Raw genomic sequence first — 288,358 nt, 5'->3', positions numbered from 1 at the left:
TCTATGAGATATTTGACCAATAATCTGCAAAACTGTCAAGGTCATCTAAAACAAGAAACTTAAAACTAAGAGGAGCCTAAGAAGACATGACTATTAAATTTAATGTGGTATCTTGGATAGGATCCTAGAACAGAAAAAGGAAATTAGGACACAGTTAAGAAAGAGAAAAGACAAATCACAAACTGGAAGAAAGTATTTGCAAAACACATCTCTGATAAAGGATTTGCATCTAAAATGTACGGATAATTTGTAAAACTCAATAATAAAAACAACAAAGCAACTGAACTTGAAAACTGGGTATGGGGTACATTAAAAGTATGCTATCTTTGCAGCAATTCTATAAATCTAAAGCTGTCCAAAAATAAAAGTATATTTTTTTTAAAAAATGCTTAATAGTGTCATATCTACTTAAAAACAATCCAAATATAAGATTTTATCTCATCTTAGAATAGACAAGTTGGAAAAAAGCACTAAAGTTCATTTATGATGCATTACTCCCGAAGAATAAGTGATATACTCTTGCTTGTTTTATTTTTCCCCAAAACCAAGGTGTGTGTGTATTCAGGGGTGGGGAGGGAGCAATAGAAGAGATGATCATACAAAACATTTCTTACATTTTTGATGTCATGTTCCATTTTTTAAATTTCTAAAGTAGGGTTGCAGTCTATGATTGATGGGAAATTTTAATATGATAGATTTTTGTTTAGTTTGCTTTGGCTTCTTTCTATAAAGCTATTAATAAACCATGTCTGCATCTTACAATTTATGGTATTTTATAATTGAAGAAAGACAGTATATGAACTGCATACAAGTGTAGAGAATAATAATGTCCTTCCCAAAAGAATCTTTCAGTTCCTGTTTCAGTTCATATGACAAGCTAACTCTTCCCCGAGGAGGAAGTTTCATTTGTTTATTTTTGTATTCACAATTGTACTTTGTGAGTACATAGGTCAGGCTTGACTGAACACAGTTTTCCTCTGTACCTTTAAATACCATTTTACATACATATGCCCAAGGCCTTCTGTCATCAGCTAAGTTAAAAATTACCTTAAGTTGGGGGTAGCTCAGTGCTGTACACTTTTTTGTTTTATATCAAGCTTCCAGAGAATCGAGTATGATATTTGGGTAATACCAATACTGAAACCTGTCCCAAACCTCAGCACAAGTGCAAAATAGGTGAAATCTAAAAATATAAATTTTCTCTGAACATGCTTTAAATATTTCAACCTCTAGACAAATACAGTTTCATGTCTCCAACACAAGATAACTCTCCAGGACACTCTCTTCCACCTCTGCTTTTCTAAAAACTACTTTCCTTTTAAGGTTCAATTTGTCCCCTCATCCGTGAAGTCTTTTTAAGAAATTCCAACCCTCTGATTGTCTCTACCTCTGCATATCTTTAGGATTTCTCACCCAGGACAAATGACATTGCCTTATATGGTTATTTGCCTTTTCCTATATAGGGCCTGGTTTTTATGAGTGTTGTAATCCAGTTTACACCTAGCTACCATGTGCCTTCCCACACATTAGGGGCTCAATATATAGCTGCTGATATATATAGCTCAATACATTATATAGCTGCTGATAAGGCCAAAAAGTCAAGAAGTGACCAACCACTCTGCCTCTGAATAGAACTGATCCTGAATGAAATGATGGAAGGGGATAATTCTTCACAGATTCTCTGACCCATGACTCACTCCAAAATGTGATTATTATATAATTCTCATACTTTGCAGTTACCAAAGACAAAGCTGAGCATTTGTAGGTACATGCATATTAGGAAGGCTTTTGGCAGTGCTATTACCAGCCTGGTTTGTGCAGTATTATGAATTAAGCAGTTCTGCCAAGGCAGATCTAATATTCTTTTCTGCACAATGAAGTAAATCTTCAATTTCTACATTCACTTTCTTGTTCATCCCTTTCTCTCCCTGAAATTTGTTTTGCAAGAGCATTTTAATGCATTTATCTCTTTCCCTCAGCTTGTGAAATTACTCATCCAAAAATGCATAATTGAGAGGTGTCGAATTACACCCATGGGATTAGAGGCTTTATGAATCACTCTAACATGAGAAAAAAATGTTTGTATGAGAAGCCCTATATTTATATGAAAAAGGTACAAAGACTTTTTAATAACCCTGCCTCTCAGTTTGGGCAGGGCTCCAAGGGATAATTTCTATACATGCAGGCTGCAAATCACATATCATTGGCAGCATTTGAATGTGAAAATGCCCACATGCAGGCAGGTGCTTTTTAACTGGGAATTTACAGAGAACATTTTCATTGGTTTCTCCTCCTCAGAAACCTAAGACTTTGACACATCGAAAGAGAATGTCTAAACCTCAGACTAGCACATGGCAGACCTTTAAAATTGGAATTAGAATTTCCCAAAGCATAGGGACACATGTGGTGTGGAAAAGAGATAATTATCTTTGAAGAAAAACTACTAGGAGTAGCTGCCTGGTAGATATAAAATGCTCTGCACAGCTTTGAGACCACACAACTCTTCAAAATGTGGGTGGTTAGCTACATTCTACTTGAAATCAGGGGTTTTGTTTTATTAACAAGAAGTTCTAGAGTTCTTGATTCACCACAGTCAAGACGTCATGTGTGTGTGTGCTTGTGTGTGTGTGTGTATGGTCTTTATAATTTATATTTATTAAAATTAGTTTGAAACTATCAAGAAAATATTTGGAGAATACTAGTGGCTCCTTGTTACAGCAGGAATCATGGGAACTTCACTAAATGTAATTTTTAGTCTACTAGGTCCCTTTTAAATGAAATGGCTGATATCGGCAATAGTGTCTGGCCTAGGAAAAGTATGGTTTGTGATTAGAAACCCTAACACTTCTAGTTCTCTAAAAGGTCCTCCTTGTTGGTCCCCCATTTCTCTCCATGTTCCTTCTGAAGTTTTCTAACACATTTCAGAACTGCTTTAATGAAAATATCTGAAGCTCATTCACATAAATGGAAATGAATTATTGATGTAACATAAAGTATCTGAGCAGTAATGGGAACTCGAATCCCACCTAATCCAGCTCCTTTATAATTCTATAGAAATGAAACATTGACCAAAGTTGAGTATACAACTACATTATTGAAAAGCTAAGCTCAGGAAAAATATGTCCATTCCTTCTCATCACTGCCTTTTAAGTCTATTTTTTCAAATATTTCTTCCCTGATCTGGGATGAAATCTTAGGCTGAAAGTATTCCTCTCCTAATTACTGTCATATATTAATGAATAGTGTAAATGAATAGTATAATTTTTCAGGCATTAAAAAACTTAATATATGTATTAGTCAATTCGTGCTATTATTAATATAATAAAATATCATGAATTTGGTGACATGAAAACAGAAATTTATTTCTCACAATTCTGGAGGCTGGGAAGTCAGGATGCTGGCCAATTAGGTTCTTGGTTAGGGATCTCTTCCTGGCTTGGAGATGGTCCCGTTTTTGATGTATCCTCATATGGCAAGAAAGGAAGGAAGGAAAAAAAGGAAGGAAGGAAGGAAGGAAGGAAGGAAGGAAGGAAGGAAGGAAGGAAGGAAGGAAGGAAGGAAGGAAGGAAGGAAAGAAGAAAGGAAGGAAAGAAAGAAAAAAAGAAAGAAAGGGAGAGAGATTGCTCTCTTACTTGTTTGATAAAGTCACCAATCCTATTGGATTAGGCCCCACTCTACTGACTTCATTTAACTTTAATTAACATCTAAAGGCCTTATCCTTATATACAATCACATTGGCGGGTAGTGCTTCAACATATGAATTTTAGGGGAACACAATTCACTCCCCAGCAATGTCAAAGCTTCACTCTCTTCTCCAATTCATAGCTATAGGTTTGAGAAAGGATCACGTTTGTTCAGGTTTATTAGCTTTTGAACTCCTCCCCTATTCGCAAAGCTGCTTCTTTCTTCTGTGGTGTGGAGGAAGGGTGGAGAAAGAAAGAAAGGTAAATGGTATTATGTAGTTGTCTCTTAGCTGTCCCTTACATGAGCAGATCTTAAAAAGTTAGTAATTTTCAGGGTGTCTTTGTGGGTTCTTCAAAGATACGTGCCTTTTTCAGAGATTCTGCTGGACTCCATGCTGGATGATGTCTTCTCTCGTTGACTGTGTATGACCATTTCCTCAGTCCTTGCTTCCAGGTCCTTGCTTCCCACAGAGACACCTCCTTTTGTGTCCCCTTGCCCCTTTTGTGACCTTATTCAGGCTCCCTTTCCAGAAAACTCAAATTCAGCTTCCTCCTGTGGGGTTATGGAATTGTCTACCTTAGCCTGTGAGGAAGAAATAATCATCCAAGCTAACATTTACTCTGTGCCAAACTAGTTCCAAGCACTTATTTCAACTCATCTCATTCTTACAACACTCCCACAGAAAAATAGTTACAGCTATGAACATTCAGTTACTAAATATTGAAGGTGAGGTTCGAACTCAAGCAGTAGAGCTTCAAGAAGCTATATGCTTAACCACTATACCAAACAACCACTGGTATTTCTTTCCCTCTAAGTCTGTCTCCTCACTCTGTCATGAGAGGTAGCTCCCATTGCAGTTACTTTTCCAGGCATAAGTCAGGAAACCCACCCCAAGGAGCACATGACAGGCTCTGCAAGAATTTCATGGAAGTCTGCCTCCCTGGGTTTGTGTGGAAAGTAGCACCTGCTCTCCGCCATGAAAGAAGGGGAATAACCAGGATTCTGATGTAGCTGAAGAAATCCTCATTGATGAACTCTTAAAGAGTCCACATGGTTTTGTTGGGCTAAAGAACCAATTCTGTGACCCCCTCAATAGTAAATCCTACTCAGATGGCCTAGAACCTCCCATTAGAAAATAGGGGTACTTGGTATCTGGTAATTTTAGCTTTGAGGCCTCAACTGAAATATCTCTTTTTAGCATTCTATTTAGTGAATTTCTCAGTATCACATGAGTAGCTAGTTGCTAAGCGAGAAAGAAAGTCATCACCTGGCTAGAAACAAATTAAGTTAATAAATTTCCAGAAAAGCTTGCATTTCTCAGGGATCAAAGCTAAAGGTAAAATGGCAATGTTATATGGGTATGTTTCTGTGGGGAATGTGTGTGTATCCATTCTCCCTTCTGATGACAGCAACCTGATTTTTTTCTAAAGGACTACTCTGCCCATACATTGGACTATGTGATTGAGGCAAGGTTTACCAGTTCCCATAGTTCCAGGTATGGGTATATATGAACTCAGTCCAACCAATCATCAAACTTCATGTCTCTGGCTAAGGGATGTACAAGTGACACAGTTTAGTACAGTGAAAGCTTCCTTAGACTTATTTGGGAACTTTTGGAAAACAGGTGTTTTACTTCTTCTAGGCTTGCTGAACTGATTGAATTTTACTGGTAGTCAATTTCGCTACCCGTGGAGATGAGCTATATAATTATGAAGCTAAACACAGGAAGACTGTTCAAAAAGAGAGGAAAAATCATAATGGCATAATCAGAAACCCTGGATCCAGTCATATCTGAAGACAAAAACATGAAATGTTTGATTATATTGAATTAATAAATTCATTTATCAACTTGCAACTAAAAGATTATAATTGAATATTGTTTTCAACTTAATTAATGAGCGATAAAGAGTTTTCACAGGAGCTCTCATTGAGTGTTTAGTGATCTTCCTGAAATTATGCTTCATAGGCAGCTGATTGCCCTGTACCTACGCCCCAGACACTGTCCACCCACTCTCTACATCTCTTTGGTAATTGTACTTGTGCAGAACCATTGGCTTCCATCTTCAAGCACCTGAGACTCAGCTTGAAGACTTCCTGACAATGAAAACTTTTCTGTTCATTTGCTATAGGTCAGGATTTCTGCGCAGTTTCTGCCTCCTGGGAGCAGCCCTCAACTAATGACTGTAAGAAGTTGGTAGATAAAAAAACTATCCTCACCACCTTGAGATGACACAGCCTACCAAAAGTCCCAAACAACATTGAGCCATTATATCCACAGAGGTAGCCTGCTCAATAATAAACCCTTAATTGACTTCCTTCTCTATCCTAGCTCCCTTTCCATATCCCTGTTAGCTTCTTGAGATCACCTTCCAAATAAACTATTTGCACTCAGGGACTGCTTTTAGGAAAAACCAATCTAAGGCACTTTGCACTGGTTATATGTCCTCCAACACACTTATATGGTGCAATGCAGACTATTCACACTATCACTGTACATAGACAGACATCACTACCCCTGGGCTTTAAAAACCACCTCAGGTACCACTTTATCCTTGATCTATCTTACTGAGGCAGGTGAAGGGCAGATAGGACTTCTTTAGTTGTAACCTTCTTCAATTTTGAGGCTCTCAACCATTCAAAACATAGGAGGACCTTGTCCTAAGACAATACTTTGTCCCATCTCCCACACTCATGGTAACCTAGGCAGAGACACAAAGACAGAAGCATGAGAAGGATAACTCTGCTAGAGAAATGAATCAAAGTTACCTTGGATCTCTGAATATCAGAGGCTCTTTTCCGCTTATCTAAAGGAAGAGAAATGGGACAAGAATAGATTTTCCATAAAATTTTCGTGCATTCTGGGAAAATTGTGAAAGTAAAACAATTACTCCAGGACAGCTGGTGTAAACTGGGACTGTCACATACAACCTGGAGCATATAATTATCCTAGGTAAGAGTCAAGATAAAAAACAAACAGACCTCTCCTTAAGTGCAAAGGTTTTAGAACTTTTCCCAAATACCTCTGACAAGCAGAACTTTAATGCTTTCAAAGTGGCCTGCCCTGCCTTGCCAGATCTTATATTCTAAAATTACCTTTCCAGTTGCCAAAATATTTCCCATACTACCATTTTCTATTTCCTCAAACAAAATTTATCTTTCCTAGGAATGTAACCACTTTATCTGCTCTCCATGAATATTTTCACTTTAAAAGATAATGTTTGTTCAATTATGGAATGTATTTTTTAAGAGAAATAGGGGTAGTGTGGCAAGGAAAATTTTTTAAATGATATGAAACAGACATTTGGGAACAGGATCACTTTCATGTATTCTGCTATAAGAAAAATTGAACTTATAGCACTAGGTTTCAGGTAGAAAGATTTTCAGTGAAGTCTCAGAATAACTCCCCACCCCATGTGGACTTTTTATTTTGTGCCCAGCTATACGAAAGTCACCCCCTGGTATTTCACAAGGAGAAGGCCCAGCCCTGGGTCCTTGCCTCCAAGATTGAAAGGGCAGAGTCTATCTACATAGACAGTTTATGTGCTGGGTTCGTGTTCCCAACCCTCCCCAAACACTACCTATGCTCTAATATGGTTAGGTTTCAGACCCATAGAGGACCTTTCTTTTTTCTTTGATCAGGGTGCCACCTCCTAAGCATTTTTAATAAATAATGCAGTAATTTTACCTCTGCACTTATCATATTTCTATAATCTCTTCCAGTTGTTGCTATTTTTTTCTGTTTTGTGGAGCCAAGAAAACAAAAGCACCCTATCTCTATGCCTTTAAGCATTAAGTTTTCAAAAAAAAGACAATTAACTTTGACTTTTAGTCTACACAATTTCTCAAGCAATGTTTTTGAAAATATCCAATGTGTTCTTTTGCATCTCTGGGGAAAAAAAAACAACCACAACAACAACTTTGCCCTGAGTCTGTAACATATGTCTGGAGGGGAAACTATAGATTCATAGCAGAAGAAATTCAGAGAGCAAAAACAAGCTAATTGCTTCAGTTAGGAATTGAGTGTGGCTGCTGGTAACAGAGAACTGACCCCAATGACCTAAATTTGGGGGTTTGATTCTTTCATTAAAGGAAATCCAGAAGAGCACCCTCCAGGATAGGTATGATGGCTCCGTGAAGTCATCAAGAGCCCAGGCTCCCAAATTTTTTCCCCACCATCTTTAATGTATGGCTTAAGTTTTTAAGGTCAAAAGTTTTTAAGTTTTTAAGGTAAAAACCCAAAAGTTTTTAAGGTTCATGGAAGAAGTAAAATGTGGGACCCTATTTGGGTTTGGGTTCTTCTGATAAGCAGAGTGTGATACGATAAGTGAATATCAATCTCTCTTTTTTCAATTAATTAATTAGTTAATTAATTTTTAAAATTAGTTTCAGGTGTACAAAACAATGTACTAGTTAGACATCTATCGTTTATACAATCTCTCTTAAATCTTTGTCCAATATGGCTGTTTACTGAACAATCACTTTAGCTAACGTTCAGTCTTCTCTTGGGGAAAAAAATGCTCAGTTTCTTCTACAGTTGATTTCTTCCTCTTCTTCTCTTGCTAAGGAGATATGGAATCTCTGAAGGAATAAGTATGTAGCTTGTGTAACTTGGTAACTTTGGTGGGCAAGTGAAATCCCCTGGTTTCACAGTGGGCCTTTGCTGACATCAACAGTTCTCCCACAACCAGACCCTGCTGTCCTGCTAACTAGATGTCTTGCTGGCTCCCAGGGCCAAAGCTTGGAGTTGTTGGACTCATGGTTTATTTTTTTTTGGTTACAGTGAAGCATGCTATACTCTGCCATCTTGATTCAGTTTCTTCTCCGCGGTTACTGGGTATAGACCAATGCACCATTTCCCCATCCTAAATATAGCCTCCTACTTGGCATCCACCAATTAATTACCTGTGCTCTTGACTCAATGTTCACACCACATGGGAAATGAAAGAGGCGCTTTAGTGATCTTAGAAATTCTATGTGTCTGCCCAGGCCACTCTGCCCTCTTAAATGAACCAGGCTGACCCATGGTAGTGTGGGATATCCTCCACAGCAATCTCCTCCTGAAGAACCAAGAAGGGAAGCAGCTCAAGAATCTACTGTCCTTGGTATTACCATCATTTATCAAACGTATTGCTTCTCTCTGGGTCCAAGCTGGAAGAGGGTAATCTGGATGTAGCATCTGACCTCTCAGAAACATTAATGTATTTTCCACTTTTGCTTTTCTAAATACGTGAACTCATAAGCTTGGCAGTAATAGACCTAAAGTATCCATCTGCTGAAGGAAGATTAGAATTTATTATGAAAGGAAACCATTTATTATAGTGAGAATGAAAAAAGGAAGGAGACATTCTGCTTCTGATATGGAAATAGGATAATGCAGTAAGAAAAATGCCTTGTAAGCCAGGACATTGTCTTGAAAAATGTTCTTCTAAACCTTTGAAATCTGTTTTCCTTACTCTTTCGCATTTCAATAACCAAACCTAAAGGCTCAACATCAAAGTTTTCACCAAGTATAGAAAAAATAACCCTGTCTCCATTAAGGTTTTGGAGGAGGTCAGAGTCATAAAAGGGTGGGACAGAGGGGAAAGCTCCCAGAGATGGCAGGCAGTAGGGTAAGTGGAAAGATAACAGAAGAGAGAGGGGTATTGATTGACTAGAGAGCAACATGATATCAGATGTGTTTCCAAGCCCTGAGCCTTGATCATCAATACAATCCGGGATGTTGTCACATGGAGGCAGGCTCTAGCTATAGCTGTCTTTGTCACCTTTGTTTTCTGTATGGCATATAAAGGACATGGACATGGTTGAGAATCTGGTATGGAGTTTGGCAGATGGGACGGCTTTGGCAGGGACAGACAGGTGACTTTATAAAAAGAGCTACAGAATAGACCACCAGATGGAGCCCAAGGGAGCATCACAACCTGACATCAGAAGGATCTATTGTACGTACCTTCAGAGCCAGAAGTGGGCCCAGGCAATCCATTCCTTTATCCCATCCGCTAGACACTTACCAAGCTGTCAGGAAGACCAGAGTGTGCACCACCTCACCTCAGCCACAAATGGGTACAGAATGCTAAGTGAATAGGCTGCAGCCAGGTAGAAAGATGGCATTGCCCAGGATACTGAGGGCGAGGGGCTGGGGCAGTAAAAAAGCTGTGCCCAAGGATAGCAGTGCCTCCCTGTCTCACCCCTCACCCAGATACTTAGTCATCACTTAGCAAGAAAAGCAAAAGAGAAGATGTGACTCAAACCTTTTTCCAGAGAAATTAAGTATTAATTGCCTGAAGGAATTAGTAAGTTATCTAATTGTGTTAAGTTTTAAATTGAATTGGATAGTAGTTTATTTTTCCAATCCCTGATGGATGGGGTGGCGGGGATCTTTGCCCATCTGAATTACAGTAAGAAATTAAGTTTTTGACTCCCCTTATACTAGGTTTCTTTCGCATATGTTAGACTGAAAATCCCATTCAATCACTTGCACCTTCATTTCAACATTCTGGAAAAAGAAATAAAACAAGATATATTTTACAATAAACCTACTTTGGGCTGATTTTTCAGAATACCAAATCTGCCTCCAAATCCTCCTTAGCTGTATTAAGGAGTTGAACCAAACTGAGGGAATCTTTAAAGCTATACTCAAACATTCAGTCTGAGGACCACCAAGCCAAATCCTTCTCGCTTCTTTTTGTCCTACGGCCTCCTCTTCTCTTCCGCTATTTATATCACCTAAGTAATGGGCTGTATATAAGGCACATACAGCACAACCCAATCTCTGTGTTAGAGGGGAAAAAAGAGAGAGCCTCAGCTACGTCTCACTATATCCTCTGTATTCCTCCTATCTAACACTCAATCTATTTTGGCCTACAAGTCTTTAAAAGGGAGTGAGGACATTATCCTACACAGTAGATAGTAGTGTTTCCCAATTCCTTCCTCCTCCTTCCACTTTTTCTTGGAGACATAACCAAGGGCCCTCCCTGAAGATTGCGCTTGTTAGATCAGTGTGGCAACCTTCTCCTCTGCTCACTCCCTAAGAATATTTGCAGGAAAATTGTATAAAAGTTGAGTTCTGCATATGATTTTACTTCAGTCGTGACAGACTTTCCATGAAGTGAACTTTTTCTCCCATTTTTTTTCATGCTTTTTCAACTGGGATATGAGTTTTCACACATGTGAGAGCAGGCCAGCAAGTGTGAGAAATCACCAACTAACATTTTCCCAAAGAATCCATTATACTTAAGGACTTGAATAAAAATCATTATTAAATTCACATGAATTTATGCTGAAGCAGGACTTCAAAGTAATTTCATATTTGAAGCAGGCAACTTCAAGCCATCGTCCCAGACCATCCCACCACACTCTCCCCTACCCCACTGCCCTCCATTCCTCAGAGACACATGCTGTCTCCATTCACTGCCAAACTGCCTCATTTCATAGGGATGAGAAGCTGTGGATTTCTTTGAATAGGCACAAACTCAAGAGTGATCATAATTGACAGTGGAGTTGCTCTAGGACAACTTTCCACTATTATAGTCCATTAGTGAAGTAAATTAGAATTGGGGGCAGTATAAGATTGTAGTATACATTCAAGACAACCTGACATGCAGGTTCATAATACAAATTCTCAGAAGCAATCAGAGTTCTTGAATAATCACATATAAATTATCCGTCCTTAATGAGCTAAGCAGTACCAATCAGAACTCGAAAGAAGTAAGGATAGGAAATTGAATTCGCATAAATTGTTTTTATTTGGGCCTGATTGTGTGTGTGTGTGTGTGTGTGTGTGTGTGCGTGCATGCACGCATGTGTGTCCATTTTCTACTCCAGACTGACGTTTGTTCTGCAAGCTACCAGCTTGGTTAAAAGCCTTTGCAAACATGAGTGCAGTTCCAGTCATAACATTTAGACCTTCATTTCAATCCCATAGTAGTTAGCTTAAGTAATGTCTAAATATTTCTTTAAGCCACGATATCCTATTTTCAGCAACAAACTCTAAATCGTAATATACTGTATCTGCTTCTTTCTAACTTGGAGTAAGACCCTGTGAGGGATGGTTGTGAGCTTCTCTGAAATTTGTCAACTGCCCCAAGGTATAAAGCAGACTAGTAAACGGAAATACGTTTCAATCCCTGCACTGATAAAATAATTCAGGAAAAGGCTATCTGTATGCTCTGTATATGATCTGATTCTGTCTTGCATTTGCTTCACATTAAGCAGAAGCACCTCTGTGACTATTAGAAGGTCAAAAGCTGTCTTTGAAATAACACTGGTGTGCAATTAAGGAGAAGTTTTTTTCAGTTATCAACATACAATAACTGAATTGGCCATAGGTAAGAAAGTATATAAATTCCAAAGGCATTCAAAACATCTGGCTTTGGATGCTTCTGCTTTTCCATAATTGATGTGTTAGCTGTTCATGGGTGAAAGTACATACAGCACATTTTGGTGACATCTGTTTCAAGTTAGGGTTAATTGATTTCCATTTGTGTGTGTGTGTTTCTCTTTCTCTTCCCTCTGCCCCCACCCCTGAATGTATTAGAAGATACAGATAAGGGGAAAAAATGCATTTGCAGACAAGACTGTATTTCAATGCATGCATTAAGAGAGAAATATATTAATACAGTTAATATGAAACTTTCTGGAATCTTTTACTCCATCATGACTCAATTGTGACAAATGTCCCTAAAATCATAACTAAAACTCATGGAGTAATTAGTACATCCTACCCACTGTTTAAGTAATTTACATTTATTTTTATTAATTACAACAGTACCAACCCTGTAGGGTCAGCCTTTTTATTGAAACTATTTCCCAGTGTAAGTGGAACTTGTTCAAGGATTCTCACCCACGTGGTTTGATACCAAAGCCTACATTGTATAATCGCACTAATGAATGATACAAGACCATCGTGACCAAGTCGTCTTGTGACATTGATGGTGCTGTGTGCAGAGCCTTACACAAGGTACTTTCAGAATTACAGAAAACGTGCAAAACTGGCCGCTTCCCCGTCCAAAGGCCATCTCACATTTCACAAATGATAGGGACTGAATTTTTATTTCGGTAGTCTATGTGACTTTTTACAAGTCTCTAAATCACTCTGAATCTGGGTTTCTTAAGGTAAATTGGTTATACTTGGCTACCATATCCAATAGGATTGTTATGAAAGTCCAGGCCATTAATCTGTACTGAAATGGTTTACATATTCTAAAGAATAATTTTCCAAAGTGTTAAATCAAAAATTTACTTCCCAGAAATGGTAACAGATGTTCTGAGTAGAAAGAATTCCCGGGCAAATTAGTTTGGGAAACTCTGCATACTACTGTAAATATCCCTCGTGTAGAGGATATGTGTTGTCTTATTAAGAATCTCTGGCATCCTTTTCTGGTAATGGATTCCATGCTGCTGGGGCATTGCTCCCACCTCCCACTCCTCGTGCAGCCGGTGGAATTGCTACTTACCCAGGAAGGACAGCAGGGCATACAACCTTCTGCTCTGGAACATTTTAGTCACTGCGAGAATTGTGGCATAGCAAGGTCTAAGGGTGTGAGCCCAGGCCTGCTGGTGGCTGTGACCAGCCTCATGGTAGAATCAACCTGCAGTAGAGACAACTCCCTCTATCTCCCTTTTAAGCTGTTTGATTTGGAGTTCCAATTAATATACTCTTCACAGAGATTCACTGTGAGAAATACTAGACAATATTAGCAGATTTCAATGAAGCATGATTTGAAAAATCATATGATGTGGATTTTTCTATTTTTATTAATTTAAGCCATATAACAGAGGAGCCACAAAAATGTCACTTACATACCAGTAAACTGTATTAGGTTGGTGCGAAAGTAATTGTGGTTTAAAAGGTTAAAAATAATTGCAAAATAGGCGAACTACTACTGGGCTAGAATTACTTGTTATGATATTAAAGAGAGAAATTAAGCATTAGTAAAGAAATTGACAAAGTACTTTATAATAATCTTTTTAATTTTGATATTCTGAGGATTTATTTTCCTCAAATGCTCTATCCGGTAGTTCTTTTGTGGACTCGCAGGGCAATATTCTCAGCAGACTATTGATATGTGACTACTAGCAGCATTTTCTGTATATGCAGAGCCTAAGAAAATGTTCGGGGTTGTATAAAGTCGCAGAAAACCCTACATTTTATGGTTTAATTTTTCAGCCATCACTCCATAATGATTTTATTGTTTCAATATGGTAATGGATCAAAACATTTTAAATTCACTTTATAATAATCTATTTGGCAAAAACAAAGCAAGGGGAGTTTTCAAAGTGTAAATGATGTTCTAGAAGTGAGAAGACCACAGCAGCTTAACCCGTTGACTACATAATTTTAAACACTAAAATATTTTCAAAAAAAACTGGACATTTAGAATTTGGGTTTCAGCCTAAGGCTAACTTGGTCTTCATTTCATATTCTATGTATCATGTTACAGAGCTTAATTGGCTGAATCTGCACATTCATTAAAAAGTACTGAGTTAAATGTCATATTCTGGTATGAACACATAGCCCCACTCTCGGTAGAAGCCAAGAATCTCCAAAAACAATTATGGGTCTGTAAGCATGCTTCCATAAAGTAACAGAGGCTGCTACTTAAAGTGGCTTAAAACATAAGATGATTTATTAACTCACAAAAGATTTTATCATTGACCCAGGATCTGTCCATCTTTTCTTTCTAATTCTTCAGCTGTGCCCTCAGGCTTATCTCTTCCACCTAATTGTCTGCAGCAGCTCCAAATATTGCCTCCTCTCCCCCCAAAGAGACTACAAAAGGCCGTATCTTTTTCTTGTGTCTCTTATGAATAGTAGTAACAATTTTCCCAGAGGCTTCCCAGCAGGCCTTTCCTTAGCTAGAATTGCATCATGTGACCATTTCCGTTTCTATTACTGGAACGATAAATGGTTGTCTTAAACTAATCAAGATTTCTCCTCCTATGGTAGAGAGAATGGTCTCCCAACATTTCAACAAAATCATGTTTCTGTGTGTGCATGAGAGAAGGAGGGGTGGAGAATAGCAATGTTTACAAGTCCCTCGAAAACAAAATACTGTGGCACAGGACCACAATTACAAAAAGAAAAGAACTATTAAAAATAAGAAAATGTAAGTTTAAAATAATGTGGGGAAAATGAAAGTAGAAATTACTTGTAAATTGTCAATAAGTAATGTTGCATTTTATGCTGTTGTCAGAAATTATGTTGAGAAAAAAACTGATGTGACTAAAAGTAAAAAGGAAAAACTTGTTTGAAAAAAATACCCTTCCACAGCTAAGTTGGAGGTAGGGGGGAAGCTATAAAAATGATCACAATTGTGTTAATGTTCTTATATTTTGCCCTATGAAATGGGTCTCCAATTGTCGTCTAGACGATATACTTACTTAGATTCACAGATTAAAGTTTTCTACTATAGTTAATTTAACCATAAGTAGATCATATATCTATATGTATTAATGTATGTTTATATACATAGTACTTTTTCAAGAACTGACATTGGTTCTGTAGAAGGAGAAAAGCAGAGCCCAATCTAGATTGATCTGGTTTATAAAAAACATTCTTTGCACGATGTCTTTTATACACACCTGTGAAATATTTATCTCTCAGTAAATGAATGTGTTGGCACTCGGCCCCACGGAATTGAATAAATTTGAAATGTAAATGTAGAAATGAATCCTATCTAATCCCTTTCATCAAATCAGATGTTTTTATCATCTGACAAGGAAATATTTGATAGGGGCTCTACTTGTGCCTCCCCACCCCTCTACAAGCCTACATTTCAGGAGCAGAAGTTAAAAAAAAAAACAAAAAACATGAGTGCCTCCTTTCAGGTGTCAGAGAGTAAGCGAGGCGCTTCAGAGAGCAGCTCACCCCACGGGTGAGGATGTGGTTCCCTGAGAGGAGAGGCATCAAAGCAGGCCCTGTGCTCTTTGCTCTCTTCTGAAACTCTGCCTTCCTCTGCCACTTGAACTAGATGGTCTTGCTTCCAGAAAAGAAAACGCTCTGGTTTCCAGCGCGCTCTCTACCATCACACATAGGCACAGTCTCCTATGTCCTTCCAACTTCTGGGCCTGGTATAAATATCATATTGGTTCAGACGATCTTTCATAGGCTTGATAGTTAAGTGTCAAGGCTAAGAGGATACAAATAATTGTGGTATAATTTTTAAAAAGAATGATTTACGCATTCTTTCTTATTCATTTAATTAGCATTTATTATCTGCCAGGAACTGTGAATAAAGATGTCAAGAATATCCCCTATACTTCAAAGAATGGTCCCTGCACTCATGGAGCTTGCAGGTAAAGAGGAAGGGATAAAATGGTAAAAATGAATTAGTGCAGAAAGATTAAGAAGTGCCGTAAAAGATGGCCAGTGTATAACTAGGCTACCAAGGAAGAATTCTCCCTGAAGCTTTCAGAAAAAAACAGTTGAGAGATGCTATTTGTTTCATAAATAATATAGGTTCACTATGTTCCACCATTACAAAATGAATGCTGTCTCTTAGAAAATGGATTCCTCCATATCTAAGTCATCACCACATGGACGTCAGACTGGATTTACTCAGTCCTGCTTGGTTGTAAAGGTTTAAATTTCACATTCACTCGGAACAATATTTTTAGTTGCTAATTTTACAATTTGTCCTAGCACCTCTCAAAGATGATAAAGTACAGCAGTCGTTATTAATGAAGAGGTTTTTTGTCATTATTTGTTTAACAAAGGGAGAGAACCTAAGCCCCAACTCAGTACATGCTTGAGACTGCCCACTGGAGTCCTTAAAAGGCTTACATGAAATAAACTTGGAATTTGTACAGTGTCAACAGGCAATGAGTTGAAAGCTATGTTGTTTAAGTCCTATTTACTCTGCAGGCATCTTTTTTGACTCACTGCTACAAATAACTGTAAAAATTCCTCTTGAGCTAAGCTAGTTTACGTTGTCAAGTGCACGAAGGAGGCCATAATCCATGGATCATTGACTAGATAGATAGTGAGAGATCAACCTGTCATATCGAAGCTCAGTAATAGAGTGTTGATTATAGTTTGGTGAACTGGTGAACAATTCAACATCCTTCTGAATTCTCAAAGAGGCATCTCAACTGGAAACAGCAACTCAGTCAATAACTCAATATTTATCCCAGACCCTCACAAATACCTCTCAGCACTATCCTTGTCTAGACTAAGAACTAAACTAGCTCTTTCAGGCCCTCAAAGTCACAAGGCTTCAACTCTAGAAGGTCCAGTTTCATTTGCTTTCAGCACACATACATTGTGGTTAATCCTTTCCAACTGAAGGTTGTTGCTGCTTCTGCTTTTTCTGCAAACTTCTGTAGACTCATCAGCATGGGCCTGAATGACATGTATTTCTCCACATTGGTGTCTCTCATTCATACTCCTGATATGCATCAGGAGGCAAAGATTTCACAAAATGCAAAGTGATGAATGGCCAAGTAAACTCCACCTGGGACTTTGATTACCCATCTCCTAGTATTGGAGATGTAGATTCAAAACAGGATGATATTGAAAGAGCATGCTTTAATTGAGAGAGTTTAGGAATATCTAAATAAGTCACAGTGGTGAAGTCAATATGGAGTTCAATTTACTTCTTAAAAATAGTACACTGGAGGACTAAGATTTCTCCTAAAGGAGAACTTCGCCCATTTCTTAGCCACCCATCACATACAAGCATGATCAAAATATATGGTGAATGTTTAAATTTAAAAAAAAATTATTACAATAAAAGACACAGTGCTATTAATCCCCCTCAAAGTACTCCCCCTTGCTTCAAACACACTTATTCCCTCATTCTTGCCACTTTCTGAAGCAGTTCTGGAAGTCCTCTTTCGTGAGTGTCTTTAGTTGTGCTGTCATGGCTGCCTCAATGACCTGAATCATTTTGACTTTGGGGAAGATCCAGAAGTCACACGGTGACAAGTCTGGTGAATAAGGTGGATGAGGACACACCATAATGTTTTCATTTAACAGAAATTGCTCTACCAGAATTAATGTGTGACATGGAGCCTTTCCATTGTGATCACAAAATACGCTAACTGCTGTTGCCGAGAGCCATCCAACGAAAAGGCCCGGATCTTCAATACAGGAAGCTGCACATCAAACCTTAGTAACAGTGTGGAACAAGTTTCAACTTGTTCAGTGCAGTCAGTCAGCTGTGAGCTACAGTTGAAAGGTGTGTTTTAAAGTGTGCCATAAGTCATCCTCCATCATGAAAATGCTGCGTGTCACACATTGTTTCTAGTGTATGGCAATTTCTGTCAAATAAAAACATTACAGTGTGTCCTCGTCCACCTTATTCAACAGGTCCGACACTGGGCGACTTCTGGCTCTTCCCCAAAGTCAAAATGATTCAGGACATGGAGGCAGCTACAACAGCACAACTAAAGACATTCATGAAAGAGGACTTGCAGAACTGCTTCAGAAAGTGGCAAGAACAATGGGATAAGTGTGTTCAAAGTGAGGGGCAGTATTTTGAGAGGGATTAATGGCAATGTGTCTTTTACTGTAATACTTTTTTTTTTTTTAATTTAAACATTCACCGTATTGTTAGATCATACCTTGTAACTGAGAAGCATACAGTGTTCCTGGAATGAAGTCAACCCTAGAAGAGTACAGTAGAGCCTGCAAAATTATTCCAATGAAATCCATTTAACCCTTCATTCAGAAAGTTTGTACTTGTTCAAGATTGGCTACATAATTTGGGGGGTTCAGTAAAAAATGAAAATGTGAGGCCTTTTGTTCAAAAAGTTTTAAGAAATTGAAGATGGTGACAGCATTAAAGTAAGAATGAGCCCTTCTGTGCAGTTGCACAAGTCCCATGCTTAAGAGGCCAACTGCGTATTCACTACCTAACAGGCATTGTGCTAAGTAATACAGAGGACAAAAATATGAATAAAAATAAATTCTTGCCTTCAAGGAACTCACAGTATAGTAGGAGAGCTAAGGCATGTCCAAAATCCCTAAGTCAAGGATGGCTAATTACATAAAAATATTCAATTCTCGGGTAAGAAGAAGGAATGGGGGAGCACATCTGCTTTGCTGCCAGGGGAACGTTTTCTATCTAGCTGCAATTTCCTTTCTCACATTATACAATGGACACACTTGTCTTTTTCAGAAAGTTCTTCAGTGCATATGAAATGCTGTTCCTTCTGACTGAACTGATTTCACCTAATCTTTGCTTGGCTAATTCTGCTCAGACTTTAGATCTCATAGTATTAAACTGAAAGACCCCAAATTTAAATTAGGTCTCTCTGTTTTTCTCTCATCTTTCTCTGAATCTTTTTTTCTAAGTGGTTATCATAATTTTTTAGTTTCATATTTAATTCAATGATTTTGTTTTTAATTTACTGTAAACTGTGTAAGTGCAGGGACCATTTATCAGTTGTTCACTGGCATCTCCCCACTTCCTAGATTGGGGCCAAGGAAGCCGTGACATTTAATAGGTTTTTGTTAAGTAAATACATAATGAATATAAATCCTGATGGAGGTGGATGTAGGAATAAGAAGCTGAGAGAGAGAAAATGTAAATAATTTCTAACAAACCTACAAGTTATAATTGGAAAATAGTAAAGAAGTAAAAGCCCACTTTGGCTGGAGAGTAGGTTTGATTTATGGTAGGAAATAGAAAGAATTAAAGTGCTTGAGGAAATGGATGGGGTCATACTGTGGAAATGCTTGAGACCCTAGAAAAAAATAGAGTGGTATTTTAAACAAAAGTACTTCGAAGCATATTATGGACTTATGGGAGTGGGTTTTTTGGAAGAGGTGATTGTCTCAAGAGCAGATTTAAAGAAAGTTAAAGCATGAATTTGAATGAAGGAAGAGAATTTGGAGAGGATATATGGAAACAAACATGAAGGCAAGAAAAACACTTGACATTTTGTTAATAGAGTGATTGAATTTTGTTACCTAACTTGTCAATTTTGAGAAACACTTTTTAAAACAACCATTCTCCTTGTTTCTAATCCCTTGTTGAATTAGTAGAGAAACTATTAACTCCTCCAGTACATTTGCTTAGAATAGGGAACTTAATTTGAGAAACATGTTTAAGTTCAGTCTGCACTAACCACATACGAAGTTTCATTTTCAATCATTTTAACTTACAGAACTGCAAAGAAAGACTGAATCTTCAATATTATTGCTTTTTTTAAAAGAGATTTTTAAATGGATAGTGAAAAAATTACTGTGCACTAGAATTCATATTACTCAGAAGCATCTGAAATTTTCTGAAATGGAAATATTTATGTAGAAAACAAATCCTGCCCCCTCCCCGAAAAAAAAAAATTCAGGACCTAGTAAAAATTTACAAAAAATAAAATGTATCCATCCTTGGAAAAGACTTTTATATAAATTAGATGTATGACACAGAAACCAAATGTACTACTTGTAAAATACACAAAAAAAATGTTGTGTATCTAGTCAGCATTTATCAAACATTTTTATTAAAGTGCTTTCAAGTGTTGACGTAAGGCAAAAGTGCAATCACTATCTCTACTAAAAGGAAACAAAATACTAGATTAATGTAGAAGGGAAATTAAATGTCTGCACTCTCCACGACAGGCTGGTCATTTCACATCTTGACATATTGCTGCTGAACAAGGCATGTTAAGTTGGGTGATAGTAAAAAAGATTGTTGAAATTTAACGATTACAACACATGCTTTAAAACTCAAGCTTTCTATTACTGGGTGTATGACTCAGATGTCATCCTAATAGGGTTATTTTTTTTGTTGCTATTCAGTGTTTAAACTCCTACTAGTTAATCTATGAAGATGAATCATAGCCTGCTTCAGATCCTTTGTCCGTTTTGAGACTTTCCTTCAAGCTACCCGAATTATTAATCAAGCAAACGTATGTTACTAATTATTCACTCATGATTTCAACATGCATTGTCTAAAATTTGCCAAGAACTGTGACAAGTGCTGATGGTAAGAAGAATAATAAGATAATATACCCCCAAAATAATTTTCAGGGTGCTATCTTCTACTTTGATAACTATTGAACATATGTACAGAATAATCTTGAACATATGTAAAGTAATAGTGATACAAAAATATTTTGTTTCTCGCACTAAGCAACTCATAGTTTGTATTCCTGAGGTTTGAATAAAGCAAAATATGTACCACAGATAACGTAAACAATATTCCTAGATAACTTTTCATAGCTCTGGAGGGAAAAGATTGGCTTTGTTGGAAGCTAGTGAGGAGAAAGATGAAGAATAAAATTTTCTAGCTCTGTCATAGCAATTACATCGCATTCACTTTTTTGCATTTAATTTTTGTTATTTATATCAGAAAACATTTTCAAAATGTTTCTAAATTCTTCCTCATTTTCTGATAAATGCACTGAGGCATAGAAGGTTTACCATCTGTTTGACCTTAGAAGAAATATTCATGGCTAGCTAAAGGAGAAAATCCTTCAAAAAGGATATCATTGTGTGGGATGAGCAAGCACTCACAAATGTTAGCTTGCAACAGTATCAGTGGTGGCCTCATCAAGCTGCAGACAGGTAAGACGATTTAGTTTCCGACTGCCTAGTCCACACTTTGACTACAGTTTTCCACATCTGAAGAAGCAGATAGGATTTTTTGAGTAGTGATGTTAATAGCTTCTCTGACCTGGAAAAAAATCTGTGGAAGAGAAACAAAACCAAGTAGAACAAAGCAACATCTATAAGTATAAATATAAACGAAACAGCTCTCTTTTCGTTTTCTATTGGTTTACGAGCATATTCAAATGTATTTCATGTTGTCAGGTCGCATTAGAAGTTGAAGAAGCTCAGCCTCACTTTGTGTTTATATTGATGTGATAAATAGGGAGAGGAGACAAAACTGCTTTGTAAACCAAAAAGTTTGCCAATATCAAATATGCCGGTATGATACAGGCCTAGCCCTCTATGGTCTTAAGCATTTATGTGCTGCTTAAATTTGCTGTGACTTTAAGGACTTGGTTTTGGGGGTTTTCTGTTTGTTTGTTTGTTTGTTTCGGTTAGGTTTTTGCTTCTGTGTTTGTTTTGCTTTTGTTTTTTAATCTACAAAGTGAGTCATAGCTTCCTACCAAAGAGATTAATTTGTCAATGTTTAAAAAGAATACTAAAGTTAAGCACTGGGCAGAAAGTCTTAAGGGTGTGGTAAACAGAGAATGGATTAAGGGGAAAGTCATAAAGGCGGAAAGACATGCTTTGCATGTCATTTTGTAAGATTATTGCCAGCCCTCCCTGTGCAGGCTACCCTGAGACTTTATAAGGTTACTGCAAATGCCCTGAAGAAAGCAATGATGTCAAACACACAGGAAACAAGAGCTGAATCTATGGGGGGCTCGAGGGTTGGATTATTGTCAAGAAAGCTGAGTGCTGGCAATGATTCAGCTATAACTATCTACAAAACAGATTCTCAAAATGTAGCAAGTATTCCTGGATGATACATGAAAACATAGATTGCTGGGCCCCACCTGCAGGGTTTCTGATTCAGTAGGTCTGAGGCGAGGCCCACGAAATTCTATTAAGTCTTCAAGTGATGCCAGTGTTTCTGATGAGACCTCTGAAAGGGATTTGAATGAAATCAGGGACCATGGAAAGAAAATGAATGTGAGAAGCTGGTAGAGCTTGCAGTATAGAGAAATATGCCCTGCCTGAAGCATTCTGTTTGGAAAGAAAATAATAGCAAATAACAACAAATTTAGTTCTAGCTATATTAAAGGATGAGCCTGATCCATCCTGTTAGCTTCTTGAACTCAAAGATCTTTTAGGGTCCTTCTATATACTACATATTGAGAGTCTAAATACTTCAAGTACAAAATTGATTATGACTTTATTAAATTTGGTCTCTGTATTTTGCTAGTGAAAAACTGAAGTTCATAAAGAAAAATAGAACATGATAATGGGAAGACCACAGTAAAACTTCTCAAGCAGCTGGACTTTTTAAAAATAATCACACGCACTTAGGAATCTAGGGGTAGTCTGCACACTGCTAATGGAAGCTCAGGAGCAACTAATAAAAGTCCTGAGTAGCGTGTTGTAATATGTATCCAAGACTTGGGACACAAGGAAACAGGAACCAACATTTGTTGGGTGTCTTTTGTGTGCTATAACCTCTTTTAGGTATCCTTAGAATGTTTTCCTCATTTATCCTTGCAACCATTCTATAAGATGATATTAAAACATTTTACATATGAGGAATCTGACACTCAGAAAGATTAGGAAACTTGCCCGTTGTTACATATTTAGTAAGTGTGGGATCTGGGAACTAAGATCTGTCTACTTTGATGACCATTTTGTTTTTTAAAGTATTACTGGCTTTTCCCTCAGCTGGAAAATTAACATGGAGAGGTCTCTGTCTATATCACAGCCCTCCCTTGTTCTGTTTCCTATTTGAAGATAAAATTACCAAATTCCCCTTTTTCTTACAGTCAAATGCTACGGCCACTACCATCCTAGAAGACAGACTACGTGTTTAGTCATTTCATCAAAATGCCTTAAGGAAAATGGGGTAAAATGAAAAGAGCAGAAGTTTTGGGGGCCACCTCTCCTAGACCTACGTCCTACTTTCATTACTTGCTGTCATTCTGCGTTTCTGGGTAACACACCAGGGCGAGGTAAATCCCATCGAATTTATGGGAGAATAATCAGACCAGTGTGACAACACTGAGAATTACGTGTCTGAAGCATAATTTCTGCCATATTGCAAATGTTACAGAAGTATTTTCTTCTACTTTTCTCCGAGTAATATGATAAGCCCAAACCTTCAGAAAATGTTTTTACTACTTGTTCACAACTCTCATTTGCTTTTCTCAGCAGTCCCTTATCTTAAGTCTTTTACTTTTGTTTCCTGTTCCACTGGTCTTTTCCGCTTTGCAGAAAACTTCTAATCTTTTACCAAGTGAAAAACGTCTTTTGTCTCATTACCTCCTTAGAAAACATATACTAGCCAAGATCCTAAAATTCTCTGGAGAAAAGATTCTGTATGAATGAAAGTTTAAGCGTCTGAATTTGCACATGCATAATTATATTCCATAATTTAGTTTCGTATGTACATATTTCTTTGAAATTAGTTTTCATGTTTTCTGATTATAAAAATGTATACACTAATTGCAAAAAAAAATACTAAAAACATCGCCATTTACTTTAAAAAGAAAAAGTCCTCCAAAATCCTTCAACCGAGGGGGAAAAACCTACACTGTTAATATTCTCAAATATTTTCTTACAGGTTTGCAGTGGCTGTGTGTGTGTGTGTGTGTGTGTGTGTGTGTGTGTGTGTTTGTGTGTGTGTGTGTGTTATAATTGCATTCTTACAGCTAATTTCACTTGAAATTATGTCATCTTCTTTTCACCTTGTCATTATAAGATGATTTAATAACATAGTTTTTAATGGTTGCATAATGTTCCAGTTATCTTTGCCCTTTTTGTTTGTTTATAATCCCCCTAAAAAAGGAGCCAGAATGTGAATATCTATTTAAATTACCATTGCTTGAAAAATAGGACTAATGAGAAAAGATATAGTAGAATGCATGTTCAATCTCATAATTCTTCACTTAATAATGTGGAAGAAGCGTAGAGTGTACAGCTGTGGATATGGCAACAAAAGAATTAATGAAAATATCAAAGATTCAGTATCAATCACTCAGTGACTCAGGAATGGTTTTATAAGTTCATGTTACATATTGTTATTATGAAAATGTTCACTGACATACCATTTCTGTTATTGTTTGGAAGGCAATCATTTTTTATAAATATCTGTTGAGATAACTGGAAATAAAAGTAACTTTTGAATCTTTATACTTCTATGATATAAAAAGTATTTTTCAAGAAGGGAGATACAGGTTCCTAACCTCATACAAAACACGTATGGTACATGGATAGGTGCTTATATACTCCCTGAAAGTAGAAACTTTCATAATTTAGATTGTAATTATTTTATTGTTTCACATTCAGAATGCTCTAGCTATGCTTCATTCACCTACTATATGAATCCAGGCAATTTTTTCATTCCGTGACTCAGTTTTCTGACCTGCAAAATGAAGGGAGTTGAACTAGATGATTTCTTAGGCCCACAACTGCCCTAAAATCATGAATTTATGTGTTCTAAAAGGTTAATTAATACAGTGTCTGAAATCAAAGCTTAATAAAATCATATCAGGTGCCTCGTTTGGAGAATGGAAAAGAATATGCTTAAAAATTTTGTTAGGCTTTTTTCAGATGAACTGTTGAATATCAGTTATATTAAAAGTTTAGAAATTTAAGAATTACATAACGTATCATGTTTAACTACAGACACTGATTACATAGAACTATATTGTGGGTATTTCCATAATTCGTTATAATAATTATTAAATATTTATTCAATTTTAACAAAAAAGTCTATAAAGAGTATAATTCCACTGGACATGGACAAAAGAAGTCTAATTAATCAGCTCCAATCTAGTACATAGCCATAAAAACACATGTAGGCACCAAACATACATTTAAAAAATGAAACTGCTTAGTTTTTTAAAAAAAATTCCTATTATCAGACTACTATTAGATTTTATTTTTTAATAATTTTTTACTTTCCAATTACAGTTGACATATAGTATTATATTAGTTTCAGGTGTACAACATAGTGATTAGCCTTTTATATAACTTGCAAAATGATCACCACAATAAATCTAGTTATCATTTGACATCATATACAGTTATTTCAATATTCTTGACTATATTCTTTATGCTATACTTTACATCCCCATGACTATTTTGTAACTACCAATTTGTACTTCTTAAAGCCTTTCCCTTTTTCATCCATGCCCCCACCCCACTCCCATCTGGCAACCATCACAATATTCTCTGCAGCTGTGAGTTTGTCTCTGCTTTGTTTGTTCATTTATTTTGTTCTTTAGATTCCACATATAAGTGAAATCATATGGCATTTGTCTTTCTCTGTCTGAGTTACTCCACTCCACACAATGTCCTCCATGTTGTTGCAGATGGCAGCGTTTCGTTCCTTTTTATGGCTGAGTAATATTCCATTGTATATATGTACCTCCTTTTCTTATCCATTCATCCATTGATGGATACCAAGGCTGTCTCCATATCTTGGCTATTGTAAAAAAGTTGCACTGAGCATATGGATGCATACGTCCCCTCAAAGCAATGTTTTGGGTTTCTTCAGATAAATACCCAAAAGTGGGATTACTGGGTCCTTATTTGTCTCTTGTTATAGCCTTTGTTTTAAAGTCTATTTTGTCTGGTATAAGTATTGCGACCCCAGCTTTCTTTTCTTGTTTCCATTTTCATGAAATATTTTTTTAATCCCTTTACTTTCAGTCTGCCTTTTGATCTGAAGTGAGTCTCTTGTAGTTAGCATATGTAAGGGTCCTGTTTTCTTATCCACTCAGTCACTGTAGGTCTTTTTATTGCAGCATTTAATCCATTTACATTTAAAGTAATTGTGGATAGATATGTTGTTATTACCATTTTATTATTCCTATTTTTTATCTTTTTCTTCTTGTTCTTCTTGTTCTTCTTCTTCTCCTTCTCCTTCTCCTTCTCCTTCTTCTTCTTGCAGTCCCAATGTATCTTGTAATACTGGTTTGGAGGTGATAACTTCTTTAGCTTTTTCTTGTCTGGGAAGCTCTTTATCTGTCCTTCAATTCTAAATGACAGCTTTGCTGGGTAGAGTAATCCTGGCTACAGGTCCTACTTTTCATCACTTTGAATATTTCTTGCTAATTCCTTCTGGCCTGCAAAATTTCTGATGAGAAATCATCTGACAGTCTTATGTGAGCTCCCTTGTAGATAACTAACTGCTTTCCTCTGGCTGCTTTTAAAATTCTCTCTTTGTCTTTAAACTTTGGCATTTTAATTATGATGAGTCTTGATGTGGGCTTCAAGGAGTCTTCACTTTAGCAGAGCTCTGATCCTGTTCAGTCTGCCTTTTGGTTGTGTCATTCATGGAGGTGGTTGGGTCGTGCTCTGGTGTGGTCTGAAGCAGTCCACCAGGTATGTTGGTTGTGGGGACTCTTGGGAGGGATTCTGTTGCAGGCCAGGGTCAGCCACTCCCTGCGCCCTGCCTGAAGCCACTTACTGTGAGCTACAAAGTAATCTGTAGATAGTTACAATTGTGCTGGGCTTGAAGGTGCCTGGGAGAGGCCAAGCTGTGAACCAAGGCTGGCTGCCACTAGTGCTGGTCTTGGGGCTGCTTAGCAAGTGGTACAGGACACACTGAGTTCAGGTGCTGATTATTTGGGGTTTGTGAACCTTTCAGAGATTTTAGAAAAATCAACAGCCTGAGCTAAGACAGTCTGTTTGTATGGAAGAGCCACTGGAAGAGGCTTGGGTTGGGTGAACCACACGTTGGATTGGGTGAGGTCTCAGGGAGTCACCAGGGCAGGTGAACAGTGTTAGCTGGGTTAATGAGTAACGGCTTCTTCCAGTACTTCTGTCTGGGAGAAAGCTGACCCTCTAGCTCTCACCCTGAAATCAGCCAATTCAGTCCTCCCTGTATGTCCCTGGTGCCTTTCTAGCTGCTGGAGTTTAGAGAGATTGAATCTGTCAGCCAGGACATCCAGGTGTGGGCCCTGGGACTCCAGCCACTGTATGTCTCATTCAGCCACAATCTCCACTGGTTTTCACAGCAAGAAGTTGTGGGGACTTCCCTTCCTGGCACTGGAATCATGGGCTAGGGAGTTTGGTGTGTCTGGGACCCCTCATTCCTCTGGGAGTTCCTCCCCTGGGATAGCCGAGCAATAACTCCTGATTTGTAACTGCCACAGGTGGGTGTGGGACAAGCCCATTCCACTTTTCTGCCCCTTTTACCAGTCTCGAGATGGTTTCTTCTGTACGTCCTTAGTTATAGGACTTCTGTTCAGCTGGACTTCAGGCAATTCTCAATGATGGTTATTCTGTAGTATAGTTGTGATTCTGATGTGATTGTGAGAGGAGCCTACGTGGTTTACCTATTTCACCATCTTGACTGGAAGCCCCAGAGTTCTACTAATTTTTATAAGGCAGCATTTCAGTAAAGGACAATGAATGAAAATATTCCTTTATTTCATAAGGTAATGGGTTACATAGGAAAAGATGCATTATCCTGAATTTCAATAGTTTACAATATTTGATCCTATAGAATTTTTTGTTGTTGTTAGCTCAATAAATACATGCCATTAAAAGTTGTTTTTGAGTACATAAGGAGTTACAATTTTATCAAATGAAGGCAAATTGTAATATACATTGTTAGCAGTGCCTTTTTGGCCTCTTTTTCACTCTTTTACCTAAATTAATTTTCACCTTCTTTAGTTATATCTAAACAACGCCAATATGTTTGGTCAAAACATAGAAGAAAGATATTTAGAGCTTTTGTTGGAATCCTGTAGATGAATACTTTTTTTATTCCTTACATTTGTCACATGTACATAGATGGGAGCCTGGAGGTGTGGTTAGAGCAGTGATAGAGATTACTAGAGAATCCCTTCAAACATGATCATGACTAGCATGGCTTACACTCTTCACTCCTGTTTTAAAGATTACTCAGACATTTTCACAAACTGTATAGAGACACGTTTGAGGTACAGCATGCTTCTTTATTTTGCTGATAGAGTCTCTGGCATTAGCTAAACAGTCTTCTTGGGACCGTCACCATTTTTAATGGCAAGCTACCATGTCCTCTAATAGCAACCTTCCCTTCACATTTGTTTCTAAGCAGTTTCCTTATTTTCATGTTAGTGTTTACTTCTTTCTTCATGAAACTCTAAAATGCCTTGCACTTTGGCAAAGTGGACAAATTTCCTTTTTTGGCTTCTAAATTATTTAAAATCAACAAAAAATATTGATTGCTTGGACTTTAATTTTCCTATCAATCGATATTCCTGATCTCCTTTTCATAGGAACTAATGTTTCTAAAGGTATAGACAGGCCACGATTTCAGTAATAAAAATAAATAAGAAATCATGGTCATTTACTATTTTCAACTACCAAAATTTGTAGAAAAGAATCAAAATGTGCATATATCCAATCTGCAAAATAGCTGTAGTTAAAATATAACCTGTTTAACATTAACTTAATGTTAGCAACCTCACAAGTGCCTTCTCTACAAGCCAGGGCCTTGCAGAAAACCATAAAAGGGAAGGAATATAATTTTGTTTGCTGGCACTCACTGAAAAGCTAAAATAGAATAGTAACAGAAATCATATTTGCCAGCCCTAACCGAAGGAGTGGTGAAACGTCATCTCAGAAGATTGTAAGTTATTGTAAAAATGCAGTTACTGTTATTAACTATGTTTCACAGGAGTTGAAACTTTTGTTTAGCTGAAAATTATTTAGAGCAGCACATAGCAATTAAATAGCACACAAGGATCTAAATATGTTTTTCAAAATATATTTCATATGGTGATATGGAACATTTTAAAATTCATCATTAAGTTGAAAAATGATAATCTATTTTTTTACTCCCTGATGAGCATTAGGACTTTTGCAATGGTAGTTTTCAAGTATGGTGATATAGTTTTCAAGTAATATCTTTGAAAAATCTCATTTCTTTTTCCAGTGGATGGGCTCGAAGGACAATGAACAATGTGTTGTTTATTTCATAAATTCTGAATTTTTTTAAAGCAAGTTTTGGTGTGTGAAAGTTGGCTAAAACACACTTATAGTAAGAAACACCTTGGTCCTTACAGTGAGTTATTGCTCTTTTTAAAAGTGGTTCTTTGGCAGTGGCTTGAGTAATGTAACCCTTTCAAGTAGGTGCGTGTATACAGATTGAACATATTTCGCAAAAGTCATACGCTTTGAATTACAGATACGTATATGGAAGTGTGAGGCACATAGGGCATGTTTGAATAACATGTCACTTTGCCAGAACTCTAAAAAAAATTAATTCCAGCTACGGGGTCTTTTTGCTGATGCTGTAATAATGCACACTTCACTTCACCTTAAAAAATGTCTCCCTATATTGACTACTGAGTTATGTCATAACATTTTTGTGGTTTTTCATGTGTAAGTGCACAAGCTTTATGGAATTATTTTTTCATTCATTTTGTAATTACAATTTTTCAATCTATGTAATATTTGAGGGAACACAATAGGAATATCAATCAATTTATATCGCAGTGGGGATTTTTTAATGAAAAAAAAACCTAAACTTTTCTGACCATTTTTTTTCTGAAATGGCTTTCTTATACTGTCTAATAAACAAATTTATCTTAAAGTCTAAATTCAAATATAAAACCCCTTGCCAAGATATGCATTTAGTATTTTTTTTTCCTTTCAGAGAACTTTTTTGCCCGGAAGAACAATTTCTGTTGTTGTGGCTCTAAGTCCCAAAACAGTTTTCAAGTGGAAAAAGTATTTTTTAAGAAACCTAAATACTCATTTTCAGTCTTAACTGTATTTACCAATGCCTCTCCTCTTTCCTTTCACTTAACTTCACACACAGTTCAACAAGCCTGCCAGTCAACTAACCCATTTCCTCCTTATATCAAGTGCTTTGCAGCTGCTTTCCGGGTTGTCCATGCCCAAGGAGATGCAAATGTAATGCAAATGAGTCCCTGGGATGCATGTTAATAAAAGGTATACAATTCAGTGCTCTGTGTTTCCCCAAAAGTAAGACCTAACTGGAAAATAAACCCAACATGATTTTTCAGGATGACATCCCCTGAACATAAGCCCTGATGCATCTTCTTGAGCAAAAATTAATATAAGACCCAGCCTTAATTTCCGGGAAACATGGTATGAACCAGTTGGCTTCTTTGTCTACCAATACTGAGCTTTTACATGTTTGCAGAATTGGTTTAGGCAATGAATGAATTCACATAAAGCTCTATGCTCTGTAGGGAAATAGAGCTGCTGTAAATCCAAAACCAGCAAAAGATGGCTCTTCTGAATCTGGAAGAGAAAATCTTGATCCTGCCTCCTTCCTTATTTCAGTGGTTTGGCTCACCAAAGGCAAACACCCGTAAACAATTTAGGGAAGTCGGTTCTTCTATCGGTTTGGGGACTTCTCTAGACTTCCCTTTTGTATGCAGTCCAGCTCTAAGCTTTGATGTTTTCTGGGTGTCTTCAAACAACTGAAAAGGCTAACCCTCTGCTTTCAGTTCTGTATTAGCTTCTTGTCACACTAGGAATTCTCTTTCCATCTTAGTTGCCCATGATTTTTGTCTTTTCCTTTCCTTGGCTTTCCACTGGTGATATTCCTTAACAGAATTTACTGCTGTAAATTTCTACACTGAAGACCATTTCCTGTGTACATCCCTCCTCCCTGTGCACTGTGTCTATCAATGCGTCTGATGCCCACTATTCTTAAAAAGGTGAGGGAATAAGATATAAGTAGAAATTGAGTGGGTCTTTTAAATCTTAAACAAGAAAATTATTGATGTTGTATCCAGCTGGCATGAATCAATGCACTCAAATATTCAAAACATTGCATATTCTTTTGCAATCATAATTTTGACAGGGACCCTGTCTCATTAGGATGATAGGAAATGGAACCCCAGGCATCCTCAGTACTCCCTACCTCCCCACCCTTCACCACACCTTAGCTCCAGAGTTATATTAGGGACAGAAATCAAATGAGATGCAAGGGCAGTTAACAGGTAATACCTTTTCAAGAATGTGTTCCTTCCCTACGTAGGACCATCTGATTGTTGAACATGCACTGACAGATCTTCTGTGTTTTTGATAAGAGCCACAAGTCTTAATTTTTATGTGAATTCTCCCAAGTTGTAGATGTTTATTTAAATGATGCAGTTTAAATAATATACAGCAATGAGCCAGTTCAGCCCAATGGCCAGCATTTTTCAACTTCTGTCTTGGACTTAATTCCGTAAGAGCACTTGTGATCACATGCTTCCACTTTCTGCCCTGCCTGAAGGCAAGGGGTCAGCCTGGCTGCCTATTTCTTAATATTTCATGACCAAGGGGTTCAGTGGAAATGTTTTCTTGTATAGCCTCTGATCTATCATTTGGTGATTATAACTTACTACACAATACTTTGTGCTTCCGGATTTTTCGGGTACTAAACCATATGCACAACAAGAACAAATCATTTATATCAACTAGTAGGCTTGCATGAGTTCTTATTTTTAAAAAGTATAAATGAAACAAAGTAAAACTACACTTTATAATGATGACATTAGTTTTATTATCAAAGTTATAAAAATGGAGCACTGCCCCAAAGCTATTTCTAAATGATTCCAGTGGTTCAGCAGTTAGTCACAAATTTCAGTGGCTTCTAGGTCAGATTGATCTATACCACGTACCAACATTTTGAAGGCACTAACTCAGTGGTTTTTATGGGGTAGTAGGGATCCTATTTCCTCTGAGGTGGTACCAGAGATGAATGAGTTCTCTGTTTATCCAGATGACTTGGAGTAAAGAGTTAACGTATCCAGTGTGTTCAGGGACAAAATTACCAAATTAAAGTTGAGACCCGGGATTCAGGAGAGGGAGATGCTGACAGAGTTCACATATACAGCTAAGAAAGACATATTTTAGTGTTAACAGGGAATTATTTTGTTAGGTGCTGTCGACTGGCAAAAATAGCTTTCCAGAAAAATCCACCAAAAGAATGGTTTATTCAGGAAAAGAAAAAAAAAAAAAAACGAGGTCACCCCAGGAGTGTGCGAATGCACACTTCTGACTGGCACTCCAACCAACCAACCACATGAAGAAGAAACACCCAAATCCAAAATGGCTATTCTATTTATTAGTATCCCAGCCCCTGCAGTTACCACAAAGTTTAACAGGAAGTCAGGACTGCAGAATTAACAAGGGGCCCAGCTCCACCCGTAGTCCTCCCAGCTCTAGGGTTAATTATCTTAAGATGCCAGTTCACTTTTATCAGTGCAAATATAAAATAAGACAACAAAATGCCGTATGGTGCCTCTAAGACAGTAGGTGCTCAACAAATGTTTACTAATAGGAAAGAAAAGCCTTCTCATATCAGGTGGAACTGGAGAACATGTTTGGCATGCTGGTTTATTCCTTGTAGAGATGCTATAACTCCAACACTGTGGGGAATGTGTTAGCAAAAGGAGAGACTCTAGAGGCTGAGACACCAATGCATGATGTGTGTCAAAAGTCCTGGCAAGAGCACATAGGTGAAGTTGGAATCTGAATCTGGAGGATGGGAGGCATGGAAAACCAAGTTGCAAGAGATGATGGAGAGTGCAATGGACAGGATTTGGTACCAAAGATATCAACAGTGATTTGGGAAGGGCAAACTAGACATAGCTGTCCAAATGTTAAAGACTGAATGGTTATGGGCATGAAGTTACCCTTCAACAAAACTTTGGTAAATGAAGAGCTAGTTTCAGGAGATCTATACTCTGCTTTATTTTGGACAAATCCCATTATGAAGCTCTACATCTTAATAGTCTCCATTGGCTCCCTAGTACCAATGGGACAGGTTTTAACCTCTTCTACTTGGTCTAAAAAGTCCTTTGACAAATCACCTCAAACTACCTCCGTAGTCCCCTTATAGCACCCTAAATGTTTGATATTCTACATCTACTCAAACACCCTATTTTTTTTTTCTATTTCCCAAACATGCTGGGCAAGTGCCCCAGGCATGTTGACTCTGTCTGCCATGCACACCTTCCTCTTCTCTACCTAGCAGGCAAGCCCTAGTATCTAAGATGACACATTGGTGAAGGTGGCCCCAGCTCTTCCTGTCTCTGCTGGAATAACTCTCATTCATAACTTCATGGGCTTCTTAAGGAGCATGTAATAGTTATCTTTGTATTGTGTGTGCTGTATATCGTAGCAGTTTAAATGTTTGTTAATAAGATGATTTAAATATTCGAGAAGGAGTGGTCTATGGGGTTAGATTTAAAGTTAAGAGTAGTTTAGGGAAAGACACTGGATATGGGGATTTGTGTGGTTATCTGGGAGAAAACTGTTCCAGTGGACCAGTGAGGGGAAGTCTGGACTCTGAATTGCTGAAAAGAGAGAATGCCAGGGAAGGAAGATGGAGCAGAAAGATCAGACGACCTTTTAAAGAAGTCTTGTTATAAAGTAAAAGAGAAAGAGGAGGGCTTTTTAAGTTGAAAGCAATAATAAGAAAAGCCTTTTTAGTTTGGTGACAATTTGGGCCTTCTTTTAGGAAGGAAAAAAGAGGGATTAACTGAAAAAAAAAGTGAGGGGGGAAATTAAAGGAACTGGAAGACACTGGGTTCCTGAGATGGGAAGAAATGGGCTCAAAAACTAGGTAGTAAGATTTAGAAGGAAAAATAGAGAGAGCTCTTTCCTTTTAAAAGAAGAGAAGGAAAGGAAAGGGTAATTTGGATGAGACCATTTAATATAATAGGAGAGAAGTAGAGAATTCATATTAGATGGCCTAAATTTTCTCAATGAAAGGAATGTAGAAGTCACACGCTGAAAGTTAAACAGTCAGTAGTAAGTTTCAGGTAGATCACAAGCAATAGTGAAGTCAATAAGAAATAGGACAGTATTACTGAGCAACACTGAAAACCCAGCTGAGCTCAGAGAGCATACATCAATAGTCCCTGCAATACACACCACTATGTGACATCCTTGAGCAATGTGTAGCCATTGAATAGGAGGAAATAGACTGTGTCCAGGATTGGAGACTAACGTGAAGGTGCTAGTGAAAGGAAAGTTTAAGTGGTTGACCATGGGATTTTTAACTGGGTAATGAGGCCAACGGGGCAGTGGGGTTTCTCATACCTGAGGATAGTACAAAGGGGTTAGAAATCAAGAGTCATGACAGGGACAAAGCAACAGATTCCATAGGAGTCTGGGAGCTCATGATGTAAGGAGGACATTGTGAGCTGGGAGGCCGGTTTCAGAATTTGATATCTTGAAGGACCAGTTCTGGGTAATGACCAGGGTGTCCCAGCTAGAGGTGACCCATTGGGCTGAAAGGGTTGGAAGGATGCCATGAGAAGAGATAACGTTCAATCCAGGTGTTGAAGTTGTAGAGCTGAGTCTCCTGGAGGTCAGTAAAAGGAAGCCGTAAGGAAAGCAGTAGTGACATAAGGGTTTCAGAGGACAAGGGTTTCTTGAAGATCTATGGTTGTGGAACCACAGAGCCTAAATGAGAGGGGGCAGCAAGAATGACACCTTGCCCCGGTTCTGCTTTGGGGGAGCAGGACAAGTAGAAATGTCCTTTTGAGAAGGCAGAAGGGAAGTGGTATAGTAAAGGGAGACCAGGAAACGAAATAAAAAAGAAGCCGTGTCCTAGGCAAAGTTTATGTATGTGAATGAATTTGTTCACAATTGACAGATGTTAAATATGCACTAAGGTAAATATAACTAACACACACACACACACACACACACACACACAATTCCATTAAGAGTTACCAGTTTTAAGTCACAAAATGTTTAGCAAAAACAGGATTATAGCTAAATGTACTGCTGCTATTCGTGGAATACTTGAAAATAAGCTCACATCTCCACGTGTCCTATAGCCACAGGCCCTAGCTTAGAATTAATTTGATTATTGATTTATGCTTTATTTTAGATAATAATTTCTGGATGTTTAAAATTTCCTAAATTTTGTCCAACATAAAGTATAAAATTTTGACAGATAATTCATAGTGGTTCCCTAATTTAGTAGTTTACTAAATTTTACTTGCTTATAAAATATATACAAGCTACTATGCTGTGGACTGAAAATGCTGAGAAGGGTCTTGAGGGAATATTTCCTCTTTTAGGAATGCTGAGGTTTCAAACTATTTTTAATTCAGTGTAAATATGCAAATAATATTTGAATATAATCAGAAAATTGGATAGTATTAAAAATAGATTATTTTGAACTTTATCCTTATTTAATAGATCATGTAAATGCTTCAAACATAAAAAAAATTAAAGATTATAGCAGTATAATATTAAAATATAGTAAACTAGGTTGTTTTTGAATTCTCACACATGAAAGTCTTGAATTCAAAGAATTGAATCTTTGAACACTCCATGAATTTGTGTGTCATCTTTGTGGAGGAGCCATACTAATCTTCTCTGTATTCCAATTTTTTTTAGTGTATGTGCGGCCGAAGTGAGCACCAAAGAACTGCATCTTGAATGTAAGTATTTATGCTCTGAGAAGATTTGGAAAATGTAGGTTTGTGTTATCATATTTGTAATTATTACTGTTCTATAAACTAAATAAATATTCAGAAATTACATTCTTCGGGTAGAAAATAGAGCAAATCTCCAATGTCTCATGTGAAACTTCTAAAACTTTTGTGGTTTTCATATTATCTGAAGATTTAATATATTTTCAGTTTCCAGGATAGTGTAAGTTAAAAAACAAAGCCATTGAACCATCAAAGGAAAACAGTTTTAAAATGTAGTCCTTTATTGTGGTGAATATGGAAAGCAATCTTTTCTTATCATATAATTGTAAAAGCAGGAAACTGTTTCATGATTAAACAGTGACCAAACAGCTCATTTACCCTTTTCTGCCTTTTGGGAAAGTCAAAGGTATATGGTTGCCAATCACAAAGAGCCAAAAACAAAAAAAGTCACAGGACCAGTGGTGAAGAAGTGTGAACACTGTTAAGGAAGCTGTTTTCCTGATTATGCTGGTCGCTGGCTTCCTTAACTGGGTCACTATAAATTAAATCCACCATTAATACAAATTCTGTTGCATAAAGCAATATTTCTGCATATATTTAGAAAATTGCTACACTAGAATGCTAGTTTTTCATTTTCAATGATGATTTTAGCACCAAAGCTCCAGATATTCATTATTAAATGGACATAATGAGTCTATTCGTCTCGGTTTGTATGTGCCTAAAACACTCTCAGTTTTAGCTCTCGCCTCTGCTTCCCCCATCCAGGCCCTTTGATGAGAACTTGAGGTAATGTACAGAATTGTTGTCATTTAATAAGATGTCTCTTTTTTTAAGCTGATAATGTAATTCAGGGAAAATGAAAACTTTCTACCATTTTTACTAGTTGAGTGGCCTTGCACAAGCGGCTAAACCGCTCTTAAAAAAAAAAAAAGATTGGGATTGTTATTGCAAGCATTAAATGAGAACATGTTTGCACAGTAGATACCCAACAAATATTAGATTCTAATTAACTAATTGACTCTTTGGCCAAAAGGAAATAAAGGCCACAAAAGTGCAGGGACTGGGAAAGGGAATTGAAGGGCAGACGAAAAATAAGAAAAAGGCATGTTGGTGCTTGTCTCTGCCTTTTGCTCAGAGAGTTAAATAGGCTCTTCCCGGAATATTTAAAATATGTATTTGTTAATTTAGCAAGTGCTAAGTTTATATTAATTTAATAAAATCCTACTTCAATGGGATAATTTGGAAAGCCCTCTGGATGCATTATAAAAGATTTGAGTCTTATGTTCAATTGTCCTTCGAAATCTTTAAAATATAGTAACTTCCCTTGTCAAAAATCACACCTAATGCTGTATTTTTGCATAAAGTAATCATCTTATTCTGACAACAGAGAGGTGGGAAACGTGGTGGGGCTTGGGGTACAATAAACATGATTGAAGAAATGCCTTTATATTTCTATGTTTCCCGAAAGATTTCTCAAGGTGAACTATGAATGAGAACCATTTTTCCCCCATAGCAATGAGCTGGGTTTTGAGAGAACAGGAAGGAATCAGATTGACCAGGAAAATGAGCCCTATATTTCTGATGCCCTGGAAGGAAGGAAAGGAGGAAAGGAAGGAAGGAAGGAGGGAGGGAGGAAAGAGACAGGTTATATCTCCTTTGTCAGGAGTTTCAGCTATAATTCCTGCCCACTGTTCCTCTTTCTCTCTTTCTTCTTTCTTCTTTCTTTCTTTCTTCTTTCTTTCTTTCTTTCTTTCTTTCTTCCTTCTTTCTTTCTTTCTTTCTTTCTTTCTTTCTTTCTTTCCTTCCTTCCTTCCTTCCTTCCTTCCTTCCTTCCTTCCTTTCTTTTCCTTTATTTAAAGTTTATTGGGTGACAATTGTTAGTAAAGTTACATAGGTTTCAAGTATACATTCTGTAATGCATCATTTATATGTCACATTGTGTGTTCACCACCCAGAGTCAGTTCTCCTTCCATCACCATATATTTGATTCCCCTTACCCTCATCTCCCACCCCCCACCTCCCTTACCCTCTGGTAACCACTAAACTATTGTCTGTGTCTATGAGTTTTTGTTTCTTCATTTGTTTGTCTTGTTCTTTTGTTGTTTTCAGTTTTATGTCCCACATATCAGTGAAATCATATGGTTCTCGACTTTTTCTGTCTGACTTATTTCACTCAGCATAATAACCTCAAGATCCATCCATGTTGTCGCATAACTACCTGTTTCTTGTCCTCCAGCTTAGTTCTCTGGCTGACCTGACTCTTTATTGCTAGATGCATCTTGGTTCTCACTATATCTCCAGCTTTAAAGTTGACTAAATCCTGCCCTATTCTATTCTTTTTTCCCCCGAAGATATTACGTGCTCACTTCCAGCCAATGACTGTCTTGTGCCCAAGGTCATCCACTATCTTTTCAAGCTTCCCCGGGTCAACTCTGTCTGGAGAATCTATGCACAAAGTATCCCACGTATTCCTTTGTCATTACCGTGCAACCCTTTATTCTTTCCACAAAACTGGATACTCAAGAGTGTATCTTTAGGAAAGATTGTTGATGGCTATGGAAAGTTCAGAGAGATATATCCCTCTACCTCAAGGCAGGAGTTAATTTAAATAATCTCACACCGACTACCTCTCTTTCCCTTTCGAGCTTTCTCCCCACCCTACACTCCTAAAAAAATAATGTCTAAAAGTGATTTGTGATTCAGCTCTTGCAGTAAGGTGGGCGCTTGTCACAAGATAGAGTGTTTAATCAGTTAAGTCTTTGTGCAAAAAAACCTTGGGGTGAGGAGATGCTTACACTGACAAACAGGTTAAGGTAAAGTTCTTCCCAGGATCTGTCAGGAGGAGGCATATTACAGTGGAGGTTGCTAACGAAGGCAGTTAATTTGTTCCTGCTCTTCTCTTGTCCTTTCACATCTCAGAAAGGTTCAGAGAAAAAAAGTCACACAGGTTTCACTGTAATTCATTCCAGAGACTCTCCTACCTCGTGGCTAGGAAGCATGGTTCTTTCAAACTTTCACATCTCCTTTCTTCCTGTAGCCATTTAGGCCCACTTACCTTCTTGCTGAAATCATGGCAGCTGTTCAGTCTCCCAGAGTTCCTGCCGAATAGTCACTTACAGTGTGGGATGTGCTCATGGTGTCCAGCTAACATCACACCGTCCCTCCTGCCTGCCTTCATTAGGCGCAGTCTCAAAATGGTCATCATTGTCCAGTTTGCAAGGTCTTCATCGTCATCATCTGGTCTGTACCCTGGTCTGTATCAACGAAGGCTTTAGCCAGCATATATTAATGCAAGCTTTCAAAAAAGATATGTATATGTTTCTCATATAATTAGAAATCTGGTGATAGTTGCATCAACTCAAAAATGTTAGGACTTAGATCTCTTTGATCCTCTTGACATTTGTGATCACAGGCTATGTGATCACAAGCTATGTGCTTTAGCTTCATTCATCAGGACCAAATTCCAGGCAAGACATAAAAGGACAAGGAAAAGGCTAGGAGACCACATCTCAGCGGAATCAGCTCATGTCTTTAAAGAGCTTTCCCAAAACTGCACCCAATAACCTCTACATAGATTTCACTGGCCAAAAATAACTCTTGGGAAAACCAGAAAGTTTAATGTTTTAGGTAGGCTCATTGGCCTGCATACAAAAATTTATGCTTTGTTGGGGAGGGAAACAGCAGAATGGGTATTAGGTAAGCCATAAGCAGCATATACTTACACAGCCTTTTCTGCTCTAGTGGATCCTAGATCCTTATTCATAACAGAAAGAGAATAGGATTTTGGGTTAAGAACACTGAATGTTATGGTAAATTAATTTTGTCAACTTGGCTAGGCTACCAATACCCAGAGATGTGCTCAAACACCATCTGGATGTCATTGTGAAGGTACTTTTGAGATGTAATTGACATTTAAATCAGTAGTACCCTTTGCGTAAAGCAGATTACTCTCCATAATGTGGGTAGGTCTCAACCAATCAGTTGAAGGCCTTAATAGAAAAGGACTGATGTCCCTCAAGGAAGAGGGGATTCTGCCTCCAGGCTGCCTTTAGACTTCAGCCACAAAGTCAGTCCTACCCTAGTTCTCTAACCTACCACCCTGCCTTGCAGATTTCAGACTCACCAGTCCCTCCAATCGTGTGAGTCAATTCCTTTTAGTAAATTGTTCTCTCTCCGTATATATACACACACATCCTATTGATTTTGTTTCTCTGGAGAGCCCTTACTAATCTACTGGATTTGAGTTTGGGGTCTCAGGCTCACTCGTTGGGTGACTCTGGATCAGGTACCTGCAACTCAGGATTAGTTGGAATTAATCAGGAATGTTAAGACTGTGCTCTGAAGACCTTGTATATATGTGTTTATGATGGATGTGGATTGATGGGGAGGAATCTTGGGCCTTCTCATTTCCGTACTCTTGTTTTAACTTCAACTTCATTTCTATTTAGATTTTTAAATTGAGCTTCCCCATTAAATTCCACTTGAAGAAGTATATCTACTTATTAAAATAACACATGAAGTGATATTTAAGTTCACTCAGTTCTAACAAATAAGTGTCGTAATTAAATGTCAGCTCAGGGATCTCCAACTGGTGGGACTAGTTGAGACTGTGGCTAAGAACTCATCCCGAAAGTAGATGAGTTCCCCAAAAATATCCAGTGACCCAAATGTCAAGGTTCTAAAAGGAGTTGCTAACCTAAGTTAGATTAGTGTAAACACACAGGGTGTTCAGTCTAATGGATAGAGAACAGCAGTAAGAGTTTCCAGACTGTGTGATACTTGAAGTCAGGTGGGTTATGGCGTCGTGGGTTAAAGCCATTGTTTATTTTGGTCTGAGGTTGCACAAGGAATTCTCTACCTCTCCACCTGAGGTGGGAATGATGCTCCTGACATACTGATCAAATTGTTTCAGAAACAGAGGGGTTTAATCTTGTCATGCAAGTCTCTTTTATCACGCAAGTCGGGCTAAGGCAGTAAGGTCTGACACTAGACCGCATAACCTTCTCGTTGTCAGAAACCCTTTGCCTATAGGAGATACTCAATAAAAATATGACCAATAAATCCTCTGTACCACTGTAGCTCCAAATATGATCCCAAAGTTCAGCGCAGAACTGAATGTAAAAATGTCATCTCCATGTTGTTAAGGAGATATTCTCATTAAAGTTTAGAAGATTATCACCCACCCACCCATCCCCACCCCCAAGGAAATCCTTGTTTTTCCAGTTGTAAGAACTTTTCTGCAGAACGATTTTAACAGGAAAATTGGTATATGGTGTTTTAGACCATCTTATCATGCTACATGAAAAGATTTCTACAAGGGGAAAAAAAAGCCATTTTCATCATAATATGGTGAAATGTAATACAAGTAGAGTTTATTATTGGAACTGACTCTGTTACCCGTGTTTCCCCGAAAATAAGACCTACTGGACAATCAACTCTAATGCATCTTTTGGAGCAAAAATTAATATATATTATATTATATTATATTACATTACATTATGTTATAGACCTGGTCTTATATAGTAAAATTTTACTTATATAGTAAAATAAGATGGGGTCTTATATTAATTTTTGCTCCAAAAGTCGCATTAGAGCTGATGGTACGGCTAGGTCTTATTTATGGGAAAACACAGTATTGATCTAAACTAATTCTCTGTGAAATTTGACCAGTCTGTTTTGTGCATTTCATTCAACTTATTCTATAATAACTTTAGAAGAGGTGGTTTTGGCCAAAAGCGTTTTAGATATAGCTTAAAATTAATAATTTAAAATCTGCAGCAGGACAAATGATTAAGAGTTCTTTTTTTCTCTGTTTTGTTTGTAACATCTAGTTTCAAGTCCTGAGTCTGAATATTTACTAGCTGTGTGATCTTGGGCAAAATGCTTAACCTCTGTAAGTCTCAATTCCCTCACTTGTTAAGTAAGAGTAATAATAATAGTGTTTATTTCCTGATAAGTACTAATTTTGAACATTATATGAGGAAGTTCATACTAAAGTCTGACATTCAGTTCACAAACTCATCCTAGAAAAAGTGCTACATACCTCATTGCTGAAAATCACTATGGTCACCTTCGAAGTACTCCCCTTGGGAAGCTATGTACTGATGCCAGCACCTAATCCACCCTTCAAAGTAATTTTGGAACTCTCTTTCTGGAATGGCCATCAGAGCTGTCGTCGTATTACCCTTGATGTCCTGAATGTCATCAAAATGTCTTTCTTTCAATATTTCCTTTATCTTCGGGTAAAGAAAGAAGTCATTGGGGGTCAGATCTGGTGAATAGTTAGGGTGTTCCAATACAGTGATTTATTTGCTGGCTAAAAACTCCCTCACAGACAGTGCTGTGTGAGCTGGTGCATTGTTGTGATGCAAGATCCATGAATTGTTAGCGAAAAGTTCAGGTTATCTAATGTTTTCACGCAGCCTTTTCAGCACTTCCAAATAGTAAACTTGGTTAACTGTTTGTCCAGTTGGTAGAAATTCATGATGAATAATCCCTTTGATATCAAAAAAGGTTAGCAACATTGTTGCAACAAGTTCGCGAACTTAATTGTCAGACCTTGTATAAAATACTTAGCTAAGTACCTGGCATATAATGAAACTTTGATGTGTTAGTTATAATTTTTCCATTTTGAAAGAAAATGATGGCTACATTTAATAGATATAAATCACCTTTAGTTTCTAAATAGAAGTGAAATCTTATTAGTGGGTAGGATTACAATGCTCTTTTTACAAGATTTCTTATTTGTACATTAAAAACATAATCTTGATAGAATCATGGTCTAAAATGGCTCTGCTCATTCTTATTTTGGAAAAATACTTTCATGAAATGAAAAGTCATACTTCAGATCAATAAATACAGAAGCAGAGAGGAGATGAGGTCAGGAAGATCAGTATGAAGGATGAGGAGTGGGGAGGAAGGGACGGGTGGGGGAAAGAGAGAGGTAAGGAGGTAGAAATGAAGGAGGGGAGGGAGAGCGAGAGGGAGAGGAAAAAGGAAAGAGAAAGGGAAGAGGAAATTTTGTGAACAGTTTAGGACTACTGGTTTCTGGGTTATTGGAACTGAACCCTCAGCACTGGGTCTGGTTAACAATTGTACCTCTGCTCCCCTCTCCCCAGGGGCCACCTCCTCTAGGCAATACTGTTATTCAGGCTCTTTTCTCCTGGTGGTACCCTCAGGGTTGTCTCAAGGTGATATACATGTGACCTACTTTCAAAATACCTGGAGGGTAATAAATTGCAGCTATTGTTATTTTGCTACTTATATTTAGGAATCAATCCCTGTAGGATCACAATTAAGGAAGAAATGGGAGGAGTGAAAGTTATGGAAGATATTAAGCTTACTTGAGACACACCCACCAAAGTGAAAATTGAGCTCAATGGCCTAAGGATAAGTTTTGAATTGCTAAGTACTGTGCAATGGCAACTAGTTTTGCACAGTAAGTACTGAGGCAACTAGTTTTCAACCAGAGTCAAAGGGCTTAAATCTAGGACTGAAATGAGAAAGACTGCCAACCTGGCAGAGTAGGGAAAAACAAGCCTGACCAAAGGTACTTGGTTTTATTAGTAAAGACGCAGTAGGTCTCTCAAGGAGAGTCACATTGCTGGCGTTCATCCAAGCCATGAGGCAAGCTGGGGCACAAGCTGGAAATACGAACCTTTCACGTACTTCAAGAGCAGCTTGATCAATACCTCAAATCCATTGTGCTGTGATAGGAGCTCCATTTCTGTCTGGTTATTTAGCTTTAATCACTACTCAGCAACACCGGAGTTGCTCACAGATCTATATTTAACATTTGCTGTGTATTTTTTCTCATTCTTATTCCACTATCAGAAACAGTACAAGTTGTAAGTTCCACTCTGTAACTAAGGCTGTAACATTTCTGTTATTCAGTTTTTGCCTTTTGTTTTCACTTTTTCTGGTGTAAGGTCTTCATCTCAGCCAGGAAGAGTGAAATGCTTAGTAATTGAGGAAGGCGGTTTCCAGTCTAAAATCAGTGTTTTTTTTCTTGGGAAATCCGAAAGCAAGAATGTTTATAATGGACATGAAAATTCTCAAACATTAAAAGCTTCTTGCGTGAAGAATTCATACCTGTGCCATTGTTATTGTTATTTTCCTTATTTCCACTCTGAGTGATAATATGATGCCCCGGAAAGAACTTTAACTCTTGGACCACATAGACCAGGTTTGAATCCTGACTCTCCCACTTACTCTACCTATAAACTTGAGCAAATGACCTCACCTCTTAGAATATTAATTTTCTCTTCTATAAAAGGGAGATGTTGAAACTAATAAAACAAAAAAAAAGTAAGATGCTACCCATTCTGGAGAACTATTAGAATGAGATGAGAAAATATATGGAAAGATCTAGCACATGATAAGCAGTCAATAAATTATTGTTGTTTTTGTTATTCTAGTTATCACTAATCAGATTTTCCCACATTGTCAAATCACTCTAAAACATTAGCGATTGTGCATATGCCTTATGAAATTATCATAATTTACATACTTTACTAATTTGTGAACACTTGTCATTGGACAAAGCTCTTGAAAAGATAGTACTTTTAAAGCATAGATTTTATAAAATTCATGGGATGGTGATGGTGGTGGTGGTGGTTATTCTAACTCGCAGGAACCTTGGTACTGAATCCTTTCTTTAAAAATGTGGTCATTTAATAAATGCAAAGTAAGACAATTCCTACCTTCAAGAAAAATAAACCTAGTGTACGATATGGACAAAACACAGGGAAGAAAAATCCAATGGGTGCTATAAACATGATACAAAGTAGAGAGAAATTTGGGTAGATGGATCAGAAAGATTTTGATGGACCTGGAAAGATTTAACAAGAGACATGGGAGACGGGATGAAGAGGAGGGAATTTCCGGTAGAGGAACCAGCATTACAGTAGACACAGAAACCTGTGGCATGTTTGGTGATAAAACTTTAGACATGTTGTAGAGCAACTTCCCCAAACTCGTTTAGTAGATCGAAATTTTTTCTAAATAAAATTTTATGTGGAACCTTAGTATGTAAACTATTTCAAAATAACAATTATTCTATAAGTTCAATTTTAGCCTAGTTACTCCTGTCACTGCAGGGTAATAGGCAATAGTTGCAGTCTTGGCATTCATTGCACTTGGACTAAAATTTCATGGGATTCCTGAAGCCCCTCTTTGGATCATTAATGTTCCAGAGAACTCATTTGAAAAACCACTGGGATACAAGAATTTGAAGTACAGCCTAACAGGTTTGTCTTCACTCAATTAAAAAGGGGAGCCTTGTAGGTTTCTTAGTATGGGGATGATATAGAATAGCATTGCTAAAGGGAGATTAATCTTATAAACTGGAAGATATAAAGGTTAGGGACAAGGAAATCTTTTAATTAGCAGGCTGTTGAAATAGTGCAAAAGGGGCTGAACAAAGGTTCAAAATCAGGATAGAGTGGAATGAGTTTTCATTAACATCCTAGTTTAGTTGGAGCTCTATTTTCCGGTAAGAGAACCCTGTTTTAATTTCACAGTCTTAGTGGTACTATTGCTATTATGACTTCTACATTATAGGCACACATACATTTTGTTGGTTTTTAAATTTCACTTCTTTGCAAATTAACTGTTACATAAGAAATGGAATCTTTTGTAATTATTTCAGAAGGTAGACTTTTAGAATTGTGTTTGATTGGAAATATTTATCTGAAGATTTCCTTTATCTTTTTTTTTTAGGGTTTTAGTTCTTTAACTCTTGGTCCATAAAAACTCTTAGATCTCTCTTTCCAGCACAAGAGAAATTAGATGTAAATCACATGTCACTCTTTAAATAATCACTTAGTTTAAATGAGTCCAGAGCATTCTACTTCTATGTTTTGTTACATGAACTTAACAAAAGACAGGATTTTAATTTTCCTTAATATCTTCCCTAAAGAGTAGGCTTTTTATCTGACATACGAGCTTATAATAGCTTGGTTGCAAGTTTTACAAATCAGAAGCAAATATTTTGAAGACCTACATACTTGTGTCTAAAGGTTTTTTAATAACATCTCATTTATCAATCACCACCGATAAAAGTAATAATTCATAGAAGTGAAAATTCCAAATAGTGAAAATGTATCACTTTAGATGCCTCTTTTTCCATTTTGATGACTTTGAAGGAAGTCTTAAAATGCATTCTGTCACCTTGCTATTGGAACAACAGTATCATCAACAAAACCTTCTTTGTACTGTTTTTCAAAATTCAGATTCCTTCCTGGCTGTTAACTGGCCACTACTATTTTCAAAGTGCCTGGTTTCTTCTGATTTCTCACTTGGTACCACAAGTCAGTCTTAAAGGAATATCAAAGCAAACAAACAAACAAAAGTTATTACAGTTGCATATAAAGTAAAAAGCAAATGATGATCTCATTTTGTGATAGCCATGTAACAATCAGAAGTATTTTATTGGTATCCTCATAACAAAAGGGTAAGGTTATTGAACAATGATTACTGATTAAGTGGAATGTTACTGTCATTTTCTGGGACAGTCATAACTTGAATACTTAAATTTGATTCTAGGTGATTTATGTTAAAAGGTATAATAGGAAGGACATAGGGAAACTATTCCAACACATTAAATAAATTAACCATGGTTCTGAGAGGCATAGCTGCACAGAAAGACATCCGCTCAGTGCTGGCAGTTTTACTAGCAATTACAGGGAAGGTCTATTTTTCTGAGCAGCTACCTCTGTGCTCCCATTGCACCCTACGCTGCCCTATATTGTGGCTCACGTCATGTTTCATTTTTGTAAAATTTTTGTTTAAAATCTTTCTGCCCCTCTAACCTAAAATAAATAAATAAATAAATAAATAAATAAATAAATAAATAAATAAATAGAATAGAATAGAATAGAATAGAATAGAATAGAATAGAATAGAATTTAAAAATCCTAGAGGGAAGAAGATGACTGTTTTATAACACAAATTGGTAACCAATATACACTTATTTTCTGGTTGTCATTGAAAAGCGTAATTAAGGTCAGTATAAAACCAGACAGATGCCAGAAATTGAGACAAAGAGGAATTATCATTCTTTCTGATTCCAGTCCTTGAAGGAATCTGCTAGATTAAAAAAAATAATAATAACAAAGAAAGCAGCTTCTGTCAAGCCCTACATGTTATCTCTATTGTAACTTTCCAATCTACTTTTCCAGCACTTCCGGATAATGATTTAATGACTCTCTGCTGTAGGCAAGCCAGTTCTTGGTGGTCATTACATGGTGGAAATTCTCTTCTAGACTTTCTTTGAAGTCTTCCGGAGTCAGTACTATCCCACTTATTCTCAAGTACTTTAAGCAGAGAGAAAAGGGCACTGAATATAGTCATCATTTTTATTTTGAAGCCAAAGGTTTATAAACCTTAAAAGTGACCAAGTGACAGCGGGTAATCCCAACAGTAACTCCCTCTTATCATTCCCAAGGTGTGCTTCCTACAGAGGGAGGCTTTGTCTATACATCCTTTATTGTCCTGATGAGTTACTTTCAGGCCCATTTTAAGGGCGGAAAATCAATCGAAGTTCACACAGGTTAAGTGATATGCCCAAGGGCACAAAGAGAAAGTTATAGTTCCAGGATCAAAGCCAGGTATATTTTATCCCATACTGCTACAGAAAGCATCCTCATATTTCCTGGTCTCACCTTTAGTTGCAAGGAAGTCTCCATTTTCAGAAGCAACCTGGCATTTTCATGAAAGCTCCCCTTGACAAACTCTGTCCTCCCTAGTTTCAAAAGCCCTTTTCCTTCCAGGTTCTGTAAGCTTAGGAGGATAAACCTGTTAGGTTACAAATCGCTGCATATAGGAAAAAAGATTGATACACTGTAGCCAGGAATTTGCATTTTAGTAACAAACTTTGGGGGGAAAAATTTTCAAAAACATGCTGGGATTTCAGGAACTGTGACCAGATCCATGGAAGATATTTTAGGGCAAGAATGTTTACTAGAGATCCATCAAAGGCAGAAAGCTTTTTCCTGAAGTTTGTATGATCCAATCTTTTCTCGTCACAGAACGACAATTTATAGCCAATATTAATGGTAGTAGAAGAGTTGTTTTATTTGGCAGGGTACAAGGGTATGGATGGAAATGGTTGATGTCTTGTGATTAACATGCAGATTGAACAGGAAGGATGAACCATTAGAAGTATAAGGCAGACAGGAAGATATGACTATTGAAAGAAATGTCAGTAGGCAACAAATGCACTAGATTTTCTTTTCAGAGTAACAATTTCCCTACCATGACAAGAGACAGAAGGAAAGTAAGATTTCATGCCTATAGACGACAAGTAATTTCCTTCAATTTACAGTATTTCTCTAGTGCAGTGCTATCCAATATAATTTCTGTAACGATGGAAATTTTTTATATCTCAGCTATCAAATAGAGTACTCACTAGTCATATGTGGCTATTGAGCACTTAAAATGTACCTAACCATTCTGCAGAACTGATGTAAAAAAAAAAATTTTGTTTTAAATTTAAATAGCATCTTGTGGCCAGTGGCTACCATATTGAACAGTGCAAGAGGCAAAATAGATGTTGAAACCATTTCTCCACCTTTATTCCAGTCAAATTAGATGAGTTTTTGTTACATTTTTATCTTGTCTAAATGTCATGAAAGACTTGAGGTTATATTGCTGGTGATATAACTTAGCTTTTACCAGTGAGAAATCTACAGCAAGTAAGACAGATCAGATTTCCAAGCATAGATACATAATTTAAGCTATCACAAACAGTGTTATTAAAATAAAAATAATTCCACAAATACACAATAATAATGTCTGTCTACAGACAGAGCATGAAAGTCATTTACATAAAATAGCACAGAATATTAATGAGTTAAAGTAAAAACTATTTAAGGTGATGGTTCCCTTTGTGCCATGGAAGAATGGGCTGTCTAAAAACAAAAAAATCAGCTAGTGACACAAACCTCCTTTCTTGGTGGTTGTACATTGAGAAGAAAAGAGGAACCAGCAAAAAGAAAGGTGAAGATATAATGCAGGCTTTGCTAACTCAAGTGTCTACAAGTCCTGAGCAAATAGTGTAAAATCATGTTCAGTGTGAAGCAGAGAGCACTGCCTACCTCCCCCTCCCCCACCACCCTCACCACCAAGGGCATTTTACTGCTGGGATATTCTGTGTGTGGGGTGGGGGAGGAAGACTGCCCAGCCAATGTATCCCCACCACTGCCACCACTCCCCCAACCCACCTGAGGCTGCCACCTACCCTCCTTCAAGCAAGTTTGAACACCACTGCGCTAAATGATTTCTAAGGTTCCCTTCAGTTCTTGCATCTTTTATTTCTAGGATTATCAGTCTAATATATTTGGTGAGGAAAAACGTGAGTCTTGTTTTAATCAAAATACTGTATCTTGGAGTTGTTATTTACTACATAAATACTACAAGTATTTATGGGGTGGGGATTTGAAGTTTATTATATGCAAAATTTTTTCCTATGCATAGTACTATTCACTGCTTATTTGCACACCAACTCAGTGCTTCTAAATTAGGGAGCTGCCATGAGTATAACCTAAACAGCGGTACGTGTGCTTATATATTTTGCGTAATACCACCATATATCCACTCACCACCAACAAGAAACATAACAGGTGCTCAGTGAATGTTTAATAAATAAATGGGGCAGAAATACCTATAAATAAATATAATCAAGCTGTTGCACAGGAGGAATAATTATCTGTTTCCGTGCTAAAAAACTTCTAAATCTTTTGCTGTGACAATGTCTAACATCGAAACACTCATTTCATTTTGTGATTTTTCATATAGTTTGTGGTTCCTTAGTCAATGGCTTGATGGCCTCTTTTACAATAAGTTACCTGGGTTCCTATTTGAATGCTTTAAAATAAAAGTAAAAAAAAAAAGTGATATCTTTAAAGTTTAAAACTTAAAAATCTTCATGAACAAGGAAAACATATTCAGTAATTTAAAGAAATGTCTTTTTAGTGGTCCACAATTAACAAATATCACCAGGGATTTTTTTGGTGTGTATGAGGGAGTGGTAGGGAGTAGACATCTTTTTAAAAATAAGTATTCCTGATGAAACATACTATTCATAATTAGTCTAATGCCGTAGAATGACTGAGTTTATTGGATGCTTTTTTCTAAAAGGAGAGAGAAATGGACAAAATGGATTATTTTATAAATGTAAATTCATGGAAGAAACTGAAAATAAATTGCAAGTGGGGTGGGAGTTAGGGAGAAGCCACTGACAATTTTCTCAACTTCTAATTTTCCCAGGGCTCATGCCGCTTGTATGCCAAGAAGAAATCGGGATAAAAAAGAAATCAGAGATGTGTGAATAATAAAATGCGACAAACGAGGGCCAGATTCTGTATGTTTCTCATATAATCTTAACAAACACATTACCATTAGTGTTTATGAAAATACATCCAGAAGAGTGAGTGGTTGATTTACTTCTAAACTCCAGGTGATTTCTGCTGATGGTTGTGTGTTACCTTAAATACAAGTACATTTGGTCATGGATGTTTCATTTTAATACAGTGACAAGAATTCTGAGGCAGTGGAGAAGGGCATAGGAATTTAGATAAAGAGTCCAAAAAAGTAAGTGATAAGTAAACAACTCTCATTTCGTTCATTCTTAAATAGAATCTTTTAAAAGTTTTGAAACCTAGACCTTGAAAATATGATTTTCTCCATTTGTGAAATTAGTTGACATTTTATAACCATTTGAAAAATAATAGAGCTGACACAGATCTTAGATATAATTAGTCCCTACGTTTCATAAGTGGAAGAACTAAGCCTCCATGATTTGAAGTTGACATGGCTCTTTCCACTCCATCTGACTCCTCAGCCACAATTAATACTCCAGTGGGTCTCATCAGAGTCTGAAATGAAACGACTCAATATACTCATGTGGATGAAACCAGATACTGGACACCTGGGAGCATGTGAATTCCTGAGCTCTTTTCCTTCACATCACATGATCTTTCCATGTTCCTATATGGAAGTATTTTCTCTTCTAAATGCACTGTCAGTTCCCAGCTGTCTGTCTCCTTAGAAAATATGCCTTACCCCCTACCAAGAAGTAAAAATCTCATCTCCTGCCAAGTTTGAACCAGATGAAAATACTATATAAAAATAGCAGAAATTTTATGTGTGTATATATATATATATATACATATATGTGTGTGTGTGTGTGTGTGTATCAGTAGTTTACATTCTAAAATGAGTATTTAAAACTTTTTCTGTATTTCTCTCTCTTTTTTTTAAATCAAGTTACACAAAATAATTTAGGTAAAGTAGTTTTCCATAACTAGTTCAAATGTATGGTTAATTTTAATTATCTCAAAATGATATTTTATCAAAGATGTGTTGATCCACATAAAACTTGTAGAACATGAGTCATTTCAAACAGTATTTTACTTATCCAATTAAAATGTTTTGAGGGCCAACTATGTAGAAACAGTCAACTTCCTCTTTTTCTTTGAATACACCTGGTTCCTGGGGTGCTGCTGCTAAGTCCTGCTGAGTCCATGGATAGGGAGCTGCTAGTCTTTCCTGGTGATGTTGTTGGGCCTTGTGGGTCTCTCTCGCTGCCATAAGCTCCTCTTCCCCATTCCTCGTTGCAGTGACCCTCTAATTCTCTGCCACCTCCACATTCTTCCCTAGCCTATCTGTTCACTGTGACAGTGTATTCCTACCTCAGCTTTTCCTGATGTCCTCCTGGCCAGTATCCAATCACCCCAAAGAGAATGAAAGAACCTGGGTATTCATGCCTGACACTTGTCACTGAGGGAAGCTTGTCAACTGCACTCAAGGTGTTTCTGCTCAGCTGCACCACAGTTCCACAAAATGCCAGCACCTAAGTAAACCAAGATATCCTTTGGGTGGCCTGTAGCCTCTCTGAAAAGCTCTGGGGGATTACGCCACAGGCCCTTATTCCGTGAGATCTTTCCAACTATGCATACATTTTAGGGGCCCAGCAAAAGTCTGGACTCTTAGGTTCTCCTCTTCATTTCTCTCTCTGACTCTTTTATGTCTCCTCGAAGGTCTGTTAGTTGTCCTTCCAGTTGGGTGGAATTTCATATCCTCCCTTTCTTTTTTTGCAACATCATTCCATATCCTCAATAAAGAAGAGATAAAGGGAGAGAAAGTGGAGAATAGAATTTAACAAGATAGCTAAGTGAGAAGCCCTGAATACGAATGTCATTCCAAAAAAAAAAACAACAACAACAACAACATAGCATTATTCTCCATATTCAAGAAAGCCTTTACTGACAAGGTAGCTAAAATTACAGTAAGTGACAAAGAATCCATAGCTCCCCTCCATCTCATTCTTTGTCCTCATCCACCCACCTCCATATATCTTCGATAAATATCTTTGGCTATGTATACTGTATAGATTTTTTCTCAACTGTAGGTTAAGTATCCTCAATCTTGTTCATTTTTAATGTGAGACTAAAAAAATATTTCAATAATTAAAGTCAAGTTTAAGAATTTACACCTGATTTAAAAAGGTAATTATGTGAGGTGATAATGTGTTCACTTGGCTTATTGTGGTAGTCACTTTGCACTATATATATGTATCAAATCATCACACTGTACACCTTAAACTTACAAAATGTTATGTGTCAATTATATCTCAACAAAGCTGGAGAAAAAGAATTTATATCCACTTCTGTGAATTCTGAGAGTGGCCAATGGAATGCTTCAGTATCTGGGGCTTATCTCAGTCATAACTTTAACTCCATCTCCTTCTCTATCTCTGTAATCCTCTCCATTCTCAAAACAACAATTTTCAGCAATATATTTATATTATGTGCTGGGCTAGTTTTTTCTGCGTTTATTTTGATTAGGGATTGTGAGCTTCAAGGATCTGAAGTTTACAGAATTCAACTAATGTGGGAACTTCGCTCGTTATTTCTGTCCCCTGCTTTCCCTGCTTTCATTCGGGGTCTCTAACTGCCTCTAAACAAGACTCTTCAGTGTTGTCCCTCATATCACTGAAATTTTGTTTATGTTTTTCTACTTTTTTTTTCTTATTTCATTTCAGAACGCTTATTTTGCTATGTCTTTACATCTACTGGCATTTTTTTCTGAAATGAATAGTATGTTGTTAATTTTATCCAGCAAATTCGTCATTTCAGGTATTTAAATTTTCACTTCTAGAAGTTCCATTTGTTTCTCTTCTATATCCTCTATTTGTGTCCTCGTTATGTTCATGTTTTCCTTTATATCCTTGAGGATATGAACCATACTTACAATACATATTCTGAAGTCCTTGTCACTAATTTTATCATCTCTTTCATTTCTGGGGTTGTTTTTCTGGATTATGGGTCAAACTCTTATCCTTCTTTATATTTCTAGTAATTTTTTCTCAGGTGCCAAACATCATGAATTTTAGGTTGTTGAGCACTAGATTTGGTTGTATTCCTTTAAAGACTGTTAGACTTGATCCACATTTTAGAACTTTGATCTTTTGAGGCTACTTTTTAAGTCATTTTAGGGAAAGTCTAGAATAAAACTTACTCTGGGTTACTGGAGGTCCTCATTTAGACTCTTCTGAATGTTTTATGTATTCAACAAGGCTTCTCTACTCTAGCTGATGGAAATTCAAATAACTCCCAACTGTGTGTGAGTTTTGGGAATTGTTCATCTTACAGCTGCAACATAATTTTTCTTTCCTTGGAATATGTTCCTTGTCTGGATTCACAGGCTTCACATTCCTCATGTGTATTTGCTATTCAGCCAACGAATAGGGATCCCCAGTCAGATTGTTGTAGCCTTTTCTCTATACAGTTTCCTAATCTAAGATACTTTGTCCTGTAAATTCTAACTGCTACTGCCTTCTCATATTGGTATATCTATCTCCCCAACTCAATGAGATCACTAGGCTTGTTTTGGTTTCCCCATTCCTGTACTGCAGTCCAGAAATTACCTCTAAGCAAGAAGCTCTATTCATTCATTTGTTTCCTGGGGGACCATTAATAGCACTGGTTATGGTCCAGTTCTGAAAATAGATGTTTTCTATATTTTGCCCAATTTTCTAGTTGTTTATGGATGAAAGTTAATTCTAGACTCCTTTATTCCCTCATGGTTAAAAGCAGAAATATCCTGCTTTTCAAGCCTCACTTGCTTTTATACTTGTGATTTTACTTTAATTTCTTTTAACGCATAAGATCCTCTCTCACCACTGTGTTTATTACATATGTATAAAATAAAGCATTTCTGAATGATTTTTTTCTCTTCAGTTGTTGCTTTTCTCTCTTCTCAAGAGATTCTAAAATATTTTTTGATATAGATTTTTGCCTGGGGATATGAAACCACTTTTGGCACAAGAGGCATTTGTGCTCTAGTTGGAGAATCAGGTGGAAATAGATGGGAAGGCAGAACTGGATTCTGTTCACTCTGAGTTCTGGCCACCAGTGCTGGTACTTGATGTTGCAGGCTGCCACAAGAGTAAATTTTTAACATCAGTGAAAATACAAGAATGACATTATCTAGATTTTTATTATAATTAATTAATTATAAGATAACTGAAAGAGTAAATTTTCCCTTGGTGGTTGAATTTTGTTTCCTGTTCTAGATGTATATGCATCTTTAGGTTCTCAGTGAAACTTAAGGTGATGTGACAGAAAGTTTTTGTATGAAAAATTGTTGAAATCTAGTTTTAAATGTAACTATGAAGTCAGGCAATTATTATTCATTAAAAACCAGGAAGAGGAAGTAGGTACAGATCTAGTTAGGCAGAAGTTATCATATTTTTTTACCCTAGAAGATGAGAAATACAGAATTATTGTCAAAATTTATCTTAATATAATCATCATAAAGCATTAATAAGCATATAACTTAATAACTTAGTTTCGTTGAATTAGAAAGTTTACAGGTTTATGGGCTGCAAATGTTGCAAAAATTATATTCGTACTTTTATATTGTTATTCATCTCTCTATAATACAATTCAATTGGGAAAAATATGAGTTTTAGGTACAGAATTAAGATATGCTATGGGCTTTAGACAGAGAAGAATATTCAAATAGTTTTTGGTATTGACATAAACCTTTATAATGTTGTATAGTTTAAATCCTGCAAATACATTGAATTACATTTTTTAACAAATGCTCATCTATACATAAAAGTTATCCTAAGAAAAATTACTTTTAGATAAACAGCAAAGACCTTTTTTTTAAACATATGTCAGAGTACATTAACACTGTTATATTTTAAACTTCAAACATTCAGTAGCACAAACAGTGATAAGTTTGCCTTAGATAATTTGGAAAGTTGCCTGGAAAGAGTCAGGGTGTGCAAATTATTTTATCCAACACGAGATCTGTGAGTTGGAAAGCTAGAAAGCCTGAGCACATAGGTACCACCACATTCCCGCTCCCTTAGAATAAGTCATAGGAGTTCCTTGTAATAATATTCATTTCAAAAGTAACTATTGTAATGGATGGTAGTTCATTAATTCAGTCACATTTCTGGTCTTTTGTAGTACAGTTCAAGATTTTATTGTTTTCTTGACCAAGCTAAAATAAAACAGATGCAAGTAAATCAGACAAAGATGTGAATTTGGCCTACGAGTAGACAGAGGGTAGAATTAATGTTTCTTTCTTGTTTAGTTAAGCGATGTTTAACATATTCTGTTATGGTGAACAAGGAGTAATGTGTTAGTAGTAAAAACTGTTTAGTTTTGCCAATTCTGAAATTTGTAATAAGTTAAACATTAGGAAAAACTAAGAGATAAAGAAGCAGAAACACGATATCGAAATGTGGGAAATCTAAACAATAGGAAGACCTACTGGTCTCAACTTAAAGTGCTACCGCTCATATTAATTTTTAAAAGAATGATTTATTATGTGGGAGCCTTATTTCTCAGCCTGGAGCACTGACTAAGCTACCAGGATACTTTGCTCATTGAATCACTCTTTCAAATATCTATTGAATTTGTGTGTGGTGTAAATATATACATAATTATAAATAATGTGCTGAGTGATGTGGGGAACGCAAATTACATTTGATCAAAATGCAGCCCTCTTTAATATTCACGGGATGTGAGAGAAAGACATTTTCAGTATATGACAAAGCAAAACTTATTTTTAACTCTCAAAGACTTACATTTGTATCTTACAAGAAAAAAAAGAATAATTTTTAAATGTACCATTATGACCAACATTTACATAATTGAGACATCCATAAATTCGGGTGTTTTCAAGGAAAACAAAACACAGTTTTACTTACACAAAGACAAAACAACATTCATGCTTCAGTCCGTGAACTGTGATGTTCTTGCTTGGCAAGAAAATCCAAATATAGTATGAAGTATGCTGGAAAGATGCTCTTAGTTATCAAGAATCTGTAAGAATTTAAATGGAAAGCAAGTACCATTTTTATCCTAAAAATGGTCTTTCTCTGTTTTTTAAATACATTTTGTCAAATCTTTCAATACTGATAATCTATCCAAACTTTACCAGGATATAGCATATACTATTATATCAATATTGCTTATAGTTTTAACTAGACATTACTTTCTATGGAATAAATTAGAATATTAAAAAATCTGATCTATAATTTTCTCGTTTTTTTTCCTTTCAACACAATTTTAAGTAGAAAATTATAGTTTGGATGCATGATAATTTTTAATAAAGTACTCCAATATAAATTAACCAATAAGGGGAAAGACAGGATCTCAAAAATCATTCATATAAATTGATTAATATTTACAATATAGGCAGGGAATCATTTAAGAAATATTTCTTTATCTGTTCAAAGTTTTCTTTCTAACTGAAGGAAAAAGTTCTTTCTTGTCTTATCTTTCCAAATAATATTTTATGTCACCATGAAGAAAGAATATGATTCATCAACATTAAGTAAGTTTTATTCAGGCTCTTTGTGTAACATTTTTTGGAATTTTCAATTAAAACAGCTAAAATTCTTGCAATTAGAGGATACTTTAAATATTTGTATCCTTCAATCTTGTTAACTATAGTAAACGTAAATTTACAAAGTATAAATTTTGAGGGGGGATGGAAAAGATACACCTTTATTTTCAAGTAACACTAAATGGAATCTAACAATTTTTTTTTCAATTATTAGCACAAGCCACATGTCATGGTGGAATTAGCAATACTGTGACTTAGCCACTAATCTATTTCTTTTTTTTATTGAGGGGGTGTGGTTAATTTAATTTATTGGGGTGACAATGGTTAGTAAAATTATATAGGTTTCAAGTGTACAATTCTGTAATACATCATCTATGTATCACATTGTGTGCTCACCACCCAGAGTCAGTTCTTCCATCACCATGTATTTGACCTCCTTTACCCTCTTCTATCATCTTCCCTGCACCCTTACACTCTGGTAACCACTAAACTTGTCTGTGTCTATGAGTTTTTGTTTCTTTATTTGTTTGTCTTGTTCCTTTGTTGCTTTCAGTTTTATATCCCACATATGAGTTAAGTCATATGGTTCTTTACTTTTTCTGTCTGAATTATTTTGCTTAGCATAATATAATTTTTAATTAATGGCCACCAAATGAGAAGTGTTAATTTTTCCAATTTACTATATGCTAAAGAACCCAGGAATTTAGTCTGTTGAATTGAAGATTAAAATTGTTTCCTTAAGAACTAATAGTAGACAATAACCTGTATATTACTTGAATAATATATATGTACAAGTTTTCTATAGCTTTTGAAAATTGTCCACAATATTTGACAGGGAGTCACTGATGAATATTTAAAAATATTCTATGGATATCAAATAAATATATATCTTTATATATATATATATATATATATATATATATATATATATATATATATATATATCAACCATGTAACTATTATTCTCAAGTGGAAATAAATGGGCTTTCTATTATATCTAAAATTTTGAAAAAAATCAAAGTTTTTTGGTGTAATTCCATCAACAACCCCAAAAGGAAAACTAATTACATGCAAAGCAGTAGACTACATGTTATTTGCAATTAAAAAAAAAAATTAACTGCTCATGTCATCAGCATGACATGTCTTATCCTTCTAATCTGTTTTATTAAATGCTTGAATAATTCGGCTCTTGCCTTGTCCTCTGTTCCAGTTTACATATAATCAAAGAACAGTCAAAAATTTAGATAATTTATTCTAAACCTCTTCATTCTACAGATGCAGAAACTAAAGTCAAGAAAGATTGTGTCCATCGGTAGATGACTGGATTAAGAAACTGTGGTACATTTATACAATGAAGTATTACGCAGCCATAAAGAAGAAAGAAATCTTACCATTTGCAACAACATGGATGGACCTAGAGAACATTATGTTAAGCGAAATAAGTCAGACAGAGAAAGATAAGTACCATATGATCTCACTTATTTGCGGATTCTAAAGAAAAGAATAAGTGAATGAACTAATCAGAAACAGTTTTGGAGACAAAGAGGAAAAACTGAGGGTTGCTAGATGGGCGGGAGGGGTGGGGGGTGGGGGGAGGGTGAGGGGATTGGAGGGCAGTTGGTGACCACAGGATGGCCACGGGTTCGAAAATTAATCTGGGGAACGTAATTTGGTGGTTACCAGAGGGTAAGGGGGTTGGGGGGTGGGGGATGAGGGTGAGGGGGATCAAATGTATGGTGATGGAAGGGGAGCTGACTCTGGGTGGTGAACACACAGTGTGATTTATGGATGATGTGATACAGAATTGGACACCTGAAATCTATGTAATTTTACTAACAATTGTCACCCCAATAAATTAAAAAAAAAAAGAAAGATTGTGTCATTTTTTTGCTTTATATTTGAAAGTTTAAATCTATAGAAAAGTTGAAAAGCATAGTACAAAAACCACCTATGAGGTCTGACAATTAAGTTCGCGAACTTGTTGCAATGATGTTGCTAATCTTTTAGATATCAGAGGGATTATTCATTATGAATTTGTACCAACTGGAAAAGCAGTTAACCAAGTTTACTATTTGGAAGTGCTGAAAAGGCTGTGTGAAAATGTTAGCTGACCTGAACTTTTTGCCAATAATTCATGGCTCTTGCATCATGAAAATGTACCAGCTTGTATGGCACTGTCTATGAGGGAGTTGTTAGCCAGTAAACAAATAACTATATTGGAACACCCTCCCTACTCACCTGATCTGGCCCCCAATGACTTTCTTTTCCTGAAGATAAAAGAAATATTGAAAGGGAGACATTTTGATGGCATTCAGGACATCAAGGGTAATATGATGACAGCTCTGGTGGCCATTCCAGAAAAAGAGTTCCAAACTTGCTTTGAAGGGTGGACTAGGCGCTGGTGACGGTACATAGGTTCCCAAGGGGAATACTTCGAAGGTGACCATAATTAATAGTACTTTTTCTAGGATGAGTTTGCGAACTCGTCAGACCTCGTATATAATCACCAATTGTTAACATTTGACAAATGTGTTTATTCTCTCTTCACACACACAGACATATATGTGTGTGTGTGTGTGTATACACACGTATGTATTCTATATATATATATATATATATATATATATATATATATGTTGGACATCATGATACTTCATCTCTAACTATTAAGAACACATCTCATGATTTGAACATTTGCCTCCAAAAGCACAATACGGTTAATAACCTCTGGATTATGTACAGTAACTCACTTATAGCATCTAATGTAGCATCTATATTCAAATTTTTGTCTCCAACAGGCCTTTTATAACTTTTTTTTCTTCAAACCTGTATCCAATCAAAGTTCATTTATTGTATTTGGTTAAGTCTCATTGGAGTCTTTTAATCTAAAATAATCCTTATGCTTTTTATTTTTTGTTTTTAATGACATTGAATTGTATCAGAGTCCAGGTCAGTTGTCTAGTAAAACTCCCCACGTTTTAGATTTGGGTAATTATTTTTAATGATCAGATTCAACTTAAATATTTTGGGCAAAAGTATTTACTAAGTTTGTCTCTTGTACCCTTGCCTAAAGTTCACATTACATGGGGAATTGCATAATGATGATTTGCTAATTCCATCATTCCCTCTATATTTATTGCTAATATTCTTCTGAATGAAAGACGATTCCTTTTTTTCAAACCTCCTATTTCCTTACCCTTTCTAACCATTGTAAGGGATCACTTGATCACAAATGTCCCTTTGACCAGAGATCTCAGTCTCACACATATTCCTCACCTTCAGCGTGGCACATGCTCTAGTCCTCTTCCATGCACAAACACCTACCATCTGGGCCATCCCAGATATGCCTTGGATCCACTCATTCCGAGTTTCCTTCATGGCTCTAAAGTACTGAAGAATGACTGGATAAGGGATCCCAAAGAAAGGAAGGATGCAGGCTATGAGTTTACACTCAACAAAATTATAGTTCAAGGACACCAAAGTTTGGGTCTCAGGATTAAGGCTGAGGGATATGTTTGTTTAAATTTTTAGTGGATATTTCCAAACAAAATAGAAGCAGAAAGAATGGTAAAATAAGCACCTAGCTATCCATCATTGCATTTCAACGACTCTTAATATCTTGCCAATTTTGTTGCATCTATTCCTCACTCTATTTTTTTGTTCAGTTATTTCAATTATTTGTTCGATTATGTCATTTCATCCTGATGTATGTCAACATGTATCATCACTATCTGATAGGGTTTGTGGTAGACAGAATTCTAAGATGGCCCTCCTAGATTCTTGGACCCTGATGTCTGCACATCTTCTCTCAGTTATTTAATAAAACACTAACCTAGGCCCTGCTCTGAAAGTTTTTGTGAAAGTAATTAAGATCCTAAATAGTTGACCTTGAAATGGGAACATTTTTCTGGGTGGGCCTGGCCTAATCAGATGAGCCCTTTAAATCTAGGTCTAGAGGTTGGAATCAGAGGAGGTCAGAGATTCGCCACATGAAAGGGATTTGACGCTCAAGATATTCTCCATTACTAGCTTAAAAATAATGTGGGGCAGGTGACAAAGAATATGGTCTCTAAGAGCAGAGAGCTGCCCTGGTCAACAGCAAGTAAGAAAATGAGGACCTGAGTCCTCTAACACAGGAAACTAGACTCTGTCCACAACCTGTATGAGCTTGGACCCTTGGCCTCAAATGAGAATAGCAACACTGAATGTTACCTGGATTTCAGCTGTTTGAGACCCTGATCAGTGCATGATTCCTGATCCATAGAAACTGTGAGATAATAAATTTTATTGTTTTAAGCTGCTAAATTTGTGGTAACTCATTAGTCAGGCATAGAAATTAATCTTTTTTTTCCTAAATATAACCACTATACTATTATCACATGTAGCAATCACTGCTTACTATGTATGATGTATGAGGGATCGTAAAGCAACTGGTTTCTGGGCTACCATATTATGTGTTAAGTAGACTTTTATGAACCAATCAGGAACGTTAACAACAAAGTATAACATTATAACTATGGGTGAGCAAATTCAAACAACTAAGATATAAATAAATGTTTGGATCACATCCCAATAAAACTTGGAGTCTGTCCATATTTCTGAGATTGACCAGTTGAAGAGTTGTAATCAAATGACTGTGGAGACCAAATTACTTAGAGCATGTTAAATCATATCAAATCAGTTAACCTCCCCTCTGTGATGAGTCTCTGCAATTTTAAGTAATTCCGATGAGTCATTTTTCTAAGAGTTTTTTGAGTGTGTGTCATTTCCATTACATGTGAGTTATATCTCACTAAAGTGCTTTTCCCTTTCTTGTCTTTTTCATAATTTCCAAACACTTTACTCAACCACTCCTTATACTTCAAGGTTTGGTTTTTAAATGAGCTACATAAAGAAGAAAATACCTAACAAATATACCCAGACATTAATACTTTTTTTCAGTCTGATACTAGGTACACAGGTATTCATATTTTCTGAACTTAAAACTGTTATTTAGAATTTTGTTTCCAAATTAAAAAGAAATTGGTCACTTTCTAAATACCACTTCTGCTGCTTCTGACATAAATTGCTTTGTGAATTTTGATCTCTCAATCATCCTCAGTACAATACTCACTGGATAGTTCTTTTTGTTTTTGACTATATATCTCCATAAAACCTTCATTTACCCAACTGACTTCTTTAAATATGATTTCAGACAATTAAGCTCGCGAACTCATCCTAGACAAAGTGCTACATACCTCATTGCTGAATATCACTATGGTCACCTTCGAAGTACTCCCCTTGGGAACCTATGTACCATCACCAGTGCCTAGTCCACCCTTCAAAACAATTTTGGAACTCTTTCTGGAATGGCCATCAGAGCTGTTGTTATATTATCCTCGATGTCCTGAATGTCATCAAAATGTCTCCCTTTCAATATTTCTTTTATCTTCAGGTAAAGAAAGAAGTCACTGGGGCCAGATCAGGTGAGTAGGTTGGATGTTCCAATAGAGTTGTTTGTTTATTGGCTAAAAACTTCCTCACAGACAGTGCTGTGTGAGCTGGTGCATTGTCGTGATGTAAGAGCCATGAATTGTTGGTGAAAAGTTCAGGTCGTCTAACTTTTTCATGCAGTCTTTCCAGAACTTCCAAACAGTAAATTTGATTAACTGTTTGTCCAGTTGGTAAAAATGAATAATAAATAATCTCTTTGATATCAAAAAAGATTAGCAACATCATTGCAACAAGTTCGTGAACTTAATTGTCAGACCTCGTATTATAGCTCCTTCTTTAAAAACCTCCTCCAGATCTTGCCTTGTCTCTTATTAGAGGTCTTCCCAGGTTTTGTGGAAAGATATTATTGATACATCTTAATCACCTTTAACATAAGAATCACTGATACTTAATTCCTGAAGTCACATAATTACGTTATCAGGCATGCTGATTCCTAAGCCTGTCTCTGGCAAGTTGAGGCTTATCTTGCTTTGTGGCAAATAGTCCATGCATGTTTGTTGACAACAACAGAAGCTATAGCATTTGAAATTGCTTTGAATGTAGAGCAATCAACATAGTCACACAAGTTTGGTTTGTTTTAAAAGATTTCAAGCAGTGGTTCTAAATGTGCGGGACATATATTTTACAAAAGATCTGTAAATCATACATCTGCAGGTATTTCGTAGCCTTGATATATATGTTCTGTAAGGATGTATGCTACTATTGTTCAAGTGTATGTAGGTAATGTTGTGAATAAGAATTATTAAATTAATAGTAGCTTTGTCATTCTCTGTTTTCCCAATCTGTGAATAAAAAAATAGAAAAACAGTTGTATAGGATTCTGCTATATATGAATATGAATCTGGAAGGATGTATATAAAAATTCAATAGTAATAATCCTCAGCTGATTGAAACAAAGAGTAATCTTTATTGTCTTCCTTATACTTTTATGATGAAGGCATATTGCTTTTATAACTCCCATATAACAAGAAATATTTATATGCAGACTGTGTATACACACACACACACACACACACATATATATATTTACATATATATATTTTTTTCTTTTTTCAGAAAGCAAAAGTGCATCATGTCCTGACACTCAGAAAATCTTCAGACCAGTGATTTAGTTGAGAACACAGAATCCCAGTGTGTGCCAAGGATTTGAGCTTTGATAGTTTTGTGAATATTTAGGCACTTGAACATGTTCAAATGAAACATAAGTGACTTCATTTGAAACCTTCTAAAAGCTGTAACTGCTGGTAATTGGCTTTTGGAAAGAACAGAATGCATTAAGACTCATGTAAATGTTATAACAAAATAGCACATTGTAAAGCTTTTCAATATGACCATCAAGAGCTCAGTCTGTAGTAGCCAAATGATATTCATACTTCCCATCAATTGTCAGAACTGGTCTTCAAAAGTCAAAAATAGTTAACTGTTGACAAAGACATCTGCTTCCAAAAAGCAGACATTAAATCCCCCTTAAGAAATACCAGTTCTTTTTTTGATGTTTACACTCCCATAAATTGAACCCCAGCTTTCTCAAATATTTTTCTCATCATTGCTCCAAACAAACAAAAAGCAAATAAATGAAACCAATGTATCATTTTATGAGCGCCTCCCACATTACACAACACTTTTTTTCTCTGGAAATCTCATTATAAATTCAGTCACAGCTCTCTCATAGGGGCTGTGATCTGCTGTGGCCATCACCAATGGTCATTGCATTGCCTGCTATAGGTTTAGCAGTTTTCCTTTGGGGACTTTTTTCCTGATCTGTCCCCCATTTTGAAACAGGTTCTTCTGTTATAGTAGTTGTGTGCTGTTAAAGGAGAACATATCCTTTCTTTGTTTCACCATAGAAATAACAAATATAGCCCTCTCCTAGTTGGCAGAAGCAAAGTGTTTCATTAACCATCAAACATGTCTCTGCTCAGAAATTTGAAATATTCTTACAGAAAAAGGGTGTTACTTACAAAAAAAATTTTCTGTCAATATAATTCATTTGCTAGGACTTGAAGATTCTTAGAATTTATATACTCATTTGATTAAATTGTAATGAATGGGGGGAATCCAAGATTACAGAGTAGATCAATGCTATGCTTGCTTCCTTCTATGACTAAATTGAAATTACAACTAAATTATAGAACAATCAACCTGGAGAACCATCTAAAGTCCAGCTAAACATAAGTCCTGTAACTAAGCATATAAAGAAGAAGCCACATTGAGACTGGTAGGAGAAGCAGAGACGCGGAATGGTAGTGGAACTTGTGGTAGTTGAAAACTGGAAGGGATATCTTGTATGTGGAGGTCCTCCCCTGGAGGATAAAGGGACCCTAGCCCCACACCAGCTCTCCAGCCTGGAGTACCAGTACCAGGAAGACGAGCCCTCAGAATATCTGGTTGTAAAAAATGATGGGGATTCCAATGGTCTGGGGGAGAGCAAGGCTGTGGGAAACCTAGACATCTTCTAAAAGGGCCATGCCCAGATTCACTCATTCACAGGCACTCACCCTGGGCTTTGGTGGAGGAACAGTGACTCAGGACATGTCAGAGACTCAGCTGGGTGGCATCAGAGTGAGAAATGGAAGGACAGACATCGTTTTCCCTCTGTAGAATCTTCCTCCTGTGTGGCCAGGAAGTGGGCTCCACCTTTCCTGTGTAGTCCTCCCACACACAGCCAAATCTAATTCTGCATTGGCCTGGTGAACTCCGCTCACTCCACTGTGGTGACTCCCTGGGACCCTGCCACACCTAAGTTGTGAAATGCCAGAGACACTTTCTAGACCAGCAGCCAGTCCCACCCATGTTTCACTCTTTCCTGGACAACTCTCAGGGGTCTGTGGGCCCCAAGTGGGCGGCAGCTGACCTTGGTATTCTTTGAGACTTGTGCTGAGTAGCTCCAGGCTCAGCACTGGCACCAAACCAAAATCTAAATTAATCTGGTAAATAGCACTTGTCCCACCTTGGTGATTTCCTGAGGCCCTGCCTCACCCAATTTGAATACCTTATGGGGCTCTATCAGCAGCTGAGCCTTATGGGAACTGGCAGGTGGCAACAGGACTCTGGGTGCCGTAGGCTTTTTGTGGGCCTACTGTAAGCCCAGTACTTGTGGCAGCCAAGCTCTGTTTGCAGCGTAGACTCTCCCACATGCTTCCACTTTGAGTACAGGCAGTGAACAACCACGGATTGCTTGGTAGCTCATACCAGGTAGTCAAAGGCTTGTCACAGGTAGTGGCTGACTTGAGCCTGCACCAGAGCCCCTGCCAAGAGGCCCGAAAACCAACATACCTAGAGGTCAGCTTCAGACCACAGCAGAGCACCACACAATTAACCCCACAAGTGACATACCCAGAGGGTGGTCTCAGCAGTCACCACAGTCCACTGGGGTGAATCCTGCTCTGTGTGTTAAGCCCCCAGCACAGCAGCCCAAAAGCTTCAACGTGTCAAAACCCTACAGCCAGTCATCCTGAGGGTTGATCCCATCCACTGACATTCCAGCAGCAATCAATGCTCAACTATAAGAGGAGGGCACATACAGCCCACATAAGGGACAGTCCTGGAGCATCCAGCACAGGTGACCAGGGAGATTGTGCCATGGGACTCCACAGGCACCTACTACATAAAGCCACCTGGCCAAGACCAGGCAACAAAGGAGATCTACCTAATATAAAGAAACAAGCACAGAGAGGCAGGCAAAATGAGGAAACAAAGAAATATGTCCCAAATGAAAGAAAAGGAGGACACTCAAGAAAAAAACTGAATGAAATGGAGGCAAGCAACCTACCAGATACAGAGTTCAAAACACTGGTTATAAGGATGCTCAAGGAACTTAGTGAGAACTTCAATAAAGAGATCACAAGCATAAAAAAGAACTAGTCAGAAGTGAAGAATACAGTAACTGAATTGAAGAATGCACTAGGAGGAATCATTAGCAGACTAGATGAAGCAGAGGATTGAATCTGCAATTTGGAAGACAAGGTGCAGGAAACACCCAATCAGAACAGGAGGGAAAAAAGGACAGTTTAAGGATCCTCTGGAAAACATCAAGCATAACAACATTTGCAACATAGGGATACCGGAAGTAGAAGAAATAAAGCAAGAGATGGCGAACCTCTTTGAAGAAATAATGACTGGAAACTTTGCTAATCTGGCAAAGGAAATAGACATACAAGTCCAGGATGAGCAGAGAGTTCCAGACAAGATGAACTCAAAGAGGTCCACACCAAGACACATTATATTTAAAATGGCAAAGATTAAAGGCAAAGAGAGATTTCTAAAAGCAGTAAGAGAAAGGCAACTAATAACTTACAGGGGAGCTCCCATAAGATTAATGGGAACTTTGCAGGCCACAAGGGATTGGCACAAAATATTTAATGTGGTGAAAAGCAAGGACCTACAATTGAGACTATTCTACACAGCAAGTGTATCATTTAAAATCAAAAGACAGATAAAGAGCTTCCCAGATAAGAAAAAGCTAAAGGAGTTCATCACCACCAAACTAGTATTACAAGAAATGTTTAAAGGGACTTCTTTAATAAGAAAAAAGGGGAAGGAATGTAAAGATGAATAATAAAATGGCAATAACTATGTATCTATCAATAATCACATTAAATTTAAATAGATAAAATGCTCCAATCAAAAGACTTAGAGTAGTTGAATGGATAAGAAAACAAGACCCATACATTTGCTATCCATTAGAGACCCATTTCAAATTGAAAGACACATACAGACTAAAAGTAAAGGATTGAAAAAGGTATTTTATGTGGATAGAAAAAAATAAATCCTGGTGTAGAAATATTTATATCAGACAAATAAGAGTTCTAAAAAAAAAATGTTGTAATAAGAGACAAAAAAAGGCATTTTATAATAACAAATGGATCAATCACATAAGCAGATATAACTTGTGAGCATCTACACACCCAACAGAGGAACACCTAAATATATAAAGCAAATATTGACCAGCATAATTAAAGGAAGAGATCTAAAGAAATGCAGTCATAATAGGGGACTTTAACACCTCATTGACACCAATGGACAGATCTTCCAGACAGAAAATCAACAAGGAAATAGCAGCCTAAATGACACAGTAGACCAGATCTATCTAATTGATATTTGTATAGCATTTCACCCTGAAGCAGCAGAATATGCATTCTTTTCAAGTGCACATGGAACAGTTTCCAAGATAGTCCACATGTCAGGCCACAAAAAAGTTGTCAAATTTATGAAGATTGAAATCATATCAGTTGTGTTATGAAACTAGAAATAAATTACAAGAACACAACTGAAAAACACACAAAAACAAGAAGACTAAATGACATGCTACTAAATAATGAATGGGTCAACAATAAGATCAAAGAAGAAATCAAAAGATAACTTGAGACAAATGAAAATGAAAGCACAATAAGTCAAAATATATGTGACACAGTAAAAGCAGTCCTAATAGAGAAATTCATAGCAATGCGGGACTACATCAAGACACGAGAAAAATCTCAACTAAATAATCTAACCTTACACTTGAAGAAACTAGAAAAAGAACAGCAAACAAAGCCCAAAGTGAGTAGAAGAAAGGAAATAATAAAGATCAGAGCCAAAATAAATGAAATAGAGTCAAAAATAAAAAACAATACAATATAATAGATCAATGAAACCAAGTGCTGGTTCTTTGAAAAGATAAACAAAACTGATAACACTTTAGGAGAGGACCCAAATAAATAAAATTGGAAATGAAAGAGACATGACAACTGACACCACAGAAATACAGAGTATTATAAGAAATATTATGAATGGTTATATGCCAACAAATTGAACAATCTGGAAGAAATCAATAAATTTCTAGAAACATACAATCTTCCAAGATTGAGTCAAAAAGAAACAAAATATGAACTAACTAATTATTACTAATGAAATTGAATCTGTAATAAAAAATTTTAAAAAACTCCCAGCAAACAAAAGTCTAGACCAATAGCTTCACAGGTGAGTTTTACCAAACATTTAAAAAAGAATTAACACCTATTCTTCTCAAACTATTCCAAAGAATTCAAAAGGAGGGAAAGCTCTCAATCTCATTTTACAAGATCACCATTACCCTAACTCCAAAACCAGACATATATGACAAAAAGAAACAGTAAATTAAATAATTAATTAATTAATTAAAAAAAAACAGAAATTTATAGGCCAATATCCCTGATGAACTTAGATGCAAAAGTCCTCAATAAAATATTAGCAAATCGAATTCAGCAATATATGAAGAAGGTCATACCCCACAATCAAGTGGGATTCATTCCTGGTGTTCAAGGTTGGTTTAATATCTTCAAATCAATTAATTGTGATACAGCACATAAACAAAATAAAAGATAAAAATCTTTTAGATGCAGAAAAAGCATTTGACAAAATCCAGCATCCATTTATGATAAAAACTCTCAGCAAAGTGGGAATAGAGGAAATATAATTCAATGTAATAAAGGCCATGTATAACAGCTAACATCATACTCAACAGGGAAAAAGCGAAAAGTGTTCACCTTAAGATCTGGAATAAAACAAGGATGCCCCCTTTCATCACTTTTATTCAACATAGTATTGGAAGTCCTAGTCACAGCAATCAGAGAAGAAAAAGAAATAAAAGTCATCCAAATTGGAAAGGAAGAAGTAAAACTGTCATTGTTTGCAGATTATAGACATCATACTTCCAGATTGTTCATTATAGACATCATACTATATATAGAGAACCCTAAAGATTCCATCAAAAACTGATGGATTAGAATAGATAAATTAATTCAGTAAAGTAGCAGGTTGCAAAATTAATATTCAGAAATTGGTTGCATTTTTATACACCAATAATGAACTGTCAGTGAGAAATTAAAAAAAAAAAAACAATCCCATTTACAATTGCATCAAAATAAAATAAAATACAATAAAATACCTTGAGATAAAGTAACCAAGAGGTAAAAGACCTGTATTTATACGACACTGAAGAAAGAAACTGAAGAAGATACAAATAAATGGAAGCATATAACATGCTCATGGATATTGGAAAGATTAACATTGTTAAAATGTCCATACTACCCAAAGCAATCCCTACCAAAACACCAATGGCATTTTTCATAGAACTAGAACAAATAATCTCAAAATTTATATGGAACCACAAAAGACCCAAATAACCACAGCAATCTTGAGAAAGAAGAACAAAATTGGAGGTAACATGCTACCTGATATCTAACTATACTACAAGCCTATAGTAATCAAAACAGGATGGTACTGGCATAAAAACAGACCCATAGGTCAAAGGAGCAGAATAGAGAGGCCAGAGATAAACCCATACCTACATGGTCATTTAATTTATGACGAAGGAGGCAAGAATATACAGTGGGGTAAAGACAGTCTATTCAATAAATGGTGTTGGGAAAACTGGACCATCATCTTACACCATATACAAGGAGAAACTCAAAATGGATTGAAGACTTAAATTTAAGACTTGGAACCATAAAACTCCTAGAAGAAAACATAGGTAGTAAGCTCTCTGACATTGCTCTTACTAATATTTTTTCTGATCTATCTCCTCGGGCAAGGGAAACAAAAGAAAAACAAAGGGACTACATCAAACTAAAAAGTTTTACACAGCAAAGGAAACCACTGAGAAAACAAAATAAGACAACTTACTGAATAGAAGGTATTCACCAATGAATACATCTGATAAGGAGTTAATATCCAAAATTTATTTAAAAAACTCTTACAACTCAACACCAAAAAACAAGTAATCCAATTTAAAAATGGGCAAACGTCCTATAAAAATGAATAGACATTTCTACAAAGAGGACATACAGATGGCCAATAGAAATATAAAAAATGATTAACATCACTAAGCATTAGAGAAATGCTGAAAAAGACAAATACCATATGATCTCACTTATAGGTGGAATCTAAAGAACATAATAAACAAACAAAACAAACACAGAGTCATAGATGCAGAGAAAAAACTGATCGTTGCCAGAGGAGTAGGGGGTTGGGGAGCTGGCTGAAGAAGGGTGAAGAGGTGAAGAAATACAAACTGATAGTTACAAAGTAGTCATGGAATGTAAAGTACTGCATAGAGAATATAGTGAATAACGTTGCAATTACTACATATAATGCCAGGTGGGTACTAGAAAAACTGGTGGGAATCACTGAATAAATTATATAATGTCTAACCACTATGCTGTTCACCTGAAACTACTATAAAATAATATTGAATGTCACCTGTAACTGCAAAAAAAATAATTTTTAAAAATTATAATGAATGTTTATGAAAAGTATTATATCTTTAAATTATTTTATATTTATGAAAAAATGGAATGAAAAAAGAATATTGATTAGAAAAATTTAATCAATAAGTTATTCAAATACATTAAATCGATTAAAAATTGAAAACTGTTTTTAAAATGTTCTGTTTTTTTTTATATTAGTTGTCCATGAAAAATTTGAAAGAATTATTTTTAGTTTATAATTCACTGGTTCCATTAAATGAATACAGTTTTTTTTGAAAACCTACTATGGGCAAGAAACTGGGATGGGACAAGAACAAAGTAAAGCATATTTCCCCACCTTTGGAGCTGACAGCATACTGTATATTTTCTTGACTCTAAGAGTCTTGTTGTTTCCCTATAGTTAATGCATACATTAGGGGGAAAAAAAGTTTTAAATCATTTCTGCATCTAACATTTGATTCCATCATTCCATTGCACTTGATAGTCTAGAAGCAGGAATAAGATTTTGGCACACTAATTAATGCCATAGAAATGTTCCACATCTCATTAGTGACAAAAGAATTTATAGACAAAAAGTCAGCAAAATATTTGTAAATTATCTTACAACAAACAAATTATAATAAGAAAAAAAGAATGCACAGACAAGGTCTTAAGAGAATCCTGCTCAACAGCAGATTATTTTTTGGACTGCCTTATTCTAAATGGGTAAGTGTTTCTGCCCCCAGAGACTCTGGCATGTGTCTTTATGACTCCATGCAAGAGGATTACAGAGAAAGGCATCATTAATTTTACTGGGAAATAAGGAAAGCTTTAAGGATGCTGTAGCTGCCAGATTATTTTTGTTGAGGCATTGTTTCGCTTGTATCATTTCCCTGCTCAAAAATATTAAGTAGCTTCTGATTCTAAGGCCTTAATATTTGACAACACTCTGCTTCAACTGGATTTCTGTTGACTCTCCCTAGACTCTCAGGTCTAGTCTAGGGTTGTGTTGTCTAATGCTATTAAGCACTTGCAATGTGGCTAGTGTGACGGAGGATTCAATTTTTAATTGTATTTAACATTAGTTAATTTAGGTTTAAATTTAAAAAAGAAACAGGATGCAATTTTCTATGTTGATTATACATTGAAATGGCAATATTTCTATACATCAAGTTAAATAAAATACTTTATTAAAATTTATTTCACCTGCTTCTCTTTAATATTCTATTAGCAATTTTTCAGTGATATATGTGGCTTGTATTTTATTTCTTTTGGAGAGTGCTGGTGTAGGGATAATGAAAGAGCTTGCTTTTCTGGGTCGCATGCTTACACCAACATTAGAGTATGAGGAAAATCAATACTGTTTACCTGATATGAGCTGATAGCAAGGATGGGCCTGGCCTGTTCCTCAAAGAAAAATTATGAAACTTGGTACCAGAAGAAGGAGAATCAATAATGGGTAAGAAAAAGCACTGATACCCAACAGACCTGGTTGCCCATACTAAATGCTTTTTTTTTTTTTTTTGGCTTCTTTCGTGGTCATATTTCAAGACACCATTCCTCACTATCCTCTCCTCTCTGGCTTCATCTGTCCTACACCACCCCTTTCACAACCCTCCCAGCGCATGCCTCCCAAACAGCATACCACATGCAGCTCCACGAATTGATGTCCTTTCTCTGACATTCATGCCTGTTTCAATCCCCCCTCCTTCTAAATAACCATGAAGTCCTACTCATCCTTCAAGTCTCAGTTCAATTATCTCTCCCTCTGAGCTGTGATTCTTGATTCTCCCAGCCTAGGACACCTATAACTTTCCACTTTGTGTTTCCTCTTTAACTGTACACCTTATCGTATGTCACTTTCAAAGTAACATGCATAATTTGATTGCATAACAGGACTAACGTGGATGTTGAGAGTAAGGTCTGCCTGAGATGGTGCTTTTAAAGGGTCCATTTCAGGTAATTTTAATGAAGGATTATTGAGAAGTGTTGAAAAGACTAGGAGTCAATCAGTTATGGTAAAGAATCCAAAGGTTGACAATGACAGAGAGCTGTTACCACCTCTAGGCCTGAAAAGCAAGGAGGAACCATGTTACTGGCACATGGTCAGAGCTATAGCTGAGGAAAAGGAGCAGCCAGAGAAGAGGTGGCTGTTAGGACAGGAATGCAGCCACTTCCCACACCCTGCCCTGAGAGGATGAAGGGATAGACAAATACTCTACTTCTCTCTTCTCTGTCTCATGTTGATGCACCCATTGGCTGATGTAAACTAGAGGAGGGGAGTGTGTAGAGACCAGCTTCTGGGCAACAGAGGAGAGCAGGGAGGGGTGAGACAAACAGAGAATATTCCTCCCTGTTCCGGGAAAAACTCTTTACGTATAGCAGATAATAAATATTGAATGGATGGATGAGTGAGTGACTCTCTCTGAATCTCTGTATTCCTGATTTTTTAAATTCATTTTTCTTAACAAACACAATGAATATAATATAAACATAGAATTAGATGTGATTTAATTTACAAACCTTTCATAATATTTTCCAATAAATAAATAAATTCACAAATTAGGAGAAAGTTTTGTCTGATTTTGTGTCCTGAAGTTAGATTTAGAAATTACCATCGTACTTAACTTAGAAATTAGCGTCGTACTTATCAGGAAACTTATTCTGCTTGGCTTTTTACCTATAATATACAATTAATCCTCAAAGAACCCCTGTGAAGTTAGCATTTTCATTCCCTTTTACACATGAGGAACTGAGGGTCAAAGGTATCTGAAAATGATCAGACGATGCTTTCCCCTTCAATTCTCCAACTGCACAAATACAAAACAAAAAAAAATGATATGAGTGCTTAATATTAAAGCCAATTCTTTAATAAGTTGAAAAATAAAATCAATGAACAAGGAATATGTCTCTCACCACTGAACTATGCAGATAGTAATTGAAATATTGCTACTACAGTAGTTTTAAAGTAGTTATGAAATGTGTCTTGGGAACAAATGATGTCTTGGGAAAAAATATGAATACTTGTTTTATTTTAATTGAAATCTGTTTTCAGGGTCATATGCACAGATGCTTTCTTACTTTTAAGAGACAAGTGCATAATAGCAAAAAAAATGAAGGAAATAGACTAAGAATCATGATATATATGGATGAAAATAATGAAAAATATGGAAGCTGTGTAATATTTTTTCAAACTAATGATTCTTTAAAATTCTTTGGAAGGATATTTTGAAATTTCTAAATGCAAGATACAACAATTAGTTTGTTACTGCTTTTCTTTATCAAAACACACTTTCACAAGAAAATAGTGTCCAATTTTTATTCAAAAGAAGATATTTTCTTATATCAGAAAATTACTCTTATTTTAATGCAAAATATCATGTAATATTAATGCATATTATAAGCTCCTAATACATGTTTCAATACACATTGCGAGTATTGCTTGGCATATAGGAAGAGCTAAAATTTTATTGGCTAACAGCTAATGCTTGTAATAACCCAGTTTATTCTTAATGTTAGTGGTAACCCAGTAGCAATAAACACCACTAAAGTCTAAATTGTGGTCTCAAAAAGCTCTGTCCCACTGACAGGAATCCAGGGCCTTTACAGAAATGGCTAGATTTAGGTCTTGGACAGAAAATACACAAAATGAGCATGAGCCATCTTGTTGTTCCAAAAAGCAAAGACATTATCAAAGAATTTGAGGATTATATAAAGAAGTGAGAGTAGACAGTGACGGGAACAAGTAAGAAAAAGAATAGATGCCAAAAGATCTGATTGCCCACACCGAAAGTATCTTTTTGTATCTTCAGGGGTCATATTTCAAGACATTATTTCTTACTTGTCCTTTACCATCTTCTGATGTCTCCTCACTGAAGCACCTGTTATGTTCCTTCACCACCCCTTTCCTTTAAACAAGAGGAATGATTACAATACATTGAAACAGAAAGCAAATTTAACCCTACAAATAAATAAGAAGTTGACAATTATCCAATAAACACATGTCTGGAATAAATGAACACACAATTTAAAAACAAGTCATTTAAAGTGGGATATAAACATTAAAATATGTTCAATATCCATAGTAATTAAGGAAATACAAATTTAAAAAGTACTAAGACACCATTTTCTTGCCCATCAGATTGGCAAATCTTTAAAAGTTTGATTATATCAAATACTGGCAATGGAGCATTAAAACAGGAAATGTTGGAAGTTCAAACTGTTGAAGGTTTTTTAGATTAGCAATTAGGCAGTAAAAATTAACATTTTAAAAGTATATACCATCTTGCTCAACAATTCTACTTTCCTGTATTTTCCTTAAAGAAATACTTGCACATAACTTTTAAGGAGGCATTTATAATGAAGTGGACTGGCTACACTGTTTATAAGTGTGAAGATGAAGTAGAACAAATTTCATCAATGGGAGATTTAGATATATATGAATCAGCTCAAAAGAATAACTTGGGGGTATCTTCAAGCAATATTGTTAAGTTTTTAAAAAATCACAGTGAAAAACACAGTGTGACGTTATGTACATTTAAAAACCCACAAAATTATTTAATTTCATATGTGTCATATGTGTATATAGGAAATAGGTCTGCAAAGGTACATAAACTGATAGCATTGCTTACTTCTGGGGAGGAGAATCATATTAGAAGGAAATAGAATAAACTTTAGCTTTATCTGCATTTTTACACTATAAATACAATAGAGTACTTTAGTATCCTTTATTTTACATTTTTTGAATGTTAAGAAAATAATCTTCCAATAACCCCTACGATAGTCGTTTAAGGCCCCATTTCATACATCAGGAAACAGGGCTCAGAAATAAAGACTGACCTCTCCAAGGCTAAATAATCATAGAGGTGAAAATTTATTCAGGATGATTTTAGGACCTCTACACAGACTCGTTTTCTCTAGGTCACATATAAAAATGATCTTGTATTTTGCACCGGTCAAAACTTCTCTAAGGCGCTATCTGGGTTGAAGACAGAGATTTGGGAATAAAAAGTATTTGCCAATAGAAATCATGGAAGTATATTGAGGAGACTGCGGTTAAGAAGAGGAGCTGGCCCAGAACAGAATCCTGAGCAGTGGTCATCTTGAATGAGTGAACACAGTTGAGGAACCTGATAAGAAAGTTAAAGAAGAAATTTCTACATAATCAAGAGCGGATGAAATGAAGAACTCAAGCACAGAAAGTGCTTCCAGAGGAAGGAAGTGGTCAACAGTGGCTTATCCTGCAAACAGTCCAAGTAAGAGGGCTTGGAAGTTTCATTTGGATTTGGTAACAGGGTCACTTGGTGACTTTGGCAAGAGAATCTTGGTGAATAGGACAGGCAGAAACCAGAATGCTGAGGGATGAAGCATGAAGGGGGCAGGAGGATTTAGCAGTATGGCGGGTCCAAAATATTTAAACATAGAATTACCATATGACCTAGCAATTTCCCTTCTGGGTATATATCCAAAAGAACTGAAAGTACACACTTGAAAAGATATTTATACACTCATGTTCTTAACAGCTTTATCCCCATAGCCAAAAGATGGAAGCAGCCCAAGTGTCCATTGAAGGATGACTGGATAAATAAGACATGGTACTTACATATAATGGAAAATTATTCATCCTTAAAAAGGAAGAAAATTCTTGCACATGCTACAATCTGGATGAACCTAACTGAAATAAGCCAGCCACAAAAGGACAAATATTTTATGATTTCACTTACATGAGGTACCTAGAGTACTCAAATTCATAGAGACAGAAAATAGAATGGTAGTTGTCAGGAATAGAGAGAATGGGAAGGAGAAATGGGGAGTTATTGTTTAATAGGTACAGAGCTTCAGTTTGGAAGGATGAAAAATAGCTGGAGATAGATGATGGTGATTGTTGTACAACAATGTGTATATACTTAATACCTCTAAACTATACACTTAAAAATGGTAGGAAAAATGGTCAGTTTTGTTTTACATATATTCTAATATGTGCGTGCATGCACATACACACACGCACACGCACACACACACACACACACAGAGCTATGAGGACTTGAAGGAAATCAATGTTGGCAACTTTCTCAAAAAGTAAAGTAATAGTGCAGGTCAGTCAGGGAACATTTTTTTAAGATGGAGGAACCTTGCGCATATTCACCAGCCTGGAAGGTATCATTTAGAGAAACAGAGATTTACATCCACCATCCAAGTATCAGCCACAAACATTGAGGTAGCATATTAAAATCTTAGGTACTGAACACTGTGCACCCAAAAGTGAGTCTGGGTCTTCTGGGGGACGCAGATGTGCCTAGAGTTTTATAATACATACAATAATATTAAAATTTCTCAAAATACATAAAATCTAATCATTAATTTTTTCTTCAAGGATTTTTCTACAAGTATCTCCTAAGAAATTCAAAGCAAATTTTATACTGATGACGTGCTGGTGAGTTTTTTGTTTGTTGGGAGTTTTTGTTTGTTTTTATTTTCATTGTGTGTGAGGGGCAGCTTTCTTAGTATTACTTGTTCATTTATTTTTACTTCCTGCAAATTCATACAAAGTATGAGTTTAGGTGAAATGGAAAAACGTTTCTATTTTTAATCATCCCTAATTACATTTTATTGCCCCTCTGAAAATGGGGTTAAGTAAAAAGCAGAGAGTGATACCCTGAGAGCATGAGTTTCTGAAGTCCAGAAGGTGGTTCTTGCAATGTGTGGAGGTTTGCATAATCATTAAGTTATTCTTGTAATCCACCTCCTTCCTCTTCCCCAATGAGCAAGGGAGAGTGGGAGGGCCTGCCACATACAAATTGCAGCTAACCATTTGCTTCTATTATGCAGTAACCAGGGAGAAATATACTTCTTTTTATTTGAGGTTGGCAATAGTATTGCTTTGATTGACTGTTTTTATGTCCTAGGTCGATCATTGTCCCTACTATCCCATAAATATTTTCATTTAATGCTCCAATCTATTAGAAACTTAGCCAGTTAAAAGTTGAGCATTGCAGGATCTGCACCTGTTTTTCATTCTTGTAGCTGAAGTTAACAGAGACCATAGCACATGGATAAGCAACAGTTTCAGTTTTGCAATGCTTTATCTATATGTAACAGGCAATTATATTCATGAGAAAGGAAGTTTAAGAATTGTAGGTAAAAAAAACCGCTACTCAGATTCCAGGAAAATACCCCTTTACTGAAGCAATGTTTTTTTTTTCTTTTTACAAGATGTCTGTAGTCAGATTAACATTTAGGTCATACTCCAAAAACTTTAATTAGTTAGCCTTATAAAGCAAGCTTATTCCTCGTGTATCAGCTTGACAGTTTTCTTCTGAATAGAACAGTATTTTCTGTTTTTCTATGATAACCGTTCAGCCACACAGATGTTTCCTTATGTAAATGAGCATTACTTAATCAACTATAGATTTCGATAACTTTTCTAAAATTTTCTTGTACATATGTAAATATGTGTATACAATAGTTACTTATGCCTACACATACATTTTATAACCTGTTACCATGATTCCAAGTGTAAGTTTTGTGAATAATTTTCCCTTTGCCTAACATTTATAAAGCATAATGACTCTGGTGTTTCACAACTTCCTCTTTTGGTAGACTATACTTTTGCAGAGAAAAAAAAAATGTGACAAGAGAGCTGAGTAGAGAACAGAGCTCTCTGAGGTGCTGGAAGCTTCACTCAACTATTTAAGCAGCTTAACAAGCAACTCTAAATAAGACAGAGGTAAGAAGAGTTACTTGCTATTTTCATTTTATTATTTGGATTACTATTTATAGAACAACAATTTAAATGCTGTTTGGATTACAAAATAGATTAGATCCATCTGATACCCGGCTCAAGTAAATAGTTAATATTTTAAGTGAAAAAGTCAGAAAATTTACAAAGTTTCAACTTTACACACAACCTTTTCAAAACCTGGAGATTTTTAAAGTTCTTATTGATATCAAATTATTTTAACTGCAAAGTAAAACATTCTCTTTGTTTCATAATTTTGCACATGATTTAATGCTGAAAGAACTTTTGGATTAATAATAAACTTTGAGAACATTTTTCTTCCCCTAGCTCAAGTTAATTCCTAACATTTGTAAATTCTCCTACATATACCATTTTGTTAATTTTGCATATTATTAGTAGGACGTTATCGAGGAAAAAGACTTTCTTACATTTGTTTTTATGCACCATGAATATATATTATTTAAAATGTGACATTTCGGTTTTATTTTTCATGTCATTACATTATGATATTTAAGTACAATAGAAAAAGCAATTTGTAATATAATATGGTTTTAAAATCTAAATAAGTAAACCTAATTTTAGAAATTTGGGGGTTTTTTTAATAAGATTAATTTACAATTATAATGCTTAAAAATGGAGCAAGAACTAAAACAAAGTAAGACCATTTGGATTCATAATTGGAGATCCAATTAAGCAGAAACTGATCTTATTAATGAAACACTAAAATAATCTAGATCCGGCAGAATTTTTTTCCTTGATTGTGCCAATCTAGAGAAATGCTTACACATATTAACTATTTAATACAATTGTATTCACTATATAGCAATTTTAAATCTTCCTTTTAACAACAATTCATTTCCTTATTCTTTGGTATAAACATATACAGTGTTCATACATCTGTAAAAAGAAAAATGCAGTAAGCGAACTATGCTGTTGATGTATGGAATTTTGCATAGTTTGCCGCTAGCAACTTGTTTTAAGAAGTGACTTACATCACACATTTGCTGTGTGAGATTTGGTAAGGTAAATATCCCAATTAATATATTTGAATGCTTACTTAATCTGCTTTGTTTTTGTTAATTAAAATAATCTCATGGTTTCCAAAAAAGAAAGTTTGCATTGTTCTATCAAATGATGGATTTAATTTTTATTACTTTTGGTAAACAGTGCTATCATACTGGTTCTATTACATTAGCTGGAAAATTGTTTTTTTAAAAAACTATTTTAATGCAAGGTGCTATAACAAGAGATTATAGGAAATGGAAAAGCAGATTGTTGGTGTTATAAATTCAGGAAATGAACGGTTGGCTCAAGTTTGACATTGTTAACTAGATCAACATTTTCAAGTTGATAGTTGTAAAAACCCATTAAAATTGTGCACCCTCATCTTTATATATCGCACACTACACACCACTACTTCCGTCAGAACTTGATTATGTTATTTACAATGACGTTTTTTTAATGCCTTCTCTTAAAAAAAAATAGATGGCTGTAATTTTAAATGTTCAGAATTTTAAGTATGAGGTATTTTGATGTCATGAACTAGTAAGCGCTGTGGGTGTGTTATAAGTAGTGTGGTGTTACACTGAATAACTGATAACAACCAAGCAAAAACAAAGCCCAAGGAAATTACAGTCTCAATTGATCACCAGCGTAATTCAGAGCAGCAAATACAGGCCAGAGCAGTAGAGAAAATGCCATCTTACTGGCAAGACAGATCTGTTGGTGTTGTTATTGTTGTTGAGAATTACAAAAGTTTCTGAAGATATAGCCTAGTTCTAGATTATGGAAAATAAGTTTAGAATTTGTTCTGTCTTTGAGAAAATTGCATTTACAGAAAAAAAAAAAAAAAAAAAAACCACATAGTGCCGATTTGGATGCGTTTCTATGAGACATACAGATTGTTGAAGGTAACACCCTTGTCATTATTAGAACAGCAGGACGCATTGCATATGCTTTTTATTGCACATATTGTCGTAAGAAAAAGCCTTTAGAGCCTGTCCCCAAATCCAAATTTTTTAAGTGAAAATTAGATATAATGTTGTAAATTATTTATTGCTGGAAAACAAAAATTTTGACTTCTGCCCTATAGACATATATTTTACTGAGTTTCATTAAGATCACATTCCTTAACGAGACATGTTTGGCTGTGACACGTGGGTGACTTTGCTGGGAATCTGCCAAACTATTGCTATCCAGGACTGATACATCTAAGCTCACAGTGTAGTGATGTCTCCCTCCATTACAGTACAAACTGCCCAAAGCTGCTCATCTGTTAAAGAGAACCACCTACTTATAGAGAAGGCTCTCCTCTATTCCATCCCAGCAAACATACTATCTTTCAAATAATAGTTTTACTTTGAAACAATGTTGCTAATTGTTTTTGACTTAAATGATTGGGCTTCCAAAAGAACTTTTGAAACATTTGTTGGTTTGTTTGGTTGGTTTTCTCTTCTTTTGGCCATATTCTTATTTACAAAAATAAAGACAAGAAAGTTTGTTGCCTGAAAGAAACACTATGGTTTGGGTACAGACTAAGAGGGATGGAATTCAGAAACCAAAATCCTCCAAATCTAGATAATAGAGATCTTTTTGCCTTTTAAAAGTAAATTTGTGGCCACCTACATTCATTGAGCTATTTTTTTAATAGGTGTGACTTCCAAATAAGTGTCACATATAGTATACTCATTTTTATTATATTAATAAAAATATGAGTTAAATAAATGGGAAAATTGTTTTCACAAAAGTATGCACTGTGGCAATACATGTGCTCTGTAAGATAAAATATGTATTTCATTTCCATATAACAAATAATTTCTGCCAATATAAAGGATAAATACAAGTACTTTACTTTTTGCGTATTTCCAATTAAAAGATACATTAAATGCAGTCTAATGTCTACATCTGTGCTTAGAATATAAAAGCACTGTTTTGTTAAATCTTAAAGATGTAAATTATTTGTTGTTTGAGCATTATTATTATATTTTTTATTATTTTACATGAACTAAAACCAGGCACTTAGAATTGATGTTTTCTAAATTCTTTCCAGCTTTATTTTTTCATCATTCTATGCATGTGTAGGAAATAGGTTTTAAAAATTCAGTACTATTAAGGAAAATACTACATTTATATTTTTAAATCCAAATTTAAAGTAAAATGGCATTAAAGCCATTCATTAATATTGGAACCACGGGGAAGTAGATCAGAAATTAAGTTAGCCTGCTGGCATTGCTCCATGAACTAGTATAAAATGTCACACCTAATTATTATTCTACTTTATAGATATTTCATCATTAACTTTTAGTTTTTTATATATGTACTTGTTATCGTATTCTCAAAGTTCTTATTTGGCAACAATAGAAATATGATCTTGAAAATTATCACCAGTTTATTCTCATTCTGAAAAAAAAAATTAGTAGAATTTTTCTTTAAGTGTACCTTAGTTCAATTTATTTTAATTTTCATAAGAAATTTAACCTGATACTTTTATTATTTTTCTGTGTTAGTGAACAGATCTGAATTAGAGAGGAGGCAAAAAAAATTCTTCATGCAGTTAGGCTGTTTTCTGAGTAAAATTAAGTCATATATCTGATGGCAGTGGAGTTTTTTAAGTGCTCACTAGAAGCACTTGTTATACTTCATTTTCTTTTTAATTCTTTTTTTACTTAGAAATAATTTCAAGCTGAAAAAGCTTGTAAGATAAAAACAGTATAATGAATTCCCATATACCCTTACCAAGATTTCCCTAACCTTAATTTTTCTAATTCTTTCTTTACCTATATTTTTCTATCTCCATAATTGTTTTTCTGAACCGTTTGAGGGTAAGTTATAAACAAAATGGCCCTTTACTTTAGTGTGTTATTACTAAAAATAGAGAAACTCTCTTACATAGTGGTTACAGACCATTACCTACTTCATAAATTTCCATGTGTATGATACTTTTATCTAATATTTGTCCATGTTCTAATTTTGCTATTCATCTAACAATACCCTTGATAATATTTTCTCCTCCAGAAAGGGATCTGGTCTAGATTCAAGTATCACGTTAAGTTGCAATGTCTCTTTAGACTCCCTTAATCTGGACCATCTCCACCTAATTTCTTTGTCTTTTATGAAACTGAAGATTTTAAAGAGTACAGTCTATTCAGCAACTCCTTTTTTTGTTCTTTTTAACAGAACGTTCCTCATTTTGTACTTGTCTGACATTTCCTTGTGATTACGTTGTGGTTATGCATTTTCTGCCAGAATACTGCTAGGTGATGTTGTTTCCTCTCCTGCTATGATGTCTAGAGCTACACGATGCTCATCTGTCCCACACTGGTGATGCTCATTTTGATTGTCTAGTCAAGGTGTTGCCTGATTTCTTCTTTTTATAGTAATGGTGCCACACAAGACATTTTCCTTAGGGTTCAGTTTTAATTGATGTTCTCATCTAATGTAATCTTCTCTATAATGGCTACAAAATGATGATCTTCTAACTCCAGCATTCCTGCTCATTTGCATTCCACTATAAGCAAAAGAACTCACTGCTCTCCCATCTTTTTAATTATTAATGTATGTATCTATCTGTTACTGGTAACTCATGAATTTCTGTCTTTTCAGTGGTTTATAATTTATTACTGCCTTAATTATTTTACTGTTCAAAGTGCCCTTTCGTTTGGCTTGTCTGTCATTGTGGCCTACCCCCATCACAATAGCGAGCATTTTGTTACCTTCTGGCATAAAAAGATGTTCTAGGCTGATGTGGTACCCTACCCTGTTCCACCCCCAGCATCATTCATTTCTTGTTTTTTTAAGTCGGGAATGATGTTAGGGGCTAAGATCTGGGTGTCAGCTATACTCACCGCCCCCGGAGCATTTTTGCTTCTTGAGGTTTTTTGTTTTGTTTTAAGTTAAATGTGCATATATCATCACCTGTGCAGAAAAAAAATAATTAAGGGAAGGAAAGATATAACCATGAATTTCTGTACTCCATAAGCACTGGAAAAAAATTCTCACTTTTTTATATAAGTGAGTCTAGAATGTTCCTGCTCCCAGCACTCACCCACATTCTACTCCAGTACTCATAATTCTGAATGCATGTAAATCTTTGTGGTAGCAAGAGAAAGTGGGTTTATGTCAAAAGATTCATTTTCAATTTCCATTCTGTCACTTATGGACTGTGGATCTTGGGTAATTTACTTCTCTTTTTTCTCCAGATATCTAGTCTCATAATTTTAAATTTTAAAAAAAATCCATACCTCTTTCACTTTCTGCCAACTTCTGGACTCATACCTCAGAGGGATTAGTAAACATCTTCACTCAGATATTAATAGACAGGTCAAAGTCAACACGTCCACAATAAAACTCCTCATTGCCTGCCCTTCTCTGCTCCATCTCTACTGGTTTTTGTTCAATCTTTGGCACCATCTTATACCCAGTTATCTAGGTCAAAAGTATCATTGACTTCGTTCTTCTCTCACTACATCCTACCTATCAGTATGTTTGTCAACATATTTTTTCAAAATATATTGCAAGACTGACCAGGATCCCCCTTCTGCCATCTTGGGCACTGTGTGAGACACTGTCACCTCTGTTCTAGACCTCTCGGGTCTGCTTGTAGCCTTCTCAGAATTTTATCTTTTTCTACTCTTGCATCCCTGCCAGCATGACCTTTTAAAATGCAAATCAAACCATGTAATTCCCTTCTCAACATTTTTCAGGGGCTTCCTCTTTTAATTGGGATAAGATCCAAATTCCTCATTATAGCTCACATAGCTTGGCCTCCGCCTACGTCCCCTTCTCATCTCCTTTCTCTCCTCCCTTCATTCAGTGTGCTGTGGCTCCACTCCTCCTTTTGCTCCTAGGGTATCCTAACCTCATTCCTGACTCAGGGAGTTTGCATACGCTCTTCCCTCTCCCTTCCTGACGTGCTCATCCCACACATATTACTGTGACACAATCCTTCTTTGTTCAGATCTCTGCTGAAATGTTCCTCTGAAGGGGTGTCTTCCATGACCAGCCACATATTTTATTTCAGTGTCCCTCACCCAGTCACTCTCTATCCTTTTACCCCGTTTTAATTTTCTTACACCACTGAAGACTACACAACATTTTCATCTTTATTTCTTTATGCAATTATTTATTGCCTGTTTCTCTCACTAGAATGTAAGTTCCATGAGAGCAAGCATTTGGTCTGTTTAGTTCATGCTATATCCTCAGTATCTAGAACAATGCGTGGAACGTAGTAGATCCTAAAATAAATGATGATTAAGGAAAAGGCCTCAACATTTCTGAGCCTCATGTACACTCCAATAGGCATAATAATAAAAAAAATAACAGATATCTCCCAAGTTTGTCTGCAGGAGGCCATGGTTATGGCAGTACAATGAACTACTAGGTTGGTGCAAAAGTAGTTGCGGTTTTTGCAATTTTTTTTTTTTAACCTTTTAAACAGCAATTATTTTTGCACCAACCTTTTATTGCATGCACTTGTCAGTTGGGGATTCTTCTGGTAACACTGAGTGAAAGGAACTGAAACAAAAAAATGGTCCCTGAAGACAACAAATAGACCAAGAAGTTCTCTATTTTTCTGTGTTGGCTCTTTTGTACTGAGGTAAAAAGAGAGGAGTTCACAGTGGCTGTCGCTCATGTCTTAGAATCCTGAGGGGCGATCGCTCTGCACTGCTGCTCCACTGCTTTTGCACCGGTTCTGCCCCTGCCTTCATCACCCGGAAAACATGTGCCCACCCTTCGTTGCCAGTTAGGGTCCATTGCTTTTCTCAATCCAGATGGAAGAGCAATCTCCTTTCAGAATCCTTTCCTGATTCACCATCTATCTGCCTGTGCTAGCCTCATGACTATGCATATAGTTCACATATTGGTTTGCAATTATTTACTGATTCTATTTTTGGTCTTGAAGTGGATTATAAAGCTACTCTACGGAAACTGTTTCTTTTGTGCCAATATATCAAGTTTAAGGTTATAAATATATGACTTGGTTCTTAAGGTCATTGGGCCCTAAATAATAAAGATGATCATGATGATGATAATAGAGACCATGTTAATAATAGATTTACTATCACATTTCTTATTATCAGTGTTTAGTGCCATTACATTTCATGTTTTTAAATTAAAGTTTATTGGGGTGACAATTGTTAGTAAAATTACATAGGTTTCAGGTGTATAATTATGTAATACATCATCTATATATCATATTGTGTGTTCACCATTCAGAGTCAGTTCTCCTTCCATCACCATATATTTGGCATTTCATTTTTTAGAACCGTGTTTCTCCGAAAATAAGACCTAGCTGGACAATAAGCTCTAATGCATCTTTTGGAGCAAAACTTAATATAAGACCCAGTATTATTTTACTATCATGTAAGACTGGGTCTTGTATAATATAATATAATATAATATAATATAATATAATATAATACCAAGTCTTATATTAATTTTTGCTCTAAAAGACGCGTTAGAGCTGATTTTCTGTCTATGTCTTATTTTCGGGGAAACACGGTACTAGCTTTTAGTACCATTTTTAAATATTGTATGTCAAGTGTTTCACATGCTTAACTAATTTAATGTCTGCACCAACCCTGCGAAATAAGTACTATTACTCCTATTTTACAGATTTAAGAAGGAAAAAAAGAGGTTCAGAGAGAGAAGGAGAGCTTGATGATGGTCGCAAAACTGATCCTGGTGTGCCCTTCTCTAAGCTGGGTCTTTATCACGTTTCTATACTGTCTCTACTGCTTATTTATTGGGAAGCAAGGAGGCAAAGCTATGGTTTAGATCCAGTTAAGACTCTTGATTACATCGGGCAGCCCCTGCCTTAGAAATCTTATACTCTAGGTGGGAAAATAGTAAAAGAAGTGAATTTTCAGCCACAACATAAAAAAAATAAGATGTCACCTGAAACATCAAAACAATTGAAGGTTATACTTGCAGGTGCAGCAATGGTACAAGGCTCCCTGTGAGATGCAGCTTTAAAGTTGAACTATCAACTTTTTCACTGTGTGGAAAAGAGTTGGGATAATACATTTTCAGAAAAATTTCAAAGAACTTAAAACACATTTTAATATTACATGACTTTAATATTGAGATTTTTTCTTTTTTTTCTATTCTATGGTCCTACCATAGGAGGTATTTGGTGACTCTCACTTTGTGGTTCTTCTCAGGAAGTAGGTGGTTGTGAGAGGAGAGGATTTGAATTCTTGTGAGAAGCGTCTGTTTTCATTTTGAAGTGCGTTTGTTCATTATTTATATATCAGGCCTCATGTTTGTATATATCAAGCCTTATGGGTTGAGCACTGAGCTAGATGCTGAGAAAACAGTGATGGACAAGGGCAAGTTTCTGCCCTCGAGGACTTGAACTTCAGTGTAGTGGGGAGAGAGAATGAGTAAACCAGTAAACAAGTAAATTTTTAAAAAGGAAATTTCAGATGATGATAGCATCATGAAGAAAATTCAGCAAAGTTAAAGGATGGAGAGACAAATGAGGGAAGGTATGGAGGGGTACAGATGACTTATGTGCTATTTAAGTGATGCATTTTATCCTATCATGTAAACACGAGTATGTGGGCATGATGACTCACCATATCGTCAGATAATAATCTGATAATTAAAGTGTGAGATGGTGTGTGGGTTCCAAGTGCATGTGCGTGAGAGAATAAATGCATAAACATCTCAAATGTATGAATATTAAAGAACACTCCTGAAACATGAAGCCACTCCCTGACCTGCTGCTTACCCTGGGTGGGCAGATTAACCAAATAGAATACCTGTTGAAAGTATGCAGGTAGCAGGCTTTCTGCCATAATAGTACCGTTTGTTGACAGAACTGGATTCAGGAGGGGAGCATAGAAAGAGCAGATGGCCTTGGGACTTGACTCTATGTAGTTAAATTGGGGCTGATGACCGCCCGCCCTCCAGAATTGAATGCTGAGGATGCTTCTCCAGAGCCAGCTGGCCTCTCCTCCTGCCTTATTTGGCTTTGTTCCTCTGGTTTGTGACCCTCTGGTTGGAAAAGAATTTCTTTCAAAAGTGTAAATGTTCCTCTTTCTGTGGGTGATGTCACCATTCCTGTGGCCCAAGCATTTGTTACTAAATAGTACTTAGCAACACATAATCATTCTCTTCTCTCTGAAGAGTTCTGAGCATATTTGTTCTGATGAAGTTGAGAGATACATTTTTCAGCGAGGTAAAAGTAAAAGCTATAAAAAAGGAAGCTATGCCTGGAAGAATCTCTTGACTTGTGTTACTTCAAAGAAGCAAATAGGCAACAGTTCTGACTAGGTTCTTGTTTGTGATTTTTTGTTTGTTTTTTTGTTTTTTCTTTAATGCACATATGGCTCCAAAGGAAGAGGTTCCCATGCAACCGTATACCATATACTCTTCTTTAAAGTGGTAGATGTCTTTGGCTTGGCTTGGCTTGGCTTGGCTTGGCCTTCTTATGTGTTTCCTTGTCAAGTGGGTGAGGAAAGTTGGACAAACGAAAGCAGTGCACTGGCCAATTAAGAGAGATATTTCTAGAGTGCCTGTTTATCATTCTAGGGCACATTGTGGGTTCCCTTTTAATGACATCCTACCTGTCTATTCAAACAACTGTAAGAGGATCAGCTTCTTGTCTTGTAAAGAACAGCTGTAAATTTCTTAAGTAGCTGTAATTTAATTTTAATCCTCATATTTTGAAAACCCCAGAAGTTTAACATGAGTTTATTTTTTAAATATTCTAGATTGTTAAATTCCCAATTACTGTTTTAAAGAATAAAACTAGCTATCATTTCTCAAAGGCCTGACCTATGTTAAGTTCATTTCCAGGATGTCACTCATTATCGCAGTTTTATGAGGTAGACATTTTAAGTTCACAGGAAACGGAGACTTGGAGAGATTGTCCAGAATCTGGTGCCTAATAACAGACTCCAAAGACTGTCTTCCTCTCACAGGAGCCAAGGCCCTGGGCAAAACAGGAGCCTTTGAAATAGGGGTACCCTTGTTTTGTAACCTGACTCATCAACAGTGTGGTGCCTACACAGGCCATTGTACCAAGTTGGTGGGGGGAGGTGGCTATGCCCTTCTGCCAAGAGCAGCCAACAGCATAGGCGGAAGGGCAAGTTTGCAGCAGCCATGAGTCTCACCAACGAAGACTGCCCATGTGTCATATTTAGCATGTGTATACTCGTACTAATACACATGTCCATAACTCCAAAGTAGACAGTGTTTTCCCTTTAGTCATCTGGTAATTTAATCATACATCAAATAGATTTACTACAGTTGGCTTCTCCTTTCATTATGGTAAGGAAAATATCCAAAGTTGTGCCCAGTATCATCCATGTGTTCCCTTTTCCTAACAATTAATGTGGCTGCCTTGTATAAATTGGGTATTTCGTGTCTTTTCCATAAATTCAGATCTAATGTAACAAGATTAACACCTCTCAGGGCCCATGTAGAGTTCTCAGTATTTAGGAACCCTGACAAATTATTTACAGCTTCTTCCAAGAAAGTCCTACCAGGGCTGTGTAAGAATAAACAGACCTCCATGTCTTCACAAGGTGGAAAAACTATTCTGGCTAAGTCTGTAATTTAGACTATCTTAAGAGAGGAATGACTTCATGAAAAGAGAGGCCCAAAGTGACCAGCCTCTTTTATGCAGTTAGCTTTTTCTTGACTTAATTGTGGAGACTAAATGACAGGTAGCAAAGTGCATTTGCAGAAACGTGGGTGTCTCGAAGCTGTAGAAGGAAATTACAATGTGCATGGGAGTGAGTGTGTGGGCAGGAGTTAGAGACTACCGCTCCATTGCTACCATAACCTGGAGCAATCAGGCATAAACTTCTTTACAATGGCACCTGAACACAATTAATAAACTCCTATGAAAGGCACTCGATACATTATTTAACATAAGCACGTACTACCTTTAATATCCAGGAACAGAAAAACTAATGATTTTACATCCAGGAACAAAAAAATTTAAAACAGAGCCTTTAACTTTGACAAAACAAAACATAATGCAATTGGATTTTTATATGTTAATTCAAAAGCTGACATGCTATATTCTCTGAAAGTATGAAAAGCTGGCTTTGTCTGTTGCTGTCATAGCCTTAAAAGATTAAACTCAGGAAATGAACAAAAGAAAACACCAACCAAAAAAAAAAACACAAACCAACAACAAAAACAAAAAACACAAAAACCAGCAAGGGCCATGTAGGAGTAATGATCAGTCACAGACTTCTTCAAGCCTTGTCCTCAAAGGCTGTGTGGTGGATATCCTGCATCTTAACAGAAATTATGTCACTATTTCACACCAGCAGTGATAGAATTCTGTCTTACAAATGAAGAGATGAGGCAGTGTAAACGTGTGGTGTTAAGTACTGTGATGACTTTCACAGACTGTAATTCTGGATATTTCAAGTCAATGAGAAAAAGAGATCATAATAATAATGGTGATTGTCAGTCCTTTGAGTTTAGATTCACCTGTTGACACTCTCATTCTTCTCTTTTGCTACATTTTGCACATATATATGATTTAATTGATTATAATTAATTACTGTTTCTTATCTATTGTCCTTGCTGGATTCTATGCTTCAGGAGGCTTGAAGTCTAGTTTTGTTCACCCTATAGCCTCAGATTCTAGGAAAAGCCGGAATTATGCCAGGTGCTTGGTGAAATGGATAGGAAAGTTGACTTAGCAAAAAGACTTAGTGAAAATGCAATCATTACTGGTGATCTAAGACCGGAAAAGTTTGAAAAGGGAAAAGAATGTTCAACATTGTCTAAAAATATATTGATTACTGAGAAAGCCTAGTGGGGATCAGGTCCTGTCAGCAGTTACTTATTGCTATGGCAGAAGAACGGGCATTCAGATCCATCCAGGTGTGGCTAGGAAGGTCACTTGGATTGATGGCATATTAAGAAAGACCACAAATGAACGCGTCTAACATTATCTGCAAATGAAATATAAATGAGAAATGCTCTATTAATTTATTTGTATTGATAATTTAACTATATTAATTTGTTGAAGGAATTTATAAAGTATATTAAAATTTGCAAAAATTTTTATCTCCAAAGAGTCATATATGATATATATATGTGTATACACACACACACACACACATATATATGTATGTATATATATTCTACAACATACATATATTCTGTAGTCTGACATGAATAAATCCGAAAAAAAGTAGCCCAGGACCCTCTCGACTCTCAGGGGCCGTGATATCATTCTCAAGGGGTGCTCTTGATCACAATTTCTTTGAAAGAGAGAAAAGTAAAGAATTTTAAGCAAAAAGCAACCTAAACCTTATAGAGTACATAGGATTATTCTCTGTGTGGGTTTAAGATTATCCTCTGTTTGTCTAGTTTGTTGTTAAGCCCCTGGGCCACTGATGATTACCTGGTAAAAAGTGAAACATATTTTGGTTGCCTAAGAAGCACCATGTCCAACCAGATGCATGACAAAGGTATACCACCATCTTAGCTCCCCAAACCTAACTCTATGTGAGACAGTTTGCTGCAGAGTACACTGTTTCTATTGAGCCAAATAAACTTTATTTGCCAAAGAGAAGATGGAGCAGATCAATGGATTGCCATTCACTCTGGGTAATTTCGTTTCCTAAACTGTAGTTCAGTGGTAGGAAATCTTGGCTGCACATTGAAATCATCTGATGGATACACACACACACACACACACACACACACACACACACACACGGTGCCAAAAAATGTATACACATTTTAAGAAAGGAAAAAACTGTACTAAAATTGTAATACTGAATATATATTGATAACAAAAGATGATTACATGTCATGTTTGACTTCTGCAATTACAAGAGGTGCTCAAAGTGGTTACCAGTAGTGTAATTTTAATACAGTTTTTTCCTTTCTAAAAATGTGTATACATTTTTTGGCACCCTGTGTATGTGTGTGTGATTATATATATATGAATATATACACGTATATATATTCATATATATATACTCATATATACATGTATATATATCAGAATTTCTGGGAGTGAGATATATACATATATATACACACGTATATATATGTGTGTGTGTGTGTGTGTGTATACGTGTATATATATATATACATACATATATACAAATCAGAATCACTCCCAGAAATTCTGATTTGATTGATACAAATGCAGCCAAAATGAAGATCTCCTGTCCCAGTTTCACTCTCCTCATTTCTAGGATGGGCGCATAAATACCAACTCATAGACCTCTTATGAGGTTTCAAAGAGATAAGATGTGTAGAGTCCCTAACATTTCTGAACTCACCCGTGTCCCTTCTTACTTTCTTTCAGGAGAGGGAACAGAAAGGGAAGGAAGTGGAAGGGGCAGATCTGGGAAGGTGAGGAGGAAGGCTCCTTCCACAGAGCCCTCCACGGTGTGCCAATTAGTGATTCATTGGTTTAACAAGCTATCGTTTGTCAAAGCAAACACTTTTGAAGGATTAAGCCTCATTCCCGCCTTAGTGTGAATGACTTTAATCAGATAATCTCCTATCACCTCGTTGAGGATTTGTTATTGAAGGTCTGGGGAAGCCAGGAGAAAGTTGCAAGGCCAGCCTGGGAGTCACTGAGGGCAGGGTCAGGAAGCCTGCCCTCTGGGAGCCCCCTAGGGTCTGGGAACTGGACTTGACACTTAGGAGGCTAATGGCAGCATGAAAACGAAGAAAAACAAACTTTCTCCTCAGGTTGTTAGGGCAACAATTTGTTTAAAGTGTTTGTATGATTTAAGTTGCTTGTCGGTCTAAGGGCCCTTCATTACTTTTCTGTGTCTTTCTGCCACGAAGCACTTGATATGTGCCAGGTAGTTGGACTGTTTGCCAGCTGCTTGGGGATCGGTGAGGAGCAAGACCTGGCCCAGCCCTATGCCCCATCTGCTTGGCACCTGTGAGCACTCGGAGTTAGTTGAATTTAATTGAATTGTTTCATTTGCTACACTCTTTTCCAAATGTGTGGGGTTTCTTCCCTCCACGTCTTTCCGCATCAACCAGACTAGACTGTGAGCACCTGGAAGAGTAATATCTGTATCCCCAGTGCCAAACACAACTCTTGGCATCTAGTCAATGCTCAATAAATATTTGTTAAATGAACCAAGGAGCGATAGCCAGATACTGATGCCTGTGCAGAAATATTTAGAATTAATTTCTGACTGTACTGTTCAGTTGCTCCTCTGTGAGCGGGCAAAGAGGGGAAAAAGAGAAAAAGGTGTGTCTGTGAAGCTCCCACCATTTATTAACGTGACACAAGTTGTTCTTATTCAAAATTCCCTTTAGGACGTCTCTTGAGACATGGTCTGAAGGTAGTTTTGGGAAACAGAGAGGTAAGAAAGCATATGAAGAGCCAACAAAAGATTCAGAGAAAGAGAGAGACCCCAGACAATGGAATGAAAAGAGACAGCGATGTGGAATATCGCAGAAGCCAAAAAAAAGGACTTCAGAAATGACATGAGTAGGTAGACATAGTAGGCACGTAGGCAGGAAAATTAACCTTGCTATGGGTATTTGCAAAAAATTGTTTACATGTAGGAATAAATAAGGCAATGCCCATATTTTTCAGTTGCTTTTATTCTACATGGAATAGAGTTAATATGGAGAAATGTTTGGATTATTGTACGTAAAATAGTTACAGAGTCACATTTATACTTCAAGACCTATAGATACTATTTTTAAAAGATTACAAGGAGATTCTGGGCTAAGACACAACACACAATTTTATGAGATGGTAGGAAGTGTTTCACAATATTACATGTAATTATATATTATAAGCATGCACAGGTAATATGTCTCCTTTGACCGTCTGGTTACCTGTTTCATACTTATTTTCATAACTGTTTTATTTATTAAAATACCCTTATTGTATATTTCTTTTCCTTAATGACAGTCCATATTAAAAGGCATGTCCCAAGTGGAGTGTTTAGAAATATATTACACATTAGACACATTAATTCAGGATCTGGGATTGTCGGCTGTGACACACTGCACTATGGGGCAAGAGGCTTGACCCCTTATTAACTGTGAGATTTTGGTTAAGGGTCAATTTTCCAGTCTCCATTACCTCATGTGATAAGTGAAGATTAGATTATAATGAATGACATGAGGGATATCATTTGATTTATAAAGTTATATTATGGGAGTAAATAGGAAACAATTACAGAACACAAAATTGCATGTATAGTATAATACCAACTATATGACAAATATGTTGAGAAATGCCTGGAAGGAAATAAACTGTAATATTACCAGTAACTATCTCTGGGAATTGGAATCACTGCTGATTTTTATAACTGTATTCTATCTATCTTTAGTAATTTTGAATTTTCTACACTGTATTGCCTTTCAGGAAAAAGAAAATTTCACACATATATGCTACACATTTCATGTCATTCGAGGCATGGAGGTAATCATGTTTCGAACTCTTTTCAGCTTTCAGATGTCAGATTCTGATGTTCACTGTATCTCATGGCTAAGGGTCTCCAACCAAATCGCTTTCTTCTGCCAGCCCTTCAGCCATTTTCTACCTCTTGCCCTCTGACCAGGGTCCACGCTTTTGGGGCAGTTCCTGTAACTGGTTCTGTGATTAGACCATTAGCCTCCACACAGCAGTGATCTAGATATATCTGTAATATAACTAAAGTACACAAGAGTAATCTAGTTATATCTGTGAAAAGCAAATGTGGATCCTGTGCCATACCCCTCTCCACCCCCACCTCTAATACAACCAAACACTTCAATGGTCTACACGGACCAACAGTATCATGATTGTAGCTTTACATTTTGAATGTGATTGATTTGATTAAGATTCTTTTTTTTTTTTTTTGGTCACTTGAATGTAAGGTCCTTGAAGTTAGGTATCCTGTTAGTTTTTGATCCCCATTGGAGTTCCAGCTCCAGCTTGAGCTCAGGATTCAAGGCTCTAGACCTGCAGTCCCCATGCTTTGAATGAATGGTCCTTCCCCACCCAGGTAGTCCTCACGTCCTTGAAGGCTGTCCCCATCTCTGACTACCTCAATTCTTAACCATCCTGTTTAACCACAGCCTCCCCTCCTCGTGCCCCATCCTGCTTTCTTTTACTTCATAGCACTTATCTCCATGTGAAATTGCCTCCTCTGTTTATCTTTATCTTTATATTTATTCTTTATGTGTTTAGTGTCTGTCTCCTGCTAGCAGACTGTAAACTCTTTGAGAGAAATGACTAGGTTGTGTTCATTTTCTGTAACCACAGTACCTGAGACAGGTCTTATCATAGTGGATGCTCAACAAACATTTGTGAAATGAGTAGAGGCATTGTGTGAACAGTATTTTCTGTAAGGAAAGAAGGTAGACAGGACGGAAAAATGGAAAGCATAAAATAAGAAAAAAAAAGGAAAGATGGAAGAAATAGTGGAAGAAACAACTATATTAGAAATCTAACGTGGCTCTTTTTCACATTAAACGTGGGGAACCATCATGCCTATATTAGAGTTTTTCTTGCCCCAGTATCTTTAAGAAAAATAATGAAAATAAATGGCTTGAGAGAGTCAGAAGACATTAATGCCAGTCCTGCTCTGTCACGGTGCCAATTTACTTTCACAGTGAATGTCCTCTGATCTAACAAGGGAATAGGGTTAGATGATCTCTAATGTTCCATTCCATATTAAAATTCTGTGGTTCTAAACTTTTAATTCTGAAATGTATTTGCTTTCTATTTCTATATTGTCAGATACCAGAATAATTATATTGAAGATTTAGATTCAACTTTTAGGTAAAATAACTTAATTGACAAATATATAATCAAATTAATATGTTAACTCAGTTTTAATTTTTATAAGCATTTTAAGACAAATACATTGATTTTTATACATTTTCACATTTATGTGATTTATACATTAAGTGGCATATATATGTGTATATGTGTGTGTATGTGTGTGTGTGTGTGTTGTTACATAATATATACATATATGCTCCTTGACTTATGATAAACCCATTGTTAAGTTGAAAATATATTAAGATGAAAATGTATTTAATACACCTAACCTACCAAGCATTATAGCTTAGCCTAGCCCACCTTAAACATGCTCAGAATGCTTACATTAGCCTACAGGTGGGCAAAACCATCTCACTGCAGCTGTCCAGCTTCACAAGAGACTATTGTACTGCACATCACTAGACTGGGAAAAGATCCAAATTCAAAACTCAAAGTATGGTTTCTTCTGAATATGTATCGCTTTTCTACCATGGTAAAGTCGAAAAATCCGAAGTCAAACCTCATAATTCAGGGACTGTCCATACTACAATTACACACAATATATAATAGGATATATACCTTATATACTTAAATACTGGGTATAATTTTAAAAACTTACTTTGGTATGTGAAATACATAAAGGTCCTTGAAGGCAAACTAAATTCGTGTAATTCTATCAAGTATATTTATTCAGATACCTGAACAAGTTTGAATCCAGGCTAAGAAGAGTGCCCCCTCTCCTGCTGTGAAATTTAATGGAGATACATTTATTACATTTACTTACAAGAGTATGTTTCTAGCATTGCCTTCCAGCAGCTTCTTATCTTAACTATCTGTATTGAAACATGGACTAGAAAGCAAGGGCCCTGAATTTGGGTCTCAGTTTTGACACTCTCTTGTAATGGATTCTTTTTATCCTGGTATAATAAAAACAGCATTCTTAGGTCAGTGATTCGAGAATATTTCATATTGCGATTTTTGAAAAAACATACTTTCTCGGGATATTTTCATTTAGATGATTTTTTTTTGGCCGGAAATGATAGATTATATTTATGAGAGCTTATTGAGCTATAAATGTGGCATGTAGGACAAGAAAGATACTCACAATTCACACCCATACTCACATACTTACACAGGTGCCTTAATGACTCCCATTTGAGTGAAGAAGATAAACACTACCATCTCCTTTATCTGTATTGTTGGTAAACTAGGTAGTTGATATTATCTCTAAAAACCATATTCCTTAACTGTATTTCTACTGAGATTAATTGGTATAATTAAGGCTTGAATGGTCTAAAATATTTCAGGAACCCACAGTGAACATTCTTTCCTTTATCTGAAAATGTAGTTTTATTTCATCTGAAATTGTTTTCTATAATTTTCCTCTCTACCCACAAAAGACCTTCTTTTATACTTATGGAGATACTCACTCATGAACCTGTAGACTATAACTACACTTCATAGAAGTGAAAGAAACCATAATTCTCTCCTGGCACTGAGAGAATATCAATGGGTATCCTGAAGGCGGAACTATTTACTTTTTATTACTATAATGATTTTTAAATAATTTCCATAATTTGAAATGTGGTTAGAATGCCACTGGTATTTGAAAGCTGGCAGCATGACTTAATATTTTTTAACATAGGATCTCATGCTTGCTACAGTGCTTCAAAATTTGAAATGTCACTATTGATGCTATAATATTATAAATGCTAATAAAGCTAAATCAGTGGCAATGAAGTTTTATATCATTATTCTAACTCATTTTTGAGTCCCAGGTTTACATACGTTTATATAAGTTTTTTATATAAGTTTTCTTAGCCACCCCTATTTCCTTTATCTAACGTAAAATAACATTTTCCCCCCTCTTCTTTGTTATTTACTGGGATGTTTATTCTAGTGTTTCTAACATTCAAGGGTCTTTTTTGTATTTCTTTGTAGTCTGTTCAGTGGAGCAGAAAATTTGTCTCAGTTTCAATTTCTCTTTTGTTCTCAGAGCATCCCTCCTCTTCCAGTGCTGAAATGGAAAAATAATTTCCCCTCTTGCACCATACACAGGTTCAAAGTCCTGTGGGGTTTTTTTTACCGCGTTGCTCCAAATAGCAAATTTTCTACCCCACAAGAAACAAAACAAAACAAAACACCAAAGCTCTTACTTGGAAGTCTACAAGGGTCTGAAAATAATTGAAATAATTTCCTGCAACTGGGATTAGCCCTTAGCAGTTAGTTCATTGGACATTCTGAGGAGAGCCACATGGAAACCAGCTAGTGCACCAACCTGCTACCAGATGCAGAAGTCAGGGGTTGTCATGGAGAATGGGAGGCAAACTGAAGAAATTAAAAGGCAAGTAGCAAACAATTCAGTAGGCTAAACCAGGGATTTGGGAGTCTCCCAAGGCTCCTCCCTTCCTCATTCCCTGCATGAGTCACTTTTCCAGTTTGTCCACACCCATTCACCCTTCTTCCATCAGGGCCACCCCACATTCCCATTCACCCTCAAACTGCTCCCAAAGGATCTTTCTGAAGTACAAAAATACAAGTCCAACCAAACTCCACAAATCCCCTTGCTGTGTACACTCTTCTAGTTCATCCCAGTTTTCAGAGTAAGGTTAACACAGACCTACTTTTAGCTCATTTCCTGTCACTCCCCTGCTCTTATCCTCCCCTCACTTCTAACAGACAGACTGGCAGGTCTGTTGTATTTGCCATGCTCTTTTCTCCACTTGACCTAGACATAACTCCCTTTTCCTTTTGCTAATTTCTACACACCTTTCAAGGTATCGTGTTTCCCCAAAAATAAGACCGGGTCTTATATTAATTTTTGCTCCAAAAGACGCATTAGGGCTTCTTTTCAGGGGATGTCTTTTTTCATGCACAACAATCTACATGTATTCAAATACAGTCATGTCATCTTCTTCTGGAACATCGTCATAACGTACTAAATGCGTCTGTCTGGCTGACGATCTTAATTGGGGCTTATTTTCGGGGTAAGTCTTATTTTGGGGGAAACACGGTACCAGTTAAAATAACTCCTCCTGACTCTCCTCAGGGCCCCCTTTGGGCTTGCCTTCACCATTTTAGCATTTACCCCTCAGGGAGAATTATTTGGTTTGTCTCTTCCCTAGCAGAGGTGTTGTCCTTGAGGGTAGGGACTCTGTCTTGTTCATTCTTGCATCTCTGGCATGGCAGGCGCTTCATGTAGTTGCTGAAATGGATGCTGAATTAGGAGGATGGCCTCTCAGCTATCAATTGGCAGATAGCGAATGTCCACCCTGTTCTCTGAGAAAGTGTCAGTGTCTTTTTAATTTGCTTCAATTGTGTGTTCACTTGGATAATTTTTAATGATCAACACCGAGAGGTGGCACCATTTAATTAATTAATTAACTAGTTCTGGAAGGGAGCAGTACGCAATATTAACTCAGTGTCTTATGGATCTAGACAAAGGTCAAGAACTCAAGTTTGTTATTAATGCCTCTGGAAGTATTTCTGTACGTTAGCATATTTCCTGATGTTTTTCCTTCTCCTTCTTAAGCTGGACCCACTCTCTTTAATGCAAGATAAAGTTGTAGGAAGAACATCAACATCAAACCATATCTAGCACCTTGTCCCAAATTGTGTCCAAATACGGAAATGTTTTTTTAACTAGAGTCATTGAACACATTATCCGAAAGTCCTTAAATCCAAAGGAAATTCTGCCCCCACCAATCTACAAAACTGTATCATATCACGTTAGTCCAGGATTCTTTCCATTCACAGTGAAGCCAAGTTACATCTTATAACACCCAGTGAATTACGATTTGGGGCTGTGGTTTCTTTTGCTCCAACAATAATATGACTTGTTTGCCTTGGAATATTCCAGTATTTCAGAGAATTTTTTTTTAAAGGGGGGGGCGGCTCGGCTTCTCTAAATCATCCAATGCACAGTTGGAAAGAAAGGGGATTTTACATTTCAAATATTATTTATAAACTAGATGGGAAGTTGGTATGTGAGTGTTTGTGCTTGTGTGACAGTTTTACTAAGGAATTCCAAAACTGCCAACACCCTTGTGACTTGAGAAAGCTACACACTGGCGGCGGTCTTGCAGACGTTTTTCCCGCCTGTGAGGCATCCAGGTTCAAACACTGGGGTGCATTTTTTTAAGGCGGCAGCCCCATCAGCGCCTACATTTGGACCCCGATCCAGTCTCACCTTCAGTCTAACCTTGCGGGCCTCCTTACAAAGCCCCATCCACCGGCCTCTTTAGGAAACGGCCGCGTTTGTCTGTCCAGCTACTGGGAAGGAGCAGAAAGTAGCAGGAGTGCGTGCGCCCCGTTTGCACCAAGGCTCGGAGGTTCTAAGGGGGAACGTGTAAGATGGAAGATACCACCGGTTGGCTGCGGGGATGCACCGCGCCAGCGCCCGCTCGGCTTTCCTTTGGCTGTCCTCGCCGCCCCGCGAGTGGCCACGACCACCCCTTGCGGACTTAGCGTGGCCGAGGGGCGACCGGGTGGCCAGGGGCAGGGCGCGCGGGCGCGCGGGCGGGCGGCGGGAAGCCGAGGCGCGTTCTCTCGCCGCCGCGTGCGTTCCGGAGCTCGCCGAGTCCGCCCCGGGCTTCCTGGTGGGGCTGGGCTGGCGGGGGAGGGGCCGCGCAGCAGCAGCGGAAACCAGACCTCGGCGATAAGAGGCTGCACAGCGACATGCAACAGTCTTTTCACTGCAGCTGAATGAGTTGTGGCGCTCACAATGCTCCCGTGACTGGGAACTGACAAGTTCAATTTTACATCGCGGGCCTCTCGGAATCAGGACTCCCACAATGCCTTGGGCACTCGGTCGGCAGTCGGGCTGCCTGTGAAAAAAAAATGTGAGAGGTAAGTTTCCATTTTCACAGTTTCCCTGCGCGGCTCTCCCGCTCGGCATTGTCTGGACGCTTTCGGGGCTGTAGATGGCTGAAGGAGGAAGTGAGAGGAGGCTCCGGCCGGCTGCGGCTCGCGGCGGCGAGGGGCTGGCTCACCGCGGTGGCCGGTTTCCTATCACACGCGTCTCGGGCTAGAGGGAAGGCGGGAGGTTGCAGCTGCAGCCCAGCTCCAGCCGCCCTTCCCTGGGCTCTGCGGACACTGTCACAGCCCAGCCAGCTTCCAACTTGCCACCTAGAAAAAAAGAAAGGAAGGAAAAGGAAAGAAAGGAAAGAAAGAGAAAGAAAGAAAAGGTGGTGGTGGGGGGGAATAAACAGGTGCGTGGAAGTGTACTTACAACTTAATGACCTTTGTCGGGGGCAGTTGCGAGCTCATCAGTTGCGAGCCACGGTTTCTCCCAAAGAGATCCCGCATCCCTGTCTCCGGGGCTGCCATCCAGCCCGGTTTTCAACTGGGCCAAATATGTGCACGCAAAGGTTAATTCTCTGCCTGCTACCCATAAATTACGCATGACATGTTTAGCTGGGCTTCCTTATATGGAGAGTGCTGTCTTTCAGTCCAGTTTGCCTTTTGCCAAGTTTACAGGGCGGAAGACGCCCTGCATGAGAGGGCTCCCTTTTTTTTTCCATCGTTTTGTAGTGCGTCATTCAAAAACTAAGAAAAGTAAGTATAGACGCTCTCTGGGTGGAGCCGCAGTTGGTTGATTGAATTGCTTTCATGAAAGGTTGAAAAGAATGAAAAATAGTTAGTACTTGGGTTCTGGTTTTTAGACAAAAGCAGGACAAATATGTAGCGCTCCCCCCCCCTTTTTTTTTAAACGGAGCCGGAATCTGTTATTGGTAGTAATGTGTCATGTGAGAATACTTTGATTCCAGAGCCTGTAACACGAGCAGGTATATGGTGGAGCTTATGCTTGCCCCTTTGCACAGCACTTTACAACTACAGAGGTGTTGCTAGAAGAGTGATTGTGTCCTTAAGTCTCTCCCGGGCCGGGAGAGTATGCGGCTGCGGGATTCTGTCCTGTATATCTGTGCAGTGTGTTTCCCTAGGATTAAGGTTGAATAAGGAGCTGCCCAAAGGTTCTTGCCACTGTCTTTACTGTGTGTGCCCACCAGCTCAGGCACAAGTGATAGCAAACGGAAGGTAAACTTGGCCGTACTCTGAGGAATTTCTTAAATTAATACACCCAGAGAGAAGTCATAATGCCTTTGGATTTGCAGGCCCTCTGCAACGTGCTTTGAAATACTACACCAGTGGACACGGTGTTCCTCCTTCCTGGGTTTGAACACAGCGTCTGTTTATGCACAGGGTATTTAGCGCATAACTATTCTATAGCACCATAAGTGATCCATCCACTCCATGTTATCTCTGTGTAGGTTCCGGAGAGTGTTGGTGTGTCTCCTTGTCTTGCTGTTGAGATAAAATATTATCCTGAGACAAGTTAAAATGAAAGTTGAAAGAGTGTAAAATTGATCTTAAGAATATTTAGTTGAAAACTTAGAATGTCTTAGCTGGAGAGGTATCGCCAGAGACACTGAGTACATTTATTTTGTAGCCTGAGAAAGCACATTGTAGCTTTGCTTTCTTAAAGTTGGTGACAAATACAGCTCAAAACTGTTTTTAGGAATCCTACAGTGTTCTGATTTTCATTTGTGTTGTGTATTTGCATGGGGTTGACATTATTTTGGATTATTGTGTTGTTAGACCTTGTCACAAAATGTAGACACAGTGTTTAGTTTTATTTGTTAAATGGTGGGGGTGTCCTCAGTGAGGGCTACAAAAGTTGCCTTTTGTGTTCTAGGGAACAGGTTGGGTCAGCAGCAGAAAACCTGTTCATCCATCTCTCTATAATTACAGTGTCACTTAAGACATAATAATCAGGTCTTATTATTAGTAAGAGACTCAGAAAACCTCACATGTGCCTTAGTTTAATTTTTTTTCTCATGTAACGAAGAACAAGTTTGTGTGCAGATACACCTCAAGTGTGATACTTTGTGCAGCCAAGCCAACAGAATCCAAAATGTTTTATGGTTTAAGATATTATTGCCTGTGTTTACATTTCCATATTTGAGGCAAACTTAGTTTCCAAGTTGAATTCATTAAATTTTGATTCCAGCATTCTCTTTCTTCCTCTGGGCATAGAATTCCGATGAAATGAAACACTGGATTCTGTTCCAGAACAAGAACAGAATATCCCAAGGTTTCTCCTGGGAGTAGGGGGGCAAAGAGTAAAATTGTATTTCTCATTGAGGAAGGCTGTGTTACTTTATTATATAAAATTTCTTACCTTCATTTGTAAGCAAAAAATTGCCCTTGCATTTATCATTGTCACCATACATTAGGCCTGTATTAGATATATCTATTTATGGAAACATAGGGAATAGCTTTTCTGCACCTTCTGGCTTTCTGCTTGGTTATGAAAGATGCGCAGATTAGAGAACATCTCAGGTCTTGCTTGGAAGAAGCTGAAAAGAATAGGTGATTTGGGTTTCTTATACTCTAAGAAAAAGCTTTTAGGGTGGGCAGTGGACATGCGGGCCAGGGCAGTGGAGGAAGGAAGTGAATTACATACATTTTAAATGTTTGACTCAATATAAAATCCTAACAGCAATATGATCATAGAGGATGTTACACAGGAAGATTTTAAAGTGTGTAGCCTGTTAGGCCAAAAAGCTCCATATTTTTGGAAATCTAGAATGTGCTGTCCAGTACAGTAGCCACTACCAGCCGCATGTGGCTACAGACTGGATTTTGAAAACTTTGTATGAAGGAAAGAGTGTAAAAATCCAATTAATTTTTTTTTAATGTTGATTGTAAATATGTAGGAATGATAATATTTTGGATATATTTGTTTCATTAGAATATATTATTAGATTAATTTTACTTTTTTTTTTTACTGTTTTAATGTGGCTCTTGGAAAACTTAAAATAACAAACGTGGCTTACATTTCTATTGGAAAGTGGTCTAGAATAAAGCTGCAAAGCAGTATTATTCTGGGAGAAAGCCTAAAGAGTTTGCTAGTCAAAACGCAGTTAAAACGAACTTTTATTTTTACAAGCTAACGAAGTTTATCATACATCATTCTTACCCATTGTAATCAAAATTTGAGAAGACACACCACCTAACATCTATTTTTATTTCCTCAAAACTACTATTTAGTTTAGAGATTTAATGGTGAGGTAGTAATAGCACAGAAAAGGCTTATAATTAGGGGATGAGTCTTAACACCTCTCCGAGGCCAGAATAGAGTATGATTGCTACTTAGGAACATTTTAGAGACACTATAGTTATCATTGTCCCAAAGTTACCAAACATAAACGAGTCACTAAAATTTATTTTAGAATAGAGCTCTCGGTAAATAGCAATTATCTTCAAATGCTTAATATTTATTTTTCTTTGCTATGACTTTCCTTCCTTATAAAATAAAAACACCAAATAACTCCAGAAAAACTCCTGACCAAATGTTAATCAAAGATTAATGGATTCACAACGATGGAAGATTTTCATCTGTAGGGAATAGGGCATTGTTTTGAATGTTAGGAAAGGTAAAAATACATTTCTGCGGTAATGTTATAGGCACTGAAGAATTCCTGTACATGGAGACGTTGTCTTTATAATTTGAACACATTCTTGAAAAAGCATCTGACTGGTAAACAAAGCACAATGGCATAGGTCCTGGAAACATTCCTTTTAGATATTTTCATAACTGAAGTACATTTTGCCATGCGCAGTGAGTGTTAAGCTGAAAAAATGCAGTTCTTTTCTATCTGTATAAAGTATGCTTACTTTTATTGCCTCGAAGGATGCCAAAAATATAAGACGGGATATAGTGGGTTCTTTTTTTGAGGGGGTGGGTTGCAGATTTTATAGAGAACCTCAAAAGGGTTTTGCAGCTTGGTGTCACCTTGACTCTGTCTCCCACTATATGAGGCATAACTGCCATAAGTGTCAATACATGTTTGGAGTGTGAGGAAACCATGATCCCCATTAACGTTGTGTATTGTTTCTGATGAGTCATGGAGCGTATTCAGTAATGATTGGAGAATTATTGATTGCAAAGATGAGGATTCCAGAAGAGCTGTTGACATGTGACAATGTATGTCTCTCAATGTATATTTTGTATGTTTAGAATTGAGGTGGGGAAGTTGCTTTTATGCAGTATTTTTCCTATTATAAAAAAATATACATTGCTGTAAGCATTACAGCTATATCCTTGAAAAAACATTTAGCAAATGCATATTATTAGTTTTTTAATAATTCTGAAAGTACATCTCTTTCAGATAATTATTTATGTTTTCTCCAGAGGCATCTTAACACATGTACCTATGATGGCCATAAAAAGGAAGAATCTTTGAATGATTTTTGTTACAACAGTTTTAGGCATTATGAATTGGGTACTTTTCCCACTGTTTTTGAGATTTAAGTTTTTGTGATTATCCTTTGTTAAAATAGTTCAGAATTACACTGATCTCAAGATGAAATGTAGCTATGCTGGGATAGAGTGGAGAATTGCTCTTCCACTGAGATCAAATATTTTAAAAAGGTGAAGATGTTTTTGAAATAAGTATTATGCTTCAAGTAGTGTATAAGCTCCAAAAGAAAAGCCATCGTCTTTTTTGACATTGTTTTAAGAAATTTGGAGATGTATCATTTACATACCCAAAAAGGTTAATAATAGTTGGTAATACTCATGGGCGTTCCTTATATACCCATGAAGTGTGGACACAAGTTTTATGTGAGTGTGTATATGGAGATATAAGTTTTCCCAAGATAATGCCAATGTATTCAAATCATCTGGATGTTAAATGATATCATGTTATTAAAAAGAATTGTGGTAAATACTGTATAATCCAAAGGCTGATGTCCATACAGATATCAACTCTATTTAAATTCAGAAAATGAAGATATTTCTTCCTCCAAAGAATTTAAAAAAAATATGTGTATTTGTCACTGGATTTGACACATATTGTTTGTTTTTCTGTCTGATCTGATTATAAGAAAAACCTTACCTTTACAATGACGTTTCAGCACTCCATGTGGTTAGATAGCTCTTATCCTAGTAGAAAGATAGTCTAGGGTGGAGTGGTGGTAGTCAACTTAGGTGACAGATAGAAAGAATAGGAGGGCATGAGGCTTGCTGGGGCGGGCAGAGCGGGGAAAGTTGGTGGGAAAAGCTCGTATTCTCCAACCAAAGACTTCCTCATTGACATTTCTGTTTGCTAATTTTTAGTTTCAGAAAGGCAAGGTATGAAAAGATACATCAGTTCCTCTAAACACTACAAGTATCTGCATTTGTTTTGCAAGTCCAGCCTTTGTTGCAGTGCCCGTAGAACAAAAATAGACCACACGGGGGATAATATGTTTTGAAAAGTAGAGCACTTTATAAATGTAAGAGGTGGTATCAATCTTATTATTGTTATTTTAAAATTGTGGTGTGTGTATATATTTATTGCATTTTGTCTATAACTTGAACGGAGTAATAGACTTTGGTGGGGGTAGGGCATAGATGACTTCGTGATGTATAGATTTTATTTTGCTAGGCCAGATCTGATTACATATGTGGCCTGAAAAAAACATTTACTCTTTCTGTTCCTTAATTTCTACATCTGTGAAATTATAAACATATAAATAAGAATTAATAATAGAAGTTGCCACTTGCCATATATATATATATTTACAAAATATCTCATTTAATCGTTTTTTTTACAGCTGGAAAATAGGCCTTATGACCTTTATCTTAAAGATCAAGTAGCAGGACTAGAAAACACTTGTGGTCCTTTGTAGAGCTAGGATGCTTGTTTTTTTCTTTATTCCATGTTTTTAACCATGTTTTGGCCTTGTATCCAATGATATATAAAGCATAGCAATGAGGATAATAGCTATAACAATGATTACTAACATTTTGAACTACTTTCTATGTGCCAGAGGAAGGTTTATGAATTCATGCATTCCTTGGAACAACCCTATGAGATGGGTACTGTTAATGTCTCGCTCTCACAGATGGGGAAACTGAGACACAGGCAAGTTACTGCCCAAGGTTACTTAACTGGAAACAACACAACACAGCGTTGAACCAAGGTTGTCCAGTTTTAGAATCCAGGATTGTATGTAAAAGAATAAAAACAGATTAAAAAAACCACTTGTATTGGGTGCTGATAGGAGATTTAGACCATAAACATCTTGAATACTCTAGTCACGTTTTTTTACAGCATTTGAGGAGACTAGAAGAATGGGTAGAAGATAGAGAAGAAGGGCATGGGGGTGGGGCCGGCAGTTAATAGTGTAGGAAGAAAGGAGGAACCAGGTGGGAAAGGGGATTGGTGCTCCTTTCAGGAGGTCACTGAGGAGGAGGTAGTAAGTTTGATACCCAGTAGGGAACATCAGAAGACAGTTTGTTAGGCAAGTAACCTTATAGGAGCTGTGTTCTAATGACATTTTATACAGGAAGAATAGAGTGCATGTAAGATGAAGTAGAGGTTGTAGACCAGAGATGAGGGACTATGGGTAAGGGTAATGATGAGAACGAAAAAGAGGACGGAGGTGTATGCTCAGAGAAAGGGACAGGCTTAGGGGCCACAGCGTGTAGCAACTGATTAGATGTAGACATTAAAGGGCATGGGAGGTATTAAAAATCATTTTCTAAAATGCAGTAAGAATTGTTTCCTTATTTAAAACTTTACGGTTATTCTTGTTCATCATACTGCTACTTGTGAGCTCTTTTCCTATAAAGAACTGTGTTTAAAAATATCACGAAGAGAAAAACACATAAAAGTATGTTGTATCACGGACTATAACTTGATTAATTGGAAGGTACATGTTAAATTCTTGGAACATTTCATTTGTGTGTCAGGCTCTTTTAAAGCACAGGATCTGGGGAGCTATAGAAATCGCCAAATTCTTTATCCCAGATAGGTAAGTCTAAAGTAAGCATAATTCCATCCTGAGGGGTATGTTATTTGCTAGGGAATGTCTCATTGTTGGCTAAGCCGTTCTGGGCTCGTATTAAAGTTCATGCACAACAGCAGTGTAAGCTATCCTCAGTGATAAACCAGGTGGCAGATGGGTACATGATAAAACTAGTTTGCAATGTGCTCAATGTGGCTGGCATTTATACTTCTCAGACCTTGCTATTTTAGGGAAGGTATCAGTATAACTTTGATATTCTTTTTCCAGGAGGTAAAAATCCTTAATAATCAGATACTATTATAAACAGAATGATTTACATATGGGAAGAAAGAAGCTGTTACACTGCGTTGCCAGTTGCCTGGCGTTGTGAAAATAGTCCTATTTCAAACAGAATAGAAAGCTTTATAGGAGTACTCATAGTTCTTACATGCTTTTTACAAGTAATTGGCTTAACACAGTTTAAGCAGAAAATATCAGAGCAATGATAGAATATGCATAGAGAAATTCCCATGAAATCAGGACAGTTTTCAAGCATAAGATTCTATTTATAAATATTTACTACTTACTGATTATTTAAGTGGCCTACAGTCACAAAAAATAGTTTAAAAATTGCACTGCTTATGTGTCGTTAAATATAGTATGTTTACATAGAGCCAGAGAAAATAATGTTAACAGTGCTTTATTTCACCTTTTGTTTATCTGCCTGTTAGTGTTAAGTGAAAGCCACACTTACTTTCCGTGTTTCCCCGAAAATAAGACCTAGCCGGACAATCAGCTCTAATGGGTCTTTTGGAGCAAAAAGCAATATAAGACCCGGTCTTATTTTACCATAAGACCGGGTCTTATATATGATGTAAAGACGCAAAAGACGCATTAGAGCTGATTGTCCGGCTAGGTCTTATTTTCGGGGAAACATGGTAGTACAAGACTTTTTCTATTATCAGACTTCTTTCCGCCTTATTAGGGTTTTACCTTGTACTATAAAGACATGGTAAAGATCTGTGTTGTTACATTGTTAAGATAATACTTAGAAATGTTCATTTTTAAGTAACTAAGATTAAGTAGTATTAAAATTAGAAATTCTTCTTTGGCCTCTATGCTCAAATTTTTAACTAGACAGATTTACTTCAAATTGTTTTGAGCCATTCGAATTTTCTTGCTCGAAAATATCAATGAAAGCTGCATTGTCAATTTAGTGGCATTCAGAGGAGACAATTGGTATTAAATAGCCTATCCAGAAGACTTTGAGAGATTTGATGGGCATAGCAAAAGTGAACAGCAGAGAGTACAAGCAAATCCAGGTGTAGAGTCTCTCTGTGAGGTATTGTATGACCTTTCCAAAAAATATCTTGAAATCTCCAGAACAATAATTGAGACTATTGAAAATATATATAGAAATAGAATTCTGTGTAATGCTTTCGGGGGGACCACGTTGTCTGAAAATTGCATGTGGGAAATGACTTTCTCAGAGAAATACAGTTTTGAGGGTTGGATTTTAAAAGTAAATCTGGTTTGGGGAACAAAACAGGAAGACATGGTGTTTGTTCCTCCATAATGAATTATAAAGTTTCCTAAGTGCTGAGAGGTCTTTTCACTTACAAAGCTATTTCACTATGTTAACAATAGGTGATATAGGAAAATCACTTCATCCTTTGTGTTCTGCTAAATAATCGATTAATAAACATATTTGGAGTACCTGTTAGAGTTAAGGGATTGTAGGTCAGCAGAGGGAGGAGCCAAAGGAGAATTACATTGTTTATTTTCTTCTTTGACGTGTAATTAGTATGTGGTTGGGGAGAAAGACATGAAAAGGTAACAGACGAAGTAAGTATTGGAGCTATATCATGGAGTACTGAAAGCGGAAATTCAAAGAAGGAAGGAAATTTAAAGAAGGAAGTCCTTGTGGACCTAAATGGTCAGGGCATGCTGTGTGGAGGAGGCACATGTGACATAAGCCTGAAGATTATGGAGACTCTTCAGAATATGGAGGGCAATAGTATGAACAGTTGGAGGTAATGAGGCCAGCTACCATACTTATTGGAGCACCTTTTCTTCCTGAGACATTGTTGGCTTACATACTTCTCTGAAAACCAATTTCGCAATGGTGCTAAACAATTAGGGAGCAGGCCTATGTGGCAGGAACTACTGTCCTCCTGTGAGAGATGAGGAAACTGAGACTCAGAGAAGTTAACCTATTCGCCTAAATTCACGCAGCTGCTGAGCAGCCAAACTGAATTGAAGCCAGGTTGTGTCTCACTTCAAAACCAGCATTCTCTGTTTCGCCTTTATGATTCTGCTAGGAATGAATGTGGTATCGTTAGCATGTAGCAGTTTTAAAACTTCACCCATACAACAATGGACATAAATCAAGTAGGTATAAATTTAATAGGGTGGCAAAAAGAAATTTGTTGTCTTGCTTTGACATTGGATTACAAATGGCATATATAGTTTGACAAATGCTTATGTTCATTGTTTCTTAGATTTGTAAAAAAACAAAACAACACACACTAGACCTCTGTCTTCAGCAGATATGGGAAGGACTTGCAGTAGTGTAACATTGTATCTGGCCTTTTGGGATCCTTTTCAGAGAAAGCCTTTCAAAGTTTCAGAAGATAATGTACTTTCACACCAATAATGTAATGCCATAAAATTTTCACCAAGAAAGGATAGTGGTAACTCCAGAGCTCATTCTCAATTCATTTGTCATCCTCATGTGGTTATTTTGTGCTTTCATTTGCATCCTTTTCTCATACGCATCTGTGCTCTCTGCCACTATGCGGCATAGCTTATGACTTAAAAAGATAATCTATTATTTGAAGACTTGTTTTGTTGGGGACATGTCACTTTGCTAAAAAGTTCCTCTCTTAATAGAGTTATTTAGCACACAAACCAAATAGAATGATGTATTGTTTAGAGAAAGAAAATGGAAAAATCTTATGCCATTACCTTTGGCCTCAAAAGAAAGCACTCTTATTTATCAAACATTTATTGAGTGCATTTGTCCATGTGCCACCTATCATGCTGTGCTTCAGAGGATAAAGAGGTGAGGAAGATATGCCCTGTGCTCAAAGTAGTTTCCAGTGTAGTGATAGAAATATTCACAAGTAATGTATGGGCAAAACAAAGTGGGCACAGAGGAGCCGAGAATAGGCTCCTTGTGGGCAGAGTGTGGAATTTTCCTAAAACCATCCAGTACACACATTAACTCTTTACATACTTTGTATGTTGGAGAAAAGACAAATCCACTCATAATTTATTAAAAGTATCTGATTCAGTTTTTAAGACACTTATTATTCTATTCAAGTATTTGATAAATAAGCATGACCCAAACATAATGTCATCCTAGACTAGACCGAAGAGATTAATTTATTTCTGATGTTGGTGCTTTGGAGAAAGGTGGGGACATACAATCCATCGGAAGCTGCTTCGTGTTAACTCCCTGATTAGGAGACAGGGACACTCAGTACTGACAGTCACGTTTCAGAGCCTGCAACTTTTATGCTAACAGAAAAGTTCTTAAGAGAGAGGTGAGCTGTATTTAACTTTAATGACAAAAGGCTTTAGATATGCACACGATGCTCTTTTTTTGTCCAGCTTCTGTTTGTGTGCAGGAAATAAAGCTGTATTTTGTAGGCTAGCTTCCAAACTTTCAAATGGTGAAACTGCAACTGTGCGTGTTCTGAGACCCCATTCAGCTGGGAAGTGTTTGTTCCTTGTTTCCAGGATTTAATCTGCATTCTAGGTTAGAAAATTCAGAATTTTTCTTTTATTGCTTGCCATTATTTAATTTTACTCATAAACATTTATTTAAAGCCCACTGCATAAAAAAGCTTCACGATAATATTTTAACTGAAATTTTCAAGAGAAATTAAGCTTATAGTTCTGCTTTTCTGAAGTTTATCGCCTAAAGAAAAAGGTCCATTCATAGTGAAATAATGAAAACAAAACAGGAACCACAAAAGACCAGACCATTAGCAATCATAATACTTACAAAAATAGCTACCTCGTGGGAACTTATTCTTTTATATATGTGACTGTATAGTTCTTACATAGCGCTGCTATCCCTCTATCTAGTTCACAGGTAAGAAAATGGAGGCTTGGCAAGGTTAAGGTCAAGTAATTTGTTCAAGGTTCACATAGCAAGGTACTGTGAGTGCTGAGATTTCAACTCAGCAGTTTTGCTGCTTGCCTGTTTGTTTCCATCAGTGTGGTATGAATTAAGTGCACAAATATGCATAGTAATATAGATTTGAGACCTAATCCAGGTTAGTTCTGAAAGACTTAATGAAGGAGGTAAGATGTGAAAGACAGGTTTTGAAGCATTGTGGTCACAAAATAGCAGAGAGGATGGAGCAAGCTTTGAAGTTCCACTGGCTTGGAAAGGAGGTCCATATCAAATGGCCTACTCTGCCTCTGTGGTTTGCACAGTATTAGTTCTACTCACACCTAATACCCTCTGCCCCAGCACTCGCCGAGATCAGCAAAATCTACTTTTAGACTCAAAATCATTACCACCTGTGAAGTTTCTGATGTCACTTGTGAATGACATAGCACTCTGCCAATTGCTCAATTGGATGGCTTGAAGTTGCACATTTTAAGAACTATCTTGAGCTCCAAAAGAGTGTTGCAAATGCTCTTATAATTTACTCAGCTACATTATTGAAGGCATTAGGGTAATTCAATTCGTTTCGCTCATCAAAAATTAGAAATCTTTTGCTAACATCAAAATAATCAAACATGTCATTGAGAACTGACATTCCCTTGGAGATTTCTGATTGCTTTTGCTCACTTTTCCCTGAAAACCTAGCAGAAAAATTAGAGCATGTCCGTGTGTGTCATGTGTGCATATATGTGCCTTATATCCATGTATACATGTATATTCCATAAAGGATTATGAAATAGTGCATAAATTACAGCTAAAAATGGAGCAGAATAAATGTATGAAAAAGCTATGGGGTACATTCACCAACTAATATGAGTTCGTAAATTTGCTTTGAAGTAAAATCTCATTTTGTGGTTCTCTGAACTGATTTCAAGTAGCACTTGTGAAAATATAGTATGCTATAGACCTAAGTGAAAACAAAAGATAGTCTGATATACGTGTGTAAATTTAAATATATTATTACTCTCTAATAGTCATTAAGGCTTGAGATTAAACAGTTGATAGATACTATTATTAAGAGTTTTAATCTGTATATTAATGAGATGATTTTCATTGCTCTTTTATTTCACTGTTACTAAACTTTAACCTGTTCACACAGCGACAGTTTTTTTATGGTTAATGACTTGACTTGAATGGGTTTAAAAAACATTTTCCCTTCATGTACCATGCATTCTAGGGGATATTTTTTAAAGAGAAATATTCCATGCTAACGTACTAATTTTTTGGCAAGAAAATTAAGCAACTATATTTCAGTTCAATAGTTCTATGATAAATGAAGTATAATTAAACATGCAGATTCTGCAACATTTGCTTAAATATTAATTTGGGTTCTTTTATATTCTAGGCACTGCGCTTTGAATACATAATAGTTAGCATAAACAGATGCAGTTATAAAAGTGCAATTATAAAACTTTGACATCTCTCAAATTTCAAATTGGCCATTGCAGAAATAATGCCATATTATTATTATAGTTCTTATTGCCACAAAATTTAAATAATCTTCTCAGTAATTAAAAAAACATTGTTTATAGATGTAGTAAACGTTTATTTCCATGCCTCTATCAATGTTAGGCTGACTGTGTATAAGTGAAGTATTTTCATGTAAAGAAAAGTGCCATTGCTTAGAATTACTGCTTTATCATTAAGCAAGAGAAGTAGTATCACAAAGTAATGCAGAAAGAGAAAACTCAATTTTGAGTGGCAGCACAATATTGTGAGTTTAAAAGGTCAGGCTAGCACAGGAAGCTCCAGTATTGCCGCTCAGTATCATGCAGAAAGCTGTGACAGCCAGGGCTGATACAGCTGAAAATATCTGCAGCCTTGGAAGCCTTGTAAGTTTCAGAAGGTCATTCTGGTATTATAGTGCAAGCACTGATTCACAGGGAAGGTCAAACTGGACAGCCCCGCAAGAAGATAGGTTGCTGAGCCCAACAGTTGTCGATTTTAGAGCAATTGTCAACTGCAGTCACTGGGTGTCCTAATTCGACGTGGCCATCTTTCATGGAAATAGTGACAAAGGAATGAGCTTTACTTGATGGGTGAATCCTAACTACTTTTCTCTTCTGAAACTTTTAAGTGTTGCATCTACAACCTTACCTGGTACCAGGACAAACGTTGCTGTAATTTTATTTGTGTATGATGGATATGCTACATCACAAAAGGATATGGATTAACTTACAACAGTAAAGTGCACATAAAATAGGACTGTAAAGAAGAGACATAACAAATCAATTAGAAGGAAAAGAGATGAAACAAGTACTTGAAATGAAATTGAGCACTAAATTTCTCTCAGCTTTCTTGAAACTTAAACAAAAGCATTAGGAAGTATAAGAATCCCACATTTATTTAATAAGATCTCTTCATATCACATATATACACTATTATTCTTATCCCTTAGGGTAGTTAAATATTCTGACTCTGCCTTTGGGTGAAATCTTGGAAGGGATGAATTCCAATTAATTAAGTGAAGGTAAAATTTTTACTGAATTGGTTCCAGCTCCAAATTCCAGTTTTATCTCCTGCCATCCGCATTGCACATGGGGTCTCCGTACAGACCAGTTCCCCAATGTTCACATTCTGTGCTTTCCCTTATCCCTGCCTTTGCTCTCTCTGTTCCTATAGCCTGGGTTGCCATTCCCGTTTGTCTGTAACCAAATGAAACTCATCGTTCCAGGCCTATCTTACATGTCTTTTCCATCATGAAGCCACCCCCTACCTCTCTCTCCTTTAACTCACCAAGCTTTATTGTTATCTTTGCTGTGTATGTCTCTCTCTCTCTTTTTTTTTTTTTTTTTAAGATTTTATTGGGGAAGGGAAACAGGACTTTATTGGAGAACAGTGTGTACTTCCAGGACTTTTTTCCAAGTCAAGTTGTTGTCCTTTCAGTCTTAGTTGTGGAGGGTGCAGCTCAGCTCCAGGTCCCATTGCTAGTTGCAGGGGGCACAGCCCACCATCCCTTGTGGGAGTCGAGGAATTGAACTGGCAGCCTTGTGGTTGAGAGCCCACTGGCCCATGTGGGAATCGAACCAGCAGCTTTGGGAGTTAGGAGCATGGAGCTCTAACTCCCTGAGCCACCGGGGCCGGCCCCTGTCTCTCTTTTTTAAGTACAGTTATTCATGTGTTAGTTTTACATTCCTGAAGAAGCAGTAAATTCTTCAAAGCTGGATACATTTTTGTCTCCTGTGTCTAGGCTACATATAGAAGGTCATCAGTAAACTTAATATAATCAATAAATACATATTACTTTTAATGAATATGTTTATCCACAAGGTTATTGTCTGTGTTGCATGTATTTGGATTTATTTAAAGAAAACATTTAGTTTTCTAGGACAGGAGGAAAGAAAGAGAACTAAAAACAAAAAAGAAAAACAAGGAGCACTCAATTAGAGGAGTAACGCCTGCAATATTTTTCACAGGAAATATTTTGGGGCAGTGGAACTGGGATTGTATTTCTTTTTTTTATTGTTTTGGCTTTGGGCTTTCATATTAGAAAGCAAATTAATATTTACCATTTCTCTGTGTCATAAAGTAACTGATATAACAGAGAACAGGTTTGATACAAGTAAAAGAAAGATACCATTTATGTCATTTCTAAACCTCAGTGCTTTCTCCCGCGTATACTTTTCTATGGTTTTAACAGTTGTCAAACAGTCTGATTCTGCATGGCTTAGAAGTGTTTCAAACAGTTATTCCATCTCCTTCACTGCTTTTCAAACACTGTTTTAGAGGCTGATATAGGTCAACCTTACTATATGCATACTCGCTTAACATATATTCAGTTTTATACTTTTAGAGCACCACTCCATTTTACTTGTGTGGAAGGTTTCTGCTGATACAATTTATGGTCCTCTAATGAAAGCTCTGAAGAAAATATAGCCTCTTCTTGTTCAGAAGGCAGACAAATAAAAATAAAGTCATGCTCAAAGACCTCTTCCTCAACAATTGCCTTTCAATCAGCGACTGGGTATGCAGAACCCTGTAATGTATTAATTACTAGATTAAGACTGATTAACAGTCTTAACTAAGAAGAAACTGATAGACGTAGTGTATAATTTTCACGTCTCTAAGTGCACATTATTGGTGTCCCATGAATGTGTAAGGACAACAGCCTCCATCTCTCAGCTCTCTAAAGGGGCTATCTTATCTCCTTCAGAATCGATATGCAAGGCTTTTTCCCTGACGTACATCTCAGAGCAAGCCACAAGGGATGCAGTTGTGGCTGCTTTCTCATATCCCAGTCCACCCCAATCTCTTTCTGGTTTTTGGCTTCCATTATATTTATAGTCATTGTCATTTTCACAAAGATTGGTATTAACCTGCCGGCATGTGTTGTGAATGAAATTTTAAATTTGTATCAAAAGACCTGATATTGGGTCCTGATTCTTCCATTTAATTAGCTTAGGGGACTTGGGTGAGTCAGTCAGTTAACCATGCAAGCCTGAATTTATTTGTTCACAAATGGACAAGAGAAGATAACCATTTCTTAGACTTGTGAGGAACAAATGGCAAAATTCAGTTGACACAAGTTGTATACCACTATATATAACATTACTTGCTACAGTTGAACAATAATAGAATATATGAGTTCTGTGGGAAAAGTAAAATTTTCTACTTCTCTCCTCCTGTAGAAACTTTTTGTTAAAGAACCAGATGAACACCTTGCAGATTTTATATGTAAATCAAAAGGAAATGTAGCATAAGCCAACTTCTGAAAAGTTAATCTCTTCAAGGGTTATTACTTAATGAAGGAGCATATTTTGTAGTTTTATCTAAAATAAAGTGGTTCTTATTATAAGAAGATTAAAGCATTATTTAAGTCTCCCCTCCCCATAAGTTTAACACAAAGGTTTTATTTGAATTTAAATAAAGAGCTAGGGTTTAGTTATATATGAAGAACATGATTTGACTAATTCCTATGTAAAAGTTTTTCCTTATTCTTTTGATACACATATGCACACGTAGGTAGCTACACATCTATACATACTTAATCCTTACTTCACATTATATCTGTACTATTGACAATTGATTTTATCATATTGTAATTATTGTATAGGTGCTTAGTGTTTTTTCATGGTTTTGCGAAATAATTTTACTATTACACATTCTGATAAATAAGAAACAAATTTCTAATTATAAATAAGAAATACCACTGTCTCTAAAGTGTTTATATTATGTGTGTATTTATGTATAATAGTGCATTTCATATGATAGTAATGTATAGAAAGTTTTAAGATTGCTGCATATTTGCTCTTTAAATTTATCCAATGTATTCCTTCAGATATACTGGGGGGGACTTTTTTTATTTTATACAAACTAAGTAGATTTTGCATGCTAACTTGGAATGAATTGTTGAGCAGCATTAAACCATAAATGGTTTGATAGTATAAATAGTATATGTTGAGTAGTATCTTAGAGTGATGTGGAAGGGCATGCATGGTGCCTGATTTTAAATAATTTTAAAAATGAATATAACAGAACTTTGCATAACACTTTGCAGGTATGTCCCTTTTCTAACGTAGTTGATAAGAGTAGAATCAAAAAGCTTTCACCAGATCTCAAACAAGCCATCTTTTCAGGACAAATATTCTGATTTTTTAGGAAATTATTGGGTAGAAATGCGATAAATTATCACTTGTGGGAGTAATATTTTAGCTTTAGCTGGTTATGATTGCCAAAATTTAATGGGATTAAGAGTAACCAGGGGAGTTTGGTTAAAATATAGATTCCTGGTCTTTATCCTCAGCAGGTCTAGTGTAGGTCCCAGGAATACATATTTTTAACAGTCGACCCCCCCGTGACGAATTCAGATGATCTAAGATTCTTTCTTGGGCATTAATACCCCAGAACATGAAGTGGTGCTGTTAATAAACTTGATAGCTATTTGAGTTTATTAGCCAGCTACCAATGCATTGTGATTTACCATGGAAAGCTGGTCATTGCATTTTAAGTGCATGTGATGCTGATAGAAACACATAGAATTTTAATCACTGTTTCATTAGAATGGTATAGTGGGCTCTTCAGATTTCCTCACGTATTATAGCTTTTCTAGCATGCACAGAACATTATGGGCAATTAAAATAATTAGGAAAGGGGTGTTCCTTTTCTATTTAGCAAAGGAGCTAAACCTCAAGCTGTCATATTACCATGTTTCCCCGACAATAAGACCTAGCTGAACAATCAGCTCTAATGCATCTTTTGGAGCAAAAATTAATATAAGACCGGTTATTATATTATATTATTATATTGTATTGTATTATACCCGGTCTTATATTATAGTAAAGTAAGACCGGGTCTTATGTCAATTTTTGCTCCAAAAGACGCATTAGAACCGATTGTCCGGCTAGGTCTTATTTTTGGGGAAACAGGGTAGTTTGTTCATAGTGTATTCAGTACTTTACTCTTTTGGAAAGTACAAAATCCTAAGAATAAAATCTTTGCTCTCATCTCCTCAGAAGTGTGATTTTATTTATACTCTGACAGCATGGTAAAATCACATTGACACAAAGATAATAATAGAAGCATTGGAAATGCCCACATTTTGCCAACCACCCATCTTGTCTTTAGAAAATCTGGTTTCAGGTACTTCGTTATTCTATGAACTGTTCTAATAACTGAGAAAGTCTGAGGAGGACAAAGTGAGGGAGAATGCATTATTTTGTAACAGGACATATGTGCATCGGCAAAATCCCACAAGAATATATACCTACTGTGGTTATTTTAATTGAAGTACATGCCACCTCAGGAGAATACTTCATTCCAGAATCAAAAATGACGGCAAGAGGGGAAATTACCACAAGGGAAAATGTGTTTGGGCCTACATGAGTTCACCAGAGTTCTGATGTGCCTTAGCTAGTTTGATAACGCCTTGCATTATTTATAGCAGTTGTCAGAAACCATTTCCTTTAGTCAGTTAGTGTATAAGAAAAAAAAAAAAGAGGGGGAGCAGGATATTTGCTGACATTCTTCAAACTAAGGTGTAAAAAAAGCATTCCCTTAATCATATGACATTGTGCTGTCAGAGATTTTCCAAATAACGTTTTGTTTTTATTAATAAGAAAAGAATAGTAATCTCTATATTGTTTGTTTTGATAGTCTGTCAACTCAAACGTTCAAATTGTCAGCCCCTGTTCTTTGGCAAATAATTACAAAATATAAGTATTGTAATTGTCTTAACAATGAAATGATTTATTTTGAAATACCAGGAGTTGGAAAACTGATTTTCCAAATGTTACCATTGATTAGCTGCCATGTAAGGGCCAACAGTTGAAAATATTTTGCAAATTACAATGACAAGAATTTAGTTCTATTTGTAGGAAAAAAAGACATATATCTTTTGCCCATTTCCACAATAGAAATTTACAATCTGGATTTAGGGATGGTATCTTTTTAAGTTCGAGCATAGATTTAACAAATACAGAAAAGCATGTTATTCATTGTTTGTAGAGGTACATATTGGTAAACATTATCTGGGAAGAAGTTTTTTGTTCAAGTTCAAAGTTAATATATACATAGGCTGTACGGTCTCTAGTATTTGTATTATTAAAACCACTCAAATGTAAGCATAGTTTGGTACATACAATTACAGCATTGTTTAAAGTAATGATGAAAACTTGGTATTAACTCACCTGACCACTAGTAAAGAAATAGATATATAGTGAAGTAATACATAGTTAAGAAGTATTTATGTTGTCTATTTCTATTGACAAAGAAAAGTCATTAACATATACTGTAGAAAGCAAGTCTCAGAACAATATGTTCAGTAGGTTTTCATCATTGCTATAAAAGTGATAAACTGTATGTGTATGTGTATACGAAGAAATAAAGGACTAGATACATCATACTTATGATAGTCGTTACCCTTGGGATGAAAGGGGTCTGATTTGGCAGTGGAGGGAGGGGAAATTCAGTTGGACTCTTAATAAAATCCTTCTGTATGGTTTAAATTTATTACAGTGAAAACACATTCATTTAGCAATGTCTAAAACCAAAAAAAGGGGGGAGGGGAAGTAAGGAATGGAGAAAGGAAGAAAAGAAGGAATAAAGAAAAAGATGTTATTCATGTACACGATTCATATAAATTACTTGCTAGAGATTTCTGTTCATCATTTGAACTTACGTTTTACTGTTTTTTCCATTATTATTTAGTAGTATGTATCTCTGTATAGGTAATAGCCTTACAATTTATATCCATACTCCTCAATACATAAAAAAAAGCAGAACCGTAGTTAAGAGTGTATATTGTTAATTCTTTGACTTTGAAATAATTCAGATTATTGTGGTCACTGGTAATGTGAAAGTCTAGACATGAAGGAAGAAAAAAGGCTCAAATTTTAAGTAAACTATATTTGGTTCAAATTTTTAGTTTGCTCTTGAGCCTTTACAGTTCTAATGTGAAATCCTTTATTTTCATTCTCTAATCACAACAAATGATAGGTTTTTATTTGACTTTATTTCATATTTTCTGAATGTGAGCCTCACGAGGACATGGTATTTACAAGCATGTTTGCAAACGTTCCTGCAAATGAATGACTTAGATTCCAGCTCTGCATTATTGTTTGATGCGTATGTAATGTTTCAGTTCTTAAGTCTGTTATTTAAGGAAATAGGGTTGTAACACAAAGTGTGGTAAACAATTTATGTATATATATAAATTTAGTTATCATGGAAACAAATGACCTTTTTATCCTGTTAATCTTATGTTTTCAGACTTGTAGAATCTCTCAATGTGTTTTTCTTTTTTAAAAGTTAAGTCTTATCTAAAATATTGAGGTAGGCACAAACAAAATATGCCTCCTTGTAACTACCCTTTTAAAGAACTGTGGAACTTTTGAAATTTCATGCTCTTGCAAACTACAGTCTGAAGTTCTGGGTTATTATATAGCAGTTGCAGTAATATTGGTATAATTTGTTGTTTTTCAACATCTCAGACCTAGTTAAGAGTGTGAGTTATATATATGGAAACTTCCCCAAAGTATTTTTTAAGATAGTACATTGAAGTAAAAGTAAGAGTTGTCAATGCATTTCTTTGTTTATAACATATCTTCTCCTTTGAACTGGGGAAAAACAATTGGGTCTTCACACACTATTGGTCAGGGATAACATAAGTCTTATTTATATATGAGCATATGTGAATTTGTGGCTTTTTTTTTTTTAAAAGCTCAAGTTAAACTGAGATTCTGGTATTTTATTGTTATTAAGAATTGATTCAGTTGACGTTGGTATATTATTAAGAGTATGTTTGAGATTATTTGTATTTTTCAGATCAAATATATGCATCAGTAGAAATATCCACAGGATTATAAATTGTGTAACACCTTTGTGGCTTGGGTAGTTGTAAACTTTGCAGTAAGACCTACATTTGTGAAACTATAGGGACTTTTACTGATTAAATGGAAAGGAGGACATGTTTATGTATGGTGTTGTACCGTGGGAAATCCACAAACTCATTTAATTAGGATGCATTCAAGTAATACCTTACTATATCATAACTGGTTTTATTCATTGTTTTCTGAAGAATAATTATTTTAGGTCTCTTCATAAACCTAGATTTTACATACTTTCCTCATAATGATTAATAATTAAGCACCATACTTGGGAAATCTTTATTAGAAATAAGCCAGTAAAATTTCCTAGGTTAAGGTTACTATGTGAGGTTTTAAATCAGACATCTGGAAATTCAGGATTTATCTATTAAGATCAAGGTTTTGTGCTCAGATATAGTTGAGGGCTATTGCCACATTAAAATTTTAGAAATTCTGGAAAGTGTGGCAACTAGGATTGTCTGGTTCTAATAAAGATATGCTGTATACATAGACCAGATTTTAAAAATTTCTTCACATGTTGATTTATAATTAGTTCAATTATTTGAGCATGCTCAAATGGAAAACAGGCATAGATCAATTATGGAGAAGATCGTAATGGCCACTGGTTGTGAGAATGATTTCTGCCATGGAAGGAAAGTTGGGACAGTGGGGCAGAGAGGTGTACATGCAGCAGATTTCACTGATGGATAGGGATCTGTGGGAATATTTCCTTAGTTCTCTCATGAATCAGCTTCACACTTGTTTTTCAGTTGTGTAGTAATGTCATTAGGGAAGCATAGATGAATTTACCACCATTTTTCAACCAGTGAAGGTCATATTTTAAAATGTATTTAGGCAGTGGTACCACCAATCTCACTGAGAAACTAGGTGATATTGTTCAGAAGATATAAAGGTTGAAAATTAAAACTGAGATTTTGGCCCTTAGTTACTATGTGAAATAAAATATAACTCCTTCAAGTAAACTTTAGAATCAGAATCCATAGTTGTGGCACTGCATTGGGAATAGCAGTATCACAGTGTATTGCATTCCATTGTTCACAGTTTTGTCATGCTAATTTCAAATTGGTAAATTCCATTGGGTCAATGTATTGATCTTCCTGAAAATCGCCAAGATGGTAAGATTTGGTGTTTCTACTATATAGCTCTTGAGCACGTACCAGCATTATTAATTTGGTTGTATTCTGTATTTGGATTTCCTATTTATTATTTTGAAATATTAAATGATATGGACAGAGCAGAAATGACTCCCTAAGGAAATCAATGTAACTTCTTACGTAATAAATAATTATAACATGAAATAGGATTAGTTTTCTCTAAAAATAAAATGATAAAATAGCATCCGTAGTGTTGTTTCATTATACTTTCTTGTAGAAGAGGGAAATGATAAAAGGCTGCCTGTTTGAATAGCCTCACAAAACCCGCAAATTTTCCCTTTAGCCAGAATTGAAGACTGATTCTGTCAAAAACTCCCAAATAATTATTTAAATGTTTTAAATTTGCAAAGTCACATGTAACTGTTTCCAATTATTCTGTGGATAAAAAAAATATATATCTTCCATCAACTTCACAATTAAGGAGGTACATAAATATGGTCCCATATTAACTTCATTACTTCCTGTTCTCTTTCCAATGAGTGGGGTTTGATGCTGGTTTCATTCAGTTATAGAAGTGACATCACCAGTGTATTAAACTGTGTGTCGATAGCCCAGACCTTGTAACTTACAGAAGATACTTAGAAACTAGTATTCAGATATACCGGTACTAAGAAAAAATTCAGCTATGCCACTAATATTTATTCTTGGCTTACTCTGGACCAGGCACTGTTTTGATGCTGGCTATTTCATGGAGAACTAGCCTGAGAACTGCCTGCTGTCATGGAGCTTACGTTTTTATGATAAAGGTAGAGATGATAATCAGAGCGTGAGATAGGTACATGACATTACACCGAACACTAACAAGTGCTATGAAGTAAAATAAAGCCGGGGAGGGGGTCTGACAAGTCTGGGCTACTATTGAGAGGAACAGACGGTTGGATACTTTTTTAAAAATTAAATTTATTGGGATGACATTGGTTAATAACATGTAAATTTCAGGTGTACAATTCTATAATACATCATCTGTATATTGCGTTGTGTGTTCACTACCCAAAGTCTACTCTCCTTCCGTCACCATATATTCGACCCCCCTTGCCTTCTTCTTCCATCCCCCATCCCCCTTCTCCTCTGGTAACCACTATATTGTTGTCTGTATTTATGAGTTCGTTTGCTTGTTTTGGTAGTTCATTTGTTGCTTTTTGTTTTGTATCCCACACATAAGTGAAATCGTATGGTTTTTGTCCTTTTCTGTCTGACTTAATGTATTCCACTTAGCATGATACTCTCAAGATTCACCCATGCTGTTGCTATGGCACAATATTTTATTTTATTTTTTTATGACTTGAGTAGCATTTCACTGTATACATGTACCACATCTTGATCCAGTGGTCGAAGTGACACTTAGGTTGTTTCCATGTCTTGACTATGGTGAATAATGCTTCAGTGAACATAATGGTACATATATTTTTACAAGTAAGTGTTTTCAAATTTTTCTTGTAAATACCCAGAAGAGGGATTGCTAGCTTATATGGTAGTTCTATGCTCAATTTTTGGGGGAACCACTATACTGTGTTCTGTAGAGGCTGCACCAATGTACATTCCCACCAGCAGTACGTGAGGGTTCCCTGTCCTCCACAATCTCTTCAACACTTACCTCGTCTTACTGATACCAGCCACTCTGACAGGTGTGAGGTGCATTTCCCCGATAGCTACTGAAGTTGAGCATCTTTTCATGTATCTGTTGGCCATCTATCTGTATGTGTTCTTGGACAAAGTGTCTGTTCAGGTCCTCTGGTTGGATACTATTGATAATGGGCTGGAAAAGTTCCTAGGAAGGTAACTTTGCAGTAGAGACTGTATGAAGGCCTGTTTTGGCACAAAGCGAGGGACCTAGCATACAAAGTGCAGTGAGCCATTGTGATCTATTTATCTTCTAATGATCTTAAGCTTTCTAATATTTGATTTTGCCTGATACAGGAATCAATTCAAAATTCACTTTTTAATCATTGTGGAGAGGCTTCATGTTTTGTCTTAAATATAATTTCTTAAGGGACAACAATCATTTTCTCATTTGAGTGCAAGTGGGTTAGTTGCTTTTGGAATTCTTATCTTTGGCAGAAGTACATCACCTAAGCAACACTCCTTGTTATCCTTCCAACAGGAGACCACTTCATGATTGGGGCATCAAACCTATCAGAATTTTAAAGGAATGCGTTGGCATGCCGTAGATGACTTACATGAGTTGGTCAACACAACCTTGTTTTCTTGGCAGCAGCTTGTCACCCATAACCAAGTGCAGTGGCAAGACCTGGACAGTCAAGCTGCCAATCCCGAGGACGTGCAGTTGAGAGATCTCTTTTTTCTCAGTAGTATTTCTGAAACCAGTTGTTTGCATATCTTCTTCATTATTTTTGCCAATATAGTTCCTTAATCTTATTCTTTAAATTGTGTTTTGTTTAACTTGAGCCTCTTCCTGGTCCATAATAGCCATGCAGTCAGAGGCTTGACGAGCCAGTTTTAGCCTTAGCCTTCTGATGCGCCTGTGAAAAGTACGCTGTTTCTGTATCACTTTAAAATCGCCATGGTGCTACTACCAGGAGTGTGCTTTCCCCTCTTGGAGACCCACTGATCTCAGCTGTTTGTTACATGGAGTTGAATGCTGCTGAAAACTGCATTAACCCACTCAGGCCAGAGTTCTTTCCATCTAATAAATAACAACTTTGATCCTCCAGTAACTTCATGAGTAGAGAAATGGCCATCCAGACTCCAGAAATACACAGTTGGTTGATTATATACTGAAATCTCTATTGATATTTGAGATAGACCCTGGGCAAAATTGTTCTGTGAGCTAACTTAGTGATCAATAGTTTTCCAAATAATTTCACTGTTTTATTATCACCCATCTATCCATCTATCCATCCATCTGTCCATTATCTAGCAATCATCTATCTCCTTATTTACTAATTTTATTTAGTAATTTACCAAATAAATTACTAAAGTAATGCACTGCTAATTATGGACGTGTTGACACCAGTGAAGGGAGAGAGTATAGTTATGGTTTTGGGCAAGGGGCCCCTTTTTGTCTGTTCCAAATATACACAGTGACATCAGACATCTCTTCTAGTTAGATTAAAACTGTCTTAGGAAAAAAACAAACCCTGGAATAATTACTCAATTACTCAGTTAACTTCCTCAATATGTAATCTGTTCAAAATCAAAAGCTTGTTAAAAAAAAAATCCGCAAAATTCCCAGCTAACTTCTCTGGGCTGTATTAGGACCGATCTGCCTATAGTTTGAGAAGAACTGAAATGATTAGTAAACATATGTGACCAAGAACTTAAACCTTGCTCATAACGGCCATTCAGTTCTCCAAAATGGAATTTTAGTCTCATACCTTGTAAGCGTCTATGTATCCTCTACTGAAGTGTATACCTAACCCTTATATAGACAGTTCTACAAAGCTATTCACTGTTTGTTTAATGGTAATATATCAATTAATCCAAGAATAATTATTAGTAAGTTCCCATGCTTTCTTTTTCTTCACTTTATCCTTGAACCTTTTCTTGATTTTCTTTCCTCTGTTGCTACATTTTCTTCTTTCCCTTTTTGTTTCCCTTCTTATATCTTACAGTAAAATATATATATATGTGTGTACGTATATGTATATATACGTACACACACACATATATATATATATATGTGATTTCTGATACCATTCCTGGAGAAACTGGTTCTTGGTTCTTATGGCAGAATATGCTTGTGTGTAGAACATGTCACATAATGTGAGGAACTCTATAGTTGAGTGTTTGGAATTTGATCAGTCGGTTAAGAGAAGGCTTGTTGTTATGCAGGTTTGAAACAGTTTTGATTCTCTCCGCAAAACTGTGAAATTCCCCAATCTTTTCTGTTGCTGTTGTTGTTCTTGCTGCTCAGGGAAGTTTATTATAATATGTTGAAATATAGGCCAGAAATTTATCTCAGAACAATTTACCTATTAGTAAATATCTTTACAGTAGCAGTATTTTCTTCAATAATTATTTACAAACAACGCATATTTCTAGGGCAGATATGTTGGCAAGAATACTCACAATCTGGACATTACTCACACACATTTCAACATTGTCTCTATCTGTAGAACAAAAATCCATTACTAGTTGAAGTAATGTTTTGGGAATTTAGTATTGATCCAAATCCTATAAAATCTTAATTTACCCAGACATTCAGTTATGAAGATTTTCAGTCTTCCCTGAAATTCTGCTATTGGAATAAAAAGAAAGATTGCAAGATAATAATCTGATATCAGCAATTTAGTCAAGTCAATTTATAGAATGTAATCTGTGTTGCCCCCAGTATCCTATATTAGGGGCTGCAGCACACATTACCAGGTACAGCTAGACTATTAATGCATAAAGGTTGCTATCCATTCTTATTGCTTAGTGACCATCCCTGGCTAATTATAAATATTGTCATTATCATCCTTGTCTGTATATTTTATAATTAAATGGTATTTTCAGCTTCTAAATATATATCTATGATTCTTTCAGTAATACTTTTTGAAGTGAATAGAATTTCTCTGCTACATAAATTAAAAATAACTGAAACACCCATTTTGTAAGCATTTTAGTAATTAAAGTAATTTGGTACTTGAGTGGGACTAAGCCTGTATAACATGGCAGAAAGGAGAAATAACCAACTCTAGAAATGGATTTTATAGTTGTAATTAGATAACCACCAAGCAATAAAGATATTTCTAATAGTACCATTTTCCTTCCTCACAGTTTGAATCGCATAGAACATGATGAAATATTTTCTTGGGGTTGAGGATATATCCTTATATACTCATGCATGTTTATTCCTATCAGTTTGAATAAAATTTATCAATCATTTAAGAGAACATCTATTATGTTTCGGAAGAAAAAGAAAGGTTTTACATCCTGTTGTCAGGGTGTTTATAACCTCAGGCACAAAAGTACCAAGAGATACAAAGTACTGAGAATATTCTGAGATGGAAAATTCTGTAGCATAGTTGGGGCAGCCTTATAGAGAAAGTGATACTTGAATAGCAATTTAAACAAGAAGGGATTTGCCAAATTGAAGGGGTGAGGAAGTATGTGTCAAAGCAAACAAAGGGTTAGCATGTAGCAAGTCCCAGGAACTCACAGCAGTATGGCGGATGCCAGGAAACCTCCCCGCCCTTTGCAGCTCCTCTTTAAGAGGAAGGATACTGGAATACAGCTCTGGGAGAAACCAAAAGGATAAAATGTGTCAGTTCAAGACAAGGGGAATGGTTCAAGAAAGAGGGAGTTGTAAATGCTGTTAGAGGTGAAGTCATGACAGACTATGGATACCGGTAGTCTTTGGAGTTGGTTTTTACAGGAGCATTGATGACTGCTGCTGAGCCCTAAAGTAATAGGTCACACTGACACAGATTCAAGAGTGAACGGGACAGGAAGAAGCAGAGCTATCGCGGGTTTAGATGACACTTGAGACATTTGTCTGGGAATGACAGATTAAGAGCATTCGGAAAAGGAGGACGCATAGCCAGGTACCCTCCCCTTCCTTCTGCCATGCCACCCATTCCATTTTGGAGCTACTTCATCATCTGAGGGCTAAGTAATAGCTGAGGGAAAGGCAGGGCATTCGTGGACAGAGGGACTAGGAAGGGAACGAAGTCTTAAGAAGGAAGCTTACTGGTGGGGAGACGGGCAAACTCCAGCAAGAGACAGAAAGTAGTTTAAAGATGGGTGGCAGGAAGGTGAGAGAGAGTCCATGTCCAAGGGCCACTATTTGGACTATGAAATATTTGTGACATACAAGATCATGTACTGCTGAGAGTGAAAGGAACATGGAGGAGGAGGGACTTGAGAGTGACAAAGGTTTAGGAAAGCTGCTGTGTGGAATGTGAGAGGGAGCCCTCCAGGGCCAGGGGCATTCCTGGGCAGTGGGAGGGCCTAAGTGACCCTGGAATATAGTCATTTATAGGGGCAGTGGTGGATGTGTGTGTGTGTGTGTGTGTGTTTGAGTATGTTCATGTGTTGTGTTCATATATGTATTTATATGGGAGTGTTCATATGGGTGTGTGTTTTTGTGCCCTAGAGATAATTCCAGTCCAGGTAATAGTAAGTGATCATTTGATTTACCAGAGTTTATGGAGATCCATCTATTTTTTTCATCACTATGCTAGGGTGACAGAGAAGATTGTTTCTGTCCTTGGGAACATGTAGTCTAGTGGGTCAGATACGTAAGGAAATAGAACACTGTTAGGGGGGCAGAGGAAAATAAGAGGAGGCAGTGTTAATATATAAGTGGGTCAGATGGAGGAAGTGATAACTTGGAAGCTTCTTGGAGGAAGTAACTTCTCTTAGATGGCTTCCAAAGGAAGTGAATGGTTTCAGGTGAGGCACTTTAAGATTTTTGAGAGAAGGACAGAATAGATTGTTGACTGCAAATGTGGTACATGCTCAAGGCAGGAAGTAGTTGAGAAATTCTGAATCGGGGCAAAGATTCAGGATGGTGGATGAATCTTCGAGTTCATGACTGACTTGACTTTGTTTTTATAGAACTAGGAGTTAGGACCAGAAAAATTTTTGAAACCTGAAGTATTTTTTGAGCATCGGTATGAGTTGGTTCTTTTTACTCTTTCTCAAAAGTTGTAGTCTTCCTCAATATTTTCCAAGCCAAGTATCTAGTAGTTTAAAAATTTTTTAATTTTAAGAATGACTGTATTAATCCTAACATCAATTTTAAAGCATTTTGCTAGAGTAGCCATGTTTATATGTATATAATAGATATTCATATATCCTAATTCAATTATATATTCTATATTACATCCACATTCTGATTTCCAGATTATAAATGTACCATCTGCTCGTTGACCATTTTCAGCCCTTGAAGATGCGCAATGAAACACTATTTATTACTCTGTCCTTGCCTCTTTGGATTGTGAAACTTTTAGTTACTAAAGCCTTGTTTCCTCTGTTGGTAACATTCATAAGGGAAATATATATATACTTTTGTTTCTGTAACGACTAAGCGTTTTCTGAAAGTTTTTCCATCTGATTGAAAGAGAAAGTAAGTTGTTAAAAGCAAAATACTTTGCTTATAAGGCAAAGACTTTGGTGCCGAGGTAATAGATCGTTAGGCAATAGGGGATCTCCCCCCCCCGCAACCTCCGGCTCCATTCCTACCTCTGAAGGGCATCATACTGCACACATCAGATTGCTCACTTAATATTTAATGTTTTTGCGATGGAATCACTTTCTCCCCTGAGGTTGACTTCAGATTTGCCAGACACACTGACAACACTGCACTCCTTATTTTCCCCACATGACCTCAGCTTCTGCTTAAAAAATGTTCGAATAAAGGATGCTTTTGTTCATATCTCGCCTGCCTGTGATATATTGACAAAGTGTCTGCCGGCTGAATGGAATAGTTTTACAGTATGAGTGCTGCTTGCAGTGGAGGGGCAGGACTTGGGCTTTAGAAGGAAGTGAATTGGATAGGTCAGGAGAATGTACCATTTGTAAACACCCCTTTCCTTTTTTATTCACGTGTCAGGACAGCAGGAGCAGGCTGTTCAGTGCCCGGCCCTGCGCAGAGCCTGAGGGAAAGCAGCTTGGAAGTCAGCTGCAATTTTTAAACCTTGCTTTCCCCCCCCCACACCCCGGCAATGATCTTCACGTACTTGGACTTGTCTTAGAAGCTGTTTTGAAACTAACATGGTTTAGTCCACTAACTGCATGTTGGGTAAATTCAAAACCCACATGCTCGTCCTCTTGCAGTGGAATAAGTCACATCTGATGGACATTTTCTGTGCTTAGAGCATAGTAATGGACATCTGACAGGCGCGACCTTTCATAAGACAACCCACACTATTGGCTTTCTGCCCAGAATATTGCTGCAACACTATCTGTGATTGGTTCTCTCTCTATCATGCATTGCTTCACAAGGGGAAACGGCCCCCTTGTTTAATAAATCTACGATGGCTGGCTGCAATATGCCTCACTGTAAGTATTCTGTGTGTGTGTGTGTGTGTGAGAGAGAGAGAGAGAGAGAGAGAGAGAGAGAGAGAGGTAGGCTGACTTGAATATGACTTAGTCTGGTAGCACATGGCAAGGTTGTGATACTATAGGACATCAGTGAAGTGCTACTTAGTAAATCGTAACCTATCTCTTTTTTCTACAGGTTGGTACTAAGAAGTGCCTTTCCTGACGTCTCTGCTGCTTGGAACCGCTTCTAGAGCAGTGTCTGCTTTTGCCTTGCTTGCTGCCAGCTAGACTGTGACGACAGCACATCCACCCTCCACCTCTAGCCCAGACACCCCCATTTCTACTTATAATCAAGAGAAAAGCTCTAAGTATCTGGCATTGCCCTAGGCTGCTTTAGTTTTAAAAGAAAAGTTTGCTGAAAAAGTAAGATATCTTCTGCCAGGAAATCAAGGAGGAAAAAAAAATCATTTTCTCGATTTTGCTCTAAACTGCTGCATCTGTCTATGCCAAACTAATCAATACCGATTGCACCACCAAACTCCATTGCAAATTCAGCTGCGAGGAGATTCCCTTTCAGACAACTTTGCTGAAAGCAGCTTGGAAAATCGGTGTCCAAGGGTCTGCCACGTTTTCATGCTTGCATTTTGGGCTCAAAATTGGCATTGGGAAGGGGTTACTGAGAGCACAAGGCTGATTCGAGGCCCTACTTTTAAACGGTCATCTACTTAAGATCCTAGTATTTCTCTAAAAACCAAAACCTCTTTGAATTAACAGTTTCATGCTGTGAATTTCTAGTGGGAGATCTTTTCCTTGATATTGACAACACAATTTTCCATGTACTTTTAAAGCAGGGAGTGGGGGAAAAGTATTTTGAAGGGGACGTTTTCAGCATCATTTTACAGTTTTATCAGTTCAGCTTTTTTTGTTTTTGGTTGTTGCATTTTTTTTTTTGTGGGGGGGTTGGGTTTGTTGGTTTCACTGAAAATTTTAACTACCTGTAAAATCTAAACATGGCTGTTAGTGTCACACCAATTCGGGACACAAAATGGCTAACACTGGAAGTATGTAGAGAGTTCCAAAGGGGGACTTGCTCACGGCCAGACACGGAATGTAAATTTGCACATCCTTCGAAAAGCTGCCAAGTTGAAAATGGACGCGTAATCGCCTGCTTTGATTCATTGAAAGTGAGTAAATATTATATTATATTAAGGATATGCAATAATTGAATAAAGGGGTTATGGACATAGAGTTCACTGAGTGTGGAATTATGGGTTGCTTTGTTATTAGTTTAGTTATACGGTGTGTTCTTATTGCTGATGTTGGGGTGGGGGGTCTTTATTGAGAAGCAGTAGAACCAAGTCTGGCCAAACTTGTTTGTTATGAATAACTTTATCAGTCCTTTAATGCTATGATTTTTTTCTAGAGCAGAAAAGTGTCAGCGTACGTTTTACTTAGTAATAGCAGTCAGTGTCTGCCTGTAGGAATAGTAAATGGAGATAACGTGTCTGTTAACATATGCATGAATTCTATACGAGGCCATGGCAATAACTCAATGAAGATGAGTTGATTTTGCTTGTTTATAACGGTGCTGCACTGTGGTAAAAGAATAGCAGATTTTAAGTCATCTAAACTTGGATCGATGTTTTATATTAACATTTTGACATTATGGATTTCATTTTGATTGTATGAGCATATTATTTTAAGGCTAGAAGCGCAATGCATTTTGTGGAAAATATAACTAGAAGTAAGGTTCTGAACTGCTGCTACAGTACCCTGTCTGAGGCGTAAACTTTGTTGAATGTGAGTTTTATAAATAAGTAGAACCTATTAAGTATTATTATTAATTGGATTTTTTTTTTTAGCTTCTAAAATTCTAATGTGAAGGAAGTTAGTTTATGTTCTGTTAGATCCTGATTGTTTTCTTTTTATTTGTAATAGTCTCAGCTAAAAGTATTAAGATAGCTTTTGTGGGCACCATGATACTAAAAGATTCACTTTAGCATATACTGACATACAAAAATGTCATTGGGTTTTTATTTCAGGTATCAAGTTTGAAAAGTGGGTCTTTTATATGATAGCATACATGTCTTTATTTTGACATGATGCAGGATCCAGTCTAGAAATGTAAGATTCCTAGGTACACTACTTACTTGGTTTAATTCAATTGCATTTGAATACTAACATACCAGTATAATTCACTCTTTGAAACTTTGAGACAGGGATCGCTGTCCTTTCTGTGAATATAGAGAAATAGATCCATCTTGTGTTTTGCAAAAAAAAAAAAAAGTAATATAATAATAAATATAATAATAGTATAATAATAGTATAACAGCTATAATAATAATGCTTTTTTTTTAATAACATAGGTGTGAGTTAACTGAAATAGTTAACTCCTAAGTGAACGCGCATAACTCAACTCCGCAGATGTTATGAGTTAATTTGGGAGTTAACTGTTGCAGTTAATTGCTTCTTGGTCCAGACTGAGGTGCTCACTTTGCTAAAGTTTTCTCCAAACACTGAAGGATAATATCTTCACAGTAGGAGTTTAAAAAAGGAGGTATTAACAACAACAAAGATACCTTATCATGTTAGATTATTCTTGATGTCATAGTCCTAAAGATCAGTAAGCAAAAGGAATGCATGATCACTGGACCTTTTTCTTTCTTTTCTCTGAAGGCATCAACGAAGAGCACAGGGGTTGTGCCTTTGTGAATGTGTATGCCTACATTCATGCTGACTGAATTTAGGTGTAATTAGAGACGGGGGCCCATAAAATGAGGGGCAAAGGGCTAATTACACTTGTCGGTAAACAGCTGGGTCCATAAGTAACCCCGTTTTGACCCAATTACTAAGTAAATCCAATTTTTAATCCTACAGACAGTTGATGGGGCACCCGTAGCTGCAAAATGAAGGACATTTAATTCGGCTGTGACATTGAGTGGTTTCACAGAAGTCTTGCCTCCACAGCAATTGGAAACATTGTAAAACATTAAAATTCAGTTGCTGTTTTTCCATCTCAAAATATTTTTTTAGTCGCTGCTCACTTGTGGCCACAGAAACAGTCCCTCTTTGAGTAAAGCAGCAGCATTGCTTAGTGACATGCTGTGCAGTTAACAAGATTCAACTGCCACATCAAGGACTTTTTTTTTTTAATAACATAATTTGAAGATTTTTAAATTTACTTATGAAATGAACTCATTATTGCAGCTAATCAGAGCAAACTTCATCCTTATTCTTTGTCTAAGAAAACTGCAATTCAATTTATAATCTTAAAACTTGGTAAAATTTGATTTGAATAAGAGGAAAAACACAAAAGTATTTATGGTGAAGCTTTAGTCCCAGAACAATAGCTCCTTAAATGTGAGAGAAATAACTATGTTAAGAACTAATTAAAATTTTTTTGAATATATAGTTAAGTATATGTTTCAAAAACCATGTTTTTTTATAGATATATTTCTAACACATGTGATTCTTAATATAGTCTGTAGAATCCTACCTTTTATAATATATAGTAGTCTTCCTGTGTTCCGTTTTGTGGCTAAAAGAGATCAAAAACATATTTTGAAACAGTTAAAGTAACTCTGTGACTCATGCTTGAAGTTCTGAAATTTGGGAGCATTATGAGGTTTCCATGCCAGTAACTGCTAGATCATTTGTATTGTCTCAGAGAGTAAACGGAAGAATTTAGAAAACTTGTAATATCCTGACTTCTTTAATAAAATGTGTTCTGTGTGTTGCTACAATCCATAGTCCAGCCTTTTCTGAGTTCTTGAGCCATGAGATGGAGGTAGCCCGTGTAATCTACTATTTTTAGCAAGTTAGGAAAGCAAACCAAATACTCTCTGAGAGGACCCTGTGAAATGGCTGTACCCTTCAGCTGTGCTGTTTCAGACTTTGGCCAGGCTCCCAGGTGACTTACGTTTATAGCAGACTTCTACTTAGAAGAGAATTCATTTCATTAAAAACAGAAGTCGCACAGTTCAAGAAAGCGTTTATGTAAAAGAAATCAATTGGCATATTACTAAAAGTAATAGGAAGAAAATTAGCTCATAGTATTTTAGTTGCATTTCGGTGATTTTGAAGTTTAAATAATGAACTCAGATTAAATTCACTACATGAAAACAATTCTGTATTACAATAAATGTGTTGCTAAGTAAAATACAAGAATACATGATAATGAGGAATATATATTAAGTATACTGAAAATAGAATAACAATAAGAAAAAGAAAAAGCGGTAATAATGTCCACTAGTTTATAAATTAATATTTTAAGCACTTAATTTTTCTCAATTTTGCTTTTACACTTGTAGTCTTCATTTACAAGTCTACGAGTGTATTCAAATTGAGAATTAAATTGATTACAAACTATATAGAATGTAATATTTTAGCTACTTCAGAAACCCTGAACATTTGAAGAGGTACATTGTTTTATGCTGGAGAGGATTTTTTTCTGATGGCTTGTGAAGGGAATAACAAAACACACACACACAAAAATTACAAGAAAAATATCAACATTGCAAGCTGCCATTAGAATATTACATATTAGAAATGATTATTTAATTAATAGTGAATGGCAAATTACCTATTTTTTTCAGTAATAATCTCAACTAAAATTTAGGTAGTTGATGTGAAGTAACATACAGAATGTATTCAATGTGATGCCAAATTATTTATTTAAAAAAAAGCTTTCACCATATGATCAACAGAAATAGACTATTGCTTTTTGATTCTTCTTTTTCAAATACCCATTCATTTTTCAGGTACTGGTGGTGGGAGGCTATAACTGTTATGTTTATTATCTATTTTCCAAAAATCTATTAAAACTCTTTTATCTTTGAAAACTGTAGTCTCTTGTTCTCTTATCAAATTAGGCAACTTTAAGATAATTAAGCGTTCCTTTCACTATGATACACGTTTGTGTATATAGATAGAACAGCTGATCAGATTTATTATAGACACATCAGAGATCAGATTCCACTGCAAAGGGGCATGGAATCAAGGGCACTGGAGTGAACACCTTTAAAATGTACCTGAAGACCTTGCAGAATATATGAAGTATAGACAGCAGCTATTAGGAGACCCAAATAAGTTAACATCCCGGTAAATGAACAACTAGAAGACTCAAAGTCAGAAAGCCAAATCAAGTCTCTGGATGGTCCCAGAGGGATAGGCTAGCATAACTGGACATTAGAAAGTGGTCCTGAAGGTCTTTACTGTTCAATTTTAGAAGATCCTCCATTGTTAGCACAGTAAATCTTCAACGTAGCAGTTGCCTTTTGTGCTGCGCTTTTTATATCCCCAGTGTAGTCTTTTCATCCTGTCTTTTAAACTGATTTAACTGAGAATCTTGACAAAGTACCTTCATATTTCATACTAAGCGTCCAATTTTCAATTACAACTTTTACCTACTAGGCTCCTAATTGGAATAACTTTACCAAGTTTTGTTATTATTGCTTTTTCTTTAATTTAAAAAAATTTTTTTTTACTAATGGCATCTCCTATGTGATATTAAAACTTTGACAGATTATTGTATTATATAGAGGTACACATTGTGTCTTTCAGTGACAGGCTGACACAGGACTGCCCTGTTTCCTCCTAATGACGTAAGAGATGAACTCAGTGTAAGGCCTCACTTATCTAGCAGTGTGGATCGTGTGAAAGTTCCAGTGGTAATTCCCTAAGCAGAAACGTCACAACTTTGTAAAGAATTCCCTGTGAGTGTGCTGTGATGCCATCAACTGTGACATGAACTTTTCTTTCATGAAATTCTTAGTAGCTATGGCTTTAGTCGTATAGTCTTCTATACGCTTTATAGTCTTCTAGTTAGCAGTCTTTTAGGAAAACACCTTTTAAATGAGTACAGATTTTTAAACTTCTGGACACATTTCAAGCCATGTTTTGAATCATGCTACCTAAGGCACTAATTCTAGAACTAGTTAATTTGTTTTCTTCTATAAGATTTTGGTCCACTGCGTCTCTTTTTATTTTTCCCGTTCAGCCTTGCTTCCACTTGTGTGTGTGACCATGTGACCGACTAAAAACAATGTAAACCTAAAGCAATGTGGCACTTAGAATTGAGTTCAAACTTTAATTGTAACTCAGACTTCTAAACGTACGCAAAATTCTGATTCCATGAATAGCCTCCAAACAATTCCATGTACAAAGCTGTTACTGACTTGAAAGTGTCCATGCGGCATGGGGTCAGTCTTCTCTTCAGGAAGTGTGTAACATACGCCCAGTTCACGCGAGAGGTGAGAAATTGAATGTTTCCTAAACCCAACACAGACACCTAGGGACCTCGTTTGGGAAGCTTGTCCTGTCATTTTCCTTGCCAAGGCTAAGTAGAGGATTTTAGCTACCAACCTCGCTAATCCATTAACCTTTCCTGCTGAGCAGTGTCTCGGCCTTCCCACAGACTTAGAATTTTCTTACAAAGAGATCCTACTGAAGAAACTTGGAGGGTTTCTTTTTTTTTCTTTTTCTTTTTTAAGCTTTAGCAAGAACACATTCCATGCTTTAGATAGGGGAGTGATTTTCTACATTACCATGCCAAAAATTATGACAGTCAGTGGAAGTGGATAACGAAACAGCACCAATGACAGTTATGAATATGCAGAAACTTCAGTCAAAGCACCTGGCAAGGCTTGTTAGAAATACTTAATTGTTTGAAGTATAATAGATTATTAGAATAGTGATTTTTCTGTGAATTTCACTGTGAACAATGGTAATTCTAGTGAGGGCTTTATGCTAATATTGATTTATAATAAACAACTACAGGGTTTTTATCTACTGTATTATCTGCTATGATAAATTATCTACTATATTTCTTATACAAATAACATCAAATGCGCACCACCTACAGTATTAGTCATACTCTCTTGGCACATTTTTGAAAGATTTTCACTTTTAGATAAAGTTTGATTTGTTAGAGATAAAAATTTCTATATTATGTCTTGAAAAATACTGGTAATTATAACCCTTTATATAGTATAATTTGATTGAAAGGCTGTCATCTCCTGCATACCTTTTGGCCTTCGCCATCTCTGACCTCTTCTTGAGCTTGTGTTTTATCTCTGAGTTCTTTCCAGCTTCCTAATTGTCCAGCTTCCTAACTGTTGCTTATTTTACTCTGGAGTCATACAGAAATGATTGAGACATTTTGTATTTAAAGAATTACATTCATCATTGAGTAACAAAGACAGCTTCCCTCCCTAGCATGCGGCATAAAAAAATTAAGGGTTTATATTTCAGTCACTTGTCCAGGCCTATATGATTCCACAGCCGTTAGAATACCCGTTTCCTGAGGATCACATGGCTTTCAACTTTAGGATTATTTCAAAATTATTTCAAAATTATTGCAAGATGGCCAGACATCATATCTAAAATTCCAGGGGACAGGAAACGGTAGGGGCAAAAGAGACCACAGCCCAGCCCACTTAGGCTCCTTGTAATAAAAGTCCTTTAAGCTTCACCCAGTGATTATCCATAGTCTCTCATTGGCTGCTTTTGGCAGCAAGGAAAGCTGGGAGCTGTAGTCTTTAAACTGTTGCTTGGATTAAAATCAGGCCCCTGATCGGTAAGGTAGAAGACGACAGTGAATTTTCAGGAGGGTAGTCACTGGTATGGAAGAGTAAGAGAGATTCCCACCCCCCCACCACACCCCCCAGAAAACTTCCAGAATTAAGTAACTTTCCCTGAAAAACACCTGGGTATGGGAGTAGTTGAGGGGAGACCACTGTTGAAGAGAAACTTATATCTTCTTATCTTGGCAAACCTGACATCACTTCTGATCTTGTTAACTAGAGTTGTCTTCTTTTTTTTCTTTCAAATTATGATATGTTTAGTCAATAAAATCTGGCATATCACAAATGGATTGATTTTTACTTTTATAGACAAAGAAAATTACTTCATTTTTATATTTCTTATTGCCAGTGCATATTTATATACAGTTACATATTTATAACTGGAATATAACAGGAATGCATGTCATAAAAACAGGTCTCAAATGATTTCATTTGACACAAGAATCTATAGTTAATCTGATAGCTATGTCTGCTTCTTCCACAAATGTACTTATTTTTTATTTCTTCTGTATGAAGTAAAATAAAATGAGTTAATATTTATTGAAAATTATTATATGCTCGTCAGTATTTTCAGTGTTTTTTTATTATTATTTTTTGATAGTATTTAGTCCTCAAAAAAAACTCTTTGAGAGCGTTATCTATATTTCACAGATGGTACAGAGCAGTTAGGTGAAATGCACAGGGTCACTCAGCCAGTAAAATGTGCACTCCAAACCTGGTAAGCTGATTTCACAGCCTGCACTTCTAACTACTTTCCTATAAAACATTGCTTCTTAATTTACGCAACCACATCCTAAAGATTCAACAGTGCTTAAGAATAAAAATGAATACTTACGGCAAATTTGCGGCACAGGACCTACAACGGTAAATACTCAAAAGTAATTATATTTTTATTCAATATATGAATCAGCGAGTGAGCATAAAATAGCAGCAAGTACACTGCCACCAACCTTCAAAAATTATATATCTGTTCTAAATATACGGCCAAATAGTAAAAAGGTTATAAATTAATCATCTTAAATAAGTAATCACTGTATAAGCTATATAAGTGCCTCCCAATGTGTATATATAAAAAGGCATATTCCAAAGTTTTAATTGTTTAGAAAGCATTTTCCTGCAGAAGCAATGTGGTTAAGTCATCAGGCCAACCCTGGGAAGCCAAAGTAACGCATAGGATGCTTGAGTTATAGTCCTGTACAAATAGTACCCTGGAAACTCTGGTGATTAATTAATCCCAGGAGGCTCCACGGAAGCATTATAAGGAACATCTTATCATAAATCTTAAGTACTACTAGCGTCACAGACCCCAACTGCTGTTGTCAAACTGTTTCTGTGGAAAAGATATAGTTCAAGTTTCAGTTTGGGGCTCCAGAAATTCACCTTGTCCTGGTGCAAAGGAAATGGTCCTCCCCAAACTCCTGGGACACTTTCTGCAAGCCCGTGCAAGAGCTTTCCCCAGCTCCAAGTTTGGGCTGCTTCTATTCCTGTTGCCTTTCAACGGGCAGTGGCTCAGAATTAATAGGGACTAAACATAGGGTAGGGGGTGAGCGGGTACAGTTTCAAAGCTTTCCCAGAGTGGGAAGACTTCTTTGTCAATATTCCTGCCAAGTAACCTCCTACTTTTCTTGCTGAGGACGCAGCCTACTTCCTTTTTGAGTGTGTAGCTCGTTGGTCCTAAGTGGAACCTAAGTTGGTCCACTGAGGAACTTAATATTAGTGAAGAGTTTTTCCGCATTCTCTCTCTTTCCTGAAATTTTCAAGGGTAGCTGTTGTTTTGATACTGTTGCTTTCTACTTAGTAGTAGCAATGGGGAAATAGGTGCGTAGTGAAAATAATGAACTAAACAAAATTGCTTTTTCTGGCCATTTTGTCACAGGATGTATGTAATCAAGGGATCAGCAATGAAGAACCAGATGTGAGAAGAAGGATGATTAGGAGGTGATAGGAGATGGGGATTCCACAATTCACAGTATAACTTAAACACTTCCTATGTCTAACTTTGAGAAGGCAGATATTAAAATGCAGTTCTCAGGGGCTAATTACTAATAGGGAGAGCAGTGTGTTAGGTGATGGAGGTAGAGTTCGGAGAGGGAACTGCTTAGCAGCAGTTGGAGGGTCAGTGGAAGAGGAACTTAAGGACGAGCGAGAAATGTCTCTGGTGGTTTATCTTTCCTTTTCCCCCCTCCCTTTCCTCTCACAACTACTAATTCTGAGACCACAAGTGGGAAGAGAAGAACTAAAGGGAATCCCCAATAAGAGAGTTCCCATAGTCACAAGCCACCAGATTGGGGCAGCTGTCCCTGGATCATCATTAGTTTGTTGGAAACCACCTATATTTTAACCGTAGGTCCTAGTTTCAGGTTCCGGGGTATATTTTTGAAGCTGTTTTGACTTAACAATGTTTATGCATATTTTAATTTTTGTTAATGTTAGGTTGAGACTCACCAATTATTGAGATCCAACATCCTGTGGTCTCAAGACCTCATATAGCACCAGGTATCTAAAGTTAGAATTTATCTCTTTGCATAAAATTCGGACTCAGTGTGTATAAGCTTCTAGGTTTCAGAATCACTCACATTAATTCTAAAGTCCAGACTCTTCTCCTATAAGGCAGGAAGCATCTGTGTTAATAGTTGACAGTAAATTACACAAAGCAAAACAAGGAAAATTAAGGTTAGAAAAGTTGGGAAGCTTTTCTCCCATTTTCAATTTTCTGCACAAGCATGGACATAATCAGCGTTTAGGATCTGCTTGTGAAAGATAAATTACATCTGTAATTCATTCTTTTCCATGGTACTGCATTCAGACGATAATTTGCTTTCAGATATCGTTGCTCATCTCATATTCTAAAATCGTTCATAGACTGAAAATAAGTCTAGTAACATCTTCCAACTCCAGGAAGCCTTTATCACTAAACAGTGTTAGTTTACCAAATGAGCCAAATTAAAAAATAAAAGGTTTTAGGGAAAAACAGAGCCAAATTTATCATGCCCGAAATAAGATTCCTTTTTGTTAGATGACATTGCTTCTCATAAAATAATTCTCCTTTAAGGGAAGCAACCAAAAAATGAACCATGAATGAAGGAATAAGTAAAGAATTCATTATTTATATAAAAAGCCCTGTTAAGAAAGATCTGTATTCTGAATGACCTGTATTTGTATTTCTTCACATTATCTCATATCTTTTCATGGCTAAGTGGAAACTAATGAAATCTAAATCTAGCCATGAGAAAAGATTATCATCATGATATTATTTATTATACTTTTTTTTCACTATTACGAACTTTTTACTTCCAGACGCTGTATTTCATGAATCATAGTGGAGTAATAAATTGAAAACAAATGTCCAAATAAGAAAACCCAATACATTAAAACAAAAACAAAAACAAAACTCAAACGCAGATGAACTAAAGAATCATTATCCACACCAAAGAAGAGTCATTTACGTTGCAGGTTTTTACGTGTTGGAATCAATTTAAGTGACTGTCCCAAAGGCCTTTAAGTTATGATTAACATACAGTAGCTTGACGTGTAACATATGTATAATGGGTGAAGTATGCATAGTGAGAAATGTAAAATTATTTGATTTTATTTTTTTAAGAGTCTTTATTAGCTACTTTTGTGTTCTGTATTTCCCGTTAAGGATAAATAATACTAGAGGAGAGCTTTTCACCAGAAACAGGTACTTTTATACTGAAGGTTTAGGAATGCGAAGAAATTGCCAACCAAAATATACAGAGGGTTCCAAAAAATGTATACACTTTTGAAGAAAGGAAAACTGTATTAAAAATTGTAATACTCAATGTATACCGATAACGAAAGATGAATACAAGTCATGTTTGACTTCTGCAAGTACAAAAGGTGCTCAAAGTGGTTACCATCAGCGTCCAGACACTTCTGATTATGGTGAACTACTGCTTGAGCAGTCTTAACCAAAGTGTCCATTTGTGAACATTTTTTTGGCACCCCGGTATGCCACTTCGCATCTCAGTTAAAGGAAAATAATCCATTCTTCCTCCCCTTTTCATCACTTATTACCTGCTGTGTACCAGATACTGTGATAGGCAATCCTGCTGCAGGGTGAATAACACGCGGAACCCCTGCCCTTCGGGTGTTGATGGACTAGTGGTTACTGTAAGCTGTCAAGCTTCTGAGAAGTATAATTAAGATTATAATGATCATAGAATAATAAAACATAGTTTTAACCCTTCTGTTCTTTAATTTTATAATATCTCAGTAGAGCACAAATTTCCCCATGTAAAACCCAGATAGGCTTTAAATGTCCTCATATATGTCTGAGAGGTTTGTTTTGAAAAACATTGGAATCAATCACGTAGTCAGTACAGGAGGAGCAGATGAATTTGAGCTCTCGTTATGTGTGCGGTAAGAGAAACTGCGTGGTTGTGTTAGTCAGAATAGGCTTACCACTAATTTTGACATGGTAAGAGATTTTTATACCAGACCCATTATCATGTTCCGTAATTTAGCAAGTTTGAATCCGATGGATTTGTTAGGTAACACATGTAGAAGTGGTTAATTTTCCTCCCCTGATTGGATCAGCATCTATTGATTATATAAAATGAAAAGGCTCAGAATGATTAACTAGTCTATACAAGGTCACACAGCCAGGAAGTAGTTGAACTGGGATTCATTACAGGCAGCCTATCTTCAGAGCCTATGATTTCACTCTTCACTCTCAGTTTAACTTGTGGAAGGTAGCACTGTTACACTATGCAGTGATCTTAGGCACACAGAAACACAGTGTTAATAATTATTAGTGAGTCTACCTAGGAGAGCAATGGACATACTTTGGCAAGTACTTGTTGAGTCACTGTAAATGCCTGAGTTTAAGACGGCTGTCATTTTAAAAACGTGCCAATTTAAACTTTTTTCTTAATTCAGAAAACCATCCCTGAATAATTATTATTTTTTTTGACATTTAATATGGGCAATATACATTGCATTTTTAACTAGAAGTCTGATGTAGAGGTTCTAAACCTTAGGTCAAGAAGGATTTTAAACGTCATGCAAACAAAAACTCATAGGCACATACTCACAGATAGCAGTTGAGTGGTTACTAGAGGATAAGAGGGAATGAGGGTAAAAGGGGTCAAACATATGGTGATAGAAGGAAATTTGACTTTGGGTGATGAACACACAATGCAATATATGGATGGTTTATTACAGAATTGTGTACTTGAAACCTATGTAATTGTACTAACCAATGTCACTCTAATTTAGTAAAAATTTAATAAAAAAGACTACATCCTTTAAAAAAAAAAAAAAATCATGCCAGACTGGAAACTGTGTAGTAAATCCGAATAGGCTATTCTCGGAAAAAAAACAAATGAGAGTTTCAGGATTCCAGGACAAAGCTTGGAAGTGAAGTAAAGGGCACCAGATAAGGAGGTTTTCATTTCTTAAATATCTTTTTTTTTGTACAAAATAGAATATCCTTTCTTATTCAAGGAAGTAATATAATTGATGTTTTTTTAATGCATAGAGCCATGAGACATTATTTTGTAAGAGCTTTAGATTTTGTTCTTTTTATTTCATGAATTTTACTGGGTATTTATAATAATATTGGAAGCAAACAGAAATATGTTTAAAAATCTTTGTAAATTATACTACATGAAATTAAATCTCGATGAAACTATTCACTACCTCTGACAGTGCTTCATATTATGTCTTCCTATCAGTTGTCACACTTATGTATTTATGACAACTATTAATACTATATTTTAAAATTTAGCTAGGAATAAATCTTTAGAAGTTAATTTTAATTCTTCGTATGTTTGTTTAGTGTTTACTATATTAATAATGTTGAAATATTTAGGTCCAGTAAAAGGACATTTTATCATATGAATAATTTTAGTGATGTATTTTAAAGTATTTCACATCATTCTTTTTAAGACTTTTACATTATGGCAAAAAGAGCATGTTTGCTCTCAGAAAAAACATGAATTTAAAATTGTAAATTCCTGGGCTTACTGGGTATTTAGTAAATATTAGTTTAAATTGTAGTCCTGGACTATTGAGATGTTTTTCAAATATTAGTGTTCATTGTATGATTTAAAATGCTTCTCACAGAGCAATTCATTTGGATGAATAATAGCTTGGACAAAAGGAAAAGAAAACCTTTAACATCAATAGCTAGTGTTACAAAGATCCTTTCCTTAAGTGGTTAGAAACTCAATGCCTTTTGAAAGGCATTTTCTTGAAGTACGAGTATATCAGTTTAGTCAAGTAGCCAGTTAGAAATATTTTTTAACAAAATTGATTGCCTTTGGTATATAAATTCAGACTCTGTTTATAAGTCAAACTTATATAATGTCCAGAACCAAATTGATTACAGGGAAAACTAAGCAGTATTCCTTGTCCTTTGATTTAACTTCTTTGGACATTTTCTTCATTAGTTTGCTTTAGTTTTAGTTTTTTTGGAGGGGTTATTCTCTGAGTGTCTCGGTTGGCCTCTGTACTCTTTTCCGTGGGAAGACATTTGCAGTAAATATTACGTTTTAGCAAATAAAAGTGCCAGGAATAATGAGAATGTGGCCCTTGGCGGTTTTCACTTTGTCCCAATACTGCCCTGACATTTTTAGTCAAAGTAGGATCTTCAGAATAATTGCAAAAAGCCATATGCAAAAATGTGTAAGTAAACCACTTTTTTATGGCAAAGAATTAAGACCTGGTTAAATGCCCACATCATGAATTCAGCTGGATTTGTGTTTGATTCCATCAGTCACTTGCTGGTAATTTTGTGCCAGGTACTTTACCTCCCCGAGTGGCAGTCTCCTCCTCTCTAGTATGAGAGGAATAATACTGCTTTGCAGGTTTGTGAGGGTTCAGTGAGATCAGTTATATAATAGCGGTCCCTTCATGCAGTGTCTCACTCTGTGTCAACACTGCAGGAACGGTAGCAGCTAGTGTTCTTGCCTGAATGCTGGAATTCAGTCTGAGTTATCTCTCCCCTTACAAGAACTTTACCTTATGCCAGAATAAATGTCATGTCCATTTGAAGACTGTGCTGCAGATATCTATGTGTGACTTCATTAAAAACAATTAAAGATGACTTTTACCTGGAATGTGTATAAATGTGCATTATCACCTACCAGCTTATTTACTTACTTACCTGTTACCAAGGAAAAATACCCCTTCACCTCTTAGCGTGTGTACCGCTTGACTTGAAGCTCATTGGGGGTAGTACTAATACAAGAATTCTGGATTTATGCCATTGTCTGTACCTTATAAATGCAGTTATCCACGAATGAAAAAGTGATTGTTACCACTTGTTCCAACTTTAATTTCATTTAAAACTCATGCCTCTTTATAGCTCTATGCTGCTCTAAAATAATTCACATGTGATGTGTCAGCTACTGTATTATTACATAACACTATAAATATAAATATATTATTTATATAAATGTCTTCCGAAAAGACTCACCTAACACTTTTTTTCAAAAATAAAATTGACATTTATTCAGTAAAGTGCCTGCACAGGGTAGAAGGTTATATGTTAAAGCTCGTTTTTTCATGGCTGGCCCTATCCCGACTTTGTTCTTTTTATCCCTTTGCAAACTTACTTGGTAAAATATCTACCACTTCCTCCAAACTGTGATGAAGCATCCAAGTACGTGATATTCTATGTATCACTTTTCCCCCCACTGTCACTATTACTCAGAATTGATAGGGATCCAATTCGAGCCCAATAAAGAGATCTCTTTTGCTCTAAGGTATTTACAGGTGCAGGCCTCATTCACAAGTTTTAGACCTTAGACTTTGGTTAGACATCAGAGAGAATATACTTTTTTCAGCAAATGGGGGAAAATACCCGATCCCTGATTTTAATGGTCCTTCGGTCCTTCAGGAATAAGGTAGCCTAGTAATTTCTGTGGCCTGCAGTTGTGTGTCAATGTGGTTATATTCTAATTTCGAATATGAGTTGTGCATTTACTGTTTGATTTACTGAGCCTTGCCACTGCCTTCTTGTTAGGACTATTGATTATTACCCTTTCCATTCTGCTGTGTATTGATTTAGTATGTGACAATGAGTTAATTGTATTACTTGATGTCGAAGGAGGATCAAATATGTGTTCTAAGGAGGTGCTTATAGCCTGTTTAATTGAGTTGGCTCTTTAGGCTTTCAACATGTTGAGAAACAATTAGGAGAGCATACATGAGGAGCTCTGAGGGTAGGGAACATGATATTTGTTTTCAGAATTTTGGAAGATGCCGAAAATTGTGTGCAGTGATGCCTTCCTGGATTTAAATGGTCAGTTGACATTTAGTTATCAGATGTGTAAAACTTGGGATTTCTGCCCCCATATTTTTTCTTTTAAAAATCAAAGTAGGTAGCACCTTTAAATGCTTTTTTTTTTTTTTGAGAAAAATTCACTTCTCTTTAAGAATATTTTCATAAAGAAACTACCTATTTTTGGATGTAAGTAGAAATAACAAGTAGGTGTATATGTGTCTGTGGGTGCTCATGTATTGGGATTGCAGATGTAGAAAATTAAACTAAATGATTAAGCTAGGAATCAAGTGAGTTCTTTTTTATCTACTACTGTTTTGTTTCCTGTTTCATAGTTAAAATTGTTTTCCATGTAAATTATAACATTTAAGGTAAGACTGATATTTGCTTATTCTCTTTGACATTGTTTGAATTTTCTAAACTTTAGACAATTCATACTTAATGTAAAAAAATTGACCTTCAGAATGAGATCATGGTACCATGTTCCTCTAATGAATGTTACCTTTTGTTTTAGCAGTTCAGTTGGCTCTAAGCCATGGAAAAGTTTTTATTTCCCATCAGCTCCAAGGTGGGAGCCAAACCAAAGTTAAAGAAATATTTTCCAGCAGACAAGTTTCTACAGATAATATCAACAGTCAAAGAGCATGCACTCATGTGTTTTCTCTCTCTCTCTCTGCCTCTCTCTCTCTGCCTCTCTCTCTCTCTCTCTCTCTCTCTCATACACACACACACACACACACAAACACACACACACACACTTATGGAAATACTAGAGCAGGAAAAAATATTGAAATACTGATAATGAAAGTAGCTTTCATGTTAATAAATGTGCTCCTGTGAATCCTTCCTGGTCACATTATGGCCTCAAAGTTTGCTTACTTTTTCAAAATATATTTGCTTCAGGATGATTGAAGGAAGACCACTCCTTCCCTATGTTAATACCATCCAGGGCTTGGCCACCTCTGGTTTATTTGGCTAGCATTTGATTTTTGAAGAATGAGGGAACATAAACAATTATGACTGGCTTTTTTGAAATGCCTGTTAAAACCCTGGCCTCAAAAGACCTGCGAGTTCAGAAATATAACAGTAGAAATGTGAAGAAGGCTCAGCATTGAAAGGGGAGCGTGTAAGAGGTGGTGCCGGTTGAACCACTTTGCCACAAATACCTACTAACCCCAGACCTTTCCCTTGCTGAGTGATCATCCATACTAACAGTAGGATCCACTTAATGACATGTGAGTCAGCAGCTTACGTGGCATGCCCACTATATGCCAAACAGCATTTCAGGTACTTTTCCAGGCTTACTGCACCAAGCAAAAGAGACTGAGACGTGTGCTTTCCCGTTACTTGCCCCACTACCTAAACCTGACAGTTGGAATCTCTAAACCAAGAGACATGGCCAGATATATTTTTAAAAAGCTATATGCTCCTGGGTGGCAACCACTCTTTTAATATTGCTGAGAAATTCAAGGGAACATAGGATTTTTGCCATTACTTCTCAGTATATAGAAGATGTATTTTTCTCCTAAGCGTAAAACCATCTGGAAATCTTCACATCCTCCACACTCTCCTTTGAGTTGGCTTTGCTTTCTGAATTGCACTGTGGATACATTTTGAAACATGATTTAAAAAATCGAAGTAACCTTCTCACCTACTTAGTAATTTCTTATTCATCGTTAGAAGATAGAGTCATTCTGTTTCATTAATGGCCCCATTAGTTTTCAGATTCAAAAGTAATTGTTTCTCTCTAAATAACATTCCCCGTGACTTCTGTCCTTTAAAAAATGCTACTTGATGTGTATTGGTTGTAATTAGCAACTTTCCCGTTACTGTGTATCCTCCATTTTGCTGTATCTCCTTTATTAATTATAACAAAATGGCCAGTTGGTAAAGGAATAAATGTGTTAGTGTTAAAAGATTCTTATAATGTGTATCAACAAATGGGGAGTTGCAGTGACGACCTAGTTAAACTCACAACTGTTTTATTTTTGTAAGGAATTTCAATTTTTTTTACATAATTTATTTCATTTTATTATCTCCAGATAACTCCAAATGGAGTACTCTCCAAATAACTCTAAGAGCTTTTTGAATTTCTAATTGATCCTTATTTGTAGCACTGAAGTTAAGAAAGATGATAGAGTCTATTATAATTAAGGGCCTTACTTTGTTTATTTGATCTTTTTTTTAAGTGCAATGAATTTAAATGTACAAAACTTCATGTGTAAGGGGTGGTCCTCAGGTGTAGCAAATGAATAGACTAGCCTGTGTAGATACAGTTTTATAAATCTATCAGCACAATAAAGTGGTCCTAAAACTCCCAATGCTGTTACTTTAGAACTTGATGCATAAATTGCATGTGTTGTTCTAGGAAACAGGGAAAATTGATGGTCAGCCTTAGCCTGTAGTGTATTTTGACAGCGTGAATGAGTCAAACAAGCAATTTTCCAGACTGTTTAATAGTACAAAGGAAAGGGCTTCTAAGGAAGTCGTTCTTATGACTAGCTGAAAAATATTTTTCTTAGTAACTGTTCTAGAGAAAAACAAGTCACCATTGGAAGAAAAAATGAAATCTCAAGTATACATGCATTCTATGAGTGATTTGATCACTAAAATGTTTATGACAAAACTCCTTAATAGGAGACTGCTTTAATACATTTCCAATTATTTATGTTTATGACAAAACTCCTTAAAAGGAGACTGCTTTAATACATTTCCAATTATTTAATGAATGCTGTCTTCAACCTCACCAAGAAATTATGTAACACCATTACACTTCAACCACCATGGTAGAACTTTGGCCGTCCTATTTCTTGAACTTTGTTTTGTTTCTTCCCCCCCGTCCAGTAGCACAAATAAAATGGATCATCATAAACTTAAAGATAAAATGCTTTAGGTTTATAAAATTACTGCAGATTTATTCCACTATGTGGTTCTAAACAGCGTTTGAATGAAAATAGGACTTGATCAATGGAAAATCATTTGTTTATGAGTTTACAGATCCTATTCTAGGTGGCTTGAAACGATTCATCGTGCACAGCAACTCTTCTTCACCCAGTGACATAATACTTAGTGTGAGCTTGATGAATTCCAACCTCTAGGTTCTTCATTACTGCATAGATCTTTGTAAGGACAGGCTGCAAATCTTGTGTCTAAGCCATGACTAGCTATTATGTCGATTGGAAGAACAGAAATAAAAGTTAAAAAAAAAAAGATTTAAAAAAGGACACTTCTCCAGTCATTCAGATTGCAGCTCGCTTTCAAATTGTAATTTCCTGGCTATTTAAGTACCCGTAATTATTATGATTTTTCAATATCAGGTTAATATTTAAACTTTGGATTATAACCTGCTAACCTTATTTTTATTTGCACTATTGGAATTATCTCTAACATTTTTGAAGCGATATAAAAGAAAATCGAGATTCAGCTGTGGTTCCACTTAGGTTATGTTTTTACCAGAGTAGCTGTTACAGCCTCAAATCACTGAGTAGCCAAGCCTCCACTACAGTTAAAGCTTTATAAAAAATTTAAGAATGAAAACTTCAGGTGCTAGGTTTTTCCATGAAAAACCTGACTTTGTTCTTGCCTAAATTTAAGATTTATTTGTTCCTTGCATTTTAAGGATTGTTCATGTACTGCTCATGGGTTTTGCTTGGTATTTGGAGACAATTCGTTTTCTTTATCACTTTCAACAAAACTCCAGTGATCCATAGAATCTGGTGATTGCAGTTAGAGGAGTCATCAGTAATAATGTCATGAAATCCATTCGTTTTACAGATTAGGAAGCCAAGGAATCACCTAGGTAAGGTTAGGGCTGATATTTATAAAGATCCTGAGATCACCAGTATCTCTTAAATATGACTAGTCCGTTGGTCATAGCAAAAACTGGAATTTATTGTCTTCAAATTCATGAAAATGGCATCACTGACATACCTGGTTGATGAAAACTGCTATTAAGGTCTAGTCACCCCTATTTTTTGCTAATGAGCCGAATAACAAGTTTCTTGACTATTTTGATTCATTGATTACTGGCAGCATTAAAGGTTTACAGTGTTTTGCTATTTAAAAGCAGACTCTCAAAAAAGTATGCATGCATATACCTAAATTTATTATAAAATTTACTAATATAAAGGATGTACGGGACACAATTTAAAATTATAATAAAATATACAATATTCTGCATATTAAATTCTATATAGCCAATTGATTCTTAAAGAATAATTTTTTTTTTTTGGTTAAACTTTTGCATCCATAGCCAAGCTTATGTTGCTAGTGACAGATGAGTTTCGTTCTGTCTCTGTTCTTACTTGAGTCTAAGGCCCTCATTTTACAATGTTTATCAAATAAGACATACTTCATGAAATGAGTAACTTTTCTTCTTTACATTTCTGTACCATTTTACGTATCACAGAATAAATCACATTATACCTGATTTTACAGTTCATTTGTGCATTTTTCTTTTTTCCCACTAGTTTATAAGCTTCAGAATGGGAGCTTATATTAATCACCTCTGTATGTATGGTGTTTTGAATATACTTGGAATTCATTAAGTGTCTACTGAATTGAAAGCAATGTTTCTTCCTGACCATGACCAATAATTGTAAGCAGATTTTATGTGCTTTTAAATTCACCTCTACAGATTTTTTTCCCCCCATGTAATGGGACATTTGTTGGGTAGCAACATACAACTATTCATAAACTATTGCTCTAAGAAATCCAGCACTCTTCATTTATGGTAGGATTCCTCCAGTTAAACTGATGTGGCATTATAATGGACTCTTTATGTTCTACTGATGTAAATTTCTGGAACAGGCCTTTATTTGGACTCGTGCCATGTGTTGTGTGTTACCTTGTGCAGGCAGCACGTAGGGACCTGGTCAGGCTTCCTGGTATGATGGCAGGATATACAGCCCATGTCTCAGAGGGGATTAAGAAATTTCCTTGGTGCAATAACACGATACAGTTATTTTGATAACAATATTAACTCACTGTTAATAAGAGTGCCTCCTTGGCAAAGTATCACCCTTACATAGAATAATATTTACCTTTCAAAGGTTGCAGAAGGAGAAATGATTCTACCAAAATAGCAACATTATCAGTGTATTGTGAGAGGCACATTCTGGGAACCAGAGGCAACAATAATCACTATTATTATTATTATTGTTATTATTATTATTATTATTATTATTATTATAGAACTAATAACAGTAACAAAGACATGATATTTGTAGGGAGATCCATGTATCTCTGATACACTTAAATTTCTCCACACCCTAATTTTGGGAAAAAAATTGGTTTTGTTTTCCCAGTGTGAAAACTTTACAGTGTTGCAAATCATCAACCTGAAGCAGAAAAGAGAGTCTAAGCTTCTGAAAGTATAAATGCTTGGGCCCTGCCTTTTGTTAACTTGCTCATTATTTTTTTCTCTCCAACAATTGTTTTAGGAGTTGTACGATATAAACTACTTTAAAAAGAACTGAAAAATTATAGAGTCAAAAATGATCCAGCTTATGTGTTGATTCCAGTAGTCCTGGCAATTAAGAAATTTACATTTATCCACTTTCATGAGATCATCAGGAGGGATTAAAATTTTAGTACTTCAGGCTCATTAAGGGTTAGAGTAGAGTAATTATGTAGCTGGCAACAAATGCTACAATCACTACTTGAACATTAAGATTTGCTACTCGTTGAGACTTAGTGGCTCTCTTCAAGGAGCTTCATGATTTGTAAATGTCATCTACTTAGAGGACAAGTTCTGCTGATCTTTTGTTTTAGATTTGACATGTGTTTTTCCCAACAGCTTGTGTTTTCAGAGAACATAAGTCCTTGATAATAATCTTAAAAAGATATGGACTCTATAGAGTATCTCCCCTTGGCATGAAGCAGTGCTTATTGCTGCTTCTTCATTCAGTGCCCAGAAGAGATGAGTGTACAACTGACCTTTGTACTGTATTTTGTTTGTTGATAATTATGAGGCTAGTCTAATTTTCTAAACTTGCAAGTTGGAAAACAATCAAAATGCTCAAGAGACATCAGATTGAGGCTGAGTTGTTAATTCTCCATCATCAAAATTTTAAGGAGTTTTATATCAATAACTCCATATTTCTGCATTTCAAATCTTGCTTCCTACTTGTACAGTGACATGTTAATTTGAAAACAACATGTAGTTATAGCAACTTTCAGACTAACTGGAAGAGAGTGATATTTGCATTAGCTTGAAATTTTGTTGTTATTTTAACCTGGACCTATCAGTTAGCACCTAAGACTAGCTCTTAATCTTTAATCCAAAGCCTATTCATTGCTGTTTTAGATATGATTCTAATAAACCAGGTAATATTACCATAATACAGAAATACGAAAACTCATACATTACTTTCTCGGTTATTTTGCCACATAAAATGCAGCTATAGGGGAGACACATTAAAACTCTGCCACGTTCCTAGTATAGAACATTGTAGTTAGGTTTTTAATTTCACGTCCTGTTTCGAAGTTTTTTAAAAACATAGACTGTGCCTTAGTCATCCTTGAATCTCTAATGCCTTCCCATAGGCCTGATACATGATAAGCTTCCAATAAATAGTAATTTACCTCTATTGAATTTAAAATGGGATGAAATGTGGAATAGCAGCTGAAATAGTAGCTCATGATCCATGCCACAACCTTCCTTGCCCCCACACTCAAGATTTAAAAAAAAAGCTATTAAATTGATTATAGTTATTACAGTTCAAAATTAAACCATACATTTCATTAAACATTGACATGGGTACCTCTTTGAAAGGCCTCTTTCATTCAATGAACTGAAAATAGCATTGTATATAGAATGCTAAATTATTTGACTAGAATTTCTACTTCTCAGCTAATTGGGATATCACAAAGATAAAAATATACACCTGTAGTCTGATGACTGGGCTGAAAAAAATGTCAATTTAGTTAAGTAGCAAAATTGGTTGTTTCAGTTGTTTTATATACTGGCAACAGTGCTGTTGATTGAGTTTTTTAAAAAGTTTTAGTCACGTAGTCTGTGAAATTTTCTCCCCTAAGGCAGTGGACTGAAAAAGAGACATGTTTTTTTCTCTGCCATTTATAAACATTATGAGTAGAAATCAATAGTTAAATTGACTCAATAAAAGATGCCTGGCACCTACTATTGAGACAAGAAGAAAGCAACATATATGGACTCTAACAAGGCTCAACGCATCTTTTGCCTTTGTTTTGCATATGCATTGAATAGTTGAAGACAGTGCTAATGAATTGCATTTGTTCTATGGAGTCCATTTCAGCCACGATTCCCTTAACTAATACTAGTAGCAAAATTGGTTGTCTATTCGTTAGAGCCAGGGTCATTTTTAGGTCAGCCACAGACTTGTCACACCAGCCAAAAATGGGGACATACTGGTTTCAGGTTCCTAGCCTCTAAACAAATTTGTGTAGAATTTATCGTTTTTGTTTTTTGCTTTGCTAATCATCAGTTGCTTCTCTGTAGCTTTATATTTGCATTCTATGTGAAAAATAGATTTTATAGTTTATTTATAATTTAGATATATTTATTCATTGGATGCTATTGTTAAATGATAAAGGAACTTTATAAAGAGATAGGATCAATATATTAAGAATTCCAACTCCCTTTTATACACATAAAATTCATCCAGTTATGCAGCTTCATGCCACACTTTTTAAATGAATAACCTAAAGGAATATTTTTAAAGCAATAATGTAAATATGCTAATTTTAATAATTAATCCCTTTTATGTACATCTAGCTGTATATTCTTTGCATATAAATAAGTCATATATAACTAGTTCTATGATTGGCTTTTCCCCCTCTTTCCTTCTGATCAACATCATTTAACACCTTTTATGTGATAGGTAGTTTGTACAGCACAGGGTATGCAAAAACATTCCCCCTACTTTTTTGATTGTAATGTTTGTTGCTGACCCAAATCAAATAGTTTCCTTCAACTGTGCTTTCATTTTCAACTTCTCTAGATAGAAATAAATCCTCTTGTGTGCCCACTAAGGGAGGGATAATTTAACAGGAAATCACTTACTAATCACAGTTCATTAATAACATTGAAAGAATTTTTTTTTTAATGTCAACTCTGTGATTCATAGAGAATGTATGTTTCCTTGAGGAATCTATGAATTACTTGTTTATCCTCATTGCCTTTCATACATGACATTATACTCCTTAGGAGTTCATTAATTTCAAATATAAATGAACTGTTACTTGCATACAGAGTCCTATAAACAACAAAAATAACAGTTGCACTGTTGTTTTGATTCACTTATTATCCTCCTGGTCATTTAATTAGCCTGTTAATTTCACTCTCTACTGTACAGCTTGTTGAAAGCTGCTGGCAGTTGTACACTGGAGCGGACTGCCATAAGATCGCTTCTCAACTCCATGTTTAGTGATGTCATGTTGGCAGCTTGAAATGAGCCATGGTGGGAGTACTAACACCATGGAAATTGGCAAATGCTAAAACTCAGGGGCCTCCCCTCCCCAGACGGCCTCTTATGAAACACTTAGCAGCATTGTTTACAGAGTTATCTCTTCTTCTTCTTTTTTAAAACCATCCAACCATGTTGAATAGCCATGGAGAATTTTATTTCCAAATATTTTCTTTCCACATTGTTTGAAACACTCAGAACATCACTCAATAAACCATTTGCCACCTGAGTGACTGGGCAAGTTACTTGGCCCCATGTCTCTCAGCATTCTTATCCGTAAGACAGAGATAATAATAGTATCTATCCAAGGATTGATGTGAGGTTGAGTAAGAAATAGGTTTATCTCAGTGTATTACCAAAATGCCTGGTGCACAGTGAGTACTCAAATAGTGCTACCACTTATCTCTTTGTATCTAAATTAATAGATATTGATTGATCCCTTACTAAGTGCTTATCATTTTGCTGAGTCCAATGGGTCATTGATTGAGACCCAATGCCTGTAACATTGAGTATTAGTCCCAGTGCCCTGTGGCAGAAGACTGCCTCTTTTGCTGTTCCAAACATCCTTTGTTCTTTCTGTCTCACTGCTTAGAACATTTTTTTTTCCCCTGAGTTTTGCAAACTTTTTTCATATCTAGATTTAATTGAGACATTGCCTCTACTCGGAAGCTTCTCCTCACCCTAGTCCTGGCCATGCCCTCGTCCTGCCTCTTGTCATATAACCAGTTCATGTCTCTGTAACTGCCTTGGCACGTGAATCATAATTATGTATCTCCCTCCCTCTCTGGATTGGAGTGCATGGCCTGTGACCTACTACCTTTGAATTCTTACCAGGTAGTGAAGTGCTTGACAAACAGTAGACCCGCTAGAAATATATGTTGAATGGTTGTTGGCTGAAGGAATAAGACATCAGCTTTTTTCATAGAGACCTATTACTTAGCTGAGGAGATAATACATACACATGTGATGTGAAGGTGAACAAGAAAACATTTTAATAACGTTATGTATAGTTTTAGATATATTTTTTTAAAGTTTGTAATTCATTTTCACATATGTGTGATTTGGGGAAGTCGGTAAGTCAGTTCCCTGTTACAGATGTAGACATTTATGTTCATAGGTGTGAATGAATTGAGTTAGATCAGTCAGCTCAAATTTAAGCAGCAAAGCTCAGTTTGTCAACCAGGTTTTGTAATTCTGGGTCAGAAATATAAGAGCAAGTTCTTCTAGATATTCTCCTTTTCTGTCTTTTTTTTTTAATAGCTTTTAAACATTATTGTGGCAATTTTCAAACACAAAAAATTAGGAAAACATTTTAACAACCTCTGTGTATGTATCCATTAGCATGTTGTGTGCATGTATCCAGGTACATCAGTCAACAGTTTGCCTATCTTGTTTCACTTACTACCATCCACATGTATTTTAAAACAAATCCCGAATGCTTTTCAAAACAAATCTCAAACACCTTATTTTACCTGTAAATTTTGCTGTATGTATCTCCAACAGATAAAAACATGTTTTAAATGTAACTCTAATTCCAAATCTATTAAAATTGACAATAATACTTTATATCACTTAAAACCCACTTTCTGTTCAGTTTTTCCCAGTTGTCACAGCAATATCTTTTTTACATGTGGATTACTCAGATGAGTGTCTAAACAAGATTTACACATTTTATTTGGATTTTATATCTTTTAAGATTCTTTTAATCTATGATAATTCCTGCTCCCTCCCCCACCCCATGCCTTTATTTATAGAATAATTCAGGTCATTGTTCTCAACAAGGTCTGAGATTCTATATTTAGCTAATTACTTACCTATCCTGTCATTTAAGTCTTTCTTCTGTCACTCTTATTTTCTGTAGACTAGAAATTAAAGATCTAATTGAGTTCATTTAATGTTACTTATTATTATTTGGTAATAATACTTGCTCCATGGTGCCGTGTACTTCTGATTACATCACACCAGGGGGGAATGGCTTCATTTGTCCCCACGTTAGTGATGCTGAAATCTGTTCAGCAAAGCCTGAGCCAACCCCAGTAAAGTTCTCTGTCTGCACTGGACCCAGTGCTTTCACTCCATTGTTGATCATTTCATAGCTCCATGATTTGTTTTAAGGGATTTTAAATATATCTTTCATTCCTGCTGCATTTAATACCTGGAATTTTTCTATACAGAACTTTTCCTTAGTAATGGATTGGCAATTCCACCATACAGTTTATATCAGAAAGATGGAAAAACTGCATGATTTCATACATTTTCAGAATCACACATTGACTTCTAATATAAGACAGAAATATAATAATAGCTATATTCAAAGTATTCTAACAAATTTTTACAAAGTTTCCCTTGGGGAAATTCTTTGATGTATTTCTCCAAATCTTTCTTTTTTTTTGATTAATGCATTTTGATAACATTGCTTCCCATGATTCCAAGAAATCCCCTTTGCCTCCTTTATTTTTTACCAGAAACTTACCTCTGTATGATGTAATTTATTCACTCAGGAGATATTTATTGAACATCTTTTTCTTTGGCAAGCACTATGTAGCTGCTGGGGATCTAGACATGTGCTCTGCTTTTCTATAGAATACATTGTTTGGGTTTGTTTTCTACTCGTAATGTGATACGATTAAAAAACAAACCTGCATATGAATCTGTTTTGGGTTACTATAATATGTGGGGTCCTATAGTATACATTTTAACTAATAACATTTTTAGCTTATTTTAGAGTCTGTAGCCCTAGTGTCTAAAATAGGGACAATAAGGGGATTTGAAAATTAAGTTGTTCCTGCTGACCCAAAGAAAAATGAATTGTCTTTATATAGAGCACTGTATGTGACAAACAAGGAAGTTCTTACTTGAAGAAATAAGAAGATGGAATAATGGGGATCCCCCAGGACTAAAAGTAAATGATAAGATCCTGTGCTATTTTAACATAAGCAAATATTTGAATTTAATTGGACTTGTTTTCAGGAAGTGGGGGTGACGTTTTATGGATGTCTGTATCTCCTGTAATTAAAGTGTGTTTTGTTGGGACTTTTAAAAGTGTTTTTGAATTTTAGAACATGTACAATTTCTAAAACCTTGGAAACATCTTCTTGTATGAATAGCCAGTATAAATGGGACTAGCAAAACACCCCTTTCTTTAAAGGATTCTGTGGGAGTAGTGAACATGACATGATATTGAATTCACCAAAAAAATGTCCTTTTTAAATCTGAGGTTATAATTTATATTGTTTTATTAGGCATGTGGTAGTATGTTATACATTTTAAGTTATATTATTTAAATAATCTTTATAGTTAATTCTAAAACTCTTCTCATGTGTTTTTTCTAGAATAGAAACTCTACCCTTTTACTCATGTTCAACTAGTATGAGAGAAATGTTATGATTATTTGAGATTATGGTAGAAGGCAAATTCTTCACATAAAATTAAAATGATTTTTTTGCAATTGAAAATTAGAAGGAAAAATTTTACATTCTGCTTATAAGTGTATGTCCACATGTTTTATGATGCTATGGAGTCATGCTGGGAAGCAAGAGATTTTTAGAAATGGTGTTATGTTTGCTTTGCTAGTAGTGGCTTATTAGTAAATTTGAAAAGAGACAAAAGCAAAGTCCTTTAATTATGGTATCTGGTAACGGAGGATTAGACTGAATTTAACTTTGAAGATAACAAATGTATATTTATGTTCTGCCAATTGAAATAATGGTTGCATTTTTTGACTTGAGGAAAAAGCTTAATCTGGACACACAAATTGATGAGAAAGGTTGCTAATACATAAATATTGACTGTTTTAACCTGTTGAGAATGGAAGGCTAGCATTAACGACACAGTGGTAAAATTCTGAAAGGAGTTGGTGAAAAGTAAATGTTATGCAACATGAAAAGAATACCAGGGGAAAAACTGACAGAGTAGAATAACAGGAAGATTAGTCATTTCTGGAGGGAATAAAAAAAAAGGTGGGGAGCGGGGGAAGAAATATTTTAAACAGGAAGGTAGACCTGGAAGTGCCAGTGCTAAAAGACCGATATGAGCTCATTTAGGAGTGAAACTGGGCTTTAAAAAAGGACTAATGCTGATCACATTTAATTATAAAATATAAAGTTTGTAGTAACAACAAACAAAAACAAAAATGGGGATTTTTTTTTTTTTTCTGTTCGGGATGAAGAGAATACTGTAAAAATAAAAGAAAGATGTTTATTCCTTAGCTGAACTGAGTTGGCTTATCAGCCAGTAGTGTCAGATGTGCATGAAGAAAATGTATTTCTTTTAAAATAAGCTAGTGTTCTACTATGTTCAAGTGTTGGATTAAATAAGTGTTCTGGACATCTTAAAATATGTATGCTATTTGGTTTGAAATAATTTTCACTTATACATTTACTTATCTGACAACTGAAGGAGTAGCAGTTTCCAAATATTTTGAATTACTTCTATAAATTCTTGAAAATATAAATTGTAACTCGTTATATATAATATGAAAGTATGCAGCAGTCTCTAACAGAAAACGAAAGTAAAGGGGTGTGGTGTGTGTGTGTGTGTGTGTGTGTGTGTGTGTGTGTGTGTGTGTGTTTTGGTAGAATCCCATCAACCCCTACTTTCTACCCGAAGTATTAGGGGCATTTATGGAAAAGATTTTGCTGGACACATTTTCCAACCTCTCTGAGTGTTCTCTTTATCACATGGGGATAATAATATACCTGCCTCAAAGTTGTATAATGAGAATTTAATGAACTGGTAGATATAAGCGTATACCAGACATGGCAGTGGCATTTTGTCTTTTTAAGTTACAATCCTGCATCAAGATATGAAAGACAGGCTTATAAGATGTATTTCCAACCAACACATGAGAAGATGGACAATTGGAGTAGAAGCTCTTACTAGAAGCCTTGATATCTTAAAATGTCATTTGATAGGTTACGTATGTATCCATACTTGACAAATATCAAACTATTACTTCTCTTGGCCATCCTTTTATAACTCCAGTAAACAATCATATTAAATGTATTTTAAATAAAGTAGATATCTCTGGGGTTATATAAGCACGACATCAAGACAAAATCTACTCATACAAAGATAATCAGGAAAAAGTATGCTATTATTTAAATGCAGAAAATACGTATATTGAAATAAAGGTATCAAATTTATCTAATTTAAAGACCCAAGACTTCTATTATTTTATGTATCTATGTGGAATACATCATTCTATATCATTGAATTAATAGAAATGCTATATACAGTCAGATAAGTGCATCCTGTTGATTATATGATAAATTGCAAAACTTTCATGGCTCATGTGCAGTTAACTAGCTAAGATAAATTCTAACTGCAGCACAAAATAAGCAGTTTACATGAACACCAAATACTGCTAAAAACAATTCATATCTCTCTCTCTCTCTCTCTCTCTCTCTCTCTCTCTCTCTCTCTCTCTCTCGTCGTCTCTCGTCGTCTCTCCCTCCCTACCCCCTCCACCCTTATCCACAAAAATATAGACACCCTTTCCCTACACACACACACACACACACACACACACACACACAGCGCACACATACACACTATCCCCCTGGGAATAACTATATAGGAAATATTTATTTTCCAAACTACAGAAAACAAATGTTATCTTAAACACTGAAAGTTCTTCCTTTTCCTGATTTGGAAGCACTAAAGTCATATTGAGTTGCTTGTAGGTTTTCTTTAGCTAGCATTTAGGTTTATTTAAAGCATTAAGTTTTTAGTACCAGATGAGTCAGGAATTTGTAATGCACATTTAGAACTTTTCACTTTTAGGTCACCCGTTTATATTTGGTTGACTTAGTAAAGTTCAGAATTGGTTACTAGTGTATTGTTTGGTTTCCAGGAGAAGCTGGGGAGCTCACTGCATCCTCACCTCTTTGGACCTAAGTACGGCCTAGAGTTGATCCTTATTAATGTATTTTTTTCCAGATAAAGCCAAGTTCAAGGAATTAAAAAGAGTAGACCCAGTAAGAGTTGAGTAAAAAGCTGTTAATTTATTCATCTACATATATAACTTCTGTTCATTGATATCTTTCTAAAAGTAAAGTTAGAATGATCAGAAACTTACATTTCTATGTTTTTAATTGTCCTGTCATTAAAATCAGCATAAATGAGAATCGTAACTGCAGTAGATAAGTTGAGCAGTCAGAGAGAAAACTATGTATATGTATTTGTATGACTGCATAAATGAGTCATGCTCCTCCTAGTATATCCCTCAATACTGCTAAGGTCATAAAAATCATTTGTTATGATCTGCCTTACGTAAAAGACAATGGGGCCACTTTGTTTTGCTCACCCAAAAGGTGTCAAAATGTATGTAGAATTTTTGAATAACTTTTGTGTTAATTCCGTGCTAAACATTGAAAACAGATAAGTTTAAATGTCGTCGTCAGCCAAAGAGCAACTCAAGATTATGTGGGTACAGTGTATAATACCACTACTCAAGAATTCTGCAGAGAGAAAGATAGTGGCTTGGAAATAGGTAAAGAGTTGACATCTTCCTTCTATGGAAACTTTTGATAGTAAAAATAATTGAGAATAAATAGACGAATGTGTCACCTCAAGCTACGCCACATGGGCATCTACATTTATTCTTCTTGTGAAATGCCACGAAAGGGCTGCATTTCTTATAGTTTGTGGCTAAATTCTAACAGAGGGTAGCCACCTTTACCGTAACTTTTTTTTCCCCCTGAAGTTTTTATGGTTTCTTGTGTTCCTTTCTAGTTGGTTAAAGCCAAAAAAGCTGAAGCTCACCCAAATTAATGTAGACTGGGAGGCTTGCTGCCAAGTTAAAGCGATAGATTGGTTTCAGTGCTCCACAGTGGTTTCTCAGTCTTACATTTGAGGCCCTACAAGCTTGATTTGAGCTGTTGGAGATTACTCAGATGGCTTTGTGTCCTCAAGAATGAATTCAAGGAAGGTCATTTCAGCTGCTGAATATTCAAGGATGTCTCTTGGTCCACGGTTGGGTCAGCCCCTATTTCAAGGGATGATCCTTGAATTTCGGAAACTTCCTTCAATCTCACAATTAGTATCTTGACCCTCCACATGATTAAATGTACTCGCCAATAATATATATAAAATACGAATGCCAGTAATGGTAATCCCCCGAAACAGAATGACCTACAGACACTGTGATGATAGAAATGTTACTGTTAGTGCCTCTGAATATGTGGTACACTTGGGGAAAAAATGCGAAAAGTGAATTTGTCCTTGACTTTTTCCAAATCGGAGAATCACATAAAACATTTATTAATTCCTTAAATGAGTAAGCATCCTTAAGAGAAATGGGTACTAAGTTTTTTAAAAGAGGCAGGGCAAACAGAGCTTCCTCCCATCAGGGGTCTGATCCTCCCTGACATTCCTTATTCCCTTTCTTTAAGAGTCTAACTGGCCATCAGCTTTCAAGAGGCATTAGGAGTGGCCTTAAAACCATAGCCTGAGGAGCTGCATTCCCTGAATCCAAAGCTTACATTTGCTACTTACTAGTTATTTGACCTTTGGCAATTTACTTACCTCTGTATGCCTCTTATTCCTCAGATATACCCCACTAAGTGGGAGCCAACCTACCTGATTTGGTTTTTATGAATCTGAAATAAATTAATGCACGTAAAGGACGTATGGAATTTCAGGGCACACAATAAGTACCATATATTAGCTATTATCATATCTTAATTTTTATGTCCGCATTTTCTGATGTCCACCTTGTTAAAGGTAAACTTGCAACACACAAATAAAGGAAAACCAAAACTAATGTTACAGTTTTAGTGAAATGTTTAAGAGCTCCAGTTCTAGAACTGCACAATCTGGGTGCAGATCACTTTTGAGCTCTGTGACTTGAAACATGTGGTGTAATCTGACTGAGTCTCAGTTTCCTTATTTGCAGAATAGAGCAGTAATAATATCTGATCCGTAGTTGCTGTGAAGATTAAATGGGATAACACATGTGAAGCACTGACAACAGTTCCTGGAACTTCATGAGTATTCAGTGTATCAGCTATTGCTCTTACGTCTTTGTGATGAAGAGAACATTGATACACGAGAATCATATACTAAGAATCTGTGTATTTATTTATTAGGAAAAGAATTTGTTTTTCACTTATCCTATTGAAATTAAAAAAAAAAATCTCTCGATCCTTTTTAGATCTATAAGATTTTAGCTCTGGATAAATTATTTACATACAGTAAATGCTTTGTTAATGATGTTACCTGCCTAACTCTGTTGTCCAGCCATATTCTGTCACTCAGTAAGCTGACACCACTGGAAAGAAAAGCAAACTCATCAACAACATCAAAATGGGAATAGAACATAGAAGCTAAGAAGTCATTGCTCCTTCTGTAAAATAAAGATCATAAGACCTGATATTTCCCCATCTGCTGGCAGTGTTATAAAGATTATGAAAACATTAGCATTTGCAAAAAGTGATTCAATGCCAGGAAGGCAGATAGAATATTAGGAAAGAAATGACCAAAATTGCATGATGGTATTTATTTTATATGGTGACATCCTTTCCTTCATTAACAGGAAATTTTAGGGCAATCCACTTGCTTATTAGGAGTGGGAAGGGTGAATGAAAATTTAAAAAGGATTCATCAAGTCTTCCTTATAATAAAGTAAACCTTTGGGAACATGTTTTCCATGGAAGTAGAACCTTACAATTCTCATAGTAACTGTATATTTATCACCTTATTTGGGAGCAGGTTTTAAGCATGATCACAGGAAAACACCAGTTTTGACACTTTGTGGGAAAGGTGCAAACATACGGGTAAACTCTGTGTAGGTGTAGAGCAAACAGAATGCTTGGCTAGCTAGCATCCTGCAAGGAGCTGGGTCTAAATGGTCTGCTCCAGCTTCTGCTGCTGCTGCTGCTGCTAATATTACTGGGAAGGAAAAGTGGCTGACCTGGCATATCCTTTACTCTTGGTGCTGCAGCAGTCACTCAGGAAATGTTGTTTAAGGGGAACCTTCTGGATCCTTTTCATGGCACCATGGCAAGAAGAAACCGTATCTTATCTATTGAAGATAAAGCGTGGAGTTGGCTAATGGAAGCTGGTGAGTGAATAAGGCACATGGGGAGCCAGTTTACTGATATCTCTTGGGTAGGCCTGCTCTCTCAAGCACTGAGGTGGCATCCGTGGGAAAATGGCCTCTGATAACCTGAACGTCAGATATTGTTTTAGAGAGGAATCATAATTTGAACACGGGTGTCCTGATCTGTGATCCTGTATATACGTTCCATAAATAAAATTTATATTTGTTCCCAGCTTTCCTCCTTGAAAATTCTAACCTTGAAATTTCTTAGTTAACCTCAGTGTATGGAGCAGTTTCCCATGTAATTTCTGTCACTGTTTCATCTTTACTCTTGTTTTTCACTTGACCCATGGTGATTTAAAAAAAAAAAGACTTTCTAGTATTTGAAAGCAATTATTCCTCCTTCCAATTCTAAGTGAGCACCTCCTTTTTTTTCCACAACAGTATAGCCTTTTAAATTAAGAAATTACTTAATATGCATAATTTAATTCTTGCCAGAATATTCTTTTCAATTCAAGATAATTGTGTAAGCAAATTCATAAGCTATTGGTTATATTGGTCATATAGTTGCACAGGATAGATCTTGCACATTGCCATAAAGAATTTCATTGCTAATGTATTTATGTACCAATACAAGGTATTTCCTTGAGCAAGTTTCTGTGTTGATAAACTGAATAATTTGAATGAGCCATCTCAATTTTTCTCACTCTAAAATATTCTTTCCCCAAAGCAGAGGCCATGTTTGACAAGGTCTACTATGTGATTTGAAATACATATATATTCCTTCCACCTTACAATTTTCAACAGACATGAATATGTGCCAGTCAGTAGTTTACACGTGCCTTTTGTTAAAAGATTGGAAGAGATAGGAAGAAATATTAAGTTTGCCACAGAAGTGTGGGCCAAATTTTCCTAGCATAATTAAGCTATGATTAATAGGTATTTCATTTTAAAAAAAGGTAGACAGTTAAGTTTAGGAATGTATAGTAGCATAATAAAGGCTCTGACAAGTCATGCAGGAATTCACCTTTTAACTTTAACTTTTAAGAAATTTGACCACCACCCCGTTCCTGCACCCCGAACACACACACACACACACACACACACACACACACACACACACAGACACACACTTTTTGAGGAGTGCCTTTTCACATGTGGCACCACCATTCAGCCAGTTAATACTTACTGAGCACATACTATGTTGCTAGGCTAACTAGCAACAGGGATGCAGGGATGTAATTGAATATATTTCTCAAAAATTTCTCCACTTGTGATGCTTAGTAACAGGGAAGCATTGGTTTAGATTATCTGGTTTCATTAGTTTAGTAAGATAATTTAGTAGCAATATAATGTTTATTTTTAAAAAGCCAGTACCAATTACTCTATTTCCACTGAAAATAATCCTGACACACCATATAAGAGCTTTATAAATCATTGGACTCTACCGTTTCACATTGGAGCTATTTATTCACTTTCTTGTCTCCACGTTGTTTTGTTTCAGTTTTTGTTGTTTAGATTGTTAAAACTGATTTTCATGAGTGAGGTTGAGAACATAGGTGAAAAAAGAAATTGATTTTTTAAATATTTTATTTGAAGTCAGACTATTACGCTAAAAAAATCCACTTCAATTTGGTTTCACCATAAGGTCTCACTCAATATTATTCTATCCAAACCTATCATATTGACAAGGTTATATTTCTAAAAATTGGTTCAAAACATTTAAACTTAGGCACTGTTTGTATAATGAAAGTATTTTTAAAGGGAAATTCAGATTCCTCATCTTCTTCCCTTATAAAATCTCAGTTCTCTCAAATTTAAAATAGCAGCTGCCTAGGCAGTACTTACTATTTTGTAGTACAAGGGTTATTTTATTTTATAAAAATGTCTCACTTACTAGATTTACTGGACATAAGTGAGTTTGCCCAAGCAAGAACTGCTTTTATTGTACATGTTTTTAAGATTATAATATATATAATGTATGATAGAATGTATCATATATATTCTATATATTGAATATATGTGATATATATATATGAGGTGAGGGATGGAAATCAACCTTTTCCAACACAAGATTATTTGAGCTATCGGACACCTAGTAAAATAGGTTGTTTATTACTGTTTTCGTTAACTTGGATTTTAAAAGTCCGTAAGTAAATACCTGAAATCAAGAATTACTTACACATAACTGCTATGAGGCAGTAGAGTTTCTTATGTAACTCTAAAACAAATATAAAATACTGGTTAATTTGTTTCTATCTTGAAAAAGTGACAGTTCCTAATCGAGTCTGATTGTTTTTATTTTGATACATATTAGAGATTATTGCAGTTCTGTCAGAGTTTATATTTAGTCTCTGACTTGATTGTATCTGGCTCCTTAAAATTGTCTTAGGGTCTGTCTCCTGTAGCTGTTTAGTATTTAGTATTCAGTAGACCCCTGAAGATGAGTTCCTGAGGGCTTTTGAGCAGTTATGAATAGTGGTTAACAAGCTATAAGCATTTCCATGGAAAATACAACATTACGAAGCCCAGTCAGGAGAATCTTAGTGAGTAGTTTATAGTAGCATTATAAAGATTAAAAACCTACTAATTTGATCACATTTTCCTTCCTCTTCTTTTCTTTTTCCCTTTTCTTCTCTCTCTCCCTCTTCTGATCTCTGAATACTCTTTGTCCACTTGGCTTCTCTTTCTTCATATTCTTCTCTTATCTCATTGAATTCCTTCAGTCTCCCTCATTTAATCATAATAGAAAGTGGTGTATTTGATAACACATGTATTGTACATATTTAAAAAGCAATTTTAATTCTTTCTCAATTTAATAATCAACCGACTTTAACCTTCTCTCTTTACATTTTCTCCTCCAATAATGGACAACTTTGCTTTTTAATCTCTGTTGCCTGGTGGATCAGTACCCTGTGATTTTTTATATTTGTAAGTTTCCTTATCTTACTATAAATGTTATAATGGCAGGATTTAGGAATTTTATGAAATGTGTTAGATTTTTTTAACCTCTGGTACAGTAGGCATACTATAATATGTCTTCCTTACTTTTCTTTCTAGAACTAGAGCTCCATATCCCCCCTCAACTGTGTTTTTGGCTGTCTCATGGGATGCTAGAATGGCCTATCTCCATGTATTTTGTTGCATTTCGCCATTGCTTCTTGTGTTCTGTCGGGGGATTTTGGCGATTCTTTTCAAGCGCTACCTGAGCTCTGTGCTAGTTGTTCCCCTTCCCCCAGGGTCTCCTGCTGTGTGGCCCTGTGTCCACTCCCTTGGCCCTGCTCATTGCCAGAGCCTTGGGTTCCCTGATGGCTGCCTCTGAACCCTGTGACGGCCGGGACATTCCTCCCCCTGCTGCTACAATTGAGCCCAGTGCTGGGTCCCACGTTGCCTTCTACACTTGCTTTCAGTCGTTAAGGCTTCCCGAGCTTTGGCTGTGGCTCAGTGACCCTGCTGTTAAAACCCTGGAGCTTTCCTGGCCTCGACACTCAGTGGTAGCAGCAGGTGTTGGGATTTCTCCAAGCCCCTAAGACCTTGGGAGCAAGAGAATGGCCGTTTGACATAGACCTCAGGAATTTCCAAAGCACCAAGAAACTTCTCCAGAAGATATGTAAAGGTAAGATTCTGATTTCTCTAGGAAGCTGTTTTAGAAGCTAAAAATCCCTATAGCCATGGAGTTAATGTAGACCAAGTCGCGTTGGAATCTGTGAAGCACTTTTTCTCTCCTTCACAATCCACATTGTGTCTCGAGTAAGAGAAATGTTGTGGAGAATTAAAACAGTGAAAAACAAAATAGAAATGATGTGTTTCTCCAGATGCCTGTGTTTTATTTACCTCTACGTTAATGTTTAAAACAGAAACATTAAATGAGTATATCTTCAAATTCTTAAATTCCTAAACCCTTAATTAATTCAAAAGGAGTAGGGAGAACAGCTCAGATCTTGGTAGTGCTAGGATACGTTATTGTCCTTTGTCAAACATTACTGCTTAGTATTCTAAACGGAGCAGTCTCTTTTCTTTGGGGGCTTTATTTTCAGTTTTTTGTTGTTTTTTTAAGTGGATTATTCCCTTGTCCTATTTTTTTGGGGAAAAAAAAATCACTCCATATGGGTGTAAGTAACGTGGCTGAAAGATATATGTGGGGGAGGGGGGAGGGGTAGGAAAGATCAGCAGTCACTGGGAATGAACAGCACAAATCATGTCTTCAGCATGTTAGCTTCTGTGAACAGTTACATACTTATCACCCTTTATTCTTTCCCCTGCCTCCATTCGTAGGCATTAATCTGTGAAGTGCTACTAAGACACCTCTTCTGATATGAGATCTTTGGCAGCCTTACTGTCCATTCGTGTCTTCTTTCTTCCCCTTGGTTTTCCTTTCAATGGACTGAATCTTGTAATTGATTCCCTATAGTTGAAATCAAGGCTATTAGCTTGTTGTCACACTGAAACACTTGCATTTCAGTAACTATTGAAAAAGTAACAGCTTTTAAGGATGGAAAAGAAGAACGTTTACTAATAGCTGTACGAAATGAAAAGTAAGATTTGTCTTTGATACTGCTTATTTAAGATGCTTATTTTTAAAACTAAAAGGTGCTCAGCAAAGTGTTTGATTTACACTTGAAAATATCTAAGTTTTATTTCCTCTAAACGTCAAAGTATAAGTAAACGGGATGTTTTGACGTCGTTCTAGTGCATTAAATTGGATAATAGGTTTCATACCTAAAAATGGAAAAGGGAAATTTTAATGCTTTGATTCTTAACATTCATAATGAGTTTACAGTTTTTGAAAATGTATGGCACAGTCTCAAGTGAGGAGTTTGTGTTATTCTCAAGTTGGCCTATGCAGTGCATTTTCCCTTTTTCATTTATCTAGAATTCTTACGTTTCCAGGGACAAAAGATTAAACAGTACACACACACACACACACACACACACACACACACACACACAATTTTAAATGATTTAATTAAATATTAAGATAGAGTGATAGATTGAACTTACGGACATTTATAAAATTAAAACTTTAAAATAACTTAAAATATTTTTAAACAGAACAGTGAATTAGTGGTATTTCTTGTACTTAATATTTTATGGACAAAGTAACTTCACAAGAGAAGGATACAATACAGTAATATTTAGAGTTTCATGATTACTTTTTAGGGCGTACAGAAAAGGTACATGATATAAAAAAATAGTGGTGCCATAGAGATCTTAGCAACTAGTTGAACAGAAAATCTACTGAATAAATAATAGTATGACCCTTTTACAGGTAAGGAAACAGAGGACTGATAATTTACAATTTCTGAAGCCTAGAGCCAAGACCAGAATTTCACTGAATTCTGATCCACTGCCCTTGTCTCTGTGCAGTGCTGTTTATTGAAATTGCAATATGTTTGAGGGGCCATCTTGCCAATATCTGCAGAGCAATGAATGGATTCAAGGCGTTGAAGAGATTTTCTTCAGTATCAAGTATATCTAAGCATGGCTGATAAACATGGGCTCACTTGTGCAACGTAGCTTCATAAAGGCCTTTAGAATTATTTTTTATTCCTGCCCTGTTTAGTGTGTCTTTCATTATACTAGAATTTTGAAAAGTACTGTGGAACAACCATTAAAATATTTGTATTGGAAGAGGGCATAGAACTCCTGACTTGCCATTTATTTCAGTTTTTGATCCTGTAAATTAGGCAATTATCTGAAATAGTAAATTCTTCAAATTGAAAAATTAGACTTATGTGCAAATATAGGACATTTATTTTCTGTTTCTAAGCAAACTTAGAAAATTTTCTACCGCTGTTTCAAACTTGAAAAATTCCTTAGCTTGCATCTTTAAAAATATCCGTTTATTTGTGATATCATGAAAGTGGAAAGAATGTTCATTATATTTGCATGAAATAATTTGATATATTTATTAATTAAATGCTTTCTGGTTACCTGCCTTAGAAATATTACTTCAAACTCCACATTCTCCCTGACTGTATGGGATACCTACCATAATTAAATAGGACCATACTCAACAATTTTTTAATGTGATTCCTTGGGAGATATAATTGAAATCCAGTCCTTTTGCATGACATCCAAGATTGACTCAAGACCCAAGAGGGACCTAGAAGAAAACTGTGTGCAAAAACTAAGAATGTAACCTCTGAATTCTCTTTTTAGGAAGTTTAATTAGAAAAATAGTTGGAGAATTTACAACACTTATTTCAGAAAAAATGTGAAGTACTTATTCATAGAAAATCTTAAAAGTCTTATGCTAGCTCTCATTTTCAAAATAAGGTTTTAACCCCAGTCATTATGATCCCTGAGCACTTCTGCCATCACTCAACTCGTAAGACTCATAGCTCACCAGTCCCATTTATCCCTTGTCCCTTGTTGGAGAGTGTGAGAGCTGTCCAGGCTGGTGGGGTCTGGGCAGAATATTTACTGTAGATGTTGAGAAATATCAAGTGTAATCCTTTGATGATATATTTCCTTTGTTGTAACAAATAAATCAAAGTTGCTAGCCTTATTAGACATATCCATGTAGGAAAGAAATAAAAGAACAGATCTGCACTTGGTACGAACAACTAAGAGAGGACACATCTGGGGAAGAGCCCAGATACCGACATTTTTGATACTTTAGAGGCGTTTTACACTTGAAAAATAAAATATTCCTATTTATTCATTTTGATGTATGGAAATAAAAGCTTGCTGAATCAGAATTATTCAAAATTAAAATTGTCTGTAGTTAATTATGATTTATTTGTTACCCATTGTCTCCAGTCCCATTATAATAATTATGTCATTTGTTCTTCACAAAAAACACCTTGAGGTCTATAGTGGTATTATTTTACCTTTAACAAATGAAGAAACTGAGACTGAGAAAGTTGAATAACCTGCCCAAGACATGACAGCTGGACATACAGATTCAAACCCAGGATGTATGTCTCCAGTGTACATCCTGGAAGGTCCTTATTAGTTATAACCACTGGCAGTGAGTGCTAGTCCCCAAATTCAGTCCTAACCCTTTTATTGTGCCGGTGCCATCCTGGTGCTTCTGTCTAACCACTTCCCACCTTAGTCTGGGCTACTGCTGTTTACTCAGTGGCTATTTGACCTTGGAAAGGTTATTACTTACTATTCTCACTCAATCATGGTCCCACCTGCTCTAAAATATTAATAATATTATCTCTTGTTAGGGTTTTTATGAAGACTTAATTTAACTTAATGAAGCAGGGTATGCCAAGCAGTCAGCAGAGTGGCTAGCATATAGAAAATAGCCAATAGATTGTTGATGTTGTTATGTAATTTTCTCAAGGTCACACAACTGGAAAGTGGTTGAGTCAGAATTCAGACCCAAGTCTGTGTGACAGGGAAACAAAACAAAACAAGAACACGTATACACATACACACTTTCCACAGGCAGCAGCAGCAACAGGAGCCACAAAGTAAAACTCATGCTCTCTTTGACGCTGCCTTTCATCCCTGCCCATACCTTTTATGGTGAGTAAGTCACAATGTCGCGTGTGCTGACGAGAAAAGTAGCATAGCTTAGTGTTTTAGGAAAACTAGAAGTAAGGCTTCCAAGAATTGGAATTTCAGCCCTATTGCTTACAAACTGTGACATTGGACCAGTTACATAACCCCTCTAGGGTTCTTTATATATGAAGCGAATAATAGTACCAATTGTCTTGGATTATTGTGAGCAGTAAATGATATAAATTAAAGAGCTACTCCAGTAAATGACTTTTATTAATATTAATAGGAAGGTGTATGTTTTTTTTTAAAATAATGCATTGTTTTCAGAGGGAACTTCATGGTTCGTGAAAATCAGCAGCTCGTAGACTTTTAGAGTTGGTGATTTCATGATCTTCCATTCTCCAGGAATCTACATGCTTTCCCTGTCAAAACCATTTGCCCTCAGGGGCAGGTCAGTGGAGAAAGGGGGAGTAGGCATCAAAGATCAGAACTAACCTAAATATGAGGTGGTTGCACCATCAGGGCGGTGGGTCAGCTTCTCGCAGTCTAGGCTGTTGTCCGTGATTGGCACCGCTGTCACCAGATGCTGGTTAAGCAGATGGCAGGATTAGCACTCTTGTGTTCTTTCTCTTTTGAAGCAGAATCCAAACCAGCAGCTGAGACTCAAGTCCTGGAGAGAGAGACTAAACCTGGACTGCACTGAGTGTCAGGGGTTAGCCTTGAACGCTGGTCAAAGCAGGGACTTCTCGAATTCTTGCTGTTTAAGTGTCGAGCCTCTACTAGATTCTCTACTCTTTGAGGCCAGCGATGTTTATTTATTTACAATGTCTCGCACAGGGGAAATTGGGCACTCAGTGTTTGATAATTATCATGTTTGATATATTGATAATCATGTTTGATAATTAAATAAAAGAATATAAGTTGCAGAAAAGGGACACAAGAACTCACTTAAGTATATCATGGCCACCAAAGGGATTGGAAAACAAGGCTGTATTGCAGGAAGCATAGGATGCCCAGGGCTCCCTCAGGGACAGAGGGTTAAGGCAGATCCCAGGGTTGGGCCAGGAAGCTGAACGTGAAAAAACTTAGTAATGACTGTTTTTAGGACCGGCAGAATTGAAACTGTCAGTGTCACCTGGTTAATGAACGTAGGAATAAAGTTATTTCAAATCATTTATAAAATGTTTTCATCAGAGGACATATTTAAAGAATCAAAAGCTATTGGAAGCCATTTACATTTGTTTTTTTTAAGATTTTATTGGGGAAGGGGAACAGGACTTTATTGGGGAACAGTGTGTACTTCCAGGACTTTTTTCCAAGTCAAGTTGTTGTCCTTTCAGTCTTAGTTGTGGAGGGCGCAGCTCAGCTCCAGGTCCAGTTGCCATTGCTAGTTACAGGGGGCATAGCCCACCATCCCTTGCGGGACTCGAGGAATTGAACTGGCAACCTAGTGGTTGAGAGCCCACTGACCCATAGTGGGAATTGAACTGGCAGCCTTTGGAGTTAGGAGCACGGAGCTCTAACCGCCTGAGCCACGGCCCCTACATTTGTTTTTTACATACAGTTATAAATGGTATGCTGGCATCAAAAGCTCAATTTTGGTGCCAGAGACCTGACGAAAATGTACCTGTAAATACGTAATTGATCTACATACTCTTATATAAAGAAGTTATTAAAATATGGTTTTAAATATGTAATATTGTAAAATCCCAATTTGTAATACATGAACATAAAATGAAGAATTTCTGTGGGTGATGTGGGAAGTCAGAGTGTAATTCTTAAAGCCGAACTATTAATAAGCTTTAAGAATTAATATTCTTAAATATTTAAATGATTAAATATAGGGTATGATTGGTAAAGTGTTGAGTTGTTTTTCATTATAAATTTTACTACTCTTTTGATGTGTATTCCCCAAATAGTAAGATGAAAGCATCTTTTAATCAAAGTATATTAAAAACATAAACCATACTAAAAAGACCCAAGAAAATTAACTATGCTTCGTATTATACCTAACAATCAGTATTGATACTTGAGTTGCCACATAAGTGTTTTTGGATGACCCAAACGGGTATCCAAGTGACTTGGCATGATATACTCAGGCCAGACACATCAGCTTCTTGTATTCAAACCCATACTTTTGTGTGCTGGCACCTGAAGGAAGGTTGTTTAGAAAACTTCAACTGAAAGTTAAAATCAAACCAAATGTTTCCATGAACATTTGTGTCTCCTTAATTTGAGAAGGACCATATGTTGCAGCAGAGCTTCTATAATATTAAGATAGTGTGGAACTTTCCAGGGTATCTCAAGAACAAACTCATAAATCAAGTGCTAAGTTATTACACATTTAAAAATATTTGCTTTGAAGAACACACATTGCTGTGACAATAAACAAAAAATTGAGTCCCAAAATGGAAATATCATTAGTAACACATGTACCTTATTTTATAGAAAGTGAGGATCCTTCCATGCTTTTATTTTCAAATGTGCCTGTACACCCGGCTTCTTCTCACACTTTCTTTCCCTCTCCTCATTCTCTGTATATACAAACATGCCTAGAGATGGAACTACACACACACACACACACACACACACACACACACACACACACACACACTTTTGCTTTTATCTTAGAAGATTCACACTAGAACGGGAATTGCATGATGTTAATTTTCTATAATTCTCTTTTGTCATTTACTTTCATGGCTCTGCATCCCTGAATTATGTGTGGGTATAGCATGCTATTTGTGGTTTGTGTGTGGAAACACACTGGCAGTTTTTTGTTTTTTTCCTGTGTCTTATTTCCTAGTGCCTGCTTTTAGTTTATTTTGGCAACCCATCATGTGAGTTTTAATTAGGTACTAAGTTTGAGATGTTATTGAAGCAGTATGTACTAACTTACAAAAGTTAAACTCATTGTAAAATCCTTTACACATAAAATAACTTAGATAAAAGTGAGTACCAGTTTTTTTCCTCCCAACCCTTGTCCTGGATGTGTTCTTGGCAGTTTAATCTGTTCTGTTTTACCCTTTTAAAAATGTAAGAGGCAGAGGTACAAATAAAACCAGTGTGATCGTTCCCTGAGGAGAATTTTGTCATTGGAAATAAGTGTCAGCGCTAAGAGAAAAAAATGTTATAAATAAAGTGAGTGGTGTTTGGTAATCGTCACCACTCTTGATTTCCTACCTGGTAATCAGCCTTTGACTTATGAGCTTTTTAAAGAATCTTGCAATTAAAAATAAAGATGAAATTTGCCACATGGAGCAAGCCAAACAAATATTTAAGAATACTGTTTTTATTTAAATGGGCAGCTGTATAGTTAAGCCACTGTGTGTGTGTGTGTTTATAACACTTTAGACATAATTTGCAGCAACTACATACTAACTCTCACACCATTTCTAAATAGAATTGCAAATATACTAGTATAGCTTTCCGGTTAAGAACATCATTGGTTCTGGAGCCAAACAACATGCGCTCACACCCCAGTTAGTTACCTTTTATGTTTCCTTGGATATGTTGTTAGACCTTTCTCAGCTTGAGATATCTACTCTTTATAATGGGTATAAAATAAAGGAACTGTACGATTGTTTTGAGGATTAAATGAATTACAAGCTTAAATCATGTAGAACAGTATGTCATTATTATTATTGTTACCATCATTATTATTTGCTATTCTTTTTGTTGAATGCCTTGTTTCTAACAGAAATGGTTATTTGGCCTCCTGTCTTATGAGGTAGGGCTGATGGGGACTGACAGTCTTAGAAAAAAAGTAAAACTGAAAGTCAGTGAGTGTTTTCTAGCTTAAAGGTCAAATGCCAGAGGCCAAATTCATGTGGTAGGAGGAGGTCCAAAATTTACAAAAGCTTAGGGATGATCGAGGGGAGGGAGCTAAGCTTAAAACAAAAGTAATCTGAAGTTATGTTATTGGGCAGTAGTACCCCTTTGGAAAATTTAGGGAGTCAGCCGGACTGCATCCACTTCAGTTCTGCATTTCAGTGCATTATAGTCAGAAATTTCTACTGATAGCTATTTAAACCATTGCTTTGTTATTTAAAAAAAAAAAAAATCATACTTTCACATAAATAAGCTACATTCATTATTTTTAAAAACTTTCACTGTTTTCCTTTCTTGTTTATTTTTTCCATATTGTCCTATAACTTTGCTACAAGACTTTATTTTACAGGGATTAAGGCAAGAGTTATTTTTTTGTGGTGTAAACCTGATGACCACGAGACTGACAATATACAGGATAACCACATTTTTGAGGGGATAATTCTAACTTTAGTTTTTCTATTAGACCTTCTGTTACTATTTTGAAGTTAGGAAAATATGGTCCTGCAGTTATGTTTTAGAGATTGCCTAGGCCATTTAAAGCCACCATTGTCTTCTACATAAAAAATAAAGATTACCCAAGAGGAAAATGCACAGAGAACCGCCAATTAAAAACACTAAAATAGCGAAGGTTTCAGGAGCTGTTTTAGAGATTCCTGACCCTGAGTTGAAAAGCTCTCACATTCCAAATATTACAGTAGTTGTGGTGACACTCTGCCCTAGGCTCCATACCGATTCCCTAAACAAAATCACTTTAATAAAATAAGTAATCTGTATTATATTTTCAAAGTTCAGGATTGAGGGATCAGACTTATACTTTCTTTATTTTTGGAACTGTGATGACATATTTACAAACAAACATTTAATAAACTTTTATGTAGCAGAGGGGGACCTGACTATATTAAGATTGTTGCATGGAAATGGAAGGACATCTCAACTCAGAGCAAAGTTTGATTTTAAATTCATTATGGCAACAAAATTAATTTCAATTATCTTTACTGGGACGAAAAGTAACAGATTAAAAAATAAAGTTAATTATTTATCAATTATTTATCACTGAATTGATACTTTTAAAAATCACAGAACCTCACATTGAATTAAAATTATCATTTAATTATTTTTTAAAATACTTTCCTATTTTAAAGATATTTTAAATTTATGTATAAGTCTTCAAATATCATGTCTAATGCTTCAAATTTCATGCTTAAGTCTTCAAATGGCCATTTTCTACCCATAACTCAAATATACCAATTCTTAGGGAATCAGGTCAGTTTCTACGTAGGGTTTGTAATGGTCTTGGCATTTTTGATAGAAGTCAGGATCTTTGCAATAAAGAAGACTGAAAATCATGTAAAAAGACAGTGGGCACAGTGCTAGACTTTGACTCGGTTATTTCGTTTCTTGTGACAGGCCCCCATTTTAATCACCATGTTACTTTTTGTGTATCATGTGTCCGTGGAAGCACACCCACCGTTTTGCTTCTTTGGACTGAATAAAATCCAATAGAATAGTGCACAGCACAACTTCAGTAAACTCTGCTCCATCTTATTTGTGAAGTAATTTATCTGAAAGGCAATCAAAATGCAAGTTTAAAAGTATGCTGTGAAAGCAAATCTTTTCCTAGTTCTTGTTCAGTAAGACACAATTGTATGTTGCACTCATAAGCACTAAAATTGAAAGTATAATTATTGTTTTTATAGTATAATTGGTAGTATAAATTTAATCATTTGGAAGAATAGTGGGGTAGGAGGCAAAAAGAGTCCAAAGTTGTCTTTTCCTTTGACAATAAGTCATAAATTGTAAAAGTCAAGGTCATATTTAAAATTTATTCTAAAACTTTGAGACTGATTTCTGTTGCCCCAAAGAGTTTCACACATACTTTACAAAAGAGAAACTGAATGTAATGGCAAAAGAGGGTACAGAAAACAAAGCATCATCTGCCCTTAAGGAGAAAATGTATTTTTAACAAACACGAGAGAATATAGAGTTTGCTATGTGAACAAAGTATATTATTTCCTTAGACAGCTTGATAAGTCAGTGTATGTTTATTGAATAAATGAGTGTGTGTGGGTGAAAATCAGTGAGTGAGTGAGTGAGTGGATGAATGAATAAACTTAGTGGTAACATATTCTTCCTGTTTATTATGTTTAAGAAACAATACTTATTTTAAAGTACTACAAAGAATTTATTGAAAGAAATTGGGTGGAGTTCCTCATTTTCTCTTATGGAAACAGCCAGTTGTTACAGTAGGATGATAACTTTTTAGGTTATAAGATATTGTTTATGTAGGTTGAATTACCCTACATTTATACAGCTTTGGGGAATCAGTAGATGAGAAAACACAAATTATAAGCAAAAGGGCAGTTAGTACTAGTCTAAAAATAAACATTGGTCCATGTAATTACATCCTAAATAAAATAAATAGAAATGGATTAAGAAAATTACAGTGGTTTAGAAGAATTTAGTGTGTTTTCTATCCCTGTTTTCATTGGGTTTTGATGGTAATTGTTATTAAAGGAACACCGTGCCCTACATATTTTTAAACATTTAGCCAGCAGCAGCAACACCCAAAAGTATATTGGATGTGTTTGCTGAAGACAGAAAGCACTGGGCTTGACCCTCTCCTGGCAGGTTTTTAACTACTGGAGGAAAAGGTCGAGGAAACAGGTTAAATATGGATATGAAATTAGGGCTTGTTTGAAGTCTTGGGACATTATGGAGAGCATAATAAACCTTACTACATCCTGGGAACAGAAAGAGAAATAAATTGAGGGGGGAATTTGAAGAGAAAGGAAGAACCTTTGCAGGCAGAGAAGGAAGCTTACATCGGCGTGAGTACTGGCTATCATGCCATCTCATGGGGCTCTTCCCCAGGAATGCATCCCGTGGGCTAAATAGAGTACTTGTGTAAACACACTCTGTAGACTTTTGAAAATTCTCGAATAACAGTTCTTCAGGGGTTACTATGTAATTATTTCTAGCTGTTGCATTTATTTACCTTGGTACGAATTTATAGAGCTAGTTTTTGACTTGTGTTACCTACAATGTCTTGTTTCATAGTTTCAGAAAGTACATAAACAACATGTAAGAAAAATGCAAACATCAGGGGCTGTATTCAGTGACTAGAACAACTGGAAACTTATTTCATATTATTTTGTAAATGAATAGCGGAATGTTACATTGTATCCATGGCATGTTAAAAAATGAAAAATAAAAAGAATGGAAACTTGGACTTCTGAATGAACAGCTTATCAAAGCACTAGCTTTTGATTTTATCTGAAATTTACTGTAGAAACGTTTTACTATTTCTACAAAGCCTGGAGGAAACTACTGAACTGAAAAAGCTGAATGTCATTTCTGACTAATCTATTAGTCATCCTAATAATAGGAAATTATTTAGCTCTTATTTTTCATAGTAGTCCATCTTGAACAATAAAATCACATAGCCCACTCACAAAGATATTTCAGGAAAATTGATGTGATGCTTTGAAAAAAATAGTACTTAAAAAGTCAGCACATAAATGATTTTGCATTAATAACGCTACTGTTTTATCACTCTTTTCTCATCGTGTAATTAGGAAAGTTAGCTGAAAATGACCTTGAAGTTTATAATTTGGATGCTTAGGGATGGGGCATTGCCAACGAAATATAGGTGTGTTCTCTTTTTATATTGATAAAATATATTAAATATATAAATATAAAATATATAATATTGATAAAATATATATTTTATCTTTCGTTTTAGGGAGAATAAGCAGGGAGCAGATAACTGATTTGTTGGGGATAATTGAATTCACAGAAAAAGCATCTGAAAATCATTCACACAGAACTGATGCCACAGGACAAGGCTGTGTTATATTCAGAGAAAATGTAGAGTCAGAAGAGGGGATATAAAGACAAATCTTAGTGATTTCTCTATAATCAGCAGTCAGAAAGGAGAAAAAGCAAAGACAGTGACAGAGAATAAGCAGATTCATAAATAGTAGGAAAGGAAGATGGTGCAGTATCATGAAAGGCAAGAGAAACGAAGGAAGTAGTCGATGCTGCCGGATGCTACCAAGAGAAGCAATGAGAAAAGCACGTTGACTCCCGCAGTTAAAAGGACACTAGTAACCTTGGAGAAAGCAGTTTGAGTAGAACTGGAAGGGAGGGGGTAGAATCCCCATGGCAAACCAGATTCCAGGATGAGTCACTTGTAAGTTGGAAGATAGGTATGACTCAACAAGTTTAGACAACTCAAAAGAAATTCAGTAATGAAAAGAAGAGAGGTGGTGGCAGCTGGAGAATTCATCAGAGAAAAGGTGGCTGTAGAAGAGTGGAGGTTGTTCCTTCTACGGAAGCATGCACTTTCCTCAATAGGAAGGTATAGGAGTCAGTGGAGCAGAAAAGAATGAAGATGCATGAAAGTGAGCACGTAAATGTTTGGCATTACGTGAAAGTAGGGCTAGTGGAGGGTACTATGTATGTATCAGAGAAGTTGAGAAGGGGTCTAAAAAGTGGTTAAAGAGATTGACCTTAGAAAGGAAGATGAATCAGACAGTTCCTGGGAGTCAGACTGAAGGAGAAAATGCTCAGCAGGGAGCTTACTCACCCTAATATCCCCTCCTCTGGACCTTCAGTTTCATCTTGTTTGTCTAGGTGACTTACTGCCTGTGTTCACAACCTTTGTGTATCGCTTTTTAAATCCTTTACTTTAACTTGGCTTGCCTTATAGTTCCATCTTGACTGTAAATTTTTTTTGGGGGGGTGACATGTTTTACCTGTGTATACATTGATTAATAAGCTCCCGTTTCATGTGATCCCCTAATGTATTTCAGTAACCTCCAAGCCAGTGCTGGGGGTGGAGGCAAAGGTGGGCAGGGAGAAGGTTTTGCAGCTTCATCTGTCCATTATCCTACAGAGCTAAAGGCTAATTAGCTACCTGTGTGACCCTCAAAAGCTGTTTGTTCAACAAATCCTCAATTTCAGATGAATGGGACTGGTTATTATGTCAGACCTTTTTGTTTCCCCTTAGTTAAAAAAGTTACAACATAACAAAATGTAACTTAAAGCTCAGAAGTGGATACTTCTAAAGCCAGGTAAAAAATTTTTAGCCATAATTCAGTGTTGAAAGTGGAAACATTTGATAGAAAAAGAAAATTATGAAAAGGCAAAAATCTGCAAAACAAATGGTTGCTAAATGGTATGGTTTACACCACTGCTTCTATCAACCAAGTAAGATTAGGTTATATACTTAACTTTGGTCTGATTTACATTCTAGGTACAAATCCCTAGGTTAGAATAGTTAAATTGTTTTCTGATTCTTTCTTAGCAAAAATAATTGTAAGCAAAAGTCAAAAACGAAAGATTGTCTTTGCCTCCCATTTAGAAAACATATAGTAAATATGTTTCTATTCTTTTATAGTAAGTTTGTTACTATCTTATGGTTGCTGTTAATTCACTTTCTTTACTTCTTATGTAAGTGATCAGTGATCCATTTTTTTTTTTAAAGTAGCTCCATAAACACAAGAAAGATTAGGAACTGGCTACTGTTTTCATGGTTTTAGAGTCAATATTATACTGAAAGTGAAATATACCTATTTAAATTTCTGAATTATGTAAAGCTATAAAGTTTGTAATGTTAAGACTCTTGATTTTATTCCTACTGAAAAGAATTGGTTTTATTTCTCTTCAAAACAAGCAGAGAAGGAAAAATTGAAGGATGAGACCCTATATATAAATGAGTAAGATGGTGGCCCATGACAGCTCTCGTATTTTTATTATTATCCAAAAATCACTTAAAACACTGATTGACGGCAACTCCCGTGCAGTTGCACAACATCTTATTTTCTTCTGGAAATGCCCAGGACAGCATGAGAAGGTCCTTAAATTACCTTGGAATGCTGTATGGAAGCACGATTTTGCCCTGGCCCACCTCTCTAGGGCCACCTGAACCTACTCTTCGGGCTGCACGCTCCAGTCCTCTCTAGAGTTATTTTTTACATATATCCCACTGTCTCAGATTTGTGAGACGTCGTTAGATCCTCTCATCATTCTATCTCCTCATAACCCCAACCCACCTTGTTTTCTTAATTAACAACTACCTGTCCTTCTGGACTCAGTCCCAGGGACAGTTCCCCTGGGGAGCTGCCTGATCTTTCCATTCCCCAGGCTATGGGAGATGTCCCCATAGCAGCCTGCACTAGTTCCTGCTGTAATTGTTTCCTTACGGATTTGAGTCCTCTGGGTTGCAGCGTTGACTGTGACCCTTCGTTCTGGACATACAGTGCTAACATTATTGTGAAAATGCTCCTTTCGTGTTGCTTGAATGACTGCATGCACAGATAGCTGTTTTGTTTTGGACATTAAGGATAAAACATTTGGGTTTTATCCTTAATTATTAGGGAGGTACATGGACATAAACTTTTTGGGTTATGTAATACGTGGTTAAATAAGCCAGTTTCAGTCTAGTTTATAATGAATGGTTTACAAATATATAAAAAGACCATGTGCAGTAACTTCCACCCTGTTTTCAATTAATACATAGACACATTTACACTATTTCTGATATATTTTTTTATCTTTAATTTGAGGATGTCAGGATAGACTATGGTTATTAACAAACAAACAAACAAACACCTACATCTCAGTGGCTTATCCCAGCAAAGATTTATTTCTTGCTCTTGTAAAGTCAGTGGTGATTCCCTTCATCAAGCAAGTCAGGAATCTAAGTTTGTTCCATTTTCCTGCAGCATGTGACTTCCAAAGTAGCTGAGGCTATGACAGAGAGTTGGGGGAAGAACATTGGCTTCTAATCATGTCTTCTCAGAAGTTGAACCAGTGTTTATATTTAGGTCCCTGGGCTAGAATTGGTTATACGGCACCAACTAATTGCAACAGAGGCTGGAAAACATAGCCTTTTGGGGTACTTAGAGAAAGCAGTGCAGAGAAATTAGCCAAACCACTATGTGTTTTGCTTTGTCTTTTATGTTCCTATTTTTGGGAGCCAGGAGGGACTGGATAGATGCCACTGGGTGAATTCAAGTGTAAACCATTAATTCCACAGCTAGTTGTTGAGTCTTTGTATATCTCACATGTATTAATTCCTGAAGAAGAGTCTAGCCCAATAAATTCTGATCTTTTTGGCTTATGGTCCAGTTTGAGATTCTGATAGAAATTATGAAACAGTGCACATCAGCACTTAACACTGAAATCTGGCAGGAAAATTCAGGGGTTCGTGAAACATCTGCGGCCCCTCACCTGCAGCCCCCCCTTATGGCCCTCTCAGTGTTAAGAGCAGCTGGCCGCTATTGCATAGCTAGGTGAAGTATTGGAGAAGATGAGACATCAGTATGAACATAAATTTTACATGCTTTAGAGTAAAGACTAGGAACCTTTAAAAATTAAAACTCAGTCCCTCCGTTGAAATGGACGAGGTAATTTGATTGCCACCTAGACATAGCTTCATTCAAGGAGAGAGATGTAGACATTAGACAAAATTGTTGCTAAAAGCATCATTGAGAGCAAGGCAGCTGTTGAGGAAAGCACGATAACTTTTATTCATGATCTCTCTTGCCAGTCTGTACTATATGGATTAAATTTTTCAGGTTTTTAATGGTGGCATTGCAGAGCAGTCAGTGCTTTGCTATTGAAACACATACTTACGTAAGTTTCAGGATCACACTGATTAATGGAAGACCTTTAATAGGTTTCCACAGCTTCTATACGCAAGTATCTTCATTTATGTAAATTATAAAGCAGACGTCTTAAATGGGAGTTTTATATTCTCAGTTACTTCATTCTAATTTTAGATTTTTTACCACATGAAAATAAATACCCCAGAGCCTTTCATTTATTGAGTGAAACAGGGCATATGTATACGTATTGGGGGAGAAGTCGATATCAAGTTGGTATGTATTTAATCCTGGTGTTAGACATTTTTTTTTCGGGATAAATACTTGTTATTTATGTCCATTTTATAGAAGAAGACATTGAGACTCAGGGTGGCTGTCCACAAGTTTGTGCTCCTATAGAAATTTTTATCTGTCTTTCATCAGTTTTATCAGTAGATTTTAATTGTTTTATCAAAAGTCTGCTCTCTTCACCAGACATGGGACATACTGAAAGGCATAAATCCTTTATGTATCATTCTTCTAGAGCCTGGCACTTATTTGGGTGCTCAAGACATGTTTACTGAGTGAAGGAATGAGCCAATAACTAAATGAACTATTAAAAAAGCAACAACAACAAAAAACCCCACTCAACGCCTGCCCAAATGTCTGAGAGGCAAAATAGCATCATGATTTGGTACCAGGACATAAGAGTCGGGCTTCTTCTCCTCATATACCAGCTCGATTTCATAATTCATCAGGGAACTTGGCAATAACATTACCTATCTCATATGGTGTTTCCCCGAAAATAAGACCGAGCCGGACCATCAGCTCTAATGCATCTTTTGGAGCAAAAATTAATATAAGACCCGGTATTATATTATATAAGACCCAGTCTTATATTATAGTAACATAAGACTGGGTCTTGGGTTAATTTTTGCTCCAAAAGATGCATTAGAGCTGATGGTCTGGCTCGGTCTTATTTTCGGGAAACATGGTAGTGTTGATAAGGGGGTTAAATGGGTTTGTGTGTCCAAATGCCTGGAGCAGTGTCTATGTCCAGTTAAATTTTGCCCTACAAATTTAAATGCCAAGGAGTATGTAATTAGGATATAAATATGTAAATTTTTGACTAAAGAATTAGACAGTAAATATAAGTTGACATTGATTGAATAAAAGGAAGCGAAATGTTTTCAACTTTGGCTTATTACTATGCATTTGACAATCTTGGAAACTGAGACTAAATTCACATTTTTGTTCTAGCATGAAATATTTAAGTACACATTACTTAAGATAGCATGACATTTAAAAACACTTACTTTGCTTTATGAGATTATAGAATTGACCTTTCCTTCTAGATTTTATATTCTTTCATTGTTAAATGAGCATTCAGTTAGAAAAATGCAGTCATTAATTAGTGAGCAGATGATGTGATGCTACCGTATAAGTCCACAATGTAGACTGATATACTGAATATAAGTATTCACTTATTGCTCCATTAAAGAATATTTATTTCAAAACCAATTTAATATGAAAATCATCCACTAAGTGTGACTTTGTTTCCAAGATTATTTAATCTGCTTCCAGCTGATTTCAGCGTGCAAATAGATTTAAGCACAGAGTGGAGAAGCAGCATACGATGTCGTGTATTTTTGCCATGTGTTGGCTTGATTGCTTCCAGAATAGGAGGGAGTCGCCATGGAACTCATTCTTTAGGATAGTACCTGTTGCCCAAGTGAACTGGTAAACAGCAGTAACAGGGGTTGCCTTTATGGTCCTGCAGCCTACCAAAGCACAAAGGACAGCCTGCTTTTTTGTTTTTTTAAGAATGTACAAAATTGCTTCTGACTTCATTTCATGACACTTTGTTTCTCATGAGAAGAAGCAAGAATTCCAGAATGTTGTGAAGTGGAAAGACTGTGTACTTTCACTTGAACTATGTACTTTGTAATCTAGTACAGTAGAACAGCATGGATTGGTAATCATCCTGAGGCAAACATCAGTTTTCATGGTTTCCTGCAACCATTTCCTGATTCATTAAAATGGGTGCTAAGAAAGGCAGCAGTCTCCCTGCCTTGTATTTTATTATGTTCAGATGCAATTTTTTTATAGTCTCAAACTAAAACAGATACGCGAGGACGCCTTTATCGAATAAAGACTGCCCAAAGAATTTATTACTGTGTTCTTTTCTGAGATTAATTAGAAACGTAGTGTCCATCTCAGTTTTTATGTGCCACCAACTGCATTAAACTATTGTGAGTTAAGCTTGTTATCCCTTTATCTGCTCCTTCAAGGACCAGTATCTGCCCTTGAAAGAAACAACTGAATGCTAGAATGTGCATAGAGGTAAGAATGCTACTTAGTAATCCAGCGTTGCCTGACAAAGGACTCCCTTAAAGGAGATAAGGACCCCCTTATCTCTTGTTTTCAATTAATTATATAGAGTAAAATAATGTTACTACAGTCTTCAGAACATTAACTTTATTATAGAAATTGTTTTCTTTTTAGTTTTTAAAATTGTCAATATAGTTATTTTTATTCTCTATACCAAAGGAAGTGTATAGTGTGTGTATGGTGTGTGTATGCATGTATATGCTCTTACAGTTCTCTAAATACATTTTAATTCAAAGGCATACATTTCTCCTGTGATATTACCATGCTTATAATCTCAAATGTAGTGAATCCTATGGTAGGAAGATAGCCAAGCAATGAGAAGACCTGATTCTATCCCTATATTCACCATTTACTATTGATGTGACTTTTGGGTTTCACTTTCTACATTTTCTGAGCAGAGATCACACAGTCCTGAAATAGAAAGCATGCCTGTCTACCTGTCCCAGCTACTGGGAGAATGTGACTGTAGGGAGCCCAGTACAGTGTTTTGCTCAGGAATGGTTGCTGTGGTTAGTAATATTATCTGCCATCCTTGAAGGTGACACAAGGGAGGAGGCGGGCCGGTTTTCAGAAGCTCTGATTGTAGTCAAGACTACTGCTATTCATTAATTACGTGATCCTTGGCCAGACATGGTACATCACAAAGGTGCTTTCCTTACCTCTCAAATAAGGTAGCAGCATTTGCCTTCATGACTTCAAATGACTGTTGTGAGGATTATAGAACATAATAATGTGTCATGTAAACAGAAACAGTGGTAGTTGTCCCATCCCTGAGAGCAGTGTTGGGGAAGCAAGACAGTCACCCAGAGAATGCCTATGGGAGGAATGCTTAAAGATTACTTTTGTTTCAGTAACGTGATAATTAGGGTTCTGAGAGTATCTGTGTTTTTGTTGTTTTTGGGGGGACCAGGGTGTGGAACAGGAGAAAGGATATTTAGAAAACACCATCAGAGAAATTAAATCTCAAATGGTAGTTTTCATTTTCCCACTTCATTCTTCTTTATGTTACTGTTCCCATAGGATCATGATTAGAGACTGACATATGAATGAGCGATGTAACTGATCAGGGAAATTTAAACTTCAGTGAGAAAATATGAAATGATCAAAGCAATGCGATGCAGCGGTAGAAATAAGGTTGGTTCATGCCATGCATTATCAGCATGTCAGGATATGGATGGTGGAGGAGAAAGGATGAGGACTCCTATTGAAATTTAGAAATATGTGGATTCACAGGGCCCATAGAGCAGAAAACACTTGAGAAGTTAGAAATGAAGATACGGGGTGTGTGTGTGTGTGTGTGTGTGTTTGTGTGTGTGTGTGTGTGTGTGTTGTATTAGGAAAGAGTATTTTTGTAGGTGATATTTAAGAAAAAGGGGATTTGTTAACTTTAGAATATTAAATTTCATATGCCACATCAGTGAGGATAGCTTCTGGTGTCCCATCAAGAGTCAAAATGTGTATAAAGGAAGAATTATTAAACTTGTAAAACAAATGGTTATTCAGGGAAATTTAAAGTCATAATACAAGGGTTTATATGACTTTACAAGTATTTGCTACTCATAAATGCCATTATCTTTGATTACTTATATATTTTATTAAAGCTTCTTTTCATTTATTCATATTTATACATAGATTTATTGGTAAAGATAGCAAATGTAATGTTTAATCACTGGCTTCTTAAGAATTGCATAAAACTGATTTATGAAAAAATAAAAGGCAAATAAAGAGGAGAAAAGTAGAGTTGAAAATTGCCTTTTGGGATTTTTTGTGACTTGTTAAAAAGTATCTTATTTACTTTTAAATATCTAAGTTCAATTAGTTTTCTTCTTAAATAGGTATCTTTCCTTTGCTCTTATGAATGCAGAGAATGAATTGAAATATCTAAATGAAGGCATTAATTTTTCTTCCTTTTATTCATGCTGATAGAACAAATTTTGCTTCTTCTCTGATTATGGATTACATAAGAAAGTACTGATTCTGCTGTTCTTTCCATCAGAGGAATTGAGTGATCCACATGGGTTAATTTCTAAATTATAAAAGGTATCATATGGTTTTTAAACTAATACATATATATGCAATAGAAGGATATCAGTTGCTTAAAAGTGCATTAACATATTTTGTATTAGTTGATCTCTTATGAAGGGTAAAGAGTTTGACTCTTTCAAAAACCACATTCAATATTTATGAATAAAGACTAATTATTCCCCTGGAGAGTAAGTATATCCCCAGAATAACACAATGTAAACTTGTCTACCTGTTCTATCATTTGAAATCAATGGCATATATAAACAAGAAATGGGTTTTGCTTCCTTCTTAGTTGATATTAGTAGGAACTATATATATTTTGACCTAGTCACTTGGGCAGGACAAAAGATATCGCAAGTTTCAAATACTCAGTTTGCAAGAGGAATTCAAACTGATTTGCTTGCTAACAGATTGCTGAACTAAATTTCAAAAGTTTTCACCATGTCTTGTGTAACTTTTATTTAAAATATTATCCAGTCAAAAATTCCAGTTATTATTTATCATGAGATGCTTCATTTGTTTCTGACTGTCTTAGCTGGTAAATGTTTTAACAACCCTCTCTCTGAGGGGGGAAAAAAAAGAATCGCCTTGATGTATCATGCTTGCTGATTTCTGTGGTAGAAATACTAACACCATGATTGATTTCAAGCACCCAGTATGAGGTCATTGAATGTGGAGCTGAGAAAAGATACACACAATCAGCTAAAGCCAGGACAAGCAGGCCTCATCCTACCGGAGGGTAGGATTCTGCTTTACAGGATCCCACATCTTCCATTCTAGGACGTGAAGGAGGCAAGAAGTGGAAGACGAGGGATGGCGCTAGATATCTCTACCTTTGTTAGTGAGTGTGATTGCTACAGGTGAGCATAGCATTGTGCTCCACTGCCCTTCTTCTATTCAAACAGCAGTTCCTCAGTGACTCGTGGTGAATTAAAAAGCTAGAAGAGGGTGCAGACATTAAGCATATCATCCATGTTTTACAGTACCCACCTTTGCTTCATTTGCAGTCAAACCAGACTCACGTTATAAAACTTAAAAGCAGAATAATACTCAGAGCGTATTCCCAAGAGAGATTTAGAAAATTATAATCCGATCGCCTCTTGAAAACATTGGCCTTTTCTGTCTTTGTTCAGCTTCTCCCAGGATACCTGCTTGTCAAGTTTTCCATAGATTCCCTGGGCTTTGTCATGGCAACCAAGTACCCTGGCCAGGGTCCTGATGACTTCCAAATGTTTAATTATCTCTTGTTTTCAGTATGCTTATTCTGTCACTCTTTTAGTATGTTCACCCTAATACGTTTTGAATAGTTTCTTGTCCTGCGCTTATAATCAGATTAGTATTCCATTATTTCTCCCCTCCCCCGGCATTTTTCACATTTATTTGCAGCAAAGGCAGCTCCTGTGTTATACTATAATATAACAAAACCATAACAAAAGCCCTACACCCATATTCCAAACCCTGGTGGTTAAGATTAGTGATAGCTGCAAAATCGTACACCCATCCAATAACCATCAAATTTTAACCTTTTTACATTGATAGAATCCAATATAAACAAATCCTTCTCCGCTGATGCCAGTTAGGTCATTCACTCATCCTGGGGTCTCCTTCGTTTTTCCCTTTCCTTATCCCTGTCTATTTCTCAAGACTCATCTCAGGAATCACCCATTCTGTGAAGTCGTCTTTAATTAGCCTCCTCTGCTCCCACGCCTAGCCAAGGGGTCCCCTCCTCTTCTGCTTGGGGCTCCCATAGTATTCTGTTGACCCTTCTGTAAGTCCTTGTACATTTATTATAATTGCTGGTATTTTTCTCCCAAAGCTTTACCTTGAGAAATCTGAAACCCAACAAAAATGGCAGTACCGGTGTCGTAAATACCCATATGCCATTTGAGTGGATTTGCCCAGAAAATTTATGTATTGCATACATTTTTTATTTTCTGAATCCAGAAGGAAATTAAGTTGCACATATCCACTCCTTTTGTTAGTCAGTCTTTCTTGACTAACAAAAAATCTTCCTGTCTTTGGATTAATTGTACTTAATAATTTTTGAAGATTTGTTTCTTGATTTGTTCATTCATCAAATATTTATTAAACTAGCTACCGTGTAACAGACACTGAAGCTGAACCTTGAAGGTTTCAATGAGTAGATAGCTTAACTATGGAATATGTATATAATTGAGAATGGTTAGATCATAAGGAGAGGATAAAATGTTGCCATTGTAAGTGGAGAAAGGAACCCATGAAAATACTGCCATTCATCCATTCACTGATTCAGTCATTTAGTCACCGGCATTTATTGTCTATTCTATACCAGGCACTGCCAGGAGCTCTTAGTATTCACAGATGAGGCTTCTTACCTTTAGGATTCCAGTCTCACACAGGAGACAGGGAAGATCAGAGAATGTCGTGGGATATGCTCATTGATGGAGGTCCCCAGGGTACTATGGAAACAGAGGAGAGGGGGTCAGGACAGGCTTCTTCAGTAGTTCCAGTGATGTTTGGGTAGTAATCTGAAGGATAAGGGTAAGGAATAAAGTAGTTAGATAAAAAGAGAGAAAGAACCTTTTAGACTGAAGCATCAGTATATTTCAAGTCAAAGAAGCATGAAAAAATATGGGCTGCCCCAGGAACTGCTAGCAGTTCGGTGTAACGGAGTGGCGATTTGCCAAGGGGCAGTTGTGAGAAAAGAGAACACATGGGTTATGAGGTGCTTTGAACTGAAGAGTTGAATCTTTACTTAAAAGCTATGGGAAACCATTGCATGAGTTAGGTGGCATAGTGGTAGATAACCAGATTTGTGTTTTAGCAAACATATCCTGAAAAAGATTGTGGAAAGGATAGATCTTAATATTTTTAATTTGGGGAGACTAAATATTGCTGTAGTGAGAGCTAACTCAAAGAGGAAGTGATTCAATGGCAAGGTTCGGTAATGATTGTGCATTTAATAATTTAGCCAAATTATTGATGCATCAGCCAAGGTCTGTACCCAAGAACCCATCTTATTTTCCTTCAGACATTTTCTCCTAAGATAAGCGACATCGAAAAAAATGTATTGCTCATAGCAAGGAGTTTAGGAGTCCCTGCGAACAGAAAAACAGGGGAAGGGGGGAGAGAGAGACAGAAGGAGGGGTTGCTATAATTAGACATCTGGTTTTGCAGGGCACCGGGTGTCATTTAAAGTATTTTATTTCTTGCCGCAAAACTATTTCTGTTGAGTAAGTGAAGAGGAATTAATCAATGAAAACATGACAGTGATTCTGGAGATTTTTATAATTGCTGTAATGTTTTTGTTGATTGGACCAATTAAGCCTGATTGACTTGCAGATTGCAGTAGCTCTGACAAAGCACCCTTGCTCACATTTTAATTCCCTGTGCTCACTGCAGTGGGGATCACTGGCAGGATCAAGGAACCAGCTGCAAGACTGTATCAGAGACAGTGCTCATAGAGATCACGGGTGCAGATGCTTCAAGTCTCTGACAGAGGTTCAGAGAACTTACCTGGCTGTGCTAGCTCAAACTTTCACATTGTATTTGTTTTAAACTCCTACAAACAATCAGATAGCATAGATCTTACTTTAAAGCTAATGCCACAGATGAGTGTATCAGCTTGATTTCTGATGGGCACGCTATTCAATTGGCCATCGTGTAGACCAGGGTTTCTCAGCCTTGGCATCACTGAAATTTTGGACCTGATAACTGTCTGTTGTAGGGGACTGTCCTGTGCATTGTAGCATGTGTAGCAGCCTCTCTGGCCTCTACCCACTAGATGCCAATAGCAGTGTCTCCTCAAGCTTTAGTTCTGACAACCAAACATGTCTCCACATATGCCGCATGTCCTGTGGTGAGCAAAACTGCCCTGCTTTAGAACCATAAATTAAAGGGTTAAAATAAACAACAAAAAAAGTAGTTCAGTTAACCTTCCCATGGGCTAATTGCATTTATTCATTTCTTGAATAAATATAGATAGATAGAGATAAAGATGTAGGTATAGTGGGTTGGTATTTTGCTGAGTGCTCAAATTCACAGAGTATTTCATAGGATGAATAAATTGCAAATATATGTGGAATTGTCTAATATATATGCAAAGTTTTCATATTTATAAAATCAATGTACAAAGAAAGGAAACCGAATCTCAGAAATGTGTGTCAAATAAAATTGATGCAGTTCCATAACAAATTCTATATTTTTACATAATAATAGCAGAATTAGGATTAAATCTGTAAGAACGTAACTGAAAGAGTCCTTTTCAGTCATGGTTTACAATACTAGAATTGTACACATTGTTTTAGAATTTCGTTTTCATCTACAAATTTAATATTTTTTTCACCTTTGAAATACGTTATTACTAGTATCTGAAAATAGCATTGAGAGATGGAAATTTACATTGTTGCGGGAATTTATCCATACCTTACACACCAACAGCCTAATCTTTATTTGGAAATGTTAACGACTCAGTGTTAAGTTTATAGACTGAGCCACGAAATACCGTGGTAAAGGGTGTTGAAGTAAGCGTTTCACAGGGATGCTACTACCAGTAAGTTGAATAGAGGTTTTAGAAATCTTCTACCTAAATTCATAGAAGATCAGTAAGTTTCCAAGAGGAGGAGGATGAAGGTGGTAGATAAGAAATAACTCAATGACATTAATTTATGTCTGAGCTCAGTATTAAACTATTTCTAGAATTTGTTTTTTTTTTCCAATAAGCGTGTACCATGTGCTGACTGTATGCCAGGCATGGTGTGCCAAGCTAGGTGCTTACACTTACCTGATTTCATTTATTTTGTAAAACAGACCACTGAGACCTGTGTGGATTGTTCTGTTTTAGAGATGAGAAAATTAAGAATCAAATGCTTAAATACACACCATAAAGTTGGTTAATATCAGAACCAGAGATTGAGCCTAAATGCTACAATCCTTTCTTTACTGGATATATTCAACAAGTACCTACTCTATATCACGAACTTTGTAGTGAAGAAAACATGGTATGTGGGTTCCTGCCCTATTGTAGATAATAGCCTATCAGATCACCCTCATATCTCATTCTTTTTCATACTTTTTCTCAATCATAATGAAGAGTGAGATTTATCATCACATAGCTGATGGCCTGAGGGAACATACATAACCTGTGTGTTGACACAGTAGCTATAGTCCATCATAACCTTTTCCATAAAGAGAATATCTGTCAGGTGAATTTTTTGTTCCTACAATATAGGCTCAAGATGCCCTTATTCTTCATGCACAATTTCTGGAATAGCGTTCCTTCTTTCTCTTATTTGATCACTTAAGTTACGTAATTGATGGGGATTATAATGTCATCTTTGTTTAGCAGTGCCTGCATCTATTATATTTAAAATTCCTTAAGACAGGCGGCATCTGTGTATACAATGTAGCTATAGTGTAACTTACAATAACTTTGTGTTTTTGTTATCTCAGCAAGAGATCACTTGCAAGGAGACAATGCACCCTTTGTAATTTCTAGTAAAACACTGCATGCTTTTACATGTCCAGCATATGTGCAGCATGGCAAAGGTCAGGAGGGATAAATTCATTACATGCCCACTGTCACTCCCGAAATCCACCGTCAATCAGAATTGATGTGGAAGTAGAAACCTAAATGACATTCCAAATGATATATATTAATTGGATATGTTCTCTGAAGTTTAAAACAAAAGCTTTAACTGCACTATATACTTACGGCCCAAATTGACTCATTAGCGAACAGATTTTATTTGGAAGTAAAAATCTAAATGTCTTCAAAACATTTTATTTGGAACATATTTGTAACTTTAGACTATTTTCAAAACCCAGTCCTGCCAGTATAATTCAGCCTCTTATAAAATATTTTTAATTAGTAACTTCAAGTTTTGAGAAAAGTCTCCAACCTGGATAAAAAGTCAGTCAGACATGAGATTTCAACAGAGTAGAGAATAGATCTATTATTCCAATTTATTTTGTGACTTGTCCTGCTGTTTTCTTGGCATAACCACTTTTGAAGTTGTAAGTGAGGACCAGGATGGTCCACGTTACAACGTTGGTTACAAATGTGGCTGCAGTCCTGTGGAAATGGGCTGCTTTGCCTAAATGCTGACCTGCCTTCCATCACGAGTTCAGCCTTTTAGAACTGACCTCTCTTTTGGGAAGCTCTTCTGATGATACCAGTCACTAAATCCGAGTACCACCAAACTTAGGATGGTCACAGGTGGCTTATTTAGAAAGCATTTATCCCAGGATTTGAAATACACGCATGTCATATCTTTAGTACATTTAACACGTATGAATATATATTGAGATAAATTTCCTGAAGGATAATCCAAAACTGTCTTGTTTAGCAGTTTGTAAATTTTAAAAGTAAAATGGATATGCAGCCGAAACCATTTTTCTGATATTGTTATAATTTTGAGTCTCTTTTGTCATTTGGTTAACTTAGTGAAAAACTGTCACACGACATAACTTTTTAAGGTCCCAGCAAACAAAGAGATAAAAACGGTTGAGTGTTTGCTATTTCCGTATTGCTTCACTACGAGGCAGAACAACTCACATGTTGATATTGTCATCATTCCTTCTCTGTCTGAAGTCTTGAGACCTTTCATTTTCAAATTTTGATGTCTCAAATTGGATGAATGTAATTGATCCTTGAAGCTCGGTTTATCTTCCCTAATGTAGAGATTACTAAAAAGAAGCACTGGGGGTTAAATTGGCAATGTTAAGCAGTTAATTACTTTTTTCAAGAAAGAATCCAGCCTCTGAAAGTAGAATTAAGGATCATTTCCTTGATTTTACTTTGTCTTAAGAACACTTTGGGAACAACTGGTATGGCCTCGAGGTTGGTACAACAGAACTACATTTATTGTAAGTACACAGTTTTGTTAAACATCTTTTAAAAGGCTGAAACTTTATGCAGTTGTTTATTTTTTTCAGGAATTCCAAGATAGTTTAAAAATAACTTTTTCCTTCTGAAATATACTATTAGCTTAAAAGGGAAAGCTATCTCTAGCATGCATATATATATATTATATATATATATATAATATAATATATACATGATCTGTGTGTGTGTGTGTGTGTATGTGTATGTATCGGGAGAAGGAGGAAGGGAGATAAATTTTTGTACTCAAAGGTATTTTTGTACTCAAAGGAATCTTTCAAAAGCATAAACAAAGCAGCCTATGTCAAGACAAACATGTAAAAGGATGCTAAATTTCTATAACCTACGTGGAAGGCAAGACTGACATTCCATGAACCTTCATTTCTTTATCTACAAAATTGTAGATAAAGACTTAATGCTATTTCTAAATTCTATTCCAGCTCTTAGGATTCCACAGTTTATTAACCACAAAATTACAGTTGGGCAAAAAAAAAAAAAAAAAAAAAGAAGAGTAGTCTCAGTGATCACAGTGGAGCTAAAAAGCTGCTAACTAGGTTTGTAATCCAAGCTGGAGGGTTTTGTTGTTATTTGAATATTGAGTAACAACTTTCCAACCTTGAATTCAATTACCACCAGAAATGTCTTATTTTGGTCTTAAAGACTAAGATATATCTGATTTCAAGACAGAATTTTTAGAGAAATAAAACATCTTTTATCACATGTAATTTTTACCAGTTGATTTTTATAGCACTTAGTTTTGTTCCATTTCAATCCATTTTTCTTTTTATTTTGCTGTGTGAGTCATCTTGCTGCGCTCTGCAGAGTATAATGTAATATCCTCAGCACCGAATAAGCTGGCAGATACATTTCCATTTGAATGAAGATGCTATGGAAAATTTAACTGAATTAAGCTATAATGCTTCACTTACTTTTAAGTGGCCCACATTGGAAGATTAATGAAGGAATCTTTCAGTTTATTTTTATATTTTGGAAATGTAGCAATCTGATGCTTTGGGAGGATAGATTATGACAGGTGTAAGAGTGAAGTTTAAATAGATAGGCATAATGAAGACACAAATACCACAGCCAATTAGGAAGGTGAGCAAGTTTTTGAATGTTGTAGTCATCCTTTGTTGTTTTACTATTCGTTATCAAAATGAGGGACATAAAAATAATCACTTGCTTATATCAGTTATTTTGGATGGTGAATTAAGACAAATTTTCTTTAGATGCCATCTCATTTGCCATTTATTAACAGTCAAATAATAGTTTGCAGAATATGAGACATTAATAATTCAATGTGGCAAAGAGACTAAAATGATAGTGTTTATATTTTTATTAGTGATATTGAGGATATGTTATGTATTTATTTAAAGTAATTAAAGTTTTAATTCTAAAGGGAAAATACTTTAGACACAGTTTATGTTTTGACTTTCTTAAGTGATTTGGTTGATTAGGGAAAGTAGTGATTTAATGTAATACTCCATGTTTATATATTTCTAAATAGCTTTTTTTAGATGAAGATTTTCAAACATATACAGAAGTGAAGAGAATAGTATAATAGGCATAATCCAATGTTGACAGTTTTCAATATTTGTGAATCATGTTACTTCTAATTTGCCACTTTTTTTGGGTGGACAGTGGGCTAGTATTTTTAAAAAGACTACTAAATAGCATGTACTTTCTTGTGTAAATGCTTTGATGTGTACCGTTTACATATAAAGACTTTCTTAAAAACGAGGATCTCCTTTATCTTCTTTAGAAACATTTTAAGTTTTAAAATACCTGTAATTAGAAGAAATTAGCCCAGCTATAAGAAGAGCACTTACAAAATTTTTAAATTTACTTACCTATTTTTAAATTTACTATGTACAGTGATTTGTTGTTTGAATATTTTCAAATTTTTGAAAGTCCAACAAAAGACACAGTTTATATTTTATTTATTATTTTATTTATTATTAATATATTATATTTTATTTATTTATTATTATTTTGCAAGAGGAGGGGTTGAATAGAGAAGGGAAATTTTCCTTTTTTGGATAGTGGGCATGTGCAGTGACCTAATGAAAGCAAAATACTCGGAGGCATCTTCGGCTGCAAATCTTGTGCACACTTGCTGTAATCTATGCCAGCCACCAGTCTCCCAGCAGCCCTGCAAGTGGTCACTTCCCGGCTTACTATAAATCATTAAGTAGCTACGCTACAGTGGCTTAAACCCACAGAGCTGACAGATACGCCCTGGCATTCCCCTTCCATGCCATGACCATTCAAACCAGGGTGTCAACTGGGAGTCAAAGGAAGCTGGCTGAAAATGGGCAGGATGTGATTGCTGGAAAAGTGAAATTGATGTTTTACTTGGGGAATAATCTAGATAAAATTTACCCAATAAGAATAAAGTGTTCTGTGTGTATTGGAACATGGAAGAATTATTGGAAAAGTAGAGGAGGGCTTCAGGGATGTTGGAATTGTGAAAGAGGCAGATTGCCACCCCAGTCTGCCCAACTACCCACAGCTTCTTTGTGTTCTTAGAGGTCAAAAGAGGACTTGTGAAGTGGGAGGTATTATTTTTCCCATGGACAAAGAAGAATTGACTTCATCATGTTATTTCTTGGAATGTGTCTGTTATTCTTATTCCTTATTTATATGACAAAGAATGTATCTTTTTCACATGTACATTGTAAGGAGTTGAGGTTATTAGCTCCTTTGAAGGACAGTCGTATTCCGCAGTGAGTTTGCTGCAAAGGAATTTTTTCTTCCTCAAGTAAAGAGAGATGCTAAAAGGCTCCTCTTGGCAACCTGTTTATAGCTCTTCACACAGCGAAGTATAGCAAATTGAAGATTAATTACACTGAAATCATAAATGCACTGCAGTCTGTAGATTGCCAGTCAAGATAAACACCACTGATTACTGTTGAATTATGCATACAAATATTTACAACATCCTTGGTAATGAATGCTTAAAAATAAGTAATAATTATAATAATAGGGACCTATTACTTAAATCTGCGTGCGTTTCTCAAATCCTGAAAGGAATATTTTCCAACTGGTTAATACTATTGTATAATTTAAAAAGTATTTGCAATGCAATGTCAGCCACATTTATTTCCCTTTAGACGTCAGAAAATCCAAGTTTAGATATCAATCTTTTGTTTCCAGGAGAATTTCTGCATATTTTCATATTCTTGCTGTAGGGACACATCAGTATATTCACACATTAATAGTTGAAGTACAATATAGCATTACGTTTTTTAAAAGTTTTTAAAATTTCAGAAATATTTAAAATTAACAATGTAGACTTTTTTCCCCCTTAAGACTAGATTCTGTAAAATTGTTCAGATACAGATATTTGACTCAGATGTCTTAGGAAATATTTTCGCATGTTGTCATGGAGGACTGTACCTTGAACTGCACATGAATTGTTTATCTCTACTGTTTCAGTCTTTGTTTAGCACAGGGAAATATTTCTGCCTTCATAGTTGGAATCTCTTAAATTAGAGCTTCTTTGCCATTGTTATTTGTGGTTCATACCTGAAATAGGAAGCTGTTGCAGAGACAGAATGAAATGTTTATGGTGGCTAAAACCTGCTGACTAATGGTTGTTGGAAATGTTCCATGTGTCAAATTGTTACGTAGATGATCATATATTAGATCGAGCTGAGAGGAGAGCCAAAGCCCAAAGAATCTAAAGGAACACTGTTGTTGGCAAATAGTGTGTTTTTAGGAATAAGAGCTTATTGAGAAAGACCCAGAAGCATGGTATCATCTGTCCCAACTCAGCTCTTAGCAGATGGTCTGAGGGTGACAGCTCTCACTGTCTTCTTGGGGAACCATGATTCTGGTGCTGCGTTTCCCGGTCTATGCCTGCTCGGTTCTCCTGGTTGTGTTTCCCTCGTCTGTACTTGTTCATTCCCCTGGTCTTCCCTTTTCCTCTCTTTTCCTAGACTCAAAATATGATACAGAGTAGGGGTTGTGGTTGGAGATTCCCAGGCCAACTTCCTGTTACTTTTATGACAAAATCCCCAAACCATGGCAGTGAGGAAAATACAGCAGCAACAGTGAGGCTCTTCCAAGTAGTTGAAAGATGTCCGTTGTAAGCAAGAAGCTGTTAATAATGGTGATCGTTGTTCCTTTCTTCAAAAGTGTCTTCCTTTTTGATAAGATGACATTTTACTATTTTTTAATAGAGTTATGCTCAGATATGATGCTTTTTTCCATCAGATAGGCCGTGTCCTTGTTCTGTGTGGGCCTTTGAATCTGGGTTGAGTTGAAGCTGCCTTCCTCCTGCTCTCCTACTACACATCTGCAGAGATCTGAACCTCTGGATGGTAGAGAAAAGGCACTGTTGCTAGGGCTGGTAGAGGGGTTGTAGAGCCCAAGAAGAAGTTCAAACCTGACACCTCCACTTATCAGCCATATGACTGTTAGCTGATCACTTAACCTGTTTGTGTTTCAGTTACATCATCCTTTATGTGGGGGGTAATAATAGTACTTACTGAATAGGATTTTAAGGGTTTAAATGAGCAAATATATATGAAGCACTTAGAACAGTGCTTAGCACACCTTACATGGCAATAAATGTTACTTATTATTATGAGTCCAATGACAAATTGTTGATAGAATTAAACCTATGTTGTGACACACTTCAGTATTTTTGGAGTTCACATTCGTGATTCAGGATCTTGGGCAGTTACTCGTTTAGAATTCTTTAACATTGTGTAAATCAACTATCTTCTACAGTGCTTCTTCTAAATTTCTTTTATAATCGGAACTAGTACAATAGTTAATTTATTGTTTGATAAAACGTACAACTCTCAAATTCTGGGCACAAGAACAAAATACTAAGAATATTTCATTTATTCCTGCTATGCAGATGAGATGTAGAGATATACTTACTCCTATCATATTTATCGATTTTAATTGTTTTGTTTTATGATAGCTAAACTTACATTTTAGTGCTATGATACAGGTATCATAGAATGCAAATGCCATTTTAGTGCTGTTACCTCTCTGAATTTGTTTAAATGTTTAATAGTGTATTCCTTCCTGATATTTATATCATAACTAGACAACTTTTTGCAAAACTGTTTTTAAATTCACCTGTGTATTGATTTTACCTATGAAAGATTTTTCTCTTAGAAAATTTTGAGTGTTTTACAATTCCAATAATATCAAATGTCATCTTATTGATGATGTTTGTAGTAGACTTAATTCTGTATCAACCGTGTTTTGATTTATAATATGATTATCCTGCGTGTTTAATATATACTGAGTAACTTAAAACTAGTTTGGAAACAATGACAATTAAATATAAAGACTTGTGTAAGAGGTTACCACTGACATTTCTGATAATTAACCTTGAGTTTTTCTATTGAAGACTGTATAGCAAATCAACAGAATGTACATTGAAGCAGGAATTCCTATACACATAACTCTCTGCTTACTGTGAATAGGGTTATTTCTGAAAATTTTCATCAAAATATATGATCTTTTGCCAACCAATTATCATTAATATTGGGTAATTACAGCATTTTCCCATGAAATGGAAACCACTGTGGATGCATAGTAGCTTTTCTTGGAGGCTTAAATATTATAATTATTTCAGCTTTTCTTTCAAACTATTGTTTTGATTGTACGCTATATTTTTTTGGCAAGATGTAGTTTCCTTTCCTGGGACCGTTCCAAATTGCTCAGAATAGGCTTCATTAAATTTATTGGAACACAGATTTTTAAAATTACATTTTAATAATTGCTACAAATAAGCGGCGAAGAAACAGTAGATTGTAGGGTTGTTGTGCTTTCTGGCTTTTCATTGTTTTGGGGTTTTATTTTGGCTTTTTTTTCCCCCCAAAGATTCAGATGAAGATGGTTAAGGGTTAAAGTCCCCTGCCTCTGCTCCATCTGAATTGGTGAAGGACTCTAATTTCCGTGAGATAGGCTGAGGCTAATGACATAGAATGCTTACTACACTATAAGGCAATTAAAGACCTTCTAAATAGGTATAGTTTTAAAAAGGAAAACAGAGCTTAAAACCACAGATTGCTATTCCTAGCCTGGATGAGTTAATATTAATTCTAAACCACAAAGATCTCTTCTTAAAGGTTTCTAGATATGAAGATTTTTATACCATTGTTCAGTAGTACATTTCATGGTGTATAACCTTGAGGTCGAGAAAATTTCCTCACTGTTCATCACTTACTATGTTCTCTGTGTTTGAGAAATCTCTTTTGTTACAGATTTGAAGTTTAAAAGATGCGTCATGAAGTATAAAAATAGAAAGTGCCCACAAAATCCAACATTAACAGTTATAGAACATATTGGTCCTTGAATGCCTAAAATACAATGCCTGAAATGACTAGAGGAAGAAAGAAAGTGGGATAATTTGAGAATTTGACACTGTCTGTATCTTCCAGATTGCTCAAATTGGACTCTTTTTTTTGCATCTAAACCCCAAGTTTATCTTCAGATCTAACTGGCACTGAGCCTCAGATAGAAAGGAGAGAAAGAGAAGATAAGGGGAATGGACAGAAAAACAGGAACATAGGTGGAAGAACTTGCAGATGATTAATTGATTACTAGGTATAAGCCCCTAAAGAGGTTTGGAAACAGGTTTTATATCTTTTGCCTCATCATCCTTGCCCCCACAAGGCTTGGCTAAATATATCCCGACCAATGTGAGCTTGAATAAGTAATAGTTATAATACCTTAATACATTATACTAAGCACTTCATATGGGAGTTAATATATTGCTATGCTATATTTTAATATGGTTTTTACACATTTTCATGTTCTGGGTTTATTTTTAAATCACTCAAGAGTGTTTATGTACTTCAAATGTGTATATATTCCACTGCACTTTTCTGTTAAGATGGAATTACTACTTTGTCCCCCACTGAATAGTGATATATTTTTGTTTATCATTACACAGGAAGACTCTTTGAATAATCAAAATATTCAAAACTGATTCCAAATTTTTTTTGGTTTTTTGTTTTTTTAAATAATAGCTATTTCTATTCATAGCATTTGTGAAGGTCACAGTAAATAAAACAAGGGTGGGGGTGAGATAGAATTAACCAGCTTTTTGTCAGAAAGTACTTCCCTATTTTTAGACAAATCCCAAATGCAAAAATCATACATGTTTTCCCAAAGTAAGATTTTATAATAGATGTTTTCATTATAGCAATTTTGTATTTATATTACATTTACATGAAAGGTGACTAAACTCTGCCCATATTCAAACTTACTTGTAACAAAGCCTGAATTCTGAAATAATACATCTGGATTTGGAGAAATGTGTGCAAATATGGGTAAACGGGAAAGTAGCAAAAGTTTATAGGTTTCCTTGATAGAACTGTATCTATATGCTTTAGGCAAGGTGTAAGAAAAAGCCCAGGGCATATTGAATTAGTATGTATTCTTACATACTAGGAAAAAACAAAACAAAACTCTACTCATAAATGGACACCATTTTCTTTTAAACATCGTGTTTACAGTTTGAATATTTTAAATTTTAATACGTTAAAAAGGATGAATGCATTTTGATTGGTTGCTTATTGAATTATTATAACAGAATAGGGAAATATGTTCTGTGTTATTTACTGGAAAACCTATCAGAAAATTCATTTTGGTGATTATTAAGTATATTCAATAGTGAGCAAAATTTAATTTTATTTTGCTTTTCCACATTCATATGTCTGTGAAAATTGGTCTTGATTTAATATGTAGATAATTGTTCTTTTCATTCACATATGTTAATTTTCACATGTATTTCCAGAAAAGGTATGTTTTTATCTCTCTGATTAAAAAATGCTAGTTAGTTTAGCTTTGTAACCTCGTGGGGTGGGAAAAGACTGAAGTTTGTGTTTCTTTAAAATGCTTAACTTTGTTTCAAAATAATCAACCCAGTCAAAGAGTTTGAAGATTTTAGTTATTTTATGACAAATAATTGTTTGATTGACTTATTACTTTGTTTTTGCAACTGTTCTTTTGATACCCTAACCGGCTTCAGTACAGGGGTCATATTTTTTGAGGCTAGGGACGTATTAAGTGTTTGGTGCATTTCTCAATTGATTTAGAAACAACCTTAGTGTAACTAAGTAATCATAACACACTCCTTAGTTACCTCAAGGAAGGTATATTTAGACTTGTTTAGTAAGCAGCAGTGGTAATGTTTAATCAAGTAAGCAAATATAAGTATGAAATAGTTTGCCTTTAAACCCACTTGGCAATAGAAAGAGCCAAATGGAAAACTAGCTGACCACTCTTATCCTGTTTGTCTTACGCAGTCGTTAAGCTGAATGACGCTCAATGATTTATCAAAGGAAAGAAAACTTTTTCTTTCCCTAAAATTATAATGTAAAGCTATAAGAGTACATTATGTATTCTTGGTATCTATGATACTCAAGGTATCTATGCTACCTTGTCCCTTGTTCGGCCACATTTTTAAGAAGGGGCAAAAGCTGGAGAAGTCATACATTGTGCTAGTAAGAATTAGAGACAGCATGGAAGTAGGACTTTCCTGCCCCTTCCCTAAAGCGTCAAGTAATTGAAGTATGAAAGAGAAAATAAAACATTGAAAATAAAAAAAAAAAAAAGGGAAGAATCTGTGTTTTTCTACAAATTCTTTTTCGTTTTCATAGTACTTCTTTTACAGTACTTCTGTTCATGAGTGCTACTGGATATGTATCCCAGGCAATTTTGTAGAATGCCTTACGTCTTTAATATTTTTCATTTTGAAAATACTTGTCCTGAATGGCAGGATATAGGTAGGAGTTGGATAGGTGTCCTTCTGTTATCTGTTCTTATGACATCAGACGGGCTGTCTCATAGTTTTCTTGCCTTTTAAAATCAGTTTTTGTTATTCTGACATTTTCTGTCACTTCATCTTGTTTTTTTGTTTAGTGTTCTTCGTTCTATAAGGCTACTTTGTTTTTTATAGCATTCCACACTTATCAGGGTGTTTCCACATATTACTGAGTCTCCTGGTAATATCACTTTCAAGGAGTAGGTTCTCACCTGAGAGGTAGTGGGACCACCTTCCAGCCTTACAACCAGGAGAAGGGAGGGCCTGTTTGATCCCATGTCTGGACTCAAGGGGCCCATGAGACATGGCTCTCCTATAAGCGAGTATCAAATCAGCGTTTTGTTTTGATACAAGTTTCTATCAAAATTTCTCTAAAATTTATTTTTGTTACCCACTGAAAGCCTCTGTCAGACTGCTTGCGGAAAATGGTTCTGTGCACACTGACTTGCTTCTGGATGCTGAGACAAGTCCCACTTCTTGTTGTCTGTAACGAATGCTGTCACGGATGGAGCTAGGAATTTCATCTTAAGCCAGGGATTCTTACGAAGTTCAGAGACCTCTTAAAGGAGTTCACAGTTTCACTGGTGGTTTTCAAAGGCCCCAATATTTTATGTTAATTCCACATGGGCAGTTTTCTGGAGAGTGAGTCCGTAGCACACAGAGGTATGTATGACCCCCGCAGCTTCAGAGCAGTTTGTAATGTTCAGAGCCAGAAAGTATTCTGAAAAGAGCAAAGATCTGAAAACTTTGGTTATAGAGAAATACTGTTTCATAAATAGGGAATACATTAGATTAGATTAGATGAGCTGGTGTAAAGGACCCATTGTAATGAGATCAACAAAAGTCTATTATCCCTGTGGAATAGCTGCCATGGAGCTGATTCCCAAGGGACAGCTCTTGCATTGTTTTTGGAGGAATCCTCTGGGTAGTTCTGTTTGGTATTGATGCCGAGGCCGAGAGGTGAACACTCTCCATGATGTAGATGTGTTGTGATATGCTTCAGGGTCCTTTTGCCTTGAAAACCATGTCCATCATGTTGGAAAAGTAACACCTAACAAAAATGATGAATTTGGAGCACGTACCCTTAATCCGTGTCTGAGAGAATTAGTGATTTCACTTCTACTCACCTCAGTTCCCCTTTGTATGTAATGGGTGTTGAGCAGATCTGTAGCACCTAAGTAAATCCATACCATGAAAGGGAGTTTCAGATTTACTATTTATTAGATTTATTATTTATTTAGATTAAATGACAGTTTGACTTTGCAACCTGTGTTAGTTATTTGGGTAACGAAATGACAAACATTTTCATGTTAGTGCTCAAAATGTACAGTTTAAATAATTTGTATTTGAATTATTACTGACCCCATATGCTTAGTCTACAACCAGTGGGACCGACCTCATAGGCTTAGTGATAAACATGAAGTTTATCGTGTTTTATTTTAAGAAAAGTTACACTTGGGAGGGGGTAGTAAGTGGAGATTCGCTATGGCAAACGCTGCCTATAGGAAATGCTTCTTAATGGAGTAGCTACCAATTATACTTTTTATCCATGTGGCAGGGTATATTTAAGATTTTTTAAAAGTCTTTTTCATATATAAAATGACCTTTATCCCCAAAGAATACTATTGCTTCTGTTTTTTTGTCTGGCTAGAGATTTATGGAAACATAATTGAAAATGAAATGTATACAGTTTAAAAAGAATCCAAACTAAACTCAAATTGATTTTTAGAAGGTACATTTTTTTAAAAAAAATCATACTTTATTGTCAATTTAAAAACCATGTGACTCACTCATATGTGGGTTATAAAACTGAAGTCAACAAAGGAGCAAGACAAACAAATAAAGAAACAAAAACTCATAGACACCGACAACAGTTACCAGAGGGGAAAGGAGAAGGGGTGGTAGCAGAGGGAAAGGGGGTGAAATATATGGTGATGGAAGGAGAGCTGACTGGGTGGTGAACACGTAATGCACTACATAGATGACGTATTGGAGAATTGTACTCTTGAAACCTATGTAGTTTTGTTGACCATTGTCGCCCCAATAAATTTTAATAATAACCCATGAAAAGTCATAACAATATTCTTATGAACAACATAGAGCAGAAAAAGAAACTAAACAACAAATAGATTAGAGTCACAGTGTTTAACAGCCTTTCAGGCAGCCTGACACAGTGCTCATTGGTGAACCAAATCAGACCGGCACCGAAGCAGGTTATTTTGTTCACTGGCAGGTGTGGAGTTTATATGATGTTTGCTTTTCAACCTTTGCTTTAAAACCTAAAATCTAAAACTACAGAAGGTATTGTTGCTTGATAAAACAGACATTTTTTTGTAGTGCTTTGGAAATGTCTAGTTTTCTAAACCAGTGTTGTGAGGAGTTTATTATTCCAAATTTTGTATCATTAGATAGGTTGTGGTCCTGAGTTGGCCAGTTGCCTATCTGAGTATTGCTTGCGTATATGATTCCTTAGGGGCCATGTTCTCATAGAACTTATTTAGGTAATTATTCTTCACTCTTTAGGCCTGAAAAGAAGATTAAGTAATGATGATATAATTTTCAGAGTTATTTGTACTTCTTGTGTAATACAAGAGAGGTTGCACGTCTCTAGTAGAAATCTTGGAATGAGAACGCTATGTGGTAGCAGTACTTAGTTTTGAGGTATGGTTTGCATCTTTGTTTCAGTTTGAAAGACAGTGTCTTAAGGTTTTTTTAAAAAATGAATGTGGAAGATATTTTTAAATACACACTTTTTTTTAAAGAAAATTTCTTCTTCTTGTATTAAGTCTTTCATAGGCTAAATCTTTCAAGTACCATTGTAACCTTAAATAAATAAGGTACTCTCTAGTCCTCTTTGAGGGCAGAGAGAATGTTCACGGAAAAAGGAGAGAATTTACAGGAGAGGTATTCATATACTTTTTAATATTTTATTTCAGGTCATCTCCTATTATTAAAAAAAAACAACAACAACAAACCTCTTTTCCAACAAGTACTTTTTTTATCTAACATATAGTCAATTAAAATCTTAATGGATTTCAATCATATCAAATTACACTATTTCTAGATAATCAATATGCCCATTTGTATATTAATTAAGTATTCTATTCAGCACCTTTTCCACATGACAGATAATTGTATCCTCAACTGATAAATAATTTTAAATTTTCATCAGGATGAAAATTTCATAGGATGACTTTGTTATATATGTAATGAATCAAGTCATAACAGATGATCCTTTCAAAAAACAAATTTTAAATGCGTCACTTGCTTTTTGGAGTGATAGTGAAATGAGTAGAGTCTGGAAACTGCATGATAGAATTTCTACTAAACATTAATATTTATCTTGTGGGTCACCACCTGAAGACTAATAGCACGATGCCCAGGATTCTTGTCATGGACTATGTTAGTAAAACAGTAATAAAAGTGATAAAGTAGTTCACTATTTTATATCCCATGGCTGGTTATGGTCATCTGGCTAGAGTCTAACGCATATTAATCCCTTGAGTCAACAGTCAGGAACATTCAATGATGTACTTAAAATACTTTTTAACATGTGGTATTTAGAGTGTTTAGAATGTCAAAGGATCCTTTGTAATGATCTTCCCCTTGAGTAGTTCATAAGATATTTTTAAAGTTATTTTTCAAAGAGCACAGTGTTTGAAGACTTTCAGAAAATATAAATCTCTCAGAGTACTTGGGAACAAAAACAAAAAGCTCAGTTCTAGAGAAAAAAAAAAATCACACCATACAGTGAAGTGATATATTAGTCAAATAATCTATGAAAAATTCAAGAAAACAGAGTATGTGTTCATTTTTGGTTGAAAACGGAACTTTTATTTTTTTTATGAACAAGAGAATGCGTTTGATTCTCCCTTAGGGAGCTACACCCTTCTCTGTAATTGTGTTTTTCACATTTTATGTTCAAATGTAAATGACTGAAGAGAAAGCATAATGTGTTCATATTTTTCATAGAACATATTAAAGCCTGTTTCCATGGCAACAACTTTTAATTGGCAAATCCCATTCTTTCAGTACTCTCAAGCTTATTTTTCTTGGGTACATTGAACTGTTAGAAATGCTTCACAAAGTAAAAGTTAGATTTGGCATTGTTCTTTGGCATGAAAGATGTTCACGGTCAAGGATTTATTTTATTGAGTAATTTAGCTATAATGTGTTTATGTAGTAGGTTGCTGTAGAGAGATGCATCTCCCAACATTCTGTGATGTGTCAGGAATCCTACTGAGGATTAGTATAGACACTCAGACTTGCAAACGGAGAATAGCAACTTGTGTTATTTCATACAGGTATAGTAGACAACTGTGTTACCTGGCAGAACAGATAGAGTTTGAAAAAAAAAAATTAAAACCCTATGTTTCAATATATCTGGGCCTCCTTATGGCCTAGACTTTAATAGTATAGAGGAGATTGATTTATAAACAGTTTGCAGCTTTCTTCTCGTAAATTTTATCTCTTGAATCAATGTGGTGCAGAATGTTGAAGCAGGTATTTGGTAAGTTGGATTTGGCTACTGCAGTGTTATAAAAATAGATTAAGTAAACAGACACAGCAGGCCAATGCAGCTTGGATTTTGAAATCTTCAGAGACCTAGTATAACTTCAGTAGTTTATAGGTCTAGGGAGAAAGAAATATGAATCCCTGAGATAATTTTAATATTATATAAGGAAGGAAGAACTATTTTATAGCCAAGAATCAGGTGTTGTAGTTATTATAATTACTTCAGAGAGCTTTATCCGAAAGCTTCAGTTTTTAAGCTATTCTAGTCTGCTGTGAATTCTTTTTTTTTTTTTTTGCCTTTGCTATTTTTATATCACTGCAGTAGCATAACCCTGCAACCAAGCGCAAGACAACACTGCAGTTGGTGTTGAATGTAAAACTGTTATTAAACGAAAGCTAACAAAGTAAAAAGTAAATCCTTGGAAAGAAATTGTCTATATTGAAGACTGGCAATATTAAAATTAAATTTGTCCTCTAAACATTAAAATGTGAAATGAGTAAATGACACTGTTTATTTCCTCCTTTTAAAAAGCCATGATTTCATATAGACAAGAACTAAAATGTGTTTAGTCACTACTTTTAATTATTCTCCACCGTTGCAGATTTTCTGAAAAAGTGTTCCTTTCTCATGTATCGTCTTTGTTTCTTGAAACTGTTCTCACTGCGTTCTTGGTTCACAAATGACTTTGTTCTCTTCATCAGAAGTCACAGAAAGCATTTATATCTGACTAGTTCAACCTTATCTTGATAAAGTGCCACTGTGCTCTTCACATCCATTTATGTTTCCTGAGCAATTATGATTCTCATAATTTTACAATTACATGTGCAGAGAAACAAATATATATGTGTGTATGTGCATGATACATATATATTTGCTATCAATCTATATGAATGATGTATAGATATGCACACACACACACACACACACACACGCTTTGTGGGTAGGTTTGTCTGTGTCTTATATATCTCCAGTAGCCTAAGAAAAGTGATAAAAATGGTATTATTAACTTACATAAAGAGTGGTAAATCACATTACCAAGGCCATTTCATAAATGAACGAGAAAAGTCAAAATCGTGATTAGGTGGCCGAAGCTCCCAGTACATACAGTTGAATCCTCCATTCCCTGAGCCACGGCTGTGGACACTGCTCTGTGGGCCAACAGGACTTCACTAGACCTTATACGTTCGTGTAGTTTTTGAATGTTCAGGAGCAATGCCAAAGATTCATGACATGTAATCAACTGTGTCGGTGCTTGGGAGGACATTGAAACCATGTGCTCTGAGTGGGCTTGATGACTCAGCTAGAGAGGGTACCTAGTTGGCCACCTACCTGAGTATGAGCTTGTTCACTGTCACATAACCAGCTACTCTGACGAAGTGGAGCGTTTCGTTGTTTGGGGATTTACAAAGATCTGGGTAACATAAAGCTCTAAAATATCAAGGCTCTTTTCAAAGCAGTGCTGTACAAACAGGGTGTGGACAACAAAAAACATCTAACAAAGATGAGTGATCATTCTTAGATCTTTAGCTTTACGAATTCTAAAAGTCCCAGTATCATCGCTGAGTGGAGCAATGTTTTTCTTGTCTCTTTTCTCTCCCCTCAGTTCCTACACTACAAGCATCCATCTTGGTCCTGAGTACTACAGATTTCTGGTTCAGTTCTTACATCTGCCTACCAAACATCCAGTCGTGGGTTTATGACTTTGAAGATGTATGACTAAATACACCATGGGCAAATGGTAGGACACAAGGGGACACAGAATTTTCTGGGAAATAGCCAGTGGTTCTGGTTCAGAGACCTAGCAGTTTAAAGTTAGAGCTGGAAATCTGGAAACTTCATTGATGGCATTCAGTAGGCGATAGTCTACTTATACATTATTTGTATAGGTAAACAAGTAAATGAACTGATTAACCAAAAGAAATATCTTTATTAAGTGAATCATCTCTAAAATAAGGGCAAAGAAGGAAAGTGAGGTGTTGGTAGAGCAGTTTCTGAGTTCCTAAAGATTATGAATGTGGATATTTTAAATAAAGATTAATAATAAACCTTTTCTGGTTTAGAGCCTAATTCAGTTATTCTTGCCAAGATCACATGAAGTATTTCATAGACCTTGAGTGGGGATTAATCATCACATGTGCCCTTTATATATGTATGTATAGTGATCTCTCTGTGTATACACACACACACACACACACACACGCATAACTGTTTTCATCTCTCTTATTTACTTACTTACCTCCCTCTCCCTCCCCGCAACCCTTCGTCTCACACTCCCCTCCCTCCTTCTTCCCCTTTCCTCCTTCCTCACCGCTCCCCACTCTCTCCACAGACACACACACACAAATGGGTGACAATCCTCTGGTGACTTAGTCTAAGATCAAGCTTTTGGCAATATGACACCCTGTCTCCTTTCTCACAGTGGAAAAGTGCACCCACGTAGCGGTGACACTGATGTTGAGGAGACGTGGTTCAGGGAGAGGGTCACAGGATGCAGGCACAGAGGTCCTTGTCCCACAGTCTGTGGAGAGGCACAGCAGGAACTGGTCCTTTGTGTAAAGGTCCAGATTATCAGAGCAATGAACCAAGGCCTTCAAAATGTTCTCATATGATAGAGACTGGAAAACCTTCACTTAACAAATCCAGACAAATTTACAATAAAGACAATAATTACATGGTACTGTTGTTTACTAGGTGCTAGGTACAGGCTTGACACAGATTTCCACTTTGTGAATCACATGGTTATTCCCATTTTATGGATGACGGAACTGAGGTCCAGCAGATAACGTGCTGGGCACAAGGTTGTCACAGGGTTGGTAAGTGGCAGAGCCGGGATTTGAACCTGTATTTATTTTCTTGCTTTCTAGCTTCCACTAGTAAGTCCTGTCTCCTTTATCCATTTCAAAGGAACTTTGCAGCAGAATATTACAGAAAAACCATCTTTTTTGGAGAAATTAAAATCTTTCCTAGAATGGATAATGATAGTCTTCAATTTGAAATATGAAGTCTTCACAGCTAGGAGCAGATGTGTTATATGACTGCTGCAGCTTCTGTTCACAGATGTCTGACATTACCCTTCAAATTCTTGACCTTCTTCCCACATTTCCATTTCTTCTTCCAGCTCCTCATACCTCCGAAGCTTCTTCTTTTTGACCTTGTCATTTGCGTTTGAAAACTTGGTTCGTACAACTTGCCTGAAAATCATATGGGGAACAATAATGCTACTTACAGGTCTAGAAGACTTTGGGGAAGAAGGCTGACAGTATTGGGGGGGGGTTCAGTTTTGCATGCTTCCTTATTCTCTGTGCATTCAGCTCCTGCCTGGCGTAGTTTTAGTTGTGTATCATTCTGCTAAACATTTGCGAGGCATTACTGCAGTGATATTTTCTATACAAAACACCTTGTCATAATTCGAGATGAAAAACAGAGTATGCGTGAGAGATGAAAAATCAGATTTGATCCGCGAAGTGCTGACATCCTAATTGGAAGCAGTGAGAAGTAGCATACCATTGCCTCAGGCATGCTGAATCTGTTTGTCTATCCCCTGCCCGCCCCCAACTCACGGGGAAGCACATTTTAAGAATTCCGATGAATGCTTTCCAATTCTATTTTGGTGGGAAAGGCTGAGTTTGCAAGGAATTGGTAATAAAGTATTGGCACTCTCTTAGCTCCTATCATCTGAATGAATTGCTAACTGCTTTTAAGAGTGTATTTTACTGAGCATGGGTTACAAATATAGGGAGCGTCCTTAAGTTCTGTCATTCTGAAAAAAACGTGTTTACATTATGGGGAGGCAGTTGAGATTTATAAATAGCAAGTCGCTGCATAAAGGCTTCTTTTCTCTTTACATAATGCAGTGTAAACAGAGATATCAATAAGAGGTCCCTAAAGAGGGGCCCTATTTTTAAAAATACAACCCTTCCTTAGGTAATGTTGTAGCCATATTCATGAGATTCACTCCTTCCTGCTACATAATGCTTCTGTGAAAAATTTCAGAGCCTCTTTCTGAGACTAAAATTGATATGAGAGACCCATTGCAGGGGTGTTAATGGGGGCAGAGTTCAACAAATTGAGCCTTTTGTACATATTTGCATTTCATGGGCTATTTCAAAACTCAAAAAAAAAAAAAGACTGGAATGCTTTTGAAAATAGGCATACTTAGCCTACTGCGGCCTCTTTAAATAAACAACTGCCCAGACTGTGTGCTTTTGTTAAGCAACAAACAAGAGGTACAAAGCTTTCAAAGTGTTAATTTTTGAATAATCTATGTCTCCTTTAACTCATTTCTTCTTAACTAACCCTTTTGTATTTTTGGCAAAATTATGTAATAGCTTTAATTGGGTGAGCCATCATCTCAGGGTGGGAAAGATACACACGAAGAAGGCACGTGTATTTCAAAAGCCGCTTTTCAGAATATTTCAGCGCTCTGCCAATGCTATCACGTTGTTCTGAAAGGTAGTTACTCCCACTTTTGGCAGTAATGGAAGGGGAACTTCACATAAGATGCAAAATTTTCCTGAGAATTCATCTGAGTAGAAAACCAGAGCCTCTTGTCTGTTTTTAACATGCAGATGGTCTGTGGAATTTTCCAGCAGTTTAGGGCAGTGTCCAATTTGTTGCCTTAGATACAAAGTTTCTAGAGTGGTGTCATATCTCTTCGAGGTACCTTCTAAAAGGAGTCCAGAATCTCTTGCCTAGATGCCACAGGAAGGTAACAGAGCTCCTGTACATAAACATCTCGGTCCCTCCCACCCAACCCTTTCTGGTCGGTCTCCCTGTCTTATGTCCTCCCTCCTCAGCTCCCTTCTGCACACTTGCCTGTTCAGCTCTGAGATCCTAGACAGCACCAACATTGTATTCCCTGTAGAGTTTGTATAGAAGGGGCTCGTGGCCTTTGGATGGTTTTTAAGTCTGTAATGTGTTTTAAAACCATACTTTATCTTGCAGCCAGAATCTATCCTAGAGGATTTTTTGATATCTAAGACTGATATCAGGTTCCAGAGTACTTTTAATGGGCATGATAATTCCAGCCCTTTTCACTTTCTGAGATTTGAATCACCACAAACTGGCAGCAAAGAGCTAAAAGTATCTGGAACCATGCTGAACTAGTCGGTAAGAAAGCCACTGACTTACCTTCTCCAGAGAATGAATGATAATGTAGAATATGAATCTTCTCAGGTCTGAAAGAATATCTGTAGACCATTTTAGCCCCACTTTATTCGTCCCTCTTATTGAGGGTGTTTCTCATGAACTCAACTCTTCCATGGATGTCTCCCACATCTGACTCTCTTTCCCAATAGGAATTGAATTTTGTATTTCTTTTTCTACCCTGTATCACCCAGCATGATATCCAGTTTATATTTAATAAAAGATAGGTGTGAAAAATAGGATATTAGCAAAACTGTAGGTGTAGGGTCCTCTTTCCTATGTGTATGCAATAGTTGGCACAGCAAATTTGCGTATTATGTGTAATTCACTAGTTTTCTATAGAAATTATTTTCAAGAGTCATTTCTTTCTCAGAGTCCTCATAGATATTATCACTTGTAGTAGGAGGTATGAAGTTATTTTAAATAATTTTTTCTAAAGACCTCACTGAAGAATGTTGTCTAATTTTTACAGCTTTTCTAACAGTTATTGCGAGTAACCAATTTAATATGAATCTATTTTTATCCCTGACATTCAGTTCATCCTACATGGTTTTCCAAGATGAATCTATAGCTTTCAAAACCAAGATTATCAGGTAGATTTTCTTCAAAATTTCATCCAAAGTGAGAACCACTGAGACCTGCTATTATCTTTGTAGTACCAACATTAATACTTTGGGGCAAAATTGAGATTTTCCCAAAGGGTAGGATAGACTTTGTTTATGATTTGCAAAATGTCATAGTCAATTTGTGTGATATCCATAGTACAACCAATGTGTATGTACTGTGGTGATAACTATAAGTCTGTCTGATTGTATTTATGTACAATGAAAGAGTCCTCTAGAGAGTGTTTTCTTAATTGCTGCCTTTTAAACACCACCAGCTATTTGAATTTCAACTTGATACTGTTTTTGTTCTAAATATAGCCTGCCAAATTTGTTTAAACAGTGCATAAGAATCAGGCAGGTGGGTCTCCATTGCATAAATTGTTCTGTGACTCTGTACAAATTATTTAATTCCACAGGATCGCTGAATCTTGTCAGCAAAGCGGAGGTGGGGTGGGGAAAATGGTACTCCCATCATAGAATTGTGGGGAGTACTATGTGAGATCTGTTTCCTTTCCTCACCACCGAGGCTCACTCTGTGCTAGAGAAACACGGCTCATGGCTGTGCCCTCATGGATCGTACATCTCCAGTGGAGTCAGTCAGTCAGTCAGTCGGTTAAACATAAATCAGCAACATAACTGCACGTATGACCAGTGCTACAAAGAAAATAAACAGGGGCAAGGGTAGGTGAAACTGGCTCTGGAAGGACTTGAGTGGGTTGCGTGCACTGCTCTGTCTGGAAGAGCATAGACAGTAAATGGTAATGTTTCTTTTCCCCTCATCATTCAGAGTTAATTTTCTTAACTTGTATTTAATATATTCATAATTTGTAAAACAAAAATATGGATACATAGTTTTTATTTTGTGAGAAATATTTTCGTTTTTAGAAATTGAAGATTTCAAAGCACGTATTTATGGCTTCAGGGTTAATAGAGTGAGTAGGTTCATTCTCATTTCTTCACACAATCAAATGATAGTCCTGATTATTGTTTGAATATTTTTCTTCTCTGCCATTTTGGTATTTAATAACTTTCATGGAGGACATTTGTATGCTACCTTACCTTGCTAACCCACTTGAATAGTGCAACTGTTTTGTCTTAGATTGGTAGGTACCATACAACCAGATGAACAATCATTACTCTTGAGTTTGTTTAATGAGTGCCATCTTTTTATAGTCTTCGGCCATCTGCACTATGGAGTATCTTCCTGAAATTCAGAGACCTCAGCAAAAATGTTCAATGAATGGAATATCCTTGCTTATGTTGGAGATTTCTTGAGCAGGCATTTAAGTTACGTCCACTTACTTTGCCTTAACTCTCCGAACTTACCTTCCCTGAGTAAAGCCTTCATCCCAATCAAGTTGGTCTAGCCACCGTTTGTTGAATTGCCTAAATATGTTCCCCTATGGTATGGTTTTACTCACTGCCATTTTACTAGAACCACCCGGCTTGGGGGAATCCCTGGAAAGCCAGCTGTGTTAGAGAGGGCATCATCCTCAGACATGGAATCAGATCTGTATTTGAGACTTCAACTTTATTTGCTACTTCTGTGACCCTGGACAAGTTGTTGAACCTTTGTGAGCCTTCACTTCCCCACTGGCGTCATGTAGGTAGGACCAGTTACTCATATGGTCAAAGTGAGGTTGATTGAAGATGCATGTGACAGTGCTTCACTCCCAGTCAGTTTTCCTCAAAACATTGTCAACCTTGGCATCACAGGACACTTCATGGTGTCAGTCATCTGTTTTCTGAAATATACCCTGTGTTATGCCTGATGGTCGGCCCACTCCACATTTTGTTTTGTTTTGGTAGGTCATGCGATAAGAGAGGTGGAGGAAAATTTTCAGAAGAAAGTTTGGGGATTACCTGTTTGTTTTAAAGAACCATCTGTTCATTTGTGTGAGCAGAATGCTTTATTTACGAAAACTGAGGTATAAGAAATGGTCTGGGTTGAGTTAACAAGGTTTTTACGTAGTGGACCAATAGAAATATGTTAAAGAAAAACACATGGGGGTATAGTATGTTTTTAAATATATCATTGGAAGGAGAAATGACAGAAAGTATACCCCCAGTAAGTCGGGACCTGGCAAAATTATACAAAGAGAAAATATGCCCATGTAATATTATGTGATGTACTCTTAAAAATGGATGATCTAATCTGAAAGTTTACCCAATTTAGAAAATCTAGGAGATAAGAACATGGGCATTCTGAGAGCTGCTTATTCTCAAATGATTGATAGTATGTTTCATATGTAAATAATTTGTAAATTTTACTTGAATTTATTTAAAATATTTCTTGGTCTTTTCATGGCACTCTGTTTAATTTTTTCCTAAAATAACTGCCTTGACTAATACATTGTAAATCTTTTCCTGCTGTGTGTTACCATCTTCAATAATTTCACCAACTCAACTCATGTACGGAGGGGGACCTGCTCTTTTGTCTCCTATAAGCCAGTATATATTTTAGCAAAACCTTGGTAGTTTGTAATATAGAATACTGGTTTTAGAAGGAATTATTTTTTGTTTGTATAATCAGTCCACGTGATTATTAGCCAATTTTCTTCTCTTCCAGATTAATATGGAAAACAAACTCCCTTACTAAATGGTTCTTTTTACACCATTGTTTATTTAAAAAAAATCAAAAAGCAGTTATCATCATTATAGTACAAGAGAAATTTATTGTAAATCAGGAATCACACCTTTATAAATGAAACTTGAAATTATTTTTACTTATAGGTAAGTGCTAACAATGAAACAAAAGCATAATTTTAGAAATAGCTGAAAATAGTTGCACATGGAGACATAAGCCTATTTTGGATAATTTGGAACTTAATCACATAATTATGATTCACCATAATAGTTTTGGAAAAATTGTTGAGAAAGGTAAGCAGATAAACTGATTTTTTTTATGTTAGTGCATTTTCTACACCAATATAGCACAATTCCTTTTAATTAAAATTTCATGATATTGTAGGATCTCTTAGGTGGGTAATTGTTATTTTCAAATATTGTAGAGGAATATGTCACATTCAAAAAACATATTAAAATTATCAGTATCAACTAAGCAGAATATAATGAGGCAAACATGAACTTTGTTTCTTATTGTATTTTTTTGTGTGTGAAATCAGGAAACGTAAAGTTATTCTAACAAGAAATATTGCAACAGGAAAGAAAAACATTTTTAGTTTAATTTTATTGGTACATCCCTTGATCCATGCTTCAGAATTTTTGCTAAGCTATCTATCATTTTGACACTTCTAATTAACATTTTCCAATCTGACTATTCCGGATTACAGTTACCATTTATTCTTTTCTCATGTGAATATAGTGTGGAGTCCAGTTTTTATCTTGGTATGAAGGAAACAATGAAACAGAATAACACATTGATGATTGAATCAGAAATTTGCTAGTAAGTTGCAAGAAATTGGAAAACACTAAAGCTTAATTTGGCAGTTAATTAGTACATTTTCAAAACATTACTAGGTTTTGAAAAAGCACTGTTCTGAGGTCTGTTTGGAACTTAGCTATATAGTTAACATACGTTATATGTATATACATTATATGTCTATTATATGTGTATTATATGTATATTATGTAATGTACATTCTGCTTTATTTGACTCCTTTATTTATTTACCCAGTCAGTAAGTTAACACCTGTTAGGAGCCTAACACCATTATAAGTGTTCTCGTTTTGGGAATGCAACTAGAAAATAAACATCATAGTTCTTACCTTCGTTGAACCTGGTCAAATGAAGGAAACAGGCAACTGATAAACCATTGTGATCAAGTGTAGTGAATGCTCTGGAACCAGCTAGAAGAGCATTAAACAAAGACTTGAAGTTTAAAGAAAACTTCCTGGGGTAGGTGATGTTTAATTGAAAACTCTGACTAGAAGTTAGCCAGCACCCCCCCCCACCCCCCAAAAAAGAGGGTGGGGTATCTTAATAGGTGGATCTACAAGGACAAAGTGATGTCTTGTGCAAAGGATTGAATGTACTTCAGTCTCTTATGGCTGGAAGAGAGAGAGAGAGGGAGGGAGGGAGAGACAGAGAGAGAGAGAGGAGAGAGAGAGAATATATGCATGTGTGCCTATGTGTATCAGAATAGGAGTTGGGTAAAGGATTGTGAAAAAGATGGGTCTGGGATGATTATCTGGAGAGTGGTCAGGTCTGTGTTAGCTCTTGCCTGTACTATTAAAATAATCACCTAATTGGCCTCCCCTCCCCAGGCTCTCTGCCACTGAAACCTCTTGTGCTCCTCCTATCTGATGACTTCAGGAAGTACAGCTTTGCTATTGTCCCAGCCTCTCCCAGGGCTACCGAAGGGAGTAGACAATCTTCCACTCAGTGTTTAAAACTAGAGACTAAGTTAGACTCAGCCTGCTTTTCAAACTTATTTCCCACTGCTCTTACTACAGATCTATTACTTGTCACTGATTTCTCAAATTAGGCTGTTTCCCCTACCTGGATATCTTTTCTAATTCCTCATATATAATAAATACCATGTCTTCTTCAAAGCTATTATTTATTTGATTGTTCTAAATGTAAGCATTCTCTTTCTCCTTCAAAGTATAAGAATTCTTCATCTGAATGCCCCTTGTGCCACGTTTGCCTTCTAGCCTTATGTTTTAGTCATGTGCGTGCCTTATTTCCCGTCGTAGACTATGTGTCTGATTCATTTTGGGTCTCCACTGCCCCATAGCACTGAGCTCATGACAGGTCTCACCAAGTAGTTGGTGAATAAATGTATAAATGAATTATTCTAGACAATAATGAGATTTAGTGTAAAGCATATTCAAGGCAAGAACACTTCTACCTTTATTTTGTTTTACTTTATTTTTTTTTGCCTCATCCATTCATTTCCAATCTTCTAGCTTACTTTTTAGGTTAGATTAGGGGACAATGAATCAGTTGTTCTCTTCTGCTTTCTCTTTCACCTGTGTGTACATGTGCCCACACGCTGTATTTCTGACCTACGTATAAATCTAGCTCTTCTAGAACACATTCATACTCATTGCAAGAAACACCAAAGAAATTTCCTATTTTATTTTTGATGAGTTCTTGTGGGAGTACCAGATCATTAATTTTCTATTTCTATCCCTGGGTTGTATGAAATCATTGGTTATATCTGAAAATAAACAGCAACAACCAATTAAATTGCCCTCAGTCCCTAGATTGTTTAGTCCGCCGTTAGCCTGCCCACCCATTGGTGGGATGCAAGCTGACCCTGACATGTCTACTACTTCCCACCATCACCACTTAACATTGGTGGGCCTTACATGGGATAGTAAACCTCTGTTTCCTCATTTCTAATAGGAGGTTAATAAGAATCACTTATTGGGATTTCCCTGAGGATAAATGATAAGATATTGTTGTGAGTGTTAATGGTAGACATTGTAACTACATCTGAATAGGACACCGAAGAGGTCACCATTAGAGAAAGGATTCTGCCCATTGTTATGGTCCTCTAAAGAAAATGATAAGAATCCTGTGGAGAACTCTTACCGTTTTACTAAAAAATTTATAATGCACTATTTTACCTTTCTGCAGCTATGAAAGTTTTAACTTGAGCATAAGCAAGTTATAATGGAGTTGTAAAAGCAATATTGCCAAATTAACATAGGAACCTCCTAAGACCTCTAACCCTCAAGGATGAAAATGAAGCTAAATCGTATAAGATCTGTTATTACTGATCTAAAATGCTATCAATGACTTTGACACACTCTTCCTTTAGTGTACCATCTACGTTGAGTATGGAAAAGAAAGGATAGATAAGGTGTATCAGGGGTACATTGATGACATGGATCTCTGGACCCTCTTTTTCCCATAAGATCTTGTGTTTCTAATGAACAAGGTGTTTATAAACAACTTTTTGGCCAGAGGAGTTGCTGGTCTCAAGGCTTCATTCTGGGATAATGTGCCTATGGGAACAAAAGAGCAGTAGCTCGTTTTGTGTAACCTCTTGCCCGTGAGTGTACTTTCTCCCGTGGTATAAGAAAGGAGCTGTGAAGAAAATGGACAGTTTAGAAATAGAAATATCAGTTAACTGACATGTGACATTAGCAGTTGCCTTGAAGTCATGGGCAAACACACTGGGTTTAAAAGAAATGTAGAGAAGTTATTGTGATTGATGTGTGATTGTGATTGATGTGTAAATGAGAATGTGTATTGGTATATGAGTATGTAGACGTTTAACCAATGGTCCTCAGAGCGGCAGTCATTAGAATTGCCTGAGAGCTTGCCTGGGACCCAGCCAAGATCAATTAAATCAGAATTTCTGGGGTTGGAGGCTGGGTATTAGAATTATTTATTTATAATGTACAGCCATGATTGAGGACCAATGGCTTAGGCATTACAGTGTTGTCTCAGTGATGTGATAGCTGGGACACCGGAAGTGTCCTCCTGTCTCCTAAATTGCTTATTCATTGTACAAACATTTAGTAAAAATACTTAGGTTGCTAAATTAGGTTTAGTCCTGTCTTTAACAAGTTCTTAATCTAGAGGGGTAGACAGACTTGTAGAAATTACCTGTAATACAATTTGACAGGTGCTAAACTCACTACTGTGAGTTAATTCCTCCTGACGAGAAAGGAAAGAGGAGGAAGGAAAGTGAATGAGGAAATGTCCACAGAAAGTGACATTTGAAAAGGAACCTCTTGTAATCCAATTTAACCTCTGAAAATGATTCCCTTTTATTATCAACCCCTTTTAAGATGCTCAGTTTTCTAAGTCTTCCTTTGGGCACTAGAAAAGCTTTCTCACAGCCCCCAGGAGTTGTGTTGCTTGGATACGGTATCACAAAGGAGGGCACTGTTTGGGGTAGGAGGTTGAGTAGCTGTGTGAGGTCACATAGCTGGTAAATGAGAGAAGTACAGTGAATCCAGGTCTCCCTGGCTCCTGGACAGGTTGTTTTTTTTTTTTGTTTTGTTTTGTATTTTTTTCCCCATTGTACTGTACATTTGCCAGCTTCAGCCACTAGAGAGGCTTAGCATGGGCTAGTGCATTGAAAGAGATTCTAACTTGATGGTGAGCTGAAGAACTCTGACACGGGGAGGTAGAAGGAAGAGGAGAAAAGGAAGCTTTCAAGCATATCTGGAGAAGTGGGCCAGAGTGACAGGAAGCAGGGCTTGCAAGGTTCCAAGGGTGGGAAAAACGTGCTAAGAATATGAGAGGGGCGCAGTAATTTCCATTTACTGAGTACCAGACCATAATCGAGGACCTGAATTCATTCCTTCATTCAATACTCACATCATCCCTAGGGATGATTTTCTTCCACTTTATAGAAGAGGAAGTTGGAGTTCAGGGAGGTTGATTAATTAACCTAAAGTCTCACTGCAAATAAATATCAGAGTTGGCATTTGAACAACTTGCCGATTCCAGTTCATGTGACCATTCAGCTGGGGCTCTAATGCTTTTTCATGTCAAATCCTGAGACGGTTCTCATGTGTCGATCTCTGTGGCTTGTATATACGAGAAGCTTACAAGCTACAGACACGTAAATCCAACAAGTGACCGTAGTTCTTACTTGGGCGGAAGCGGAGTACTAAGTTGTGGTTGGCTATCAGTAGTAAGAAGTTACCTGGAGAAGGAGCAAATGAGGGGAGACAGACTAGGGGAGAAGGAAAATATAATTGAATGAAGACAATATGGGATGCAGTGTAGGTAGGTCCTGAGAAGGTTCTGGAGAAGATGCAGAAGGAATGTTTGAGAAGTACTTTCTTGGATAGAGTATCACATACTCTGAAATATAGTCAGGACTCATTCACTGGGCAGGCAGTTAGTTAATGGGCATTTTGGCCGGGCCGAGGCTGTGGTCCTGGGTTGAGGCTTGAGCCCCTTCTGGAGGCCATCACCAGGGAAGAAGATACGTAAACAGTGCACAGTAAAGCCGAGTGATGCTATTAGGACAGAGGCATGGACAAAGTCCCAAGGAAGGGAAAACAACCGTTTCTCCTAACAGCCACCTGCTTGAGCCAGTGGTAGAGAGGGTAAATTTCGTAGATACGTTGCTTTACGCAGTGCACCCAAACTGGGTGTTTAGCAGATCTGGGCTTTCAGCCTAAATATTGTTGATATGATAGCAAGAGAAAAACATCATGTGACAGCCGTCTGTGCTTTTTCCCTCTTACGTTCCCGTTCTGGCTTATTAAGAAACAGTGTTGCCATGGCTGATGTCCCTGAGAGGCCCAACATCGCCATATTTTTCATCTTAAATAAGCACCAGGAATGCTCTCTGCAGCTCTGACTGCTGTTTAGAACAAATTGAACACCTTGTGATGATTAAGCTTTTTCAAGTGCTCAGGCTTCAGGGATGACTTCAATACCTTTCTGCCTTAGAAACTCATCTTATAGATGTTTTATAAGAGTTCCATAGCTTACAGGCATCTGTTTCTTTGTTTATTGTTAATATGGATCCTTTCCCACAAAGCTCTTCAAGCTATTAGAAACATGAATTCTTGCTAAAAATTCTGAGACTTCCCTCTGTTATTCCCAGGGACAATTGTTAAGTAACTTTTGTTGAATATTCCTTCGATATTTAGGGACCAGCCTTAGAAAGCCAGTGGAAGTCTCTGGGGGTGGGAGAGGGGTGCAGAGGAGGAGACAGGCTCAGATAACCTGTATTATGATACTGTGTTTTTACTTCAGGAGATTTTTTTTCACCCTTAGTGTCTATGCTGCTGCAGTCAGCATCCAATAGAGACGTGTTCTGGACTCATGAGCCAATTGTCTTTCTCCTCACTGCAGCCTGAAGTCTGAGAGAGAGCTGATGGCTATGCACAATTTTAGCAAATTGTCATGGGGCTGGTGGGGGGCGGGGCGTGGGCGGCAGTGGAGGGGAGTGCTTTCCCCACAGGAACAGAGCCAGTGTCATTGAGCACATTTTGTTCAAGTACAAAGTTGATCTGTCTGAAGGAGACAGTGGTCAGCAGTGGTGAGAGCCGTTGTCACCTCACCTTTTCTTCGTGCTCTGTCATTGTTGTTTGTGTGAAGCAGTAGCACTTAATGGCTGGACGAGAGGCAGAATTTGTGAGGTTAGAAAGTGACAACCTTTGTTTACAGTTAGAGAATCCGAGGTTTACAAAGGAATCTGAAGGAACAATTAGGGAAGAGAATTGATATTTGGCAAAGGCAGTGATGTTTCTTAAAGATTGGCAAGCAGTATACAGCATAATGCAATACTTTCTGCATATAACTGACAGACAAAATTTTAGATATCTCTTACATTTTAAGAGATTGTTAAATTATTAAAGCGCTAATCATATGCATAATATAGACAGTCCCATCTAGGAGACTTTGATGGAAGATTTACAATGGAAATACTGATTATGGGACTTTGAGAACATTGTATAATATTATACTTTAAAGTTTATCACAACTAATAATGTGTTAATTATTTTAAATATGTAAAAACGGGTTTGTTTTCCTATATTTGTAGGCAGATATAGGATCTAGCAGGTACAAATATATCGAATGCTTCCTATAAATACAAGGTAATGATGTTTTTATTCCCCAACTGACTTCAACAAAATGTTTCACCCCTTTGACTTTCTTTAGTTTCTTTTATATTGCTAAATAAAACACTTGCCCCTTACAACCTACCTTCCACTCGATATTACTAACTTTGTATTTTTCATTTTATACGTTTTTCTATATAAAATCACTATATATGTGTGTGTATATACTATATATATATATATAATATATATATAGTATATACACTATATACAGAGGGTGCCAAAAAATGTATACACATTTTAAAAAAGGAAAACTGTATTAAAAATTTAATACTCAATATATACTGATAACAAAAGATGAATACAAGTCACGTTTGACTTCTGCAATTGCAAGAGGAGCTCAAAGTGGTTGCCATCAGCGTCCAGACACTTCTGATTATGGCGAACAATGTTCAGCAACGTTGACCAAAGCGTCCACTTGTATACATTTTTTTGGCACCCCTAGTATATACTAGATATACTGTGTGTGTGTGTGTGTGTGTGTGTGTGTGTGTGTAGAGTATATATCTACATATATACAATCCATATTTTTGTGATGTATCCAAATCACGAGTCCAGGTCATTAGTATCCACAGATAAATCCAAGAAACCTCTTACCTCACCAAGTTGCTTGTTGAAATGGATCATGTCAAAGCAAACTTTTAACTTGTTTGATGTTCAAATTATTTTCTTGTCAGAAAAGATCAGTTGATCCTATAATACTGATCCTGAGGGCAAAATAAAAGAATGAAAGATAAACTGAAATTCATAAGTGAATCTAATTTGTTTCCATTATACTTTGAAAATGCTGTGTGGATTAGTCTTCTCCAAAATTAGTTGTTTATATTGTGAAACATCTTTGCAGAATTCAAAGGGGTTTGAAGCATCCATTTCATTCGGACCCACCGTGGTTTTAGTGTGAGCAATGATTAGGAAAACAGACACCCTTAAAGATGATCAAGTGGTCAGTAGGAATGCATACCTCTAGTTTATGGTGAACTCTGCAGTTAACCCGACTTGGTTCAGTTGTGTGTCCTTGGGCAACGACCCCTCCCACACACTCTGGAGGGGTATTCAAAGGTGGAGAGCTTTTACTTTGTCAACGCATTAGGAGCTGGAATAGATTTGTAAAGAACTGCTTACACAAGTCTTCCAAAAGATTGTGAAGGAAAACATTGTATGCATTTGACTTAAGAAGTTTACCTCTTTTTTTACCCTCAGGAAAGTCCTAGAAATAAAATAGACAGTCATGCGGCACCACACCTAATAATGGTACGATGATGAACTGGGTACGATTTGTAAAACATTTTGTGTTTCTCAATTGAAAGGCATGCACCACAAATAGAGCACTATGTTTTATTATGTAAATGTTAGGGTGTTTAATTATTAGCCAAGATTGAAAAGCGTTTGATTTTTGGGTGCCATAAAACTTCAGAAGTGTTTCTGCTGCAAACAGTTTAGAGGTCTGACAGTTGCTGTACCAAAAAAATAATGAAGCAATTGAAAAAATAATAGAAACATAGTAGTGATCTGGCATTTCCAATTTTATGATGCTATAAAAACACAGCCAACAAATGTTGGACTGTTTAATGATGCTGGCACCTACCAAATGTCACTGGGCTTTCACAAGGTCATGGAGACTCTGGCTTGGCTCAGGGATGCAGGCCAGACCGGTCTTCGGAGCTTAGAAGACTATGAATGCGGGCAGAAATAGGTGCCAGTTCAACCCTTCATAGCACTTCACAGGTGGCTACACCTTTGTGGAATTCTTTGGGATAGAGAAGGCCACGGGCATAAGGAAAAAGGGAGACTGTCTCTTCTTACAGCATCTCAGCACCAGCAGCTCTAAATATAAGATTCTTGTGGGCCCTCTCTGAGGAGGCTAAGATTTCTTCAGATGACTATCAGCTAAAATCGTGTGCTGATACAACGCTTACTGTCACAGTCGTATGTGTATCTGATTTGCCACAGACAAAAGCTGCTGGAGCGGTATTTTTGTAACCAGCATGTGTATGTGATTTGTTGCCTTTTCTCTTTTTCCAACCTCCTCAGCAGCGGCTAACCCGACTCTCATGCCTTACATAATACTTATCTAGATGTGTAGAGTTTCAGTTATGCCGTTTTCAAGATGATTAATGGGAGTTGTGGAATGAAAGCTCCTAAATTCTCTGGGGGAAAAGTCATAGGATCCTTATGTTGGAGTTGGAGTGCGTTGATCTTGCATCAGTATTGAGTTTATTTGGGGGCATTGTAAATGTCATGATTGGTTTTAAGGTCCAAGAATCTTCATCATCAAACTTAGGAACATTCTATAAAATAGGGCCTAGAACACCCATGGCATACTGGAGAGGGCTTTTTAATTAGCTAGAAAAGTCTAACGTAAGTAGGCTTTCTAGAGATTAGATTAGATTTTGATGACAAAACATTTAATGCCTATGAAACAATCTGTTGTGTTCTTTTAACATTCTTTCAGGCCATGGTAAAAATCACAAATTTAAATGCAGTAGGTTGTGTGTGTGTATGTGTATGTGTGTTTGTAGTTTTCTTTCTTATGGCACACAATAATAGTTATGCCACAGTGTATATGTGAACACAAACATTTGCTGAGATCAGGAAAGGAAAAAAATCTAAATTTGCCTTATATTCTGTTTTATTTGAAAACATTTTATATCTTTGGTAAAGGAATTGAAAGAAATTGGGACTGTTTTAATGAAAACACATTCATAAATTTCTGCTGCTTTTTTCTCTCAGGGGTAGTAGAAAATTCTCCCAGATCTTGTGTTGAACTGAGTGAGGCCCAGGTATTTGATGTTATGTTGACTGAACAAATAGCATTTACACCTTGAAAGTTAAGCTTTAAATATTGATTCATGTTGCTATATTTACTTCATGTTAAGTTGAGAAGAACAGAGATTATTTGCTGGCAAGATAAAAGGAAGACTGACTCTTTTCTTGCTCTGTGGGGATGCTAAACATTTGTTCCTGGTGTCACCTAAAAAGGTGACACCTGGACTTTTCTACTATTGAAAAGTCCAATGAGGAAATTAGAACAGAAGTTGTGTTTGGTTTAAAGAAAATTTAAATATTAATTTAAAGATGACTTTCTTGCCTTTTGAAACGATATAACTCTAAAATAAGGGTGCCATGATATTAAAAATAGGAAATTATTCAAGGAAAATAATCCCATTTACTTATTTGGGTTAAAAGGTCATTTTTTTGAGAATGAAAAATGAGTAGAAAAATTAATATGTCAATACTATATAGTATACCATACTATTTAAATATAGTAAATATATAGTATTGACTTGTAAACAGTATATATACTATGTTTATTTATGATACTGTATAGCATACTATTTGTAAAAGAATGAAACAAACAGTAATATCAAATCAGTGAAATCTCCATGGAGACTTCCTAAGCAGGGGTCAGGTGGGGTGTTTTGACTACTTTTTTGACCTGTTTTGACTACTTTAGGAATTTCTACCAAATGATAGTTCAGTGTCCCTTTAGGTTTCATTCCATAGCTTTCTAAAAATTCTTATATGTTTTTCTAAGTAAAAACTGAAATATGAATTTTAGGTCATATCTTCTAGTTTTCTTAAATTTGCAACAGAAACAATCTTAAGTTTGCAGTACACATACCGCTCTTAGAAATAGGTACATAATTGATTTGAATATATATATGTGTTCATATGTATAGTTACACACATGCACATGTATATATTTGCAAATGACTAAAAACAACGTTATTCAGTGGGTCCACCAGAATTCTAGTTGGTGGTCAGAAATCCTTAAATTATTTTTCTGAGTTCTCTGGCTGCTTAATTTATCTTTATCAGTAACTTCTTTTTCAAAGGAAGGGGTATATTTCTAACTTTGTTATCCTGAAAAGACTTCCTGTAGTGAAGTAAAGCCAAGGAAGTGTTGCTTTCCCTTAAAAAAAAAAAAAAAAAAAAAAGGCAGCATCTCCAGTATTCTAGCTTCCAGAACAATGAGAAAATTAATTTCTGTCGTTTAAACCACGCAGTCTATGATATTTTGTTATGGCAGCCCAAACAGACTAATACAGCCCCCATTAAATTCTGTCAGGTATAAAGCAGTGTTTGCCTCTTCACTGAAGATGATTTTGCCTCACCCTCACCCCCAGAGATATTTGACAACATCTAGAAACAATTTGAATTGTCTTAACAGTGGACAGGGGTGCTGCAAGCATCTAGTAGGCCAGGCTTTGCTTGCTGCCAAACATCATACAAGGCAAGGAACAGCCCCATAACAAAGCCTTTAATCTGTCCCAAAATGTCAATGAGAAACCTTGAACTTCTTTTTAGGATGCGTGTGTTCTTGTAAGCTAACATGAGTCCTTTATGGGAACAAGTGGATTGTAAGAAAATATACATTTAAAATCTGCAATAGTCTGTTTATTAGGTGCAGTTAATTTATTTTCAATATTTGCAAAGCCAATAAACTATAATTCCTAGAGTTAATCAAATTCTATTTACCTAAATGAAAACAAAACAAGAGTATGTATGTGTGCATGTTTGTGTATGTGTAAAGTATTTTTGTTCTTAAAGTTAATCACATTTAAAACTGCCATCAATTTCCTACCACTAAATACTTGTAATTCTAAAATAAATATTATATATGTAAATTTATTCACCCGTGCATTAGAATTAATGCAAGAATTGATTAAAACACATGGTGGTACCATAGAAACATTTTTGGAAATGCCTGAGACAATTATTTCTTGACTGCCAATGTTTTTTGCTTTTTTTTTTTTTTATTATTGGCAAAATTTTTCTGAGATATTTGTATCATCTTAGCTGGGGGAAAAAAAAAAGGAAAAAAAAGCAGTAAGAATTTTTAGTGGGAAGATACCAAATTCCTTTGCCAGAATCTCTGGCTAATATCTGAGCAATAAATATCTCCAGAAAGTGCTTCTAAAACACTTGCATATCTGAGCTGTCCCCAAGAAAATACTGGTTTTGTTTTAACAATTGAAATAAATGGTTGCAGTTTGAACACTCTTACCAGAAAACCACTGTTTCCAGTGAAAGTTGGAAAAGACTTGTGAGTATAAGATGGTATCCCTGTAATACTTTCATTGCCCTTTTATTTCCAGAATCTACCCAAATATAATTCATTAATCATAAACCTGTCACACAGTTAACATTTGGCAGCCTAATAAGTTGTCTTTTTACATTTTGACCTCATAAATCACAATATTTCTTTTATTTTAGGTGGAGGAAGTATAATTAAAAATGAAAACTTATTTTTCCAGTTTTAAAATGGAATTTTAATTTTTTTGTTTTATTAAGTTTGGCCAACTTCTAAGTAAGATGTTTTATTTTTGATTGTTAACTAGTTCTTAAATAAATGTTAAAAATAGCTAAGAAATAGTTATTTTCATATCTCTAAATTGGCATTGTTAGTTTCACTCAGTTTTATGTTTATTCTACAATTTGTATCTCACTTTATAGATCACATACACGTAATTTTTATATATGTACTATATATACTCGTATGCTCATCCATAATTATTTAAAAGTGTACTTTATCAAAGTACACAAAGAATTAACAAGGCACTTATTTTGAAGCTCAAACAATCTAAACATATCTCTTCCTTTGTTATAATCACAAGCTTTGCATCAATTTCCAAGGCTAATGAAAAAAATCCTTAAATTCACAATTGGACCGTTTGTAACAATGATGTCTTTGAACTCTGTGTTGAGGTAACCTATGAAACGCCGCCTTGGATAGAGTGTAATGTATTTATGGTATAGGCTCTGTCGAGTGGCCTGCTAGTCAGCTGGACAGCTCACTGAAAGTAAGATTCAGTGTAGTCAACAAAAGCAAACTTCAGAAACCTAACATTGCAAGTAATGTATTAGAGTGGCATTAGTCCTTAGTACCTGGATGTGGCAAGTCCAGGATGATGGTTAAGGGCCACACTTATATTACTGATTATTGATATGCATTGTTTCTGTGTTTTGCTATTTGTATTATTTTTAGCACTTTTCACAGATATGATGCTTAATTAAGCAACGGCTGCTTGTTGTTAGCTTGAGAACTTAAGGAAAGAGAGAAAAACAACATTTATTGATAGCCTGTTATACCAGGAGTCACGTATGAGGTTGGCCCACTGTCTTGCTCAATCCTCAAACATCACCAATGAGATCAGTGGTATTGCGACAATTCCACAGAAAAGGTTTGGCCACTCAGAGAATTTAACTAACTTATACAGGGTCACTCAGCAAGTAAGTTAACAAAGCTGATATTTGAATCAAGCTGTGTTTGATAAAATCTACAATTATATAGCATTAGCAGGAACTACAGGTAGGAATCAAAACTAAATAAAAACTTCTTCATATTTATATTTTTGCACTGATCCTAGCAGCGCAATTTAATGTATTTAAGGTGAAATTTCTGGATGATTTAGAGGAGTAGCTCCTGTACAAAAATATGCATATGTGACTACTAGATACTGATTGAATTGATGCTTTTAGATTTTTAGAATGGATTATCACTATATAGATTTTTGGGTTGCCAGTCTCTACACAGATCTTTCCTCCCTAGTAAAATTTGCCACCCTGTTACCTTTTCTCCTTTTTATCATGCTAAGCTTTAGCCTGTGTTCAAATTACTGGTCTCTGAATAAACACACCATTAGGTTAGTACAACTCAGAATCAAAAGTTTGGTATTAGATTTAGTTTTGATTTTCTATTATCTTTATTGTCTCCAGAATAGAGTTAGAGTAGAATTCATCTTTAATCATTTAGTAAGAAGTGTTCATTCATTCATTCTGCAAATGCTTATTGAAGTTTGGTGCTGGGAGCTCAGAGACAGAGGAACCTGGAGAGGAAGCAGTGTCATATTTACCTTAACTCTCAACGGAAGGTATGCTGCTTGTGGTTTTCTCTGGGGCTTTAGGCAGTCCTCTAGAAGAGGATGTTTAGTCTAACTTATTCTTGACCTTTTATTTGTCAAACCACAATTATTCGGCAACACAGTCAGCATTAAATAAGTTTTGAACTTCCTACAACGCTGTTTATCTAATATCAGTTGCAGAGACTATTATTTTTTCCACACGTGTCAATGAAAAATTCACGTGGCTTTACAGAATTGTATTCTGCTATATCAGAATAACCTGGGCCTTCAAACCTGTTGCCATAGATTCTCTGTGGAAGAGGCTTTTTATTGTAGTCTGTATACTTTTTCAAACACATCCGCAGTTGATTCTTAGAAGCATAGCTCTTTGAATGTGAGGCTCCAGTGCAATCCAATCAAGCGGGGCATCGAAGGGTTGCATATGTAAGAAATGTAGTAGAATGGCATTGTTCCTGAGTAGATGTAGTAAATACAAAATGAAAACCAAAGATCTGAGCTGTTAAAAGTTTTGAGATGCGCTGACACAGGCTGAATGGTGGGTGCATAGGATTTCTCTCCTTCATTATTTCATTCTGGACTGTGTTCGTAGGTAGGTCGGAAGGGGCTTTGTGTTAACAGAGGCACGAGAATGAAGTCCTGAGGGAGACAGATTTTAGTGTTGGCAAGGCCTGGTTCAAGGCCCAGGGCTACCTCTGTGCTATTTATGGAACTACAGAAACTGAGCTGAGAACTGACAGTAACTGGATCCTCAGGGTGGATATAACTCTGCTTAGCTGCACTTAAATTAGTCCAATCTTAGTAAGAAATATGATGTGAAGATATTAAGCAGCAGATTTTCTCTTGGAGCCAAGTTGTTCTTTGTGTGGAAAAAGGAGGTTTTTCTCTAGGTTTTGTCAAGTGAATGTCCCTGAAATCAGGGACAATCAGCTCATGGGTCATCCATGAGCTTATTTATGTTGGCCAGTCGTTCCTGTGTGGTTTATCTTATGACTCTATATGTTGTTTTTTGTAAGAGTTGTTTCACATCCAGATGCTTGTAAGCATGGTGATTTCATATGAAATAAGTTATAGATACGTAAATCTTACTTTATTTGTGAACATATCAATAGCCATAACTAACAGATAGGATAAAAACTACCTTCATTCCAATATTTTGTTTTTCTTTTGTTGGATATACATTTTTTTGGGGGGGGGGGAGGAGGTGGGTAATAGCAGCTCCTGGCTTGATCTCACTCAGAGAACGTCATGCAGTGCCAAGGACATGACATATAAATTATCTTCTTTAATCTTCATAATAAATCTGTGGTGTAGGTTATATAGCAATTTAAAAATGGATAAAAAACCTGAGGCTTAAAGAGGTTAGTTTTTAGATGCAGTTCATGCAGTTGATGAGTGAGAGAGCGAGGCCTCTATTCCAGGTTTTGAGACCTGTAAGGTCCTTGTTAGCAACTACTGTCCTCTATTGTCTCTTGATTTAAAGTATTATTAGTAATGCTTTATTACCTAATGCTTGTTAAAGTAACAGGTAGTATCTTAGAATATTAGCCCTGTGTAGAAACTTACTCCTGAAAACCTTAACCAAAATAAGGTAGAAGTTGATCATTCAAATCTGAATCGTGCCAGCTTTTATCACAACCATAAGCATCAGTTTTCTGTGTCAGTGTACAGTATAACATCAAATTATGGCAAAGAGAGTTTTCTTAGAAAAATCAAAGATAGCTCCAGGTGGTTGATGCCGTCAAGTAAATCTTTTACCCTCCAAAACAGTTTTAATTAGATTTATTGGGGAAAGAAGTTATGAAGGCAGTAATTGAGATCTGTTACTATCAATATGACTTGACAATATATTGAAGTAATATGGGTACAATCCCTCAACACAATATTGCATATTCCAGACTTTAATATATACAGAGGGTGCCCAAAAAATGTATACACATTTTAAGAAAGGAAAAAACTGTATTAAAATTGTAATACTCGATATATACCAATAACAAAAGATGATTACAAGTCACATTTGGCTTCTGCAATGATAAGAGGTGCTCATAGTGGTTACCATCAGCGTAATTTTAATGCAGTTTTTTCCTTTCTTAAAATGTGTATACATTTTTTTGGCACCCTCTGTATTTTTGAACAGAATCATCCCAAAATAATTTTTATTTTATTGTCACTTATTTTATTTCTCCATTTTACATTGTAAATTATTTATGGGTAAATATGTCCATTTCTTACTGTTTTATAGTACTTAGGCAATGGAGAGTACATGTATCTTTGAAAGGTTAAAGGTTACATTTTTCACCACTGCTTTCTTATACTTACTGATCTCTCTATACAGTGAGAACATGTGGGAATTTTCTTCTTTTCATCTGTAAATTTCTTAATACTTGGGCTTTGAAAGCTTAATAGTAATTTTAATTTTGTTTGTTATGAGATACTTGTTAAAGGTATTTGAAGATACAGTGTGCCTTGAGTCCTCTAATCCACTTCCTTAAAACTCAGTACAAGTAAAAATAGATGGTAAAATTTCATGATCCTTTTGGGTTCATTCCAGTTAACCAGAAGATGCTACAGAAGAATAATATTCTTTATTTAGTAGTCTGTGTTTTAATATTACCCTGGCAGTTTGTAGATTTTTAAACTTGGGTATTGTTATAATAGTGCTAATATTAGAATAAAGTAAATTCTTTACACTTTAACACCTTTTCACCTGTCGTAATACTTTAATTTTTCAATGCATGTGGGTGAATTCATTACCTATTCTAAATGTATTATAAAACCATATGGACGAGATACACTGTGAAAAACCCATGGTAGCATTCAAGTGGTAGGTTTGCATTATCATTATTATTTTTATTAATAAAATTTGATTTTATTCTTTTTTAAGATGACGTTTTCTGCTTTTGTTTTTAAGGGTCGTTGCTCCAGGGAGAACTGCAAATATCTTCATCCGCCCCCACACTTAAAAACACAGTTGGAGATAAATGGGCGCAATAACTTGATTCAGCAGAAGAACATGGCCATGTTGGCCCAGCAAATGCAACTAGCCAATGCCATGATGCCCGGTGCCCCATTACAACCCGTGGTAAGCATGTTTTCAATCCTCGTTCCTTAAGTTTGTAACTCCAGTGGCTCAGTGTCAGTGTTAAAGTCGTGATTGCGCTAGACCCAGTGAACATAGGTGACAGTACCAGTTGCCTAGCACTTTGTACCAAAATTGTCAGTCAATCCCTGAAACAGTTTTCACACTGTAAAGTTACTCATCTTCTGGGTAAATCGTGTGAAAATGTACGTTATTGCATATTTTCCCCTAAAATTTTCTGCAAATCAAATCCTATGACTTTCAAGTGTTAATTTTTTTTTTTAATGGTCATCAAACTCATCAATATAGTCCATGTGCGTTTTCAGGCTACTTGAATGGTAATAGTAATCATAAAAATTGGCATGTCATCTTTAATTTTGAGAAAATTATTTCTATTCCTCCCTTTTTGAAGAGAATCTCTGTAGTTCTCTTTCTTGGAAAGGAGCCTTTGTTATTCTTTTAAACATAAATTGAAATTATTTCATGGTTACAAATGCTAGGAGAATTCTGACAGTGGTGAATCAATATAGACTCGGAAGCTTCATCGAAAGAGAAGTAATCAGAGAGGCAGAAACTCCAAGGGATGCTAAGAAAAGAGCTAAATTTTATAAACTGTAGGTGGTCGTGGAGATTTAATGTTTACTGAGTAGTGTATGTGGGTAACTTTTGAGTCTGAACATATTTATTTATTTGTTTATTTATGTATGTATGTATTTATTTGGATTGTGGGGCGGGTATGTGATAAATGACTTTAAATAACCTTTACTCACACTTATTCATAAAAATGTAAGAGATGAATGTCATAATTTTAGGTTGTAAAAGGTGTCGATATTAATTGTGATACGGTAATTTTGTCCTTAAATGCATGTTGAAATTTGCAATAAGAATATATCGGTCAGTAATTTATGTCACTAACTTTTATGCAATATTGTGGTATCGTGGAAATGTAAAGACCCACATTTTTCTGATATGCTAACTATAGCATGTGTTCTAACTAATTTTTTTCCTAATACATTTTAACACCTGAACTCAATGTAATTATTATTCTCTCTTAGAACTTAATGCACCAATCATTCCAAAAAAGAGGGGGGGATTGCATTTCGAGGTGGGAGGGATCTCCATATCACATCGGCAGTGATACCCATTATCAATACTATACAGTGGAGGTGAGAGAATATTGTAATTCTGTGTTTGTTTTAACCTGATATATATATATATTTTTTTTTTTCTTTTTCCATTATTGGGGGCTCAGTTTAAAATATGATATCTTAAATTTATCTTTGTGATATCTGCTAATTTCACATGTCTATTTTGGGATAGCATAAAGACTTTCATTTGGTTTAAAAAAAGTTACGTTATAATCCTCCTCTCTAGCATAAAAAATATAGGACAAGAATTCTTTTTTGACACTTGGCCCTCACATACAGTTTCAAAGATCCGATAAAGCCTTGGGGTGGCCACTACTTTAGTTGATAGAAGGTCTCTCCTTGATGTGAGATTCTTTGTTCCACTTAAACATTTAAAGCACGTTCTGCCCTCTGAGTAACCAGGAGCACCTCTGAAATCAGCACGTGTCATTCCCAGACTGCAGAGCGCAGTACTGGTCTTGGCAGAGAGTTCCTCTGAATTGGTCCTTGCGTTTTACTTTCAAGGCCATTTCCAGGGTCATCACATGCATAATTCTGGGACAAACTATAAACAACATTTATGCTCATGGCTTTGAAAAACTAGTAACAAATATGTGTTGTTTATGAAATGACTAAATCACAGATTTTTGAAACCGTTAGAAAAATCACCATGTTTTCTGGGTCTTTGTTGGACAATTCTCAGCTTAGTCAAAGCATTAATTTTCATCAGCACATTCAGGCTCTATGTTAATTTTCCTTGATATGACTAGATTTGAATGTGGAATTACCCTTCTGTTAGAGACATCATGAGGTCATCATCTAAAAATATGCTCTGTGCAGAGTGACGTTTTTGTAATAAGTATAGAAGTCATTTGTATTATTCAATTTTAAAGCATTTGTGGTTTTAATGGGGTAGAGGCTTTAATACGGGAATTTTGCCTGCAAAACCCCACCAGAGACTTTTTGATCCCTTTTGTAGTCAGCCCTGTTTTGAGGAAGATAATGACATGGAGATTCAGAAATCAACGAGATGGTCATAACCAGCTGCCTGCTGGAACTTTAATGCTGGGCCTACAAATAGGGACTATAACAGGGCTGGGAGCAGCCAGCTGACTAATATGGAACAGGCTTGCCACTCAAAGAGAGTAGCCACTGTTACAGATGATAGTGTTTAAGACATGGCGTGAACTTGGATACAAACCAGGTAGTGAGGACATCAAAGGAGATGGTGGTGTGAGCAGATCCAAAATACCAGGAGTATCAGCAGTGTCCAAACAGTCATAGGGCTTGTAGCCACACAGGTGAAGCATCTTCGTTCTCTAAGGGCAACCAGTTTGGCCCCCAAACAATAGCTGGGGAACAGGAAGGGGTCAAGGGGCGAGGCAAGCAAGGTCTGATCAGATTCGGAAGCATCTAATATTGTGTCTGGCATGTAGTAGAAATCAAAAATTGCTTGATAAGTGAAAGAATGAATGAAGGAAGGAGTTTCCCAAACATGAGAATAACAGGCAGAAGTTTATGGTAGTTACGTTCCCCAGTATCCAAAGGAACCAGGAACTGGAGCACAAGACCAAGTAGAGGCTGCAGCATAGAATGGGCACTGAGGTGGATGTGTTTTAGCAGACTTTGAGCAAAGGCAGCCAGGGGCTTCGTGAGGGTGCTGTTGGGACCAGGAAACAGCTATTATGCCACTCAGTTTGGGTTCTCATTTCCTTATACATTTTAAGAGTCCTATAAATTTAAGATTTTTGGAACAAGACACTAGGCTGACTTGGGGAATGCTGGGATTTATAAGAGCGTTTCCTGTTTTTATGGATTTTATTAGATTGTAATGAAACGCACCAAGCCAAAAATCAGAAAGAGGGCTTAATATTTTGGGGACAAATACAATACTCTAGGGGCAATTACTGAACTCAGTTCTTTTTGTGTCATTAATCCTCATAGCCATCCTATAAAGTAGGTAATGTTATCCCAAATTTAAAGATGAAGACTCAGAGTTTCAGAGAGGTTAATTAATATGACTGGCCCTGCTGGCCCTGCTACTGACTAGCTATATAACTTGAAGATAAATGGAAGACCTGTCGTATTTAATTATCCAAATCTAAAAAATAAACCTTTTGGGCTTTTTCCCTAAGTGCAATTTAAAAAAAATTATCTTTACTTTGCCATGCACAATTTGATGCAATGGTCATCTAACGATAATTTATCAAACAACCTAACCAACGGTAGGTTATACCTTGTGGCCCATGACTTGGAGGCATCCGGTCTGTTTCTTTGGTCCATCCCTGAAAGTTGTTTTTCAGAAATACTGTTGATTTCAGGCTGTTGTCATTGCCCCCGAGAAGCTCCGCGTAAGCAGTGTTTGTGCAGAGCTGCGTCTGAGCTCTGGAGTTCCAGTAGAAGTGGCCTCGTATGCCTCTCTCTGTGCTCCCAAAGGTTAGCCTCGGCCATCCATAATTTCTGATGGCAGCTGCCTTTAAGATAAACACACCTAGCTGCCTTGAGGTCCATAACTCATGTTGAATTTCCTGTGTGTTTCATGCATTTAAAGTAGCCTAGGGATAGAGAAATTCCAAGTTACTGTATTTAGCTGAAGTTTTGGGAGCTGCTTTGCTGCCCCTGTCACTTGTCTTCTTCCTTTGCTGCTGCCTCCTGTTCCAAGTATTTGTTGGCAGTTGGATGCTGAAAGCTTTGAAGTCATCATTTGTCACCCTTCCAGGAACACCTAGAATTCTTAAATTGTTTTTTAGTGCTTTACTTTCCAGTTTATCCAGCTAGTGGTTGAGATAAGGCCATTTCATCCCAGAGTGTTTCTGGTAAAATATTTCCAAGTCAGTCACCCTGAATCATATTTTATACATTTCATCCATCCTGCCCTTCTTCTTGCCTGTTTCAGTCAAGGAGCCTGCACTTGAGAATGGGCCTTGAATCTCAGGGACTGTCACATTTGTTGATACTTTTCTGTTTGGAGGGCTAGAAGTGAGTCTTTCTATCTTTTTTCCTTTTTCTTTATTTTTTAAAATTTTTATTAAAGTATAGCTAACATGCAATATAATATTAGTTTCAAGTGCACACCACAGTTATTCAACATTTATGTACCTAAAGAGGTGATCACCATGATAGGTCCAGCAACCATCTGACACTGTACCACACTATCACAATATTATTGACTATATTCCCTATACTGTATAATACATTACATCCCCATGAATTATTTGTTTACTGTGTCTTCTTTATTTAAATGTTTATTATTTCAGGAAAACTGTATCCAAGGATAAAGTGAAATTAAGAATAAAGCAAATGTTCATTCAATTTGCCTAGCCAGCAAATCAGTCTAGAAACAGAGTTGAAAACAGTATTTCTTTTATTGTAGTCATGTGCTACCTTTCTAGAAAAAAATACATTGAAATGTGAATTTGTTGACAACTCCCATTAGCTTTGAACTCTATGTTTATATTCAATAATTGTTTACGGAGACTGTAGCTCAAGTATGGGGTTGTGCCTTCCAGAAATCTGGTTTCATACATCTTGATTGTGCTGTTATTTAAAACAAAAAGCTTTGTTTTCTCACTACTTGCAAGTTTAACCTTCACAGACAGACACACACACACACACACACATACAAACACGCACACACACACACACACACACACAGAAAATCTAGACAAATCTGACTTTATGTTCTGTAAATCTCAGCAGATACCAATTATATATTATTTGTTATATGTACTCCCTTTATTTTATTAAAAATTGCCACCATTGTTTGTAAAATAAACACTGTTTCACATAGTGTTTTAAAATAAATTAGGACCCCTATGATATTTGCCACATTACAGCATGGTAACATGGTAACTCAGAAATTTCAGTATCAAAAATTGCAAAACAAAAATAAAAGAAATCACAGTTTTTAAATAAGCATACTAGAGAAATTAATAATAAAATTTTGAGGTAAAGAGAGGAAATAACATTAAATTTCTTTTTAAATGTTCAACTATATTGCTAGAAAACACTTAATGCATTTGCTAGTTTCTGTGGCAGAGAAAAACAGTGAGCAAGCAAAGCTATTAATGTATTTGTTAAACAAATGTTTGTGGAGGACCTGTATAGATGCCAATTACAGGATAGATACAAAATTAACAAACGAGATCACAAGACTGCCCTGCAGTCTAGTTCCAGTAGAAGAGATGATCAAGAAAACACACGTAATGGTCAACGCTGACTTTAAGTGATGAGGAGTTCTAGGAGAACAGAGGGCCTGTTTATGGGGTGGGGAGGTGTGAGTGGATTAGGGGAAACTTCAGCCGAAGAGTCCTGATTCTTAAAGCATGATTAGGCATTCAATGGAAGAGCTGGGCAGTAGCAGCCTTCAATGTGGAGGGAAGCCGTGTTCAAAAGAGAGTCATAAGAGAACATGTCTTCTTAGAGACCTCATTTAGAATCAGAAAACTGAACCTATTCCTGTTTTAAAATAGTAGAAGGCCATGTATCGTGTGAACTTGGAATCAACCAGAAACTTTTCATAAGATACTTCTTGCCTACTTTCCCCAGAGATTATGATGAGAGGGGAGTGGCAAGGCATTCGGGGTTTAAAGTTCTCTAAATGGACAGCCAGCACTGAGAACCACTGGCTTCAGAACCACCTGGAATCAGACACAGCTATGTCTACATTCTAGGTCTTCCATGCTTTGGTGACTATGGACACATAATCTCTGTGAGCCCTTTTCCTTAGCTGCAAAATGGGACTTACAATACGCACCTGCCAAGGCTGTGATTCATTTACAATTCATGCATTCATTCACTCACTCAAGCATTTATTCACTGTATACAGGGGGTGCCAAAAAAATGTATACACACGACTTGTATTCATCTTTTGTTATATCAGTATATATTGAGTATTCCAATTTTAATACAGTTTTTTTCCTTAAATGTGTATACATTTTTTTTTTTGGCACCCTCTGTATTTATGGAGCACCTACCATATGGCAGGCATCATCCTGAGTGCTGCAGATTTAGCAGTGTACTGAGCAGATATTCAGCCTCCCCTCTTAAAACAAAAGCAATGGAGTTTTTGCTTGTGATGGCCCCCTGGCGTTTATACTCTACCGTTACGAGGATTAAATGTAGTAACGTAGGTAAAGCACTTAGCACAATGCTTGGCACACAATAAATAGAAGGAATTATGCTAATAATCATGTTTGCACACATTTAACTAGTGTCGTAATATGAAATTGAATAACATTTTCATTTATAATAAGCCTCATTACCTTAATGGAATCAGAATGTCTCATTTAAAAACAAACAAATGATGGGCTCATAAAAACACCAGCATTAGTAAGCTTGCAATTTGTTTTTCTCTACTGAGGATGTTCTCTACTGGCAAAAGACAATAAGAAGCTCACCTTCCTTTTGCCTTCCGGGAACCAAGATGTCTGTAAATCATTATTACAAGGAAGCAGTCAGTATCAAATGTACCGATTATGTAGTTACACATTACCCTGTGGATACTTCAGACTAAATAGGGTACCACTTATAATACCATTGCGTTCATAGCCGTCCTTGCGATTCTGCTGAATCCTCTGCAGGATGGCCTTTGGAATGGAGTGTCGGCAGTGCACCAGTTCAAGTGTTTACTAATCCGATTAGGGCACTCTGGTGGGGCCAGCAGGGACCTGCCTCCCACAAGGTGCTCTTCAAAAAAGGGTTGTAACCAAGTCACAGAAACTCAAAAGAAATGAAGGAATGTACTTTTTCTTTTGGCAGCTTTTGGAATCAAGTTTCAAAGCATAGAGCTATTATTATTGATTGCCTGCCTGTTTAGCAAATAGCTCTACTTATCTCGAGAAGGAACAATTTGAGATAATGCTTGTTGAATAGTTGATGTTTCAGATTTTTAAAAGCTGCTACAGAATGTACAGGGGGACAATGCCCTAAAATTCTTCAAATTTGAATATTCTCAGCTAAATTGATTGGCTCCGACAATCGATTCACAGGACAACTCTATAGAAACAATCCAGTGGGGAAATTGTTGCCAGTTAATAAAATCCATATTTTTATCTAATGGGAGTATTATTTTTTATGTAATATGCAATTGCTGTTTCAGATGCATTATAGATTATATATGTATTTTACTCAATGAGATTTAACAAAACTGAATTTTATTGCCCACTGGTTTTATTTTTCTTAAAATACAAACACTTTTCTTGCCTCCAAATAAGCTGGTAAATTTGACCTGTGCTTCTTAATGATTATAGTAGATTGTGTACAGGGATATAAACATCTCAATAACTTTCTGAAGTACACATTAGAAATGTACTATCTGGAAATACTTGTTAATTTATAGCAATAGAATACAAACAGGAATGATATTACCTGGCTTCTCTGTATTCTAAACTAGTCTTTTAGTCTTCGATGCTAAATTTTCTATAATTCTTACATATCTAATAAAAAAATAGACTGCTGGTCTGGCTGAAATTTCACATACTGGATCTGAGACTATATAACAATATCAGTGTTACCTGAATATTTCTGAGTAGAAATCCAAGTTCCGCATACATTCACTGTGCAGGTCAGTCACCCCTGTTATGCTGCAGCCTTGGCAGACAGGAGACAGTGGAGCAGCATAAAATCAGCTACTATTCAAGTAACTGGTGGGCAGAGATTGCCCTGGGCCGCAGTTTCTGTCAGGTTATGAGTTGTTAATATCTGGAACGCTTGGATAGGTTCTTGTTGTCAGAGGGTCTGCTTTGTCCAGGGAGGGTCCTGGGGCTGGGAAGTATTACTTCAGGCCACTTCATCAGGCAAGAGCCATCAACCTGGCAGGGCAACTAACCATGGCATTTAAAACAATATTCGGGAGGCATAATTATTTTAACTTGAAAGTATCAGTGGCATCTATCTATGATACATTGTTTCTTCTCCCAAGTGCATCAAATTATATATTAAATATTCTACTTTCCACAGTCTTCTTAGTAAGACTGTGTATACTAGCTGCAAAGATTTTGTCCTAAAATGGTTTGTGAGGTCAAGAGAACAGTGCATCCCTAGGACAGAGATTTTCAACCTCAGCTCTATGGACATTTGGGGCTGGATCAGTCTTTGTTGAGGGGGATGTCCCGTGTGTTGTAGGACGCTTAGCAGCATCCCTGGGCTCTTACCCATTAGATGCTATAGTACTTCCCAGCTGTGACAACCAAAAATGTCTTTACACATTACCAAATGTCCCCTGTGAGGCAAAATCACAGTTGAGAATCACTGCCCTAAGAAAAAGGGAGTAGTTGAATTCCGTTTTACTCTTACAAATACAGGATAAGTCAGGGCCAAACTAGATAAAGGAAATATTTTGTAGTGTTATTTTTAAACATACTTCTTTTGAGCTATAAGAATTACTTTTGTAATATGCATCTTAATTGCATGAAACTTTGCTCCAAAGTTCTTGTGAATACTGTATATACTTGGGATCATTCAACTTCTCAGACCTCTCAGAGGGAAGAATTAGCTACATTCTAATGTCCCTTCTCTTAGGTTGGTGCAAAAATAATTGTGGTTTAAAAGGTTAAAAATTGCAAAAACCGCAATTACTTTTGCACCAACCAATATTCTAAAACAAATTTCTGTGATTCTATTCCTTACCACTGGGTAAAGAAAATGAATTGTTAAAATTACCTTAAAGAATGGGATCCATTTTGTCCATTAGTAGTTTTTTTTTGTGTGTGTGTTTTTTAATTAAAGTTTATTGGGGTGTTGTCCAGTTTTGTGTGTGTGTTTGGAGACAAGTATTCTTACACAAAGCATTAATCTTCAAGAATTGGAACTCCGTTGAATTAGGAAGTTGAAAATATATCACCGATGTAATGAAAAATTGTTGTGTTGGGTTATGTTTTTAAAACCAGAAAAGCAAATTGTCAGAGTAGATTTCAGATAAATTATTTAATTCTATCAACAACAGATCTATTTCCTGATAAGCAAATTTTCATATCAACAAATAGAAACCATTCTCGTATATCCATGAAAGCATTTCTGGCAGAAATTCTATCTGGTAGCATTTTCTTCGGTGCTTCCGTATGTATCCCCTTAAACAATCACATAACATTTCCTTCGAAGTGTTGTTTCAGACTTCATATTTCAGAATGGTGTCTCCCTAGTAAGGTGAATTTGTTGTTAAATATTTCACAAGGGTGTGATAGGCTGGTGGAACCTTTATAATTGCCCCCAGAAAACCCTGCAACCAGTGAATATTCCAAACACTTTGTCTTCTGTGCTCAAAAGGAATGGTGTCATCATCACCTTTCACATATCCCAGGAGGTTTATTCACAGTTTGCATTGACTGTGAAACTCAGTTACCCATTGAGAGTTCTGCTTTGTTTATTCCAGATAATAGGACACTTGCAACCTATTAACAGTTGTAAACGGATCTTTCAAGTACATATGACACAGCAATTATGACATGTATTTCTTAGACAAGTTTCTAGGATTACATCAAAGATGAAGGTTAGGTAGCCACAGAAAGTTTCTGTATTGAATAGTTATCTAATGTTCGTAAAGAAATTGCAAGTATTATAGACCCCAAGCTTCAAAATTCCAGTGGAAAATGTAATGATATGTTACCTATTATATTATAGAAAAACATTGATTTGATGATGCTTTTTAAAGAAACATCCTTATCCTGAATTGAGAATAAATAAACACACAATTAAGTGGGGGAAGGAAGGAAGAATAGATTGTGGGTGGATGGAATAATATATATCAACTTGAACCAAAACCTGCGTATTAAATTTTGCTTTTTACTTTATTTTTCAGCCAATGTTTTCAGTTGCACCAAGCTTAGCCACCAATGCATCAGCAGCCTTTAATCCCTACCTGGGACCTGTTTCTCCAAGCCTGGTTCCAGCAGAAATCTTGCCGACCGCACCCATGTTGGTTACAGGGAACCCCGGGGTCCCTGTACCTGCAGCTGCTGCAGCTGCTGCACAGAAATTAATGCGGACAGACAGACTTGAGGTAGGAATGATTAGCTGGTTTCTTTATGTACTGTATTTAATTTGCAAAATGTGCTGTTTCTTTGTTTATTTGTTCCATGCCCATAGAAGTTAAAAAATAAAAAAAATAAATAAAAAGAAAAATTCAAAGCAGAGATTTGGTTTAGTGTTTGGAGCATTTTACTAGAATATAGGTGTGCTGTTCTTGATGAATGTAACGTTTATTAAAAAACCATAACATCCCTTTGTAGGATACTGGATAAGGTCTTGAACTTTGGGATCAGGTTGCCTGTGCCTCAGTTTCTGCATCTGTAAGATGGAGATAGTAAAGGCACTTACCTCAGAGTGTTAGAAGCATGTCTGGCACCCAGCAAATGCTTCCTGAATGTTCATTGCTGTTAAGAGCAACAAATTGCCTCAATCCACTGATATTTGTTCTCATAAAGATGTTGTTTAGTTACTACTATCAATAACACATTTTAAAATGTTTTACTGCAGATTGCATCATAAGCCTCATCATATTTTGGTTGGAATAGCAAGGCTGCTTTGTTCCTGAAATGTTCTCTTCTAAACGTTTTTTAACTGGAAATTGTGTGATGCTCCAAATCCTAGAGTCAAGGATGGTCAGATGTATGTGCTTTGCTGTTGCTACACGAAAAGGAAATTAAAGATATAAATCTTATGTTGAAGTTATTGTCCAGAGTTTCAGCATGGCTGTAAATTAATGGATTTGGTAAAGCATAGAAGGAGGGGGAAATGGCAACATTACCGTACATTGGAGCTCTAAAACCTAGCATTGGTGTCCAACAAAAGAACAAAACGACCTTTCCCTCTTTTCCTTGGTTAGGATGAGGTAATACTTAGTGCTGAGAAGTTTTGCCTGTGTTAATTGCTAAGAAAGTGGCAAGATAAGGCTGTTGTGTGAGCATTATTGACACTAATAATTTATCAATTTAGCAGAAATTTATTTAATAAACACCAGTTTCCTGTTTATTAAGTTTCATTGCATGCATTACAGAGGATCTCAGATTTCCGCAAAGTTATAACTTGCTACCACCTTTTTGATGGTAATAACAATAGATGATATTTATTGGATATTTACTATCTACCAAACAGAGAGTCAACCCTTCACATGCATCACACATTTAATCCTCAAAACAATCTTAGGAGGACGATACTATCATTAACTCCATTATACAGGGCAATAAATTGAGGAAAGAGACGTGACAAAATTTACTCAAGGTCGCAAAGGTAGGATATTCCAGAGGCGTATGAACTCAGAAATCCATTCCCATTGCATTATTCTCCCATTCCCATACAGGTGATAATACAAAGGGAGGCAGAAATATTGGCTCCTGTATAGTCTTATAAGTTTGTGTTTTGTTGTTTTAGGCTTATTTCTTACCTTTCCTTGAACATTTTGGAAAAAGCTGCTAATTAAGAAATTACCATAAGTACAACTCAGGAGAGACATTGAGGCCTAGTTCCATGCCTGCCATGGACCAAGGACTCTGCCGTAACCTTGACTTGTGGGTGGTTTGTCATTGTACAGTTGTACTTGTTCATTAAGAAACTGATGCTGTTTGCAGATAAATGAGGAAATTTAAGAAATTTTGAATATTTAAAAAACAATCAGATGCTCAATATGTGAGTTACCTACTCCACCCTCAACCTTTCTGAAGCAAACCCTGGGTTCATAATGCATAATTGTTGATTGATTAATGGGAACCAAATAGGCATTCTGAGATGAATGTCAGTGGATTAATTATTAATAGGACATGATATTCAAAAAGCTGAGAAAAATCTCTATTTAAATCTCTTTAAAGCAATCTCTTTAAAAGGCTGAGCTGTGTGGTCAGAACTCTTCTAAATGAATGCTCCCACTATTTTAGGCCGTCTGGAATTGATTATATTTTTGTATAGTGTTTAATTCAAGTGAAGGCTTTTGTCATTTGGTTCTATTTTTCTTTTGTGAGGAATTCCTTCGTGTATTTTGTCTGTTTTATTTGCTGCAGTCACAACAAATGGCTACTGCTGCATTGACTGTTGTTTCCATTTAGCCTGGATTCCACTTGTCTAGATGCCTCATGGTAGGACAGCTTCCTATCTTATTCTTGTTAACTGGATCTGATCCAATGTCACAGTTACAACCTGTTTGGATGTTACAATGTGAAGCTAAGGAGCATGTTTTCCTGCTCCGTGCTTGTGTCTTCAGGTTATATCCTCTCATGCAAATTGCACTGCAGACTGGAGTCTAAAAGACATGGCAATAAGTGCACACGCTTATTTACTAATTGGCCACATGGTTAGTGATTTGGGGTTTAAATGTGCACTCTCTTTTTTCCTTATGGAACTCTGAAGTACATTTTTGAAATTTGAGTTCCTTTGGAAGTGAAAAAAAATTTAAATCAGTTAAAATATTAGCCAATTTTTATTGCCATTTCTTTCTGTCTTTTTGTTACAACTTGTTAGACAATAAAGAAATTAAAAAATACCATAGATTATCAACCTTGTAGTTCTTACATAATTGCTTAGAAGAACTGACATGTATTTATAACACCCAATGTGATACTACAAAAAATGTTAAATTGGAAAATGGAAATCCACAGATTAGTACTAGTGAGATTGCTAATTAGGTGAGTAAGCTTGGATCAAGTTTCGCATGTTATCTGAAGTTCATATTCCACAATATAAAGTTAGGGGATTGTACCAGATAATCTCTAAAATCACTTCCAGTTAGAATATTCTAGTGACGTTTAGGCCATTTTCTTGCTTTTAATGCTAGGCACAAGCTACTGAAAAGTTTATTAAATACATATATATGTTATATATGTATAATATAATATGTATGTATTATATCTATATATTTAATATATATGTAAAACACACATATTCATATTTTTGTTGGATATTTTTTAAAAGACTTTGTAGCCACGTACTCTCTATACTGTAAAATTCAGTTTTCATAGTTTTCTCTAACAAGGAGGAAATATCTTAAATATGGGTCACAGTGGCCTTTAAAATTCCATTCTGTGACCTTGAGATGCCTTTCTGTAATTTCCAAGCAGCAGTTTATTTTCAGTGATTATTTCAAGAAATTGTTAAAATCTGTAGGTACCAGAAAGGACTGAGGTTTTGATCATGTCCCTGCTCCATTATGAAGAGTTGGTAATTAAAGAAACCATTGTTTGACTTACTGTCAAGTAACAGTAATTTTTTATCGTGCAAAAAGGATCCATGAATGCATTCATTCTCTCATTTATTCAACAATATCCAATGGAGAACTATTGAACATCTTTCAAGTAAAAAGTGTTCGGAGGGATATCTTTGAAATCTCTTAATTGCTATATTTATCGATAACAAGAAAAAGTCCACATCAGAATAGTGCCAAGCTCATGAATGATGCCCAGCAATTTGTCCAATGAATAAATGAGCCAATCAATCAATCAATCAGTCAGTCAGTTAATCACAAAAATTCATGCTCTTCCTCCAAGTGTAGGGTAATCCAACAGAGGAGTTAAAACATGACAAATTCTTAGCATTTATTAACATTCTCCTTGGGAACATGTTTTTGAGCATTCCAACTGCAAAATAGGATATCTTATTCGCGCCCCTAGTCCTAGAGCAATGGTTTTTAAGCTTTAATGTGATTAGAATCACTTGGGATGATTATTTAAAATGTAGGGCCTCGTCTGCGAAAACTGATTCACAAGGTCTTCAGTGGCACTCAGGAGTCTCTGTCACAGATCTGCCAGGCAATTCTAAATGCTGAGTCTATAACACACGTCCTCCAGAGGATGCCAGCATCTCCACTGTAAGTCTCAGCTTTTCATCAGTTACCTCGTGTACAGTTATTTGTACTGCCTCCCCCGTTCACTTATCCTACATTTTAAGTTGCTGAGAACACAATGAATAACATAATAAAATGCTTAGGTAAATGATGATTATGAACGATAACTTACACAACATAATAGCATTAATCAAACAAAAGACAAACCAATGGCCACCTATTTCAGATGCTGATGAAGGTAAAAGATTGCCATTTGGTTAACAGTATCATTTGTATGTCAACAGTCTATATGAGAAAAACATACAGAGTAATTCCAGGAAAGGTGGGCAAGCCACTTGACTTCTGATATCTTCAGTTAGAGATTGTTTTAAAATAAATTATTCTTGTGCCGAAAAGTTTTATTCTGCTGAGGCAATCATGACACAGGTTTCTAATCCAGTAGCCACTGGCTACTGGATGCTTGTACTACATATTGCAACAGAAGATTCTAGTGACTATCATAATTTTTATATGATTAGAAGTATGACACCTATTGACTAAACAAAAAAGAAAATATAAAACTATTTGAGGATTAAAGGAACAGTGAAAGGCATGCCTAGGTTGGGATTTTTATAGGAGTTTAATGGATTTGGCATGATCAATTGAATATAAAAGACATTAAAGATTAGAAAAGCAGATGCTTTTAATAACATAAGAAAGGCTTATTTATTGATAGGATTATTTTAATTTTGTATTTCTGCAGGGAACATTTGAGTACTACTTGTATGATACTTTAATTTCCTTTGGAAAATTACCAAGGAGTTTTGTATGCACAAGTTTATATAGCTTAAAAATATTTTTTAAAATCTGGAATAAGGCTTTAAAATGGTTCTTTAAAATGTAACCACATCCCCATTTAAAACATCTAATGTACTATGTCTGTATCAGTTCTTACTCATGTGATTAGTTTGAGTTTTGTTTTGGAGATAGATGACAGAGTTGCAAATTGTTTAAAATAAGGTAATTACTGATCTTGGTTTGGTCACTCATTTTTGTTCTTCCACTTATTTCGTCACCCAAATTAAACCTAAAATTCCCATATCTTTGCCATTATTGAGAAAGAGTAATGATAGTAACCATAGATTTGAGCATTTTGGCATATGGAAGAAATTATTTCATAGTTGTTTGTGTCTTCCTGTCCTGTTGGTTTGCACATTTGTTCATAGGAATGAATAAATGAAAACCTAGCAGTAGATCTAATGGGAAATTTTCTTTAGTTGGTCATTCCTATATATTCAGATTTGATTTTTTTTTTAATCACAGGAGGTCAAGGGACAAATTCTTAGCTGTATCATCTATAGAAATATGCTTGTGTTCTCTGACCTGATGGTAATGATGACTTCTGCCTTTTAGAGTTCAAAGAAAAATTCCATTTGATCTTAACAGAAATCCTCTGAGATAGCTTAAAGAGGTGTCTTTTTCTTCTTTTCTTTAAAGAGAAAAAGAAGGCTCAATTATTAGATAACAGACTGAAACTAGATATCACATCCTGAGATATTTATCTGGGAAATTTAATTGTAAAATCAATTAACTAAGATCATTTCCCCAAATCACCAAAATTTTAAAATGTGGAAATTTAAATCCTTGGAATTGAAAGTACAGACAATGTCTTCTTTTTAAATTACATACACCCATGTATAGCCATGACCAGGAATGCTGTGGATACTTTGATAGAATCATCTATTATCCAATATTCCTTTTTTAAAGTGTTATGTTAGCTCAGGCATAATTCAAAGTCAAGTCTACAATGCTTATTGTTGAACAACAAGTATGTATATGTCTTTGAATACGCTCCTTATTATTGGTCATTAGGTTTAAATTGACTTCCCAAAATATTTAAATGGACTGACCCCTGTTATAACTAGCTTTCTCTTCCTGCTTTTGGATGGTATTCTTTAAAGATAAGAGTTAGATGTGGTGAGCACAAAGCATAGTAAAGGAATCTTTCTTCAAAGAACATGAAAATGACTGACAAGTCTTGAATAAGTTCAAACATTGACATTAGTTTCCTTAGAATTTCAGTGCCTTAACTTGCAGAGCATTGCTACTTATAAAACCTATTATTATTTTGACCAGTTTGAAATAAGGGGGTGCCAAAAAAATGTATATACATGACTTGTATTCATCTTTTGTTATCGGTATATATTGAGTGTTACAAGTTTAGCACAGTTTTTTCTTTTCTTAAAATACGTATACATTTTTTGGCACCCTCTGTATGTTTGTCATGTTTATAACAATCAGAGATCCAATAACACAACTCTAGTTTAAGCAGATGTGTATGGTATGTTTTAAGCTATCTGTATGTTTTCTTATTCAGTATTCTTGATTCCATACCTATTAAGTGTAGGAACTAGAACCCACAATGGCTGATTCTGAACTCTCTCTTCCTTCTGCTGTACCACTGTTATTTAATTAACAACAGAAGCTTTATGTAGAATTAATTCACATTTCTTTGGGAAGTTTTTCTGATTACTTTTTTCTTTTGATTATTTCTTTATTCCATAGATGTTTTTCTGGAAATGGAGCACTGAAGTGTTTTCAGTGAATATCTTCATTGAAATGATGGCTTTTACTGTAAAAGCAACCTCTTACCCATCTTGTATGAAAGCATATAAAACTTACCTAATTTACATAATGAGTCCTACTTTGTAATACTTAGAGAGTAACAGACTCAACAGACATTCTTCTTGGTTGAAATATATTGTATGTTAAGCTGAATGGATAGAATTATTTTAATACAGGTTTGAAAACCACCTATCAAACTATAAAAAGTAGTTATGTTTGTTGATCCTCTTAATGCCATTTCTTTACATTTATTCTTATAAAATGATCCAAAAATGCCAATAGTTATGAATATATTCTTTGCAATGTTTTTGGTATTTGGGAATATTGGGAATTATCGATATTATACTCATCTACTTGATGGAATTTGATGCAGCCATTAAAAATGATCACTCTGGACATACTTAGTAAAATGAAAAGTACTTATGCTACATTGTTGAATAAAAACAGGTCACCAAATAGAAGCTATACAATAATTACAACTATTTGAAAAATGTGTGCATGCAGAAGACTAGATGAGACTAGGAAAAAGCCATACTGTTATTAGGAGTTTCAAATTTAATTTTACCTTCTGTGTTCCAGATTTTCTGTATAAGAAATCGTGCTATTTCTGATCCTGATTTGAATTATGAGATCAAATTGGTTGAAATTATATCCATCAGTTATCATTTGCTAATACATATCCAGAAGATTTCTTTTGGGGACCAGTATAGTCTATATAAAGTTTTCTTGAGTTTATCAGACAAACCAGGCCAATCCCATATTCAGTTGTCATTGGATAGATCTTGAAGGGTTAGATCCTGTTTCACTGATGGTGCTTATTAAAGAAAAATGTGTTTTAAAAGCTTTGGGAAGTTTTTTCTGTTTCAGTAGGTACCGACAACCCAGATGCACATTTAATGCTTTTCCAGCCCCTGTGGCCTATAGCTCTCACCAGTACAAGTTTTCATAAGAGATTTTCTATTTCGTCTTTATTTTTTCAGAGACAAGGATAATGGGAGATCAGCTATTTCAGTATATTTCTTTTTCATTCCCCATGTCAGGAGAAACCTTGCACTGGTTGGGAGGGAGCAGTCAAAAAATGCGTATCATGCAAAAGAAGTTAACAAAATTCTTTGAACCTCAGAAAAGGCTGGCTTCAGAACAAATTCTAAGCTAATTGCGAGTTATCAGCTCTGCTTAAATATTTTTAGAATTCTCTCTGAATACATCCTGGAAGAGAGTAAAGAGTACAGGATAATAAACCATTACCATAAACCTATCCAATAAATAAACCTATACAACAAAAGTTATACCAACTGCACACACTTGCATAAAGCAAATGGAGAGGGATGAGAAGATATCTTAGCATGACCGTTTTTGTGTAATTCGAATTTAAGTTCACATCACTGAAAATAAAAAGAATGTTGAAATAGAGAAGTAAGAAGTCACAATCAGCCCAAACTCAGATTATATTTTGGGAGAGCGATGCTCAAATCTCTGACACCCGCACTGGCATAATGGTTTTTGGAAAATAGCAAATCTTTGATTTCCATAGCTATTAAAGGTCCTACAACTAGATTACCTTTAGACAGATCACCTTTCTCGTCAGTGTGGCAAAGAGTAAGGTAAACTGAAAAATAGAGTGTTAGTTCACCTGCTGCCCGTTTCTCTGTGAGCACTTTCGAAGAAGCACAAATGACTGACAAGCTAACGGCAGTCGGGTGAGATCACATAGTTTCCTGTTGGATGAGGCTGCATTGACCGATTTGCTTAAACAGAAAAGTAGCCTTTTTATTACAGTATAAACTTAGCATCAATTTCATATATATACATGAAAAGTTTTTATTTTCAGGGAAGTGTGTCTGTCTTCCTGTCTATGTTGATGAGCCTAATTTAGTAAGTGTTGGTTAGGGCCTGGGGATTTGACGTTTAGAAAGCTCCCCGATTGATTCTTATGTTCAGCTGGAGTAAAGGACACTTGTTCTGGATAGCAGCGTAATGATTTTTGCGTTTCAAATTACAACCTCCTGGTTATCCTTGTTTTCTTTTGTTCAAGAAGATACCTGCAATGGAAAAAAATATATAGGGTCATCTGTAACTTCCTAAGTCATTTTTGTATTCTTAATGTCTCTCCGACTATCTGGCACACAGTAGTTATTCAATAAATTTTTAAAATTAAATAAATTGAATGAGGTGATGAATACAGGTAGCCCATTAGTATGCATGGAGAATACAAAGCTTTATCTAATAAGTTCGAGGTTTCCAAATAGCGCAAGATGTCTTTTATAATATTCTAGTTAAGATACCGCATGACATAAATTATACAGTTCTTTTTAAAGGAAGCACTTTCCTCAATAATGGGGTATGACTATAATGAGGAAAACAGCTAGAATTAAATGTGATAATTTTATGTACACAAATCCAAGAAAACCGTTGCTTTTTAAATAATAAGAGGATTCCCATTTCTCTTTCTTGCTGAACTCCAAAATAAAGTGCTCGGGGTCTGTACTCATTTGCTCAGTTTGTGAAAAGATACGTGAAAAATAAAAACTCTTTCCTTGAAGCCTGAAGTAGAAACATGAAAATATTAAAAGGATATTCCATTGTTTTAGATGGCCCTCTTGTGGTAAAAAGGTCAAACTATCCCAAATGAAGACAGTTCTGGAAACCTGATAGGAGCAGGCACCATTTAATAGAGTGAAAATTGAGCAGATGAATGCAAAATAATCCATTTCACCTTTCCTCCATGGCCCCCATGGCAAAATTAACAGATATAAAACAGACTATAACAAAAACTAATCTTTCTATCTGCTTTATGTAGCTACCAAGTAAATGTCTAATGATCAAAGGAAAAAAAAAAGGCTCCTGAAGACATTTTACTAAAAAGCCATCAAATTTTACTTTTTACACCTTCACTTAGAAATAATTTCCAATTAGCACAAAAGTTGCAAAAATAGAACCAAGAGTTCCTGCCTGTTCTTCACCCAATTTACCTAAATATTAACATCTTAACATAACCGTAGGGTCACTTACAAAACCAGAAAATTAGCGTTGATATACTTCTATCAGCCAATCTACAAAGCTTGATCAAATTTCACCATTTGCCTTATCGGCAGCCTTTGTCTGACACCAGAGTTGTCAGGTCTGTGACAATGCCTCAGTTTGTCTTTCGTGAACTTGACACTTTGGAGCAGTACTGATCAGTTCTTGTAACACATTCTTCCATTTGTTTGTTTGATGTTGCCTCATGATTAAATTCCGGTTATACATTCTCAGCAGTAATACAAGTAAAGGGATGTTGTGCCCTTTTTTCAGTGCATCCTAAAAATAGGTACATGATGTCATTGTGTCTTGGTACTGGTAATGTTAACTTCGATCACCAGGTTAAAGGGGTGTTTGCCAGATTTCCTCGCTCTGAAGTTACTATTTTTCCCTGGGTAATTAATAAATACATCAACACACTTTTTGAGATTCAATATTTTACCAAATTAGTATCACAAAAAGGCTTTTTCTGGCTCATAAACAGTTTACTGAAATGGGATTATAATTTGTATACCCCAAGTAGGAATTTTTAAGATATTTTGTGTTTTGTTTGCAAATTATCTTTTCCTTTTTCATCTGTAGCTGTCTTTCCCCACTCCTGTACTTGAAGTAAAATGCTTCTGAAAGATTCTACTTGTTTCTGTTGACTGACCCCCATGCACTTAATGACTTTGTAGGTATGTCGAGAGTACCAGCGTGGCAATTGCAACAGAGGAGAAAATGATTGTCGGTTTGCTCATCCTGCCGACAGCACAATGATTGACACCAATGACAACACGGTCACCGTGTGTATGGATTACATCAAAGGGAGATGCTCTCGGGAAAAGTGCAAATACTTTCATCCTCCCGCACATCTGCAAGCCAAGATCAAGGCTGCCCAATACCAGGTCAACCAGGCTGCAGCAGCACAGGCTGCAGCCACCGCAGCTGCCATGGTGAGTAGGCGTCAGTTGCCTCCTTGCTAGCCATCCAAAAAGCAAAATGAACAAGTATCTCTGACTACAAGCTCTTCATTTATTAACTTTTTTTTTTTTTTTTTTTTTTTTTTTGCTGAAGATATGTTTGTTCAGGTATCCCAGACAATACATAATGAAGTTACCATTCACAGAAGTGAGGGTAACTCCTCAAATGTTTCAGATTGCTTCTATTTTTGGCCTAATTCTTAATATTCTGTCTTATTCTAGACGTAGGGTTTCTAAAATTTCTGCTTTGTAAGGAACACCTGTCTCCTTTTCAATGTAACGATATTGCCATTTTCGGTCCTCTTATTTCTGTGTGCCATTTAATCAGCCATTGTGCTCCTCTGGTGTGTTCTTTTGCACATCAAGGCTCTTCTTTACATACATCTTGCTTTTAACAGTAACATAATCTGAAACTATTTAGAGGAATTGCTTCGACAAAATTGTTTTGAGAATTAGCTGCAAGATTTTGAGTAGTATGCTATCTAGATCGTCTTAAATAATATTGTGGCATAAACATAATTGTAAAACAAGAGAAGCTTGACATGCCATTATCTAGAAAGAGAAAGATAGCAGTACTCAGGAGATAGAAATTGGATAATTTAGAATAGATACTAAACTATAGTCTTAAGGTAAATTTTAATGTGATCTAATAGCTGATTTTAATGAGTCCATTCTTTGTTCTTTGCTTAGCTGTTTTAATGTCCTTTTCTTACATAAATATGACTTAATCATTAAAGATATTCATAAAAAAACACTGTGGTATTTCATAGCACAGTAAAATAATCATGAGAGAGGTCTTTTCTGTGTTTGTTTATGGATACTTGAGCAAAAATACAGAAGGCTGACTCTCTCCTCCTCTCTTCCTTTCACTCTTTTTTTTTTCTGTTAGAGTATCTTGTTTGTAATTAACTACAAAGAGGAGTTATCCTCCCAATAACAACTCAGTAGTGCCTTTATTGTGCATGCTTAGTCTTGTTATTCGTTGTATATGGCATTCCGATGATTTGTTTTTTTATTTGTTTTTTCTCACCTACCCAAAAATGCACTGCTGCCCCCATGATGCACCTCTGCTTGCTGTTTATGTTAATGCGCTTGAACCCCACTGGCCCATTGCCATCATGTGCTCGCTGCCTGCTAATTAAGACTCAGTCGGCTGTCAAATCACTGAAGCGACCCCTCGAGGCAACCTTTGACCTGGTACTATGACCTTTCACCTTTTAGCTTGGCATGTAGCTTTGTTGTAGATACAAGTTTGTTGTTTTTTGTTTTTGTTTTTTTTTTTTTAATCAATTTAAAAATATATATTCCTTTTTCGGTTATAAAGTTGTAAAGTACAATGCAAAACTGAGTGTGGTTTCCTGACAAAATTAGTGGAAAGACTTATAATATAAGTACCTGGATAAATATCATACAGCGAAAGATTCTGAAAACCCAGCAGCCCACATTCAGTTTAACTACATTGTAGAACTGTCTAATGAAATACTTTGAAGATATTAAAAAATGTATTTTTGACTATATTTTTATGTACCTATTTGATTAGCATGGCTTTAGTGATAGAATTATTTACTTTTTTTATATTTATAGTTCAGTGTTTAAGGAAAAAAACTTGCATGCTCTGGGACATTTGCATGTCTAGGTAGATCTAGGGGGAGGAGTAGAGTGGGATTCATTTTTATTTTACCTGTTTCAGTCACTCTGTACAATTAACTATTAACATTGCTTATACTTGTCAATCCTCATGGAGCTCACAGTGCAGCTTTTCTTCTTTTCCCAAACAGTGGCTTCTCAGAGAAAGCCGGAAGCATTATGAGACTTAAAACACTGTAACACATTGTAACATGTGCTCTTGTACTAGTGTTTTGTGGTTTTTTTGTTTTTGTTTTTGTTTTTTTTGACAAAATATAATGCTTCTTTTAAAGCTTTTATCTTGCCTTTGTTTTAATTTTTTTTCTTTATTAGAGCCCCTCCCCCCCTTGGGTAGTTAAATGCTCTGCTGCTTGCTTGCTCATGCTTCCTAACAATTTTTGCCTTCGACTGATTTTTCTTTTTTCTTTTTCTCTTTTTACTGGTATTTGTTTTTTATACTCATTCACTAAACAGGGAATTCCTCAAGCTGTACTTCCCCCATTACCAAAGAGGCCTGCTCTTGAAAAAACCAACGGTGCCACCGCAGTCTTTAACACTGGTATTTTCCAATACCAACAGGCTCTAGCCAACATGCAGTTACAACAGCATACAGCGTTTCTCCCACCAGGTAAGAGATTTGACTTTGTTCATAAATGAATCTGACAATCCACATAGAGTCCTACTGGTAGAGCAGATGAACCAACCATGCCCTCAATTTGTTGTTAGTCATAACTAAGGTGGAAGGTAAGGTGATCAACAGTGGAAACTTATCTGAGGTATCTCATGTGATTTTCCTTAAAAAACTAAGAATTTTAGCTTCAAGAAACATGGATTAGAGATCAGTGATGTTTTATATATTTGTTTTTGTTTGTGTAGTTTGGAATTGAAATATAGTTCTCTTCCTTTTCTTTCCTCAACACTGTTATATGTCTGTCAAGCTACTTTATGACACTTTTGTGCTGTAAGACCCCTTTGCCTTCACGATTCCATAGAGTTCATTTCAATTATGTGAAATGACACCTTCTGTTTTGATGTTTATTTTTCAGCCTTTTTGTTTTCAAGGTGGAGAATAAAAAAACTGACTCTGTTCTAGAGCTCTTAAAAAGTGCTCTTATCAGTACCAAAAAGGACATTGCTTAAAATCATTATTGCTCCTAAGCTAATATTGAAATAGCCCTAAATGCCCAGTGAACTTTGTATTTATTATTGACTTATACATTTATGGTTTCACTTGATTTCAACTTATGTATAAACATACTCTAGAACTATCCACAAGGGTATAAACATTTTAAAACACAAACTAATCATCCCCTGGATAACCTGGAAATTTATTTTAGTTCACTCTTCATTTACTTCACAAAAATACATATTAAACTCCTTGTAATCTGAAATTCAGTTAACCAGAGACCAATCCCATTTTCCTCTTTATCTCTTAACCTTTTCTAAAAAAAAAATCCCATGGGTTCTGAGATTTATTTAATAAAATAATTTTATTAGTTAAATTAATAAATTTTTGACGAGGTGTGTATGTCAAAGATCCAGACGCATTAGTATATTGACAGTATTAACAGTGCATTAGGTTCATAATGCCAGGAGGGAATGTGATCATTTATTTTTGAATAAATGGAAAAAGAATAAATTAGGTTCACATTAGTTTTTATTGCTAAGCACAACTTTTTATACAGTGCATCTTTGAAAACCGGTCATTCATGTTTAGAATATGTAGTAGCATTCAATGAGCTATAAAATTCCGCTAATTTAAATAGCTAGTGTCCTAGGCACTTCGTCTATGTGTACCCATGAAATAGTATCTATCAAGTTGCAGTTTGTCCATTTTCAAATTAAAATTAAATCGTTTTGATCTGATCTGTTTTTGCATCCTGAGTTTTAAAAAAATCATATTTCTGTTATGTTTTATAATATTAAAACTTCTTTCTCAACATTTATAGTTTTCCAAAGATTTCCAACATATATAGTTTTCAAGGAATTAATCTTTTTGCTCTTGTATAAATTTCCATGCCCCTAAATTTATGCTATCTCCAACAAATAATCCATCAGTTTTCCCATAGTCAGGTCACTAGACAAAGTTTCAAGGAATTACAGGTAACTACCATCATCTCTTTGATGAAATTAAAATTATTTTGTCAGTTTATTTCATTGAATAACAGATTACCATTAGAAATGACAGTTTCCCTATTTAAAATCTAAAAATAACAAATCTGACTTCTTCCATATATTTAAAGAAACCTAAAATAATCAGTATTCAAATAATCAAAAGGTTTTTGCATTAGTTTCTCCAACAATATTCAAATGACTAAAGACTTTTCTAAATAAGCGTCACTATTAATTGTATGATACGCATGACCCTTATTCGTGACATCAATATTGCTCTAGAATGGCTTTTCTTCTGCGGATAGAACAGTGCAAAGAGGATCAAGTCAGAGAAAAAGAATAAACACGTTCATAAATCAGAATCATGCTTATCCCTCTGTTCTAGAAACTAAGGAGTGTTAAATAAAATCTGCCATAATATATTGAAATATGCTGAAAATTTTAAGATATGTTTGCATTTTTATGATGATTATGTATCAGAGATACTCTGTTTTTGATATTTGGAATGAATATGATATGAAATTATTATAATAGTGATATAAAATAACTTATTTGTAACCCAGTTTTAAATGGCTTTAAGCTGCTGGTTAACCTTGATTAACCACATAATCAGAAATAGGTACTGCCTCCATCATGCTTTAAATATATTTTTATTTGTAATATGTGCATGAGTGCACAGAAATTGACCCTATAACATGAAAATGTTAAAATGGACAGCCCATCTCTACTTCTGCTACACCCCTTCGTCAGACAGCCAGAAAGGACAGAAATCTAAAGCAGAAAATGTAAACGGAAATACCTCCGGGACCAGGCAGGAAACATAAACAAGTGAAGCAAGAAATAAATTGGGAGCTGTGGGGTGTGGGAGGCACTGGGGAGCTCAGGACAAATCTAAAGAGGATGGTCAGCATTCAGTCTTAGCCTTTTGTTGCCCCAGAGAAATACCTGCCTGGCAACTTGTACCTGGTGTGCCCTGCACCCACTTTATGGCTCTATTTACTTCATAGTCTATGTGAACCTGGGGTGATTGTGCAAACACTGATGTCCAGTGTTGCCACATCTTATGATTTGTTTCCAGATATTCTGGACATTTGGATGTTCATATCTGATATCTCTCAATTTTTAAATTTTATCAATTTTAATTCAACTTTTAAAAATACCCTTTGAGAAATACAGGAAAACCATCCTACCACAACTTCATATGTAATCTCATATATAATATTATAACTGGGATAAAAGGAAGTTCATTTTCCAAAGTGTAGGGTATTCTGGAGACATATAGCAGAATGCTATGATCAGAGCATCCCATCTGACCACCATATCATAATTTGGAAGGTATATTCTGAAGTCTTTATTGGAACTGAGAGGAAATGGAAGTCATTTATTTTGGACAGTTTCAGAGCCCTATAGTCTGCTTCAATAATAACTTCAGGGATATGTAGGTCTCTTACATTGAAGTTACAGTGAAGCACAGTTGGCTAAATCCTTAGAGCAGGTGACTATGTATACAGACTAGGTTGCTGGCAAAAGATCAGGATTCAGTGGCAGGCCAGCCAGCTAATTTAAGAAAATCTATGTACCATAGCTTTTAAGAACAAAATTGGAGTTATATAGCATCTCATCTAACCATCTATCCATCATCCATTCATGTATCCGTCCATCCGTTTATCCATCCATCCTTCCAACCACCTATCTATCCTTCACTCTCTCTCTCCCTCCCTCCTCCTTCCTCTCTCCCTCCCTCTATTCTTTCCTGTTTTCCATCCACCCACCCACAAACCTATCCATCCATCCACCCACCCACCCATCCACCCATCCATCTTGCCATTCATTCAGTCCACAAACATTTATGCCACATGTTATACCAATATTTATACTAGAGATTGCAACCTTAAGATGCAAGGGCTAAATCTAGAATCCAGAAATATTTGTTGAAGAATGTATAAATAAGAACAAAATGTAAATCTTTTAGAAAGTGTACATATTCTCTAGTTCCAAGTCCCAGAACTCCGTTTTGCCTAGGCCAAGTTTCACACAGTTTGTTTAAAAGAGCCACCTTTTACTCGTGCTTGCTCTGTGCCATGCTGCACTGGGTGCTTTATATACAAATCTCATTTTTTCTCACAACAACCCCAAAAGTTTGGCATTAGTATTCTCATTTTACTAATAGTAATTTGGGGCCTAGAGAGGTCCAGTGATTTGCCCCAAGTTACACAGCTTATGAGGTTTAGATAAAATATGAACTTGAGTCAGTTGGGCATGGGTCAGTCTCGCAATATCTGTGAGCTCTTTACATGACGACCTAAAAAAGAATTTGGGAAAATAGGACAAATGGAACTAGCCCTTACTGATCACCTAATTCTGTGACTGGTGTTTCACACCCTATATCTCAGTTAAAGATAAATACAAATATTAAATTATGTTCACATTGAAGTTGTGTTTTTTTTAATTTTAGACATATACTTCAAGACCAAATTGATTATTTGCACAGGTTATGCATAATCTAGGGTCTACTTACGTTGTAAGTATGAATTTCACCCCCAAACGTAGGATGTGTAAGAAATTTCACTTTTACACCCACATCAGTTTACATTCCTGACTTATATTAAGTCCCACTCTAAACTCTAACCTCACTCCTGGTTGGACAGAAATATTAAGTATTACTGGGATTCCAGGACCCTATCCTCACATTTCCTCCTCCTCAAAGGTCCTGTGCAGTCCAGTAGCCTCAGGCAACTCCTTCTTTCACCTTCAGTCTGCACTGGTCACTGCTGATGTAATCACTGTCCGTGTTTACAAGGGTTCTTGAACGCCGGTACCCGCCGGTACCCCAGGGTCTATATGCCTACCTTGGTTCCAGGCATCCTTGGCTAAGACTCCCAGCCTCCCACGGAGCCCATTCCCTTGAAAACCTGCTGCCTGCTGGGCTGTTGGGCAAGGACAGGATACCTGCCTACCCATCATGGACCCTGCAGACAGCCCTCTCCCTCAGTCTGGAATCGTTTTTTTTTTAAGATTTAATAACCCTTTTCAGATTCTTTGCTTTATTTTTTTATGAGTTTCAGGTGTACAAAACAAGGTAATAGTTAGACATTTACACCTCTCACAAAGCGATAAACCCCCTCCCCCAATCTACTACCCCTCTGACATCATATACAGCTGTTACAATACCATTGACACTATTCCTTATGCTGAACTGTCACAGGATGTGGAGTTCAATCTTGAATTTTTCTTTCTGCTCTCCCTCACCACTTTTGCCTCCCTGCCAGCCTCAGAAGCACACCTCTGTTTCCTTCTCTAAGCATATTGCCCTCAATCAGGGTAGGCTTATGATTTAAAAAGATCGAAAAATAAGTTTGCTTCAAGCAACTTCAGCTTTGGCTTGTGCATGGCAACTCTAACTGATAACAGGAAACAAAAGACCAGGAAACTTTCTCACAGGGGTAGAGGAGAAGGGAATACTCAAGGGTTTAGGGTTGTTTTTACAGAAAGAAAATAAAGATTGTTCAGCTTTTCACTTTTATTGTAAGTAATGAGATTAATGCAAGCGGTTTACTTGAAACTTAGCATAGTGATTATAAATCAGGCTTGGAAGTTTACATCCAGTTCTACCACAAATTATAATCTCTCTATACATTCGTATTTTTCCATCTGTAAAATGGAGATAATAATGGATTTTATAGGGTTATGTTTGAATGAGTTTTAAACATAATATGATAGCACATTCTCTCAACACACTTTTCCAGGCAGATCTAAGAGTTTAGAATAATGCCTGAAACATAGGAAGCTCTAAGTTGTATTTGTTATTTCTTGAATTTAATAATGCAATAAAATAGAATTCAGTAGATTGAATAGAAACAGGAATAAATTATATGAAGCCGCAGCTCTTTGAATATCAATTTTGAGAATAATTCAATTGTGAACTTTTAGTCCTAAATGATGTAAGTTATTTTTAGAAGACCTTAAGTCAGCTTTATACTTCTGATAATAATATACCTAAATAGGCTTGAATTATCACATCTAAATTTGAAACTCCAACCAAATCTCCCTTGTAATTCTTTTTCTCTTCGCCTTGAAGTAATTTTGACTATGCCTACATCTCATTTGTAAATTTTTTTTCTACGTCTTCATACAGAACGATTAAAAAATTTAATTTAAAAAGTCATGTAATTAAAGTAATGCATTTCTCAGAAACACACCATTCTGCTATGCAAATATCTCCATAGGGAAAATTTAACATTAACAAATACATTCACTTAAATCGGCTGAAAATTGAAAAAAATTTAATTGGCTACTCGTGAATCATTATTAATAAATCGGCCCATGTGATATAAAGATCGATATTATGTTCATTTCAAAAGTGATTTTTGTTTTTGGTAAGTGGGTCCTACAGCATTATGTCTTCATATTTGTGAGTTATTGCACCCTGGCTAGTATTTTCATTGCTGCCTTATGTTTATTTGCTGCGAATCCCTCTCAAAACTGTGTGCATTGGTTATAATGGTAATGAGGAAGATAACTCAAACTAAAATTTAAATTACAAAAGCTTTGGGGTTTTAGAAAGATAGGATTAAGTTTAACTCATTTTCAGCATGTGCAGGCTTAATTATGCATGGGATGGAATAGAATAGGCAAATTGCAGCATAATAATAAATAATAAATTGAAAACATATAACCTGTACAATACTTAAACTGGCTTTAATATTCCTAAAATACCACGTTTTTCCTTTTCATTTGTCTCTTCAGCCTCTCTTTTCAAGTCCTCCCCTCTACCATTAGCGGATAATGATTTCTCAAGATCTAGACCCAGCATTACTCTATTAAATTTTGCTTGCTCTACTGTCTCAGATTAACGTCTTTGTTATTTCTGGTTTGTTTTTGTTGTCTTTCACAAGTCTCTGACTTGGTAGCGGTAGCGAAGGACAGAGATCTCCCAGTGTCTTAGATAATGCCTCTTGCTGTAATAGTACTCCACCTGAGAGGAAGCCTCCCTGAGCTCCATTACCAAGTGTAATCACTGATCATTGTGTCCACAGTCTCACTGTGATAACAGACTAATTGCAGCTGTTACAGGGATGCCCGTTAAGTAATCCGTGGTTCTCAATGGCAGCTTTGTTTTGTAGGTCCGTCTTTGACAAGACTCAATTGGCAGATATTTTTCTAAGGAATGTTCATCCCAGATGCTGCTAGTATTTAAATAGGAGGTGCCAAGCTTTAGATAGAAGTATAAAATCATTTGATATTTTAAAATCTGGGAGTCTAAAATAAACTCATAGAAAGAACAGTGGTTTTGTATGTGGAAAAGTGCCCTGTACTTGGTAAAGTAGATTTTTCAATGTTTATATGTTACAGACAGCAGGGACATTATATGTAATATTAATGTAACACCATGGTTGAACAATTGTGAACATCAGTGGTAACACCCTATATGCAACATGTGTATCTTCATTATCTCCCATTCAGGGTTGTGTTTTCTTTTTTTGAAGTCTAATTACCAATTTTTTGTTTGTGAAATTTTGGAGAATATTTACCATTCCAAGAAATCCTGAGGGTCTAAACCAACAATGAAATCTAGTCTGTTTCCCAGATACCTATTGAGTAAACCAGCTTGAAACATAAGAAGTATATCCCCTCTAATTTGTTTGTGAAATTTTGGAGAATATTTACCATTCCAAGAACTCCTGAGGGTCTAAACCAACAATAAAATCTAGTCTGTTTCCCAGATACCTATTGAGTAAACCAGTTTGAAACAGAAGAAAGTATATCCCCTCTAAATGTTCTTCCTACAGTTAAATTCCAAGCTAACGCAGTGCAGAAGTTTCATTTTCTCTTTATACATAATTTATGTCTTGGTATCCCTTCAAATAAAATTCCTGTATGAATGATCACAGCCTCTCCCATGTCTGTGTGATGCTGACACAATGAACAGGAAAATAAAACCAAGGGAATGAAAATGAATGTGTTGGTTTCATTACATTGTTAAGTCAGTTTTGTGCATTGAGTGATTTAGCATTTTAATAATAAGTAATATTTCCAGTTATTTAACATGTGCTCAATATAAAGAAGACGTTAAGGCATTCCTATGTTAAAGTCAGAAAGAGCAAAGCTGCCAGATGGCTAGTAACCAGATTAAAACAAAATTGCAATATTATTTTAAAAGAGTTAAGCAGGTTTAATTTTTTTTCCAAAATACTTTTATTTATAGGCAGCAATTAGGAGAAACAAAGTGTACCAGCACACAGTTAAACTGGCTTTTATTCTTCACTTGAGACTAGTTCTAATTGATCACTGTGCTATTGTATGATTTGATTGTGCTGACAGTTACATGCCACTGTTCCCATAATAACAATTTTTCTTCTTTGTTCAAATGAATTTCCTAATTACACGTGTGATGGGATGTTTTAATTCTTTTCCCTTTTCAAATCCACCTTCCTGTTGCAATGCATGATGGGCAGGCTCAATATTGTGCATGACACCCGCTACAAGTGTTGGTAGGTGCCAGCTTTGTTTCTTGATTATCTTAAACCTATGGTGCACCTCAAAGCCCCTCAAAATCCACTGCTAAGTTTAACTTATATCTATTGGGCAAGTCCATTTCCCTTTTACTAACACCTGTCAATTAAATGTCATTTTCTATTTAATTGACATGGACTCACATAAATGTTTTCTTTACACACAAGTTTCCTTTAGTCACCTTTGGTGGATTTTGATTGGACTATGAGTTCTGGTGTGTAAAAAAAAAAAAAAAAAATCTATCTCATAAAAGTAATATATTGTATATTTTTCTAAATAAGTAAATAAGAAAAATTACTTTCATTCAAACAGATAACTGTATATATGAAGTAAATACCTGTATGTTAACTTAGATTTTGAATGTCTATGAACACTATATAAAATTCTTGTTTTTGACTTAGCAAATTAAGCCTGTTTGTGTCAATTTTCTTGATTTGATGGTAACAAGCTTTTTTTCCCCTTTTTTTTTTTCTCTTTCATCTCCCTGCCCCTTCTCTCCTTGGAATGTTGTCCTGCTTTGCGCTGTGATTGCATGTCACTCGCTGGTGATGATGTCCCGTCACATGGCTTACTGCTGTGATAAATACCATGCCCAATTACCCTTCCATGTTGCCATGGTTTCCATGTTGCCACACTCTTCTGTATGTTTGCTTATATGATTTTCCCTCCGAAAGTTCCCATGGTGCACGGTGCTACGCCAGCCACTGTGTCCGCAGCAACAACATCTGCCACAAGTGTTCCCTTCGCTGCAACAGCCACAGCCAACCAGGTTTGCTAATTTACAGCTTTGTTTCTTACAAACCAACTCTAATAGGGCTCAATCCAACAGCCCTTATGCACGTGGATTTCCCATTGAGGTCAGTGGGAATCGTGTGTATGTGAGGGCTGTAGTGGGTGCTTTAATAGCATGGGGTTTCAAAGATACCTCTTGTTGGCCTACACATTCTCTCTATGACGAGCCGCAGAATGCTTTTTTGCCATTTGTTAAGTGCTCCCGAGTTGTCGCAGCTCCATTTCTAAAGCTACTAAAATGATATTTACACAAGCAATTCTCATTTGGCCTCCAACCAACTATACAGGTATTTCGACCAATCAAAACTGTAGCTAATTTTTAAAAAAATTATTTGTTTTTTTTCAGTCACAGTTGACATTCAAAAAAATGTGGCTAATTTTAAGGTTTTTATTATAAGTATTTGGTATATACAATTTCTCAATTCTTGCCTAAATTCTTAATAAACAGCAAAATATTTACATGTATGACATATGCCACAAATGACTAACTACTCTTGTAAATAGAGTTTGTTGTAAATGTTTTATAGTTTTATTTGTTTGATAAGCAGATTGCATATTCCAAGTAAATTCGTGTCCAAGTTTTGATTCCCGGTGCTTTAAATAGGAAAAAAAAAAACAACCTAAGTGTTTTTATTTCTGTAATTACTCAGCATAAATGTTGGGGAGTTGCGAAGGAAGAAAACACACATTAAATGTGGTAAATCGAGTCATTCTGTGTTCCATACAAGTTTATAGAGTAACAATTACACAGGTTACTTTTAAGTAAAAGGGAACTGTTTCAGAAACTTAAATTTTATGATATACGAGAACGACTAAAAGAAAATGATTATTAAAATATTTAGAAGTTAAAAATTGACATTGATTCAATGAGCATTTTTCTGATGCTATTTAAAATTATGTTCTAAAAATACTGGTTGACTCATAATCAAATTTACGTCAAGTAGGTTTTGGCTTGAATATACAGATATGTTTGTTACGAAAGCAAAGTTCAGTAGGGTTAAGAGCATATGAAAAAATTTAGAGCCAAATCAAATTTCAGATAACCCCCAGGCTGAGGTTAAATGTAGCCCAGTGAATGTCAAAAGAACCAGTATCAGATGGGAATCAACATGTTGTCTCTTGGGAAGAGAAGACCAATCAAGTGCCATCTGAATTTGTAGTTATGGCTGTGAGGAGTGGCCACCCTGGTCTCTACAATACACTCTGTACTGTAGAAGAAGAACTGTAAGCTATTAGTACAGCTATTAAAAACATTCAAAAGCAGTATGCCAAGTGGATGTATCTTGAAGTTTCAGACAGGCTTTAAACATTTCTTGGCAAAGATCCTTAGTTTTTTTGAAGCTTGTCAAAATAGCCCTAGATTTATGCTAACACATCAGACTCATTTACAAGAATGCTAGATTGTGCATATGTGGCGTGTTCATAATCTATGGCAGAAATTTCTTAATGGATTCGATGCAATCCATTTATGGTGTAGATCAATGATGCTCAACTCTCTTGTGTGTACCATGTATGACCATAGAATTGCTGGTGTAAGCAGAACTATAGCAAAGCAAATTTCAACATGCCCTTGGCCACCTGGATTGTAGGGGACACTTTACTTTTTGCATTGTGCTGTGACCATTTCATGCATAATCTTGGGTCTTCATACTGTTTTACAACCAAAAGAAAGACAAGGGAATGGATATATATATACACACATATATTATATCTACATATACATACATATGTATATGCCTACAGTACATTAGCGATGCTGGAAATAGCTGATGCCACAAAATGCAGCCTGCATGCATGCAGAAGTTTATAGCTGGCCCTTCATCTGCATCGATTGGTGTTGAAGGTCCTTGGTATGTTTCGACAGCCCCATCCTTGATGCTTCTACACTGTTGGGTGCAACATCCTGTCCTGCAGCAGCAGGAAAAATGGTATGAGAAGCTTCATTATGCTTGGAGCACATTTTCGTGCCATTTGCCAATGCTGTAAAGTTGTGTAAAGATGTTAGTTGAGAAATGGAAATAAAAGAGAGACATATTAATTTACACTCCAGACTGTGGATTGTAATATGTTGAATTAGTCTAGAACATCTAAATTGAAACAACAAAAACATGCCTTCATGTATGTGATTTCACTATTCTCACATCAACCTTGCCTAAATGGGGTTAGTGCCATTTTATAGATGAGGAAATTTAAGCATGGAGTGATGAAGTGCTTTGCTCAAGGTTACACAACCAGGCAATAGATCACTAGTGTTAGAGCCCGTGCTTTCAGTCCTCTGATAGTCTTAATCTGTTGTGCTGCCTCCCCCAGGTTAGCAGCTATAATTCTGGGTTGGAGGAGAATCAGGCCACAAATTGGCTTTGGGAACTATTGAAATAAGTCACCTCTCTATTGGTTTCTTACTGTATTTTCTCTCAAGTTTTTAAGTTCTCTTGCCCATTTAAAATACAATAAAATGTGCAATCAGGATTCAGAAATAATATTGTGACATAAACTTGTGCCCTAATCCAGTTCTTTTGAAATACTCTTCTATAAGTCCACACCTGGTATTTTAAATTGGAAAAAAAAGTTACACACCATAAGTTGAACAAAAATGTGAGAAATTGGTTGCACAAAAATAGGCAAGACATTTCCTATTTTGATTTCTGGATTCCTGAATAACTGAAACCACAGGTGTGTGGGTGTGTGTGTGTGTGTATGTGTGCGCGCACACGCGCGCGTGTGTAGGCCAACAAAAAGGACTTCTTTCAATTATTGCTCTGCATGAAATTTTGATAGTTTTACTTCCCTTACTTCCTAAAAACCAATAACATTTATAGAATGGTATTTAACACAAAGATTAAAAAAATGAGTTGCTACTTTGGCATTAAGTTTACATTAACTTATTGTTATGTTGACCAGATAAGGACTGTCACCTCACAGCTGAATTTCACTTTTCTTAAAAAACTTAATATTAAAATGTTTTCATGTCTTGGTTGTTGGCTTGCTCGCATGGATCATTCATTAAATAATCTTTTATTTGCTAGATACCCATAATATCTGCCGAACATCTGACTAGCCACAAGTATGTTACCCAGATGTAGAATTTTCATCACTAAACAGTAAGTTTATTATGTAATACATAGTATATATTCGTGGTGGTTTCTTAAGATAATAATTGTGTAATGCGCTTAAGAAAATTTTTGCAAATTTCTGAGAAAATATATAGAGTTCACATTTTTTATCTTAGATGGGTTATGAGGGATTCTATCATAAAATTTTGTAATAGATATGTTAATATCACTTAAATATATATAATACTTAGGGAAAATAAATTTTGTTTTTATTTCATATTAGAAATAAACACAAGCATGAAAGAAAAATATGATTTAAAACTAAATAGAAGGAGTAGATGAGGGACTGACAAACTGTTTCTTAAAAGACCAGATAGTAAATATTTTTGGTTATGTGGGCCATATGACTTCTGTTGCCACACTTTTCTGTTACAGCTACTCAACTCTGCCATTGTAGCATGAAAGCAGCCAGAAACCATATGTAAATGAAAGGGTGTGGCTGTGTTCCAATAAAACTTTATTTGCAAAAAATAGGCACCAGGCCAGATTTGGCTCACAGGCAGTAGTTTTCTAATCCCTATTGTGGATCATCATTTATTTTATTTTTTAATATTTTTTTAAAATCCTAAATGAGAACATATACCCACATCACCTCATGCTTCACCACCCACAGGGTCATTAGAATGTAGATTCTAAGTTTATAAATAAGTGTATACACACACTCACATACACACACTCATATACAAAAATGTATACATTTTTTTTGGCACCCTAGTACATGCATACACATAACATCTACATATCCAAATGAACTTTAGGTACTTTGAAAGTGTTATCTCGGACAATCATATAATTCTGAAAATGTTGCCATTGTTCAAAAATAGTTTAAAGGTCTTGTGGTTTACCTTCAGACACATTCACTTGCCAAGGTGGCCATTTTTCATCCTTAGAGCATATATTTTATTCAGTATGCATGCATCCACATTATCGTATGTGCTCAGAAGTATTATATTAGGGAATTGTTTTTATATTTTAAAAGAGCCACAACACTTAAAACTGAATCTGGTGCATAAGATGAGTGATCATTCTTTGTTGCTTTCTTTCATTCATTCATCTCTTCATTAACACATTTACGACTGACATTTTGGTGCTACTATGTATTAGCTACCATGTCAGTGAGGGAAAGGTGAACACACAATGAGATAAAAATGTAAATTTCAGCATGCTATATTAAAATAAAAGAGGTTTGAACAAATTTCTCTTGGAGCAAAGGTGAAGGTGTCCCAACAGAGTCCGAAAATTAGTGAATTTGGACAATGAAGGTTGTTATAGAAAGAAGGGAGGAGTATGGGCTTTATAGAAGAACAATGTGTCGAGTCAGGAGATGGTGGCAGAGAACCAGTTCAGAGGCCCTTGTGATAATAACCTATAACAAGAGCTGGACAAAGGTCGAGACCATGCAGAAGAGGATAAACAAAATTTGATAGCCATTTAGGAAAGAAATGATAAACTGTCTACCAAAGACATGTTACCATCATGAATTAAATGACTGAAAATTATGTTTATTTCATATAAGCGTTCTCTAAGCAGTTCTGATAATAACATTCATTATTCTGAACAATAGCTACACTTTTTTTTTTAAGATTTTTTTTTTTTAATTGGGGAAGAGGAACAGTTCTTTATTGGGGAACAGTGTGTACTTCCAGGACTTTTTTTTCCAAGTCAAGTTGTTGTCTTTTCAGTCTTAGTTGTGGAGAGGGCAGCTCAGTTCCAGGTCAAGTTGCCATTGCTAGTTGCAGGGGGCGCAGCCCACCATCCCTTGCGGGACTCAAGGAATCGAACTGGCAACCTTGTGGTTGAGAGGACGCACTCCAATCAACTGAGCCACCCGGGAGCTCAGTGGCAGCTCAGCTCAAGGTGCCGTGTTCAATCTTAGTTGCAGGGGGCGCAGCCCACCATCCCTTGCGGGACTCGAGGAATTGAACTGGCAACCTTGTGGTTGAGAGCCCACTGGCCCATGTGGGAATCGAACCGGCGGCCTTCAGAGTTAGGAGTACAGAGCTCTAACCGCCTGAGCCACCAGGCTGGCCCCAATAGCTACATTTTTTAATAAGCACATTGCTTTGTAGTATGTAGGTTTGGAAGAAGAGTTCTGTTGACATATTAAAAAAATCTGTTCCAAGCTTTAATAGTCAATTGAGTATGATTGGTATTATGTATACATAACTGGATTCTATTTCTTAGCAGTAATCCACATTGAAAAAAATGATACCAAGTGGCTGTAAGTCCAGCAATTAGCTAACCAGTGGATTTGTTTGTGTCAAAACTTAGGCTTATAATGTTGTGTTTTTATAACAAATGATTGGTCATTTTCACGAGGAGTTGCAATAGTTCAACTGGTTAGTGAGTGCAGCAAAATGGTGGTTTTTTAAATAATCAAGGTGGTATTATAAAGTATACGTTTCATATGTAAAGTTTCTCTGAGGAGAACAAATTTCATATAAAAACTGGAACTACTTACAAGTACAATATAATATCTATTCAATCTTAATTCATCAGGAGCATAAGGAATGATGTTTATTTTTCTTGGCTTTAGGGAAAAAAAAATCACCCCAAAATTTAAATTATCCAAAACGGTCATTTTTTTTTTCAAACACATGCTGTGCTAATCAAACACCCAAATACATTAATGCTCCTCGACATGTGATGGGGTTATGTCCTGATAACCCATTATAAATTGAAAATACTGTAAGTTGAAAATGCATTTAATACACCTAACCTACCGAACATCACAGCTCAACCTAGCTGGTTTCTACTGAGTGATTATTGTTTCCCCACCATTGTAAGGTCAAAAAATCTTAATTATAACTATTGTGAAGTCTGTGTAGTGAATCATGTTTAATAGGACTTGTTGCATGGATTTTAATTTTGTAGGCCAGATCATTCCTCTTGAAACCTATGAAACTTTAGAGGGGAAGTAAAGTGAGTTTAAATTCTGCCCCACAATGATAGTGCTAAAAAAGAGCTCTACTGTATTATGCCCCTTGTTTCTGCACATTTATTTTACACTCTTAGCTTAGTGTTGGGTGATACTTGAGCAGAGTGTACAGTTTCATTAAGCTCTGCATGTCACCGTATTCTCTTAGAGTTGATAAACAAATTTAGATCGATTTGTACTTGTAAAGTGTTTTTTGTTTTTATCTGAAGGCATAATGTCATACATTTCACACTTGAAATCAAGAAATACAATTTTCATATTAAATATATACTAGAAACTGCTTTTAAATATTGTCTCTTTTAACAAATATTATCTCTTTTTCCCTTATAGATCATACTAAAGAGGAAAGGACAGTGTGCTTGGTTAGCGTAAAGGACGAGGTCATTAGCCATATTGTATATACCGTCAAGCAACACACACAAAAACCCCTCAGCCACAAGACATCCACACATTGCATGTTAATCAGAAGAAAAGACAACATGGAAATCCACTGCACACTGTTGCCTATACACTTTGTACATTTAATTGATATTCGTGCTGAGGTGATATTCCTGTCTCAAAGAACGACATCGTCTTTCTTTTCTAGCACAGAGTTATGCATTAAAATATGCATACCTAATTAGTTTCCTGTATATTCATGCCATCTTGAAAAGACAGACTATGGTGTAACCATGATTCTATTATGTATTGGTACGTCTGTAGACCAAGATATAATTTTTTAAAAATAAGTTTATTTCTTTCAAGGTTTACAAATAACAAAGGTGCACCTTGTATTTAAAATTGCCATTATAGATGAGAGTGTGCATGCACAGTCATTTTTGTTTAAGAGTAATATTTTTAATGTAATAGATTGTAAGATGTGGTGAGGGAGGGATCTGACAGAGATGAATGTGCCAAGCAAAACCACAACTGTGTATCTTTTAAAGCACATCATGGCTTTAAGTACCATGTTGTTAAGGATTCTCATGAAGTGCCATAGACTGTACATCAAATTAGAGTATTATTTCTTCAGTGTTATTGTTTTCAGAGCCACATTTTTTTGTTGCTTATTTGCTAGTACTAATCAGTCAAAGGGCACCATTCTTTTTTTTTTTTTTGAAACCAAAGCTGTCTCAGAAATGGCCAATTTAACTTTACAGTAACAATAGACAGCACAACACAAATTCTCTCAATACAGATAAACTCACACATACTGGAGATATATATAATAGATATATATATAAAAATTATTTTAATGCATTGTAGTGTAATATTTATGCATACTATACTGTATAACATGTTATTCAAAAGGGATATGCCATTTCTGAGACACGATAACAAAAAGAAATGTTTGAGGAAATTATTTTGCTTCTATTTATAGCTCTGTCAAAAGTCAAAAGACTATAAATGCTTTGCAAAAATGGTTTCACGTTTGCTTAAACGCTTCATCACAGTCACATTTAAAATAGTGACTCTAAACAAAGAAGAAAGCAGCACTGTCATCAGATGCATGATAAACCAAAATATGAAAATGGGAAATGTCTAATTAACCTAGCAATTGGGTGGGTTAAGTACATGGGTGAATTTTATATGTGATTTGTTTTGTTTTGTTCAGATTAACTGCTTATAGCCTTAGAAAGCCTTTTACAAAATTAAAAAAAAATAGATGTGCATTCAGTTTTTAAGAATGGATTCATCCAAAGGAATTCCTTTTTTGTGGTTTGGATTTTGCAGCTAGTAAAGGATATTTTTGCTCTGTTCAGCAGTTCTAAAAATTGCTGAAGTAGGGGCCAGGTCACTGGTAGTTAGAGTATGGAATGGGAGAAGTGAAAGTTCTGTTATAGAACTTTCCATACTTCCAAGTTTACTGCAAGTTTTTATGCTTGAGAGAGATGCTTTCTAATATAAGACTGATGTGTTGATTTTACTGATTGTACTGTACATCTATTAAAGCCTTAGATTATTACATTACGGGTTGGAACCCATACCAATGTAATTTCAATCGTGTTAAGAGAGTAATGGTGACTTTCACATGTTATTGTAGTTAGTTACATTATAGAATATTACTTATTTTTCTTGTTAAAAATGTAGTTTTTCATTTCCTACATTTATTAAATTTCATTTTCTATTAACAATTGAATACCATTTCAGTTTATAGACTATTGTTTTATTAGATTTTACCGATGAATTTTTCAAAATATAAAAAAAAATTAAAGTAGTTTTTCCTTCATAACATACTCAGTTTTGAATTACATGTAGTGTCATATGAATATTCGTATTATTGTTAACTAAATGATTTATATTTTACTGATTTAATATTAAAGTGTAAGAATGTCAGTCATTGTTAGTTCTTGTCTAGTTTTCATTAAAAGAACAAAGATCTTTTATATGGATATCTTATAAATATATAATCATTGCTAAGTAAGAAGTTAAGTTGTTGCTATGGCAACAATCCTGGCAGACAATTGAGTAATATTTTGATGATTTATTTTGTTTGTAATTAGTTATTATAAGAAGATCTAGATCCTAGATATTAGAATAAAATTTATTTTCTACTGTATCCATTTCAAATGTTAAAGTATTGTTTAATATTTTTGAAATATCCCTGAATATCAGGCCTTGTTATAAATAAGCTGCATAATCAATAAATAGAACAAGGGACTTTTTGTTGATAATCCAAATACTCAAAGTTTACGTAATGAGAATTATAGCGTGTGTGCAAACTCTTGAGGGTTGATTATGCTGCAGTTTAGCATGTTGGAACGTCTAGAGAGAAGGTTGACTTTTTGCACTTCTGTATATAGTCAAAAGAGAGAAACCTGTATAATAGTAAGATCTTATTTTGAATAAAAACGTCTATAATTACAAGGAGTTTTGTTAAGGCTAATAAAATGACAGACTGAGCAAAATTGCTTTTGCAAAAGTGGCACAGAGTTAGCACTCCATACCCCTTGAAACATGTTGCTTTGCTTTTTGTGAACAGCTTGTAGTTTGCCAGGATTTTTTCAGCTGGAAAGATATGCCATCCTTCCGAGATCTCATGACTGACAAAAACTCCATTGGGCCAAATCTGCCTGAAGATCATTACCAAAAATAGCAGGTACTTCAACCATTAAGGTGAAATCATGGATCAAATATTCCTTACATTTTTCAAAACTACTGCATGTTTAAAACGTCAACAAAAAAAAAAAAAGGAGAGAGAGAACTATACTAAGGACATATATTATTCAAATCAGTTTCTGCCAATTTCAGTGGTTTATTGTTCACACACACACAAAAGTCTTCAAAACAAGTATTGACTTTCACAAAATTTAAACCATAAACAGGCAAACCAAACAGCACACCGTAGCTATAGTTGTTATGTGATTGTTTTTTAATTGCTGTAGGATCCTGTTCTTTCAGCAGGTGAAAAAAAATAAAACAGTTCAAAAATTTCACGGTTTTAATTTTCAACTCAGAAGCACTCAAAAAAGCAAATGTGATATTAGGGCACTTGTTTAATGAAATCATGTAACCAGCCTTCACTCTAGCTGGTTATAAAGTTGCACTTATCAGCAACCCTACCGCTTTCATCTGCTGAAAGGACAGATGTGCTTGGTTTTACTATTATGTAATCACAACTTACTTTCTGCTTGTAGTTGCTTAAAATTATGTATTTTGTCTTGGGCTGCAATTTGTTTTATGCTTATTTTATTATTACTGCAGTAGTTGACTTTGCTGTATGGAAAAATAAAGTGAAATTGCCCTAATAAAACTTCTCTTTCTTAAGTATATTTGTGTATCTGAGATTGAAGAGTAAATTATTTTTGCGCCTTTCGAGTATTCATGCATGCCTGCCATTACAAACATATTGATACGAAAATTCATTGTCTGGTTTTAACTGTTTGCAAGTAAGGCATTCACTATTTTCCTCACTAAGTATCCTTTGATACAAAGTATGAGAATGTGAATCTGATATACTGTCACAATCCTATGCCCATTTTTTTCTGAAAAATCTTGCCCTACCCTCCCCTTACAGTTTAAGTGCTGTTTGATACGATTTTAGGTGTAGGAGGAAAACTGTAAGGAAAAAAAAAGACATTCTCTTATCAATTCTAGATCACTGTCTTTCTATTAAAGAATGTTATTTGTCTGACTGCCCCAGGAGACTAAAAATCAGGCAATATAAGAGAATATTTCCATAAAGAAATAAAGATGACACTTGATTCAGAGGGATAAAAGAGTTTACATACACATACACAGCTGAGCTAGGCTGTGACATAACTCACGCCTGACGGTGTGTGTGTGTGTGTGTGTGTGAATTTTTAAATGGTGAATTAAATACGTGGTTGAAGTGAGGCCTGGTTTCCCAGATGGCTTTGCATTTTGCAGTTTCCACAGATAGCCAGTGAAGGCCAAAGTTCCATTGTGAAGAAGTTTGCTCCTTTAATCGCTTAGTGCTGCTACTCGATGTGACTGTGCCACTGGGTCTCTCCTCAAAGCTGCAAATTCTCCTTTGTGGGTCAATTTTTTTTCCCTAAACTTCTTGCAATAAATATAAGTGTTATACTTAATATGATTCTTTTACAGGTTGCATGCTATAGAACATTTCTGTTATTCTCAGATCTAACTATTCGAGATGCTGCCTATCAAAAAAAAGAGTAGCTGCCCCAGTGAAGATTATCTAAAGCTGTTCCCAACCTTTTTGAGTAACATGAAAACATCGGCTTTCTCCAATTAGTGTTAATACTTTGGCTATCTTTAATTGAAAAATAATTTACAATTGCAGAAGGCGATTATAATATTTTCAGTACTTTAAGTGAAACCATGTTTTGTTAATCACAACAGCATGTTCATGAATCTGAAAAATGGTATCTGAGATTCATTCTCCAGACACTTACTGTTCATAAGGAGTTATTACTACAGCAACCACTAGGGGTCCTCAGTTCACAGGATGGGACCCTGTTTTAGACGTCATTAGTGTTATTTGAGAAACAAAACCTTTTACTAGAGCCTATTATTTCATTACAGATTCTAGAAGCTCATGGAGCTCACACTTTGAAATGACCCTGAAGGTCAGTGACATGCAGCAATCCATAATTTTACTGAGGCACGATTTTGAGCAGTAGCTTCCATCATACAGGAAATAGTCAATATGTACAGGAACCTATGGGACACTCAGCAACAAGATTTCATTTTTCTACTTGTTATTTCTCCATTCTCTGATGAGTCTAAGGCAGTCACGTTAATATTTAAGGGGCTCTAGTATGTGTTCTGAAGACAATATAATATTCAAGAATCTGGAAACTTGAAAGTCTAGAATATGCCCACTTTTAAAAGTTCAAAGTCTACTGTATTAATATCATGAAGAGGTCCAAAAATGTGAAATACAAAGATTCAAAGTCAAGGGGTTGTTCTGAGTTCTCTTGATCTGTCAAAACAGCACTGGACCTCATTGAGATATCTCTAAAGTGGCCCAGTGCCATCCCCGAGGCTACAGCACGACACATCATTCTTGCCATGGGTGGTCCCAGCCATCCCCAGAAGGGGCCTTGGCACCAGCAGCACTTGAAGCGACCCTCAGATTGTTCTTGTGTGAGTCCATATTGGGCCACAGTCTCCCGCTCCAAACTGCTTGGGAGTTGGACTTCAGGTTCTTACTGGGGCTTGGGAACTGCCCTTCCCACGCCCTATGCCAAATTTCTCAATGTTGTCTGCACATTCCCCGGACAACCCTCATCCTTAGCTGCCCTGCCCTACCCCTGGGCAGGGACTTAGACAACCAAGGAGGCAGAGCTTACTCTTTTCTTGTCTTCTGAGAATCTGACCCTCAGTTCTCTCCCTTTTTGCTGCATGAGCTTTGTATTTGTTCATGTAACGTTTTTCTTTTGCTAATTAAATGTGGGGAAATGGAGAAAAAATAACCTGCCCTTGAATTTACCATTTGAAGAAAAAAATGGCAGTGGCAGTTAGGGCACAGAGAAAATGTGTTCTAATTAATGACCTGGTTGAGTCTGTCAGAACCGGTTTACTGAAGCAAGGATGATCAGTTTCTTTCTCCCGAGATGGGTTTCATAATGACAAAACATAGAATGTCTTTTTTGACAGATAAAGTATAAACCGGAAGGATTATTCATGGTGGTTAGGAGCCACCAGGTTGTTATGTAAATTCTAACTGCCACTCTCCCTCACTTTTACCTCTTGGAGCCTGGCTTGTTGAACACCTGAACTTGGAACTGAGAAGAGCTCCATGACTGGTTTAAACTGCAAGTTTGGGTGGCCTTGTGTGATTCCACTGCAAAGAGCACAATTTCACTGGAGAGAAATTTTAACAATTGCAACAAATTCCTGTGCATTGGTCATAATTACACCTCAAAAGACAAAAGCAACCACAGAAGGAAACATATTCTCTGTAGGAGGGGTCCACATTTGAGTGACACCTCAGGCCCAAGAGCTTAGCTGCTTTTTTTTTAAAAAAAAAATAATTTAAAAAATTTTTATTTATTTTTATATTTTTAAATTTTTATTAGTTTCAGGTGTACAAAACAATGTAATAGTTCGATGTTTCACCCCTCACAAAGTGATAACCTCCTCCCCCAATCTATTGCCCCTCTGACATCTTATATATCTATTACAATTCCGTGGACTCTATTCCCTATGCTGTACTCCATATCCCGTGACTATATATGTATATTAAATTATAGTTGACATACAATGTTATTCAACTTCAGCTTCAGGTGTACAATGTAGTGGTCAGGCATCTACACCGTCCATGAAATGGTCTCCCTAATAAGTGCTTAGCTTCTTAAATGTGTTCTTGCACTAGATAAACAGTTGCTATGGGGGAATGAAATGTTGATTTATACCCTCAAAGTTACAGCCAAAAGGCAACTGCTTGAACTGGGGTAACTATGACCAAGATTGCCCGTTACAGACAGGATACATTCACAAAAGAACACCAAGTTCATAATGGACTTAGAGACCAGTGGTCATGGTGGCCCTGAAAGTCGGGAACTAAGTGAATAGTCTGCAGAAGTACATACTGGACTTAACTGTAGAGCCATTTAGCCAAGCAGCTCTCCAAAGTTCAATTAGAATGGCGTATGCTACATGAGTGTGCTGGGGATTATAAGCTTACTTTTACCCAAAGTCATATAGTAAGAGTGGCAAGGCTAAGCAGAAAACCTAGACTCTTGAGGTCCCATAATATAACATGACTTTAGGTTTAGGATGAAAGTAGAAAGACATATGAGGAACTAAAAGCCTGCAGCAGAGGCTGAACAAAAAAAGCCTTAGTAGATGACATCTAGTAGTCAAAACCTGGACACTGAATGGGGCCTCATACCAGGAAGAACCTTAATGCTTGCCCTGCTTTGCTTTACCATTGGGCCCCCTCCTTTTCACAGTAACTACTCCCCAGATGTGGGCTTGAATTGGCGCTAAAGATAAACCAAACTAGTAACATCTGGGGGAGGACGGGCTAAGGAATTGGAGCAGAGAGAAGGGCCAGCTTTGACAACCTGTGTATGGTAAAGATAGGTACTGTCTACGGAAACCAATATCACAGAAACTGGTAGGAAACAGACCACATAAGAAATACATTATAACCTCCTAAAATGATTATTTTTAAGATGTGCATTGAAAATTTCCTTAAACACAAAAATCAAGGCTACGCATTAGAAATGGCATTAAAGCACTGAGGAGGCAATGTTGAGATGAAGGGCTCTGGAATCAGACCACCTGGATTCATGTCCCAACTTTTCAGCCCTTAGACATTGGAAAGTTACTTTACTTCTCAGTGATTCAGTTTCCACCTTAAGACAATGGAAATAGTAGCAACAATATGTACTTTGTAGGGTCATTGAATGGTTCCCAGACCATGTGCAGATTGGAATTAGCTGGGGGATCTTTAAAAAGTATTGATGTTCCTACCTCCAGACATTTTGATATAATTGCTATGGAAGCAACTACTGGGTTAATATGTATAAAGTGCTTAGAACAGACCCCAGCAAATAGCAAAAAACAAATACATGTTAACTATGGTCACTATTTTATTATTACCCATTTTTCAAATTTATCTATTTAATCTTTAACTTTTCATCCTAGGTTTTCAGTTACACATCCTTTTCAAAGCAGTCATGCACACTGTCTCTGTGATATCTATAGTTCTGTCTTTCCTGTTCAGGGGTGAGACTTTATCTGCCCGTAATTTGCCACCACAACAGGTCTTGCTCATCACTGCACATAGAGCGAACATTTCAGAAAAAGAATCTAGTCATTTTTGACTCACTCTGAAAAATTTTATTTCATGTTCCAGCATGATATGATCACAGACCACACTTAACCCCTGTCAATTTGAAAGTAAATTTTTAGACACATCGAAACTTAACTACTTGAATCCCCCTTTTATTTAAATTGTGCTCAAGATCAAATAATAGAATGGATGCATTCATCATGAAAATTGTGCCATCAAACAATGTAGTTCATTATAGTAGTTCATTATATTAGTTCATAAAGTTCATATATAATTCATAAAGTAGTTCATTATATTTATCAAAATAATATTTCTAATGACATTTGAACAGCACTAGTATATTTCCATATCATATTTTGTCATAGATTTATTTTAGATGTTTAAAATAGCACTGACTCAGCTCCATAAACACATATTAAACATCCTGCTATATGCTAGGCTAGGCTTGAGATACAATTTTCAGTAGCAAGAACCTTACACAGTAATGACCAAAACAAGATATACAACTACTGAAAATAACCTGATCTTCTATTTCCCACCTCTCATACCTGTCCCAAGCCCTTAAAATATACCACAAAATAATGTAGAGCACCTGAAACTAATATAATGTCATATTTCGATTACATCTCAATAAATAAACATATTGATTTTAAAAAATTAAAAATTAAGGAAGACCTTAAGTTTCTTGCTGCTCTGTAGTGAAAGAAACAAACAAAAAAACAAAAAAACAAAACAGGAGTAGCTTACAGTATCTATCTACAGCCTTGGCATGAATCCATGATGGATTCAGGATGGCAGCAGCTAGGACTGTCAGTCAACTGTGCTTCCTACACAACTAGAGAGCTGACAGGTGCATATTTATGGCTGCTGCCAGTTTGGGAAGAAACATAAAGAACAGGAGTCTCAAAACGTGGGGTTTGTAATTGATTGAATATGGAGGGGAAAGAGAAAGTGCACGGACACAAGGGTTAATCTGAAGTTTCTGTGTGCCCCAGTGGAAAGCAACACAATTCACGGCGAGAGAATGGGGAATTTAATAGGGATGTAGATGCACTCCTCGTTAACAGACTGCATCTTCAGTGTTTTAGAATATCTATGTGGATACAATCAGCTTCCCACTGGGAAAACATATCTGAAGACACATGGGGTCCCAATGGGCTTTATCTTTATCTTTATCCTTAACTGTGTATATACAGATGCCCATAGGATGAAGAACCTGCTTACCTCAGAATTAAGACGCGTTAAGTCTAAAGTGATTTATGTGATGCAACTTGAAAAATATAGCTATGCTAAAACTAAGTAACTCTGTTCAACAAAAGGTAGCATTAAGAAACTGAACAGAAGGGCCAACAGAGGTCAAACAGTATATATATATATATATATATATATATATATATATATATATATATATACACACACACATATATACCTCCTAGAAGTTTGTAAGAAAAAGATTAGCAAACCCTTTAGGAAAATGGGCGAGAGACTTATATAGGTACTTTCTAAAAGAAAATATTCAATGCAAGGTAAAAACAAAATGAGATAAAATGAGATGCTACTACAAACCCACCCCAATTGCTAAAGTGAAAAAGTCTGTCTTTATCAGGTGTTGGCATGGTGTGAAGCGAATGAAACACTCAGCTACTGCTGGGTAGAATACAAATTGGTACAACCACTGTATAAAAAGATTTGGTGTTACTTATTGAAGTCGAAAACCCATCAAATCCACTCTTAGGTTTATATCTAAGGGAAATGCCTGCAAATTTATAAACAGATGGAAGAAAGTATATTCTTCTTCAGGCTGACTATTCCCCACACTTAATGAGTGTCACAAGTGAGAAGGCAACAGGAAAAGTTAGGAGAATGAGTAGTATAATGCAAACCCCAGCAACAACTGTTCGTCGAAACTGTGTTATCCATATCCATGAAAACTGAGGTGTCAAAATGATTTAGTCTTTTCTATGATCCAGAGAGCACCAACTATTCTATTTATGAAATATGAGGTAGAAATTAATTGAATCCCTCATATGCAGAGATGTGTATCTAATTTTTCTTTAAAAAAAATAAAATACATTTTTGAAGGCATGACACAGGATACAAGAATTAGTAATTCAGAATAATAAATCCATGGCCACATTTATCCCCAAAATTTGTTTGCCAGGATTATACCCTCATTAAAAGAAAGACCCAAGATTGTTCGAGTTCACATTTTCTTAATATATTAGTTCTTTGTTTGGGTTCTGAGGTAGTTTTTAAATAGTTTCTTACCATTTTGTTTCTACGTACTTTTTTTTTTTCTTTTTAACCAACTGCAGAGAATGTGGACATTATGCATTTCCAGCAGATGTCAGTGTTGAAGTTTGATGTGATCTAGGCAGTCCTCTAAACCTGGAGCTTCCCCTTGAAGATGAGCAGAGTACTCTGCAGATCTTCAATTCTTGTGAAGTGTGAAAAGGTGTTCTGGAGAATTCTGTTCTTTTGTGGGATATTGTCTTCAGAAATATTTTGGTTTCAGTCATTATTTCTTCAGATAGGTTCTCAGTCCCTTGCTTTCTCTCTTCTCCTGCTGGTACCCCTATGATGCGAATGTTGTGATGCTTGATGTCGTCCCAGAGGTCTCTTAAACTATCCTTTTTTTTGGGGGGGGGGATTCTTTTTTCTCTTTGTTGCTCTGATTGGGTGTTTCCTTCTACCTTGTCTTCCAAATCACTGATTCGATACTGTGTTTCATCTAGTCTGCTCATTCCTTCTAGTGCATTCCTCAATTCAGTTATTGTATTCTTTACTTCTGACTGGTTCTTTTTTATGGTTTCTATGTCCTCTTTTATGATTGCTATCTCTTTGTTGAAATTCTAAGTTCCTTGAGCATCCTTATAACCATTGTTTTGAACTCTGTCTCTGGTAGGTTGCTTGCCTACGTTTCGTTTAGTTCTTTTTCTGGATTTTTCTCCTGATTTTTCATTTGGGACATATTTCTTTGTTTCCTCATTTTGGCTGCCTCCCTATGTTTGTTTCTATGTATTAGATAGATCTGCTATGTCTCCCAGTCTTGGCCGGGTGGCCTTATGTAGTAGGTGTTCTGTGGGGCCCTGGCACATTCTCCCTGGCCACACTTCAGGAGAATCCCTTGTGCGGGTTATGTTTGCCCTCGTGTTATAGTTGAGCCTTGATTGCTATTGGCACATCTGTGGGTGGGACTGACCCTCAGGTTGATTGGCTGTGGGGTTTGGCCACTTCTACAGCTTATGGGCTGCTGTGAGGGGGGGCTTACCCCACTGAGTGGGATTTGCCCCAGTGGGCTATTGTGCCTGTTGAGACTGCACTTTGTGTATGTCACTGTGGTGCTAATTGAGTGGTGGTCTGCTATGGTCTGAAGCCAAACTCCAAATATGTTGGTTCTGGGGCCTCTTAGGAGGGGCTCCAGTGCAGGCCCAGGTCATCCACTGCCTGTGACTGGCCAGGGGCTACCTGGTAGGAGCTACAAAGCTATCCGTAGTTGTTCGCTGGACGCACGTGGGAGTGGCCATGCTGCAAACTGAGGATGGCTGCCACCAGTACCAGGCCTGGTGTAACTCTGCAAAAAGCCAGGACACCCCGAGGCCTGCTGCTCCCTTCAGTTTCAGCCACTGATAAAGCTTTGTGCGGTACACAAGTTGGGTGAGGCAGGGTCTGAGTCATTAGAGTGGAAAGATTCGTGGTCACCAGGTTAATGTAAATTCTGGTTTGGTGCCAGTGCTGAGCCTGGAGCTACTCAGCAAAAGTCTCTGAACACACTGAGGCCAGTTGCCGCCTGCCCACATGAGGCCTGCTGGACTCTGATAGTTTTCCAAGAAAGAGTGCAATGTAGGCAGAGCTGGCTACATTGAAAGTGAAGAGAAAAGAGAGAAAGTGCCTCCAGCCGTTGGGGGAGCTGGGTGGGGCAGGATCCCAGAGAGCTCAGCAGGCCAATCAGAGTCAGAGTAGGCCGTGGTGGGGGAGGGCGCAACACAGGGAAGATGGCATTTCCTGCCGGCTGCCCGGAAGGAAAGCTCCACACAGAAAAACGGCAACTATCCTCCAGTTCTTGCTCCGAAGCCACATACCTCAGCCTGATCCCATATGTGTCCGACTATCCGAGTCACCGAGCCCCCCGGAGCACAGGGTGCATGCCTGACAGTGAGTGAGTCTGTGCGTGCTGTTGGAGAGGACGTCTGGGTTTCCCACCGCCTTCCCAGATGCTGGGAATCCCCACTGGTTTTCATGGCCAGATGTTGTGGGGCCCCCTCTTCCCGGCACCAGTACTCCAGGCTGGGGAGCTTGGTGTGGGGCTCGGGTCCTTCACTTCTCAGGGGTGATATCCCTTTTGATTCTCAACCGCCGCACAGAGTTTTGGGGCCCGTTTTGCGTCTCTGCCTCTCCTACCATTCTCAATGTGGCTTTTTTTTAATATATATATTCTTAGTTATAAGACTTCTGTTTGGCTAGACTTCAGATCGTTCTCCGGGTTGATTGCTCTATGATCTAGTTCTAATTTTAATGTCTTTACAGAGGGATGCAGGCACAGTTTATCTACTCCACCATCTTAGCTCTCCCTCTCCTAACAGCTTTCACAATACTTTTCCTTCATCTTAACGTATTTGATGTATATTTGCATAAGTAAGATGGCTCTTCAAAGTTTTTAATACATCTTTGAATTCTTCTTTTCCTAGATTCAAATTCTAACTATTGAAAATGAGAGTAATCTATCCTCTTTACTTCTCCTATTTTAGCTGCGTACCATCTCATAACCATATGAATTTGAATCAGTTACTCACTATCTATGCATTTTGCACCATTTCTTCACATTCAACATGGAAACTAATTAGTCACTCTGTCGTTGGGATTTTAGGAGTTTATTAATTTTCCAAGAGGAAATAATCTCTCCATTGCCATAATAAGATTAAAGATGTTAACACAAATAGGTTTCATTGGCCCTAGCAGGATTCAATCAACTCAAGCTGAGGAAAAGCACAGAAAATTCACTACATATTCCTTAGTTTAAAATATGAAAATATGAATTAATTATTACTCAACACGTTACACGTTCGGTAGATAAAATCATTCAACTTGGAAAATGTAGATTACTAAATAAAGGAGTTGAATTATTAGTAGACTAGTTCTGAAAATTGGCATAATTTGGTGGTAGAAAATATGAGATTTACCTTGATTTTCCTACCCTGGGCTCTGGGACTAAAGGTATAGGTAAGAATCCTAGCTTCTATCACTCTGGCACCAACAACCTTCCTGGAATAGCATGTATGCAAAACTGTACCTTTGTTTTTTCCTACAAATAAATGTCCTTATACAAAAGGCCCTCATTATGTTTGATACAAACATTTTTTTTTTAAAAAAAATCTGATTCTAGATAAACATAGTCCATTTAGTGATTGAGCTTTCACTGTCCAGTCCACACTGTCATTCTTCTGTGGTAACTGCCTTCTGAACCAGTCCCTGGCAAAAACGGTTTTTTGCATGTCTCCTGATACAGAACCCTCAATCGGCTGAAGGAACCAACCACAGGTTTACGTTAATTATTCCCTCTTTCATCCAACTTCTATACCCTAGCTTACAGACAATGAGAAGTCTTGGCTGCTCTCACACACCCCTTTAATCCTCCTCACAGAGTTCTTGATTCTAGTTTTTACAACATTTGGTAGAAGACATCAGCAAGGTTAGCAATCACCAGAATCCAGGAGGCTCTGGTGATTCACAGGTCTTCTCTTCTCAGTTCTTGAAACATCCTCAAATGGTTTTGAGAAGTTCTACTAATGTTCCAAAGGCCAAAGTCCAGCCACATACATCCTGGGAAGAAGATGGGAAGTGAGGCATAGAGGACAACCAATGTCAAAATACTCTCAATTCTCCTCCTCCCTTTATGGAAACTTTATCTGGTCTGGAACTGATGGAAGTAGGAAAAACTTGTTCTGGCTGATAACTGGTTACTTCCTAAAATAGTCTGTCTTAAACCTTGATGGGTAGGTTGAATCAAAACGCTAAGAGGTTTCCATCATTGATCTCTCCTCGCTTTCTGATACATCTTTGATGGGCAAGGTAACTCATATCTTTTAGGCCCACCCCGAAAAAAATCTCAAATTATTTTCCCACTACATTAGTTTATTAAAATTGGCCTAGAAACTGGTGAAGTTATAAGAATAATCTCAGTCACATTAGCAAGTTAAACATTTGGAGGGGCTTTTGTGAGAAACTTTCTTAAACTCAATTGTATTTGGCTTATACCTTGGGATAAAAGTTCTGTAACTTATACATGACATAATTCTCCAAATAGGAAGAATTTCTCAAAATAGGAAGAAGTGATATTAGTTTTACTTATTTTTTTTGTGACAGCTTCTTTGTATCATGTGCACCTGAGCATTAGAGAGAGAGAGAGAGAATCCTGTAAGTAAAGGATACACTTGAGACATGTACAGACCAAACAGACTTAAAAGTCATCTTGCTATCGAGATAACATATTATTCAGAAGAATATATATTTTTAGAAATGGAGAAAAAATATCCTGTAGTTTTAGTATCAGCCAGATAATGCAATCGTACCATGTGATTATAGCTGCTATGTACTAGGTTCCACTGTGAAATAGTCACTGTGCTCTGCTTTTCCTGAATATTATTTCATTTAAATTAATTTGCACAACTATTTGTCGAGCTGGGTATTTTTATCTCTATTTGGGAGATAAGAAGACTAAGACACAGAGAGGACAATTGCCTTGCCAAATATAACGTAATAACTAAGCAAGAATTCAAATGAGGTCTTTCTTACCCCAGAGACGCTGAGAAAACCTTGGCACTTTCAAGACAAATCTCACAGGCATTTTCTTTTTCAAATTCTGGTTAGCCTGATGTATAACTGTTTTATTATGTTTTAATATAAATTTGTTCACAATTATTTATAAAACAAACACATTTATAGAAATTATGCAACTAGTTTACTCAGTCAGCATTAGTTTGGGTTAAAGGATGTGTCAGGATGTGTCCTCTATTTGAATATTAATTTCTCTTTTTTAAAGAAAAAGCTTAAACAAAAAGTGAAATGCTTAATTACAATGATTCATTGATTCCTTTGGATCCTTGAGCACATTTTGCAAAAAAACCACTCCAATCATTTGAATTGTATTAATTTAAAAAAAATTACTTACAAAGAATAATTAATGAAAGCCAAAATAGATCCATCATTAATCTAGATATACAATACTTTAACCTCAAGGTAATACTTTTTATTTTTATATTTAACAAATATGAAACTGATGTTTATAACTTTGTTCCTATAAAATCATCTCCTAATATTTTAGCAAATTTGAGTGAGACAGGTTTGTCTTCCTTTTGAATATTTTTTAATATTGGGTAGCCCTCTGGAGCACCTTCGTTATGCAAAATACTTGCTTGCTTCCGTAAATATTGGCAAGCTGTTTCTAAAACCATATGTCTTAAAACTGGGGAAAAATAAACCTTGAAATTTGTATTTGAATCATCCAAATGATTTCGATTCTAATTAAGACCAAGTTCAAGTAAGTACACTTATCAGATTGTCTTCTTCGGTAGGAATTCTGTTGGGAGGTGGATTAGGGAAGGAAGCGAAACAGTCCATGGCTTCTGAGACATATCTTCAGTGGAAAAAATGGTTCGAGGAAAAGAGAATTTGTATCCTTTCAGTAAGAGCTCCACTTTATGAATTTTATACAAATGATAAAATTTAATTTAGAGAGATCTTTTGTGACCTTCGGTTTCATTTTCCAGGGAGACTACAAGAATTTCTGAGTCTCCTGAGTCTAAGACAAGTTCATGTGAACTTTCTTCATTTAACATTTAAGGAAGCCAACAAGATCAGCAAACCATGTGTCGACATTTGTCTGCATGCTTTGAGGTGTGTGTGTGTGTGTGTGTGTGTGTGTGTGTGTGTGTGCATTTACTATATTATTTAGATTTATAATCTCATATAATCAAAAGGGGACTGCTTTTTTTAATGTCATAGAGAAAAAACACACTACTAGTTATTGAAAGCTCAAACTTACCTAGGCACTTCTGCCTTCTAACAGGTATGACAAGTTCCTCTCAATGGGGAGAATAAGCTCCCTGTTGCTCTCTTCCCTGGAGTTATCAAACTTTTAGAATAGTATGGCACAAATGTACATGTCTTGTGCAACTGGGACATTTTTGTTTTCGTAGACATTTCAGTCATGTAGAAGGTCTGAATTCTGCATCTTGGTCAGTCCAAGCACAAAGACACAAGCAGCCATGGGAGACGAGCTCTACATGAGTCACAAGGGAACAGGAATTATATGAGCCAAGGGCAACCGCAGGGATGTAAATCCTTGCAGTGCACAGGGATGGTATTGGAAGACACAGTAAAGGAGGCAGCGTGTGTAGGTAGGTGTATTCAAATCTGTGCCATATGTTTATATGTGTAATATTGTAATAAGAATCTGACTCCATTTTTCTGATGTTTGCCTACTAACAGCTTCTAAGCCTCTCTCCTCTTTTCCCCCTTATTCCTTCACATCTGGGCAAACTGAGAAGCCTGGCACTGCATCTTTTGGCTCCTGCAGGAAGTTAAAGTCACACACACACACACACACACACACACACACACACACACGGACTCTCACTGCAGCTCCACCCTAATAACCACCTTAAAAACCCCAAGTTAGTCTCCTTTCCCTGCTCTCTCTAATCACTTTCGCCCCGCTCAGGAGGCATGCTGCGTTCCCTCAAAGCCTCAGTAGGGATTTGACCCTCCTCCTACTCTCTCTGTGTGTGTGTGTGGCATCATCAGCCTCAACGCTTTAACCAAACGTCGGGTGGAAGTCCATTTCGCCCATGGAGTGACCAAAACAAATATGAATAGATGCATATATTTATATTTTAGTTTCAGATTGAATTTATACGGAGGAGGTTTTCTTGTAACGCTCCCAACAGAAAGAGATCTCAAAACTCACATGAAAGAAAAGAGATCTGACTAATCTAACTATTTGTTCCACATCTATATTTAAGACATACATTCAGTGAGTATTGTAAAGAACCAAGCAGCTAAAAAGTCATTTTGAATATTAAAAAACTTCTGATAGTCACTCGGTGGATTAATGGAAGACTGAGGCTTAATGGAAGGCCCAGCTCTTGCTCAACAACAGTCCCCTTCTGAGAAGAGAGATAATCATTTTTAAAGCAGCACATCACACATAAGTTTTCTCTTTCTTCTGAAAAGTGGAGTCTATGATGACTGTGGCAGGTATAGATGTGGATCGATATACAGTCTTACACTTGCATGGCTCTAGTCAGAATCAAATGAAGAACAGAAAGTGACAGATGAAATAAAACCAAATGTTGGTGATGTCTATACACAAAAACTGAACTCGGCCCTGTTAAACAGAAGGAAATCCCAAGGATTACCTTGGTCAACTCTGGTGCCTGGTAGCTAGATCATTATGGGCAAAGTATTATGATGAGGTGCGCTGGGTGACATTTTAAAACAAAATGGCTAACAAAAGGGGCATGTGGGTTTTGTAAGGTGATAAGTGAGGAACATCAGCAAAGTCACATGTTTTATATATAGCACTCAACAAAGGGACATTCCAATCGTTTTTATGTTATCAGTATCAGTTTAGTTTGTAGAAATTTTAAAAGCCTATCCATAGTGGCTTTTCTGGATCATATCTCTGAGGTTGAGGTCCTTGGGTAGTTTATCCAGTTTAAATCTTGGACTCTCAGAGAAATCATTGTTCCTTCTAAAATATAATAAAACCCAGCCAACTCTCTTAGGAGTTATTAACATTTCATTGCTATGTAAAAGTTCAGCAGAAGCAGAAGGAAGAACTGTATTCAGGGAATATTCTGACAGATTACAGTTTGAGGTCTTGTTAAAGGTTATTAAAGGTTATATCCTCCAAATGATTTTTCCATTACAGTAGGAATAGAAAACCAAACAGCCTGAATAAGAATTAGCAATGCCATTTTAATTAAGTGAACACTGGATTGTTAAAGCCCAAATAGACAATAATTACAATATAGGAGGAAATGCAAAAACATTTTTAAATAATAAAATCTTTATGTCATTCAAAATTAGCCTTAAATATATCTTGTTAACCCACTTATTCCTTACATTCCCTAAATATTCTTTCCACCATCTTTTAGATAAAGACACTCTGGCTCTTAAATGTGGCATATTTTGGAAATTATACTGTTCTTGAGGATAACAAATTCAGTAACTTTAGTTTGAGAGAAAGAGAAAGATTGTGATTATGTGAGAAAAACCAAATGATTTACAATTCATCTGCAGAAAGCAATAGAAAGAGCAAACAGGACAGTAGCACAGAAATGTGTTTCATTGGGTATCTCCTTAAACTAAATCGTGAAATTAGGAACAATTAGATTAGAAAGGATTCTACATAATAAATTGCTTCCAAAGAAGAAGTATTGATATTATATAATTGTACCTATGCAGTGTTGGCTTAAAAAATAATAATCTACTGTCCACACTTACTTTGAAGATAGAACCCATAGGTAATGAGCAGAAACAAAAACCAAGGCTGTAAATAATTGTTTTAAGAGACTGGCGCCAAAGAGGACAGAAGAGTGCTTTTCTGGGAGGTAATTTGACTTTGGGAGTCAGAATCCAATCTTCTTAATGGTAGGAGTTTCTTTATTCTTTTCCTCAATCAATTATTTAAGCCTATTTCAGGAATTTGCACAATGAATATAGTCAAAATGCAGAGATTTTGGAGAACATGTAAATGTCCAAAGATTCACTAGAAGTAAAAACGTAATTTAGTCTACACTGGAAAGTTTCCAACGTCTAAGTACTTGTTAGAAGTTCTAAAATTGATTATTTTCTTCCAATACAATTCTTGGCAAGAATTAAGTAGTTTAGTAACTCAGGAATGATAGAAACTGCACAAGTCATTTGGGGGCGTTTGACACACTACACATCCAAATTAAGTCTTGGAAACCAAACACAAAAATAACTCTATTGAGCACCTATTATGTACAAAGCAATCTGTTAGGTCCGTTACATAGAGAATCTCATTTAATCCAAGGAAAGCTTTACAAACGTTGTTTTTAAAGATGAGAATATTGTTACTCTGAGAGTTTAAGTAACTTCTGATAGTCACTCAGTGAATAAATGGAAGACTGAGGCTTAATGGAAGGCCCAGCTCTTATTCAACAACAATCCCCTTTGTCAATTCACACGAAGAATGATGAAAATATAATTCCAATTCCTCAATCATTTTGAGACATAAACTTTATACCATTGTTTGGGTGTTTTTCTGGTCACAGGGCTAAAGCTAAAGGTCAGAAATGTGATAGTCTGAAACAAGCCATTCTCTGATGGCTTCCATGTAACGGGTAGTTTTTATAAACACTTCCTGTGTTTGGTGGTTTATAATGGTTAAAGTTAGTGGAGTGTGGGATCTAGTTTTGGCTAATCAAAACTAACTAGCTGTATAACCTTG

General features: G+C 36.2%; 1 protein-coding gene and 1 non-coding gene across 34 annotated transcripts; one reads left to right on the top strand and one right to left on the bottom strand.

The window, feature by feature from the left end:
* Positions 1-35,569: 35,569 nt before the first annotated feature.
* LOC117014595 (U6 spliceosomal RNA) lies at positions 35,570-35,677 on the bottom strand. The gene has a single exon (XR_004421547.1). It is a non-coding gene; the product is annotated as a U6 spliceosomal RNA (small nuclear RNA).
* Positions 35,678-77,884: 42,207 nt separating this feature from the next.
* On the top strand, positions 77,885-272,420 carry MBNL1 (muscleblind like splicing regulator 1). Of its 33 annotated transcripts, none has more exons than XR_004421154.1 (13): positions 99,225-99,574; positions 129,290-130,277; positions 230,929-231,099; positions 232,152-232,262; positions 241,021-241,221; positions 251,292-251,549; positions 252,720-252,773; positions 253,677-253,830; positions 261,770-261,805; positions 262,502-262,596; positions 264,484-264,547; positions 265,646-265,720; positions 269,001-271,854. XR_004421154.1 is itself a non-coding variant. In XM_033088605.1 (13 exons), exons 4-12 carry the CDS (start codon positions 231,031-231,033, stop codon positions 265,700-265,702), a joined length of 1,035 nt encoding a protein of 344 aa, XP_032944496.1. In that variant the 5' UTR covers positions 99,239-99,574; positions 162,319-162,438; positions 165,478-166,033; positions 230,929-231,030; the 3' UTR covers positions 265,703-265,720; positions 269,001-272,420. The 33 variants fall into 33 exon arrangements, 29 of the variants coding, with proteins under 29 accessions (XP_032944320.1, XP_032944502.1, XP_032944448.1 ...); XM_033088605.1 differs by lacking the exons at positions 129,290-130,277; positions 264,484-264,547 and adding exons at positions 162,319-162,438; positions 165,478-166,033 and having other exon boundaries at positions 99,239-99,574; positions 269,001-272,420; XM_033088429.1 differs by lacking the exons at positions 99,225-99,574; positions 264,484-264,547 and adding an exon at positions 77,885-77,988 and having other exon boundaries at positions 269,001-272,420.
* Positions 272,421-288,358: the final 15,938 nt, after the last annotated feature.

Source organism: Rhinolophus ferrumequinum, chromosome 2 (genome assembly GCF_004115265.2).
Source record: "Rhinolophus ferrumequinum isolate MPI-CBG mRhiFer1 chromosome 2, mRhiFer1_v1.p, whole genome shotgun sequence".
In the NCBI taxonomy this organism is placed as follows: Eukaryota; Metazoa; Chordata; class Mammalia; order Chiroptera; family Rhinolophidae; genus Rhinolophus; species Rhinolophus ferrumequinum.
The sequence above is the reverse complement of the archived record's forward strand: the minus strand, read 5'-3'. Positions and strand labels throughout refer to the sequence as shown.

Coding starts and splice junctions, on each gene's coding strand:
- MBNL1 (XM_033088429.1), top strand. CDS start 130,104: ATGGCTGTTAGTGTCACACCAATTCGGGACACAAAATGGCTAACACTG. Junction 251,550..252,719: donor CAGCCACCGCAGCTGCCATG/GTGAGTAGGCGT, acceptor CTGCTAATTAAG/ACTCAGTCGGCTGTCAAATC. Junction 261,806..262,501: donor GACACCCGCTACAAGTGTTG/GTAGGTGCCAGC, acceptor TCCCTCCGAAAG/TTCCCATGGTGCACGGTGCT.